Consider the following 233638-nt stretch of genomic DNA (forward strand, 5'->3'; position numbering starts at 1 on the left):
TTTAAACCCAACTCCATTTGGCCCAACCAATACACTTATCAAGTCACCTTCCGTGATAACATTTTAAAAATTTGTCCTTGTTCCTTCAACTTCTTATGATGAGTCATGTAAGACTCTTCCATATTTTCTTTTCAACACTCTCCTTCAAGGTGGAGTTTATAACTTCGGTTGGCAATGAAAAGAATTCTTGGTCTTCAATTTTCTTTTGCTGAAAAAAATTCTTGACGAATACAATTCTTCATAGATGCAAAAACTTCGTCTTTTGTGCTCCCCCTTTCTTGAATATTTTGGTAACATAAAACTTACCACATCATATGGAATAAAATACCTCTTTCTTGTACTTCTTCTTCTTCTTGTCCCCGGAGGTAATGACAGTGATCCCAACTTGAACCAAATAACATAGATGTAATAATAAACCCCTCCATCACAGTCTCTCAACCCAGGCACCGTCTCTCAAAGGTAGAAATGGGTGATATAAAGATAAACCAACCGAAACAACATACAAGAGGTTGGCCCAAAGGGGTATGTGAGAGTCAAATAAAGGACGGTAGGAGAAAAGCTGCCAAACAACCAATGGATAATGGGTAAAGAGGAAGATAGGATGTTGATGTCACCATGTGCTTCAAATTCCGCATCAAAGGAACCAATGCCAACAACAGTCAGCAAATAATGAACCCAAGACAAGTGACCAAGGAGTTCTTCTTCAGAAATAAAGTCTCAATCAAAGAGACACAATAGTAGTAGCCGAAATCGCCCAATGCCCAAATAACATATACCATATGTGCAGTTGTATAACAGTAGATAACCGGTAAATAATGAAAGTCTTTCAAAGTAATAAGGACACGTGAAATAGTCCGCATCGAGTCCAATAGTAAATAAGGAAGTTGCACCAAATAGTATGTTGGAACCGAGTAATAATCCAAGATAATAATCCAACCGGAGATAGAACACCGAGTAAGATATTATACCAATATAGCTGAGTCATAGAAGAAATATGTATAACACTCGGCACCCAAACACGTATAACCGAGGCAAAAAATAAGTGAGATCTTTTCCTGATATTGTTAATCAATAATAGCAACTCAAAAAATCACTCAAAAAATTCAGCTTAAATTCGGATTTTTCAATGCAACAGGATACCAGCATAACCTTTGATACATCCAATGCGAATATATCCTTAAATATAGATCAGATTGACATAAAAAATTATCCTTTTGAAATTAGACTTAAATACCTTTCATCCAAGTATAACTTCTCTTCATAAAATATACTTATTTTGAGATAAATAATCTAATATATTTCATTCTCTGTAACTTGGACGAACTAAGTATTATTTCTGGTTTTGCCAATATAATCATTGACTCTTCCAAGATCAATATCTCCATATAAAAAACTCAGATCTAGAATTGGTTGAATAAGTAAGAAAATAGACTTACAAATATTCCATATAAAGTCTCGTTCTTGATAACATAAAATAGCTTAGAAGTTGAAGTTTTTTGCTGCTGCTTGAACTTCTTTTGCAATTTGACCTTTGTTGCTTCAAATATTGATTTATTTTTGTAGAAAACTTTGATTGCTAGAATTCGTTTTTCTTTGGAAAGTAACTCAAATATCTTTTTGCTAATATATAATATGAAATATGAAAAGTTTAGTATAGAGGTGAAAATGCAAAGCAAATAACATGTATAGGGACTAAAAAGAGAGAACCTAAACTGCTAGAGATAATAAATAAAAAAATGATCACATTATCTATGTGGGTTGATCGAGTCGACTCACAAATCCTGCTCTGATACCATGTTGAATTTATGGACAAAAGAAATACTTCATTGACTTTATGTAATCAAAGTACTTCAACCCCTATTTATAATAGAGAAAAATAGAGTCCAATTACAATTAAACTACCTTTGTCCCAATTACATCCAAACTTTAACACTTAAAGATAAGTCCTAACTTAATTAATTAACTCAACATAAATAGAAAACTAGCATAACTAAAATACCTTTAAACTGAAACTCTTTTGTGAGACCTCCTTCCATAATAATTATGACTCTGTAAGACTTCTTATTGTGAGAGTCATGTAAGACTCTTCCATATCTGTTCTTCAACAGTTCTTGGTTGCTAAACAAGAAAAGATCCCTTGGCTATGTTTGTGAAAAATTATGGTTGATAATGCGATTCAACTCCTTGTAAAACAAACTTACAAAAATGAAGTTTGAAAAGAAAGAATTACAAAATCACCGATTTGAATTGATAGATAGTGGATACACATTGTTCGATTGTAACAAGAAAAGACTTCTTATAACAACATAAAACTTACTCCTTTGGATCAAATGAAAGATGTCTCTGATTCTTCTCCTCAAGTTATTGGTTGAGTGCAGGAGCCTATCAGAGGTGGTCCTGGGTTAATTACTCTGCTTTCCGCACCTAACAGACCGGTCTTTTGGGTTCTATTGGCTAAGCGTTTGACATGGTATCAGAGCTGGACACCATGTTCCGCATTCAAATCCTGAAAGGGACGACCTAGTTTCCAGACTAGTGTGGGCCGCTAGTGTGGGCCCTCGTGGATGTCGACCAAGGGGAATGGTGGGTATCAGAGGTGGTCCTGGGTTAAGTACTCTGCTTTCCGCACCTAACAAACCGGTCTTTTGGGTTGTATTGGCTAGGCGTTTGACAGGGCCTCGCATGACTTCTATTCTTGTTTACACAACAACGATCCCTCTCTCCCTTGTGATTGCTGATGTCCAAGAGCCTAACCAAAAATCCTCCTCCTCCTCTTGAGTTCTGATCCCCTTACAATGTGTTGTTCTCCTGAACTTATTGTGGAGGGATAACATGAGTTAGGGTAATCACTTACATGAGTTACAACATTCAAGGGTCATCAATTACTGGAGTTACAACATTTAAAGGCCATCAGTTATAGAAGCCCGGAGGTTGTTTATCTTGGCTTCTTTCAGATTGGTTTGGATTGATTTGGTTTGGTTCGAGTTGGACATGGTTTGGTTTGGCAAGGGTCAGGATTGACCAAAATGAGTAGGGGTTGGGCTGAGATCAGCTTCTTGTTGGATTCCTTGAGCTTAAGTTGTTCATAACTCGTAGGCTTGTACTTTTGGACTAATCCCCCCTTTGCATAATAGTTACATAAAAGGGGGTTTATACATTCAATTTCGTAAAAAATATACATGTTTGTAGGCTAAGGACATTTTGGATAGCTAGTATATATAATTTCTGGAAATTTGACCAAAAATACCAAAATACCCCCATGCATAAAATGCAGAAAAAGCCCCTTTAAAAATTAAATTACACATGATTCTGGGCTAGTAATATATTTTACTGCACTATATTAACAATTTCTTAATTTTGGTCAAAATTACCAAAATGCTCTTGGAGAGGTGAATTTACGAAAATAACCCCTTCAATGTGCAAATTTTTTGTGTTAATTTTTACCTCCTTCAGAAACTTTATATCGAACTCACTAAAACTCTGACTTGCCTAAGGACTCTACTTACCCAGCAAGTAAAACTCGTTCAGAACCTACTTATTACAAGAGTCTATGAAATGCCAAAAGAATGGTGTAAAACTAATGTGAAATTGGAAACTCCTAAAATGAAAAGAAAAGATTATCTATTCTAGGAAGAAACTTCCAAGAAAAGATACTAAAATAATAAAACATAACTTCTTGAAACTGGGAAACTGCTTAAGATAAAATTAGACTAAATTAGAAAACTCCTAAGTATGGCTGAATCCTCTGGGCATGATAAATGTTAACTTGGATAATCCTACAACAGTATGGTGCTTGCAAGATCATAAAATTACATGTTGAGAAAAGACCACCTAAATTTGGTTAGCCATTTGAAGATGAACTGGTCAAACTTCAACACAATTCTTCTTCTTTTGTTTTTTTATTTTGTAAGGATACATAAGCATGTAGGGTGTTAACATTTGTTTACTGTGCAGAGTGTGTGGAGAAGTTCATGTGGGGCTTGTTCCACATGGTATTCGAACTAGCAATAGTGCTGGAAGTCTATTCAGCAAAGAGCACAGCTGGATAAAAGGAGGCATCAATAATATTCTCCCTGTTGTGGAGTCATTTCATCTCTATGACAGAGTGGGACGAGCTGTTTCACATGAGGAATGTCTTGAAGTTGATCGAATTCCTGCAGTTGTTGAGTTGTGTGTGCAAGCTGGCCTTGACCTTGCTGAGTACAGACGGGTATTGCCTGTTTATAACATTTCTGGAAGGATTATTGACTTTGAAAAGAGGTTTCCACAAGATGCAAAATATGGAGAAAATATCAAATCATATGGCTTTTGGGAAAATATAACAAAAATAAATGGGAACCTTTCTCAGGTGCCACCAAAATCTAATAGTTTACAAGGTTTGCTTCTAATACTCTTTGTATCATTTGATTGCAGAAAAAAAACTGTATATAATGTGCTGTTTTTCTAGAGTTTATTGCCTGCTAGGCACCTAGGCAGAGCTTCAAGGGGTCAAATGGAACACCTAGATGACCTGTTTGTAACATTAGGTGACATTCTAACAGTTAGGGAATAGCCTACCAGGCATCTCTGCCTCTATACCTGTGTTTCTGAATCTCCAGTTTTTGTTATTCATTGCTTGTTTACTCAACTAATCATCCAGATTGTCCGGGCAATTGGGCACATTAGTTACACTGATTGGGATCTATCTTTTTCTTTTTCTTGAGAGTGGGTGAAACTTTTTAATGACTACCAGCTACTCTGTGTCTATCTGTGCATGGACACATATTTTCTCTTTTATATGAATATTTTGATAAATATACTGTATTATGTTATTTTATTTTCTGCCATTATGTTGTTTTAGCTTCATGTAAATAGGTTGTTTATCTGAACTTTAATACTTAGCAGGTATGAAGTTATGAGTATTTTAGAACCACAACTGGATGATTTTTACCTTGCTGCTGGAAATATGTAGAACAATAGGATGAGCATGTCACCTACAAATCTAAGTTACTTGTCTTGACATGATCTTTACACATCCTGCTGCAGCCCCTTAAGAATAATTCATATAAAAAGTGTTCTTCTATTTCAGAGAAATAGGGCAGAATATAAAAGAAGTGTCAAAGTTTTATTATCTATCATGGATACCCTCTTAACACTTTGGATAATTCAGTTAAACTGTTAGAGCTCTTGTACATAGGTTGCTAAAAAAACCATGAACTATACACACACACATACAAAAAAAGTACTAGCTCATGTCTGTTTTTTAAAGAACAGGTTTCTTTTTCAGCTGAATTTGACACCGTCTTGGTGTAACCTATATTTGCTTTTGCAGATCTATGCAAGGGATGCAGGCATGGGATAAAATGCGGTATGGGGCTTTAAGACTTATACAGAATTACCCTGTCCAAACGTGTGGATACTGCCCTGAAGTCCAAGTCGGACCTAAAGGGCATAGAGTAAGGCTATGCCAGGCCTTCAAACACCAGATGAGGGATGGGCAACATGCATGGCAGGAAGCATCAATTGATGATCTTGTCCCTCCGGTTTATGTGTGGCATGTGAAGGACCCTCAGCACAGTGAACCACTTGTACATTCACTAAAAAGATACTATGGAAAATTGCCTGCAGTGGTGGAGCTCTTCTGGCAAGGTGGGGATCAAGTTGGTGAGGGGTATGATGTTGTGGTGCCAGACTTGAAAGAGGAGAAATTGGTTGTGGCTGATGGTTAGAGTGCATACGGAGTTAACTAAGATGATGTGCTATGACTTAGTAACTTATGAAAATTATGGGCTTCCCTGGAGTTTGCCTCAAGATTATCTAGGTTGGGCAGAACTATTGGAGGTGTAATGGTCTGCATACTTTTGGTTTTTGAGGCTTCATTTGGTTGACGAGAAAATGAAGGAAAAGAAAAAAAAGTATTGGAGAAGAATAAGGGTCAAGGAAAAGAGAAGGAAAGATGGGATTTTAACAATCTTTTCCTCAGGTTCTTTCCTGCTGAAGGAATAGCGAAGGCTTGCATAAAATCAAGGAAAGGAGAATAAGGATTGAGGTTTAACACTCTCCATTTGAAGGAATGAAGTTAGCAGTTCCTTTTCTTCTTCCTGTCCTGAAGAATGAAGAATTTCTGGGAGAAAGACATGTTGGCCGTTTGTTAATCTCTCTCTCTCTCCCTCATTTCCTATGTCTAAGTGGAGAGGGATTCTTGGGGACAGTGGGATGGCATGGTAGATAATCAAGAGAAAACATCATATGAGGGTTGATATGCATGCAATTCTAGATATGATTAGTACTGGGGTGTTTTGGATAACTTTGGCTCCCTTTTCAGGAAGTGGCAATAGAAAACGTTCAGCATCTGCACTGTCCTGTTAAGGTGAACTCACTTTGCTTAGTCAGTGATAGTTACTCTATGTTAAAAATATCAATTCAGGCATATTTTTTGTTAGGTAGGCAATGTCACCCCTAGATGCCTCATATGGCCTAACTTTGTATTTAAATGAAAAACTATATATGGTAGGTGAGTTTGACATTTACCTACGCATATGTTGAAGTTAGCATAGCGAATCTTCTCTCCAACAATTTTTTTTATCACTTGTCTTCAACCAACTAAAAAACCGATCCAATCAAGTCCTTTAAGTGTAAAGTAACACAAGTAACACTGGTTATTTGCTACTCCTCCCTCGTCTTGCACATGGAGTGGGTTGGGATAACCCTCTTTCCTTACCTAGGTAGAAAAGGAAGGGAAGGGCTCAACTTTCCCTCTCTTACTAAATAGGAGGGAGGGAAGGATGATTCTTCCTTATTCTTGATTTTTCCTCAGACCCTATTTTAAAAAAATTATTCTAAAATTATTTATTTTAAATATATAAAATGATACTTTTTTATATTTTTATTAAGCACTAGGTACAATATGATCTAATTATTGGATTTTTTTTTTCCTTGAGCTAGTGTGTATGAATGAAAATTGTAAAAGAACTAATCAAAACAAGCAAACATGGAGTCAGTGGTAGCTCTGCAGAAAAAAGTGAGACATCTCACGAAGGAGCGAATTATCTTCAATTCCATTGGCTTCATGAGAGAGAAATGCCCCGCCATCAAATTTGTGGACAAGCACCTGAGAAGTGAAACCCTGTAGATATCAGCTTCAAACCCAGCTCCATTTGGCCCAACCAATGCACTTATCAAGTCACCTTCCGTGATAACATTTTAGAAACCTGTCCTTGTTCCAACTTCATCCGTGCCATATGACCAAGCCAAGTGCTAAATTTGGTAAAATGCCGTAACCTGTAGACAACCACAAGAGTTGGTGGGAAGTGTACAATTGTTGCATAGGATAGGTACTCAAGCAAACTCAGCCTGTGATACAGACAACCGAAGTAGTCAAAGCGATCTCTAATCGCTACCTCTATGTGCCATTCCTTGACATAGTAAATTTCCTTTTGCCTCAACCTTCCTCAGATATAAAGAGCTGTTCTCAGGGATTCCTTCTGCACACAGAAGCCTCAGTTCCAGAAGATGCTTGAGCTGGGAACTCAGCTTCAATAAAGAAATATTCTTACTAATTAGAGAAACTGAAATATACATTTTGTTGGATGACAGAAGGGTTATGAGAAGATGCTTCAAACAATCTTCTCAACCTTCTCTTTCCATTGTGAAAATACTGTAGTTGCTTTTCTTGAGTTTCTCAGAGATTTGTTTCACTCTTGAGATGTAACCTTGTAGATTTTCCATAAACAACGATCCTCATTAATCAAATGCACACACAGAAAAGCACATGTGGAAGGAGATATAAAGACAGAGGGCAATTAAGATACATGCAGCAGAAGTGACAGTGGAAGTTGCTGAGAACTTGCGATGCCTTGCTATATTTCTCAGAACTACAAATCCATCCTCTTTTATTTTTTTTCTTCTGTTCTTTTAACAAAAATTACAAATCCATCTTTTATTTTTTTCTTCTGTTCTTTTAACCAAAACTACAAATCCACCTTCTGTTCTTCTGTTTGACTGCTCCAAATAAAACCTTCTGAAACTCAAATCCGTTGAAGAGACTATGTTTTACTTGCCATCCAGGTCGCAACAAGATGATATGAAGCACCAAAGCTGCTTCATTAAGTTGATAGGAAACAGTGGTTGGGACACAACAAAAGATCTGTAAAACGATTGGAGCTTGAATCTAAAATCAGAAGAAAAGAAGAAGATACCATAGTTTTACATTCATAACCCTTCAAAAGATGTCGTGAAAACATGGACGGGAAAACTTGATTATTAGTTCCTTTTTTTGTTTTAACCACATGTAATTCAAAAACAAAAAATAAAAAACAAAAAACAAAAGAGGTAGAGAGAAATACCACTTCATTCAAGTTGTATTTTATTTTCAACAAAATGTTTTGCATTGGCTGCCACCTCTGCTTCGAGAATTGCCTCAAGCATAATATCTGATCCTCTCATGTCACCTGCGACAATTAGACCACTTTTTATACCACAGTTGCTACTCATGTCAATATGTTACTGATACTAACATTTTAGCAGTTATGAAATTTATCAAATACTTGCAGCATACTTGCAAAAAATTAATAAAATAAAAATTAAAAGTTGTAAGACTCCCTCGTTAGACAACTACCCATGCGTCTAGATAGCTATGTATAAAGTAGCATCAACTCATTCAGGAGGAAAATTACCTTTGCAAGGAAGTAACAGCCCAGCACTTTTAGCAGAGATAGGTAGAACCGACAGGCCACCAGCATCCTCACTAAGCTTCTCTATATTTTCATTGCTACTTGAACAGTTTGTGCCAGGAGAAGTAAGTTTTGCTAATTTTTCATACATTATTGCTTGGTTATGCAAGCTAGCCAAATTTCCAGGGTCTCCACTGTCAGCCTAGCACAGTGTACATAGAAAACCGACATTAGAAGAGTTACGCAAGATAGAATGTTCAAAATGAACAATTATCAGAGACCCGTTTTGATGGAACTTTCTGTGCTAACTTAAGGATTGAATAGTGAGGCAAGAGTTGAATAGCAAATCACAGAGATAGTCCATAACAAGAGATTTTGGAGCACTTTTGCAAACTGAAATTAAGTTTAACGTAAAACATACACATTCTACTAGAACACTACTACATCATTTAGATCATCTAAAATTCATAGCATCTCCAACCTATTCAAGTTTTGACTTTTCAGTCAGTTCATGTGGTTTGCACACACACATGAAGCATGTCCAACGAGGTACTAAACAGGAGGATAAGCTCGAGAAGATTCAATAATGCACCACAAAGGGACAATTTTTCAAGGACAAGAAGAAGGAGAAAAAAAAGAGAGAAAAGGGGAAAAGGAGCAAAAATGAAACCTCAGACGCCATATTCACAGACTGCAGCTCTTTGTTTAGTTCCTTGGCAGCACCCTCTCCTGTACCTCAAGAAAAACCTTTTTATTTTAGATCTTCACAAAATTAAGTTTGCTGAAGAACATCATGAAAGTGGAATTGCAAATGAATTTAGGTTTTTTAATCCATTGAGACAAACTCAGGAAGAGATTTTGTACATCCATTCAGAAAATCAAACTCAGGAAGACTGATACCACTTGGAGAAATCTAACCATTGTCCATTAGCTTCTGCGTCATGGGGCTGGAATTAGTTGCACTGGTATCTGCAAATGAATTTAGGTTTTTTAATCCATTGAGACAAACTCAGGAAGAGATTTTGTACATCCATTCAGAAAATCAAACTCAGGAAGACTGATACCACTTGGAGAAATCTCACCATTGTCCATTAGCTTCTGCGTCATGGGGCTGGAATTAGTTGCACTGGTATCTGCAAATGAATTTAGGTTTTTTAATCCATTGAGACAAACTCAGGAAGAGATTTTGTACATCCATTCAAAAAATCAAACTCAGGAAGACTGATACCACTTGGAGAAATCTCACCAATGTCCATTAGCTTCTGCGTCATGGGGCTGGAATTAGTTGCACTGGTATCTGCACCACCATCCATAAGTCTTCGAGTCATGGGACCAGGATTCATAAAAGAGAGACTTCTCATTTCATATCGAATTGCATCAATTTGTGCTAGTGCATCTTGAAGCTCTTTGTGCACCTTGAAGGAGAAAAGAAAAATGACTTAAGCTTTCTTTTTTGAAAATGTAAGAAAAAATGAATTAATGCTTTCATTAACGGACGGGAAAACTACCTTTTATGACAGACTGTAGCAAGAGATCTAGTCTTTACTCGGGTGAAATATGCTAATTTTTTTTTTTTTTTGAAAAGGTGAATTTTATTCAAGGAAAGAAGCCAAAAAAACAAAACTTACAAAAGGGCTAGGCAAGGGAGCTCCCATTACAACGAGAGATTGAAGGAAGATCCCCCGCTTTGCCAAAGAGCCAGTCAAGGAATTAGCTGATCTAAGATATGCCAAAGTTTTGTCAGAATCTAGACACATCATTAATTTGAAATAAAAATAAGAAAATATGTATCAGTTGCGATTTCTACAAAACATCCTAATGAAGTGGGAGTCAAATATTTGTTTGCTACCATCAAATATTCTACATCAAATTCAAAACAGATACAGAAACATGCTCAAGCAAAATATACTTCAGCAAGAAGGTCAACACTCTATTCCAGTCTTATGGCTTAACTATAGAGAAGTATTAACACAATTAAAAGGAATGTCTTTGTTGAGGAGATTGTTCTAGCTTCCACGGTGTCTATTGCAACAACATGTGCAACTCCAATAGTCATAGATCAAGTTGAGATTCTAGATGCAAGGACTACCAATCATACTATAACCAGGATGCCAGTTTTTTTTTTAAAAATGTACCTCAACCATTAGCCAGTTAATAGAATACCATTTGCAGTTTTTTTTAAAAAAATTTATGAAGGATATTGTTTGCCGTTTAAAATCAAAATTTAAACTTTTTGGGCAACATATGTTCTTGGAGAAGGAAAAAAAAAAGAACAAATATGTTATTTCAAGAGTGATTCTGATTACTATGGAGGGGTTCGAGTGATGACTTCAAGTATCATTTGGTTCGATGGGATGATGTATGTTTGCCAAAGAATATGGGTGGCCTGGGAATTCGAAAATCCAAGAATATGAATCAAGCGTTGCTTCCAAAATGACTATGGAAGTTCAATACCCATTATTCAAATCTCTGGAAGGAAATGGTTCTTACTAAGCTAGGTGGGGACGCTCATTGGTGGATGTCAGGTGGTAATCGAAGAGGTTTATCCTCAATATGGAGAGCATTATACCTCCTGCTTCCAAAATTTTATTCCACAAGTAGATTCTATGTTGGCAACGATAGATCGCTCAAGTTTTGGGAAGATTTGTGGATAGGGCAGGTGCCATTGCAGGTTGCTTTCAAAAGTCTTTTTCTCCTCACATCTCGTAGAGACATATCAGTAGCAGGAGCTTTTGAGGGGGGTGGTATGAACCTTCATCCTAGAAGGGGTCTGTCGGATAACGAGGCCTTGGAGGCTAGTCGTCTGATGGACTTTGTTGCCTCGGTTAAAATTCGCCCTTTGGAGGCAGACATGCTCATTTGGTGGCCAGATAAAAGGGGCACATTCACTGTTTCATTTGCATATGGCTTCTTGAATGGATGGAATTCGTCTTGGAGGGAGAATAAAATTAACTTTTATAGCGTATATGTGTCCCTCCAAAGATAAAGTTCTTCATGTGGAGCACATGTCAAGGCAGGATTCTCTCGGCAAACGTTTTTAGAAGAAGAGGTCATCCCGCAATTGACCCCCTGTGCCCATTCTGCAACTCTGAAGATGAAACCACAAGCCGTATTCTGCGTCAATGCATATTCTCTTGGAAGGTGTGGACCCTCATTCTTAGTAAGTTTGGGTTACAATTCTGCATGGCGGATGTTCTACTCTCGTTCAGTAAGTCGCTCACTGGTACCCCATTGCCTAGCCTTGGTAAAATGATGCTCTCTGCTTGCGTTAGTTTCATCCCGTGGGGGCTTTGGAATGAGCGCAATAGAAGACGATTTGACGCAAAATGTGAATCTGCATATCGGGTAGCGGACCGAGTGGTGGGTCATATATCTACTTGGCTTCTGACTAAGAAAGCCTTCTCTTCTTTTTTGGGCACCCCTATCTGTGAAAACTAGAGAAATTTGGCTATGATGCATTCTGGGACAAAGATCTCGGTTTTGCAAGAATGGACTCCTCCTGCACCTGGTTACCTTAAGTTAAACTTTGACGGCTCGTCTCTTGGTAATCCAAGGATTTCAGGTTTCGGATGAGTTATTTCAGACCATTCCGGCAATCAGCTTTTCTCTTATGTCGGCCCTCTGGGCATATCCGACTCTACGTCTACAGAACTACATGGCCTCCTCTCCGGTTTCCGCTTCTTCAGAGACAATTGCAACGGTCCTCTTCATATCGAAGGAGACTCAAAAGTGGTTATCGGATGGTATAAGAGTGCTTCCCCTCCCCCGTGGCGGCATTGGGATACCTTTCGGGAAATTTTGGAAATTACCTCAATTGTTTCTTGTATTTGGTCTCACATTATAAAATCCGCCAATTTGGCAGTAGATGTGCTTACTAAGCAAGGAGCTAACCTACAATCGTTGGTTGTAAGGGACTTGCTCCCCCAAATTTTGTAATTTTCTCTTGTTTTATTAATACATCTTTTTCAAATAAAGAGTGATTCTGATTACTTGGAATTTTTAAATGGTAAAAAATTTTATATGTCACTTAGGATACATTACAAAGAGGATAATCACAGGTTTAGATTTGATTATTAACTTCATAAACAAGTCGGAAGGGCCTTGGAGACACGGGCACTTTTATAATGAAATCTTGGTTAAGTTCAGAACTTCAGCTAATGTGGCAGCCCACACATGGTGCAGCTAATTCCATATCAGATGTCTTAGCAGAAGAAAAGGTTCATGGCAAAGATGTAGTTGTTGGATCTTTCACTCCCTGTAGGTTGAGGTTTGGCTCTCCCTTTCATTGTAAAATGGATTATTGTTATTATAGTTCATGCATAAAAATCCATCAAATAAACAAAAAAAGTTTGAAAGAGACAAAGCAATGAAAGAAAAAATAACACCTCTTGAGCTTGGGACTGCTGTAAAATGTTGTCAAACTGTCCGCGAGCTATCTGAACATAACCAATTGATTTTCCAGCTAATCTCCCAGCCATTCTGGCAATTTTAGGTAGATCCTTAGGGCCTAATAATTGAAAAAAATAGATTAGATGATGCTCAAATCCCCATGCGCGGAACAGAACAGTTTGAAGCAAAATAAAAAAGAAAATAGGACTCTACCGATTAAAGCAGCAGTTGCCCCCAGCAAGAGGAAAAGCTCTCCATATGACATACCCAACATTTTCAGTCAAAAGACAGCAAAATCTCGAATAACCTTTTATTGCCTTGATGCAAAGAAGTTTGGCTATTTCTATGCTTAAATAATGAATCTGCAACTTCAAAGATCTATGATTATTTTATATACTAAGAGGTGTTTGGATCCTACTATAGCTACAGAATATAAGATTATATTTCGCCAAGAGCAGATTGTAGTATTGCACTGCATTACAATGTTATCATAAAACTATATAAACATAAGCAACAAACTCAGATTTTACTACCAAGTATAAATCTAATATTCAGTTATAAATTATGACCAAATCAAGACTATTTCAAGTAATTTCTCACAACTTGGTAGATTCAAGTAAAAGAAAGTTCAACTGAGCCAAGTCTGAGTTGAGTTGACTCACATTACGTATTTGACCAAACAGAATCAAGGCAATAAGAGAGTATCAAGTAATTGGTTAATTTGACATTAAAATGGAATGTTTCCCCTAAATATGTTTTCATCTTTCTAAGAAGCCACTTATTAACATTTTTTTTATGAAAGGTGATTTTATTAAGAGAGAGAGAGCCAAAGGAAACAAAAAAGGGGGACCTATCCCCTAACAACAAGAGATTGCAAGGAGGATCCCTGCTTGGCCAAAACATCGGCCACGGAATTAGCTGACCTCAGGATGTGAGACCAAAAACAATCAAAGAGGCTGACAATTTCCATAATTAAAAAAAAAATGTCCCAATGACGCCACTGAGGTGCTGAGGATTGCTCACATCAACCAATCACTACCTTAAAATCTCCCGCGATGTGAATGGGGCCAACACAGTGACCACGAAAGACTCAGAGTCCATTAAGGAGGCCGTGGAGTCTGCAATACCGAGAGGGCCAGCGAAGGAGACGATCTGGTTTCCCAAAGAGCCACAAACAACTCCGCTGAATCCCGCTTTCCTAGGGTTGTCGAGAGAGGAACCATCAAAGTTTAACTTATGGACACCAGCCGACGGCGGGGCCCACTCAAAAACAGCTAGGGTCTTTGAAGACGTATGGAGTTGGGCAAGGCAACTCCAATTGTCTCTGAAGGAAAATCCAGAGAAGGGGGAGAAGGATGTCTTAGTGTGGAGCCAGGTTGCAATATTCCCCGAAATAATTTCAGTGACTCTCTCTTGGGATTCAAACTTGGCGTTGAACCGCCTTTGATTGCGCTCTAACCAGAGACCTCAAGGAATGAAAGCCAAGCACGTCGAGATCATCATTCTCCCAAGACCGGGGACAAAAGTCCCAATAAGCATCCAACAGGTTGTGGGAAGATCCGTAGGAAAGTAGAACTAGAGCCCAATACGGCTGAGAATCGACGTCCAAATACCCCAAGAGAAAAGGACATAAGAGGAGCAGGTGGCGGACTATTTCCTCTGCAACTCGGGAAAAAGGACAAATTGTGTCCACCCCGAGTTGGCCACGTTTCCTGAGATTGACAGCCGAAAGAATTTTGTTGAGGTAGGTGCTCTACATGAAGAACTTCACTTTTGGGGGGGCGCTGAGACGCCAAGTGAAATCCACCGCATGCCCGGAGCTGTGAGTGAGCCATCCTCGGATTGCGAGGTATGCTGAAGATACCCAAAAATCATTTATTGTTACATTGTCCTTATGCTTGGAAGATTTGAATTCATATTCTTGATAAGATTGGAATTCAGTTTTGCATCCCAATGAGATAAGATTGGAATTCAGTTTTGCATCCCAATGACTCTCATTGGGATGTGAAAAATGACTCGACTTCAAGATTCAAAAGTTGGGAAAGCTTATTATATCGGCTTGCAGAGCTCATATCCGTGGGGTATTTGGAATGAGAGAAATAACAGAAGGTTCAATGGCAAATTCAGACCTGAAAATGAGACTGTGTCAATGATTATAGGGCATATCTCCTCTTGACTTCACACCCAATCTGAATTTAGTACCATGAGAGATATTTCCCTTCGCATAATTGGAATATCATTGCTCATATGATGGTTTCATCTCGTCCTCCCATTATGGTTGGCTGGAATCCCCCTCCTATTGGTTATTTAAAGCTGAACTTTGACGGTAGTTCTTTTGGTAATCCTGGTCAAGCAGGAATTGGAGGAATTATTCGAGATACAATGAGTATTCAGCTTCTAACATTGTCAGGTCCACTAGGAATTTCAGATTCTACCAATGCTGAAATGTCTGCTCTTCTTCCAGGTGTTGTGACTTTTCGGGACAAATTTAATACTCCACTCATTGAGATTCAAAGGTGGTTATTGACTGGTGTTCAAAAGTTAAAGACCCTCTTTGGCACCATTGGAGAATTTTTCATCAAATAATGAAGATTACTTCCTCTCTTGATTGTTTTTAGTCTCATGTACCTAGATCAGTAAATGATGTTGCTGATTCTTTAGCTAAACACAAAACAAGGAGTTTCTCTACAATCTCTTGTTGTTAGAAAATCTCTCTTTTAGTTTGTATTTTTTTTCATCTTTTAATGAAACATCTTATTCAAAAAAAAAATTATCACCTAGACAAAATTAGTAAAGGTTACAGTCAAGTATAGCTAACTCAAGTTAAAAAAAAGTATAGCTAACTCATAAGTTTTCATCATAGGGTATATTCTTCGTAATCACATCAATACATACTAAAGTTTGAGGCTTCTTCCTTCGATTGCATCCAGCTCTTGTATTTCCTGACCAATGCAGCGGACTCAAAAATCCATTTATAGCAGTAAATGTCTTAAAATTTTGGCTCAAAGTATAACTTTCATACTACAATCAAACACGTGATACCCCAAGGCACAAATGTTCAACTAAAATTACTCTCAGAGACTCCATTTAGTTGACCTCCTTATTGACATCAAAAGTTGGTTGTTCACACTTGTGTACACGAGTTCATTCAGAGCCTCCTTCAAGCAGTTCAAATTCATTTTCAATGCAATCCTGTAGTTCATAATTAAATTTGACAGACTCGGCATTGATGCTCAGATATTATTATTAATTAAAATTACATTACAAGGCGAAACAGGGAGAAAGACATTCCATCCAAACCAGTACTTCAAAATGATTAGAGGAGATAAATGACAGCATGTAGAGAAATAGAACCGTACAAAAATGGCTCTGCTAGACAAGAACCTAGAAAAATTATCCTCTTATGTGAAAGCCAATCTGCTATCATTAGCATGTATCGGATTAACAACCCCTCGGGACCAGGCGGATAATCAGCACAGATTAAAATGCAGCTCCACTATAAAAAAACAGAAAACAGCACAGCAATGATCTTAAAAAATCCATCCAAAGGTTACTTGGAAGCTTACCTTGAAGAATCCACAGAAGGCAACGAATTGGCAGAATACCTTTCGAGATTTTGTTATAGAAACCTAAGGAAGAAAAGAACGGCTTTGAACTTCGAGATAAAGGAAGAAGAAGAAGAAGAGGGAGTTTTTCTTGTCCAGAGAAGGTGAAGAACAGTAGCGAGGACGGAAATGGCTGGCTTCCGTTCTTCCGTTGTGTTAAGAGGGCGAGCGTGGAGAAAATCTCCCGCTCAAATTCGTGTTTTCTGGTTCAATGATGTCCTTAGCCTACTGAAAAGGAAAAAACAATCAAATACCAGTATTTCCAAACGAGAACAGAAGAAGAAAACCTGGTAAGTCAAAAATTCAAAAGAATAATATCCCTACAGAGAAAGATGGTTACTTGCACATAGAAAGCTCAGTAATCCAGTTGCCTATATTCATTTCTTTTCGACGGAAACCATTCGATTGAAATTATGAACTAATTTTCAGTTCATGATCTTCAATCATCACTGGCACTCTGTGACTAGTAAAGATTGAACACAAGAAAACAGATTTGCGGCAAAAAGAAAAGAGGATTAACAGACATGTAACTCAACGACAGAAAAAGGATTCAGGAGGGGCAATACCTTGCAAGAGTGAATGTCCCAAATCGAAGGTCGTCGGTGCTGGGGACGGCGAGAGGAAGAGAGTTGAGCGCCGGGGAGAGGTCGCAGAGGGTGCGATTGAAATCGCCGAATGTCGCGAGCGAGAGAGGAGCCGGAGAGGTTGCAGAGTGGGGAGAGAAGTCGCCGAAGGTCGTTTGTGCTGGGGACGGCGAGAGTAAGAGAGTCTAGCGCGCCGGGGAGAGGTCGCAGTGGGGGCGATTGAAATTGCCGAAAGATCCCTACAGCCCGAACCCGATGAAATTGACGGAGGAAAAATGAATTCAGAGGGGTGAATTCAGAGTCAGGACATTATGGGGGGTTAGGGCACATGACTCAGATCTTCATGCGCATTATACAGTTTATGTCCTGATGTCGTAAGGGGCGCCGAAATTCATGTCATGTACATAAATATACATGAATCAAGAGTTCATGTCTCAAAAGTAACGGGCGAAAAGTGTTTTCCACCCGATTTTGAGAATCATCCACTTGATTCTCTCGCGCGGGCTCTCTGGCTCGACCGTCTCGCTCTTTTTTTTTTTCATTTTGCTCATTTCATTCCCGCACAGACACTCTCGTTCCCGCAGCCCTCTGTCGTCTCCGTGAAGCCCGAGCTCTCTGCTTGCTCTCTCGTCTCCGCCGTCCCTCTCCGATCTCCCTCTCTACTGCTTCCATCTCTCACTGCAAACGTTCTTCCGGTGTCCTTCTCTTTCTCGGACTCGCTCTCCCTCTGAACCTCCCGCTCGCTTCTCCTTCTCTCTTATCTCTCTGTCTCTTCTCCCTCTCTTCTCCTTTTCGGCATCTCACTCCCTTCTCCCTCACGCTATCATTTTCCCTCCCCAAAAGACCTTCCAATTTCTTGCGATTTCCCCTGTTTCAGTTTCGTTTTTTTTCGATTTTGACATTTGGACTTCTCGCCCTCCCTCTCTTCTCCCTCTCTGCGTACCGTCGGAGCGCCGCCTCTATCGGCGTTGCCCACCGCCGTCGCCGTTGCCCACTGGCCCGTTGCCGTCGCCGTTGCCCGTTGGCTCGCCCCTGACGAAGACGTCGACCTTGAGGAAGACGACGATAGTTTAAAACTATCGTCATTAATTTATAAAATTTATTTATAAAATAATTATTTTTATTTATTTAATACATTTATTTTATAATTACTATATTAAAAATAGTGATTTAATAGTCATAATTAAAATATTTTTAAAATAAATATTTGATAAATTATCTTGGCATAATTGCTATAGTTAATTAAACCAATGATTTTAAATTTTGTGATAATATATTATTAATTAATAATACATAAAATATATTATATACAAATATATAGTGTGTTAAATTTATGATTAGATCAATTTTTTCTCTTAAATTATTCATTTTTAGGTTAAAGTATATCATATGTTATTAATAACTCCACGTATTACTTTCATTTTTTTTATTTATAATGTTATTAATAACTCCACGTATTTCATTGGCTCATATAATTACCATATTAATGCATAATAATATATCTAATTCAATTAATAAATATATTAATATATTTAATTATACATTAAATAATTTATTCGTGTAGTAATAATGGTTGTTTTACCTAATTTGGAGTTTAAAGATTATATTGTAATTAAGTGTATTGTAAAGGTTTAGAGATTCTCTTGTTTTTTATGTTTTTCTCATGTTGGGACACTAACACTAGAAACTGTTTTCCAGTGCACATGAAGTTGTCAACACTAACACCAAATACGAAGATGATCTTCATGTATATGACTGACATGATCTTCATGTTGGACATGAACTTGATCTTCAAGAATCCATTTGGGGCACTAACCCCCCTATCTTCATGACTGAATGTAAAACTTTATGTCATGTATATGATCATCCATTACTCAGGAGTTCATGTCCCAAGAGTAAACGGCGGAATGTGTTTTTCGCCCGATTTTAAGAATCATGTACATGACTCACCCGCGGGGCTTTCTTTGGCGCACCCCTCCCTCTTTCCCGCAACTCTGTCGTCTCCCTAAACTCCGAGCTCTCTGCTCCCTCCCTCGTCTCCATCGTTCCTCTCCGGTCTCCCTCTCTACGGCCTCTACCTCTCGACCTCCGTTGTAGAGTACAGGAAACCGAGAGGCTCTGCGACGAAGGTCGAGAGGGAAAGAGGTCTTCCTCCCTCGGCGACGACTACTCTTCTCTCTCGACGTTCCTTTCTTCTCCTTCCTCCCTATCGCCGTTGTTTGCTGGCTCGCCACTGAGGAAGACGACGATGGTTTAATTTTTCCTAAGTTAGGAAAAATTAAACTATCGTCATAAAAATTATTAATTTATAAAAATTATTTATAAAAATAATTATTTTTATTTATTGAATATATTTAATTTATAATTACTATATTAAAATAGTGATTTAATAGTCATAATTAAAATATTGTTAAAAAGAATATTTGATAAATTATTTTGGCATAATTATCTGATTGCTATAGTTAATTAAACCAATGGTTTTAAATTTTGTGATAATATATTATTAATTAATAATACATAAAATATATTATGTACAAATATATAATGTATTAAAGTTATGATTAGATCAATTTTTCTCTTAAATTATTTATTTTTAGGTTAAAGTATATCATATATTATTAATAAATTAATAACTCAATGTATTACTTTCATTTTTGTTATTTATTTATTATCTGTAATTAATCATGTGCATATTTCATTGGCTCATGTAAGTACTATATTAATGCATAATAAAATATTTAATTCAATTAATACATATATTAAATATATTTAATTATACATTAAATAATTTATTCGTGTAATAATAATAGTTGTTTTACCTAATTTGGGATTTAAGGATTATGTTTTAATTAAATGTACTGTAAGGGTTTAGGGATTTTCTTGTTTTTTATGTTTTTCTCATGTTGGGGCACCAGCACTGAAAATTATTTTTCAGTGCACATGAAGTCGTCAATACTAACATCAAGTGCAAAGATTATCTTCATGTACATGACTGACATTATCTTCATGTTGGACATAAACTTGATATTTCAAAAATCTATTTGGGACTAACCCTCCCCCCTCCCCCCCTCCCCCCCTCCCTTAACCTCGCATTATGCCTTACACAATTACTTTCCCTCCCAACTTAGGGAGGGCACTAACGGGTTTTCACTTAGAGAGGGCACTAACCGGGCCTAACACTCGTTTAAGTTAAAAAACGGGTTGGGTTTCTGAATAAATACTTTATTCCCCCCACCGGCGTCGTCGAGGCCCCTCGCCATTCGCGCGCTTCTTGTTTATGATCGGCTGCGACACCGTCGACCACCCCTGATTCCGCTTTCTTTATCCGGTAACTCCCTCTAACCCTTCCCTCTGCACACCAGCGTGAAAGTTGGCTCTGCTCCGTTAGCAGCCACTTGCCTCCTGTCGAGCGCTTCTTGTTTTCGGGGCCGAGCTCTGCTAACATTGTCGACCTTGTTGCTCTCCATTTCATCTCCCTAAAAATTTTTGTTGACGAAATGATTAACTTTAGGAGTTAAGAAACAGATTAGCAAACAAAATGTTGGCTTGCAACACTAGTAAGTAGTACTTCTGTCATTTAGCTGTCCCGGAGGTATCTGAAGATTCGAGCTACATTTTCTTTTTCCAAAACTGTTTCTTTTATATGATAACCAGAGACATTGAATTAATGTATTTTAATCCTGGATGCTGCTTTGTGGAGATTATGAAAGCGCAGCAAAACTAATGTTTCTCTTGAGTGTATTTGAGTATTTTTTTTCCTTCAACTTTAAAAATACTCTAGTGCCTTTATCTATTATAGTTTTAAGCAAAAATGTTTTTAAAAACGTTAAGTAGTGTCATGAATGCAGTAGATTCAATATGGCATGCTTCTGTAGAAAATTTTAACTTTTCTCTTGACTGATGATATTTTTTTTTTTTTTTTTTGTTTGCTCAATTATTTTGGGAAGAAGATCAGAAAGTTTAGTTAAATAGCTTGAAGACCTTTTCACTGATATCATGAAATAAATCTTGGGGAAATATGTAATAACATCATTAGTTTTTGAGTGGAGGGCGACAAGAGTACGGAGGGAGAGCATTATTCCATTATTGGAAGGAGAGGGATTGATATGATCTTGTATTTCACTTTCACATGTTTGTTAAAATATTTGCTTCAACTTAGCAAATCTTTTGACTGTTCATCTTGGTGTTTTGGCTTAAGAAAGTTAGTACCACAGATTCCTTAGTAGTTTTAGGAGGCTTCTATTAACATAAAAGCCCAAAACTTCCAAAGGTGTCTTCCACCTTGACATCAAAGTTGTTAGAAATTAGACACCCTAATTCAATACTAACGAGAGCAATAATAATCGTCGAAGAAGAAATAATCAAGTACAAAAAACACAAAATTTATACAGGTTTGCCTCAAGGTGAGACTACGTCCTGTCTTCCGCCACTGCAATAATTCACTATGATGATGAAATAGTTTACAAGAGAAATTACACACACTCAAGTGTTTTTCTCTAACCTCTCTCTACAGCAACCGATAATCCTCGATGATAACCCTAATCCCTAAATATAAAGAGAAAACTAGGGCAACCGAAATACAAGTGTGAAATCTCCAAACTACCCTTAATTAATCTGCGTACCGACTTTGCTTAAGGCATTAATTATACTCTACAACTTTACAAAAGTTAGAACTAATGTTGTCAAAACTATCCTTGAGATACTGAAAGATATGTACCATAGGAAAAAAATGAATTAATCAAATTGTATTTCTCAATATCTATTCCAATTACTTTTGGTTTGTCTAACTTTTCTGACTGATTTGGCTACGATGTCTCTTCCATTAATTATTTGTGTATTGAAATTTATATTATTATATTTCTTTGTTTTGCAACAATATGATTCATAAAAGTGCTGTTTTATCTTCCAGGGCAATCTGATGTCACCTCCTGAGCAAAATGCAACAAAGACATTGTCAAAATATCATCAACCATAGAAATATAATTATAGAATGCTTCAAAGGAAGCTTTTTGAAGACAATTAAAGTAATCTCATTTTCAACGAGCCTGGACCAGACATCCCTGTGCATGCATGGTCCAAGAAAGCTTCCAAAGGAGAGCAACGATCCCTTAAAAGGAAGAACTTCCAAAACCAAAAGAAAGCATTGCAAGCCAGAGAGAAAACCATTTGTAACTGGCATTAATGAGCTCAAACGAAGGGCAAGACTTGAAAAAATAATGAGACATGAGGTTCATGAGATCTCTCTTAAGCACCCTGAGAATGGATTGCTAGTGAAGAAATTGATCCCTGTTGCTCATGAGGTCTATGCTGCCAGAATTGAGCTTTTTGATATTGTTTCAAGGATTATTGAGAGGATCCCTCTTCATGCTTGCAGGTAAAGGCATGGTAGGCTCTGTTTCATTTAATTGAGGTTTATGCTTGGAGAAAAAAAGACTTAGTCTGAATTGTTTTAAAATTAGTAGTAGTATATGATATGCACCTTCCAGCATGATACAAAACTAGTTCCTTGCCCTTTCTATAGTTTTCATGTGTTTTCAAGGTACATTATGCTAACATGAAAAAAGATTTAAAACCTGAAATTATTTGAAAGAATGCTATATATTTTAGAAAATACAATTTTTTTATTTATGTTTTTGGCCAACTTATGGGACAAAGTCTTAGGTCATGGTTCGGTTTTCCATGATACAGCTGAACTGCACTCACCTCGTTAATTTAAGTGGTCTATGAAAATATTGAGAATTCAAGAAGAATGAAGATTTGGATGAGAAATAAAGGTTAATAAGGAGAAGATGGAAGAACATAAAATAGAAAGGTGAGGAGTAGGGCTCATACAGCACAAAACTGTTGACCCTCTGATCTCTTTTCATTAACTAGTCACCTGTGTAGATAGTAATACAGAAATACTTTTCCATCTAAAACAAATAGGACTTTTAAATGTTGTGACTGAACTACCTTCAATGTAATCATTCAATAATTTCTATGATCTATTTTATATTTAACACTTCAACATCACTTGCAAAATTGCAAGTTTTATGTCCAGAATCACGTATGAATCCCTTGTTCTCTTGTGCATGTTTTTTTTATCACTTTTCGCTCTCTCTGTCCGTTCAATTCTTTGAACTTGATTCTCTCTGTCTGTAAATGGTATCCGATGTTAACTGACTATACATTTTGTAGTGGACAGACCAAAGGTCACCTGTCCTCAGCAATAATGTTGAGCTTAGACATTGCTGATATGAGGATCTGATCAGCAAGCTTAGTAAGACTTCTGAGATGCTAATGCATCTTATCCTTTTCATGTCTTACATAATGATGAAATAGGTGACTATTAAATGTGGCAGTTGATGATAATCTCAACTTATGGGTGGTCGTTTTTTTTTTTGAATGATAACAAACTTTGGTGAAGATAAAAACAAAAAAAAAAAGAGACAAAGACGATGTGATCTACCTTATTCATAATTGAATGCATCATCTCTAAAACTTCTTGCATACTTTGCACTTTCATAGACATAAATTTTATAGACTTGTTGATGACATCTTCTAATCCTTCCCACAGATGGATTGCTCTGATGCCAAATGCTGGTGCAGCCTATAGAAGAATAGAAAATAATAGTATTAAGAGTGCTATAGGGGCTATTGAAAACAAGCTATAATCTGTTTACACTATATTTATAATTTGACCTTATAGGATTTGCAGAACCACTTGCCAGATTACTCGTAATAAAGAAAAGAGAAGTCAAAATAACGTTCTTGGTTGCTAAACAAGATAAGATCCCTTGGCTATGTTTGTGAAAAATTGTGGTTGATAATGCGATTCAACTCCTTGTAAAACAAACTTACAGAAATGAAGTTTGAAAAGAAAGAATTACAAAATCACCGATTTGAATTGATAGATAGTGGATACACTGTTCGGTTGTTACAAGAAAAGACTTCTTATAACAACATAAAACTTACTCCTTTGGATCAAATGAAAGATGTCTCTGATTCTTCTCCTCAAGTTATTGGTTGAGTGCTGGGGCCTTGCATGACTTCTACTCTTGTTTACACAACAACGATCCCTCTCTCCCTTCTAATTACCGATCTCCAAGAGCCTAACCAAAAAAAGTCCAAAAAGCCTCATCCTCCTCTTGAGCTCTGATCCCCTTACAATGTGTTCTCCTGAGCTTATTGTGGAGGGAGAACATGGGAAATCACTTACATGAGTTACAACATTCAAGGGTCATCAGTTATTGGAGTTAACAACATTTAAAGGTCATCAGTTATAGAAGCCCGGAGGTTGTTTATCTCTCGGCTTCTTTCAGATTTGGTTTGGTTCGAGTTGGACATGGTTTGGTTCGGCAAGGGTCGGGTTTGACCAAAATTAGTTTGGGTTGTGCTGAGATCAGCTTCTTGTTGGATTCCTTGAGCTCAAGTTGTTCATAGCTTGTAGGCTTGTACTGTTGGACCAATCCCCCCTTTGCATAATAGTTACATAAAAGGGTATACATTCAATTTCGTAAAAAATATACATGTTCGTAGGCTAAGGACATTTTGGATAGCCGGTGTATATAATTTCTGGAAATTTGACCAAAATTACCAAAATACCCCCATGCATAAAATACAGAAAAAGCCCCCTTAAAAATTAAATTACACATGATTCTGGGCTAGTAATATATTTTACTGCACTATATTAACAATTACTTAATTTTGGTCAAAATTACCAAAATGCTCTTGGAGAGGTGAATTTACGAAAATAACCCCTTCAAGTGCAAAGTTTTGTGTCAACAGTCTAGTGCCTGGTGAGGGCTTTTTTTACCTCCTACAGAAACTTTATATCGAATTTCACTAAAACTCTGACTTGCCTAAGGACTTTACTTACCCTGTTATACAAGTCAAACTCGTTCAGAACCTCCTTGTTGCAAGAGTCTATGAAATGCCAAAAGAATGGTGTAAAACTAATGTGAAATTGGGAACTCCTAAAATGAAAAGAAAAGACAATCTATTCTAGGAAGAAACTTCCAAGAAAAGATACTAAAATAATAAAACATAACTTCATGAAACTGGGAAACTGCTTTAGATATAAAGAGACTAAATTAGGAAACTCCTAAGTATGGCTGAATCCTCTGGGCATGAGAAATGTTAACATGGATAATCCTAAAACAGTATGGTGCTTGCAAGATCATAAAATTACATGTTCAGAAAAGGCCACCTAAATTTGGTTAGCCCTTTGAAGAGGAACTGGCCCAACTTCAACAATTCTTCTTCTTTTGTTTTTTATTTTGTAAGGATACATAAGCATGTAGTGTGTTCACCTTGATGTGATGCAATGGCATTAGAATCTGTTAACATTTGTTTACTGTGCAGAGTGTGTGGAGAAGTTCATGTGGGGCTTGTTCCACATGGTATTCGAACTTGCAATAGTGCTGGAAGCCTATCCAGCAAAGAGCACAGCTGGGTAAAGGGAGGCATCGATAATATTCTCCCTGTTGTGGAGTCTTTTCATCTTTATGACAGAGTGGGACGAGCTGTTTCACATGAGGAATGTCTTGAAGTTGATCGAATTCCTGCAGTTGTTGAGTTGTGTGTGCAAGCTGGCCTTGACCTTCCTGAGTACCCAACTAGGAGACGGGTATTGCCTGTTTATAACATTTCTGGAAGGATTATTGACTTTGAAAAGAGGTTTCCACAAGATGCAAAATATGGAGAAAATATCAAATCATATGGCTTTTGGGAAAAGATAACAAAAAGAAAGGAAAACCTTTCTCAGGTGCCACCAAAATCTAATAGTTTACAAGGTTTGCTTCTAATACTCTCTGTATCATTTGATTGCAGAAAAAAAACTGTATATAATGTGCTGTTTTTCTAGAGTTTATTGCCAGCTAGGCACCACCTACTTGTTGCCTAGGCTGGGCAGAGCTTCAAGGGGTCAAATGGAACACCTAGATGACCTGTTTGTAACATTAGGTGACATTCTAACAGTTAGGGAATAGCCTACCAGGCATCTCTGCCTCTATACCTGTGTTTTCGAATCTCCAGTTTTTGTTATTCATTGCTTGTTTACTCAACTAATCATCCAGATTGTCCGGGCAATTGGGTACATTAGTTACACTGATTGGGCTCTATCTTTTTTTTTTTTTCTTGAGAGTGGGTGGAACTTTTTAATGACTACCAGCTACTCTGTGTCTATCTGTGCATGGACACATATTTTCTCTTTTATATGAATATTTTGATAAATATACTGTATTATGTTATTTTATTTTCTGCCATAATGTTGTTTTAGCTTCATGTAAATAGGTTGTTTATCTGAACTTTAATACTTAGCAGGTATTAAGTTGTGAGTATTTTAGAACCACAACTGGATGATTTTTACCTTGCTGCTGGAAAAATGTAGAACAATAGGATGAGCATGTCACCTACAAATCTAAGTTACTTGTCTTGACATGATCTTTACACATCCTGCTGCTGCCCATTAAGAATAATTCATATAAAAAGTGTTTTTCTATTTCAGAGAAGTAGGGCAGACTATAAAAGAAGTATCAAAGTTTTACTATCTATCATGGATACCCTCTTAACACTTTGGATAATTCAGTTAACTGTTAGAGCTCTTGTACATAGGTTGCTCAAAAAAACATGAACTACACACACACACACACATACAAAAAAAGTTCTAGCTTCATGTCTGTTTTTTAAAGAACAGGTTTCTTTTTCAGCTGAATTTGACACCGTCTTGGTGTAACCTATATTTGCTTTTGCAGATTTAGCTATGCAAGGGATGCAAACATGGGATAAAATGCGGGATGGGGCTTTAAGACTTATGCAGAATTACCCTGTCCAAACGTGTGGATACTGCCCTGAAGTCCAAGTCGGACCTAAAGGGCATAGAGTAAGGCTATGTCAGGCCTTCAAACACCAGATGAGGGATGGGCAACATGCATGGCAGGAAGCATCAATTGATGATCTTGTCCCTCCGGTTTATGTGTGGCATGTGAAGGACCCTCAGCACAGTGAACCACTTGTACATTCACTAAAAAGATACTATGGAAAATTGCCTGCAGTGGTGGAGCTCTTTTGGCAAGGTGGGGCTCAAGTTGGTGAGGGCTATGATGGTCTGATGAGGGAAGATGTAGTGGTGCCAGACTTGAATGAGGAGAAATTGGTTGTGTGATCTGTGGAAGGAGGGTGTCATGCAGAAAGTGGGTGATGGTTAGAGTGCATATCGAGTTATGGGCTTCACTGGAGTTTGCCTCAAGATTATCTAGGTTGGGCAGAACTATTGGGGGTGTAATGGTCTGCATAGTTTTGGTTTTTGAGGCTTCATTTGGTTGAAGAGAAAATGAAGGTAAAGAAAAAAAGTATTGTAGAAGAGTAAGGGTAAAGGAAAAGAGAAGGAAAGATGGGATTTTAACAATCTTTTCTTAAGGTTCTTTCCTGCGGAAGGAATAGAAAAGGCTTGCATAAAATCAAGGTAGGGAGAATAAGGATTGAGGTTTAATACTCTCCATTTGAAGGAATGAAGTTTGCAGTTCTTTTTCTTCTTTCTGTCCTGAAGAATGTAGAACTTCCGGGAGAAGACATGTTGGCCGTTTGTAGATCTCACTCTCTCTCTCATTTCCTATGTCTAAGTGGAGAGGGATTCTTGGGGACAGTGGGATGGCATGGTAGATAATCAAGAGAAAACATCATATGAGGGTTGATACGCATGTAGTTCTAGATATGATTAGTACTTGGGGTGCTTTGGATAACTTTGGCCCCCTTTTAAGGAAGTGGCAATAGAAAAAGTTCGTCTGCACTGTCCTGTTAAGGCGAACTCACTTTGCTTAGTCAGTGATAGTTATTCTATGTTAAAAATATCAATTCAGGGGTATTTTGGTTATTTAATATATTATGTTTGTACCTTATATGATGTTTGTTAGGTAAGCAATGTCTTGGTTCTCTTATTTCTCTTCTCATTCTAATTGTTTTTTGTTTGTTTGTTTGTTTGGATGTGTTAGAAGTAATAGTTTAGAGTTTGTTTAGTTTTGGTTATTTTATAGGAAAGTTGTTTCCTATTGAAAGTAATTTCTTGTAGAAAATAGTTTCTTAGGGTTTTTGTTTACAAAGACATAAATATAATTACGAATATTTTTTAATTTATGAATATTATTTAATTATGAATATTGTTTAATTTCCCCTTCTGAGTAAGGTATTTTCCATTATTTGAAATTTTATCATATACTTTTATTAAATTATATCGTATTTTATATCATATTTTGTAAGGTAATTATTTCTAAATGAGTCGAGCCCATCTTGGGCCCGGCCTACTCTGCTGACCGTCTTTGCTTTTTATGATCAGCTTTCATCTCGGCTTATCCATCATGCCTGCATGCAGAGAGTTTTTCGTTTTTTTCCTTTTCTCGATTCTCGTTCTTTTTTCCGTCCCTTCTCTCTTCCTCGACAAAATCCTTTGTGATCTAAGGACCTGGGCCGCTTCCTCTGACGGGGACCTTCGTCTTCTTCGCCTTTAATTTTCAAGCATATTAGTTCACTAAGATTTATGAATCATTAAAATAATAGCTATCTAGATTTTCTTAATGACACTTCAGTTTATTGTAAAGTTTCCGAGGAATTCACACAAGCCTGACTGATGCTGTTGCAGACTCCAAACTATCCAATAGCTGGTAGAGAATCCGTAAGTGAATCATACTGGTCTGACATCAAATGTTGATTAACATTTGACCGTCCAAATTCCTGTTTTAGATATATCACTGCGACCTTAGGCAACTAACACAAAGCTCTGACCAGCCGAGCTATGTGGTTTGAGTCTCTGGCATGTAGATCAGACAGTCAGGTTCAACAATTTCAAACCCTCTTAGCAGAAAAACAAGAAAACACCTGGAACTAGAAGTTGAGTAAATAGGTTGAGTCGATAATATGAACAGAGGACTTTTGATGTAGTACACAATCTTTATATGAATAGCTCATATTGCTTCCAATTTCACTTATTTCCCTATGTTATCATGTTTCACAGTAAAATCCCAAAGTTCGCCGTACTTCTCGTTGAAATCCCATATGTCCATTGTATTATAATCAGCAATCAGCTTATCCCGGACTTCCCTGTCCATGTTGTAGATCTGGGGCTCAAAGTTGTGTGGTTTGTCTGGTTTCATCATCTCCATTCCACAGAATATCACAACCCAGATTGCTGCACCAATGTACATGTACTCCCCCTGGAGAATGCCACAATACAAATTAGAGAGATTAGATACTGTGCACTATAATGGATTCTTTGCAAGACAGTTTGCTACTGTATTGGGTTCTGTCTAAATTTAACTGAAAGTCATCTGTGAAGTTCCCATCAAAATTTCCAGAAAGGAGTATAAGATCATGATCTTTTACATTACTGTGTAGATAATGATCATAGTGGATCTTGCTAATATATGTTGGGTTCTGTCTATATTTAACTGAAAGTCATCTGTGAAATTCCCATCAAAATTTCCAGAAAGGAGTATAAGATCATGATCTTTTACATTAATTTGTAGATAATGATTTGTTAAGTTGATCTTTCTTAGCAGGGCAGACTGGGCACCCAAACAAGTTACAAAGAGTAATCAGTGACAATTGCTTCACAAACTGTTCTTCCTCTGCCTATCAAAACTGAAGAGCAAGCCAGTGAGCTACTCCCTGGAAGATATTTCAAACTAACCGTCATCAGAGTGATTTTAGAGAAGCAAGAAGGCTAGCAATCAGAGAATTAGCTCAAGTTTGTTGATATTATATAGGCTTTGGAGTTCACATACCGGAACATGGAAAGCCATTGCAGCAATCATAGCTGGAGGAAACAGCCACGAGATGAGCCCTGGCAAGAAATTACTGCAAACATCAGTCAATTGCCCCAGAAAACTTAACAGGCACTTCAAGTAACAAAAATGGGGAAGCAAGTTATTATCCCTTCATACCTTGAAAGCCAGTTGGGGGTTCCCCAGCCTGATAGTCTGTTACCAGTCCTTCCCAGAATGTCCCTAAAATTCAAAACTAGATTAACATAGGAGCAGTAACTACAAAATAGAGAGAAAAAATAAACCTCTCACAGTCGCACACCTTCATGCCCTTCGTGGTAAGTGTGGTGCCCATCGTATTCCCCATACAAGAAGTCCTCCTGAATTCTCAACAATGAAAAAGAAATTTCAGAAAGGCGGATTCAGAAGAATATCAAAAGAGAAAAAACCATTTTTGCTTACAGCGCTGACGCCATTGGTGGCCCAACGGTCGCGCTTGTCTTCCTCGAGATCGGGCTCAATCTCCGAGAAGCCGGCGTTCAATCTAGTGAAGCCTCGGCTGTGAGGGAATCTGAAGGTGAAGAGAGGAAGAACTAGAGCATTTTGGGACGATAGCTTGAACCCAAGTCTGGATGGTGTGGGAGTTGACGCGACAACAGAGACCGTCATTTCTCGTTTCTAGCGAAAACGCTTGTTTTCTCTTTTCCTCCATTTTTGGGACTTTTTTGAGCTGCCAAGTGACATACGAGGCCTTCTCCTTATCCATTGCATTGTTGCCTTCCGTTCATGGGTGGCTGGCTGGCAAGCTCGCAGGTGGGTCCACTAGGACGAGTTGCAGGTGGGGTCACGTGATGGGTTGATCGAGAAGTGAGGCATATCAAGACCGCGTTGCTCAGTGTAATCGTTTTTCTGTTTTTTAGTAAAAATTTCAGCTTTTCTTCGAAATAAAAAAGCGAAAAGAAAATGAAATTGGACAAAAGATGAAAAGATAATTGCACCAGCCGGGAATCGAACCCGGGTCTGTACCGTGGCAGGGTACTATTCTACCACTAGACCACTGGTGCGCTATGGAAGTCGCAGGTAACTTAAAAATATAAGATATAAACAACTACTTTTCACTCTGTCTTCTTTACAGGTGGATATTTGTTGGTGTGTTTCCTGAAGAAATCTCATAGAGCTCGCTCCACTTCTTCTTCCATGAGTATAAATTGATTCCCCAGTTTACAACATTGGAGCAAGTGACCAGTGAAGTAGATAAAGAATTGGCTGAATCACCACACAGCCATGTCAAAACCAGCTCCAAATTTGCAATGTGTACATCGAAACCCGTTGATACCGAAATATCAAAAACACATAAGACAACCCTAATTCAGTGGTACAGCATATACCTGAATGGAAATTTAGAATACATTCTCCAAATCCTAATGATACAACACTGAAACTATAAAGAAATTTGTTTCAGTAAACACAGTACAGTTTGTGGATTTCATGAACTCTCTTTTGCCCCCGATACCTCAGGGTCCTTTTTCTCCCCTGCATTCTTATCTTCACTGAGCACCGCAGGTTGATCGGGAGGAGATTCCATAGACTCCTCAGGATCTTTTTTTAGCTCTGTTTCGAACTCCTTCGCTGCCTGTAGAATTCATGATAAACAAAATCAAAATGTTGATGATTAAGAGTCAAATTTATGCCAAATAAGAACCTGCTGGTCTTCAACTAAAACTAAAGAACTCAAAGACCATGGTGATCACAATGCATGTTGATTTCAACTGTAAAGATATATTTCCTGGTAGAAATAACATGTGAGAGTTGAACTATTGATGGGATAGATTTGGTGTGCTAAACCAAGACTCAGAAGAGCATTAGTTAGAAGACTCTCCTCAATGTTGGTTTTGTAACTGGCAAAAAATTACAGGAAGATCAAATTTTTGAGGATGAAAATGGTGAGAAAAAAAAAAAAAAAACCTTGCAACAGATCTATCAAATGATAGTCCGGAATACCAAGAAGAACTCACGAATTCAAAACTCTCAGAGGAAATAAAAGAAAAAACAACAAATCAGGCAGCCATGAGTAGATGCACATGGCGCTGCGGAACTATTTTATTTATTCATTCTGTAGTGCAGACTTCTCTGTTGCATTCAGTGAGATTTGTCTAACAAAGGAAAACCTAAACTCAAATTCATTTAGGAAATATACTCCAACATTTCAAACACAATGGTACAAATTTGTATGAACTCAATGAATTTCCAAAAGTTCTAGGATTCATATTAATGAGCTAAAACAAATAAAGATATAGAGTGAGTGCAAATTGAAGAACTTTTTACTGTTTAAACTTAGGAAAGATAAAAATGCAACTCAGTTCACAGTTGCACAAGTTGGGTGAATGTAGCAGTAAAAAGACACAAAGCAACATTCATCAACAAGCAGAAAGGACCCTGCCCACTTTGTTAGACAAAGATCAAAAGCCCAACTGATATAAAGGCTCTCAACGCAAGTAGAATGGAATGAGTCTAAACCAGAAATTTATAAACTTTTTTATGTTTAAACATTGGTTTGCATGTTTCAAATAAAGAAATGCTAGATGTTTATCAAAATTGCCTCCAAATGGGTAAAACCAATTAAAATACACCAAAACACATCTAAAATATTAGCACTTAGAACTTATGGAGGTATTATAATTTTTGGTGAGCAGGATAGTAATGAACTTAACAATACACAGTAGAAATAAAAAGATGTTTCCAAAAGTTTACAACACTAATAATCTATAAATATGTCCACTGTAGTAACTGCAAAATCAGTCTCCTCCCTCTTCATGAGTACAAAATAGGATTGAATTCTTTTTTGTCTTCTTGAATTGGAAAAGGTGGTTGTGTGTTCATCTGTCCAACCAACACGTCAAACTAGAGAATCCATAGGATAGTCCAAGCGGCTAGGAGTTTCTTCTCTCTGAGAATCTCTTCTCATTTGGACCATGGTGTTCCAACCCACAACTCAGCCAGGTCAACTCAGATTAAGAAATTGGGAGGGGCAGGGTCACCTCCTCTTTTCTGGGCTAGACCTTGACTCACCTCAAAGCCAGTCAGTGATCTGAACTGACTTGGTCAATCTAACTCAATTTTCTAGGAGTTCAAGTTGGTTCATGAGTTTGGGTCGGAACATCATGGTTTGGACAATCGGACAACCCAAACCTCAAACCCAACTCTACCTCAAAGATAACACAGAAGACTTTCAATCGGCAGTTCCTTTAGACTTCTTTGCATTGTAGCTTACTTCACATCTGTAATCCCAAAAATTTTCGGATTCAACTTGTTTGTTGATTGAGATACTAAACAGTAAAGTCCATGTAGTTCAATTCAGCCGTTCAAGCATCAAATTTAGCCTTAAGACCAGATAGAGGAGAAGGTTTCCTGTTGGGTAGACAGCCACCACAAACCTCAGCTGATAATACAATTAGACCATGGACTTCTACCAGAGGACTAAACGAAAGAAGGACACTTTGAGAAATGATTACAAGTAAGCAGCAGCAATAACAACAACAACGACAACAAAATAAAAAAAAATAAAAAAATTATAAAACAAAAAATCCTGTTGAAATGTGATCTCACAGAAGAAACTTATTCATCTCAATCGAACAACCACATAACTACATCCGACATTATTAAGAAGAAACCAATAATCGAAGAAAAAAGCAACAAGTAAAAGAACCACAATGAATCAATTGAACAGAAGTATCGTAAAAGCATGTTTACAATACTACAAGAGAAAAAAAACCAGGCGGAAAATCAACAAAGGCTAATCATATCTGACAAATTAAACCATCAACACTTCTCCACACCTGCTTGATGTCAATTTTAGGAACATAAAAAAAAATTATCGTACTAACATCTGAAATTTAGCTTGTCGAAAAAATAAGACAAACCTGTTGAAAGCTCTTGACAGTTTTTCCAATACTCCGTCCGATTTCGGGCAACTTCTTCGGCCCAAACACCAAAACTGCCACTCCGGCAATAACTGCCAGCTCCGGCACTCCAAGCCCGAACAAGCAGTTGCATTTGAGACCCTTCGGGGCTCGGCTTCTGCTCAAAATCACGCAACTACTCTTCTTCACAAACAAAGCTCTCTCGTTATTGAAGAAAACCGAATTGCTCGAACCCAGAGAAGATTGGGGTGAAGAAGTTATCGGCACTAATTGCAGAGAAAGAGAAGCGGAAGAAATCGCCATCACTGCACTTGTTTATTTCAGATAGAGAATTGAGATACTGATGGGAGCTGTGAAAGCGGACCAATGTTTCTTCACATTATTTATCACATTTCGATTTCGCTGTATAAATTAGTAGAAGAGGAGAAAGCCGTCGAAGAATTCAGCCTCGTCAGGCTGAGAAACAGAAACCAAATGTATATTTACCGTTTGGGCTCAACGTTAGGAGCAAAGGCCCAAAATATGCTTTTAAAGCCCATTAAAGGCTAGCCCTAGACAAGGAAGTCCAACTCTGACCTTGGATCAAGTTGATTTGCAATCAAAACTGGGAAATTGGGCTTGGGTCGACTAACCAGAAACCTAGCCCGAGTCAGACAAGGCAACCCGGCCGGGTTATGCGGTCAAACCCGCTAAACCGTCAGACCAGGCGAGTTCGTCAAACAGAAAAATCGTTCTCTGCTAGGGTTCCTTTTAGTTCCTTCGACTCTCCCTTATCGTTCTCTGTCAGTGACGATCTTTAGTCAACCCCACTCCGCCTGCTCGGCGACGATTAGTTGACGGTGAACGGATTATCTTCTCTGGTAAGTGTTTATTCGGTCTGGTCCGATCTTATCGGATAGTAATTTACTTTCATGCATATTTCATTTCCTCTTTGATCTAGAGGAATGTTGGGTTGTTCTTCCTTGCAGTTGGAATAAAATTTCTCTAGGAAACTTGCGCTTAGTTCCTTATTATGGCAACTCGTAAGTTATTTGATTTTCAGTTTCTGGTACTCGCTTTCCATTTTTTTGGAGTTCATTATTTTGAGGATTATTTTTGACAGTGTAAAAATCGTTTGATTTCTTCAGGACTTCAGTTTGAAAATAATTGTGATATTGGAGTTTTCTCAAAGTTGACAAATGCTTATTGCCTGGTTGCTATAGGAGGTTCTGAAAATTTCTATAGGTGAGTGAATATACTTTCTTAGTTCCTTCGCTACTTATTATTTCATAACTTCAATAATCCTGCGTTACAGCACATTTGAAGCTGAGCTTGCTGATGTTATCCCCGTGATAAAGACCTCTATTGCAGGCACTAGAATAATTGGGCGGTTGTGTGCTGGTGAGAATTTATGTTTTTTTTTTTGTCTGCCATAATATTATGTAAGTCGCTCAAATCTACTTTGTATTGCAGGCAACAAGAAGGGGCTCCTCCTTCCACATAATACAACTGATCAAGGTGATTTTTTGTGGAGAAATAAATCAGTACAGCTTTACTGTATTTTTTGTTATTCTTGCTTGATTATGAACATATTTTTTTTGAACTTCTTGGTTTTATGGAAACTTGAAAATATGTTTTCTTATTTCCTATCATTTGACATCTGTGGGGCAAGTTTGTGGCCCCATTAGTGCACAGAGAAAGTTACTTGAAGGATGTATTTTCTTAACATGATTAAGTGCTATTGGAAAAGGAGGGTCAAAGTCATTTCTCCAAGAGACACTTTCTCTTCTTTCCTTGATTTTCGTTTCATTTGTAATGCTATGTATAGGTAATGAATCTCTGACAAAAGGTCTTTATATGGATCTACCTTGATTTTCTTGTAATTAATGATACCTTTGAAGTGTTCAAATTTTGAACATTCAGATAGCATATTGTTTATACTTGTTAATTTAGTTATTTGATTCAGAGCTTCAACAAATGAGGAACAGCTTGCCAGACCAGGTGGTTGTCCAGCGAATTGAAGAGAAATTATCTGCCCTTGGGAATTGTATTGCTTGCAATGATCATGTTGCACTTACACACACTGATCTTGACAGGGTAAGTTTTCTGTCATTGAACGAGTTCACTAGTAAACTACTTGAATTTCTTTTTTATTTCTACTGTTTTGAGTCACCTGTTATGGTGTATCTAGATATGGATTACCTAAATTTTGGCTGTTGGCATGATCAACTATTGGAGATGCCAAGATGAAATCTCATCATCATCAAAGTGCTTCTTGCATCATTAGTGACTCTCCTCATTTGATTGCATCATTTATCTCATCATCATCAAACCATGCTACTGGTTTGACATGTCTCAAGAAGTAGTATACTCACTTAGTACTGTATTGTGATTGGTGTTCTAGAGTTAAGAGTACAGGTTCATGTTAGCTGTTAGCCTTGGACTGTCTTATTACCTAATTTAGGAATGGTGGCTAAACTAATTAGCAGCATTTCAAATTGGGAGAGTCATTGGAGATGATAATGTACGTCAATTTATGTCTTTTCGCATTTTGAAACCCAGGGAGATGATTGTGTTGGTGTGTCTGTTACATGCTCCTAGCAATATGATTGACTGGTTATATTATTGTGTGCTCTTTCATAAGAAAAGTTTTACTAAGTGAAAAAATCATTGATCTGCCATCTGCACTTGAGACACTACTTTTTTTCTTTCTGATATTGTCCCTGCTCATAATGCTGCAACTACTGTGGTTTTGTACTTTATTTTTCTTGTTTTTATTTAAAAATTGTGAGGAATACTTGGCATAATATGTTAAAGAAGTTGTGGAGCTCTTGCTTAATTTACTATTCTTATAGTTCTTAGGAACAATCTCATGAAGTCACACTCTGAATTATTGATCATGGTTCTATGGAATGTATGCATTCTGAGGGACTTCTAGAGACCCTACATGGTTTTATTCTTTTCAGCTGAACAGATTTTTCATGCATTCTGTTGTTTTTCCACAGGTAAATGAGAAACTACTATATTATTGTGCAAACATATTTTTTTAAATCTAAAAAAGAATTTAGTGTAGGCTATGTTTTTTAAAAAAAGGCAGATGCGTGATCACTATTAAGTGTTCTCTGGTTGTAGATTTTGCAGTTTCTGCAAACTCTTGATTCTTAAGGACATAATTTTATTTTATTTTTGGGTGGGGAGGTGAATTCTCATGCTTCCCTCTTTCTTTTGTGCTTTCTAGGAGACAGAAGAGCTGATTGCAGATGTTCTTGGAGTTGAAGTTTTCAGACAGACAATTGCTGGTAATATTCTCGTTGGGAGTTACTGTGCATTCTCTAACAGAGGAGGATTGGTAGGTGACGGGGATCATTAACATTTCCTAACTGTCTATAGTGAATTAAAGAAAAAAAAAAAGACTCTGTGCTGGATGTATTTGAATTTTCACTGTAAAACAGGTCCACCCGCATACATCAATCGAGGATCTTGATGAACTATCAACACTCCTTCAGGTACCTCTCGTTGCTGGAACTGTGAATAGGGGTAGTGAAGTAATTGCTGCAGGCATGACTGTTAACGACTGGACTGCATTCTGTGGATCTGACACCACTGCAACCGAACTCTCTGTTATTGAAAGTGTCTTCAAATTGAGAGAAGCTCAACCTAGTGCTATCGTAGATGAGATGAGAAAATCATTGATAGACACTTATGTTTAAGTTTTAAGGCCTGTGTTCTTCTAGTACCAAACTGTACCTTTTTGACGTTATTCTTGGTTGATTGCTTTCAAATTTCCCCAAGCTTGTATCTCAAGAACTTCCGTATATGTTCATGAGTAGAATGCCCTGTTAAGACGATGAAATATATTGATATTTTTCTTAATTATTCTTTAGCTGATAAAAGTTTTTTCTCTTTATCATTGATTTTCTCCAATTTACAGATACAAAGCTGAATTTTAAATTCTCAGATTTAATTATTGATAATGAAGATTTAAACCACCATTCAGCTATCTTAATTTCGGCATATGACTCTATTATGACTTATTTATTCTTCATTTACAGGAGAAGTTCCTAGGAAATCCATTTAACTTCATTCAGGTACCCAGGAGACCTATTTAAATGAGATCTTATGAGTTCCTATTAAATCCGATACACTTAAACATTTGAATAATTGTTTTAAATTTTGCTTTTTTTGTGCACCATATGGTTCCATTAGCTAGTATAATTCGATGGATTATGAGATATAAACTCGCCCTTAAACAATGAGGTTCATGTACCATCACGACCAGCTCCAAAGCATTTGATGTTGCTGTGACATTGTACATATTGTAACCTGTTGATTTGCAAAGAATCAAGAACACAAAGAGAAGCCTCATTCAATCGTATTGAACATACTCGAAGGGAAAATTTAGAAATACATTCTCCAAATCCTAATGATACAACATTGAAACTATCGCTTTGGTTAACAGGAGAAGACAGTTTGTGGATCTCATGTACTCTCATTCTCCCCTGCCTTCTTACCTTCACTAACAACCGCAGGTTCATCTGGAGGAGATTCAGTGGACTCCTCTGGAGCCTTCTTTAGCTCTGTCTCGAACTCTTTTGCTGCCTGTAGAGTTTATGATAAACAAATCAAAATGTTGATGATTAAGCAACAAACTTTTGCCAAATAATAGGCTATGCAATCTTCAACTAAATCCAGAGAATTCAAGATCATAGTGATCACCATGCTTGATGGAAGACACAAATATTTCCCAGTTAAAGTATAAGAGGCTCGACAGTGAAAAGAGAGTGGTTAACAGTGTGGAAGATCACAGCTGTTGCCTGAGTCATTAATGGAATAGATTTCACATGCTAGAACAAAACTGAGAAGAGCACCGATTAGAGGACTCGTGTCAATGTTGGTTTTATGACAGGCGGGAAATTATAGGAAGCTCAAATTTATAAGAGGATGGAAATGGAGAAAAAATTGAAGAAAGCAAATCTTGCAATGGATCTATCCAGTGAGAGTCCAGAATTGTAAGGAGGATTCATGAGTTTTGAAATTCAAGACTTCTCAGAGAAAATAAAGAAAAAGCTAAAAATATTAGACACCTCAAGCTGCAACCAAGAGATGCACATGGAGCTACAAAACTAATTTTATTTAATTCATTCTCTTCCTGCACGCCCTGCATGGAGGTCTGGCACCCACCTGGTGCAGACATCTTGGTTGAACTCAGTAAGACTTTGCCTATAAGAGGAACCTAAAATCAAATGCATTTAGAAGATATATTCCAACATTACAAACAGAATAGTACAAATTTGTGTAATCACAATGAGTTTCTACTAGTTCAGGGAGTCCTATTAATGAGCTTCAACAAATTAAAGAAAAGGTCTTTAGATCTAGCGAAAACTGAAGATCTAAACTAAATTCGGTTCAGAGTTCCACAAGTTGAACATTACAAAGTAACATTCGTCAACAAGTAGAAAGGACCATTTACACTTCATTAGGAAAAGCGCATAAGCCCATGAGTTTGAAAGGGATCTCAATACAAGTAGAATAAAATGAGTCTAAACTAGAACTATGTAAAAAGATTTCTACTTAGAAATTGATATTGCATGTTATAAACAAAGAAACACGTGCTGTTTACCTAAATTGCCTTCAAACTGGCCAAAACCCACTGAATACATACATCAAAACACATCTAAAACGTCAGAATTTAGAATTCCATTAGGTACTATGTAATTTTCAGTGATCTGGATACTTAAGAACTTCACCTGACACAGTTAGCAGAAAAGAGAAGAGGTTTGCCAAAGTAAACAACCCTAATTATCTCTCAATATATCCAATGTAGTTAATGACAAGACCTAATTTAGGAGATGATCATATCTCATTTGGGCTATACCCAAAATATCTGTTTCGTCACTCATCACAAGTATAATAGCCATGTTTGGATCGAATTCTTCTTTGTGTGGTAGGATCGGACAAGGTTTGTCTCTCCAGCTGACAGGTCAGACACTGAAACTATTGGGTAGTTCATGGAGCTTGCAGTTTGCCCCTGTGAATATCTTCTCCTTTGGACTAACCAAACATCAAACCCAGCTCTACCTCGAAGATACCACAAAAGACTTTCGATCAACAAGCCGCCACAACTTCTTTGCATCGTAGCTAAATTAGCATCTGAGATCACATCATTTTTGGGATTCAACTAGTTTGTTGATTCGGATACCATCTAGTAAAGTCTATGTAGACATATAAGTAATCAACTTCAGCCTAAGCCCAGATAAAGGAGAAGGTTTCCAGTTGGGTAGACAGCCAGCACAAACCACAGCTGATCACAACAATTAGACTATGGGACCTCTACCTGCGGACTCAATAAACGTGGAGCAATTTAAGAAATAGCCACCAAAAAGCAAAAGAACATTAAAACGTACATGATTTATAAAACAGCACATCCTGTCGCTATTTGATTTCACAGAGATAACTTATTTAGCTCAATCGAAGAAAGAAATAGAAGGAAGTAAAAAAAGAACTACAAGGAATCCCAGTGAATCGATTGAACAAACAAGTATCATGAGAACATGTTTATATTAAGACCGGAGAAAAACAAATTGAGAGAAGGAGAATCGAAGTAAGCTACTCAGATCAGACAGATTTTCACAAAAACATAAAAATATTTTTTTAATCAGAACAAATGCCAATCAAAACGGAATTCAACCACGAGACACTACTTCCGCGAAGATCAACCGGAAAAACTCAGAAAGTTTACTAAAAAAAACGAAAAACACGAACCTGTTGAAAGCTCTTGAGAGTTTTTCCAACACTCCGTCCGATTTCGGGCAATTTCTTCGGCCCAAAAACCAAAGCTGCCACTCCAGCAATAACTGCAATCTCCGGCACTCCAAGCCCGAACAAGCAGTTGCATCTAAGACCCTTTTGGGCAACGCTCCTGCTCAAAATCACGCAATTACTCTTCTTCACAAACAAACCTCTCTCATTATTGAAGAAAACCGAGTTGCTCGAACCTAGGGAGGATCGAGGTGATGAAGTGGTCTGCACTAAATGCAGAGAAAGAGAAGCGGAGGAAATCGCCATCAATGCACTAGTTTATTTCCTATAGTTTTCAGACAGAAGAGGGTAAGAGATATTTAGACGAGCTCTGAGCGCAGACCAAAGTTTCCTTCACCTCGTTTATCACATTTCGCTGTTTAAAACCACGTACATAAGCATATGTTGAAAAACCCCAGGAGAGGCAAAAACTCGATTGTTCGATGGGATTATGAGGTTAAAATGTTAAACATGAGAGGGGGAAAAATTGATGGTTACTTGTTTAGCATCAAACAAGGGACAAGTCCAAACATTTGTCCTTGTGGACAATGGAGAGGGTGGGGGGAGGTCCCCCCCTTCCCTATGTCTTGTTTAGCACCAACAAGTGACAAGTCCAAACATTTGTCCTTGTCGACAATGGAGAGGGTAGGGGAAATAAACTAAAAAAAGGGCGGTGAGGGGCAATGAGAAGTGGACATAGATTCCTATTTTGCTGATCTTTTTTATCTTTCCAAAACAGAGGAAGAGACAGGGAAAGGGGTACCCATCTTCCATGGGAAAGAAAATATCCTTTCAAAATGGGTGAGAGACTCAAATTGAGAAAATGGCCTAATTAGGGGTGAGACCCCAAAACCTGAACTTGACAAAAACCTAATTCATCAAACCCGACCTTAACACCCGACCTGTTTTAACTCTGTTTTATATCTTTGTCTCAAATGTGGGTTGGGTTTGGAAAAACTCATCTCCGACTTGAACCCCAACGGATTTTATATTTTTGTATGATCACAAATATTTTTTTTAAAATTATATTATTAAAAAAAGGAAGGGGGCACCCACCCACTAACTCTCTTGTAATTCATGTTTCTCAATCTCACCTTGACCCTAAAATCAGAATTACTCTGAAATTAGTTTCCAATTTTCAGTCAGTTTAGAATTATAATTTAATATTTATTTACTATAAATTTATTATTGGGCATATAAGAATTTAAAATAAATATTTATGGAAAATAATTAAGAAAACAACAACTAGGGATTAAAAAAAAAGATTCGTCATCGTGCTTTTTATTGGAAATTTTTAAATAATAAAAAATAGTTAGGCAAATTCAACTGTAAATTGTTTAATGGCGGCGGCCGACCTCACACCAGTCAAAAACGGAAGCCACTTGCTTATGGAATCAGGCTTTGATACTCCCTCTTTAATAATAAAGTATTAATATACGATTTTATTCATTTGTAGTTATTTTTAATCAACGATTAGTTTCAGTGAATTTTAGAGACCTACTTAGAAAGTTTGAAATTTTGATCATGATGCCATTTCATTTACGTATGCCAGTTGTTCATGAGGATTTAAACCCCCTTATTTTTCTATCCTAAATTCCTAAATCATAAACGAAAATGAAATTTTATGTCGTTTTTGTTTGTTTTTATGCCCAATATGTTACCTTAAAAAATCTGATCTTTTCATCTGTGTCATAAATCCGTGTTGGCCTCATTCGAATCAGATGTACAATAAACTACGATTCACGAATTGGGAAGATTACCAGGGTAAGACTGGAGCAGAAATCTCAAACTTTCTTCCATCGACGACAGTTTAGCAATTGAAAGAATTCAATTCCTGAAGGCTGTATGCCATATTGGCCTGCAAAAAATAGCCTTTCCCGTTTTTTGAATCAGATAAACTCGAAGGGGAGTTGAAAGAAGGTTATTGCTTGTATGGATAAAGCCGGATAATGAAAAAGAGGAAGAATCTGGAAATTCGGAATATATTGCAGCGGGTGCAGCTGTAAGTTGAAGACGAAGAGCTTTATTTCACAGTCGATAATGAAGAATTGAAGAAGAAAATATTAATGGTGGGTAGTGATTGATTGCTTGTCACTAGCGGGACCCACTTCCAGCGTCGCTTTCCTTGCGACGTAATCGCCACTGTATATAAATCGTCAGAGCGAAAAACTGTGGTCGTCTGATTCAGCTCAAGCCACAAGGAAGCGCTTTGTGATAGAGGAGACAAAGAGAGAAAGTGGGGAAGCAATGTATAGGGTGTTCTCGGTGGAGGAAATTGCAGACCCTTTTTGGGCATCGCATTCGCTGGGCAAGGATGAGACGTCGAAGATGAACAGGAGCTCCTCAGAATGGACCTTTCAGAAATTTCTTCAGGAAGCCTCAGCGGCGGAGGACCCGTCGGTCTCTGCTGCTGTTGAATCTTCCTCTCCGGGGAACGATGTGATTGGGGACTATGAGGTGGTCGAGATCAAGGAGCCGCCCCCGCCCTCGCGGCCGCAGCAGCCCTCGAATCTGTCGCAGGACGACCTACTCGATGCAGAGGAGTATCAGGCGAGGCTCAAGCGCCAGCTCAATCTCGCTTGTGCTGCCGTCGTGATGGCGAGGGTAGGCAAGTTTGATTAGATGCAGGCATTGTTTGCTTGCAATTTTGATTCTTTTTTTTTGGGTGCTAGGTATTTTCGTGCATGGTTCAAAATTCGTGGGGAATTCGGTCTTGTGTCTATACTGTTGTTTTTTTTTTTGAAGTTTGGCTTGTCGATTTTGATCATGGGTCTGTCGCTGGTGAGCATTCGTTTTTGCTAGATTCGTTATTTTTGGCTTCTTTTTTGTTCTCTGGTCAAACGCCGGTTTTCCTTTTTGTGAGTGTTATTTGTTTGATCGGTTAAACATTGTGTTGACATTACGTGAGCTAGGAAAGTTTGGCACTTCTGATTTGTGGTAAAGTGGAGATCAGCGATAGTGTGCATGTCTTCTTACTGATGTTTTTGATTCCTTAGGAGCGATATTATGTTTATCTCCTACTCTTCTGTCCGTTATTGCTTATCGTCGGCATCATCAGCGTCCTAGCTTCATCTTAAGTTCTGAACTTCTCCGGTGCTTGCACTTTTGACGTTAATTCAGTCTCATGGAAGACTTTCTCAAAAAAAAAAAAAAAACAATAATGAGTTTATTGAACTATATTCATTTGGTTTTGCAGGGAGAGTTGTGGATTAACTTAAATTTATTTTTAGTTTTTATGAGAACTTTATTTTCGTTATTATTTTGTTCTTTATTTGCTTTTCTTTTTTGTGTTTTGTTGTTGTTTAAACATGAGAATTTTGGATTACCAATCAGATGATGTGCTACCTGTTCGTCGACATGCTTTTGAATGTCTTCCCTTATGTGTTTAATGGAAACAGGGAGGAAGTGTAAAATCTCAAGATTCTGCTCCTGCCGCTGATAAAGGATCACCACTATCAGATGGTTCTCAGCTGACATCTCAAGTACCTATTAAAGGTGATCTTCTTATCATATGCTTGATGCTATCATGTCTCACAAAAATTGTCAGACATGGCTTCTGTAAACCTACATACCTGTATCACAGTGGTGCTTGTAAGATGGCGTCGCTGAATAACTACATCTCATACTAGTTCTGAATAGGTGATTCCAATATAGTTGGCAATAAGGAAATCAAATAGTCTGCATATTCATGTGTTAATCTTTTAAATGCATTTTCTTTTTTGGAAGCTCGTGTTTGTGTTGACATATATGAGAAACAGTAAAATGTTTCTATTTAAGGATGGAAACAGCGTAGGTTTCCTTTTTGTTGTGACCATTCTTCATACACTCGCTATTCAAAAAAAAAAAATCTTTGTAGTCTCTCAGCCATGTCTTGCTTTGCATTCTAGATAATTGTATTGATATGGATGCATTATGGGTCTCATAAAAGAAAAAAATGGGTTCACATCTTAAAGTTTTCACTTTTGCTTGCTGGGAAGTGGAGATCTCTTCCTTGTATGTGCACAATTGTGTTGGTACCAAGCCAGCTCTGTTGAATAAGTGTTATTTTAGGAGATTAGGACATGTGGCCATTCTGCATGGATATGTTTCATGCTGTACCTCCCCAGTTGGGATGAAGTCGTCAGCTGTTGATTAGATATGCCAGAAAGTTTAATTGGACTGATCTAATGAGTTTGGCTTGTATTGCTGTCTTGTGATTAATCATGATGGAGTAGTACGTTAGCATATACATAATATCTAGCAAAAGCAAAAAGTCTGCAGTCGAAACTACAACTAAAATATTTGAGGTATAATTTTTATTTATGAATATAGTGTATCCCTTAGTTCTCTAGATTCTTGGAGTAGATAAATTAGAGTAGCTGAAAGAGTTGGATTTATCAGAGGCTTAATCTCGGAAATTCTAGGCATTTTAAATTTAAGGATTGGATTCCTTTCTCTATGAGGCATTATATAGTCCAGTGTAATTACTTATGTGCTTCTGGAATGAATGAATGAATATGCTTTATGTAACTTTGTTGTTCAACCGTACATGTGAAGCTGCACTAGTTTAAGTTGAGTCAGGAGTACACAGCTAAGGCCGTAAGTTTGATTCATGTGGTATAACTTCAGAAGGATCCAACTGTTTCTGCATCAGCTGGGCTGCCATCTGACACGCTGATTCACTCTCACGTTAACATAATATTGGATTTTTAATCCTTCATTGGACTTGTAATTATTTAGGGCATAACAAATTGATGACTAGGGTTGTCATATTTGTCATGATAAATGACATATGGAGCTGAACACTCTGGCACAAAATAACTGCTGCTGCACATATGGTTCTGATCTTACTGTCAGATTTTACTGTAAAACATGAAATGCGTATATCTTTACTTGGTAGTTTTGCCTTGGTCATAAGATCCGTCTCTTGGCTGTGAAATCTGACTGTGAAATGGCAGCACTAAACTGTGTCATTCCTTATGAGACATTAAGTTGCTTGCTGTGTGAGAAGAATGACACTATTACTTTATAACAGCTTACAATTATTGTAAAGACAGACAGGTTCTATATGCTGCAATTTTTTGGGCTTATCAGGCTTGGGTTAATGGGCTATATTAAATACCAGAGTTGCATTTTCTAAAAAAAAAAAGTTGGAGTTGCTGTTGACTTCTGTGCAATTTGAAGAAAAAGAAGTTGTTCGCTGCGTGTGCTTGTAATGTTATTGAATCAGCTCCTACCTTCTTTCACATTTTTTTTCTGTGAATCTGCATTGTTGTTTCCTGGTGTTGCGACACATGTCGTTCATTTATTCTTTTGTATAACATCTTCATCACTGAAGTCTGGTAAAGACTTTCAAGATTGCAGACATACTTATAATAGTGGTGTAACACCTTCTCTATTTGGTGTTCAGCATCTGGTGGTGGTTCATCCAATACACAAGATAAAGCTATAACTGGAGGGCTGATAGGTATTCCTACTTTACCTATCATACAGAAAAATGCAGCTGTTCAAATTCGGCCTACTACTAGCGGGTCATCGAGGGAGCAATCTGAAGATGATGATAATGACCCTGAAACAGAAACAAACGAGGCTGGGGTTCCTACTGATGCAAAGCGTGTAAGGAGGTAACACCATGTGTGTTAGTTCTGCCACTTTCTTCTGTGACAATCCTGATACACATGATAACACTGTTCAGGTTTTCTAGTACAGGAGATTGTTCATTGATTCCTTCTGTTAGTGATGTATATTCTTTTAATCCTTGTTCGGACTCATGTGATGCTGTGCAGGATGATCTCCAATAGAGAGTCTGCAAGACGGTCTAGAAGAAGAAAACAAGCACATTTAAGTGAACTTGAGACACAGGTTTGACCTTTTTCTCCTGTGTTGATAATTTACTGATCTTTGTATATACTTGCTATTAACAATGCAAAAAAACTTCTTGTAGTTCTGTGCATTTTATCTTTTCTCTAGAGGTGAAAATATCAAAACATGTGTCAACTTGGATTCACATGATAATGCTCTGCCTTGGATTGCCGATGTGAAGAGAAACTTCCCCCACGAATGATTTTTCGAATATCTGGTTGTCTTCACACTAATCATAGGCTGGAAATAAACTACTTGTCTCTGACATGAATCGTTTACCCACTCATGGGATGGCTGCAGTCTTCCTTCTTCCCTGATTGTTTAATCATCACCTGGGGAGAGGATAGTGAAGCACCTCTCTGTTATGTAATCATTTTACATGAAATAGAGTTTAGGGAGACATATCTCTACTTTTTCTTGTAGAGAGCCAGCGCACTGCATTTGACTGACACATTTTTTCAAATGTGGTAAGTCTATAAAATGCAGTTTGGACGTGAAGGTGTTTCCATCCAAAATTGGTGGAGGCATTCATGCCATCTTCTTTCACATGGCCTGTGGCCTGGCTTGAAATGGCTATGTATAATCAGTGCTTGTATAACATGGCTACTATGACCTATCTGGTAAGAATACATATATTTCTCATCTGCTTAATATATTTCTCAAATATGAGTCTCGTCGATGTTTTTGGCCCATAGGTTGGCCAACTGAGAGTGGAAAACTCTGCATTACATAAGCGATTGACGGATGTTGGTCAAAAGTGTAACGAAGCTGCTGTTGACAACAGAGTTTTGAAAGCAGATGTTGAAACATTGAGGGCAAAGGTAAGCATCGCTTTGGTCCATATTTTGGTACCTACTAGAGCTAAGCTGTACTTCAAACTTTGGGAGGGCTAAGATGCATATCCTGAACTGTTGTTTCAGGTTAAGATGGCTGAAGATACTGTTAAGAGAGTGACAGGGATGAATCCCCTGTTCCCAACCATGTCGGATATATCAGCCATCAACATGCCATTCTCTAGCAGTACTGATGTAGCAGATGCTGCGGTGCCTACTGTGCAAGAATACCCAAAGCCGTATTTTCAACCAACACATGATCAAAGACTAAATGCTGTCATTCCACACATCCCTACTGCGCCTCCAGTTGGGGAGGTTCATGGGATGAACAATTCTGGGGGTAAGATCGAACGATCCCCTTCAATGCAACGGGTGGCCAGCTTGGAACATCTGCAGAAACGGATTTGTGGTGGAGCAATCACTAGTGCTCCAGTGCAATGGGAAGCTGGTTGGGAGTCTGAACCCTCTCTTCCAGTGGACACTACTAAACATGGTCAAGTGTGAATATTTGGTCATCGTTGTAGCTGGAACCAAGATCTTTTGTATGTGAAGAGCTCTGTTAGGTTTATAATTTTTGGGCATCGCCTCCAAGCGGTTCTTGAAGTCTACTGTTTCCTGTATTGACGTTTCTATTGACTTACATGGGCTCTGCCAAATACTATCTTCCTTTTTGCATATTTTAGCTTGATTGCTCTTTTATTTTAGAATCTGCCGAGCGCCAACCTGGTTCACTCGTCCGGGTTTGTCTTTTTTTATGTTCCTCAACGCACGGATTTATTCTTGAAGGCTTCTCCTACTGAGCAGGTGTTGATGGTTCGGACAGAAGGTTCCTATTTTAATTGGAATGAACAAGCAGCAGGATTATCTAAGAGTAGAAGTCAACTGGAACCTCTTTAACAAATTAGATTACTAGTTTTGAGACTTTTACTTCCAGACCAAGTTAAATCAAGGAAGACTCTCCGATGCTCTTCAGCCTAAGCTGAATCCAATGTTTTCGAATTGTTGCACACATGAGCCTATCTGGAATCACAATCCAGTCTTTGAGGGTCACACATCGTATAAAATCCGTCTTGGTTCCCGGCGGTGGTAATATCTCGGACGCCCTGAATGAATTCCACCAATTGCCAAATCCTTCTACTTATCTATGGAATAACATCATCAGGGCCTGCTCTGCAAAAAATGCTCCAGGAGAATCTATTTCCCTTTACCTTCAAATGCGTCAAAAAGGAGTGGCGCCTGATACCTATACATTCCAGTTCTTGTTCAAGGCCTGCTCGAAGGTGGCTTCAGTTCGAACTGGGCAGTCTTTACATGCCGATTTCATCAAACGGTTAGACATCTCTAATGTATTCATGGAGAACTCTCTGGTTCACATGTACACAGAATTTGGGCAAATAGCCGATGCTCGGCTCGTTTTTTATCAAATGTATCAGAAAAATGTAGTTTCTTGGACAACAGTAATCGGGGGTTATGCAAAGATAGGGGAAATGGAGGAGGCATTGCAGCTGTTCGATGAAATGCCTGAAAGAAATGTTGTTTCTTGGACTAGTATGATTGCGGGTTATGCTCAGAACGGGCAACCTGAAGAGGCTATTGGGTTCTTCAAGAAAATGGTGTCTGCCGGTGTTAAGCTAGATGGTGTTGCTGTTGTTTCAGTCCTCACAGCTTGTGCCCAGATGAAGGTGTTAGATATTGGTATGTGGATTCATGACTTGGTTAAGAGAGACAATATTCCTATGAGTAGCAAGTTGGCAGTGGCCTTAGTTGACATGTATGCCAAATGTGGAGAAACCAAGGCTGCTCATTCTGTATTTGAAAGCATGGACCAGAAAGTTCTACCAGCATGGAATGCTCTCATTGATGGTTACTGCAAATTGGGGGATCTTACCAGTGCTCGCTCACTCTTTGATCAAATGGACGAACAGGACATCATCACGTTCAATTCAATGATCATAGGGTACATACACGTTAATTGTTTCAAAGAGGCTTTATTACTGTTTCCAAAACTACAAGCCTTGGATTTAAAGCCTGATCAATTTACTGTAGTGGGTTTACTCACAGCATGCTCCAATCTGGGTGCATTAGATCAAGGGAAACTATTGCATGCTTACATCCAGGAAAGTTTCATTCATCAGGATGTCATTCTGGGAACAGCACTTGCCGACATGTATTCAAAGTGTGGGAGGATAGATCAATCACTCTTAGTTTTCAACCGAATGTCGCAGAAGGATGTTTTATCTTGGTCGGCTATAATTTCAGGCCTCGCTATTCATGGGCAGGGAAAATTGGCTCTTGCACTTTTTTCATCTATGCAAAAAGAAGGCCTTAGGCCTAATAAGGTAACATACATTGGTGTTTTGTGTGCATGTAGCCATTCTGGTCTTGTTGAAGAGGGCCTTGTCCATTTCAGGGAGATGCTATCTGTGTACAATATACAACCAGAGATTGAGCACTATGGGTGCATGGTGGATGTTCTAGGCCGTGCTGGTCTCCTAAAAGAAGCAGAACACTTAGTTCAACAAATGCCAATGGAACCAAATGCTATCATCTGGGCATCCTTATTGGGGGCATCCAAAGTTCATAATGATGTTGCTTTGGCTGAAAAGGCAGCTAAACATCTTCTTGTTCTAGAGCCACTGAAGGATGGAGCTTATGTACTCTTATTCAATGTTTATGCCCGTTTAGGAAGGTGGGCTGATGCAGTTCATATCAGGAGCATGATGGAAGGCCGAGGCATTAGAAAGACAGCCGGGTGCAGCTCGATTGTGGTGGGCAGTCGTGTGCATGAATTTGTTTCAGGTGATAGATCACACCCTCTGTTTGAAGATATCCAACTGATGATCAATGAGATTAGCAAGAAACTGAAGCTGGCAGGCTATGTGCCGAGCACATCAGAAGTGTCACTGGACTTAGATGAGGAGGAAAAGGAAAATGCATTGTTGACTCACAGTGAGAAGATGGCTATTGCTTTTGGTATCATGAAAATAGGGGCCACTCTGCCTTTGCTTGTAATCAAGAATTTGAGGGTTTGCTGTGATTGCCACTCTGCAATCAAGCTGATTGCTAAGATTTGGAATCGAGAAATTGTGGTCAGAGACAGGGCTCGGTTCCACCATTTTAGAGAAGGAAAATGCTCATGCAATGATTTTTGGTGAATTAGCTCAAGCTTTGTTGTTGGTTTATGTGAAGTAAAATTAGTTGCATGAATGATAGCCCTCTTCTTTCTCATCGACACTAACCATGTCTGTGTTTATTTCACTAAGTACCCTCTAGTGTGATTTGTTTTAGTTCCTCAGTATTCATTTTTAAGAAGAAGAAACCAACAATTCTGTCTATGATGAGCTCAAACTCAAGTTCACTTCTGGAGTTCCATCCAGTTCATGCCAAGAGGGAAAAAGAAAAAAGAAAAAAAAAAAAACCCATCTTAGTTGGTGTGAAGAGAATTACAGCAAGTAATAGATAAAACTCTGATCCTTGTCTACATTATATCTTTGTAAAGTTCTTTTGCTCATATCTTTATTTATATTTATATATAATTCACTAATATTTTTTTGCAACATAAAAAAAATCCATTCAAAAATGTTTTTCGTTTATTAAAAATCATAAAAAGAACAATCAAATCATGGTAACTATGAAGTAAGAACTTAAAATTTTTAACCATTAATTTGCTCTATAGTTAGAGTGGACATCGGTGTAAGACAAGACAAACTGATCTATCGATAATTAGGGTTTGTTTGGAATCCCATGGAAAATTAAAAAAATAAAATTTTTACCTTTATTATTTAAAAAAATAGTTAGTGAAAATAAAATAATGATTACATTATTTTTTTTATCAATTATTTTTTAGAATAATAATAGTAAAAAAAATTTTTTTTTTTTCTTTTCTTTGAGGCTCCAAAAAGACCCTTAAGGGTACCTATTGTTTGATTCAAGTGGAAATATATAGAAACAAATGGGAAAAAAATGGAAACTCATGGAAATTAAATCTTATTAGGAGTGGATAAGGAAACTTAAAACCATGGTATGGACCAAGTCCAAAGGACCCAAGTAACCATGGCTTCTACGAACAAAGCCAGTGGCCCCGTAGATGGCTAAAGCAACTTCCGATATCTACGAGAATCTCGTATCCTGGCAGTATGAGACTCCATTTTCTCGTTCTGAAATCAAATGTTGGGGAAAATGGGAGTCACTGTGAAACGGATAAAAGGAAAATCTCTGTGGGAATCGAATTTCCCAACACGTCCCGTCAGGAAAGCTCAAGACGCTGCCCTGATCCTAACGCCATTGAGCAGGAGGCTCGTTCCCTACGTGAACCAACCAACCCCTGACCAAGGTAAGGAGTTGGGGTGCGTAGTGTTCATCCCGCGCATGCTAGTCTTCGATTAAGTGAAATGGCTTCTACGTTGACCACGGGGCATTGCTTCTCAAAATGGTGGCGCACGCACTGTCTGCAGTGTCCACTTTTACTTACTGCGTCACCTGTCCGCCGGCTTCCATTGAGGATCTCTTCACTCCCCATGTAAGAGTCCTCTCTCTTTCTAGTTCTGTTTTATGGCACGATCAGTGAGTTCCTTCATTGGAATTAGTCTTTCGCTTCTTCGATGGATTTTATTCTTTTTTTTCTTCTTTTATCCTCTGAGTTAGTTCTGGATAATGCGGTCTTAAAATCTGCAAGACGTATTTTATTGGTGAAGTTTATGTGGTATACTTGAGGCAGAGACTGTTTTAACTCGTATATAACTGGAGGTATCTGTTGTCAAACCGTTCTAGTTAATTGGCCTCATAGACAACCTAAAAAAGATGGATTTGTTGGTCTTTGGGGAATCTTGTAATGATCATTTAGATGCATCATTTATGCACGTAATCAAGGAACTGTGAATAAGTATTTTCCTGCGAACTCACTTTTAACTGACATTCTGAGGCAAGAGCAGCTGTTCGGTAGAACTATGGGAGGTTTGGGATGTTTTGTAACACAAGAGCGGTGTCCCACAATGATATTTTGGTTCTGAAAGTAAAGGAAGTCATGGCTTGCTATATATTTTTTTATACTTATGGCTGTTATGTGCTGGTTGCTCAGATAAGCAGCTCATGACGGATACATTGCAATGATCCTGAATGTTGTTTGAAATGGCACATCTCTTATGATCTTATCTTAAATTGATACAGTGATTCCAATGTATTATTTACTCCATCACATTATTTCAGGTGTATATATTATGACTTCACTCTTGGTAGAAGATATCGGAGTCCATTTACAAAACATTATAGAGGAAAAAGGAAAAGAATTTTTCCCTTTCTGACGGAAACAGTTTCTTATTGCTCAACAGATTTCAAGTTCCTGTAACTCAAAACCTATTATAGGAAATAGAAACTAAAGAAAAGGTGCTTCTACTACAAGGATATTTTTAGGAAAAGTTTATCACTTCAAGTTCAAAAAACTAGGTACTCATGATCTGGTATTCTTTCTTCATGTAAGTTCTCGTGTATTGCATTGTTGTTGGTTCTCTCAACTGTTTTAGATACTTTCTGAAGTATACTATATTTTTTGTTTCTTTTTCAGTTTACTGAGAGATTTTGATATCTCGCTTTCACCTGTTGCTTCCTTTTATCTTCAGTCATCAGCGTGGAGAGTCAACCATCTCAGCTAAGGGTTCGTCTGTGGCTGCTTTGCCTAAGCAAATGCCTCTTAAAATGGATCCAGCTATGGAGGAAGAATATACTTCCCAATCTAAGTTGCTTCAAGATTTTACCAATTTTCCCACCATTAACAAAGCATGGATATTCAACTCTGACAGTGGTATGTGGTCTTTAAGCGTCCTTGGTTCTGATTTCATATTATTGATTTGGCTTGATTCATTAAAGCTGTATCTATCTCTTCTTTACTTTCATAGATTCATTCGCTGCAGGAAATAGTTCCCAAGCAATGTTTTCAATTGGCCAGCCAAGTCTCCTAGCAAATAAAAAGAAGACTCTCATCCTTTCTGCTCATATCACAAAGGGCATTAAAGATTCAGTGAACTTCCAATGGTCTCCATTTCCTGTTGAGATGGTTGGTGTCTCTGTGATTCTTCCATCACCTTCAGGTTCGAAGCTCCTTGTAGTTCGGAATAAAGATGATGAATCCCCAACACAGCTTGAAATCTGGGGTTCGTCCCAGTTATTAAAGGAAATTCATATTCCCAAATCCACCCATGGTTCAATTTACGCAGACGGATGGTAATCTATATACTTTGATGCTTCCAGTCTTACTCTTTTCTTTCATTTATTTAATTACTTAACTATTGTCGTTTTAAAAACAAAAAAAAAAAAGATTTGAAACCTTTTAAATCAATGGAACCAAAGATGGCCGTTGAGCCAAGTCAGTCAATCTCCTTTTCATATTATTAAGTAGAAACATCCCCCACTAGCAGTCATATCATTGCTATAGGAGCTATTGCACTGTAGATGATAGTTTTTTGAAAGTTCTGTCGTAGATGTCACCAAGATAGACATTCTTGGTTAATGTTTTATATATTTAGGAAATGACCGTAAGTCTGTATCTACCATGTGTGGTAGTTTCTAAAAGATGATAGGGCATGTTAAGTATAAGCACTGGATGATTAGAACAGTAAAAATGGGATGAATAGTAACATGGCAATGCTATAAATATGATGAATAGTGCCCAGTGAAGAAATCAGTAATAATATCTATCCTATTTCTATATTGCTTTGTTGCATAGTCCTCTATGATAATTAATTTGGATCACTCTTGTTATGATTTTATAGGTTCGAAGGTATCTCGTGGAACTATGAAGAAACACTAATTGCTTACATTGCTGAAGAGCCATCTCCACTTAAGCCTGTGTTTGATGGCTTTGGGTACAAAAGTGATGCCTCCATCGACAAGAGCTGTGGAACCTGGAAAGGACAGGGAGAGTGGGAGGAACATTGGGGTGAAACCTATTCTGGGAAAAGGAACCCTGCTCTCTTTGTCATCAATATCCACAGGTCCCCTTTATCTTGAACTGATATACCAGTTTTTCTTTGGAGAGATTACTGGAATTTCTTTTTCAAGTTGTGAGAATTAGTAACTGAATCTTGCATCTGTTTTTCCAGTGAAGATGTTCGTGCTGTAGAGGGAGTTGACAAATCCTACAGTGTGGGACAAGTTGTATGGGCTCCATTATCTTCCCAGAGTAGCAGTCAATATCTAATTTTTGTTGGGTGGGCAGCGGAAATTGGGCCTCTGAAAGCTTCAAGGAAGCTTGGTATAAAGTATTGTTTCAATAGGCCTTGTGCCTTATATGCAGTTCGTTCTCCTTTCAGTGAACCTGAAGTTCCAGAAGAACAGCTCAAGTCAGTTTCTGACTTCAGAGAAACAAGTTAAAAGTTTTGCTTTTCCTATCCATGTACTTCTTTGCAACTTCTAAACTGACTGCTTTAGAATCCTTTTGAGGTGTATGCAGTAATGTAACCAAAGATTTATCGAAGGTGATTAAGCTAACTGAAGGCATTAGTAGTGCTTTCTATCCTCGGTTCAGGTATTATATATTTGGATTTTATTTTCTTTTAGGCATCTATTTTTGCCACTATTTAGTCTTCTAACGGACAATCTTTGTTGTAGTTATAAGTCATACCTATTAAATTTCTGATACCTGATATAAGTTCTCCCCAACAAGAATGTTGGTTGACTCTCCTAAATCTCATAGATGAGTCATATTGATGTTTGAAATGACAATGCATGATTATATATCTACGATAAACTCATTTCCCGTGTTAAAGCTAAACTTGTCACTCTCCTTGCTCTATGCCATTATATGAAATGAGGGGAATTATCTGAATACTAAATTCATAGAATTATATTTACAGCCCAGATGGAAAGACCCTTGTGTTCATGTCTGCGAAATGCTCAGTGGATACTGGTGCTCATTGTGCCACCAACTCTCTCCATAAAATGGATTGGCCTGCTGATGGACAGCTGAACCCAACACAAGAAATTCTTGATGTGGTGAGCTATTGTGATTTATTCAGTTCTATTTGTAATATCTTGCTCAAAATTTTGATTTTTTTTTTAATTATTTGCTTTACTTAAAAAGGGACAGATTTATTGTCACTTAAACCAAATATACGAGTTTCTCATAATCAAGAATACAGAAGATTGAACATGCAATTTTGCTCTCTTCATCCTCATCACCCTCATATTTATGTTTGGTCAAACATTTTGTAGGTCCCAGTCGTGATGCATGCTGAGGATGGTGGTTTCCCAGGACTATATTGTTCGAACGTTCTCACTCAGCCATGGCTTTCTGATGGATCTACTTTGGTTTTGTCTTCCATTTGGGGCAGTGTGGAAACCATTCTTTCTGTAAATATATTGAGGTATTGTATACAGGAATATTCTTTTCCATATCATATCATTTTCGAATCTATGTTTGTCATTCCTCAGTTTACTTCATAATTATGTAAACATTCTTTATGCAGTGGAACGGTGACACGGATCAGCCCCACTGATTCAAGTGCTTCTTGGGATGTTCTTGCAGTGGAGGGAGATAACATTCTGGCTGGTAAATTTATATGTAGATACTAACAAGCGAACCCTTTATGATGATGCACAGATATTCATTTTAATATATGTTTTTAGATTATCTTATTTTTCGTTTCTTTAACTGCTGTAGTATCCAGTACTCCCATAAATCCACATCAGGTATGGTATGGATCTTTTGTAAATAAAAAGGAGCTCGGTGTTGCATGGGATTGGTCAACTGTGTCAACTCCATTTACAGATTATCCAGAACAGGTTTTATTCATTTTGGTCTTTTCAAATTATTGTTTCTGTGTATATTATTTTTTTAATTCTATTGTATTTATTAATTCCTGTTTTTGAGCTATGTCAGGTGAAATCATTGCTTTCATCACTTCAATATAGTATAATGAAGATTCCAGTTAGAGATATTTCTGAAAATCTTCCTGAAGGTATTTGACTAGCATTGCCTCATAATCTGTGCAGAAATACGACTTTCATTTGTTATCACCTTCAATTACATGTTCTAGTCCTAGGAAATGACTACTATGAGAGAGTGATGGAACTTTTCTTGGAAATGTCATGCTGGAGTTCATGTAATTGCCTAACACTGTTGCTCATGATGTGCTTCTTATTTCATATTCTTACCGTATAGGTTAAACTTAGAAGTTGATGGGTGCGAGCCTAGTTCAGTAACAAGTAAAAGCAAAAGCGGAAGTCAGTGTGAAATGAGAGAGCACCAAAGATGATATAATTCTAACTGAATTATATTGAATCCAATGAAGAAGAAAGAAAGAAACAGGGGTTGGATGATAGTGCTAAAATTTAAATTTGGAGAAGTAATCTGGAAAGATACATGGTCAAAAAGAAATTTGGAGAGATACTATAGGGACAAAGACCAACAGATGTTACATATGTAGATGTTGTACATGAAACCACGATCTGTTATTACTGAATAAATTTCAGCTGATTCTATTGAGCAGTTTGTTAATGAAATCCTTCCATGGATTGTTGTGCATACTTTAGAAGAAATTAAAGATCTTTGCTTGCATTGTGATACTTGACAGATTCATATCTCTAAAAAATTAATCCCTTGTGTTTCTTATTAAGCTGTGGACTATCAGGATGATCTCTTATAATTGGCTAATAATTTTGGAATGGACTTGGACCTAAATTTAATATGATATCAAAGCAGGTACTTGTACTCATGTAGGAACCACAATGAAAGCCCACACATGAGGGGAGCGTCACAATAGTCCTACATAAAGCTAGGGTTAGAAATATTGTGCCTATCACTTCGGAAAAGGTCTCCTAAGCTAGTCATTTTAGGATGGACCTGGACCTAACTTAATGCATCTCTTTCTTTGGATTGTCCTAGTTAAATTTTGTTTTCTTTCAAAAGCAGCAATCTGTAATTGCCGATGCAGAAAACAGTTGCTGAACGTTGCTTGAATGGAATGACAAATCAGAGTTATAATATTTTGATCTGGTCAGAGACTGATTCTCTGTTAATATATTTTTGCTGTTCAATTCACTGCAGGAGCTAAGAAACCTTTTGAAGCTATATTTGTGTCAAGCAAGGATAATGGGAAGAATGATTCATGTAATCCACTAATTGTTGTCCTTCATGGAGGACCGCACTCAGTCTCACTGTCTAGCTATATGAAGTCATGGGCATTCCTCTCCTCATTGGGTTACAGTTTGCTCATAGTAAATTATAGGTAAATATATTGTCTTCCTAGTAAAGATTGGTATCTGAACATGCTACGAGTGCAATTTTTCATGTTTAATCACACCAAAGGCTTTTTAATTGGATTATTGAAGCATAAGGATTAATTCCCATTTCATGCATAACAGGTAAATAGGTGCTTCCATCATTTGTCTCTTTTCATTACTATTTGTCTTGTCTCGGATGCAGCCTTTGGAGGTTTAAGAACTGAAGGATACAGTAAAAAAATTGTGTGGAGATAGTGATTGTAGGTTTTCTACTGATTTGTTTCAGGGGTTCACTAGGATTTGGAGAGGAGGCATTACAATCTCTTCTTGGGAAAATTGGGCATCAGGCATTTAATTTCTTTCTTGAAATCTTTTCTCATGAATTTCAAATCACATTTATGATTGTTCCTGATCTGATCTCTAAGTTCAGCTTATCAAAATTCTGGATGATAACAATAATAACAAAATTTGCCAATGAATGAATGGGCAGGATGTCAATGATGTACTCTCTGCTATGGATCATGTCATAGAATTGGGTCTTGCAGACCCATCTAAAGTAGCTGTTCTTGGAGGCTCGCATGGTGGTTTTTTGACTACCCATTTGATTGGCCAGGTTAATGTTTATTTTGATTTCGTATGGGTGAAGGGCTTTAATAATGTGTTATTTTTCATCACTTGTTCAAGTTGACAACCTGATAACCGATTTCCTAAACCACCTTTTTCTTTTACATGGTTCAGGCCCCAGAGAGGTTTAAGGTTGCTGTCGCTAGAAATCCTGTATGTAACCTTGGATTGATGGTTGGTACTACAGACATTCCTGATTGGTGCTATGTAGAGGCCTATGGGAGTGACTGGAAGAGTATTTTTACTGAAGGCCCTTCAGCAGAGCAGCTTTCTCACTTTCATGGAAAATCTCCTATTTCACACATTTCAAAGGTTTGTCTATGATAAGTTATGATAAGTGGTATTGGCCCAATTGAAAGTTTTCTATGAATCACAATTAGTCAAGCACTTAATTGTTATGCCAAAAGAAGGTACCAGGATTATATTTTAGTAATTAATGCAAAAAAGTCTTATTATTTCTCTTTGTTGAACTTTTTGAATTTGATGTTGCAGGTTAAAGCACCAATCCTTTTCCTCCTAGGTGCCCAGGATCTTCGTGTTCCAGTTTCTAATGGTTTGCAGGTAGACTTTTACCCTCTTTCCTTTGTCCAATAGATGAGTGACCATCACTTCATTTCCATTACTTCTTACTGTTAGTATTTAGAATACTTGACAGATAATCTCTGCTAATTGTTATATTTTATTTATTATGTTATTACACAATTAGTGCTATTAGACGAGTCATGCATTATGGAGAGCAATTTGTAATTTTTATCAGTGGCATCAATACATAGGGAAGGGTCACTTTTGATTGTTTGTGCCAGAGTTGCTGTACTCGTACCAGGTCTTGACTAGTACAGCCTAAAATCTGAGATGACCTGCTTGAGATGAGTCCACTCTGTTGAGATCTCAGATGATTTAGACCTTTTTTCTCATCCCAGATTCCTCAAAAATCTGAGATGACTTACCTGAAACAAGTCAAACATACTGATGAGCAACAGTAGTTTGGACACGTTTTCTGGAGATGTATAGGTTAGAAGATGTTGAGATGAATGATACTGGCAAAGACATTGTAGACCTAAATAGGGAGTAAGCAGATGATGGAGTCAACGAAGAAGAGGGCTTTCTTGTATCATTCTGCTCTGTCTTTGATTGCATGATTAAACTAAAAAGGAAATATATACAGATAATTTAGAAGAGTCTAAAAGTCAAACTTTTATTTTCTTAAGCTTTGATTACTACCTTTCTGAACTCTTTGATGCTTCAATGCATAGTATGCCCGAGTACTGAAGGAACAAGGGAAAGTGGCAAAAGTGATCATCTTTCCTGAGGACAACCATCCACTAGACAGGTCTGTTATTTCTCTGAAAACCCTTCAAACTACTCAAACCTGGCTCATTTTTCACCAAACGCGAACATCTTAAGCTGACTCTCTTTTTTCATCTCCTTAGGCCACAAACGGACTTTGAAAGCTACGTCAATATTGGAGTGTGGTTCAAAAAGTACTGCAAATGAACTATATTGCAGCTGTCAAAACTCTTGCAGAGAACCGTGGAGAAGAGATGTCACAGCCACCCAAAAAAAACAGCTTTTTTGAAGAAAGCTGCTTAGTCCTAAATTTCTTTGTTTCACATCTTGAAACCTTTTTATTGTATCAACACATCCAAAATTTGAATCGTGTAATGCAACATGAATCTCCATGCACCCACCACTGCTTCGGAAAGATAAAAGAGATAAAAAAATAACAAAATTTGAAAATAAAATCGACAATGGTCGAAAGATCCGACCTGAGTTTATGAGGAAAATCTTTCATAAATTATCTTGAGCAAACAGAATATTGAGATAATATTTAGGGTTTATTTAAAATTCTTAGAAAAGAAAATAAGAATTTGATCATTATTATTTTAGAAAAGAATTAACAAAAATAAGATAATGATCAAATTCTTTTTTTTTTTCTTTTTCTTTCCATAAGTTCATGGATTTGATTGACAGTATTTAGTCAATTTATGACAAGTTACTCGATAATCCTACTACTTTCAGAGGGAAAAAAAAAAAAAAAGACTACCGGGATAGTTCTCGATGCATCAGTGCGCTAAGTGCACGCCGTCGATGTCGTTTCAGCATGAGCATTATCGACAGCGTCGAACCAACAGACGAGGAAAATTGCTTCAAAATCCTCTTATTTCCATAAAAAGCTATGCAATCGCAGAGCGTGCTTAAAAAATCAGCACTCTACATGCACACTGTGAATTTAAACTTGATCACGATCAAGATTTCGCATCTCCGGGAAGAATGTTGTACGATTCATGAATAGAAAGATCTTTTACCATTTCAAGATGGATCAGATCTCGACCTTGATCACTACAAGTAGCCCGCGCATCAACACCGTTTTTGCATCTTCATCACAAACAGATCAAAGATCTTGTTCCAGACATTCAGAAATGGCCAAGCTTTCTTTCTCTTGCGTTTTTCTCATGCTCGTCCTTTGCTCAGGTTCGTCGTCTCGTTTCTTACATACAGAGAACTAACTAAAAACTTCGGCGTCACCATTCTTACTGTTTTCTTTTGCTGGTAACGTTTGTGCAGTGGCGCTGCTGGGACCTGCAGTGCAGGCACAGAAGAGGTGTACTGAAGTGTTGGACCCGAATGCCTGCAACCTTTCAGCCTGCAAGCAGAAGTGCTACGAAACGAGAAACGGCAATGGAGTCTGCGAAGCAGATCCTAACTTCAACTACCGATGCGTCTGTTTCTACAATTGTGGAGCGAAGGCCTGAACAAAGCATCATATCTGAATAAATAACTACGCCTGCTCGCTGGGTTTTACATGTACGAATGTGAATCTTGGGTAATAATTAAATAATTACTCCATTGCTGCTTCATGGTGTCTCTTTTTGCATCCGATACGATACGCAGATAGTTTCACATGTGTGGACGCGGCTCGGGATGGGTTTACCAAAACCCGAACCTGATCCCCTCCCTTAACCCGTTCTTCCGAACCTGACCTAACCCATAAATAAGAGCCCATTAATAATTCTTAAATTGAATTTTTTTATTCTATGAGAAAAGAGTTTTTATTTTTAAATAAGAGGGTATAAGCGTCCATGTGAAAAGTCTATTGAAACAAAAAAAAATCTTTAAATACCCTAATTAAAGTTAAATAATTATTACTTTTTATTAAACCAAATATTGTTTTAATATGAAATGGGGGCATTATAGGTACACATCCTTACCAACAAAAACCCGACGGGGTTTTATTTCCATCCTTATCCCCGCCTTGTGTATTTCTAGTTAGGTTGGATTGGGTTCCCCGACTTGATGTTTACCGTTACCCGCATAGAGGTGGTTGAAATACACCTCCAAACCAATTGTATTTGAAAATACAATATCTAAACATTTGTATCTGAGAACCGATCTATTTCAATATTAATGTTAAAAACCAAATTTTTATTTATGAAAAATATTGTTTGAGTCTTTATTTTTAAATAAGAGGGTATAAGCTTCCATGTGAAAAGTCTTTTGATACAAAAAGAAAATCTTTAAATACCCTAATTAAAGTTAAATAATTATTAACTTTTTATTAAACCAAATATTGTTTTAATATGAGAGGGGGGCATTATAGGTACACATCCTTACAAACAAAAACCCGACAGGGTTTTCTTTCCATCCTTATCCCCACCTCGTGTATTTCTAGTTAGGTTGGATTGGGTTCCCGCCAAACCCGACTTGATGCCTACCGTTAACGGCATAGAGGTGGTTGAAATACACCTCCAAACCAACTATATTTGAAAATACGATATCTAAACGTTTGTATCTGAGAACCGATCTATTTCGATCTTTAAGATAAATATAATAGTCAAATTAAAATTTTTAATATTAATATTAAAAACCAAATTTGTCTTTTGTGGCATGAACTTAAGTATATTAATTTATGATTTTAATTTGAAAATATTATCAAGAATTAGTTTTATTAAATTAAAACTATAACCTACATCATATTTGTCTATCCAAGCTGTGAGAAGGGATGTTTATTGTAGGGGCAGCTCCATTTTTTGCAAAATCGACCCATCTCATTCATATAGAAAGGCCAGTTGGTCTTGCATCAGTTTCTCCTCCAACCCTAGGTTTTAGCTCTGAAAGTCTGAAAAGAAAGTGTCATTTGTCATTTCTTTTATTTATCCTCTAGAAATTTTGTTTGAGTAAATCCCGCTCGCTCTGAACCTTGATTCAAATCAAGAAGAACAGAAATCGAGACTACCATGCTTTCTTGTATTCTCCGAGAAGTCTCTGAATCATACTCCAAAATCATACGACTGCCTAAGGTCATGGCGACCAAAGGTCCAGATAATGGAATTCGGCAGCCACGTTCAAGATTTCCCGACGAGGCGCATTGAAAGAAACCGCTATAAGATGTACCTCTCGGGGATGTTTGAGGCTGGGGATTGAAGAAGACGACGAAACGATCCATGAAAGCAGGTATATGATTGAACCAATATATGTGACCAATTATTTTCTCATTCATATAGAAACGCTCTCTGCGACGCGTTTTTTTACTTATTGTACAGAAGGGCAAACAATGAAAGAAAGAAGAAGACAAAAAGAAAAGCTTGCTTCTATACATGTATTAGTTGCATATTTCCATTCATTCCTGACTCGTTTCTTTTGCCAGACTTTCCAGTGACTCAAAACCAGGCGAGGGATACAGACCTCGACGCTCGCCAAGAAAACAATAAAACGACCATCTATCAGGTATTCCTGCATTTGTGATGTGTTCTTTATGGTTTTCGTAATGAATTTGATATCGATTTTGCTTCGGAATGAAGCGGTATTTACTCTCCTGTTCAAAAATCATGACAAAGCTCGTCATCTTCTTTCCCTATGTGGTAGTTTTTTCCTCAATGGGAGGACAGAATTCAGTCAACAGCTGAACTCAATGATGGCCATAGTTCGTATAGAATGAGAGCAAATGCCTGAATAAAACATAAAAAAGCACCACCATCTAAATAACGAATTCTATTCAGTAATGATATCTCATTTCTGCATCAATCTATTGAGATATTGTGCATCTTCTAATAACATAACAGAAAAGTACGAATTTCTATATTTTGATTTTATTTTTGAATTGTTGATGAAAATCTAGCCTCCCTGTTTCGTTATCAATAAAACTGAGTTTGCTAACACCTCATCTGTGTTTTATTTACTCCGTAACTGTGATTGTGTTCAACTTGTCATGACACCCTGGACAAGAGCTTCTGCAATTTCTCTGTTTCTATGCCTATAACATTTATCAGTTCTGGCCATCCAAAACATTCGGCCTTTTTCCTCAGAAATATGAAAATGGATACCCGTTTCGCTGTTTCCTTAATTTGTACTACAATATTGTCAAAAACTTACAATACAAAAAGAAAGACCCGTCTACATTAAACATATTTAGTTAAAACACCATGGAATTTATAAGCAAAATTTCCCAGAATATAAATACCATAACTATTTGCTAGACTTGATTGTCTCAAGTTGACGACGGTACTAACAGAGCAAAAAGCAAGTTTGCTGCAGCTAGCTGTAGTGAGGTGGTTGCAGTTTGTGGGCAAAACCAGCAGCAGAACTAGGGAAGGAGGGAGAATCATAATGCATGGATTAAAATTAGTTGGAAACCAATGGAAATGCACATGACACATTCCCCAGAGGAACTGTATCAACATACTCAACACTTTACGTATGTACAGATTTGGACCTCTCATTGGCTAAAATACTTTCATCATAACCCGCTTAATTTTACTGCTGAGCTTTGTTGCAAGCTTGAAGGCCAGATTGAACTTTGTTGGAGAAGTAGTTCTCAAGCCTGAGCATCATAAAAAGCTTTATGTTGAGACTAATAAATATATTTCATACTAACCACAATTAGATGGTTCCATACACTCGGTCAAAAAGAGAGAAGGAAAGAGACTCACCTTGTTGCACACTTATAATAGATGGTTTCAGGAGAGTTATAGGTGCGTGCATTAGCAAACATTCTCTTCACATCAGCTACAAACATTTCGAATGTCACATAGTATTGCTCAGATTCAAGTCTCTTAGACATTGTTTTAAGATCTGTTTACATGGAAATTTCACACAAATGAGAACATTGTGTATTTAAAAAAAAAAAAAAACCAAAGAGCAGTATATAGTATTCATCAAAAAAATTATTCTACTCAACCAAAAGCATCCTAGTTTTCATGACAAGAAATCTACAATCTTTTTCTTGTAACTTGGTACAAGGTGTTATTGTATCAACCAGGTTCCAAGCAGGGTCAGTACAATTAAGCAAGTATGAGATAACCGGTAAACTTGCCACATCTTGACATATAGCAGAAGAGGCACATGCAACATTAGAAGAAAAGAAGATTTACCCATAGGATCCTTGATGATATCGTAGTAGTCACGCACATCACGTGCATCAACTGGTTCCTTGAATGGCCAAGCCTCAGGATGCTCATTCATCAACTGCTAAAAACAATATCTTTAATGTTAACTTATATTATATTAGACACACACACAACCTTTCTGATACTCCATTTTGCAAGATGTTATACTAAATGGCAATAACAAGTTGAGGGCAACTTGTAACTCAAACACTCAAACATAGTTTTCTTTCAGGAAATTTAAGAATTTCATTGAGCGCAACCACATAAAGTACAATGGTTTATTGGACATCAATGCCAATTTGAAATATGTCAATGACATGTCCATATTTTGCATTATGTGTTATTCAGAATAAAAATACTTAATACACCAAATTGCTGAAAGCTCTTTGAACAATTGGATATGAAAATACAAGAAAATGGTTGTTAATGGACTGCACATTCTAGTCAGAGACTTCATATAGCACTAGGTGAGTAAAGTCTTTCACTGTCACCAATGAACAGGTAATGTATGAAGAAGACCAAAAGTCAAAATATGACTCTGGTGAGGAAAACCTTGGAAGAGACCAAATTACTAATAGATTCAGTAAATTACAAGATTAGAATTACCAAAAAGCATGGGAGGTACAAAGCTTTGACAATGATATACTCATAAGGTGTTCTACATTAAGAACATAACAAGAGATATACACAAATCCTTGGCTTGTATATTATTTCCAGATACCATCCATCAATTTGCAAGAAAGCACAACCAACTCAACAAAATGTCTCCAAGGATTCATTTCTTCTCAGGTGTTGGAAGTTTAGTCGAAGACTTGATTCAAACCATTGAACATTTATAATATGTCCACCAATTGATCACGTTTTCCTGGACAGCTGAAGTCACCAACTTCAAAGCTTGCAAAAGAGTTTCAAGTATTAGTAAACAAGACATTTCCTGCTGCTCTATAATATTTGGCAAGGTTTAACTTGGACACAATGTGTGATTTCCAAGAATTTGTATGTCTGGTCTAACTTGCCATCACAAGAAACAATACCCATGACAAGAGTACCCCTTGGCCAATCTTGATTCCTTAACTGCCAGAAACTTATGGTCTTCTTCACGGTATCCAGATGGCACACCACAAAAGAAGCAATACTACGGTTGTGAACGGCGACTCATCCAGAGTGATCAGCTGGGGAAAAAAACAAGTTTACTTTGCCTAGGTGGCTGCTGCCCCTATTGGAAGAGGTGTTTGATCTCACTGCCAACATGGACATCTCCCATGTCCATCTATCCACCAATGCTGCTGTTGATGAGCTTGCTAAGGACAGGCAAATCTTGCAACACTCACTTTTAAGCAGAACTGAGTTATTTGCTGTAAGTCCTTTTGTATCATGCTTTTCATTATGTGATTTTGTTTTCTTGTGCAGTTTTTAGCATACATATTCATGAAGATAGGAGCCTTTGTACACTGTCCTCAATGAAATCATCCTTTCCGTGTTTCAAAAAAAATAAAAAAAATAAAAAGTGTTTTGTACTCCATAGAAACTATTTGGCGACTATTGAAGAGAGAGAGAGAGAGAGAGAGTACAGAACAACTACTTGCCTTCAGAAGTGCACGCATGAAGTTATTCAATTGTGCACGATAAGTAACACTATCTGCAGAAGCATTTGCTGTTCTAAATCGTGAATGCCCCCACTGGTCAGGAGTCCATCCTGCTTCTCCTATTACATACAACAGAAAGTTCCATCAAAGAACGACGCCTATGAATGGGAAAGAACTAACAATTTACTGCTGAAAGGAGAGCATGAGAGCTTAAACAAAGATATGTTAAATCCACATTGTTTTGAATGTTGATTCCACATGCACACTACACCTACTACCCATCATGAAACTAGAACTGGAACACTCACACCAGAAAAACCTCCATGTGGTCATTAAGACAGGCCCAATTCACAAGCTCAGTATTCTTGACCAAAGGTCCATATAGTACTGTTAGATGAGGAGTTCGACATGTAAATTGTCATCCAACAGATTAGATTAGAGCAATCTTAACCAAATCATCATGCACATGACTGTTCCATAACTAAAAATAGTTTAATTTGGAGGTTAGGAAATCAAAGATTTTCATCCTTAAAATTCTCTTACAGATCAAACCTTCATTATAGTGCTACTGTAAATGGAGTTACTGCAGCACTGGAATTACTACAGCAGTAAAAGTTGACATTTTCTTCTCACATTAATGGAATTCCAGAGCCATTTAAGAGAAAGGAAATAGAATTTCCAGATGAGAAAGAAAACTAGTCTTCTCTTCCTCTCTTCACTCCTACTCTTTACCGTGCACTTCTTTCTTACTTACTGTCCTTTCTTTCTTTCACTCACCTCAAATCTCTCCTTTGTGAAACATAATTCCAGTAAATACAAGTTTAGAATTTTTATATTCAGGAAAAAATTGCGAAACATTTATTTCAATAATGCAATTCCAACTACACTTAAGCCCATCGCTCTCTCCTCCAAACAAGTTCATCATAGACACCATGCTCATTTCACCCAATTTTAATGATGGGTTCCAAGAAAAATGGTTTCAGATAATTTGGTCATTGAAAGGGGATGACAAGAAACAAAAATATAATCTTATATACAAACTTATCATATTTACATGGATCTGTAGAAAAAAACAAAAAAAAAATGTAACAGTGTTTAGAGGAAGTTGGAGTAGTTTAATTTACCCATAGACGTGTCTAGATTATGCTCCTTATACAAACACTGGCTCGAACAATACATTAAGAGAAGCATGACAAGAAAATTGGAACCTTTGTGAGTCCATTCACTAAACCAGGATCCCATGGGATTGGCAAAGCATTATGTTTGACTCACCAAAAACTGTTCAACTGGGAAAAATGTAATAGTAAAAACTGTATATATGATTGGATGACAATGCTTAGACAATATAATATACAGACAAACATGTGTGTATGTAACAATTCTCAATGGCGTCCACTGTTTACTCTACTGAGTGCAAGGAACATACGAAAGAGTTGAGAGAAGAGGTAGACACTACTCACTTAATCCAGGAATATCCTCTACCTTGAGTATTTTTCTTGGAATGCCAGCCTCTTTCTGGATATAACAAATATCAATAAGCAGAAAAAGTTGTGAGCCAGCCATGTTAGCAAATCTAGAATCCCTACTTACTCCAACAATTTCAAGTAGAAGTTCTGTTTGACATAATCCACAGTGTCCATTATCCATGAAATAGCTCACCATCATATGGTGAAGTACCAATGTACCATAAATTGTAGAAACCTCAGATGAGATCCACCCTAAATGCACAAAGGAAAAAACAGGGACCAGAGCAGAAAGTTCTTCCGAAACACAAAATACTCACTCTTTTCTTTTTGAAAACACATGTTTTACAAAAAAAATCTTTAACAGCTATTCAAAAAGAAAGAACATATATAAATCCTTTCGGGAAAATAAACCATGTCTGAAGTTTCTCTATTCAGTGCTTACAATCAATCAGATAAAACACATTTATCAAGGGCCAACACTCAGAATAGCTATGGACATCAAGAGTTTTCGAGTTTATTCAAGGAAGAACAGGGAATCTTTGCTACTTGGTTCAGTGAAGAACCTAAATTTGAGTTCAAATAATTTTAATAGATTTAAGGATTTCAAGTTTTAATTTTACTTAGATTAGGGACTGAATTTAATAGTTTATTTGGGCTTTGCCATAATTTTCGTTTTTATTTTATTTGAGTTATGTTTAGCAGGCCTTATCTTGCATAACTTTAGGGCCCATTAGTTTATTTTTAAATTCCAATCTTAGCCCTAAATCTTTAGTTATTATGATGTTTTAATCTAGACCTTTAAATTAAAGGTTAGTGGTGATATGGCACTCCACCAGGGCCTTGTCATCTTTTGCGATCACTTATTTGGCCCCCTTATCATTGAATGCGACTCCAGCTTGGTGATCAGTTGGTGCTCTTCCCCCTTCTCTGAGTCCCCCTCGATATCATTGGTCTACCTTTCATGACATTGTGGATACTTTATCCCTTTACTCTTACATTTGGATTCATGTCCTAAGATATGCCAACTTTGTGGCTGATTCTCTTGCCAAAAATAGAGCTTCCCTACAATCTCTTATTGTACCCAGAATGCCCATTTAATTGTTTGTGCTTTTGATTGATAAAGCTCATCAGCTTTGCCCAAACTCATCAGGCTCAAATTTTGAGCCTAATCTCAACGCAGCTATTGCTGCTTTCCCCAAACTCTCTTCTCTTCTCAATTTCTTCTATCTCTCTCTAAGATTCTTATTTTCAAACCTAATTTGTCTAATTTCAACATCCTTTTCTCTTTTACATACCTTCTTTTATTCTTTTCTTCTTCAAACTTTAATTTTTTTCATTTTGTGTTTAAAATTAAATTGGAGCACGCTTGGGAATTTTGGTCTCCAACCTTTTCTCTAAAGCATAACCCTTGTGTTAGAAGATGGACTCAAACCCATACATCCAAGGAGGAGGCCCACACATCCAAGAGAGGTATGGTAAATAAGAAGACTTATCATAAAATGGCAAAGGTGTAATTAGTCAAGGAGGAACATGTAGCCCTAAGGGCATTATACACATTGTAACATCCTCTCTAAAACTATAAATAAAAGTCTTTGGCTTGGGTTAGAGCATTCAAGCTCTCTCCCCTTCTCTTAATTCGTCTAAGCTCTCTCTTTCTCTTTTCTCTTTTCTTCTTCTTTTCTTCTCCTCTCCCTCTCTTACTTTTTTTTTTATGTCATAGGATCCTAAATTCAACATAGTATCAGAGCAGGGAAAGATCTGAGATGGAAAAGGAGAATAAGATGGAGGAGAAGGGGAGGAAGAAGAAGAAGATGAAAAGAAGAAAAAGAAACAAGAGTTTCTTGTTTTTCCTTTAGTATTTTTTCCCAATTCATGTTTTTCATTGGATTTTTTATCTCTCTTACCGTATGTTTCATATAGCAAATTATATATTGTTAGAAAGATATTTGAGTCTAGTTTTCAACTCAAAAAGAATCGTTGAGATCAGATTTTTCTAGAAAGAGAAATTGACATCTGAAGCAGCAAAGGTCAAATAGCGGAAAAGTTTCATGCAACAGCAAAAAGCTTCAATTTTTTAGTCATTTTATGCCATCAAGAACAAGACTTTATATGAAAAATTATATATCAAAAGAAATATTTGTAAGTCTATTTTCTTACCTATTCAACAAATTTTAAATTTGAGTTTTTTATATGGAGATATCGATCTTGGAAGAGTCAATGGTCATGCTGGCTAAAGGAGAGAGTACTCAGTTCGGCCAAATTACAGAGTCTGAAATCTATCAGATTATTTATCTCAAAAGAAGTATATTTTAAGTTATACTTGGATAAAAGGTATTTAAGACTAGTTTCAAAAGGAGAAAAATTTATGTCAATATGATCTATATTTAAGGAGAAATTCGCATTAGAAGAATTAAAGGTCATGCTGGTATCCTATTGCATGTGAAGATCCAAATTTAAGCCGAATATTTTTTTCTTAACTTTTTGAGTTGTTGTTATTGGTCAACAATATCAAAAAAATATCTCATGATCTACCCTTGGAAAGTTTTTGTTCGTTAACTAACAATATATGGAAAAAATCTTTAGAAGATCATCTTATTTTCATAAACTTTCCTTGATTTATTTGTCAAAGATTGCCTTACCTAAAGATTTCAAGAAAAAAAAAGGCAAAGAAAGGTGTTTTCTTTGATTGCTAAGTTGGCACCAATTGAAGATTGAAGGAGGAAACTACCTTATTTAGAAGATTTTTCCAACCACGAATTTTGTGAGATTTTGTTGGTATTTTGAAAGATTACAAAGAATTTGATTTGGTATCTTGCCTAAAAAATTAAGGCAAAAAAAATTGAAATATTTTTTGGTGAAGTGGCGCCACATCACATAGGAAAAGATTCCTTAAATTATTTTTTGGAAAGTGGCTGTTTAAGGAAAGTTTCTCTCTTCTTTGATCTCAAACTTATTCTAGATCTCTTTGATTGTATGTGATTTATCTATGTTGCCTCAATCTCAACTTGCCTAAAACCATAAAGGACAGATCAAAGATAGAAAATTGTGAGTTGGCATCCAAGTTGTACTTTGGAAAGATTTGGAAAGATCTCCTTTGTTTTTTTGGAAATGGTTGATTTAAGAAAATCCCTTTATGATTTGATTTTCTGATATTCCTTCTTAATAAAAAAGGAAGATAAGAGGTATGATTTAAAGTGATTTTCATCCAGCACATGAATATCTCCTCTTGATTATCTAGTGATATTTTTTAATTGCCTAAAGAACCAGTCAAACTCGGGTTGTTCTCACCCTACCCAAGTTGGTGTAGTTTGACAAGGAAATACAATACTTGGCTAGGCATGAGTTACTCAGTTTATAATATTTGAACTAGTGAAGTTGTTGATACTAGCCTTCTTTTACTTGATCATACAAGAAGAGGATTAGCACTTGAACTTGCAAAATATTTGTTGACTTCAAACTGGGATCATTGATATTACCCCCCAGCTTGAGGGGGAGAATAGAAGTAGAAGTACGAAAGATGAGCACATTGGAGATTGTTTGATTTATTGATTATCAAACAGCACTTGGTTCAACTTATTATTGGCAGTCTATTACTTGGCTTGACTCACTCACTCAGTATCAAAGCTACTATTTGCTATTTGTTGTCTACTATCTACTAATGATTTGACTCCGACTTGATTATTACCCTGGATTATTACCTTGGATTAGCCTCAGCTTATTACTTGATGCATAGCTTCCTTATTCAAGGATAAACTTGTTGCAGATTATCTTGTGTGTCCTTATTGCTCTTATGGACTTTTTCTACCTATTGGTTATCCATTGTTATAGAATTGCCTATTTGGTATGTATTGTTTGGGCATTGCCTCATTACCGTTGCTGCTATTATGTCTCTTTGACTGAGACATTATTATTGAAGGACTCCTTAGTTGCTGACTATTGTCAGCATTGGTTATTCTGATGAAGAAAATAAAGCACATGGTGGCCCCATAATATTATCTTCCGGTGCAATTTTACTCCTACCATTTGAGAGTTGGTGCCCTATGTTAGGACACCGTGATGGAGGAGCTTATTACTACACTTCTAAGCAATGCCTATAGGCCTACTACCTACAGAGGATAGGAGTATGCCCAACATTCAATGTGAGTCAAGTCTATTATTCACCCAAGAGGTGTTTTTTTGAGCTACCCTGAGAAAATGGGTAGACTCTATGCCCCCCAGTAGAGCTACTTTTCTGCCTGTGAAATTCAGCTGAAAGTATTTTTTGACTATGAACATTTGACTAGAGTATAGAACTTTGTCTTATGGCTAGGAGTGACTTTACTCTCTTATATTACGCCAGTTGGGTCTCTTGGTAAAGAATAAAGAGACAACCAACTTGAGGGGGAGTGTTAGAAGATATGATGGATTGCTATTTTATACGAGAAGATCATATCCACCATTTGCTACAAGCTGGGTGTTTATGATGTTCTCTCACCCCTAGCTTGAGGGGGAGTGTTAGAAGATGGACTTAAGCTCACACATCTAAGAGAGGTGGCATCATGGTAAATAAGAAGATTTATCATAAAGATGGCACAATGATGTAATTAGTCGTCTACTTATGTCTTTTCTTATGTAAAGCTTGTAACCCTAAGGGCATCATAGACATTGTAACATCCTCTCTAAAACTATAAATAAAGGCCCTTGGCTTGGGGTAGAACATTCAAGCTTTCTCTCCTTCTCTTAATTCGTCCAAACTCTCTCTCTTTCTCTCTTCTCTTCTCTTCTTCTTTTCTTCTCCTCTCCCTCTCTTACTTTGCTCGAGGTTTTAATCATGGGATCCTAAATTCATCACAACGAACTCTTGTCAACTAAAAAAACTTTTCAATCTCAACTAAAAGATAGTTTCATCTTCTACAGCACTCAGTCAGATATGCATGTAGTTGTTTAGTTTATTTTTTATTTGTTGTTTAATTTTCTTCTGAATTTAGCATGAAATAAAAAAATTCTTTAGACCTAAAACCATTTATTCTCCTCTTAGTCGTTTGCTAAACTTTTCTAAATGAATTCCCTTGCAGTACTACTTCAAAAGGAATGTGTGAAATCAATCAAACTTTTAGATGTTCAAGCAGGTTACATATCATGGCGATGTCAAAATACTTACGAATGCCATTGGACCTTTGGCACATTGGTCACATCAGTGGGTTTCTCATGTAATCTCTTGCATTCAACTCTCACCAGGGGATAAGCAGTGTGTGTGTGTGTGTGATCAACAGTCAAAAAATAATACTTTTAAATCAACCTAACCGCATTAAGCAATCTTTATAGAGATCTCAAGTGTTAATGACTGTTCCCTTACCAATTATGTTTACATCCATTTCCAATCTTCAAAAAAAAATTTAAATTTTGCGACCCCCTTAACTAATCAGATGATTGGCTTATGGTGGTCATTATGTTTGATTTTGGCAACCTCTTAATCAAAGCAAAATTACAAAAATTTAGTTCACAATCTTAAATCTACAAGAAGTAAAAAAGCTATTGGATTGTACCTTTTGGAAATCAATTCCAGGATAAACGATGTGACAATTAGACAGTTCTCTTATCTTCTCATCAATGGCCTTCATAAAACAGTAGAAGACAAATCAGCTTAATATTATAGCTAACTGTAAACTAAATCCAGAAAAATCCCACAATCATCTGAATATTTTAACCATCCCAATTTGTAGCCATCTTACGACAAGTACCATCCTCAAAGCAATCTGAATAGTATTCAACATATTATACAAAGGAAGGCTTTTAACCAATCTGGAGCATTAAGAGAGATTATTTCTTATCATTTCAAAAAACAAAAAGAGAGATTATTTCTTCGTCCTTTGCATAAGCTAAAATAACTCCCACATCTGAAATAAAAGATAGAAAGACATTATGTGAGAAGACACTATGTGAGGGTAACTATTATAGCAAATCAAGAAGACTCAACCAGCAAAAAGAGTGGTTTGGATGTGGAAGTTCATGATTCTCTCAAGCGCTAGGAAGGTGGGTGAGATTTACTAACAGGAGACATTCCTGGGCAAGTACTGATTTCATTTCTAATCATCATAAAAAAAAAAAACTTTTAAAAAAGGACATTTCTGGGTAAAGACACTCGTCCTAAATGAATAGTTGCTTGAGGCTTCAAGAAACCATTTCAATACACGCAGACCAAGCATCATTTCCACAGAAAACTCGAATACTTTGCTTTTACCTGTCTTTGTCTGCGAATCATAGTTGACAGATCAGTATAGGGAAGCTTTGGATCAATTTTGCATTCCATAAGAATCCCACCATCATAATCTTTTATGAACCTTAAAAAAAAACCAATAAACAACAAATAATATCATCACATGGCTATAATGAGGAAGCAAAGAATATGCATCTCAACTGGTTATCATAACAATTACTTAATCTGTACAAGGAAAAGAAACTAGAACACACCCATGCCACTGGTCTTTATCCAAGTCAATCTCCTTTGTAAAACCCTACCACCACAAAATATGATCCAGATCAGCTAATTACGAACCCAAAGTGAATATGAATGAAATTGCTTTCTGGAATTATATATAAAACCATAACGAAACAACAGAAAAGCTAATTTCTGCAAAACTTAACCATCACCCCAGATTAAGGGCAGCGAGCTTCGGGTCAAGCCAACTAGAACCCATTCTTATTTGGGTTGATCCAAATTTTAGAACCGAGTCAAGAGTCTAGACACAAACTTAAATGGTGGGAGTGCAGGTTGCATTTTTTTTAAAAATATAGATTACACACTCACACTACACCCTATAACTCCTGTGAAACTTGAAACCAAGACCTTACACAAGAAATAACTCCCCACCCCCCACAATGTAGCCATTGAACCAAAGGCACTATCCACCTTGATTAACTTGGCTAAAAGAAAATCTTTACTTGGAAAATACAGTTCTTTGTTTTTAAAAAATAATAATGCAGAAACTTTAAGAAAATCACTTAAAACAAAAATAAAAGATCAGTTTCATTATCAGATAACAGGTATAATTATGCGTATTTTTTCATTTCAATTTTTATTTTTACTTTTTGAAAATCCGATTAATTTATTTCAAGAATTAATAATCGTAATACAAGCTACAATCAAATTTCATTTGTAGATTATAAAGGGAAGGATCTCCTGAAAGCAAGACGCTCACGCGAGATACCATCTTTGGCCAAAAGATCCAGTAGAAAGTTAGCTGCTCGGAGGGCATGCTTCCATTTCATTTTCCCTTAAAATCAAATAACATAAAAGAGAATAAAAACACAAGGTGTACCTGTTTAATGAAATAACCTACAGCATTGTTATCAGCATAGGTTAGAAAATGTGTGAGCCCATCCACATCACGTGCATGCTGTTTCAAATGATTCATGAGCCTGGTTCCATAACCTTTAACTTGCTCATCAGCAGTTATAGCACAGAAAGCTATCTCTCCAAATTTTTGGCTGTGAAATCCAAACAACAAGTTGAACCAATTGCAGTTGAAAGCACACAAAGTAAGAAAACAAAAAGAGATTTGCAACTGTTATCAGCACTTTCAAAATCGCACTCTGAAGCTTTCAAAGAAAAAAATGGCACCATGAAAGATGAAACTTTTTGTTGAAACCATTGGGCTAAAAGGCTCGAACCTTCAAACTTTTTAGGAAAGCAACCCCACGGATCTTATACAAGGACTGGCCCGGTCGATACAAACACAAATTCCAACACTCCCCCGCACGGGTAAACCCGTGGATAAATTCACCGGAAAAACCCGGTACAAACTCCTGGAAAAACCCAGGATAAATTCAACAAAAATACCTGGGACAAAATTCGGTGGGAGCGGGACTCGAACTCGGGACCAACCTGCTCTGATACCCCCAATGGTTTAAACATGGTATCAGAGCAGGTTGGTCCCGAGTTCGAGTCCCGCTCCCACCGAATTTTGTCCCAGGTATTTTTGTTGAATTTATCCTGGGTTTTTCCAAGAGTTTGTACCGGGTTTTTCCGGTGAATTTATCCACGGGTTTTCCCGTGCGGGGGAGTGTTGGAATTTGTGTTTGTATCGACCGGGCCAGTCCTTGTATAAGATCCGTGGGGTTGCTTTCCTAAAAGGGTTCGAGCCTTTTAGCCCAATGGTTTCAACACTTTTCTCAAAGAGAAAACATCATGGCTTAAAAACAAAAAAGGAATTATTCAATGATACGCAATTTCCCGTCTACCTGATATATGGACGATATGTAATGCCACCAACAACCTGATTATGCCTGATAACCATCACAGATTTGTGGCTTCTGCAAAAATTAGAGAGGAAGTAACAAGAGCAAAAAGACCAACTTAGACTTTGCATGTCAAGATGGACAAAAACCAAATAAAAATTGTGATAGTAAAAACAATGGTGCACCTATAGCCAAATTAAATAGTAGGGCCTTCGAAAAGGTTTAAATTCTATGGTTTCTTTAAACTTTTCCAAATACATACCTGTCCATAACAAGACGGACAATGTACTCCTTTGGCATATTAGGTAATTGTCTGGCAAATATGTTCTTCAATCCTACCAACCTGAATAGGTGAAAGTAGCGAACGCTTTAGCGATGGTGCTTTTAGGAAGACAACAGTACAATGTAGCTAAACATTCACGTGTATCTATGCAAACAATATAAAATAAAGGATCTGATCAGTGATACCAAACCATATGCTCATCAACTCCATCGTTTGCAAAACACACAAACTTCAGTCTTCCTGCATCTTCCTGCACAAAACAGTACCCATCCACAAAAGATAACCCTATTACATGGGGGAAAAGCAAAACCACTGCAACAACACTTCGCTATCTAGTCATAAAATGAATCCTACAATGCACAACTAAACATCCAAATTTTGTTAACCAGATGACAGTAGCAATTATGCTGCTAATTCAGTCAATTTCTCATGTTAATGACTATTGATAACAGCATAATGTATGCAACCTTTTGTTGGCTGATAATATTTTTCTCTTATTTTCTATCAAACATTCTTTACATTTCCATTTCCTGTTTCTTTTGATCTTTCTTAATTAGCCCCTTACGTAATTTCAAAAGTATTTTCATAACAACAGTTTTTCATATATTAAGAGGAAATTTTCTCACATTCTTGAACAACCATTGTTTAAGAAATTTTAGGAGTAATACTGTCGACTTTTGAAGATTCTATCTCACACTTTACCAGTTCCAGGATATTAACTTTCTCCTTCTGTCCTAGTTTACAGAGATCACTTCCCTTCATTTTATCTTGTGCAGAATAATTATTACTGATACAGTAGTTCACACAACCTTTGAGGAATCGTCTTGGATTAGATTTATCTTTCATCTAATATCAAAGCCTAGATAAACTATAAATGTTGCTAAAATTAAGTTCACAGTGGAAATTCAAACAGATTTCAAGTTATTTTTTATCACCTTGGGACTGCTTACTTGGCCAAGTTTATTTTCTATCATGACTGAAAAACTTTACTTAAGATCTACCAGTAATTACAGGGAAAACTTTCCCGAAACAGACCATTAATAATTAGGCCAAAATAACAGCTATTCTATATTATAAGAAATTAAAAACATTATGAGGTCATCCAAATTCTTAACAATTAAAACGAAGCTCCAAAATCTCCATACCTCTCTTTTCAAAATCTCTTCTCTCGCACTGTAGGCTCCACTTGTCTGTATGTTGTCAGTGAATATCGCCTTTACGGTATCCTCCTTCACCATAATACCCGCTATCGACCCCACAGATGCCAGCCCTCCCGCCGTTTGGGCAGAGCCCGCAGCTGTCACAGCATTCGCACGCTCATCCTTCCCGATCTTCGAGTCATTTTTAGCCGAGGAATTCTCTGCTTTCGGCTTCACATTTCTTCCATTTACATTGTTATTGTTATTACTGTTCTCCAACCGGGTAGCAGTAAAGACTCTCATAGAGTCGTTATCCTCTTCGTCGGAGTTCTCCTCCGAGTCCCCCGAATCCTCGGCGTTTTTGGCGCTAATGCTGTCGAGGTCGTCGTTGGAGGTGAGCGCGGCGTCGGAGAAGGAAAAGGGGGGGAAATTGGTGGGGTGAAGGTCGTCCGAGTTGTTGGGATTTTTACGCTTGTGGGCGGAGCTGCAGACGGAAGCGGAAGCGGAGTGTGAGGGGGAAGGAGCGGTGGAGTGAGCCGAGTGGCCGTCCATTCTGGGATGGGAGGGCTCTGAGCTCGGGCTTAGAGGTACGGCGAACAGAGCATGAACCAGAGGTTCGGGAAAATTGGGGATTTCGGTCAGATTTGGGCTTTTTGGGGTTTTCGTGCCGGCTTTCCGGGGGAAATTTGGCAAAGAACCCTTTGTTATCGTAAGTTTTTAATGAAAAACTCTTATTCTAAACAAGGTTACAAGGGGTGTATTTATACATAATTTGGCACTAGAAGATCCATCGGCGCCTTATCGTTCACACCCCCTGCAAGTCGAGTATCGGATTGGAACATACATGAAGTTTGGATAAAAAAATTTCAAAGTACTTGTGGTGAAAATATCAGGAACCGACAGGTAAGATGACTGTGAAGTTTATCGCCAACGACAAGTTCTCAAATGAAGTGATAATCTAATTCAATATGTTTGACTCACTCATGAGAAATTAGATTGGAGCTTAGGAAGACTACACTTTTGTTGTCACATAAGAGAATAAGTGGTTGTGGAATAGGAATATGTAGATTGCAAAGGAGATGCATAAGTCAAATAAGTTCAGTTGCAGTATGCGCAAGAGCACGATATTCAGATTCACAATTGGAACGTGATATCGTTGGTTGTTTTTTAGTACTCCAAGAAATCAAATTGTCTCCAAGATAAATGGAGTAACCAGAGGTGGAGCGACAAGTATCAAGACAACCAGCCCAATCAGCATTAGAGTAAGCAACTAGAGCACCAGGAGTAGCAGATGGGCGAAAGGTAAAGCCAAAGTAAATGATACCTTTGACACATCGAAGAATACGCTTAACAGCAAGAAAGTTATCTTCAGTGGGAGCATGCAAGAATTGACTAACAAAATTGACCGCATGGGCTATGTGAGGGACAGTGATGGTCAAGTATTAAAGGGAGCCAACGAGAGACCTATAAAGAGTAAGATCCGAAATAGAGAACCATCAACGGACAAATGTTGTGAAATGAACATAGGGTAGAAACAGGTTTGCTATCAAGTAGCTGAGCTCAAGTAAGAATATCCGTTACTTATTTGAGCTAACTGATAAATAATTCATCGGTAGTTAGCGAAGCTTCAAGGCCAAGAAAGTAACTGAGTGGACCCAATTTTTTAGTGCAAACTTAGAATTAAGCTCACAAGTGATCTTGGTTATAAGAGTTGAGTTGTTGCCAGTAAAAATGATGTTAACAACATAAAGGAATAGATATATAGTGCATGAGTGCTTATGAAAGACAAACAGAAAAATGTTAGCACGACTGCAGGAGAATCCAAGTTAAGTGATAAAGGAGTTGAAGCGTTGGAACAAGGCACGAGGAGCTTGCTTGAGACCATAAGAAGTTTTTTGCAATTGACAAATGTGATGAGGAAAACGAGGGTCAATGTACCTAGGAGGTTGTTCCATATAAACATTTTAAGTGAGAGTACCGTTGAAGAACCCATTCTTGATGTCAAGTTGGTGAAGAGGTCATTTGTTGGTCACAATAATAGAGAGCACAACTTAAACAGTAATAACTTTTACCATAGGGTTAAAGGTGTCAATGTAGTCAAGACCAAGTACCTGAGTGTAGCCATTGGCAACGAGGTGTACTTTGAGACGTTCAATGGATCCATTAGGCAGATATTTGGTCTGAAACACCCATTTGGAGCCCACAATATTAGTGTTGACAGGTAAAGGGACTAAAATCCAGGTCCGATTATATTTGTAGAGCTTGAACTTCTTCATCCATGGCAACAGGCCAAGTAGGACTCTTAGAGACAGATTTGAATCTTTTAGGAGCAGTAGAGACAAAGAGAGTGAAAACAAGTCTAGAAGATCCCACAATACCAAGGTTAGCCAGACGACGTAGTTTGAAAATACTAGCTTTACCTCATGTAAGCATAGGGTGAGAACCCAATGAAAATGTAGAAGCGAAAGCAAGAGGAGTGATTTGTGTCTCGGTAGGTTTTGAACTGGAAATCTGGTGCGGCGAGGAGGGACCTGCAAAAGAATCAGTGGCCTGCATGGACTCATCGACCGAATCAGTACAAATAGATCATGGGGTAAATCCGGATTGAGTAATTTGCGGATAATGGTGTGAGGAGGAAGGAGGGGTTGCTGTTTGGATAAGATTGGGTTTCAAAAAGTTGGGAAAACGGAGAGAAGAAAGGGGGTTGAACCTAAGATGATTTTATAAAAAGAAAGTTGTGTTCATCAAATTGAGCATGGCGGGTGATGTAGATCCGAGAGGTGACGAGATTAAGGCAACAAAACCCTTTATAACATTGTTTAGAATCGTGGTGAACGAAGAGTTTTTCATTAAAAACTTACATGGTATCAAACATCATCGATCTCCTGTTTCTCTGATAGCCATTTTTTTTCGACGAGAAGCTTCTCCTCTGCGCATTATTGCTCTGCTTCCGCTACTGCCCACCACTACGGACCGACATAATCGCCGCCCCACAACTTCCATCCCGACACGATGGCCCTCGATGTTCCCCCTTTCTCTGTTGTTGCATCCTCATCACGTCCTACAGTGCCGATTCCTCTACTGAGAGACCACTGGCATTCCAAGGTTTTTAGTCGCAGTCTTTAATTTCGTTAGAGCTCGAGGGCTCATTTCTCATAGCGGCCTTCATCCAACCCAAACCAGGACCTGAAGGCTCATGTTTCAAAAAATAATCACTTCAAACCTCATTGGTTGTTGAATCATTTTATCATCTTCTTCCATTTCATACTCTAATTCACATGATCACCATCACACTCTCCTACACTACTTACCTCCTGTGGAAAAACCAACTTCTTCCTCTTTTGGAAAGTCAAAATCTCCTCAACTATGCAGATGGAACCCTCACGCCACCACCTCAATTGGAGAACAATGGATCAACGCCTTCTCAGCCTCCTCCTTTCCACCCTCACCGAGGAGGCAATGGTCGAAGTCGTTGGCCTCTCCACTGCACCCGAGGTCTGGCTCGTGTAGGAAAATGCCTTTAGTCAATAGTGCTAGCAAAATCCATCTCAAAGACAATCTCCAACAGCTAAAGTGCAGCAATCATTCCGTTATCGCTTACACCCGCGTTTTCAAAGGTCTTTGCGATCAACTTCACGCGATCAGTAGACCTGTCAACGACACCGACAAACTCCATTAGTTTCTTCGTGGACTTGGCGCTGAATTTTTCACCTTCTCCATCAAACATATGGCCCTCACGCCTCTCTCCCGTTTCTCTGACCTCATCTCCAAAGTTGAGAGCTTTGAGCTCTTCCAAAAATCACTCAAGAACCCTTTTTCTCGCGCTATTGCTTTCACCGTTGCCTCCCGTGGTTCGGACCAATCAACTTGCCGTGGCTCTGATCGCACCAAAGGTTCTAGCCGCCATTATGTCAACCGAGGCCGGCCTCCTCGCTGCTAGATATGTCATCTTGACAGTCATTATGTTGGTCGTTGTAACCAATGTTAAGCCCACAATGAGTTCAGTGAGTCTCGTGCCCATCTTGCTAAAGCTTTCACTGGATCGTGTACTCTCAATGGATTTACACCCTCTGACTGGTTCTTGGACACCTGGGCTTCTGCTCATATGTCTAATAACCCATCCATCCTGGATCAATCTGCTCCGTACACGGGTTAGGACTCTATACTTGTGGGGAATGGTGCCTCTTTACCTATCTCACACATTGGTATTATCTCTCCTACCCCCAATATTCGTTATTAGATGTTTTAATTGTTTCTCATCTCGCCATAAAACTTTTTTCCATCAATAAATTAACGCCTAATTTTCCTTTAACCGTTACATTTACCAATAATCTTTTCACTATTCAGAATCATCTCATAAAAATGGTGGTGACAACCGGTAAGAGAGACAGAGGCTTACAGAAATAGTCCTACATGGATTAGTTAGAACAAATATGTTGAGTTTATTAGTTGAGAAATAGATTTTCCTAATATGAATAATCATTTTGGTATAGACCTTGGACCCAACTTTACATAGTATAAGAGCTAGGTTCTCATATGTGGGCCTCTACCTTTGTTTAACTGGTTTTTCATTACTAAACAAAACAAAATTGAAATATTTTTTTTATTTAATAAAGTAATTGAGTAATTTAATAGCTATTTCAATCCAATTAATAATTATTATTTAATTGTAAGAGTATAAAATTAATTTCCATAATCTTAAAATTATATCTTAGAATATATTCCCCTATTTTTATTAAAAAATAAAATAATTATATTATTATAATTGTAAATAATAATATTTTTTAAATGCCTTGTTATGTGAATGATGTTATTTGATGTTTTTATATGACACTAAATATCATATTTCACGAGCCCACTTGGACTATACTCTATTTTTTAAAATTATAATAAATATAATTATTTACACAAAATACCTGTCAATGGATCCGCTTATTATCCCCACGTAATTCGATCCATTTACATGAATCCATTTGAAATCTATGTTTAGAAGGCTGTCAATTCCAACGAGCAAATTTTGATATCGCCCTTACGCTGTTCACTAGGATGTTGATGGCAGTTCGATTTGCTTTCTATTTTGTGGAACCCAAAAATCGTGGAGCTTCCCCTTGGTTCCATGGCTTCTCCTGCCGTCTGCCGAATCCGTGTTGTTTCGTCTCGAGTGTTGATAGGCAAGGCAACGGGCACAGCCGCTTCGCCCTATACGGTGTCCTGGCCACCTGGTCGTCTCCATGTCGTTTTGTCTGACAAATTGATAACACTTAACCCCCTCCGATAAAGTGAAGAAACTGATATCTTGGTAAAGATCTTCCGATGCTCCTCTCGCTTCTCAGTTTCTAAAGGTGCGTTTTTCTCGCTTCACTCCCGCTTCTTTATCCTTTCTCTGCTACTTGTTCCTGTGTAAAACCTCTCGAAATCGTCGAACGAACTGGATGCATCGCTGAAAACCTATCAAATGCTTGGATGTTATCTACTATCCTTAGATTCTTCTGGGTTTTGAGCCTCTTCAAAACCTGGATGATAGAATTTCTGGACCAGCCAATGCATGTTCGCCTCCAAAATGTTCTGTTCAACCCAACAGTTGGATATTCGTTGCCTCTAAGTTGGCAAACGTGAGTGCTTCAGTTTCTCTAGTAGATTGAGTTTGGATCGGTTTAACCAAGAAACTGATGGACATGATTTGGTTGAAACTGCAAGTGATAGACCCAAACGGGCAGAGAAAGTTTAACGGAAGTCCCAGAATACGAAGGGTCTGGGATTATCCAGAGCCGGTCACGAGAATGGGAGTTTGGTTAAAATTTCAAGCCTGGGGGTGGTGAAAAATGATGTTCAATTTCGGAAGGGACAGATAAAAATAAAGTAACGAGGAAATTGGCCGCTTGTGGAGGCCGTATTACCTCAATATTGCAGGCTTTAGAAACAATTAGTGATACAGAAGAGGCTCTGAAACCTTGGAAGGACAGTCTAAATAAAAAAGAGAGTATAATTCTCAAGGAGCAGACTAACTGGGAACGGGCTCTAGAAATATTTGAGTGTTTTAAACAAAAGGGCTGCTATGAGCTTAATGCAATGCACTATAATATGATTCTTAGAATTCTTGGGAAAGCTCAAAGATGGAGAGAAGTTGAGCATTTTTGGGCTGAAATGGAGCAAAAGAAAATAGTCCCAACTAACTCTACTTATGGAAAACTAATCGATTTTTACAGTAAAGGTGGATTCAAAGAAACAAGCCCTTCTTTATTTGGACAAGATGAACAAGCAAGGTTTGCAGCCTGATGAGGTCACCATGGGGATTGTTGTCAAAATGTACAAAAGGCAAGGGAGTTTGCCAACGCTGAGCAGTTCTTTAAAGAATGGTCTTTGGGTAATCAGGGTGTCCCAGTGCTAATGGTACAAGTCAACCTCAGAAATCTTTCAGCTCATACACCGACAATACTCTAATGGAAAAGCCGGTCAGCTTAGAGAAGCCTCAGACCCATTTTCTCAGATGCGTAGTGAAGGCATAGTTCCAAATACCGTGACATTCAACATCATGATGCACATATGTGGGAATTGTGGCCATTTAGAGGAAATGGAGAGCCTGACGGAAAAGATGGAGGAGCTGCCGTGCCCTCCTGACACTATAATGTACAATATACTTATTTCCTTGTATGCGAAGAATGATAACATGTAGGTGGCTGTTAATTATTTCAAAAATATGAAGGCATGTGGCCTTGAACCTGACCCTGTGAGTTACAGAACTCTTTTATATGCTTCTCTGTAAGACATATGGTTCAAGGGGCTGAAGCCTTGGTGTTGGAAATGGAGGACCGGGGTCTTGAAATTGACGAGTCAACTCAAACAGCTGTGGTTACTTGAGCAATCGTAGTCCTGGTTTGAGAGGTTCCACCTGGCTGGCAAGATGCATCCAGAGTGCTCTTCAGAAAATATTGATGCATTCAGAGAAGGGCCCATGTCTTGTTGGCAGAGAAGCCTTTCAATTGTTGCTTGGGCAAGAAGATATTGAGTGCACTTGAGTTTAATGTGATTGTTAAGGCTTATGGTTATATGCAAAACGTGGATAGTGCTTATAAGTTGTTTGATCTCATGGAGAAGTGTGGTATTTGTCCTGGTAAATGCACTTACAGTTCCCTTATATAAATCCTATCAGGATCTGAGCTACCATATCAAGTTAGGTGTTATGTGAGGAAAATGCATGAAGGTTGGGTTGGTTCGAAATTGTATACCATATTGTGCTGTGATCTCTAGCTTCGTGAAGCTAGGTGAACTGGGTGTGGCAGAGGAACCAGTTGAAGAGATGGTAAGCTATGATATTAAGCCTGACATTATTGTATTTGGTATATTAATAAATGCATTTGCAGAAGTTGGGAATGTTAAAGAAGCAACAGAATATGTCAATGCAATGAAAGCTGCTGGCTTCACAGGCAATTCTGTGATTTTCAATTCACTAATTAGACTATACCCCAAAGTTGGGTAGATAGAAGAAGCACAAGACATCTATCAAGTGCTTCAATTATCAGAGGAAAGTCCTGACGTCTACTCTTCAAATTGTATGATTCTTCTTTATAGCAAGTGCTCAATAGTTAGGTGCTGCAGAGATTTTTAAGGATTTGAAGCGAGGGGGAAGCCAATGAGTTCCCTTATTCGAAGTAGCTATATATGTATAAGTAAATTGAAAGATTTAGTGAGGCTATTGGCATTGCACACGAGATGAATATGGCGGCCTGCTTACAACTTGTTGAGTTATAATAACGTGATTAGGTTGCTTGTATCGGATGGTATATTGAAGGAGGCTGCTGAGGTGTTCTACCAGATGATCAGTTTGGATATTCAGCCTGATGATTCTACTTTTCAATCACTGGGGACTGCCTTAATGAGATTTGGGGTGTCGAAGAAGGCTGTTGATAAATTGGAAACGGCAAGGAGAAAAGATAATCAAGGTGGGCTTTAGGCCTGATTCTCTACTGCTCTACTAAACCTCGGGAAAAAATTGCATGGCAGTTTACCACTGGGAGAGAATGAGAACTGAGAGAGAAGAATCCGATCGTGCAGAGTTTTAACATTGTTGTAATTATATCTCACCTGTTCAAGGAAAGGACATACATAAGTTTGAGAAGGTCCGTCTATCAATTGGATGGCCACAGAACTCCCAAGGAAAAACACCAAAAGATTCAGGAATAAAGCCAATACAGAAGTTCAGACATTGAGAAAATGGCTATAAAACCCATTTTAAGAAAGTAAATCACCATCACCGTATGGTTCTCAAAACGAGAAAACAGGTTTGACTCTACTTTCAGTTTCAGTTTTCTTCATCGTCCTCTTCAAGATTACTTTGATATTTTCAGAGTTTAAATATCTTCCTCCGATTTATCCACTCTTTACTTTTAAATAATCAATCAGTCGTTAAATACCAAAAAAAAAAAGAGAAAACCCATCACCTTCCTGAACTCGGAAATGTTTTAAATGCAGTGGACGATAGTGAAAACTCGACTGGTTAGAAACTATTTTTGTTGCCCGGGAAGATCGACAGATTCAGTGATTGATGTAAGAAGAATCGAGGTTAATTTATAATCTAATTGAATCCCCAGTCAGCAATCACAATATATGATTTTAATTAATATTTTTCAGAGCCCATTGCAAACTGAGAGAAATAAACAGTATCAACTATTCATTATTATTCAAACAAGATTCTTATTGAATGTACTCAGTAAAGAACACGATTCCTTCTTTGGACCATATTTTGTTCAGGCGTTTGCTCCACAGTTGTAGAAGCAGACGCATCGGTAGTTGAAGTTAGGATCAGCTTCGCATACTCCATTGCCGTTTTTCGATTCATAGCATCGTTGCCTGCATTTAGAGAGCTCACACGCATTGGGGTCCAACACTACAGAACACCTCTTCTGTGCCTCCACTGCAGGCCCCATCAGCGCCACTGCATGCACAAATCGTTAACAGCAAAAAGAAGCAGTTAAGAACATCGATGTCAAAATTTTTAGCTCTCAGTGACTGTACGTAAGAGTCGAGACGACAAACCTGAGCAGAGGACGAGCAGGAGAAAAATGCAAGAGAAAGAAAGCTTGGCCATTTCTGAATGTCTGGAACAAGATTGCTCTGTTGTTGATGAAGATGCAAAATGGGGTTGATGCTTTGCCTATTTATAGAGACGATACTCTGTTTGGAAATGGATACTCTGTTGACAAAACCAGCGTGAAATGATCTGGCCCTTTAAATGATAAGAAATCTCTCCGTTCGTGAATCGATCAGCGATTCTCCCATAAATATGAAATCTCTCTCGTGCTCAAGTTTAAATGACAGGAGAGCGTCTGAAGCACCGTCTACAGAGCCTCTTTTCTGGAAAGAAGAGGATGATAATATTGTTCATGCATACAATTTTCTGGCGTATTATATTCAATCTTAAGGCCCAGTAATCCCTATTCCATTGTAATTGTGTTCAGTGCCTGGGTCCAACCTTTGGACCCAACTCTAGCGACCTGACTCGGACGAGCTGACACAGCATACAGGTGGCAGGGTTGGGACGTTCGTCCGGGTCGCAGAACCTGGTCAATTCCAAGCCCACATCAGTAACCTTCTTCTCCAACAATGCTAGTTCAGAAACGGCGAAAGGAATTTCAAGAGTCTTGACAGAGAAAGATTAGATACAGGGGAAAAAATTGCTTTGATATGGTACAAAGATTAGTTATATATGTCCAATGAAATCCTAAATTCCATCGTTTTGCCACGCTACAACTAATTCCTCGAGTCCTTCTTTAATGTCCTGCCAGTAAATCTCGTTGAACTCCGGCGCTGAGATTAGTTATATATGTCCAATGAAATCCTAAATTCCATCGTTTTGCCACGCTACAACTAATTCCTCGAGTCCTTCTTTAATGTCCTGCCAGTAAATCTCGTTGAACTCCGGCGCTGCTCCGCCGGCGGGCTTCACCTCCACCAGATACAGCGACGGAACGACTTCCTGTATTTCAACCAGAACCACCAACGTCGTCGTGGCCAACCGAACTAACCCCCCTTTTCTCTTCTCCACTCTGTAACCCAATTCCGTACCGATTTTTACTACCTGCTCGGAGATCCTCTCGGGTGGCGCTACGGTTGTGAACCGTTTCTTTGTCTTCTTCCACGCTTCAAATATCCCCGACAGGTCGAAGCCGGAGGAAAGCGAGATAATGTCGAACGCGTTCATGGCTGTCAGATCAACGGATTTTCCGTCTTCTGGGAAGGGGTTCTGGGCGCCGAATTGGTCAGCCGGACAGTCGTAGCTCATGTTATGGTTCGTGGGTCGATAGGATTTCCTGAACCATTGAAGTCTCATGACTTCCTCGATAGTCATCCTGGTCGCCGGGTTCGGATCAAGAAGCCGGGAGATTACTCGTCGCGCCGGCGGGGAGAACCACGACGGGAACTCGTATTGCCTTTTGCGAATCTTGCTGAACATCACCAAGAGGTTGGTATCGTTAAATGGGACGTAACCTGCCAAGAGCTCAAACAAGATCGCCCCGCATGACCAAGCGTCAGCCTTGGCGCCGTCGTACCCCCTCCCACTGACGACCTCCGGCGCCGTGTACCCCGGAGTGCCGCATGCCGTCTGTAGCAGGCCGTCCTTGAGCTGCTCCGGGAGGGCGGAGAGGCCGAAGTCGGAGACCTTCAGAGTCCCATCTCGATCCAAGAGGAGATTGTGGGTCTTCAAGTCCCGGTGCGCAATCCCGTTCGAATGACAGAAGTGGAGTGCGGAGAGGAGCTGATGGAAATACCTCCTCGCAGCGGATTCCTTCATGGGTCCTCTCCGACAAAGCTTAAACAACTCGCCGCCGCTGGCGAACTCCATGACGAGGTATATCTTGGTCTTGCTGGCCATGAGCTCGTGCAGACGGATGATGTTGGGGTGATTCGTCCTGTGCATGACGGAGACCTCACGGACGACTCTCGGAACCATGGTGGTCTCATCCAGCTTCTTCTTGTCGATGACCTTGACGGCGAACGCCGTGCCGTCAACGACGGACTTGGCGTAATAAACTTTGGCGAAGGATCCCTGGCCGATGAGCCTGCCGAGCTTGTATTTTCCGAACAAATTGGGTGTGCCGGCGTCGAGGACATGACGGGTCTCCATGGGTCGCGGAATCAATCGACACCAAGGAGAGTCCCTCGTCCCGAAGCTCTTCGCCTCTGCCCTTGCTCTCGAGCTCGCTTCAGATTCTGCTTGATTTACAGAGTTTATAAAAATATATATAGACGAAAGGAACGAAGGTTTCGTGCCAAGCCGCCTTCCGTCTTTTACTTCTTTTCTAATTAGGGTTAGTTTTGATTTTTAGTTTTAATTAAAATAAAAAAAAGGTTAAAAAAGCGAAAAGATATTTCGTAAGCATAAAAGAGAAGCAAGAATCTCGTGAATTTTTGTAACAAATTGGTTGTGTGAAGACTTTGACTCCAACTGTGGAACTCCTACTTTCGGTTGGGCCCGGTTCCCGGTTTGAGCCTTACACGAGGCAGCCACCAGGCGTCTTCCTCCTCGGCTATCACTCTCAAAGGGAGTTTCAGTCCTGGTTCACTGGATTCAACAAGTAGGTACAGGACTAGTCTTCTTCCACAGTCGGTTCCCTGGCTGTGGCCACTCCTTTGTGGAAGACAGACGGCTCAGATTGACCCATCAGTGGAACGTGGGAATTTCTCTTTTCCATGTCGAATTGGAAATTTTGAGAGAAAGGCCATTTTTGTGTTTCTAAATCTTTGCTGGAACTGTATCTTCTTTCTCCAAAGAAGACAAAAGAGAACTGATGGGATGAATCTGTTGATTTCATCTGGACTAGTATCAAGAGAGCATTAGATTGTTTTTTCTTTCTTTCTTTCTTTTTTATTGTTAATCTAATAAAAAAATCGATCGGGTCTTCTTCAAGCTCCGCGCATGCTTGGTGATTAGAATTTTTTTTTGCGTTAAGCTAATAAGCCAGACATTTACGATGAGAATACTTAACATTTAGTTTGTCGTGTTGTTTCATTGTTCAACCACCGTGCTCTAAAATATGCTTTTCTAAGTAGCATAATACCAGTGACGAGTGAATCTTTATTCCCAAACCAGTACTTAGGAAGGGGGGAGGGAGAGTCCCCGTCCTCACATCAGGACAAGAGCTCTACTGCTGAAGAAGGTATTTCCTCTAAACACCTTCGACACCATGGGTTAAACAGCGAGAAAGTACACTCTCCTAGAAGAGCTACGAAAACAAAGACGTTGAAAAGTGAAGACGCCGAAGAGCGAAGACGAACATGGCGAAGAAGTGGGAGACACGACAAGATTGCTCCGATTTTGTGGTTATTGTTGAGGGAAAATCGATGGAGAGGAGTCGTGTGGTTGCCTTGGTCTCTCGACGAATGCCTCTGCTCTGACGAATCCCCGTCCGAAGTGTCTCGCCGAACGCCTCTTTCGACCGATCCCCCTGGCTCGCTGGTTTAATTAAATAAGCCGCCTCGCGAGCACATGAACCGAACCGCCACTCTTTCGCGAATCGACTCGGTTGACTAAATATTATTAATACCCGCTGTAACAGAACACGAAACAATCAAATTACTTAAAGCCCATGGGCTATAGCAAGCATTAAAGTTGGCGTGGCCCATTAGTTTTCGCTTGCGGACTGGTCACATGTAGGGCGCTTAAGTAGCATTTTAGATGACAGAAAAGGGGAAAGCGTGAGTCTCTTTGAGTGCTCGACACCCCCTAGAACGATCGCTTATCCGTTCCATACCTGGTTTCTGGCATTCTGCCACCGACTTCCATCTGGGTCTTGCTACTGCGCCTGCGTTCAGGGTTTTGGAACATGTCTGCTCTGGGGACTTCGAAAGGGATTTTGGAGATCGCGAAGTTCGCTTTTTATGTCACTGTGCCGATCGCTCTCATGTATACATTTGCCAACAACTCCAAGAATCTTCAGAGAGTAATGGGGAATGTAAGTTCTCTCTCTTATATGTGTTCCAACTTTAATTCTGTACGTCTCCGTCGTTTACTTCTCCCAATTTACTTCTAATGGTTTTTGTTCTTGTGAGTCTCTCTTTTCTCCACTAGGGATTTTCTATTTTCAATCATTTTCCTTTCGTATTGTTATCTTTCACGTATGTGCGTTAGAAGGTTTCCGTAATCTCTTTTGTCTACTAGATCAAGATGACTACTGCTGGTAAAACGAACTTTTGCCATTAGCCATTTTCAATTAGGGCGAGGCTTGAGTCAATGATGTCTAGTAGCTGCCGATTTGCCTTTTTTTTGGAGAGAATTGCCATAATCAAGCGAAGTAGTATATCCTTAACTTGCATTTATTGGATTACTATCCTTAAATGAGTAATTACTTGAAGGGATGGTTTGTATCATAGCGATCAGATAGACATTTTGTCAATATAATTCAGTCATTCTAAGACTTCAGTGATTGATGACGTTTTGTTTTTTCTGATTGAAAGTCGAGGGTGGTCAAAATCTTACATGGATACGATTGGAAAGAGTTTAACGTGATTTCTTGGTTCTGGGTAGCCAATTTTAATCAAGAACCTTGACTGTACCCATTTCAGCCATATGTTATTTATTGCTGTCAGCAATTCCATCCCACCAAAATCTTCCGATTATGTAGACTAAGATAGAAATTAAGTAAGAAGTATTCCCGCTGTTGAGTCTACCTTTTTGAATCTCATTCATTGTTGTGTTTCTCATCCGGTCATTTTATCATTGCTCCTGAAGTTGTAATCACCGCTTTTTAAATATCTCAAAAACTTGAAAAAAATTCCTTTTCTTTTAAAGTGTAAAAAAGAAATAAAAGAAACTCTACGTTTTTAAGCTGTTAGAAAGTGTTGTACTACACCTTTGAATGAGCTAATATGAGGCTTGCTTTCTTTTGCCATTGTTGTTTTTCTCTCTCAGCGCCTCTTTCTGGTTGACTTTCACAGACGAGACTATGAATTATTGTTTGTATTAGAAATCTTCAACAGCTTTTATATTTATGCAACCATATAATCAATGAAAAACTCATCTGATAATAAATCTGGTCTTTGATGTTATAGTTCTTTGTCAGAACTATGACAGTTGATGGAAAGATGAAATGAGCTATATACAGATCTTCTCTAATGCTCGTCTCCATAAGTGTTGGCTATAAGTGTTTGCTTTGGTTTGAGGCACATTATGGTTTTATTTTTGGTCCCTTCTCTTGTTCTAATATGATTTGCAGTTCTTTTTCTTTTTCGTGATGAAACATTGTTTTTTTGGGTCATTGTTTCTCCTAGTTAAGCTCTGTTGGTGGGTACAGGATCTTCTCTCTTTTGCTGATCATTTCACTTTTAGTTTTCTCTATACAAATGGGATGGTAAACAACATAGTTAATAGAACAGAAATGAGAAGCACATCCAACAGTTAGGAAACCAATAACAAGAACCATTTACGAAACTTGTGAGAATTTGAGATTAATGCAAATTTCTTAGGGATCATGTAGCAATGAGTATGAGGATTATACAAAAGGTGAAGTGAACTAAAAGAAGCTTATAATGTACATAATGATTGCTTCTACGGATCAGGTAGGGCATCATATTCTCATGCTCACTTTAATAAGATAAGTGGTTAAGTATTGTTAATACTTCTCAATTTGAGCCAGAAGAAGATAACCTTTAAAACATGTGAAGGCTCCTTTTTTGTGAAGTAATTGGACCAAATCAAACCAGGAGGAAGTCACAAAAGAAGAGAAAAACAGCTCCAGTTATCATAGAAACATCTACCAATAGACTATAGATAAAATGAAGGGCAAATGTAAGTATGGCCAATTCGAGTTTGAAGATAAAAAGCTTCAGCCTTTATGGGCAGACTAAACTGCTGCCTGTGATTCTGGGTTTTTTTTAATCATTTTGGTAGTACTATCTTTTATGTTTTTTGGAAGGACACAAATATTTCACCTTATTTTGTTTTACAGCGATCTTATGTAGTCTATCCACCTGAGGGTCCTCTCCCTCCATCTCCTGAGGAGATTCGAGAGATGGCTCGAGAAATTGCACGTAATCGGGACAAGAACAAGCTACCGTGAGGGCGGATCGTCAAATTTGTGGTTCAGGTAGATACTGTGTATGAGATCCTCCGTAGATGAGTCAAGTGCAGTTATTGTGCACATCGAGCTGTATGATAAGTTATTTGAAAGTGTGGATGAATAATGGTGAAATAACAAATACCCACTTTCTTATGTAATCTCAACTATGGAGTATCCTAGAGACAAATTGACCGTGTCTTTTATTTGGAGTAACTTTTTCACATTCCTTATTTCTTTGTTAAAATTGTTGAAATCTCAAAAGAGGAAAAGAAGAGGTGAAAACTCTTCGTTTGACCTTCTTTATTTTTTTATGTTTATGTCGGTTTTAAAAGATAGAAAAATTCTCACCCAAAGCTACAAGGCACTATAGAAAGCTTTAAATCATACTCAGAGCTCTGATTAGCACTTGGAGAGAAACAGTAACAGAGCTGCCATTAGACCTTTTTCTTGGAGATGAGTGCTTTCTTTCGTTTTTTTGTTACTCCTTTACTTTCGAGAGGATAACTGACAAATCCGTCTCATAGACGCACTGTGAACAACTTTTGGTAATTGATGTGAATTAGTCGTTAATGACATGTCATATCTCGATTAATATGAAGCATGAACACATCTCCGTGCCTGAAAATCTTTAGGAATATGAATTAAATGCGTTAATGACAAGTCAAGACTCATCCCAGTCGGGTAAGTTAAGCTTTATCACCATGATCTCTGAGGTTTAAGGTTTAAGTTTTGTGTTAAAGATTTCCAAATAGAGGAAGCTGAAAACTCGTCTCCTTTAAAAAAAATATATATAGTGGAGATAGATCCTGGTTTTAACTCTTCCGCATTAGACAGCAGTGTTTAAGTTCAATGCCCTCAATATATTGAGACTTTAACCCGTGCCCACAGTTATTGAGACGTATCCAGCAGGGATTATTAGCTATATTCCAAAGACAATTTGTTATCTTAGCAACTCTTTCGCAACTCAAAAGATATTTTAAGGTTTGGATGAGAATAACCTCCAAAAATTACATCTAGCAATAACAGTTCATTATCAAAACTGTCTGCATCTCAAACTGTTCAAACTCAAATCTACTGAGACAAAAAAAAACAAGAAAAAAACATAATTAACTCGTAAACTGCATCTGAGACGTAGTAAGGTGCAAATAATTGAGCAGTTCCTCCAACAAAATCACTTCTTCTTTCCGGCCTTGGCAGCATCTCCTGCCTTTGTCTGTGAGACATCAGAAATATAAACATGTATCAAGTGGTCCAATTTGTAAGATCTAACACAAAATGAGACGATCCAAAAGGTGCTACTAACCTTCTTAACACCTCTGATTTTCTTTGTGCGGTTCTTTCTTTCCTTGAGCTGCTTCCTTGACTTCTCGACCTTAGTTGCTAAACCATTCTGCCACACCCAAACACATAATCAGTAAAAGAAACAACAGATGCTATTCGTTCTACAAGCTGTTATACCAATAACATAATCCAAGTAAAAGGTCCATTCCCAATAATTTTACTTAAAAGTTTATAACAATAGAGAACTCAAATAATCTCTCCTGTCGTAGAATACCATTTAATTTCCTCCAATCATTATATTACAAACAGATAATAACAAAAGAAACGGAGGGTAAAGATGAGTGGCAGGAAGAATCATTCAAATGACATGCTTTTTCTTTCAGAACATTGGATAAAGAAACGACAGACCGATCCATAGGCAATAAGTTCAAAAAAAGAGGAATAATAAAAAGAAAAAAATGATGATAAAAAGGAATTAAAGCATGAAAGTTAAAGCACAGTCCTTTCACATCAATAATATCCACGTCAAAAGTAAAAATCTAGGTACACTTTACTGCTATTCATAAAAAAAAGTTCAGAAATTTAAAAATAAAATAAAATGGAGAAGCCAACAGCAAAAAGCAAACTTCAAAAAAAATCTGCAGAAATTTGGAAATGAGTATGAAAAGAAGTCATTGTCTAAGTAACCAGCCAAACAATTAACTGAGAGGAAAGCAGAATGAAACTGACCAGGAAAATATCAAAACAACATTTTTGTCTATCAATTTATCAGATATTACACAGCCCATAACACATTTAAAGAACAGAAAAACAGAGCTGTGAACATGTTAGTACTCATACTAGAGTATACACTCAAAGAGAATTAAAAGTTCTATGAAAGGAAAACAAGCACCAAAAGCAGTGAACAGCAGAGATAACATACCCTAATTAGTCTGTATTTGGGCTCATATTTTTTAGCATTCTCCACTGAATCATAGATTAATCCAAATCCAGTTGACTTGCCTCCTCCAAAATGTGTCCTAAACTTGAACACAAAAATGGCATTTGGATCCTTGACCTCGTACATTCTTGAAAGTTTTTCCTTAAGTTCAGCCTACATTTGAAGAATAAAGAGAAGTTTTCAGGGACATACAGGCAGAAGAACTCAAATATAGACAATTTGATGACGCCAGTCACTGTACCTTAGACACATTGGCCCTGCCAGGATGCAGAACATCAATAACCTGGTAAATATAAGATGGAAGCACAAATAAATAAATAAATAAATTTTTTTTTTTTTTCACAATTATCTGGAGAAAGTTTGTTATAAGTAAATAGTTATAACTCACAAACTGCTTCCTCGACAGGAGCCTATTGGTCATAAACTTCCTGGTGCGGATGGTCACAGCCTTGTCCGCCATGGCTGCTGCTTGGAACAAAGATCAGTATTAACATTGCAACCGAATTGCCAAAGATACATTTTGGGCCGCATAGCCATTTATTAGAAGGCTAGAGAAGTAGACAAGATAAAGTGTGGTATAAAAGAGCCAGACACATCTGGCCTTGAAGAGTCCTAAAATTTATTCACAAGCGGAGCCCAATACAAATCTCGAAATGTCAAAGTTAACGAATGCCCTCGACAGGCCACATGAAGGGCAGCTTCCAATCCAAAGTTTTCCTAGTAGCAGCGACTTTATATACTAATATCCCACTACAAGTCAATCGGATCCTCTCCTTCGCAGTTCACCATGAAAGAAAGATCATACAAGATAAAGAACCAACCCTTTTTTACATATAAACAGTGCAAAGGCAACAATGGTTGAATACACTGTCCAGAGAGTGTGATTTCTAAGTAACAAACTGTAATATGAAACGTATCACGATTTTCATCACTTGGCCAAGCCATCTACTTATAACCCTAACAACCTCTAGGATTTCACGATATCAGCAGGAAGATAGCTTACCTTTTTACAGCAGAAAAACCCTCGGCGAGTGAAAGAGAAAAGAGGAAGACCTGGGTTCTTTCTTGCCGCAGCCGGGAGGGGCGAGTTTCGGACGTTTTTGCTTTTATAGGTCGAGACTCTGGCGAAGAGCGCCTGGTGCCCTAGCACGTTAATGTGAGGAGTTTCATGAGATAATCTGGGCCGTCCATTGGGGGTCAACGAAAGAAGTGACCACGTCTACCGCGCGACGGTCTTGGATGATAATACTCGATCCAACCTAGAAGATATACAAATACATATTTTATTTTATGATAATACTTTTTATCTTACTTTAAATTCTAATATAAAATTATAAAAAAGGTTAAAAAATATTAATAATTAGAAGGGTAAAAATGAAAAAAAATTAAAAATAATTAGTGGTAACTACTTTGCAAAAGACATTGCTTCAATACGATGTAGGGACTGGGGATGGGATAATGTTAGCGAGGACCCGACAAGATTCGGAAAAAATTTAAAAATAGGATTATTTGAATGGTTAACACTAAAATTACCGTTACACATGTTTAACACTAAACATGATTATCTATAAGATTATTTGAATTAGTCAATCAAAGAATAACAAATTTTAATGAATTCATGGTGTTCTCTACCCATTTTCCTTGCCCTAATTGATATTAAATTAATATTTGTCATAGACCAAATGACTACTTTTAGTGTTTAACAAATGTGTTTGGTAAGCTTTCTCTTTAATGGAACTCGTCTTCTAAAGAGAACAAAAAACTCCACTTTGGTGAAGCTACAAAATAAAGCTTATCAGGATGGGAGATTTTTTATTATAGAAAAATGGAAATAATAATATTTATTCGATAAATATCCTTATAATATTACAAAATTTCGTCCTAAAATGGTTGACACAATAGAAATCTTTAAAATGGTTGACATAAATTATCCCTTAAATTGGTGGTCCCTTCTATACCCAAGACGAAGAAATTTCACCGTGTAATCTAGTAGTATTTTCGTCAAATTTCTCTGGATGACTTACCCTGCAAGTTGCCATGCAACAGGGTGCTGGACTTTTGGGTTTTCAGTATCCGAGAGGAAGTTTCTTTCTTCGTTCCTACTCTCCAAATGGTCCCCAACTGTATTAGTTGAACAAGAGTTTGCTGAACTCCCCAACATAATTTCACATAAACGTGGTTTTGGAAGGCATTGACTTCTCGTAGAATTTGTATTTAATGGGTAGTTTTTATTCTTCTGCTACGTGCTGTAAAAGAAAAATGAGGAGATATCCAGGCCGACTTTGGGTTTTCTTAGCTATGTGTCTCTTCAGCTGCGCATAAGCTGGGATATAAATCTGTCAATTCTTCTCGGAGCTCAATTTGGCAAGATAAACTCGTTTTTTTACTTTCTCTTCTCCTTTATGATGTTTTCTCTCTTTTCTTTCTGTCTTGTCATGTTAATGAATTGAAGAAGACTGGGTTTTTTGCATTGTATCTTGTTTTTTTCACTCTGTTTCTGTTGCTCCGTGAATTTGATTTATTTTCTAACGAAGGCAAGTTTTTGAGGGAATGCTGTTGTGCGTCAAGTGAGCTTCTTTCTCGCTGTTATACATCTCCATTGTTGCTGTGGTGATGGTCTGTTGCAACGGCTTTTATGTTTTGGTGTATTAATTCGATTAAAATAGAATTCTGGTGTTTGAAGATGGGGAAATTTTTCCTATTTTGTTGTTGGAAGGATTATATTTTTACCCTTTCTTCGTGGGCCATAATTATGTCTTGTTGAAGGGTGAACTATGGACTTACTGAAGATGATACTGCTAGCAAAGCTCTTTTAGCCTCCACTCTTTGTTTGTTTTCAGGCTGTATAGAAAGGTCAGGTGCCAATTGAGTTTCATTTCTTTTAATTCGAGTGAGTTCGAACATTCATTTCAAGGAAGTTCTCGTGAGCTGTTTCTGGCAGCGTAGTTCCATCTCTTGTTTTCCCTTAATGCTAATGATGGTCTGCTAGTCTTATCCTTTAGACAAATACTATTAATTATGCTAGGGGAATGGTATGTTTTTTCCCTTTAATTTTTTTTTTTTTTGTGATGTGGATTCTTTTGTTTCTGTGCATTGGACAAATTTATTTTGGTACTTGTCATGACTAATTCTTTCCATTAATTTGCCACTTCTCTGAAGCTGATGAGGGTCTATATTTTCACTGTTTCACCAAGTTCATTTTCCCTGCATCATGTATGAGGCATGTTCTTAACGACATGTGATCTTGGTGGCATTTTCTTTAAAGTTATTCATTGGATATGTATTCTTCGTATTTGAATGTTATTTGACTTAAAATGGGTTCTTTTGCATTTATTCATTTATTTTGATCAGGTGTATGGGTTCACAATTTGAGAAGGATCTCATTATGTCTGCTTCTCTTTCATATTGCCTACGACTAGGTGAATGAAATAATTCTTCATTATCATTTTCCATCTCTTGTGGAGGAATAGTCATTGATTCCTAGAATTATATAGACAATTTCTTTGTGAAGAGCTAATTGTCATAATGAGCTTGCATTAGGTTGTAAAATATTCTTTGTGCAAAAAATTTGTGTTTTACTTGAATACCAGAACTACAGAACTAGTATTTACTTTAAAAATTCTCAAGTTCCATGCTCATTTTTATTCAGTAATATCAGTTGATATTTTTTTGAAGAACCAGCCCTTTCTGATACTAGATTGGTTTTCTTATTGTGTTGTTTATGATATAATAACTGTTTTGTTCTATCTCTTTGTTCCTCACTCCTCTTCATGAAATCTCTTTCACACTATATTAAAAAATGATTTTTTTCGAGTGCAGTAATAACACATGATTTATGCTGAGATATTTCCTTCCAGAAGGAATCTGAATTCTCCCTTTTGCGTTCTATTCTTTTGTACTTTTCAGACACATAATATACAAGTGGGTGACAGAAGCATCCTGCATTTTGAGATGTATTTTGCATGGTGATCTCAAATTGTGCTCAGCAAGGAATGCAATGTGTTGATAAAGGCTATAAATAAAGGATTTGAGAAAATGTCTTACTTGGAACTCATCCCAATTGGAGCACTTTTGTCTCTTCTGACAAAGGAGGTTGTCGAAACAGCGCTGGCTGCAAAGGATGTCCTAGTCGAAAAGGAGAGCTTCAAGCTTCTGTCAAAATACCTAGAGGATATTGAGCCTGTTTTGGAGGCACTACAAGCCCGTGATCTAAAGGATACACAGGCTGCAAGGCAAGCTCTTGAGTTCCTCAAGGAAGACGTTAACAAGGCCAAACATTTGGTGAACAAGTACAGAAATCGTGCCCGTTTCTACTTACTGATTAAGTGCAGACACATAGTAAAAGAAATCCAGTATGTCACTAGGCATATTGGAAGGTCTTTGGCTGGCTTATCTCTTGCAAGCACAGAGGTTCTCACAGATATTTCTGAAAAAGTCAAAACATTACATGATGAGATGCAAAGGGCTGAGTTTGAGGCTTCTCAAGCTCAGCTTAGGATTGTTGAGAAGCTGGATCAAGGTCTTTTAGAACAAAAGAGTGACTTGGGCTTTGCAAATGATATGTTAGAAGAAATAGCAAAAGCTGTCGGGGTTCCTGTAGAGCCCACAGAAATTAGCAGAGAGCTTGAGAGTTTTAGGCAGGAAAAAGAAGAAGCAGCTGTCCGAAAAGAACAAGCTGAAGTCCTCTTTCTTGAGCAGGTTATTAAGCTTTTGTCTCGAGCAGATGCAGCAAATGACCAAGAAGTTAGGACACAGTATTTCTTAAGAGTACAAACCATAGAGAAATATTCAGAGAAGGATTATATTCAACCTTTCAAAGCATTTAAGTGCCCTATAGAAAGAACTGTGATGGTGGAGCCAGTCAGTCTTTGCACAGGGACTACTTGTGAAAGGGGAGCCATTAGAGCTTGGTTTGACTGTGGTCTGACAACTGACCCTGAGACAGGAGAAGAACTTGGAGATTTTTCACTTAGGTTAAATGTTTGTCTGAAGCAATCAATTGAAGAGTGGAGAGAGTTGAACTATTGTCTTAAAATTAGATCAGCAAAGGGCAAGTTACTCTCAGAAATTGATTTTTTGGTTGCAGAGGCTCTTATCCAGATACAGGAGCTTATTAGAGAGAATCCAATTAACAAGGATTGGGTGGCCATAGAAGGTATCCTTGATATTGTCGTAGACCTTCTTGGGAAATCACACAACAAAGATGTGAAAAGAGGGGTTTTAGTTACATTAATGGCCCTTGTGAAGGAGCATGGAAGGAACAAGGTAAGCTGCCCAATATTGGTTAATTATCATGATCTAGCTCTCATCTATGTATTTTTCTGTTTCTTCAATGACACGGTTAATAATTTATGTATCTTACTATTGAAAGAGTACTTATCTATTACCGAGAGAAAAACATTGATAGTGCCCTTTTGGTGCTTTACTTACTGTTTTCATAATGATCTGAAGCTCTGTTTTATGAACCTGTTCTCATTCAGTCCTATTACTGTTACTGATTACTCACCATATCCAGTGTTCCAGTTTGTTATCTACTTCTGATGCTGTGTCTTGAATGGTTGTCAAATGTACAGGATAAGATGATTGAATGCCGTGGTCTTGATCATCTAATACCTTGTCTTGGACGGGACACAAATCTGTCAAAAGCCGCGGTTGAGTTACTTTTTGAACTGCTCCATGACAGTTCTGGTTGGAACTTATCAATCTCAATGGAACTTATTCGGCATGAAGGTTCCATCCTTTTCCTGGTTACAATCTTGAAGGGTACAATAAAAGAGTCAGCAGAGAAGGCTGAAACCATCTTGTTGAAGATTTGTGATGATAATGATGATAATATTTCTCGAGTTGCAGCTGCCGGTTGGTACAAGCCTCTTATAGGTCGTCTTTGTCAAGGTTCGTGTGAGACCTCATTATAATGATTCCATATATATAAACATCCTATGGAACCTTGAATGTTATCTTTCATTGTTTTTCTCTTTCAACTTCATAAACGGAACCTGCCTCCTTGGTAACCTGGAAGAGTGGAGTTCACGTCGTTTCTTTAACCACAGTTTGAATTTTTGTTACCACTCAGATTTAGTATCTCTAAAAGCTTTTTATTTAATTTCACCTTTTTTTTTGTTTTTCCTTTTTTTTTTGGGGGTGGGGGGTCATTGAAAGATCCAATTATGGGAAAAAAATTGAATAAAAACAACAAATATCCATTGTTGGCAGAAGAATAGCCCATGTAATTATCCAACATATTTAGAAAGGATAAGGAAGATATGGGTAAAATCATATTATAGAAAGAGAGAAAGAGGGAGAGAACTGCGTGAAAGAGAGCAGCCTTGTTAATCTGCCGTCAGAACCTCTAAACTCTTGTATTAAACACTTTTAAGTTTACTATTACAGATTGGACCAAAAATGCTCCTCTCTAACCTCTCATCTAGTTCAGCTAATAAGCCACCAGAAAAATACAAAAATCACACCCTGAACCTCCCAACTTGGTTTCCTACTAATAGATAACCTAAATTACATAAATGACATAAATACCCTTCAACTCTAACAATATGAACTATGGATATCTTATCATTGCCTATCTACTACAGAGAAAAAAAAGGTAAAATAGGTCATACTTTTTCTTTGGTAACTAAAGACATAGTATTACTTCAATAGTAGTTTGTGTCAAGATAAACTCCAGATCACCTAAAAAAATTAAGACTAAATTAGAAATAATCATGGTCTTTATAATGAATGAAGATCATGGTGCTTGTTTAGATCCTTGAAATATCTACAAATGGATGCTGTAATCATAACTTTTGGCATTGGTAAGACTAGCATTTCACTGAGTTCAGGAGCTCAAGTTACCTGAAATGCGTGTAGACATTAGAAGTATGGTTGGAATGGCTAATTTATGGTCCCTATCTACACAAAACCTTGTCTTGATTAAGGATTAAGTGACGAGAAACTCCTCATCTCCATGCATATTGGCCTTTGCCTTGTTAAGTACCAAATATTCCCTTAACTCAGGGGTCTATTAACTACTCATTTTGTCTCTTTGCAACGACATGTTTGCATGGTCAATGAATACCCGGTCAATGTTTTCTTTTATATTTAATGAATGATTGGTCTCTCTTACTTATCTTGTCAGCTTAAAATTCGTTCATAAAATTAGATCAAAGTATGTGAACTGCGCATGCATTACAGACATTTAATTCAAGGCTCATTCTTGACTTCACTGTTACAAATGTCTTCCAGGGGCTGAATCTTCAAAAATTTCTCTGTCTAGAGCCCTCGGGCAAATGGAATTGGTTGATGAGAACATAAGGCTTCTTGGTGAGGAAGGAGTAATACGTCCTCTGGTGGAAATGTTGTTTGGAAATCATGAGTGCAAAGATGCTGCCTTTTCCGCACTTACTAAATTATCAATTTGCTATGAAAATAAGAAGTTAATTGCAGAAGCAGGTGGAGTTCCACTCATTCTGGATTTAATGTTTTTGTCCCTCGTCCCTGCAAGAATTAGAACCAAATGCTGTGAGATACTTCAAAATCTAAGTTTCATTGATGGAATTGATTTTCTCATTGATGCAAGTGGGGCACATATTGAGTTGGAGGCAGTTGTCATCAACTTATTAGCCATGCAGCAGAACCCCACATCAAATAGAAGCATCAGGAAGCCTGCTCTGCGTTCGTTGCTGAGCATATACAAGTCTGGGTCAAGTATTGTAGAAAAAACAGTGGCTGGAGCACATGGTGTGTCAGTAATTCTTCCCTTACTGGAGGACCCAGATCAGGAAATTCGGGAACATGCTCTTAATTTGCTCTTTGGGTTCTCAAAGAGTGATCCTGGAGGTATTTCAGATTTTCTTCTTGAGCCAAGAAGGCTAGAGACATTTGTGGGTTTTCTTGAGGATGAAACTAGAGGTGATGCACAAATGGCTGCAGCAGGTTTACTGGCCAACCTTCCAAAATCTGAATCAGCCTTGACAAAAAACTTGATTGAATCAGATGGACTATCAGCAATTTTGGGTATCTTAAAAACTGGGACCATGGAGGCCAAGGAAAATGCACTTGGGGCCCTTTTTCGGTTCACAGATCCATCTAACATAGAGAGGCAAAAGAAGATTGTAGAACTGGGAATTTATCCCTTGCTTGTGAACCTGCTAAGGTCAGGTAGTATAACTTCCAAGGCGAGATCAGCTGCATTAATTTATGACTTGTCTATGAGCACTCCAACACTTGTAGCTCCACCTGCAACAACTGGCTGCTGGTATTTTAGGCAGACCGTTGGTCCCATTTGTAAGGCTCATGGGGCTATATGCAATGTAAATTCCTCATTTTGTTTACTTACAGCAAACGCTTTACCAGCGTTGGTAAGCCTCTTATTGGAACGTGTTCATGAAACAGCTTTTGAAGCAGTTCAAGCTTTAGGAACACTAGTTCAAGATGTCTCAAGTTATGGTGGAGCCAATGTGCTGCATGAAGCTGATGCCATTCATCCTCTGCTGGAGATTCTGGATTGGGGAACCCTTGAGTTAAAAGAAGAGGTTTTAGGCCTTTTAGAAAAAGTGTTTACTGGTAGAGACTTGGCAGAGTATTACTGTTCAGCAGCTAGGATTCCACTGATGGGCTTGAGCACAAGAGATCAGGAAAATGGTCAGGTTGGGAGGAAAGCAGCTAGCGTCCTAGCAAAGATTGAACGATATTCAAAATCCATGCCTCTAGTTTAAGGCCAAGAACAGGTTTCATACGAGTCACAGTCTGAACTAATAAAAATTCCACATGTACAGTTATTTCTGTAATAACCTGTCTGTAATTCGGTCGGTACAGAGTCGGGGATGTGCTGGATTCTCTTTTTATATGAGTTCCTTAAATCCAAATGGTTGCTGAGAGTTTTGCTTCTTCTTTTAAAAAAAGGAGCAAAGGTAAATACAGCTTGTTTACTCTCACTCTCACAGTGCATAGAAAAACCATATCCCTGTTTTCCTTTTTTATTTATCTTCCCGGATGGTTTGTGCATTTTCAGCATGTCAATTTGAACAGCAGATTACATGTACTTAAGCCACAGTTTGGTGTTACAGGAGTGGATGGTTGACATCAAATATCAGATTTCACAAGAAAGTTGAAAGTAATTGGAAATAAATGTTTATGAAATCTTTACTACCTGAAAACTTGAAATACTTTGTTACTGCTCCAGGTTTCTTTTCCTCACATCCAAAAAACGTAGAACTCTTGTAACATCATTCTATTATAAGACAGTAGAGTGTATACAATGCAAGTTTTACTGGAATACACACTGGACAGAGTAAGACTGAGAAACATGGAAAGCCCTCTCCCCACTAATGACAACTTGTTCAAGCATTTTACTGTCCAATTCAAAAGGTAACATTTATGCCCAAAAGATTAACTAAATCAGAGATGAAACAGGGGAGATTAGGCCATCCAGTTGCAGTCAAGAGCTTTCCATGAGCCAAAGACCCTTCAGCACAGTCCACGATCTCTCCCCCGGTTGCCTTAACAATTGATTTCACTCCGTAGGCGCTTGCACATCTCTTTCCCTGCAATGCACAAAGAACCCGGCCTTTTACACAAATTCACCTACACAGTAATCCAGATTGCTCAAAAAAATCTTGAAAGTCGTACCTTCAAAAGACCAGCTGCAGCTAGCACCCACTGTCCCTGTCCAATGGCAGAAACCACCTTACCTGTTTCTGCAAATTCTTCCACCAGCTTGATCACCTTGTCATGGGTTACCAGAAACTCCGGAGATCTTCCCCCGGGAATTACAACGCAGTCGAAGTCATCCACATGAATGTCGTCCCACTCCAAGGACACCTTGAAGTAATGGCCAGACTTTTCGCTGCAAACTTGAGCTCCTTCGAAGTCGTGAATGGCTGTTACACATGTTTCTCCTTTCTTCTTCGTGGGGCTGACGGCTTCGACCCGGCACCCAAGGCCTCCAAGAGCTCTGAAGGGTACGTTTACCTCGTAGTCCTCCACATAATCCTGGCCAAATAAATACAAGTTACTGAGCCACCGGCTTACTATCCAAACAGAGCACCATCTAGCTTCTTTTATGTTCTCTCTCATTTATCGATTCATAAAATGGAAGTGGAGAAAGGGAAGACAATAGACATACTCCGCAGAGGAAAAGAATCGACTTGTCCTCTCCTCCAGAGATCTTAGCTTTCATGGAACCGAGAAGAAGGCTGAGAAGATCGGCGTGGGCTGGCCACCCAATCGCACTAATGAAGTTACCATCCATTACACATTTAGTAACAGGCTCCGGGTCTACCCAAACACCCCCAGCAAACTGGACGACACTCTTCATGCTAGGAAACGCTGTGCATCTCCTTCCTTTGATGAGACCAGCGGCAACAAGCAGCAGTTGGCTATGGCATGTTGTAACAACTGGCTTCCCTGCCAATGCGAAGCTGGTGACGATGTTGAGGACTTCGTTGTCGAGGCTGAAGAGCTCCGTGAATCGGCCGCCAGGAATGACAAGAGCTTCGTAGAGCTCGGGTTTTACCTCGTTGAAGTTGGCATTGAGAGGGAAGAGATGGCCGGGCAGTTCAGTGTATAACTGCAAAGGAATTAACGGAGTCAGAAAGAAGAAGAAGGATCAACCATAATCCAATAAAAATCCAGATTTGGTGAAGGAAGAGAAAATTGAGAGAAAAAGGCGGGAAACTGGGCACGACTTCCACAAGATTACGTAGAAAAAAAATTAACCATTGAAGTAGTAAAATAACCAAAATACTACCTCGCGAGTATTTTCAATAGTAGTATTTGGCCTTACCTCGCGACCCATGTAGTCATGAACGGCGGTGAGGCACTTGTCGCCGGAGTTTTTGCCGGGGGAGACGCAGTCCACCCGGAGGCCGAAAGCTTGGAGCGCCTGGAAGGGGACGATCGTCTCGTAATCCTCCATGTAATCGCCGCAGATCATTAAAACAGATTTGGGAGGCAAAGATCCCATCGTCGATGATCAAATTTACCAGGAAAGAGTTGCAGACAAAGCACCGTCGAGCTTCGAGTCACATCATAAAAAAACTATAGAGGGTTTTTATAAGAAAATGCTTTCCTCCCCACGAGAAGCTCGTTGAATCTCCTCGTTTCAGTCGCTCTCGTCGGTTGGTTTTTTTATGAGAAGAGGGATTCAATTCAATAACAGAAAGCCAATTCAAACAAGAATACAAGTGGCTGCTGTATAGAAAATATTATTCTAAGGGGCACGCGATTTTCCTCAAATCTACCCGTTCTTTCGTTGAAAAAATGGAGGAAAAATTTTAAAGGATATATTACCAATATGCTCTCTTGTTTCCTAATACAATCATTGAATATGTTTCGTACCTCTGCGGGTAAGATTTTTTTAAAAAAAAAGTGAATTTGTAATTTTAAAAAGTAATGCGAAATTCAATTACTTTTAATGGGATTGCCAAGCTGCAGTTCATTTTGATTGTTGGATAAAAGATGAAAGGAAAAGAGAGAGTGAGACATGGATTAACCTAGGAACGACAGAATCACTAATTTTCTTTTTGTTTCAGTTTCTATCAACACCAGAGTTTACAAATGGTCATTTCATACTCTGCAACATGTTTACACGAGCAGAGGCTCGAACAACTCGGAGGGAGATTAGTTTGCCCTTACAGTAAAAACTACGAATAGGGTAAAGAAAGTAGTGGAAACGATATGTTGAAATACGCCATTTCTCTGCTTGTTTTTTACGGCAAGAAGCACCTTGGTCATCTACAGGAGTCCCCATGCCTCTCTTTCGAGTGATCACCATCAGCAGCTGCTTGTGAAAAGAGGGCTCAATACTAGAATTCTGGACCACACCTACGCACTGGCTAATGCCAACATAAGCAAAAACAATAAGAGAAATGAAGACAAAAATTTCTCTTCTAGACTCGGAAGAAACAGTGAAATATTAAACATGAAGCTCAAGCACAAGAACAAAAAGATATCGAGAGGCAACTATTAATGCTATACTTTGAATTCTGGAATGCAGTTAATGTTGTTTGAGAACAACTATGTAATTGAAACCTAAAATACAAAATTGCTTTAAACTGAAATACAATGTCATAGTACATATGTTGGATCACTAAGTTAATACAGGAATTTCTTTTTTTAACATTTCCTGCTATCATCATTTAAGAAAAAAAAAATGAAGCAAAAGCACCACAGCGAAATGGCATACAAGACCACAAATAAGGGCTTGAAATTGAGCCCAGAAACAGCAGAACCCGAAACCTGGACCTTCCAGCTCCTCAACAGTTGTTGTGGATTCAGAAAAAAAAAAATGTATAATTCATCAGAGGAGATAAAAAAACAATGCCCACCTTGTTTGATGATTGGCCAACAGTGATGTTTCTGTTGAGTGAAGATAATAATTTAGCTAACACAAGGAAATGAGTAACCTAATCTGATCTCCGATGATGAGCCCCATTTCTGTGATTGTACAAAGGCAACAGCGAACGAGGTCCATGAGGCCCATGTTTCCTCTTCCTATAACAGCGGCAATATAAAAGCAAGACAAGTAGGATGGCACCAAGAGGTACTGCCCATCTGTCATCAAGGAAAAAAAACATAATGAAATAATTACACACCACTGATACTAAGCTGGGCCATTCTGAACCGCAGTACAGGAAATATTCTCCTCACCTGTCCAAATCAAGGAGTGGGCTGTAAACTACAGTCTCCCATGTTCCCACAATGAAATGCCACGCAGGGTTATAGTATAAAGACTCAGCAGACCAAAACATCCTTGTATAAGTCTCTAGGAAGATGAATAGTATCCATGCGGCAACTTCGAGCAGAATAAACTTAACTACAAACCGACCAACAACCACCATGACAAGTGAGAAGGCAACCAACCAATTGAAGAGTCTGTGATTATACTCTTTAATGAACAAGGACCGAGATCTTCCTAACATCTGGCACAAAATCCACAGTCAAAAGCAAAGCACGTAAACACAAACAACTCACATGGCAAGGAGAATATGTGACAGACAGGGAACATCAAAGAAGTGATCTCTCACTCACAGAAAAATTCTTAACAAATCGATGATTACCTTTTCCATCCGCAGTTCATAGCTTTTCTTTGAAGGACCCACACATTCAAGCTCAAAACTCTGGTTGCATTGCAAAAAACCTGCATTGAATTTTGCCATAGAAGGAAGCCTCAAGACCTGGAGCTGATCCATTTTATCCTCACACCTTGTGTATAGTGCCTCACATAGCTTTGATGATTGGTATTCATTTGCTAGAATGAAATTCCTGTAGACCTACACCAAAATTTCCAACAGTTATCTAGGCAACAGAAACTCTATTTGACAGCTAAGAAGGGGGTAAACAAAAAAAAATGCTGTTGTACTCTTGATTTTGAGGTGTACCTTTACTATTTCATCGTCCAATTTAATAACAGATTGTTTTGGATGAAGACGGCCAAAGCGTTGTTCGTCAAAAGTTTTTATGGCTTCTTTCCGTGACTCATCATGGGCTGACTCAAGCATGGGTTCTGACATGGGTAAACCCAGGCGTGCCATTCTTTCATTGTACAACTTCAAGCAACGTTCAAGAATCCCCTTGTTGAAAAGCTCAACAAGGGAACCTGTGGATGGAATCTCTCCCTTGTTTAAAGCTTCAAGTATCTGAAATAACAATAAGAAAAGAAAATCAATGCTAAAATAACTAAAAGATCATGGATGAGAATAAGATTATTATTTAATATAAAATATCACCATTGAAAAAATTAAACTGTCAACTTTCTAAATATTTTGTGGCAAAAAAAATTTCACATGGAATCTCATCCAAAAAATCCTCGTTGACATCTTAAACTTTAAAGCCTAAGCTGTCAGAACAAATTGTGTTTGAAATAGCAATCATGGACATTGATTATCCAACCAAATAGAGGTAAATTGATAAAAGGCATTTTGCATTGACTGTAAAGTTAATCTCATTATCATTGAAACCATTAAACCTAATTACAGATTTAAGTGTACACTTTAGTGAATCCTTCTATTTTGATTATGAGCCAATCACAATAACCCCAAAGAACCAACAATATGAAGTTAATATAGGAAAAGGCATCCACATTCTCCATGAAGGACACTGGTGGAGTTTTAAGAGAAATTTATTTGAGTTGCCAAAGATGTTTCTGATTGTTTTGCTGACTACATTTGAATAATAAGAGCAGCTACATGAATTTACATACTGCATATAAAGTTGCTAATGGATGTAGAATGTCATTTAAATGTTGTAAACATATTGATCTAGTTCCTAGTGTCCACACTAGAACAGAAGAACATAAAGAAAACCACGAAAAAATTGTCCATTTTCTTTGAACAAGGTATACATAGGGACGATTTCCAAGATAGGACAAATTTTAATAAAATGTGCAATGCCACCAATCTTGCAGCAAATTTTTACTTATAAATGAAGCTTCTCACTTATTAGATCAAAATGTGTTGAAATATAGTAAAGATATTATCATAATTTTCAAAACTAAGACGCTGAAGAGTAATAGCATCATTGGCAATCTTCCTGATGGCTTTTTGTAGCTCTGTCAAGGCAGACTCTCTAACCTTGAAATGTTAGTCCCCTTTGCAATCATCTTCTGGTCTTCTTTCAGAATTTTGACATTATTAAAAAATTAGATCTGATTTCTATCATGCACTTTGAAACAAGTTGATTCATAAAAACTATTAAATATTACATCTTATTATCATGTTTGACACAAAGCAAAAGTTTGGTGGAAATGAAAGTTAAAACTCGAAACTGTATGAACAAAATCATTCTTTGGGGAATCATAGCAAATATATTTTAAGAACAGTACAAACAGATACATAAACTGAATCAAGAACTGCCAAAAATTAAATAGACAAAAGAGAAGAATTAGAGAGTAGAACCTGTTCCAAGAAAGATACAAATTCCTTGCCATTTAGAGGTTTACCCTGCACAATTTTTGGACGAACTATTGATGCAACAAGTTGTTTCAATTGATCTCTCTTTTTCACATAAACAGGGTCAAGCTCATTGTCCTCCATGTCACAAAGCTTTGTCCGCTGAAGATGGGGCTGCAATAATTTATAAAATATGTTGTTAGATATTTTTGTGTAAAATTCCATTTTCATATTTGGTAACCATAATGAGAATAAACTCCACTATCCTCAGGGTAAGATAAGCAAAAAACAGAACTGGGGAGTTTCTGCATACTAAATTCTTTAAGTTCACTTAGAAATTCTGCTATCCCTTGTTCGATATCAGGGATCGCAAGGTCAAAGTAATGATACATAATGTTCCTTTTTCTTGAATCTGTTCCCCAATTTTTTTTACCATAACATGTCCTTAGGATGACAATCTACAGGCCTTCATCAAAATTCAGAAGCTTCAGGGAAGGAGCTTATTAAAGTCGAAGGGGCAAATTGGGAATGAGAGCATAATACATTACGCACTAGTTTCCACTTCATTATGGTTTAGGGGGACATTTGTTTATAACGATTACAGCAGCATTTAGAAATATCGCAAAATGCCTTTATAATCGTCACTTGCCCTAGTTTCATCCACAATTAAAAAACCGTAATGACTGAAGTTTGTATCAGTTAAGGGTGGCACTGAGCCTTGCCAAGCCGGCTGGCAAGCAGCTTGAGCTCAGCTTGGCTAGATTTTTATCTGAGCTTCAGCCAAGCTCGAGTATGATCTAACTCAGCTTGATGGCTCTTGTTTTTCAGCCAAGCCAATTTGGCTCTTGTTTCAAGGAAAGTGAATACTAGAAATTCAACACATCAGTCCCTGTCGTATTCAGATTATGTTAGTTTTTCAGCCTTTTTTTCAACAATTTGCTTGAGAAAATAAACCATGCTGTTGTTCCTCTCATTTCCATCTAGCTTTACATGAAAAAAGAAAGGACACCCTTGTTTCAAGGAAAGAGAATAAAATACATTATTTATGCTAGGATGTTGCCGATGGTGAACCAGGTATGTCCCCTTCCTCTCCATTCTCTACCTCCTGCTTCCAGCACCAAAAGGGCAAAACCCTAGTATTGAACATCGCAAGTTGGTACTATGCTCCAATTGTTGACTAATCAGTGTAAGGGCAGGTTATTTTCTCCTTTTTCTTTTGTTTCTCTTCTCTTCGTTTCATTTTCTCCTTCAACAAATTCCAGCAGAAGAAAAAGAAAAAAGAAAACTCAAATACAGATGTTTCTATTTCTGGGGAAATGTTATTTTAGGAAAATACTCTATTTTGGTACTTTTTATATAGAGAAAGTAGGCATATTTGTACTTTAATTAGTTTCCTAGTTTGTTACTAAGTCCCAGTTAGGAGAGTTTTTAGTTAGTTTCCTTCATTAGTAGTCAATTGAGGAAAGTCATAAAGTTCTCATTCTTGGTAGTTTCTATTCAAGTTCATTGTTGGAATTCTTTTCCAGCAAGTGGTTTCAATTTAATCAGTCTCAATTCAATTGTAATTAGGAAAATTCTACCAAAGCGAGTGATATAATCTCTATTGGCAAGGACATGGTAATTTTAAGAGTATAAATGGGAAGATATCTTCTAACTTTCATAAGTTTGGAAAATTAATACAAGTTTTTCTCTGTGGTTGCTGGAGCACTATTATTTCTCTTTCTTTTTGCAAAGAATAGTTTCTTAGTGGATTTTTCTCTTCTGCAAGCTACTGCTAGTTACAAAAAAACACCTGAATATTTAAGTTTTTCTTTTGGAACTTGAAAACCAGGAATTTTCCTAGAGTTGAGAAGGTAGCGGTTAGATTTTTTAGCAGAAATGGCACTTGAAGGGGCCACATCTTTTAGGATTTTACAAGGAGCTATTAACTGTTCCTAAAGCTCTACAATAGATTGTATAACAAACTAGAGCAATTAATGTGTGATTTTTGAGGGCCAACTAGAAACTGATTTAAATATTTTGAACATGTGTTATGAGGCTTCATATTAAGAGTTTCTATAAGAATTTGTTGAACATTTTCCACATTTTTAACAAAGAATGCGATACATCCTCTCAAAGAGAAATCACAAAATTTTACAGAAAATACGAAAGAAAAAAAAAAGGTCCAAGAAACAGGGCAGAAGAACTTCTAGCAGTCACTAAGAGCAAGGAATGTATTCAAAACTAGTGCGGATTGGACTCCTGCACAGTGGCCACATTGGGGGTAGCTAGTGTAAGATCTTGGGTTTCAGTCTCACCAATGGATAGGTGTAGTGTGTAATTGTGTAATCAACACTAAAAAAAACATATAGAATGCTCAGTAAATAACATAACATGTTATGGGTAACAAGGGTAGTGTATTATTAATTCATGTATTTTGAGCAGTGTCCATTTTTTTTCTCACTTAGATTATTAATTCGTGTATTTTGAGCAGTGTCCATTTTTTCTAACTACCATAGAACTGAACAATTAATGCCAAAAAAATAATAACAAACCTAAAATAAACTCAGTACCTGGGGCAAGCTAAAAGCTGTGCTGTTATCCCCCATAATAGCAAGAGATTCTCGAATCTGGTTTACCTGATTCAATAATTAAAAGCAAAGGACATCTCAGACCTTCATGAAAAGGCTCCATTTAAAGAAGAAATCTATGAGGAAATGTCATACCTGAGCAATACTTTTCTCACCTGCAGTCAAAATTGGCATCCAGAATCAACATGATGTAATACGTTTAGTTAAGAACACAATAAGCATATAAGTAAAGACAGGTGACAGAGGTCTATAGCTGACCATCCACATTAGGGACCCGACGAAGAGCTTCATCTACCATCTCTTGCACAGTTTTTCCTTCTGCACATGAAAACCAATAATTCAAATGAATGAGAAAGTTGCAAAATAAAGGGAAATGAAATAAGACTTGAGGAATTATCAGAGTATAGCAGTCAGACTTTGACTGGATTAATTGATGAAAGTCAGGAAAAATGCATATAATGTGCTTATTTAAATTGAACATGAGAACCATCTTCCTCTAAAACAATGAAAAGAAAAAAGATTCTAAAGAAATCTATTTTAAGAGGTCAGATCTGAGCTTACGCAAAAAATCACGTTGGATAAGCCACAAGAGCTTAGCAGGTTCAAAAGCAACGTCTTGCCCCTAAAAACAAATGAATATTAGATAACTTATCAGTTTCTTCATTAACAAGAACTAAAAGCTTGGTTACACTAGTGTTTGAATATTTACCTTCACTCTGTTTTCCACATATTTAAGAAGGAAACAAAAGAGAGAAAAAAAAAAGTTAGTCAAGCAGCACAATATCCAGAACCGAACAGAAGAGAAAGGGAGTGCAAGCAGAAAATTAGAAAAGCTGAACCTTCCATAAAATTCTTCTGCAAGTTCAACAGCAAAGGAAAGTCGAGATATGTCAGCTTCACGAATCTAAAAATTGACAGAACAAAAAAAAATGTCAACATTGAGACTATTTTAAAAAATATACGAGTATATATATTTTTTTGAAAAATCATTCAAGAGTGAAAAAGCATAAACAGTAATATATAAGTTGTGGTTGAAGTATTTAGATTCCTATAGGATTCTTCAGATTAGCAGGTCTAAGGAATATACTGTTTCGGGTAAGTTATAGATAAGGACAGAGCTCATGACAGCCGCAAGAGCAAAGATCCTGTGGAAGCCAAATAAGTGGAATATGTATCAGACCTCCATGTTGAAGACAGATCACATGTCAACAGAAATCCAACTAGGTCAGTGTTTTATACAAATAAACAAGATGGTCCTCCTGGAAAGATTACCTGTCATCATAGACATTTGATTTTCCAATACTCTCGAACCCTTCAGTATCAAGATAAAGCACAGATGTTTTTACTCCATCTATAACCATTTCCAATGGGGTTCCCCAGATCCATATACCTGAAGAAAAAGAGTATTTTGGTGAGGATATCCACGAGTAAATATGTCAATCATTGTGGAGGTCAACAAGCATCAATGAGAACATCATGTATGCCTACTAGCCTTTTGTTTTGGTATCACGCATATGGCCAACACCAAATCCTGCAGGAAAGGAACAAAATGGATCTTTAAGAAGGTTTCTAAAAAGAATGTTAGCTTTAGCAACACTGCCAACCTACATAAGCAACTTTGCATTAAAAATTAACAGGTGAACGAACCCTCGTAACATGAAAGAGATAAAAGCTGGTTAAGGAGAAATGATTTTCCGGAACGGTAAGGGCCAATGACCTGAAAAAAACAGTGAACAAGCAATTAAGAGGTGATAATGACGTTTTGCTTTTGCAGAACTATAATTTGGCGCATGCAAGTCAGATTTGTTGCATTCACTTCCAAGACATTAATGCAACAACTACATGTATTATGTAACCATAATATTTAGTGATGGAACATAATGAGTGAAAAACTTAACAGTTGTTTGTAAAATGAAAGCAGCAAATTCAACTTCAAGAAAATGATAAACAGAATAGATGCTTACTGCAACAGCTGCTATTGGGGTAGTTATTCTTTTGATTGCCTCCAATCCCTTTGGTGATAGCTGAAGTTTGGTATGACCAGGATCTGGCTCCACAATAGGAAACCTGAAAATACATACAAGAGGTTGTAAAGCAAATTCTCCAAAAAAAATGACAGGCTACTAAATTGCAGAGCAAGAAAACTGGAAAAGAACCACATACACAGGGCTTGTCATGGTGAAACCATTAAAAATTTTGAAATCGACACCAGCTAAAGTGCCCAGAGAGCAAATATAAGTGTGTCATAACCCAGAACAAAATCTCAATTTGACTCTTCAAGGAAGGTATTTGACTTTCATGATTGACGCTCAGAATCTTGTTTCATTCTTTGGTGAAAAAATTAGCACTACCTAATACTGTGCCGTCTTATTCACATAGCATCAACATAGATGTAGTCTTACAAGCAGAAAGGGAATAATTAGCGAGCTGAATGAACTCTTTAAGACACATTTCGAGCAAATACAACCTAATTCACAGCACAATTTTGGGCCAACTTGAATGAGAACACCCATATCAAAACAATTACTTAATCAACCATTTACAGAGAGAGACAGGGCAACAGTTATGGCTGTTTTAAGTAATATTTGCCCATCATCTGAAAAGTTAAAAACGTATGACTAGTAGCTATCCACGGTGCATGAACCACTAAGATCAAAATTCTGTTCAAGTTGGGCAGATGCCAAGGAAGTTCATCCACTTTGTTGTCTGCTCAAGAAGATTAAACTACTAGCTTTATCGCGAAATAAATAATCTGCCAGCTGAATCCAAATAACATAAACGTTAAAAAACAAAAAATACAAAGACAGTTATGCAAGAGAACAAGAAAGCGTAGTTTGATCATCATCAACAAGACATGCTACTCACGCTTGACGGAGATTTTCTGTCAAGGATAACCCACTCGGTAAATATCTAGCCAGGATTAATACCGCGAAAAACAAAGACAAGAACAGCCTCATTGTCACTCGATACATGCGTATCAGCGAAGGTCAGATAGAAGCGCTTGTATAAACAAGATTCAGACGAGAAACCAGAGATTTGGGAAAGCATTGGGCACTGAAAGTCATGAGATCTACGGAAGGAATGTAATGTGGTGTGACACCGTGAAACAAGCAACAGCAGAGACAGCTTTATTTTGCTGTTTTCTTGATGGCAAAGAAAATCGATACAAGCGATTTTCCTTCGGAAGGATAAAGAAATGGAAATGGACGGAATGAGCAGTTTTGTCGAAACGGAGAGGTGTTTTGGAAGACCCAAAAGAGTCGCAGACAGGAAGATGAAAGACAGACTCTTGCTTTGATTCCAAGACCGAGTTCTCTCCTCTCTCTTCGGACCAGATCTCACAGATGTCCTCTTCCCCGTCGGGCAGGCCACAAACTCAAGATGGGCCTGAGCTTAGTTAAAGCACTCACAGAAGGCCGAGTTGTCCGTCTGAAGATATTATGAGTTGAACTAGCCCTTCTGATACACGTAATGTGAGGTAAAATTTTCAGAGACGTTGTTATGGGCCTTGGGTGTTTTAGATTCTCATCGTGGATTTCTTTTATGGGCCCCACTCTTGTACATTTCTAGCAATCATCCCCTTTCTTCAAATAGAAGCCCACTTAAGTATGAACTATTTAGTTTTAACTCTTGTACTCTCTAATTGGATTAAAATTCTAATTTTTTCCTAAGTTTTTGTGAAATTTTATTGAGTATTTAAACACTTCATGCTTATTAGTGCAATCAAATTGAATTTGTGTTAGAATATGTTGGTGATTTGTGTCATGATGGTTTTCTGCACCTTAAATGGTTAACCTTTGGTCGCATTAATTAGCTGTCTTATATGGTATCAGATCAGATTTGACCTTTGAATCTCAGCGTGTTTTCACGTTTGACGTAGGGACTTTACATTTGCATTTGTATTACAATTTGGGCATCAAAGATTTCCAACAAAAACGAGAATACCCGCCGTAAAAACAGATAAACGAATCTGCTCGCCGTAAAAACCAGTCACACAGGAACGACAGCTCCAAATCCAGAGAGGAAAATGCACGCGAAGAGGCCATAAACGGCAACAACCAGCTTTGTCCCCTCTTTGCCATGAAGATGAATGCACATGTGCAGGAAAGCGCGCGTCAAGTTCAGTTGACCCCATCAACAGAATTGAAAGCAGAAAGAAAACCAGTCCTCTTCATGTGCAAGTCAGACGCTCCTTGTTAATTCCTTCCCAAAAAGACAGCCTCATCCAGTTTCTAACCAGGCTATCGCCAGCTTAATTTGCTCATGCTTCCCCTTTGTATCATATTTTCTCGCTTATCACAAAAGTGTTGTAAACGAGATCGGAACGTAAATGGGTATCATTCATGATTCTATTGGGGAGTCAACATGTTTCTCGCTCTCTCTCTCTCTCACTCTCTCTCTCTTGTCGTGATTCTATAGGTGTCTGCTTATTTAATGGAGTTTTAAATGACAAGGACCAATCGGAAAGCATCAGATTTTCGGAAAATTTACCAGTTCACACGCAACACAGATTAACAGATATCTACAGTCAATCTCCTTGTTATATTAAATTCTAAGCATGTTTAGTGAGTTTTTTTTTCTTTTTTTTAATGTTGCCTGAAACTTGCTAGTCCACGACTTACTTGTTTGAAAGTTATATACAGATGAACAAACTAAACTATAAACAAACGGTTGCTTGATTTAGAAGCATTACGATGATGGACTTTCACTTCAATGGCAAGCCAACTAAAAGACAGTTTAATCACTGAAACAACCCATTTGACCCTTTTTCTCAGTAGCTTCATATTGAAGCAGAAGCTGAGAATTAAGCCAACAAATGGGTTTTTTTATCCATTGCTCAATTTCCTCTTACTTATTTCCTTGAAACATTGAAAACAAAGCCAACAAATGGAAGAGAAATGCCCCTTCTGATCATGTAATGATCTCTACACAATCAAATCGATGGGAAATTAAAGGCTTCTCAGATAACAGATCGATGAACAATTAACAGATTACAAGGAGACCTTTAATCATGAATTGATAAAAGGCAATTAAGGGGACCTAATTGTTGTTCAAGTTGTAACCTGTACCACCTTGGGCACATGAATAGGGAACCCATCAATCTCGTCCATCCATGGGTTCTTCTCCTTCTTCGGATTTACAGTCCTCAGAGCTCTTCAAACCGCACTATTGCACTTGAATCCTGACCCGAATGCAATCCTGCCATGCCCGGTCCCCCTTCCTCATCCACCCCTTGGCCTCTGTGTAAGCCAGTTCATACCACAGTGAGCTACTGGATGTGTTGCCAAACCTGTACAGAGTCATCCTAGAAGGCTTCATGTGCTAGTCAGTGAGACCCAGGTTCTTCTCTAGCTCGTCCAGGACAGCTCTACCTCCGGCATGGATGCAGAAATGCTCAAAGGCCAGCTTGAAGTCTGGGATGTAGGGCTTAATCTTCATCTTGAACAGCTTTCGTGCGACTAGTGTCGCGAGAAAGAGGAGTTGCTCGGACATGGGGAGAACCAGTGGCCCTAGCGTGGTGATGTTGGTCTTGAGAGCTTCTCCTGCAACAACAATGAGGTCCTTGGAGAGGGACACACCAATTCTTCTTGTGTCATCTTCCTCTTGGTAGACACAGCCGCCTGGTCATCGTAGCCTTTGTGGGTTCGGACAGTGTGGACGAGCTGGTACTTGGACCGGCGGCGGTTCGAGAGCAGGACGGCAGCCCCTCCCATCCAGAAGAGGCAGTTGGAGACTAGCTTGGATCGGTCAATGCCGAAGTACCAGTTCAAAGTAATGTTCTCTGTGCTCACTACCAAGGCATACGAGTTGGGTGAACCTGCCCACATTGTGAATTCAATTTTCATGAGATAACCAAGATTAAGAGACTGGCAATTCTGTAAATAATTGAGACAAGGGGCCCTCGGTGTATGGTCTTTGGTTTTCTCCTTGTCAGCTTCCTTGTTGAACCATTTCAAAGCACACACACTATATATGCATTTCCTGTGAAAGTTTCTCCGGGCACTGAAACAAATCTAAGAAGAGGCCCTTTATGTGAAAAGGATGATTTCAGACCTCAAAAGGGTGTTTCATGGCTGATCCCTATTTTTTGAATTAGAATGTAAAAACGATTGTATTTTGTAGTTTGCTTTACTGTTAAGAAATGACAAACAGGGAAAGACAACAGGAAGACAAAGCTTCTTCTAATGAAGACGTGCCTGGAGAAGTTGCTTTGTAAGGTCGATGGAGACGATGCTTCAGCTACAGCCCATGATATTCCCTCTGAGCCTGTAACGGTTCACGATCATGGCGGAAAAGGGGTTTGATATGTCATGCATTGTCTCATTCTCGTTATATTGAAATGACTTTTCGAATTTGAATAGAAAATTAATTTATTTAGTTTTCAAATATGTCATATACTTAATGCATATTTATTTTTAACCATATTCTTAATCTAAAATAAAGTTTAATCTTATTTTTATTTTTTAAAATAACAAATTTTCATTTTAAATTTTGCTCTCGAATTTTAAGAAACGATAAAAACACGAAAATACAGTTTTGTTCGAAAAAGAATAATTGTTAAAATAATAATAACGCAAATACGAGAAATAAAAATGCATCAAATTTTACCAACTTATGCTTTAGTTACATCCAAGGATGAAAAAAAGGAACATGAAAAATATTTATTCAATAATCTCATTTTGTATAAAGATAATATCAGACCTTTAATTATTAAAACATTTAATTAATATTTCATCAATCAAAGTGATTGAATTGATTACATTTTTCTATAGTTTTCATTCATTAGAACACACAAAAACGAAAAAAATAAAAAAAAAATGTCTCAACAAGGATGTTTAGCAAATTGTCGCATCCATGGGGAAACCAAGCTCACAATTCACAAGATTGGTGGAGGTCAAGGTCAATGATAAGTGTGGGTGGTTGAGCAAACTCTCATGGTGGGTCTGATTGTAGTTTAAAATTTTGTGCTAAACGGAATGGAAGTGACAATGGGTCCATAGTGGGTGGGGGGTCGTACTTTACGTGTGGGAGGGGAGTGGTCATGTGAAACCACAGATCTAGCACCGCACCCATACCATATAAATGTAGGGATGACAATGGAGCAAGTTCGAAACCATTATAATTCATCACACTTTTATAAGTGATGATGCCCTACAAAAGAGGTGGGTATGACCCAAAAAAAATTACTAGTCACTTGTTGTTGCTAAGGGTGGCATCGAGCCGAGTCGAGCCCAAACCTGCTTATGTTCGAGCCGAGTCTCATCTCGAGCTTAAAATTGTTATCGAGCTTGAGCCCAACGAGTTCGAACCAAGCTCGAGCCTCAACATACATTTAAAACTTTTCAAAAAATATATATTGAATAAAATATATATAAAATTATACATACATTTTACATAAAATTGGGCATGATCTCTACATAAAATTGGGCATAACCTATATATATAATATGTGTATAAGATTGGGCATAACCTCTACTTACAATTGAGCATAATCTATATATATAATGCTTGTATAAAATTCGGCATGACCTCTACTTAAAATTGGGCATAATCAATATATATAATACCTGCATAAACACTCCATAAACACTCCATAAAATTATCTATACATTCTATAAACACTTCATGAAATTGTTTATACACTCCATAAAATAGTCTAAACACTCCATACACTGCATAACAATATAAATAAACTTCATACAATAATCAAACACAACAAAATGAAATGAAATATCACTATCAATTTACAATCACCCAAATAAAAACTATAAATCCTTTAAATAAAATCTTATTACTATTAGAGACTTACTAGAAAATTACAGGAAATATTTTAATTTTTTCTTAGGAAAGTTAAATGGACCTCTTATTGCCTTTTCTAAGGAAATAAATAAAAATTAATAATTAATTTAATATATTATTATACTTATCTATAAATTTTTAATCACATAAAATGTCAAACACAAAATTGCTATGAAAATTGCCTCATGCTCAAAGTATTATATCATCGACTGTCAAATACTTATTCAAAAAAATTTTATATGGTTTTCTAACCCATCTTGGCAAGAAAATCTTACTAGAAAATTATATGATTTAAAAAAAAAAAATGTAATTAGAAAAATATTTTGAAAAAACATGAGGCACTAATGGTCCTTATATTTATACTAAAAATGTTTTTTCAACATTTATTGAAAAACCACTAATAGTCTCTAGAAACGTATTTCTACTAAAATATCTTTTTAATTTCTTTAAGAGCCATGAGGAAGGGACAAAGAGTTTTTTTCTTCTTCCTTGTTTATGATCTTGCCCGTAGGAGTGGCTTTGAATAAATTATATATAAAATTATGCATACATTTTAAAAAATTATAATGATAGGGGAGGTTCAGGATTAAATTTCAATAATGGATTAAAATGCACCAATATTAATATTTTTTGCTCCAATTGTTGTCTAGCTTGTTTTGTAATTTTTGAATCCCCCTAGATGAAAATTTATATTATAGAAAAAACTAAAAATATTTTTCCTATGATACATATTCCCAAAAAACCATTTAAATAAAATCTTATTACTATTAGTGACTTATTATAAAATTACAAGAAATATTTTAAAATTTTTTTAGGAAAGTTAAATGGATCTTTTATTGTCTCTTATAGGGAAATAAATAAAAATTAATAATCAATCTAATATATTATTATACTTATCGATAAAATAAAATATCAAACACAAAATTACAATGAAAATTGTTTCATGCAAAGTATTATAACATCAACTGTTAAATACTTATTCAAAAATTTTCTATACAGATTTCTACCCCATCTTAGTACGAAAATATTACTTAGAAAATTATATGATTTTTAATAAAAAAATTCAATTAGAAAAATGTTTTAAAAAAATGAGACACTAATATTTTATAGAAACTTATTTTTATAAAATTTATTTTTAATTTTTTCGAGAGGAAAAAGTTTTTTTTTTACTTCATGATATCGCACGTGCAAATTGCAAGTGCGAGATCATCTTCGCGTAGGGAGGGGGGAGATTATTTCTTCCTTAATTTCTCCCTTAAAGTTAGGTTATGGTTTTCCGCTGAGAGGACGCGGAGGGAAGGGGGTTACGGCGCCTGGGAGGATGGCTGTGACGGAAATAGAGGCGACGACGAGGAGAGGAAGAAATCGAACGGACGGTCACAGAGGCGGCCGACAAGCTGCTGCGACGGCGGTAGAGATGGTCGGCGAACAGTTGCGACGGTGTAGAGGCGGCGGCAACAGCAGACGGGAGGGGCTCGACGGTGACGAGGGAGGAAAATTTTTTTCCCTCCTCGCTCTCGATCCCACTCCCTCTCCCCCACTCCCGATCTTGATACCGATTCCGACTCACCTCGAGTCGGCTCACAAGCCAACGAACCAAACTTGGTTTTGGTCGAACTCGGCTCGTTAAGGTAAACGAGCTGATTTTAGTGCTTGAGTTCTGCTCAAGTTCGATAAATAATGAATTGAAGTGAACCGGTACTGAACCGGCTTGGTTCGAAGCCACCCCCACTTGTTGCCCAGCCTACGGTAGGAGATAAGAGGCCCAGCCTACGGTGGTAGGAGATAAGAGATACATCTAGGCTGTTTAGGGAAACGAATAGTCCTACGGATGTGAATACAAATATTATTAGTTTATTACGTAGGCTCTGACCTTCCCATTTATGGATCGGCGCATGGAACCTTGCCCCGGCACCGGCACATCGATTCGCGTCCCACCTAGATCGTCGCTCGTCGAACTATGCGTTTACTTTTCTGTTTTTGTCTTGTAGAAGTATCCGAAAGCATCCTAGAAATTACAGAAGTCATTACACTGAAATCGTACTTTTGATGCCTGCAGCTACAAGAATGTAATGAAACAACATAAAAGATGGCTTTATAGAAACAAAAGACATGAAAAGGATTTCAGGTGACAGAAGGTAAAATTAGCAACAGTTAACTGATCTTCTTTCCTTTCACTTTGCTTCCACGTCTTGCAGTAAGCTCGTAAAAAATCCGAGAAAAGGTGTCGGAATGTCTTGCATCAGAGAAGACAATCTCGGCAAATGTATGTTCATATGCAAGAAGCAAAGCCTTGTTCTGTGGCTACGTAGAAAGACTTTCTAGTATCAAAGCCGCTTTCCTGCAAACCTCAGGCACTGGATGGGGAGTTCTATTCACCTTGAGAAGCCGATCGAGTGCCCTGAGTTATATGAAAAAAAAGAGAGAAGAATGAGTTCATTTCTAGGTTTTTTATTGCCTCGGGAGAGTTGAATTCTTCTGCCTGCTTAGTGTCATATTCATCTATTTCAATGGTTAAATAACATTTTCACAAATAAGAAGGAGATAAAGAGACGAGAAATATTTTTAGCTAACAAGAAAACAGTCATTCCATCTTTCACCGGCCAGCTTCAGCCTACAGCCCATATTGACTTCTTTCCACCAGACTACAGTATTGCAGAGGTAGAATGCTCTCAGAGTCACTGTCATAATGAACAGAAGAAGGAAAGGAAATAGAAGGAGAGCAGAAAAAGGTTGAGAAATGAGTTTAACCAGGAATCCTTCTCCAACCTGTTTGGACAAAACATACCTGGTAGTGACTTTGCATAACCCATCTCCTGAGTGTCGTACTCTTAATACCTCCTACGGCTTGAAGAGAATCTTTTACTTTTCATGTAACTAGAAATGCATACGGTCAAAAGAGGAAAAAGAGAGCAATTTTTTGAAATGGGTGGGACAAGGAGGACTGTCATGTAGCACAAGGTGGGGGCAGGTTTGGAGTGAAAACACTTTTACTTTCATTTGAAGAATTCCCGCATCACTGAGATCACGGTGATATTTCCTTTTCCTTTTCTCGAGTTCCCCAAAAGCTTGCGGAGCTTGAGGAGGTGAGGTCGAGGTCGCAAGGTATGTTTCACGTCTAAGCTTTGCCGACCTTCTTCAGTTTTCTCGATTGTTTAAATGTTTTGTCAATCTTATTCGCACTCTCGGTTGAGTCAAGTAAAAAGGAGGGAATATGGTTGACCTGGATGAGAACGAGATTACCTAATTAGGTATGGAAGTTCTTTCTTTCCATGTTTTTCTGAAATTTCAGTTTACGGGTGGCAATAATTGCAGGCCTGCTCAGGGAGAATCCATCCCCAACATGAATCCGAACACGAATCCAAACATGAATGCAGGCACTATGAATCCCAACATGAATGTTGCGAACATGAATCCTAACATGGACCCCAACATGGATGTCAATGATTGGAGAACGCTGCCATCTCCTGATACCAGGCAGAGAATTGTCAACAAGATGTAAGTATGCATATCTGTGTTTAGGCATACTCTGGCCTTTTGACTTTTTCCTTCCTGTGGCTAACATCAATTTAAAAGTTTTATCTGGTCTCTTGAAGAGAACTTTACTTAGCTGGTAACAGTCTTGATAATCTGTTGACTTCTACTCTAAACTCCTTTCCTTATCAATTTGAATGAGAAAGAAAAAGAGTTTCCATATGCTCCGCATAATTTACTTACTAATGAATAGTTTAGCATCACTCAGGATATACGAACTCGAATCAAAATTGATGATGATCGTTTTAAGTAAAATAATTTTCAACCTAAGACCGTTTGGTCTAGTGGTATTCTGTTTACATTAGGTGCGTCAGGTCGCAACTTTGAATCGCGCTACGCCCCTCTCAAAAAAAAAAAAAAAAGAAGTAAAATAATTTCCATATAATGCACTGCCAGTAGGTAATTTTTATTTATTTAAGTTTTAAAAATATTTTGACAAGATCTTGGGTATGCTAGCCCTTCATGTGATCTTCTGGGCCTACATCTTCAGATAAGCCAATTCCTTAGCTGACTTCCTCACAGTTAATGGAGTTCTTTAACCACGCTTGATATGGGATACTGTGCACCTCATACCTTCTTGGATTCTCGTACAAGTATATTTTCAGATTCTATGTAGATGTTTGTCTTGTTGCTTTCGAGTTTTTTATTTTTTGGTTTATTTGTGCTTTTTCCAATTAACCTTTCACTAGGTCCATGGGGCCTTCTGTTTTCCTAATAAGATTTCTTGCCATTTTCGGGAAAGGAAAAAAAGAAGTTAATAGCCACATTTAAGATCAACATCTTATGATTGTTAAGGTTAGTGTTAAAGTTGGTCAAAGTGTGTTAGTCTTGTTCTCGTGAATAAAACATTGGCACTATTTATTACTTAGCAGTTATTTTTAGGAAATTATTATTATTATTTCCCAATCCATGTGGTTATTAGTTAGAATTGCATTTCTTTTCCTTTTTCTCTATTACTTTGTTTTTACACCTTTTAGTCAATACCTAGTAAAGTTTATGTTCACTTGTGTAGCATGGATACCTTGAAAAAGCACTTACCTATCTCTGGCCCTGATGGCTTGGTTGAACTTAAGAAGATTGCTGTAAGATTTGAGGAAAAGATCTATACAACAGCAACCAGCCAGGTATGTCTTTGACTTATATTACCTTGTTCGGTAGTATCTCTTATTTCAGTTCTTGTTGTAGTACATGATTTTCTGTAATAATTTTCCACTACTATCATTTCTTTGGTTGTTTAATTTTGGTGTAATTGTAATCAGCAATGCTGGAATGTTTGTGCCTGCTATTCCGAATCTGCAGCAATTCTGTTGTCACCATTGAGAACTTCAGTAGCCTGTACTGTTCTATAGTACAAAACAGTAGTGGCTTGTACATCAGTAGATGTGCTGTTCTCTTCATGACTAAGAATGATGATGAGTATAATTTTTTTTCTTTTTGTACCCCTAGTGGCTCTGTCATGTATAGGCAAAACTGAGTCTTTGGAAGTTTCACTTTTGTTAGATTTGCAGCTTGACATTTGTCATTTTTTTTACTACCAGTGTGACATACAAACCCTTCAAACAGAGCACACAATGCTTGCTAACTAGTTTAGATCTAATGACTGCTTCAGATAATACTACTTTCCTGTTAGCAGTAATCTGTTTCTTCCAACTGCAACTTACATTGAGAAGTGGTGTCTTCACGTCACTGCTAACCTTTGTCACAGTTTATACATGCTCATTTTGCTTTCTGTTGTTATGTGTCTTGTTTATTCTGACTTGTTACTAAGGTCTGGTGACTTTCAAGCCTCCAATTCTTTGTTAGTAACATTTAAGAATTCTAATTTCCTCTATATTTAAAATTTTCCAGGTTGACTATCTCCGAAAAATATCTCTGAAGATGCTTACAATGGAGTACAAATCTCAGACTACTGCTCCTGGGACTAACTCTTTGCCATCCAATGCTGCTGGTGGGAATCCAAACCCCCAAGATGCAGGTAGTAAATCAGTTTAATACACTATCATGTTCCTTAAAAAATTTCATATTCATTTTCTAATTTCTACTTGATAGGCTAGGCTCCAAATAAATGGGGGAGATATAATGTGATGCCCATCCAAAGTTGTAATAATTGCATGGGGTGTGACGGTAGGAAATATGAAAGAATTAAACGGAAATAAGGTCCAATGGGTCTGATCCCCACAACCACAAGGTCTTGTTTCTTGTTATGGATAATTTGTGTGGAGGTCCAACCATCAGTTGAGCCTCAATGGAGCATTTTTTATCCCATAAATAAAGACTTCTAACTCAAAAACTCAAGCTTAGAGTGGGAAGTTTTTATCCAAAGCTTTGCACTAATATAGAAATGAGGCAGGATTGTTTTCTGCAATCTAAAACATGGGATAGCTTGCATCTCTCCTCCCTTTGTTTGTACTTTCCCTTTTGGAAGTTTTCTAGAATAGGATTCTGTTTATCGTTATTATAAAAAAATAAAAATCAGTATCTCCCTTCTGAAGACATATAACAGGGGAAATGGAGAAACTTACTTGCGGCATTGGGAGAAAGACATAGGACAGAACAAATATAACCATAGTTTGGTGAGTATTAGGAAGGAGTTCTCTGGAAGCAAGAATCATCAACATTAGAGATTATGTAAGTGTGTAATTGTACTTTTGGCTTGTAACTAAAAGTTTTAGCTTTCAGTGCTTATCTATTTTGCATTTGTTTGCAACCTATTGCTTATATACAGGGGAAAATCTTTTGTGTTGTTTGCCAAATATGTTGTTGATTGACTGATTTTTGGGATGGTATGATTTGAATATGGGAAGGTAGACTTAAGAACAAGAAGTCTCAAGTAAGTTGATCTAAGTTTAAACACACAATATGGGATTTACCTCAGTTTTGCAAGATCAAAATTGTGCAACACTGGAAATGGAATAGGACCATCATTGCTCGATTTTATTCATTCAGTTACTAGTTTGTAATATGAAACACCATCTGTTTTAAGTGTAGAGTCTAGTTAAGAGCATCTACTACTAATTTTTGAGAATGGTATGAATTATATTGAGAGAAAGAATTTGGAAGATGCAAAACTGGGAAAGCCACTTTCACCATAATAATACAGAGAAAGAAGGAAAGAAAGAGGCAAAACCAATGAACATCAGAAGGTCAAGCATATTATAAAAAAGAATAGTTGGGAGATCCATGACATGATGAGCAAATGAATCAGCCATGGAATCACCTGTAAGAGGTGAACGAACCCACATAACCAGTAATTGCTTACTCCAATGCACAATTTAATTGAAAACATGAAGAAACAACCAGGGACGGGGTTTTCCAAAGTGGAACCAGGAGACCACTATTGAAGAATCACCCTCACTCGTTGCAGGAAATACTGGTTATCAAGGTAAAAAAAAAACTCACTTTTAACACAGGCCTATATATTTTTTGTGGAACCCACTAAACATATCAAAAGCAAAATAGATTAATCTAACATGGGTCTACACATGTGACTTGAGATCCACTACTTAATACCGAAATATAAATTGTGTCTTATTTAAAAATTATAAAAATGTTACAATTAGAAATTATAAGCACAATGAACATTCAAATAGAACTATGGGGAGGTGCTTTAAATCACCATATTTCCACATTTTAAACCTCCAAAGGTCCCATACCCTAAGTACCTTCAAACCGATTGTTAACAAATAATTCATGTGGCATCGTACATGGTTTACCCTCTCATCTTTGCCACATCGTCTAGTCAAAGACCTCGTCCTCTTCCCTCCTTCCTCGCGCCCGACATCCTCTTTCCTTTAAATTCCTTGCGGAGAACGCCTCTGCAAGACAACCGTCTCCTCAACCTTCCCCACCAGTGGCCAGACTCGTCCTTTATTTTCCCTGCGTATCAATAATCTCTGTACCTCACAGGCGAAAAGGATTCTCTCATCTTGAACCAGTTGCCTTCTTTCATCTCTCTTGCTGGTTTTTTCTTACTATTTCTAGCCATTATCTTGTAAGCAAATTGAGCGAGGAACTTGATAAGTTCTTCTGGAAGGTAAAATTTTGTCGTTATCCGATTTCTGGACTGTTAATAAAGAGAATCTATAATTGGTTTGAACTTTGAGCTTCGAACTTTGAAGGGAATAAGGAAAACTAAAGATCAATTTAACCATGGGCTCCTCTTGTCGATTTTCTACCGTTTCTATTGCAGATTTTGACCAGAGCACAGGGGATTCTGGCAAACCGGCAGTCTTGCTCAAAGGATCGGAAGGCCTGTTGATCTGCAGAACTTAAGACTGAAAATTTTAGCCCTTTCGAATTGAAGCTACTCTTTCCGCAAAGTGAACTCTATTTCAGGTATGTTCTTCAAATATGTTAGGATTTATTTTTTCCTTGTTCATCTTCGTTCAAAGATTTCATTCTCCCCTACTTTTCTCTAGTATTAAGGCACCTTTGTGAAGGGATTATGTAAAAAATTGGTTGCAGATTATGAAACATTTCATTGTTTTGTTGCGAAGAAGATAGCTGTGGCGGTGGGTCGATTTGGGAGGGAATATACAGTTGCCAGCGGTATACCAAGAATTTTAAGGGAGAGAAAAGACAAGAAAAAGGGGGGTTTGGCTTGCTGACGTATCATAGTGGAAAGATTCCACGTGGGCTGCCATTTTACCTGTTGCTGTTGCTAAGTGCACGTTGCAAACCTCATTTTGAAAGGGGGGGCAGATCGCCGGATGTTTTTCCTCCCTTCCTTTCCATCTTCTCGAGTCCCCCAAAAGCTTGCGGAGCTTGAGGAGGTGAGGTCGAGGTCGCAAGGTATGTTTCGCGTCTAAGCTTTGCCGACCTTCTTCAATTTTCCCGATTGTTTAAATGTTTTGTCAATCTTATTCGCACTCTCGGTTGAGTCGAGAAAAAAGGGGGGACTAAGATTGACCTGGATAAGAACGAGATTACCTCATTAGAGATGGAAGTTCTGTTAACATTCTATGTTTCTTTGTTTCTGCTAAGGCCCTTTTTCCATGTTTCTTCTGAAATTTCAGTTTATGGATGGCAATAATTGCAGGTCTGCTCAAGGAGAATCCATCCCCAGTATGAACCCCAACATGAATTCCGGCTTGACCTCAAATATGAATCCCAACATGAATCCGAACATGAATCCAAACATGAATGCAGGCACTATGAATCCCAACATGAACCCGGCGAACATGAATCCCAACATGAACCCAAATATGAACCCTAACATGAACCCCAACATGGATGTCAATGATTGGAGAACGCAGCTATCGCCTGATTCCAGGCAAAGAATTGTCAACAAGATGTAAGTATGCATATCTGTGTTTGGGCATACTCTGGCCTTTTGACTTTTTCCTTCCTTTGGCTAACATCGATTTAAAAGTTTTATGTGGTCTCTTGAAGAGAACTTTACTTAGCTGGTAACAGTCTTGATAATCTGTTGACTTCTACTCTAAACTACTTTCCTTATCAATTTGAATGAGAAAGAAAAAGAGTTTCCATATGCTCCGCATAATTTACTTACCAATGAATAGTTTAGCATCACTCAGGATATACGAACTCGAATCAAAATTGATGATGATCGTTTCAAGTAAAATAATTTTCAACCTAAGGCCGTTTGGTCTAGGGGTATTCTGTTTACATTAGGTGCATCAGGTCGCGACTTTGAATCGCGCTACGCCCCTCTCAAAAAAAACAAGTAAAATAATTTCCATATAATGCACTGCCAGTAGGTAATTTTTATTTATTTAATTTTTAAAAATATTTTGACAAGATCTTGGGTATGCTAGCCCTTCATGTGATCTTCTGGGCCTGCATCTTCAGATATGCCAATTCCTTAGCTGACTTCCTCACAGTTAATGGAGTTCTTTAACCACGCTTGATATGGGATACTGTGCACCTCATATCTTCTTGGATTCTCCTACAAGTTTATTTTCAGATTCTATGTAGATGTTTGTCTTGTTGTTATCGAGTTTTTTATTTTTTGGTTTATTTGTGCTTTTTCCAATTAGCCTTTCACTAGGTACATGGGGCCTTCTGTTTTCCTAATAAGATTTCTTGCCATTTTCGGGAAAGGAAAAAAAAGAAGTTAATAGCCACATTTAAGATCAACATCTTATGATTGTTAAGGTTAGTGTTAAAATTGGTCAAAGTGTGTTAGTCTTGTTCTCGTGAATAAAACATTGGCACTATTTATTACTTAGCAGTTATTTTTAGGAAATTATTATTATTATTTCCCAATCCATGTGGATATTAGTTAGAATTGCATTTCTTTTCCTTTTTCTCTATTACTTTGTTTTTACACCTTTTAGTCAATACCTAGTAAAGTTTATGTTCACTTGTGTAGCATGGATACCTTGAAAAAGCACTTACCTATCTCTGGCCCTGATGGCTTGGTTGAACTTAAGAAGATTGCTGTAAGATTTGAGGAAAAGATCTATACAGCAGCAACCAGTCAGGTATGTCTTTGACTTAAATTACCTTGTTCGGTAGTAGCTCTTATTTCGGTTCTTGTTGTAGTACATGATTTTCTGTAATAATTTTCCACTACTATCATTTCTTTGGTTGTTCAATTTTGGTGTTTGTAATCAGCAATGCTGGAATGTTTGTGCCTGCTATTCCGAATCTGCAGCAATTCTGTTGTCACCATTGAGAACTTCAGTAGCCTGTACTGTTCTATAGTACAAAACAGTAGTGGCTTGTACATCAGTAGATGCGCTGTTCTCTTTATGACTAAGAATGATGATGAGTATAATTTTTATTCTTTTAGTAACCCCAGTGGCTCTATCATGTATAGGCAAAACTGAGTCTTTGGAAGTTTCACTTTTGTTGGATGTGCAGGTTTACATTTGTCATTTTTTTACTACCAGTATGACATACAGACCTTCAAAGAGAGCACACAATGCGTGCTAACCAGTTTAGATCTAATGGCTGCTTCAGATTATGCTACTTTCCTGTTAGCAGTAATCTGTTTCTTCCAACTGCAACTTACACTGGGAAGTGGTGTCTTCACGTCACTGCTAACCTCTGTCACAGTTTATACATGCTCATTTTGCTTTCTGTTGTTACATGTGTCTTGTTTATTGTGACTAGTTACTAAGGTCTAGTGACTTTCAAGCCTCCAGTTCTTTGTTAGTAACATTTAAGAATTCTAATTTCCTCTATATTTAAAATTTTCCAGACTGACTATCTCCGAAGAATATCTCTGAAGATGCTTACAATGGAGAACAAATCTCAGACTACTGCTCCTGGGACTAACTCTTTGCCATCCAATGCTTCTAGTGGGAATCCAAACCCCCAAGATGCAGGTAGTAAATCAGTTTAATACACTTTCATGTTCCTTAAAAATTTCAGATTCATTTTCTAATTTCTACTTGATAGGCTAGGCTCCAAATAAATGGGGGAGATATAATGTGATGCCCATCCAAAGTTGTAATTATTGCATGGGGTGTGACGGTAGGAAATATGAAAGAATTAAACAGAAATAAGGTCCAATGGGTCTGACCCCCACAACCACAAGGTCTTGTTTCTTGTTATGGATAATTTGTGTGGACGTTCAACTATCAGTTGGGCCTCAATGGAGCATTTTTTATACCATAAATAAAGACATCTAACTCAAAAACTCAAGCTTAGAGTGGGGAGTTCCAATTCAAGTTTTTATCCAAAGCTCTGCACTGATATAGAAATGAGGCGGGATTGTTTTCTGCAATCTAAAACATGGGATAGCTTGCATCTCTCCCCCTTTGTTTGTACTTTCCCTTTTGGAAGTTTTCTAGAATAGAATGCTGTTTATCATTATTATAAAAAAATAAAAATCAGTTTCTCCCTTCTGAAGACATAACAGGGGAAATGGAGAAACTTACTTGTGGCCTTTATTAGTTCGGAGTAAGACATAGGACAGAACATATAATCATAGTTTGGTGAGTAAGACATAGGACAGAACATATAATCATAGTTTGGTGAGTATTAGGAAGAAGGAATTCTCTGGAAGCTAGAATCATCAACATTAGAGATTATGGTAGTGTGTAATTGTACTTTTGGCTTTTAACTAAAGTTTTAGCTTGATGTGCTTATCTATTTTGCATTTGTTGGCAAACTAATTGCTTATATACAGGGGACAATCTTTTGTGTTGTTCGCAAAATATACTGTTGATTGACTTATTTTGGGATGGTATGATTTGAATATAGGATGGTAAACTTAAGAATAAGAAGTCTCAAGTAAGTTGATCTAAGTTTAAACATACAATGAGCAAAGTTTTAACAGAGCTTTTCTCTAGGGTAAATTGTGGGATCAGATTTGCTTGGTCCTTAACATATAAGTTGTTGTCAGAGGAGCAACACAATATGGGATTGACCTCAAATTTGCAAGATCAAAATTGTGAAACATTTGAATTGGAATAGGACCATCATTGCTCATTTTTGTTCATTCAGTAGTTTGCAATATGAAACGTTATCTGTTTTAACTGTAGAGTCTAGTTAGTGTATCTACTACTTATTTATTTATTTATTTTTGAGAATGGTATGAATTATATTGAGAGAAAGAATTTGCAAGATGCAAAACTAGGAAAGCCACTTTCACCATAATAATACAGAGAAAGAAAGAAAGAGGCAAAACCAATGAACATCAGAAGGCCATGCATCATAAAAAAATAAAATAGCTGGGAGATCCATGACATGATGAGCTAATGAATCAACCATGGAATTAGCAGTACGAGGTGAATGAACCCACATAACCTGTAATTGCTCACTCCAATGCACAATTTCATTGAAAACATGAAGAAACAGCCAGGGAGGGTTTTTTTTTTTCAAAATGGAACCAAGAGACCACTGTTGAAGAATCACCCTCACTCATTGCAGGACCTGAAAATGTGTTACACAACAAACCTTGACACCAACTATTGTCAAAAAAAAAAAAAAACTTCATATCACAAAAAAGGGCCTGGAGTTTCACCTCTATCGAATCACAACAATACAATGTTGCAGAGCATACCCAGAGGATTTGGCCAGAATAGTCCCTAATAACACCCCCATCTCCATCGTTGCCCAAATTTCCTCTTGAACTTGTATCGAGGTTTAACTAAAAACACCTCCAGGAAGGGGAGACCAACAATAGTGGGAGGTTGAGTATTAGAGGAAGCTGCAATATTTGTCCATGTATTCTCGAGACAGTACTTAGAAGATGATGAACCCTGAAAACTTACACAAAAATGCGTGGAATGAATAATACACTCAACTATACCACCTAAAGAACGATATGTGTTAAGGAATAGTCCCACATAGATTAGTGAGTACAAATATCTTGAGTTTATTAGTTGAGAAAGAGGCTTCCTAAGGTGGCTAGTCATTTTAGGATGGGCCTTGGACCCAACTTAACATGGTATCAGAGCAGGTTGGTCCCGAGTTCGAGTCCCGCTCCCACCGAATTTTGTCCCATGTATTTCTGGTGAATTTGTCCTGGGTTTTTTGGGTGAATTTGTCCACGGGTTTTCCCGTGTAGGGGAGTGTTGGAATATTTGTTTGTATCGACTGGGCCAGTCCTTGTATAAGATCCGTGGGGTTGCTTTCCTAATAGGTTCGAGCTTTTGAGTACAATGATTTCAACATGGTATCAGAGCAGGTTGGTCCCGAGTTCGAGTCCCGCTCCCACCGAATTTTGTCCCAGGTATTTCTGGTGAATTTGTCCTGGGTTTTTCCAGGAATTTGTCCCGGGTTTTTTCGGTGGATTTGTCCACGGGTTTTCCCCGTGCGGGGGAGTGTTGGAATATTTGTTTGTATCGACCGGGCCAATCCTTTTAGCACACTGGTTTCAACATGGTATCAGAGCAGGTCGGTCACGAGTTCGAATGCCGCTCCCCCCGAATTTGTCCCTTGTACGTTGGGACCCGAATGTACTCGGGTTGTCCCCGTGCGGGGGAGTGTTGAGATATTGACTTGGCCGGTCCTTGTATAAGGTCTTGTTGCGCCTCTCACTAATGCCTCGAGGTTTTAGCGCAATTGGTTTCAACATGGTATCAGAGCAGGTACTCATATGTGGGCCTGTACCTAAACTATCTACTTGTAGAGCCACAAAAGATGGCCTACACCTAAACTATCCACTTGTAGAGCCACAAAAGGGCCTACACCTAAACTGCTTACTCCTAAATTATCCACTTGTAGAACCACAAACGAGGGTCTACACGTGAGGGGGAGTGTTAAGGAATAGTCCTACATAGATTAGTGAGTACACATATCTTGAGTTTATTAGTTGAGAAAGAGACTTCTTAAGGTGGTTAGTCATTTTGGGATGGGCCTTGGATCCAACTTAACAATATGGACCATTAAAAACCGTTATTTCTTTCCTTCCTCAGAGCCCAAACAGTTTGCCTCAAAATTCGTCCTTGACTAGACAACAAAAGCTTTAAAAACTGAAACATAAAATCCCAAAAAAAGAAAACATTGGCAATCACATGGAAAGACCAAAATTTAATAATAAAGCACCCCAAACTGAGTAAACAAAAGGGCACTGACTGAAAATATGATTTACCAACTCATCCTCAATACCCTAAAACTTACAATGTAAATCCTCAATTGCTGGTCCCTTCTAACAAGCTGATTGGTAGTTTTGATCTTCCCTTTGGTGGCACAACAAAGGAAGTACTTAACCTTAGGAGGTGCTGGAATTATTAACTCATCCTCACCCGAAAACATCATGAAATGATCCTCCAACATAGGTAAAAGGTTCCTGATATCAATTGCTTCAATGTCGTTAAGATTACTACAAAAATTGAAGTGTCAATCTCCAATAATATACAATTGAGAAACCAAAATATCTTGGGATAAAACCACATTAAAAAGGCAGTGGAGTGAAGTAACTAAGAGGAATTACCAATCCACTCCAACCAGAACTGAACTCGATGACCACTCCTAACATGCAAACGAATTCCATTAACAAATCAGATTTCAAGCGAATAATCGCTTTCCCCAAACTAGAACTACGGACAGGGATAGAATCACAAGGTCCAGGAGTCCTAAACATTTCTCAACATAACCATACTTGATTATAAGAAGCTGCCTCCAGAGTGCATTGTGCTATCTACTACTCATTTATTAGTAAGCCAAATAGTGTCAAACAGATAGGGTCTACTCGTCTTCCATTTCTAGCTCTGTATGGTTGCTTGTGGCTGGCCTTTTTTATATAGGTCCTATATCTGTATGTTTTGTATGAGAAGATAGTGTCCTTACTATAGAACCCTTAGTTTAGTTCTTAAAATATGTTTTTGCTGAGCATTCACTTTTATGTTATACACGGGGATAGGATTAGATTTAGGCTTGATATTTGGTTAGATTGGGAGCCTTTATCCACTGTTTTCTCTCTCTTGTATGCTATGGCTAGAGATCATTGAGTTTGGGTGGAATGACCATTTTGGGATGGAAATTGGGATCTTGATTTGAGAAGAAACTTACGTGGTAATGAAATGAATGAGGCTCCTCGGCTTTTAGTAAAAAAGTTGTTACATGGTGGGTAGTGGAGAAGATCAGTGATTTGGAAGTTTAGTGCTTGTGGAATGCAAATTGTGTTGTCTTTCTATGCTCAGTTTAAGTTATCTAGCATCTACTTTAGTTTGGGACAGTCTAGCCCCTCCAAAGGCAAAGTCATTTTGTGAGGTGCACTCTAAAGGTTGGATTCAATGATGGATCAGATTCTTTCTATACAAGATGTTAGCTGTAAAATCTGTTCATTAGCTAATCACTCAAAAAAAAAAAACATCTGTTTTACATTTCTCATTTCCCTATTCTAGTCATTCTGGAGAAATTTGGCTTTTGTTTTTGTTTTCTGTGTTCTTTCCTAGGCTTATTACTTCAAGCTTTTTCAAGGAAGCTTCCAAAGTTTGGGGAAGTTCTGTGTATAATGGGCTCTCTATGCAATTATCTGGGGCCTTATGGGAAGGGAAACTCTAAAGCATTTGAGTATTGTGCTTGTACTGTAGGAGTCATTGAGTGTATAATTCATTATGCATAATTTTGGTTAAGCAAATATCCCTTCTTCCATCATTTCATTAGTGCTATTTTAGGTTTCATTGGTGAGATGTGCCTATTTTTTGCAGCCTTTGGAAATTGAAGGGTCCTAAATTGGGAGCCCCCTCAATAAGGGTAACTAAAACTAAATTTTATGAGAGCTCCAAAGGGAATCCAGACCCCATAGGAGTTTGGAGACTTTTTGTCAGGCTGACAGTGCTGGTCATGTTATTTGAGCTTACCCAGCACCCTTTTTGGGGTAAGCGACTCCACACAGGCAGAGCCTTGAACTTTGCTCTTTGGATTAAGAATTTCTTCATAGAATTTTGTCTTCCCCCTTGTTGTTGAGGAGAGTTTCTTCTGGTTATTGGTTGATTTTCAGATAGTTGTTCTCCTTGGAGATTTGGAAGATTCATAATGAAATTATGTCTCTTTGTGAAGATCTTCAGTTAGTTTGGCCACATACTGTTAAATATGCCAATGGGGTTATTGATTCCTTATCTAGGCTATTTGTTTCTATCTCACCTTGTTGAGAGCAGCACTTGTGTCATTGACATGGGCTGATTATTCTTTATCTTTTCTAGTAATATTTTGTTTTGTAGGCTTGGTGTGGCCTTGCTTTCTGTCTTTTTCTGGCAGTTTTAGCCATGGTTTTTCTTTGTGAATTCTATGTTCTTTCCTTCTTAAATGTAATCTAATTTTGTTTTTTTTTAAAAAGTATCTGATAGGTCTCACTATCATGTACTTTCAGTTTTATATGAACTTATTTATTTTACTTGTGTGAAGATTGTATATGCTTATTGTTTTTTATGAACCCATTGAGTTAGATCTGGTGGCTTGACTGGGTTGATGGCTGGTTTGGATTTTTAAGGCATTATATAAAATAAACATTAATAGTTTACACCTGAGTTCCTGTTAGAAAGGGGGAAAAACAGATATACAGCTCTCATTTGCAGTAACAAAATGTCTTTTTTCTCCTAGTGCGCAACCAGCAGCAGCAGCAGCAGCACCTACCCATTCCCATGGGCAATCAATCTCAGTCTCGCCAGCAGATGATTCAACAAAACCTTCAAAACAATATCCCTTCTGCTGTGCTACAAAGTTCTGCAACCCTGCCTCCTACAGGAGCAACTCAGACTTCCATGGCCAGTGTTGGCCAGAACTCCAGCTTACCTCCTAGCATGGCTGCAATGTCACAAAATTCAGTTAGTTCTTCTCTAGTAGGGACTGGAGTTGCGCCAAACATGTTTACAAATTCACAGAGGCAACAATTGCAAGTGAGACAACAAGGATTACCCCAGCAGACTGTGCAGAATTCACAACAGTTCAATATGTACCAGCAACAATTGTTGAACAAGAAGCTGCAGGTTCAGCCTTCACTTTTACAGTCTCAACTCCAGCAGCAGCCACAGCAGTCAATGTTACAGACAAATCAGATGCAGGGGACACAGCAGTCTCTTATGCAACTTTCTTCGGGGCTTCCAACAAGCCAGACTACTCTTCAGCAGACACCACCTTCTATGATGCAGTCATCTGCACAATCAAGCCTTCAATCAAACCCCCAGTCTTCTATGCAACAGTCAACGCCTATTCTTCAGCAGCACCCACAATCTGTTATGAGGCAGCAACAGGCTTCACAACAATCTCCTCTGCATCAACAGGTCTTTCTCTCTCTCCCCCCCCATCCTTTAAAACCAAACTGGAGCAAACTGCTTATTGGCAAACTTCTGATCTGATTTTTCTGGTAACGAGGGTTCTTATTTTCAATCTCTTTTGGCTAGCAATTCCATTCCCTTTGCACAATGTTTGCATAATGTTTAAGTAGGTTAGGTTTTTGTAGTTGCATTTTTTTTCTTAACAGAATCTCCATAAAAAAATACACAAAAAGAAGAAGAAGCAAAGGAGTCAGCAGCGCCTGACTGTGATAGCTTGTTGGGCCAATTGGTCTCTCATGCCTCGACTTGCTTCAGTTTGTTGGATTTAGGTTGTGTTTTGCACAGCCCTTTGGATTCCAAAAACAGCTCTTTTGGTCAAAGAGCTACATCTAGTGTCCGAAGTTGTGTTGGTTAGTTGTCTCTTTTTTTTTAAATGTTTAATTGTTTCTTTCAAAGTGTTCATCTGTCAAAGAGGAGAAAATCCCCTCTTTGGTGAAGCTACGGAATGAAGTTTTTCCTAGGAGGAGATCTTTTTTAAAAAGAGAAAATTAGTATTCATTTAAAAAATATATCCTTATAATATTACAAAATTTCATACATAGACCTCCTATAGAATGGTTTACTTCGTAGAGAACTTACTTTAATATGGACACTTACATCTTATGTGAGACCCACCTAACTTATCGTGCACAAAATGGGTCGACTAATATGGATCTATACATGACATGGGATTGATTAATCCTACAAATTGGTGGGCCTTTAAATTGATTATGCAATCATGCCAAAGGGTATTTTAGTAGTTTTCTTAAAAATTACCTTAATATTTTATGTTTATTTTAGTATAAAATTTAAGGTACAAATAAAGGTATTTTGTTACTTTCCTTTCAAGATTGTCTCATATAATTATACTAAATTTCATACAAGATTCTTTTTATGTAGTACACGCTTTCAAAATGGTTGTGGCCCTAAAGAGGTCTTCACAGAGAAGGAATCTTTGATAAAGCCTTTCTCGATGAGCCCTCTATAAAAGAGGGGGCCAAGTGCAGCCTTAATATGACATTCGTTTTACTTTTCACCTATAAAAAAATTTAAAAGCTATGTCCATCATGTTGAGTACCCAGTGTAGAATATTCTGGATGAAACATTAAATCTACTAGTCTGAAAAAATTCTTGGTGATGAATAATGAGATTGTTAAATGATAATTAAAGAACCTTCTTTTGTCACTAACAGCAAACACCTCTGGGCCAGCAGCAGATGTTGCCGTCACAGCAACAGCAGCAGCAGCAACAGTTGCTAGGCCAGCAATCAAGTGGGACCAGCATACAACAGAATCAGCTACTTAGTCAGCAGCAACAGAACAATCTTCCAGACATGCAGCAGCAGCGATTACTGGGCCAACAACAACAACAACAATTGATTGGACAGCAGAACAATATCTCAAACTTGCATCAGCAGAACATGCAGCAACATCAACAAAATATGCGAATGCAGGCCAAGGTTGCGGCAGCACAGCAACAACAACAGAACCAACAGGGATCATCAGCGCTGCTATCATCTCAAGGCCATCAGGGCCAGTCGCAATCTCAACAGCAGCATCTAATGTCTCATCTTCAGCCACAACAAGCACAGTTGCAACAAATAGGATTGCAGCAACAACAACAGCAGCAACAACAACAACAGCAGCAGCAACAACAACAACATCAACGTGATATGCAGCAAAGAACTCAAGCATCAAGTGCTTCCCTTCAGCCACATGGTGCTGCAGTGGAGCAGCAAAGACAGCAAATGCTTCAGTCACGAAGAGGACTTCCAGATGCTTCATCAAGTAGGCCATTTAAAAAATTATAATCTATTTTCTTTATACGTGGAAACCAGAATTATCTCTTACTCTGAAAAAAATGACAAATGAAATTATAATGCTCGTTTTTATTACATTGGAGTATATAGTACAGTGTCTTGAATTGCATCAAGATAGTTTCCTGAAATGGTTGAGTTTTACTAGGTTTTTTTCAAGCCTTTGAAAAAATATATGGAGGTTTTCTAATCCAATGTTACATGAGAGACAACCAGATAAGTTTGTTGGGTACACAATTTAACGTCTTTGTTCAACATGAGACTGAAGTTCTTCCATTACAAATGATTTGCCTACAGAGTGCTTAAGCAAGTAGGATGTAATGGGTTGGTCAATTTAGTTTAGCTCATAGGTGAACAATTTTCCATAGTAAAGCTATCTAGTTTGTGAACATTCTTTAGTGAAAAAAAGTCCCACGTAAGTGTTAAGAAAAGGGACTAGGTTATAAGATTGAGTAATGAGCCTCCTAAATGGCTAGTCATTTTGGGATGGAACTGGACTCAATCCAACAGTAGCATCAGAACAGAATATGAGCATGGGCTAAGGCCGAGTTTGTACTCCCCATGTTATTGTACATTGTGGACTCCATGAGGTGGGAGTCTTATGTTGGGAGATTGTGGCCATGTCTCAGGCCTATTATGTGTAATCCTGAACGTGGGAGGGAGTATTTAGTGAAAAAAAGTCCTACATTGAGAAGTGTTAAGAAAAATTATTAGGTTATAAGGTTGAGGAGTAAGCCTCCTAAATGGCTAGTTATTTTGGGATAGAAGCAAGCTTAACCTAACAAACATCTCAACAATTACTACCACAATAACTTTTTTTGTAATAGTAATCTGAACGAAATGCCCTGGTGCTATTAATGATTTTAACATGTTTTTTAATGGCAGTTTTACTAAGAATATAGTTAATAAAAGGCAAAATGTTGTAAATTCATAACGGTAAAGGGTTTTGTAATGGCCAATCGTCATCATCAGATCCTAAATTTAATGAGTTCTTTAGTTTCTGAGCATTTGGAAGTGATACCTTCTCAATTTGGGGGGGGGGGATTGGCATGTGAAATAATTGAGTCTCTTATGAAGTGTGCAGGGCACTAGGGGGTGCAGTACCTCTGATGCACCACCCCTGTAACTCGGCTCAACCCTGCTACCTGTGTACCCCTTTCAACTCAATTTTGTTGAGTGCTCTGCAAAGATGGATGTTTAATTTTTGTAAGAAAGATAGAAAAAGGAGAAAGAGAAGAGATTTGAGAGACAAAGATGAACCAGAGAAAGGAGAGGAGATGCTCCTTCGGCAGTTTCAGAAAATCATCTTTGGGGTTGTTCATTACTTGAGTGAAAAATAGTTCACTTCCTGAAATACCCTTCATGAAACTGACATATGCCTACTGATTCTAAATTACAGAAATAACGAACTGTTACTTTCCTAACATACTCCTAGTAAACTTATAAGAACAGTAAATTACACAACTACCATATACAAAAGGACCAAATTGCCCCTCAAATATTCTTTTGTCATCAACACTTTTTTCCCCTTTAAAAACATATGTATTTCAACACTCGTAACTAAACTATTGTTTCCTCCTTGCAGCATCTCTGGATTTGACAGCACAAACTGGACAGAATGGTGCTGATTGGCAGGAAGAGGTGTATCAGAAGGTAAATTCTGGCAACCTTTTTGCAGGCTTTTCTTAATTTTTCTTTTAGGTTGTCAAGGTATTATCTATGGAGTACCCCTCAACTATGAAGGGGTCATATTAAGAAGAAGAGTTGGTACCAAGCCTTGCAAAAGGAGGGAAGTACCATGAGAAAGAGAGAACGCTTCGCATTGCTGAAGTCCCTTTACACTTTTGTGCGCATAATTATTTTTTTCATATGCATGATTGAGTTTGGATGTAATAATTTGCATATCAAAAGCAAAACTTTCCCTCTCTGGCTAACTACTCTGATCAGTCTAGGATTTTTTTTTCTCGGAAAGTACCAGTCTAGGACATTGATTGTTTTTGTGATCTATCCTTCTTACAAGTTTGATTGTTCACCTTTATGGCTACTAGCCTACCTGATTGATCACATAGTGGATGTTGATGGTATGACATTTTTTGACTCAAGGCTTTTCTCGTTGTTCTTTTGATGTATTCAAGAGTTATACATGATGGTCATAGATATCATGATTTATCTAAAATAGTTAATTCTGAAGGGTGGGGATCGTAAAAGGGGGTTTACTACTGAAAGGGCCATGGTCTTACATTATAAGTGGATAGTATAATCCGTGCTCCTTCAGAACTGTAGTTTATCTGAATATTTCGTTTGCTTTATGAATTTCTGGCTGATTCCTGCAGCAAAGTTTAAAAGTTCAATGTAAAAATTTCTGATCTCGCATTATGAGGTACATGCAATGAAGTAGCTGTTTGTGCACTACATACATGTGAATGGGCATGCAAGCATATTATTCAAATTTTTATTTGCCTACATAATTTTCCTTGAGAGCTCTTATTCTCTTCATATAGGTTAAGTTTCATTTTTTCTGTTTGGGCAGATAAAATCTATGAAAGATATGTACTACCTGGAACTGTCGGAAGTGTATAGTAGGATTAATCAGAAATTCCAGCAGGTATATGCCGTTTTTGTTTTTTAATCATCTTACATTGAGTTTGTAAAGTTTACTTCTGATGAATGATGATCTTCCCACTTTCAATGTTGACAGGCTGATGCTCTTCCTCAGGGGCAAAAATCAGGGGAACAAATGGAAAAAATTAAATATGTTAAGACCATGTTAGAAAAAATGCTGCAATTTCTAAATGTACCGAAAGGAAACGTCCTACCAATTTTCAAGGAGAAGCTGCCTCTCTATGAGAAGCAGATACTTAATTTTCTCAACTCACATAGGCTCAAGAAGCCACCATCTATACAGCATCTAGGTGGTCCTCCATCTGTTGGGCAATCACAACCTGCCATGTCACAGCAGGCTGCATCACAAATCCCTCAGCTGCAGCATCACGATAATCATATGAATCAAATTCAACCCATCAACATGCAGGGTTCGGTAACATCAAACATGCCGCATGGTGGGTCGATGGCTTCATCACATTTAGGGGTTCCTCAAACCCAACAAACGATGATGAATTCGCTTCAGACAGCCTCCAATTTGGATTTGGTTCAAGGAAATTCATTGCCACAAGGAATGATGAACTCTGGGCAGCAGACTACAGTGAATGGGACCCAACAAACTAATGTTAACACATTACCACAAGGTGGTGTCAGTATGTTACAATCTAATATGAATACCCTCCAATCAAATGCCACTATTCTCCAACAGCATCAACATCTGAAACCACAGCAGGATCAGCAGCAACAAATGATCCAAGCCCAACAGCTGAAGCAACAGTTCCAACAGCGTCAGATGCACCCTCAGTTGATTCAGCAACACCAGAAGCAACAACTTATACAGCAGCAACAACTTCAGCAACAGCAGTTGCACCAACAACAGAAGCAGCAAATGCCTCAAATCCATCTAATGAATAATGATGTGAATGACTTGAAGGTTAGACAGGGGACTGGTATGATCAAACAAGGAATGTTTTCTCAGCATCATCAGCCTGGCCCACGGTCTACATACCATCACCAACAGCTGAAGCCAGGTCTTCCAATATCATCACCTCAGCTCATACAGTCTCATTCCCCTCAAATTTCTCAGCATCCTTCTCCACAGATTGACCAGTCAAATGTGTTGACTGCTCTTCCAAAAAGTGGGACACCAGTGCAAACTGCAGGTTCTCCTTTTGTTCCCTCTCCTCCCACTCCTTTGTTGGCTCCATCTCCCATCCCAGGTGACTCAGAGAAACCACAGACTTCTGCTGTTTCATCTATCTCTAATGCTGGAAATGTCGGTCTCCAGCAGATAGCTTCTACTCATGCCCAAGCACAATCTCTTGCAATTGGTACACCAGGGATCTCAGCCTCCCCTTTGCTTGCAGAGTTTAGTAGCCCAGATGGTAACCAAGTTAGTGCTGCCTCATCACTTCCTGGCAAATCAAACATGACTGAACCACCTCTTGAGCGCTTGATTAAAGTGGTGAGTAACATTAAAACATTGGTGTCCAGAGACGATACAACTCTGGGTGCACCAATTAGATTAAATCTTTGTCCTAGAAATGCTTTTCTTCATTTAGTCTCACTTCCTCCCCCTTTTCTTTTGTTTTTAGGTGAGATCAATGTCTGCTAAAGCTTTCAGCTCATCTGTAAGTGATATTGGTTCCGTTGTCAGTATGGTGGACAGAATAGCCGGGTCTGCTCCAGGTAATGGATCTAGAGCAGCTGTTGGTGAAGATTTGGTGGCTATGACTAAGTGCCGTTTGCAAGCTAGAAATATCATTCCACCAGATGGTAATGCTTCAGCTGCGACAAAGAAAATGAGGCAGCTCACAAGTGCCATGCCTTTGAATGCTGTGTCATCAGCTTGTAGTGTGAATCATATCAGTCTCAAGCAGTTAAGTGGTCTTGAGACATCTGAATTTGAATCAACTTCAACATCGAGGGTTAAGAGACAAAAAGTTGAGGTATGATATTGTTAGATATCTTCTTCATCCATGTTGCACAACAATTTCAGTGATCTTAGGTTTCAGGTTGAGTGCTTGGGCTGACCCAGTTTTGAAAATGTCAAAATTTGTGACTCTTTGACCGAAAAAAATGTTCAAATTTGCTTGCAGAAGTATTGGCAGCTGTTTGGTGCATCAGTTTATGGATTAACTTATTTTTTCATAATTATGAAGAGAAACATCCTTCAAAATTGAAAGGGAAAATCACTTGCTTCTTGTTATTCTAGCACTAAGAAATATAAGTGTAGCATAAAAGTCTCGACAATAGTCTAAAAACTGCCCTTATGAAAACTATTCATCTCTGAAGGTGTTATGCAACTGCCGTCCTAGAAAAGCTTGCACTTGGGATTTCTTGTACAAATTAAACACTAGAACAGTTGCTCATTGTGAAAATTTACCCATAAAGTTGCAATCTAAATCAAAGAATCTTACTCTAACTTAGGACTTCCTGTTTGTGTTATAACCTGGTTTTAAATAGGTACATCTATATTTGCTTTGAATCAAAAGGCATTGTGATTTTGATGATTTTGTAGTTTTCAACATGAAATATGACCACACTTCCCATATTATGTATGTTTTCTTCTTGGGGGCAAACCATGAATCTTTTGAGGGGTCTGTTTTTCTTTTTGGAAACTGGTCATGCAAGTCTTTCACGACACTTGCTTGGTCCTCATCTCACTCCTGATCCTACGCCTCCTTAGAAGTAGGCGTTCACTCTCTCTCTCTCTCTGAATATAGTGCACCCTTGTCAGTCGACCTTACTGCAGATCGCTTATCCTGCAAGGCGAACTCTAACTATCATTATGTTATCAGTACATAGGCAACTCTATTGTTCCTACATCAGGATCTGTCAAATCATGGCTACAATCGACAGCGAGCTCGAAGCCTGCTCTTCCTCTGTCAGTGCCCCTCCATCTGATTGGCTTACTTTCATCTGGGCCTCACTCAAACAGTCTCTCCCTGAACTCACGAGGGGCGGATGCTCTGCTGAAGTCTTATCATGGGTTGAGGAACTTAAGGGCTTTAGGAACCTGCCGTTGGTCTCAAGAACTTGAGTGGTCTTTATAGGTACCGATGTGGACTGTATAGCTGCCGAGAAGCTTTGGGGTAAAATATGAATTTTGGGATATCTGCTTTCCCTTTCGGAAGCTGGTCTCTCCTTATGTTGCATTGACCTAGTGAGTTCTTGGTGAAGCTCTCTGTTATGCTTATTTTGATCCTGTTTCAATGAGGAAGCACTGTATCATATGAAATAGGATCCACTTCCTGTTAGACTTGGGATCAAAATACAAAGGGCACAAATCCCATTAATTTGAGAGGCAGTGCGTTTCTTAAATTTTAATTTCCTTAATCAGTCAATCTTGTGGGAAACTATGAAGGAAATAAAGATCCTTATTGCACTTTGTGGTTCTGGGAATTCGGTATGCCTGAATGTGGGAAATCTTGGGTTTTTTGGGCTGATAGATTATGAAGGTTTAGGCCATTTGTTTAATCATCTTCTCATCTAAATCTTTAACTCAGCAACTGTTGAATGGGTTCCATGATTTGCTTTGGCCACGTGTTTAATCATCTTCTCATCTAAACCTTTAACTCAGCAACTGTTGAATGGATTCCATGATTAGCTTTGGCCACGTGTTTAATCATCTTCTCATCTAAATCTTTAACTCAGCAACTGTTGAATGGATTCCATGATCGGGTGTGTGTCATTTTATGCAAAAACCATTTTGAGTTTCTCCATAATTTTTTTTTATATATATATATATATATGCATGCTAAAGGCTGCAGCTTAGTTTGGTTAGTGCTGAAAATGTTTGGGCTATTGTGCATGTATGTGGGAGAATTGGCTTTAAACGTGCTGCTTTGTCAGGAATTGTTTGATTTGGCTGATTCAATGATCATGCAATTTGTCAACTGATTTTAGCTGAAACCAAAATTTGGCTTTAAACGTGATGTGGTTCAATCTGCAATTTGATGAAGCTACTATTTTGACATTGATTCGATCTGTTTCTGGTTCTCTACAGGAGTATTTCTGTTTAAAATTTTATGCAAAAGCCAAATCGAAAGATGTTCAAATGTTATGATGAAACAATGTTCCGTTGTATCTCAACTGCTTTCTTACATTTGAAAAAGTAATTTTTTGCTCCTCTGCTTCAACATGAGTTGAAGCATATCTGACACAGGTGTGTTTGAATTTTGTTGTAGTTAGAACTGGTTGTCTTTGCTAACACATGCTTTTCTGAAACTAAAATGTAAGATGTTTTCTACAATGATGACCTTTCCTGCCAATTGTACGACTATTGGTTCTTATCTTTGTTTTTCTTGTTAGGGTAGGGTAAGACTTTTTGGCACTTTTGATCACCTTGCTTAGAAGTAGTCAACACATCTACCCAAAACTTTTATGAGAATGCTGCGATTTTGTTTGGTGCTTTGGTTGCCCCTGGTTTGGCTGAGGCCTTTGTTCCTGTAAACCATCAGTTGCCTTGCTGATGTTGTGTGAAATCTATTTACTGGAAAATGATTTCTGACCGTTCCCTGTTAAACAGATTTTGACTGAATAATTTATTTTATCAACGTAGGCAAACCATGCACTACTGGACGAAATCCGAGAAATTAATTTGCAGCTCATTGATACTGTTGTGGAAATTAGTGGTGAGGATGTAGATTCCATTGCAGCTGGAGCTGAGGGTGAAGGGGCTGTAGTCAAATGTTCTTTCAGTGCTGTGGCCCTCAGTCCAAGTTTAAAGTCACAGTTGGTTTCTGCTCAAATGGTAAGAATTTGTTGCCCAAGATGGCAGTCAGAAGATCCATCATGACCTGATATTTACCCTTTTTCAATTGTTATGTGCAGTCCCCAATCTTGCCCTTGAGGTTGCTTGTTCCCATAAATTATCCGAATTGCTCTCCTGTAGTCTTAGACAAGTTACCCGATGAATCAAGGTGTGTACCTGGTATTTCACATTTTTTCAATTTTATGCATCAGAACCTACACATACATCAATTAGGGCCATTCATTTCTTCTTAATGCCAGGAAAGAGATGGAAGATTTGTCAGTGAAGGCCAAGTCAAGGTTTAATATGTCCCTACGTGGATTATCACAGCCTATGTCTCTGGCAGAGATGGCAAGGACTTGGGATGCCTGTGCCCGTAAGGTCATCCTAGATTATGCTCAACAGAGTGGAGGCGGCAGCTTCAGCTCCAGTTACGGTACTTGGGAAAGCTGTGTGAGTGCTTAGTCATGGAAAGTCGGCTGTGCCGACAAATTCCCGGTATTTGTTCTTTTATCTCATCTTATGTAGATGGTACCCTGCTAGAGAAGCTCCAGAGGGTTGTGTGGCCTTGTCGTGTGAATACGAGGAGTATATATATTATGTACACTTGGGTTTCTTGAAATGGAATAGATGACATGACCTTGATTCTACCTAAAATAGTATCAAGACTGTCGATTCATGTCAATATACTGCAATGTGCTTTTGTAGCATCTGGGGTTTCTTGAGCTGTATTTCTGTATAATATGGAATCAAAGTCATCAGTTTACACAGGTCTTAACAGGATTGGATGACCGGTTTCTTGTTCTGTTTCCAAGTAGGAGCTTTTATTTAAGTCTTTAGCCCATTTTTTTTTTTTTTAAAACCCTTTTTGGTTGGCTCTCTGAGAACTTTCATCATATGACATTTGCGACCAGCTTCTTAATAGCCATGAAGCAAGATGCAAAAGGGTACGATCATACAATTGTCAGAGGAAGAGGTTGAGACCTTTATTTGTTCCTGAACAACTGCAATTTGGTAAAAGAAACATTTGTACCTCACTGCACAGTAATCCAAATCAGCCAAAAAGAGTGAGAATTTTTTTTTTTTTATCAACGGTTAATTCTCAATGAAACCTTATTATAAGCTGAAGGCTGAGTTATCTGACCATTTGAAAAGGAATTTCGACAGCCTGAGTTATTTGTTGATTTGAAGTAAGAAAACCGTAACTGGGACCATTTATCTCATTACACAATTTGAGATTTGTTCTTCTAAAGCTAATTTTTAAGCTTAGCATATTTGTATGAAGGGTATATACCTTATAATTGTACTTAAAACATCAATTCATTGACAGATGAGATTTCCTGTCCTTCACATCCATGATAAAAATTTGATGCTTATCTAAAAGTAGTCCTCACCCACATTTCCTTTCCTCTTCCCCTTTGATTGACATGATTGGTTTCCTCTCTGTTTCCTTTATGTAAAAGCCTTTGCAGCCTTGCCCAAAGAAATTTGTAAAAGAAGACTGATGTGATTCATTATTTTATTGCCTAAGTGAAGCATTAAAAGATGAAATCACCATCTTACACAACATATCCAAAAGACTTTTAGTGTGAAAAGATGGAAAGTAATATGATTTTTATTTGTCCCAAAAGTTTGTGGTTGAGATAAAAAAAAGAAAAAAGGGGCTCTGAGCACTGATTTGGGTGATTTCATCAGTTTCTACATGGGTTTTACCTTAGGGTTTGAATCCAGTTTTGGAACTGATCACTAGCTTGTAAGCATTTGAAGCTTGACCAATTCAGAATCCCAATTTTTGAACCTCTAGCTTCATGAGGACACATAGCCTTATTTAACATTTCTGTCCTAAATTTTACTATTTAGATTACCCATCTTGATTTTTATTTTTTTTAATCATCTTGAGATTTCTTAAGCTGTGTCTCAGTATTAAAAGAAAAACCCTAAATCAGGACAATCTCGCTCATTATGTTTTATCATTTGTTAAGTTGTTATAAATTTGAATTTATCGACAGGCGATTATGTAGTTTAATGTATGCTTATTCTTTACCACTTGCACTTGCTTTGGTTGATTTTATAATTATTTTCTTGTTGGTGATGACACTCTTTTTTTAAAAATAAATAAATTTGGGTGAGATTATAAAGAATATGTGATCATGGTGGATTAGTACACCTAATATTTACCAATAATTTATATAAATAGCATTAATTAAAGAAAACCCCAAGAACAATATCCTCAAGAGAGATTATTTTGTTTGATTTTTTCCCACCCATCACCTTTGTGTCCCTTTCAATTCCATTTTATAATTCATCAATCTGAATAAAAAAGCACAAACTCTCTTGTCATAAGAGGATACAAACAAACACATCAAACATTCTAGCTTGTGGCCTGAATGATTTAGGGCAAAGGCATTTGACCTATGAAATGGACCACATGGAGCTTTTTGGGGAAAACATTTGTTTAATTTAATGGTTTTTTAGTTTTAAATTCTTAGTCCTTAGAAAAAAAAAATTGAAGCTTGTAGATTTTATGGGTAATGAATTAATTACTCTTTTCATGGGCAAATTTAATATTTAAATGTGGCCGAGAAAATCGTAAATTAACATAATTAGATCTAATCGTAAAATTTATGATATTTATTTAGTTAATTTTTTAGTTTGAGAAAGATATTTTTTTAGGTGGGTATTGATAGATAATGAGATCTAAGTCTTCAAAAAAAAAAAAAAAAAAATTTTAGTTTTGAACTAGGCAGAAAAATGTTGGGAACATTCCCTACAAGTAAATGAAATGAAACAAAAGTAGGAAGTTTGGAAAGGTAATGATGTCTTCTTCTTCTTTAGGTTTAATAATGGCTTCAAGACATGATCAGGTCCACCCCCACCATTCATTGCAAGCAAACATTTAAGGGTGTCTTTAATTGGTTTTATTTGTGAAGATTTTTTTTTTCCTTATGTCTCATTCTCATGTTTATGGTAAAATACTCTTTTCAAATGATACTAAGAAAATTATAATTTTTTTTTGCTTTCATGTAAACTCATACCCATAACCTTGTTATAACTTTTTGAGACTGATACAAACATGTTAGGTGTGTTTTTATGATGGTCTATGTCAATTTTAGCTATACTTTGATCATATTAAATAATAATTAACCAAAACAAAGGGAGATCATTTATGAGATTAGATTAGAATAGGTAACTTGTCTAAGAAATGGTCGAAATCATGATTAACAACAACAATAAAAATACGACTTAAATCCTCTAATCTTCTTTAAGTAGGGAAAAGGTGACAAATCTCATCATACAAAGACTACTTTTTTTAAAAAAGTAAAATAAAAAATTGGTTCACCCCATGAAGGAATAGGTTATAGTGGTCCAATCTCTATATGGTCACATGGGAAGGGTCCCCAATATTGGTTGATTAAAGAGTTGTTAGGGAACAGGTTATAAAGATGCATAATAGACATATTTTCCTCATAATAAAGCACTAAGCATCATAGCAAATGATATGAATAATGAGTAATTAAAGAGAGAATATCTGTTCTCATAACAAAAGATTGGTCCCATGAACAATAATGCCCTTCAAAGTCTGGCTCATTGCTTGCTTGGAGTTGTAAACATGAAATGGAAGGGGCCAATGGGGACAAAGAAGAAAAAAAAAAAAGGAAAAGAAAAAGGAGATTTGGGGAATTGTGTTTTTGCCCTTTTTTTTTTTTCTCCTTTTTCACAATGAAAGAAAAGACAGGGTCCTGAGTGCTGCCATTGATCTGAGCACAAAAAAAAGCAGGCAGGCAGTCATTGTTTCAATAAAGAAATGAGTTCTTCATACACACATAACACTGCTAGATTAAGGAGTAATATACATGGCCACACCAACATGTCTGGTTCAAAGAGGGAGAGGTTTTTTTCTGTACCAAAACAACTGAAGTGGGTAACAGAGACTTTTGTACCTTACTGTACTGCTTATATTGATGGAGTATTTAAAGGGATTATGAATCAAATGAGTCACAATGAAATCTTATTATAAGGTATGATGTAGGGTACAGGTGAAATGGCCAAAGTACTGAGGAAAAGGAAGGGAAGTGGGTGTCAGATATATTTAGTGAAAGGGTACTGGACCTTACATGAAACTGACCCTTCATCAACTACAATGGACCCACTCACCTTACCCACATTTATCAACCTCAACAGCAATGACTTGAAAGAAAAGGACACTCCCCTGTCTCCTTTCGTCCACTTCTCCAACACTTCTTCTAAACACCTCCCTTTTTGCAATCTCTGGCTCTGATTCCCACCCACAAAAGGGTCCCCCCCCCCCCTTTCAGTACTTTGCTATCAATTTAATTATAATTAGTGATGATTAATCAATTTGCGGTTGTCTCACTGTACACGGAAGGAATATGTAATTAAACGGACAAGTCTAATGGTTTTTTGCTGGCTTTACGTCTCCATTTAAAGTAAAGCCCACGGAAATCTTTTCTTTCCCCTCTTTTTCTCAATAAAGGACTTTCTTAAAGCCCACAGAAGTTTGTATTAGAAGACCACAATGCCCTTTGGGAACCGAACCGTTGATTGGATGTCCACCTGGAGCTACAAGTGGGCCCGGTGAATTACAGAAACCCAGTCCAGGCGGTTCATTTTTTGCCTTTCTGAGGGTATTTTCGGTAATCTCTTCAATACGAACCTTTTTCCTCGGCGACAAGTGTCACCATGTAGCAGTGGTACCGCGAGGACACGGCGCTCTCCCGCGACACGTGAAGGATTAACCATTGACACGTCCTCGGCTTCTATCCGAGCCGGCAGCTCCGTCTTCTTTCCCCCTTATATAATCGCGCTCTCGTTCTTGCCAATATGTCTCTCCGGCCGACATCTCTTACAGTTTCCGTTTTCGGACGTTGCAGTGTAGGAAATGAGCTATCCGGTTCCTGCTGATGTTAGAACTTGATTGAGATATGGGATAAGGGTCGTCGGAGACGGTGTCGTGTTTCTTTGGGTCAAATTTCGAGTTTTTCGTTGGGTTTCGCGTTTTCCCCGAGAGTAGCGGATGAGCCTGGAGGATCGGAGAGATGAAAACATTGGCTGATTGTCCAGTGGATGCATTAATTGCGGTTTCGGTCCTGAATATCTGATTGCAGCATCGAGTCAGCTTAGGTTTCACTTCTCGCCCTCGTCGACTTAATGTTTTAGAGCTTTTTTCTAGTTTTGCTGTTCTGTGAGAACTGCAGTTCTGGATTTTCTAGCTAAGAACCGACCGATTAGGCTATTGTTTGTCCTGGTTACGACCGATTGGACCATTTCAGTTAGGGTTTTGAACGATGCTCTGGCTTTCTCTTCCTTTGCGCAATAACTTCTGTAAAGACTGTATGTGAAGCTAACAGGCCTTGCTTTCGACTTTGATTTTGGCATTGGCGTGTCAATCATTTCGCGCAGAGCATGTTTTAGCGGCCTTTTGGTCTTGTACCGTCTTTCAGTTGTTTCCTTGGTCATGCCTTTCCCAATGAAGATCCAGCCGATTGATTCCTTTGTTCCCGCCGCTAATGATCCGGCTAAGCCTGTCGCGAAATCGCGTTTCAAGAGGCTGTTTGAGCGACAGTTTCCGAGCGTCTTGAGGATCTCGTCGACGGAGAAGTTCGCCGGTGCCGGTGGAGATCAAAATTCTGGCAAAGACGGCGGCAGCGATTCAGAACCGAGCTCTGTGTGCTTGGCGAATTTAGTCCAGAATTTCATCGAAGAAAGCAGTGAGAAGCCGACTGCCAAGTGTGGGAGGAATCGCTGTAATTGCTTCAATGGCAACTGCACAGGAAGCTCGGACGAGGATTTTGAATTCTTCGGAGGGAATTCCGATTCTCCGATTGCCGCCGAGGTTCTCAAGGTATTGGCTCGATACAAATCGGTGTACAGAGAATTTTTCAAGTACCTCGTAGCACAAAAAAATTCTCACAAAAATTTTCTCTTTGATTTTTTGCTTATTCAGATATTTGTTTTTTGCAGAATTTGATTCCTTGCGCGAGCGTCACGGAAAGAAATCTGTTAGCCGATACCGCGAAGATCGTGGAGAAGAGCAAGGTAGGAAAGCGAAAAGAAGATCGTAGGAAGATTGTCACTGAAGGTCTTACTATTCTAGGATACGATACGTCCATCTGTAAATCTCGCTGGGAGACAGCCGCTTCATTTCCAGCAGGTACTGATTCGTTCTCCGTGTTCAACAGTCTAAATAAGCTTCTTGTTGGTGGAGTAATGGCTGAAAAAATTTACCCTTTTTCCCTTTCTATTTTGCAGGTGAATACGAGTATATTGATGTTATTGTCGAGGGAGAGCGGTTCCTGATCGACGTGGACTTCAAATCAGAGTTCAAAATTGCACGATCGACCAAGAACTACAGAGCGGTATTACTCTCTCTCCCTTCGATTTTCGTCGGAAAACCCGATCGTCTTCAGCAGATCGTGGCCATCGTCTCGGAGGCTGCGAAACAGAGCCTGAAGAAGAAAGGCCTGCATTTGCCGCCGTGGCGGAAAACCGACTACATGCGAGCCAAATGGCTATCGCCATACCAGCGTGTCACAATTAAATCCACCGACGGGAACGAGAACGAGAACGAGCACGAAACTTGTCTGATTACGACCGGCAACTTCGCCGGCGAGTTCAAGCTGTGTTTCAGCGAGAAGAAATCGGAGTCCGATGATTTTGTCCCACCGCCGGCGGAAAACTCAAGTCAGAGCGGAGAGGAGAAGATCACCGTCGTCGTCTCCCAATGGCAGCCTCCGGCGATCAAACCGAAAGTTACACAGAAAGGAGCCAAGGTCGTCACTGGTTTAGCTTCAATTATGCTAGAGAAGCCCTGAATTTTATTTTATTTTCTCTGTTCTGTTCAGAGATATATGATGAGAGAAGTAAGCTCTTGGATGAAGACCTCTTAAGCAGGTCGGCCCCCCTTCCCGTTTTTCAAGTAAGGGTCTGTAAGAAACAAACTTATCTTTACCAATAATAGAGATATAGAAACAACTCTTTATAGTCTTATCAGTCTTTGCTTCTGCGTTTAAATCTGTCATTCTTTCACAAATTCTAATTAGTTGTGACAGTTAATCAAGTACAAAACAGATAAGGTTGAAGAAAATGAAGCCGAACCGAGGAGACGATCCCCCATTAAAGAACCCAGTCGTTGGGATTCGTGTACCCTGAATCTAAAAAGCTGTTGCTGCATTTGCTTTTATGAAACTAAAACAAAAATGGAGTTTCTCTACTCCGACGAGGCGTAGGAGTGAATCCAGCTCCGGTCTTCATCTCCGCCATCTCTATTTTTTTACTGAACTTCACAAGAGGAGATACTGATGACGGCATACCCGTGCCGTCTCGATCGCCGTGTGCGGACATACCAATCGTGTGATCTTCTCTCTTCATCCCTGCCGCTCCCAAAACAGCGGTTTCGGGTTGATTGAGCGAAATTACATCCCCAGCGGGCCCCAGCTTGGCTTTAATCATTCTCATTCGTACCGCGGTCCGCCAACCTCTCAGACACCTCCGGAGTAGATTTTTTAAAACACGAGACAGAAATTACTCATCTGCCCCTGCGCAGCTTTTTAAAACCAGGGACGTGGGAATCGTCGCCGTTCGCGTTGCTTTCAAACCTTCCGTCTCTCCCAAAATCGATAACCGTCTCAAGCACGCGATATGTGGGCTTGCTACACGTGTAGGGGTTTAGGGTCACGAGTAAAAAAGTAAAAAGTAAGAAATGACAAAGAGTCAAAAAAGAAGAGTGACTTGATTTCTTTGGGTTAAAACTGGGAAAGCGGCTTTATGGCGGGCCGGTCGAGTACGTCTCCGCCGTGGGGTCCATCAATTATCTCCTGGGAGTCCGTCAGATTGTGGCGGACCAAATTCGAAAACGTCCAAATCGAAACTCGTGTGGGTCCTACGAGGGAGGTTATTGTAATTTTCTCCCTTTCTATTTTGTGGTACTCCTCTGCGTCTTTGACAAATGCAAAATCGCTCCGCCGAGAGCTACCTCCCACCAACTCCCCTCCGCCTTAACTTAGAACTCACTCGGGTTCCCAACGAATGAGAAGAATAGATAAATAGTTATATTCCTGGATTGGATCGCTGACAGGGTTTTCGGTTAATTATTTCGTTAAAAGCTGACGCGGTATCTTCTGCGAGAGAGTTTGCTTGGCTCATAGGATTCTTCTGGGTCAATCAGCGGGGAGCGAGTGGACAAAGGAGCTTCGGGAAATTTCTGGGAAAGAGACTGGACTGATATTCCGTCCTACCGGTGACGTACAGACTGGGAGTTGAATTAATGAAGCTTATCGTTCGGGCAAATCCGTGGACGACGGGGGCGTTGGCTGTTTTTTCCCTGTTTTCACCGCCCTTGTCATTTTGGATTATGTTATTTGGGTAGGACTTTGTTTTCACTCGCCGTCGCCGTTGATGGGTTCGGCATTTTCCCAACGCGGCATTTGGAGAAAAGCTCCGTTACGGTTACAAAATATCCCTTCGCTTGGCCTGTGATACAGAGAGAATAGGAGACAGGAGGTTTATTTTGTTTGTGGAGAGTGGTTGAGCTCCCGACAATGGCGACAAGTCATGCCAAAGAGAGAAACTTGGAGGGAAGGATCAGATATAACGTTGCTCTAACGCCAACTAGTTGTTTCTCCTATCCACGCATATAATTTCAAACAGTTACCTGTTGCTCTAACGCCGACTAATTATAATTTTCCGATATTTGTGCCGATATTGGAGATGAGAAAAGTTTCCACTCGGTCTTCTTGATTATTTTTACCATTAATCATTTTTTATTTTTTATTTTCAAAAGGTAACGAACCTAATTCCCCTTAAATTTGAGCTTATTTGATCATAATTAGTTGTTAATTCATGGAAATGGAAGACAGAGGAACAAGGCATCCACCTAATTATCAAATTCAAATGGATCAACGTCAACTATACCAGTTATTGGCATTGAATGCATCCTGTGCTTAAATAAATAAATCTTGTAGCAAGAAGTTTGTCAAATGCATAGTCATACAACGCAAAAAACGGGTACGTTAAGTTCGTAAAGTAAGTATCAAACCCATAAGTGATGGAACTACCCGGCTCTGACACCCACCGTTCCGGTTCCACCATTCCAGTTCCCGTTCCCTACAGCTTCACCCAAGATTCGAATGCCGAACGTGGTGCCCAACTTTGATACTATGTCAAACGCCAAGCTAAAAACCAAATATCTAACTCATCAGTGGTAGACAAAACCACCCAATTCTGACAAAGTCCACCATGTTACTGTTTTTTTCTTTTTTTAATAATTTTTCTGAAAATTCTTGTACCAACAAGTCCTCTTTGTAAGTGACCTTTTATGTTGAAAAATGTATTTTATACCTATGAAAATATTTTTTTATTAGAAAAAATAAAATATTTTCTTGTATTTGTGTTTTCTTTAACTTTTTTATTTTTTCAACAAGATGAAAATAATTTGTTTGAAAATTTTCTCATCCCCTAAAACTAGTAAAAACATAGGCCTTGTTAGTGCCTTATCTAGGAAATACTATAAATTAATTTCTAGTAAAAATACATTTTTAGTGTTTAATATTTCCTGGAAACATTTTTCTAGCTGAAAATCTTATCATAAAAATCATATAATTTTTCAAATAAGATTTTCCAACCAAGATGGGTTGGAAAACATAAGGGAAAATTTTTGTATAATCATTTGACAATTAATGTTGTAATACTCTCAACAATTTTTTATGAAAATTTTATATTTGATATTTTATTTTACCGAAAATGTATCAAATAAGTATGGTAATGTGTAAAATTGATTATTAATTTTTATTTTTTCCTTTGAAAAATGCACTTTTAGGTTCATTTATTTTTTCTAAAATTTTTCATTTAATTTCCTAGTAAGGGACTGTTAGGATATAAATTTTTTCATTTAATTTATAGTTTTTTTCCTGGGAAATAAATTTCCAATCAAGGGTACTAACGGGGCCATAAGATAAAATATGGTGTTTATGCCAATATGAAATCATAGAAAATAAAAATTAAAAATTAAAAATTCTTCTTGGACTTATTTTTTTTATATGAGTATTCCTCCTGGCTCATGAAATCCTAAGAGGGATAAGAAAAAAGGGATTTTTATTGCTCCAATGGGAAATGTTGTGAAAAATAAACTGAAATTAGTTGAAGAAGAATTTATTTTTCCATTGAAAATTTTTTCAACAGAAAAAAATTGGTCAAGGAAAAATAATTTTTACATCATTTTGTTTTCGCCTCGAAGGTAAACTTAGTAAACATCTTTGACTAATTTATGGAAAGATCTTAAATGTCAGAAAACTAGTCGAAGGCAATTTATTTTTCACATGAAAACTGGTCAATCTCTACAAAAAAAAAAAAAAACACCCCTAGAAATCATTTCTTTATTTATCAATCAAGAGATGGAAAAACAAGTTCTTTATTGGGTTTTTTACCAAATTGCCTATTTTAAAAAACTTATTTCGATAAATAAAATCACTTTGAACTTATTTTGAAAAATATCTAACTTTGATTGGTTCATTGTACAAGTGTACACGTAAACTTTGACTTATTAGGTGTCACCACGTCATCAGTACTGTGTGAGAAGATAGACACATTGACTACCATATCACTATTCCGACACGTCATCTGCTAGGTAAGACGCCACGTCATTAATTGACAAAAAAATTTATTTTAAAAATCAAATTTATGAATACACTTTTTATTACTTGATTTTTAAAATCAATTTTTTTATTCATAAAAAGTGAATTCATAAATTTGATTTTTAAAATAAAAAAATTATTCATTTTTTTGTCTTTTAATGACGTGGCTTCTTATTTGGCTACTGATGAGTCAAAATGGTGACGTGGTAGTCGATGTGTCTATCTACTCACACATGACTGATGATGTGGCAACACGTAATAATCAAAGTTTATATGTACAGCGGATCGATCAAAATTGGGTATTTTTCAAAATAAGTTAAATTGATGTCATTTATGGAAATAAGTTTTTTAAAATGGGTAAATCTGTAAAAAACCCTTCTTTATTTGATTCTTGCCATACTACGACCGGTCAATCTTTTGGTGGGAAATTTGAGGCGCCGTCTCTTTGAAATTGGAAGTTTCAGAGGGGATGCGTGTTTCATAGTTAGTTGATCCGATCCAAAGTCAAGAAGATTCATAACACACAAGTTGCAGAGATCGTCTCTGATTGCATTCTTTAATCCTTTCATCATCCCCTCTTTGTCGTCAACTTTTGGTTGAACGTCTTCTGGTTGTTCGAGACTTGTTTTGCTCACGCAAGTCTTCTTAATTCTTTACTCCATGAATTCACCCCCGTTTCCCCTCTTTCGGTCTCCTTCTTCCTCTCTCTGTCACGACACCCCCGGTCTGCGATGGCGGCATCACCTGCGAAGAAGTTCATCGATGCGGCTCTCCGCAGCACAGGTCCCCATGCATTATCCTACGTTCACCATGAACACAAGCGGATCATCAGAGACCACCTTCTCTCCCTCCTCACAGACTTTCCATCTCTCTCTCCCTCAACTGATCATTTCTTTCACAACGACGGAACCTCCCTTCACCTCCTCAATGTCAGTGGGTCTCTCCCAGTCCCTGCAAATCCACATCCGATTCATTTGACAATCTGGGTGCATCACTACTACCCGTTTTCACCTCCACTGGTCTTCCTCACCACCAGTCCGACCCACTCGATTCTCCGGGGCCACCCCTTCGTTGATACCTCCGGCGCCACCATCTCTCCTTATCTCCAAACATGGCGATATCCTCAGTCCAACCTTTCAGACTTTGCAAGAAATCTTATACATATATTTGCACATCACGCCCCGTTCTCAGACTCTTCTTTCGTCTCCTATCACAGTCGCCCTTCTCTTCCATCCAAAAGGGAAGCCGTTGATCGTCTAGTGGGAGTCCTTCACTGCGATTTAACATCACTGCGAACCCAAGTTGAGAGTGAGACAGAGGACCTGCTCAGCGTCCAGGTGACACTAGAGAAAAGGACCCAGATCACATCTACCATGATTAAGGAGCTTGAAGAGGAGCGATCCAGCTTGAAAGAGAGAGCAAAACAGGTTCTGGAACAAGTGGATGTCCTGCAAAATTGGCTGAAAGTAAATGCCTGTGGGTTGACCAGTTCTTTCAGCCAAGACGTAAGTGAGGTGTTTGAAGCAGAAGATGAGAAGTGCAGGCAGATATTGGAGAATGTAGCAGCAGATGGGGCCATAGAAGATGTGATTGAGGTGCTGGACAAGGAAGCTGAGAATGGGTCTTTGTCTTGTGGAGCTTATATTAAAAAGATAAGAGCATTGGCTAGAGAACAGTTCTTCCACAGAGCCATGCTAGTGAAGCTACAGAACTCATCTTTGTATCCTCCATAGAAGTCTTCTGCCTTCTCCGTGCTCAAACCGCTACCAGCTTGTCATGAAAGAGAAGGTCTTAGCATGAGAAGCTACCTACCATAAAATAGAAAATTTCAAGTATTTTCTATTTGTTTGCCTAGAATAAGATACTATTTTAGTTGTCTTCACCATGGATTTGGAAAATCAAGACATGGTCTTGAGATGCAATGTGCTATATAATTCAAGTCAATGGTTTCTGATTTAAGTACTCCATTTGATTTAGTCATTTCAAGATGAACTTAAGCTTAAATATTACATAATAATAAAGATATAATCTTGTTCTATTGAGCCTATTTCGTATTACCCGTTTATCTTATCCCGATCTTAAACCGAAAATCGTTTTGCTTGTGCTTGGATGTGAAGAGGAATGTTAGTCATAATGGTGGAAAGGAAATAAATTGAAAACCAGTCATAACTCATCAGTTTGAATGGAAGTAACACCACCACGAAAGACGAGCAACGTGGTCTTCAGATCGGAGAAGTCGATCGTCATCATCGTTGCCAAATTCCCCAGTCGGTTATGTAAATCATTTTCTATGATAAATACCAGTCAGCTTTGGAGTTGGCTTGTTTACCTACCTGCAACTCTTTCGTTCCACGTTTGAGACTAGCGAGTAAACGGTAAAGAAAATACCAGTAGTCACCATTTTGATGGCGAAGGTTTGTTTTTTATATTGATATCAAGGAAAAAAATTACTTATTTGCATTATATATTCAAAATAGCCAGAGTAAAAAAAAAATGAGGTTCAATGAAAACAAAGTGCTGGGTTGAAGTCATCAATGTCTTCCCCAGAAAGGAAGGATATGAAGAATATGCTTCCAAGTGTGCCAAGACACTGGAAAACCATCTCCACAGAAATATAATCAATGACCACAACTTGCCAACATGAGGAGTACCTTTAATGGCTGAAAATGGAATCCATTTTATCCAGAAGTCCAACTAGACTGACAATAATGGGCTGCAATTGATTATAACACTGGTTTAGTGAGCAAGTTGCTATAAAGAGAGACTTCATGGTAGGGACTAGAAACCCAAAATACAATATTTCAAGCGACTACTGGAGATGGAGAAGGCACCAAGAGATATAACTTAATATAAGAGCTTTATTGCTGAATCACAGAGAAGACAATATTTTCAGGATTTCTAGGACATTATATTAAACTGCAAATGAAGCCACAACTCAAACGCTCTTGATCCACAGGGATGAAAAACAATCCCATTTCTCCAGATATAGTAGCACAATGACGGAAAGTACAACCAAGTAGTAGACTGCAACCAGCATATCTCTCCAGACTTCACTCTTTTCCATCTGCAGCACGAAGTGAACCAAGTTGAACGGGTGCCTGAGTCCCAACAACCTTTGAAGACCCATAAACCGTTAAGTCTACACCCCGCGATTTCTCTTTTTCAATCTGTTCCTTAATCCAAAAGTACGTGAATCTCAGGCCATCCTGAAAATTGGGAAAAACGATTGCCAATTGTATTAAAGTTAGGAATGATAACGTTTAAGTATGCACTGGCCTCTTAAGTAAATATACCAAACAGGGTACCTTTAGTTTCATGGTCGGTGCCCATCCCAGCTTCTCTTTGATAAGAGTATTGTCAGAGTTGCGTCCTCTAACACCCTCTGGGCCAGGAATGTGATGGATGGGAAGATTCTTGTTCTCAAAACTGAGCACTATCTCAGCCATCTCATTCATGCTAACCATTTCGTCACTTCCAATGTTCACGGGTTCACGGAAGTCTGATTTTGTCAGTCTGTAAACAACAAGAGTTCATTTGTAAGAATGAATCAGTTAATAGTAGAATCTCATGTCAAAAGATCGTATTTAGGAATCATAACTTAGTGCTCCAGCTTTGCATGACATTCTTGTGCAACATTAATAGCACATAAAATGCCAGAGGATTGCTATGTCTACATTATATAACAACACTAAATCAATTTTGACAAGAGAACTCCTTGATATTATTTTACTTGCAATTTTATAGGCAGAGTAATAAAGTGGACACTGTGCATAAAGGCGCATATAGGAGATTGTAAAGATGCTCCAGCAAATAGTACATGCAAGAAAAAAAGTTGTTATATTTAACATGACTTTTGCAAAGTATTCGGATGTTCATAAAAATGTATAAAGATAAAAAGGCTGGTGGGAAAAAGGAAGAAGATTTGGTGGGTCCACTTCATACCTCAGTACACCTTCCACACATTCATCAATGAATGTGAATGATCGAGTTTGGAGCCCATCTCCCCACATCTCAAACTTATCAGTAGATGTAAGGGCCTTTCTGCAGAAAGCAGCAGGGGCTTTCTCTCTGCCACCTGCAAAAGAAAATGCCTTGTATCAACTAAATGACCAAAGGGAGGGGGATTCCATATATGTATACAATTGGAGCATACCTTTCCAAGTTCCAAAGGGGCCATAAATGTTATGGAAGCGGCCAACGCGGCATTCAATCCCAAAATCCTTAGTGTAATGCTTGCACAACTCCTCAGTTGCAAGCTTCTCCAGCCCGTAAGCATCTTGGGGCTACAGGTTAGCAAAAAATGGTAAATCCGGGCATACTAGATGACATCATCCTAGATAACACAATAAACCTCAGAAAAGATCTAATTTTATTTTGCAAAGGGAGAGACCTCAGCAGGCCATGCATCTGACTCCTTCAAGCTAACATTGGTCTCCAACTGCTTAAATTCAGGGTAGATACAAGCGCTCGAAGCATAAAAGAATCTGCAGAATCATTTAAACAGTTTTCAGATTCTCAGCCTTCTCAAATGCTGACATTCAAAAAGAACGGGGTAAAAAAGGCAGAATAAGTAAATCTCAAAGAGATTAAATATAGTATTTGCAACTAGGGTACCCACCTAACAGCATATGACAAAAGAAATCATATGTCAAAGAATCTATGCTGACAAATCGCTAACAAATCAACAACGTGTATCCCGTGCAATAAGACAAATTTGACAGATATCCCGCAATTTTCGATATTAAAGTTTTGTCATTACACATGCATAGCACATGTCATCCACAGATCAGATAAAAATAAGTGCTGAGAAACAAAAATGCAATTAACATTGCAATTCCAAAAACTAATCCACTATATAGACACATGAATAAATGCCTTGTTTTTAATAAAATGTTGTTTTACATTTTATCCTGTTTTACAAGCAGAACGAGATAAGAGTTCATTAGAATTAGTACACAGGTTGAAAGCAACAGTTGAAAGAGTTACTACCTCTTAACGCCAGTAATCCTTGCAGCTTCAAGCATATTGAAACTAATCATAGTGTTATTATACATAATAACAGAGTGATTAGATTGGATGAAACCCATCCCTCCCATATCGGCAGCCAGATTGAACACATGGTCAACATCTTTTGTGACTTTAAGGCAATTGTCCATGACCCTGAGATCCACCAGGTGGAACTCATGGCAAAACATGTCCTCTGTCATGTGCTCATTCTTCTTCCAGTCAGAAGCAATTATGTAGTGACCCTCACTCTTTAAACGGCGGGCAATGTGAGAAGCAATAAAGCCTCCTGCCCCAGTGATGGAAATTCGAAGTTTCTCAGAGGGCCAGTAAGGTTCCCTCTCCAATTCCTCGTAAGTGTAAGAACCGTAGGTACCGGTAGTGCTCCCCATCTAGTGTATCTTGCAGCTGAAGATAAAAAAAAAAACTTAGTACCATGCAGCAAACTAGAATGCTGGAAGTTATTACAGATACTGAGATAGAATAAAGTAGTTGGAAAACTAAGAGGCTTTTGTAAGGAACTTAACCAGCAAAACAATGAGAAAGTAGAATTTTTGACAAAATTAACTACTTGAAAACAAACAAAACTGTGTTCATCCAACAAAGAAAAACAAAATAGAAAAAAAAAAAAAAAAAGAATTGCAGGCTCAGCACAAAAACAAACAAAAAAGCCGAGAAACTAAGATCACATAAAACCCGCCAAAACAGAAGCACTAATCAGGTCACAAAAGGGATAGCAACACAATCCAACTACGCCGCACAAAACAGAACCTTAAAATAAGTGAATGCAACACAAAAAAAAACCACATAGCAGGAGACCTACAATACAAAAATATAAACTTAAAAAAGAAAATCAACGAACAAGTTGAATAAACCAACCTAAGGCATCGATTTTCCTCGGGACAAAAGGGGAAAATACCGTGCACCAATGCTCGAACGGGGAAAAAAAACATAGAAAATGAATTTTTTTTAAAAGAAAAAGCAAAAGAGAACAAAGAAGAAGGCAACAATTAAGAGATTGCGAAGAAGTTCGGCATTATTACCTGGAAAAACGGAACAAAGAGTTTCAAGAGGAAACAGACGCCCGAGAGAGAAACAACGAGCAGAGGAAGAGGAAGAAGAAGAAAGAAGAGCACTCGGAGCTACGAGCAGATCCGCAGCCTCACCCGGTTTCTAAATATACCAGAAAAATGGGACCCATTCAACAAACAAAAATATAAAATTACCGGGAATCTTTTGGACAAATATGCGAAGCTTGTAAGAAGCTTCCTCAGGGCCCCATTCATGTCTTTGATCCTTATATAGATCCACATGAGTCACGTGGTTTTTTTACAACCACGTCTACGTTTTCCTGGGGTTCATTAAGGCTTCTCATGAACTTCTCATGTTGAGGTATCTCCTTAGTATAAGTTGTTTGAGCTCGTTTTCCATATCTATTTTCCACTGATTTGAACTACGCTCCGACGAAAGCACGGTTACGGGGAGGCCGCGAGGGGCAGGGCCCAGTTCTACGGTTCCCTATGACGGAGAAAAACTCCAGATTTTGAAAGGGAGGGCCCACCGCGCCATGCGAAATTTCTGCGAATTTACCGGCCTTTGTTATCTGAAATGTGACGCAGCGTTACTGTGACACTGTCCCCCCCACCCTCTTGTCCCACTTGTTTCATGCACTATTTAGTAGTTTCATTGTCGGTCAGGGAATCTAGGAGAAAGATTCCTTCTTAATCTGTGACAAATATTAAAAATCCACAATCTCTGAAATTATTTATAAATTATGTTCAAACTTAAAAGTTGGGGCAACATTTTATATCCTCACGTAACACCAAATTATTATTATTATTATTGTTATTATAAAAATTATTATTATTATTATTATTATTGTTTGTTATTATTATTATTATTATTATCATTATTATTATTGTTGTTATTATTGTTGTTATTATTTTTATTTTTATTGTTATTATTATTATTATATTTCATACTAAAAGAAAATTAAGGAAAATTTTAGGCTAGGTTTTTTAAATATATTTTTAACGAGTGAAAATTTGGATTAAAAATCTTTCAAATGATAAATGGTGTGTTCAAGCTTGTTAATAATGGGTTAGGGCTAGACTTAGATGGAATTCCTACTTAACTAACTTTATTTAATTGATGATTTTAAGATCTATTTTTTATTTTTAAATATATAAACCATAGATAGCATAAAATAATTTGTTATTTATTTAATTAATTATGTGTAGTTTCTACATAAGATACAAACAATATATGAGGTGAATGGAAGGCCTACACCTAATGGGTAAAACCTGAGTCTGGCCCATTTGACTTTGGATTCTGATGTCTTCATAGAATTTGGGTCAGTTTTGGGCCTATTACAATGTTTAACTAGCACCGAAGCGAGGAAACCTCTTTTATGTTCTCTTATCTTTGATTTCACTAATCCATGTGAGACTATTTCTTAACACTCTCCCTCAGGTATAGACACGTGGATAATTCGTGGATAATTTAGGTGGGTAATTGCTTTGAAATTATGTAAAGTTGGGTTTAATGCTTATCCCAAAATCACCAGTCACTTAGGAAACTTTTTCTGATAACTAATAAACTTAAGATCTTTGATTTCATTAATCTATGTGGAACTATTCCTTAATATCATTAATCTATGTGAAACTATTCCTTAATATTTAGAAAATTGGAGTATTGTATATGTCTGGCTATAAGATAAGTGGAGCCTTCTAGTAAGTTAATCTGTGAAAAATGGATTTGAATAAAAGATCTTGAGTTTATTAGTTGACAGAATAGGTTTTTCAAGTGACTGGTGATTTTGGGATAGGCCTTGGATCCAACTTTACATAATATCAAAACAATTACCCACCCAGATTTGAGTGTGGCAATTGCTGCTGTTAGGTTCCGTAACCGAAATCTGGTCAAACTTGTGATACATGATTTACATTGTTTTTTATTTTTTTCCTGAGATTGGAGGAGACTAGATGGATTCTAATTCTTATGTTTTAGCTCATCTGATCTCATTGGAGATAAAACTGAATTCAAATTTCAACAATTAAAATAAAAAAACCAGATTAGTCTTCGTGTCGATCATCAAAGCTCCCCCATATACGAACAATGCGGATAATGGATAGCAGAAGATGAACAAGCAGCTTCTGCAACTCTTATCCTGTTTCCTAAATTTTTATATCAAAGAACCACGCGCTGAAATAAGGTCCAATGCTTCGACAAACAGTTCCAGACGGTGATCTGGAAAAAAAGGTTCTGTTTGCTGTCCTTTTCTGTTTGTTCTTCGGTTCTTCGGCCAGTTCCTGCTTTTTCTTGCTCGCAGATGCCATACCTGTATAAGTCACGTTGCCCAGTGAATTAAATAGAAAGAAATCTCAGTTGACACCCAGTAACTAGTTTACCTTTTTGGATTGGGTTTGATCTGTTCAAAAATGGAACCCAGCAATTAGCATCCGCCCCAGTAAAACCAGGCAAAATATGCTCTCTCCTCTCCCCATCTACTGTTAGACAAGTCTGCGTAAATAACTGTGATCATCTTTGATCCATCAGCAACACAAAGAGCAGGAGAAAAGGGCCAGAAGCTGTTCAATTAGAGTAAAAAACAAAAAAAGCCATTAAATGCTTTGGAATTTGGGTAGCTACAAAAGCATCAGCATCCTCAATCCTGAATCAGTAATGCAGCCTCTCAACCCCAGCCTTATCCCAGATACGAACAATATGGATGATGAATAGTAGAGGATGATGACCTTCGCCACATCTGGAGTCATCAATTCTTGTACTCTTTCCCAGAAACAGATTGACCGGGACATCTGCCGGCCTAAGCAGCAACTCTCTAACCCAACTCCTCGACTGTTTAATCAGTTCCAGGCTTTCAAACAACCACGTTCTGAAAGAAGCTGGTACGCATCGACAAACAGCTCCACATGGTGATCTGAAACAGTTTTTTGTTTGCTACGACTTTCTGGTTGCTCTTCCATTCGTCCGCAGCCGCGGCTTTTCCTCCGTTTAAGGCAAAGTTAACCAGTAAAAAATGATACTCTCATCTAGGTTGAGTGGTTAATCCCCATTAAGGAAATACGTCGAGTAGATAGAGAGCAAATCTCTGCAACTCTAGCCACCGAAAATTTCTATTAAATCCATTGGTGACGTTATCGATGATTATAATAAAATGGAAAAAAAAACAGTGAAGCAAGCCTGGGATTTCGGTGATAAACTAAAGCGAATGATTGGAATGGCCGAAGGATTCTTTCCGGCACTGAAGCAATCAAGCAGTAAATGGCAAGAACATTTCACCGTGGAAAAGACGTGTCACACTTTTTCTTTGTTTTCAATATTATTATAAAAAAAATTAAGATAAATTGATAAGAAAAAAATAAAAGTTGGGTCATTAAATTAAAATTTGATGGTTAATTATTAGTATTTTTTTAATATTTTAAGACTTGGCGGCGGTCAAGTCTAGCCAACATGGATGGTACTTCAACTTTTTTTTTTTTGTCTTCTCCCATTTTTTTATGATTATTATTATTACAGATCTATGATTTCCAAGTCGTTGTGGCTAGTAAGTTATGGTCATACAAAAGGAGACAAGAACACGAGAAATATAATAAAAATGAACAGTATCCAAAGCTCTGTGTCTCTCCTACAAAAAGGCCTCTTTTCCCATGGTCTGTCTGCCCTGCATTGCAAAGCTTAGCCATGGAGAGCTCTGCAAACGAAGAAGCGCCACCTAAGGTGGTGGTCCTCATGGTCCCTTTACCTGCTCAAGGCCATCTCAACCAACTCATCAACCTCTCCCGTCTCGTCTCCTCCGCCGGCGTCCATGTCCATTTCGCCTGCTCCGGCACCCACAATCGCCAAGCCAGGGTTCGCGTACATGGCTGGGACCCATCGTCTGTTTCCAAAATCCATTTCCACGATCTTCCTTTCCCTGAAATCTCTACACCGCCGCCTGACCCTTCGGCGACTCTGAAATTCCCTGCGCACCTCCAAGCCACCTTCGACGCGGCGGTGATTGACCTCCGCCAGCCTCTTCTTGGTCTCCTCCGCTCTCTTTGCGCCAGCGGACAGCGAGTCGCAGTCATACATGACTCGGTCATGTCGTTCATCGCCGAGGATACTGTCGACCTTCCCAACGCGGAAGCGTATGTGTTTCACAGCGTCTCCGCCTTCGCCTACTTCTGCTTCTTCTTGGATTCGATGCCGGTAGAGAAACTAGATATACCACAGAAACTGAAGCAGATTTATCTGTCCTCACCTTCACCACCCCTCAAAACCTGCTTCACTGATACTTTCCTGGAACTGATCGAAAGGCAAGTGAATTATTTTCAGTTCGACGTAGGGGAACTCTACAATACCTGCTACGCTATCGAAGGCGAATTCCACGACTGTTTGACCCAACCGCCGTTCCGTGCCGCAGGCGCACTGAAAACATGGACAATCGGTCCATTGAACTCGATCGCCATCGAGAAGAACATCTCACACTCACGACACAAGTGCATGGAATGGTTAGACATGCAGCCGCGCAAGTCCGTTATTTATATCTCGTTCGGGACTATGTCGTCGGTAAGCGACGAACAGATCAAGGAGCTGGCCATGGGATTGAAGGGTAGCAACCAGAGGTTCCTCTGGGTTTTGAGAGAGGCGGACAGAGGAGATATCTTCAAGGACGAAGGAAAACTGTGCAATCTTCCGGACGATTTCGATGGGACCGCCGAAGGTATGGGGATGATCATTAGAGACTGGGCTCCGCAGGTTGGGATCTTGGCGCACCCATCGACGGGAGGGTTCATGACCCACTGCGGGTGGAACTCTAGTATGGAGAGCATAAGCATGGGTGTCCCGGTGGTGGCATGGCCGATGGCCTCGGACCAGCCGAGAAACGCCATGCTGCTGACCGACGTTCTCAAGATGGGAGTCTCGGTGCGTGACTGGGCACGGTGGGATCAGGTGGTGCCGGCTGGTGATATCGAGGCGGCAGTGAGGAGGTTGATGGAAACCGAGGAGGGGAAAGAGATGAGGAAGAGAGCGGCGGAACTCAGCGTGGCTGTTCGTGGGTCGCTTGCAGAAGGTGGAAGTTCTGCTACGGCTCTGTCTTCCTTCATCGCCCACATCTCTCGCTAGAGAGCTCAAATATGCAGCCTGTATCAGTAAAAACATTGGATCCGGTCGACCGTCGGCTTGGTCTATGGGATTTCCTGCACAAATACTCGAGAATAAAGTACCATTTTGGAATTGAGAATTTTACTCTACCTCTCTTTTTTATTTTATTTTATTTTATTTTATAATAACACAAATAATGAACTTAAGGGGGGCTTAGTCAACTTGATGTTGACACAAGATGAACTTCAGTCGGAATATTCAGTTCATCACCTCACGTCATTAGTGGAGGACCAATGTTCAATTTATGTTGATGAATCATGAATCCGAAAATCATCTCTATTGTTTAATTTTGGGAATTCGGTTTCCGCAGTATATTGTGAATCATCCGGATGAAGCGGGCGCTGCGCTTTGAACTCTCGTCAATTATTTTTTGTTCTGTCTCTCTCCCGCACCCTCCCTCTCTCAGTCTCCTCCTTCTCTTGTCACTTCTTCCTCCGAATTTTTTTTCCTTTCTCTCTCGGCCTCCATCTCCGTTCTCCGTTCTCCCTCTCGTTGCAAACGTCCTCTCGGCCTCCCTCTCTCTCCCTCACAATTGCTCTCCCTCTAGGCCTCTGACTCACTTCTCCCTCTCTCTTATCCCTCTTGGCGTCCCGCTCGCTTCTCCTCTCTCTTATCCCTCTCGACCTCCCTCACTTCTCCCTCTCTTCTCCCTCTCGGCCTCCCACTCCCTTTTCCCTATCGCTACTCTCTTTTCTCCCAAAATACCTCCCGATTTCGTTCAATTTCCCCCATTTTGATTTTGATTTTCTTCGATTTTTAACATTTCGGCTTTGATTTCCCCATTCAACTTCGATTTCACCCTTCGCCTTCAATTTTCCCAAAATTTCAAAAGGTAAGCCTAAACCCTAATTTTTCCCCGATTAATTTAGTGATGTATTTGATTTAATTTAAATTTTTGTGCGTAATTTGGGGATTTAGGGTTAGGGTTTATGGTATTTATGGTTCAATTTCGTCTTTATAGGGTTTAATTTCGCGATTAGGGTTAGGGTTTAGTGCTTGGTATTTAAGGGTTTAGGGGTTTTTTTCAAATAAATTTAGGGTTCTTGATTTTGGGGTGATAGGGTTTAGGGTTAAGGGTTAAGGGTTTGAGACTTTTAGGGGTTTTAAGGACTAGGGTTTAGGGTTAGGGTTAGGTTTTAGATTTTGGGGTATTTAGTCCAATTCAAACAAGGCTGAGTCGCCTACACCGACATCCATTAGCCAACAAAACCCAACCTCCATCTTTGATGAGGTACAGTTCGTAGTGACTACGAAGTTATATAAGGCTCTACTGGGGGTGTTCGGTGAATTTGGACTGGATGTGTGTGTTTTAGCATTGTTTAGTGCTTCTTCAATGGAAATAGTTTGATTAATTTTGAAATATTTTAGAATATTATTGAAATTTGTTGAAGTGCTATGGAATGATTTTGCTATGTAGTGAGGAGATTCGGGTGTTATAAATATCCACCATATGGGAAGCTGAAATTCTGTGTTAATTTTGGTGACATTATTGATGGGTTTTGTTCGAAATCAGAATCTCGATCACCTATACAAAAAGTCATCACTGAATTCAACTATTTCCAAAGGCCTATTTACCACATGCTAGGCAACCACTGTCTTTACAACCTTCCTCGTGAAACTTTGTTGGAAGTGCTGAAGTTGCCTTCACTCCATGGGGGAGCCTATTATGATTTTACTCCATCACCAGATACACTCCATGGCTGAGCCTATTATGATTTTACTCCATCACCAGAGTACAGATTTATAGTACTTAATGCTTATGACATTAGTGTTATTGGTTGGCCGGAGGATCACCCAAATGCATTAGAGGCAATGCAAATTTTACAAACCAAGAACCCAAACAATGACAAGAACAGTCTTGTAGGGCTAGTAGAGCTTGAAAGAAGGTACCTTATGTTCAATGGAGTTGTTGGGAAGAAACAATTGTTGTGGCATGAGGGTATCCTGCAAGTGTTAGACTTGATGTCTAATAATAATAAAATAAACATCATAGAAATAAATATTAAATCCTCCATAATTCCATTATCATGAAAGCCATAGATATATCATAGAATTGAAATAATAAGAATAAAGAGAGCATACCTTTCATCTTGAAGAATATAAATAGAACTTGAAGTACACAAGATAACCTTTTTATAATTCGTTTTACAAGTGATAAGCTTGCTCCCGTTCAGCTAGACTGGGTGTACAAATAGCCTTAGCCTTACTTGTAAGACCATGGAGGAATTTATAGATTTCCAAAGGGTGTGACACTAATGATTATTTAGAAAGATACAACCCCTTAGGAGAGATACATCCCCTGAAGAGATATACATCTCCTTATGCCCAAGGGATGTGTCCAGTCAATGTACCCAATGAATCTACCTCTACAGGGGGATGTGCTGGCCATTATTCCCTGTACTAAACATTCAATGACAAAACATCTAGAAGTGGGCCCCACACCTCTAATATCATGGTAATTTTATTTTATAATAATATATTTGAAACCTTAATTCCAACAAACTCCCACTTGGTTTCAAATCCATTTCAAATTTCGATTTTCGAAAAAACATGAAAAATCAATCTTGACACATAAAACCATACCATGACCATAGGCATTACCTTAAACACTTTAATATACATATGTAGTTAACCCGGGCCTACACAATATATATCTTAGATATCCAAGGTTGGGGAATAAACCAAATCCATACTTGTCAAATTTGCCAGTTGAGCGGTCTCCATTCATAGCATACTCGGACTTGAACTCCAAGTGTATACCTAATAAGGAAGCTGAATCTCAAGGCATACACTGAGTACTTATATTATCACACAAAAGCATATGCATTCTTTCAAAATCATTCCATGGAATATAAATTACAATGTCATGACGTACATAGTATTACAAATCATTGAGACCACAATGCATACAAAACAATGTTCTCCCACTTGGTCTCATCAATTATTAACAAATCAAACCCATGTTCCCCACATGGAAAGTGAAACTGGTCACGGGAAGACACTTGGTTAGTGGATCAGCTAAGTTATCCAGAGAAGATATCTTATAAATAACAACTTGCTCCTTCCTCAGTATGTCTCGTATGTAGTTGTATTTTCCTTCGATATGTTTAGCCTTGGAGTGACACTTCAGATCTTTCGTGATAGCAATAGCAGATGCGTTATCACAAAAGAGAGGAATAGGTCGCTCCACATAGTCTACCACTAGAAGACTTCGCAAGAATTTGCGAAGATAGACAACCTCCCTTGTAGCTAAGTTCATAGCCACATATTCTGTCTCCATGGTTGATTGCGCGACACAGTCTTGCTTCTTGCTTTTCCAAGAAATGACACCTCCGCCAAACATAAAGATAAAACCAGAAGTAGACTTTCGGGTATCAATACATCCTTGATAATCTGAGTCGGAATAACCAACCAATTACAACTTGTCCGTTTGATAAGTCAAAACATATGACTTTGTTTGTTTTAGATAGCGCATTATCCATTTTACCCCTTTCCAGTGAGTGAAACCTGGATTAGCTTGAAACCGGCTAAGAATCCCAATAGCATAAGCAAGATCAGGTCTTGTACATATAAGAGCATACATAAAACTCCCCACAGTAGAGGCGAAAGCAAGATCCACCTAACTCATCTTTTTAGTGCTATCAGAAGGTACTTTACCTTGTATATAGTTGAACATGTGAAACCGATCCAAAAGAGTGTCGATATACTTCTCTTGAGACAAACTCAATTTTCACAAAACTCTATCCCGTATAATTTTAATGCCAAGAATATAAGAAGCTTCCCCAATGTGTTTCATATCAAATGTCTAAAATAACCATGTCTTTATACCTTGGAGTAACTGAATATCATTCCCGGCTAATAAAATATCATCTACGTATAAAGTAAGAAAGGCAATGCAATCTCCCACTTTTTTGATATAAACACAATAATCTTCTGGATTCTGAGTAAAATCATACACTGTAATTGCTTCATTAAACTTGATATTCCATAATCTTGAGGCTTGTTTCAAACCATAAATAGACTTGTCCAACTTACATACCTTTGCTTCAATCCCAGGTCTAACAAATCCACGTGGTTGTTTCATATAAATCTCCTCATCCAAATTTCCATATAGAAAAACGATTTTAATATGCAACCAATGCTAGGAGAGCTCGAATAGACTATATTCTTGTAACAAGAGCGAATGTTTCATCATAATCAATCCTGTATTGTTGAGTAAAACCCTTGGCAACAAGACGACCTTTGAATCTTTCAACTTTACCTTCAACATTTCTCTTCCTTATAAAAATCCACTTGCACTTAATGGGCATAAACGATGTAGGAGGATCAACAAGTTTCCAAACTTCATTTTTATACATAGAGTCCATCTCTTCTTCCATTGTCGACTTCCACTTGTCGGAATCTACATAAAAGAGTGCTTCCTCATAAGTGTCAGGATTAGTAACATCTTCATTCAACCTTGTTCTTTCTTAAGTTTCTCCAGCATAGGTATAAAAATCTGAAGATGATAGGAGTTGACTAGGTTTTCTTTCTTTAGTCCCTCTTCGAATATCTGTTTGGGTGGAATTCTCTATATTAGAAGGATATTCAGAAGAAGACATTTCAACATTTTCTTCCAAGTGAGACTTCGTATCTAAATCTTCATCACAATCAAATTTATCCTCAATGAATTTTACATATCTACTTTCAATAATCACCTTCTCCTTAGGATCATATAATTTATATCCTTTCAAATGTTCAGAGTACCCAATGAATAAATATCTTCGAGTCTTAGTCTTCAATTTGTCCTTAGGATCAAGTTTTAAAGCATGAGCAACACATCCTCATACTTTAAAATGGTTAAGACTAGGAGTTTTGCCTGACTATACCTCATAAGGTGTTTTCTCAACCGACTTTGAAGGCACTTTATTTGAGATATAAGTAGTTGTCAATAGTGCCTCACCCCAAAAGGATATTGGCAAATTTACAAGTGCCATCATAGATCTTACCATCTCTAGTAAGGTTCGATTTCTTCTTTCAATAGTACCACTTTGTTCAGGTGTACAAGGCATGCTAAACATATGGATAATCCCGTTTGACTTGCAAAATTCAGAGAATAACTCCGAACAATACTCTCCACCTCTATCGGTGTGCAATGTTTTGATCTTCCTTCCTGTGGCATTTTCTACCTCCAATTTGAAGGTTTTGAAATAATCTATCGCCTCATTTTTTCTATGCAGTAAATACATATCTTGAGAAATCATCTATATATGTGATAAAATACGAATGACCATTACGAGTATTCACATTCATAGGTCCACATATATCAAAATGAATAATATTCAAAACATGAGAACTTCTTGAGCCTTTGGATGGAAAGGGTATCTTTGTCATTTTCCCATATATACAACACTCACAAATAGGAAAATCATTATGTGAAAGATTTTTCAATAATCCTTGTGTCACAAGTCTTGTAATTCTATCCTTGTTTATATGCCCTAGTCGTAAATGCCACAAATACAATTCATTTTCTTTAATATCTGAAGAAGTAGAAACATTGAACACCATATTTCCACTAAGTTGCAATTGATATAGACCAGAATTTTGAAAACCTCTCAAAATAACTTTATCATCTTGTAACATAAGAAAATTTCCACTTCCAAATTAAAATGTAAATCCAAGTTTCTCAAGACAAGATACAGATAATAGACTCCTTCTCATAGAAGGAGCATAAAGACAATCTTCTAAATAAAAAACTTGTTATCAACAAGCTTTAGCCGGTAAGTTCCCACGCCTTCCACAATGGCCTTTTCATCATTTTCCATGTAGATAAAGTTTGTTTTGTCCTCAATCTTTCTTAGCTCCTTGAAGCCCTGCAACTCATTCGATACATGAACAGTTGCACTAGAATCAGCCCACCAACTAAAAGGCTTGATATAAATAGTACAAGTTTCAAGAGATAAGGACTCACTAGTGTTCTCCTATTGCCTTTCTTGCATGGTTTTCAAAGCCCTACAATACTTCTTTATATGTCCTGGCTTATTACAAAAGAAGCAAACAAGTTGATTTGCATGTACTTCAACCCTTTGTTGATTGACCTTTTTGTCCTTGAAGTTTTGAAATTGAAAGTTCTTTCCCTTCTTCTTAAAATTCTTCTTCTTCGGCTTCAAAACTACATTAGCGCTAGGTGAAGGTTTATCTAACTCAATACTTGGATTGAGTCTTTTGGACTGGTGGTTGATCATATTAACCAAATCAAATATAGTCCACTTTGTCTTGGACAAAGAATAAAAATCTTAAATATATTTGAGAGATTTGGGTAAAGAGTTGATAATGGTGACCACTTTAGTTTCTTCATCCATTGGTCTACCATGATACTGTAACTCATCTGCCATGGCAAGCATGTCATTTACATGTTTTCTCACATCAGCATTTTATGCGCATTTGGCACGAATGAACTTTAGCCATAAGTTATTGTTGTGAGTAGACGATTTTTTTCTATATTTAGCCTCAATTTGGTTGAGAATCTCTTTTGTAGTGGGGACATGAAAATAAGTCATCAAGAGAGTCTCACTTAGAACCCCAAGAATATGTGACCTAGAAATTTCATTAGCATCATCCCACTCCTTGAATTTTCAAAGGTCCTTATACTGTTTCAGATTATCGGGGTAGTTTCTTCGGGAAGGTCTTTGAGGAGTATCCACTCTGATAATCTTATCAAACCTATAGCCTTGTAGCATTAAGTCAACCCGTTGTGACCAGTTCACATAATTAGTCCCATCAAGTATATTTTTCTTTAGGGACTCAGCAAAATTATGTTCACTACTGGATATTCCTATCATCCAGAAAATATTTTAATATTTGGGAGAACATACATAATTTATACAATCATCTCAGCCATCTAGTACTCCCACTTACCCTTTGGGGATTCATGAGAGTTACTAGGCAAATCATTCCACACATAATAAACAAACAACAATATCACAAACAAACAAACAAACAAACAAATAAATTAATTCATACTTACCCTTTGGGGATTCATATGAATTAATTTACAATATACTAATCTAATTATAAAACTCGCATTACCCTTGGGGGATTTTGTAAATTATATAATTAAATTAATTTTCACTTTAAAATACATAAATATATAACAGGCATGCAATAAGACAAATTATAAATACTTCAAGCAATTATAGCAAAGAAATAATTAAACAACAACTAAAGAAATTAGATATGAACTATTTATAAAATATCAACATATAAATCTTCATACCTATAGTCTTGGATCTCAAATAGCCAAATAAATTCCAAATAACATAGAAATTCCATTAAAAATGAAATTCTAGGTCAAAACAACTCTTAAAACACATTCTGACTCATTATATTAGCAAAACTCGATTTGGTTCATGGTTCTGGGTCATTACCGACCCGGACTGCACAAGCCTGTACATTGACAAGCCCGCACCAGCAGGCCCACCTGCGGCGCCAGAACCTAATAAGCCTAAACTAGGCTTATTTCCATTCACAAACAAATAGCCAAAAAATCCAAACAAATATGGAAAAAATATAGAAAATTAGAATCTATCTCTATGATACCAGCAGAGGCATTATTGACTTGTATTTGTTAGAATTTATGTCTAATAATAATAAAATAAAAATCATAGAAATAGATATTAAATCCTCCATAATTCCATTATCATGAAAGTCATACATATATCATAGAATTGAAATAATAAGAATAAAGAGAGCATGCCATTCATCTTGAAGAATATAAATAGAACTTGAAGTGCACAAGATAACCTTTTATAATTCGTTTACAAGTGATAAGATTGCTCCCGTTCAGCCAGACTGGCTGTGCAAATTGCCTTAACCTTACTTGTAAGACCATGAAGGAATTTATAGATTTCCAAAGGGTGTGGAACTAATGACTATTCAGAAAGATACATCCCCTTAGGAGAGATACATCCTCTAAGGAGAGCTACATCCCCTAAGGAGAGATACATCCCCTCAAGAGAGATACATCTCCTTATGCCCAAGGGATGTGTCCAGTCAATGCACCCAATGAATCTACCTCTACAAGGGGGATGTGCTGGCCATTATTCCCTGTACTGAAAAATTCAATGACAAAACATCTAGAAGTGGGCCCCACGCCTCAAATATCATGGTAATTTTATTTTATAAATAATATTTTTGAAACCATAATTCCCCTTAAGCACTATTTTGGAATTATGATGAAGTGATGGAGTTAACACACAGATACGACTGTGTGAAGGCATATTTTGTTGGCCATGATCATAAAGGTAGCTACTCCATGGATTTGCATGGGATTCAACATTGGGTGCTTGAAGCAGCTCTTGAATGTCCTCCAGGGACAAATGCATTCGGGCATGTGGAACTGAATTTTTCTTTTAGGCGTCAAACGGATGGCTAGTATTGAAATGGTTTTTACTTTATGAGAGACCTATCTGCAAGTAAATTCTCCCTTTTCTTGTTCAAATGATGTAGATAAAGTTGTATATTAGCATGATTAAAAAAATTCAATTATATGGACTTGTAATTTGGAATTGGATTTTCAGTAACTTGAAAGTGTCAACACCCTAGTTTACTTCTTCTTTTACAGTTTGTTCACTTTGAACACTCATGACAAGTATTCTTTTATGGCATTGAGGATCCACCCTGCATTGTTTGAGTTTGGTCCAATGTGCATGCTGGTCTTTTGTGAGATTATTGATGTTCCTATGAGTTATGAAGAATCAACTTTCCTAGAGATGATTTCATGTTTATGTGCTCCATTGTCTTGATCCTATGATCAATTTCAGAAAAAATATCATAAGTTATACTCATTAGAGTTTGGTAAAAATAAAAAGTTATATTATAATTAACAAAGAAAAATATTAGGTAGTTTTCAGATACTGTTGTACCATTAGAACCACAAGCATGGCTTCCGGGTTAATATACCTTAATGAATTTCCTTATCTTAACATTTTATTTATTTGCATTTTAGAATGGAAAATAAAATTATGAGACCTTCCCTCCCTCAGTTTTCATGGAAGATGAGGGGAAAGGAGCAGTGCCCTGCCCTTTTGTTTACATACAATCCTGGGGAGGTAGAGACATCCCCTTTCCTTTGTGGGACTTGTAGAAACATGAGGAGGAGATAACAACCTTTCTCAATTGCCATAAAAAATAAAAAAATTTCTGCAATTCTGTGTTATAAATATCCACCATACGGGTGTTATAAATATCCCCCATCAATCATGTTGTTTTACTTATTATTTTTATTAAATTTTATTACTATATTAAACTAGATATTTAATACTGGTAATTAAAATATAGTTAAAGTATGCATTTGATCAATTAATTACTTTTAATTTTGTGAAAAAATATTATTAATTAATACCACATAAAAAATAAATTTTGTGTTATTAATCAAATTTTTTTATTTATTCATTATATATTTTTAATTAGTGTATTATATTAGTTATTTAATATTGATAATAAAAATATTTTTAAATCAAGCATTCGATCAATTATTTTGGTTTAATTAATCCAATTTTATAAGGTTTTAAATTTAACTAAAAAATATTATTAGTTAATAATACGTAAAAATATATAGTGTGTTAAAGTTAGCATTTGATCAATTTTTTTCTGTTTAATCATTCCTTTTTATGTTAAAGTATATAATATGTTATTAATAAATTAGTAACTGAACTTATTATATTCTTTTATGTTATTTTTAAAGCTTTTTTTTTATAATTAATCAGGTGCACATTTAATTGGCTCACGTAATCACTTTATTAATGTACACTAAAATGCAATCATTAAATAATATAATATTTAATTTAATTAACTTGTATATTAATATATTTTAATTATACATAAAAATTACTTATTCCATACAATAATCATGTTTGTTTGACCTAATTTGGGGTTTTAGTATTATGTTTTAATTAAGTATACTGTTATAATTTATTCTTTCTCTTGTTTTTTATATTTTTTCTCATTTTGGGGCACTAACACTGGAAATTGTTTTCCAATGCACATGAACTCGTCCACTCTACACCACGTTCGAAGATGAAGTTCATGTAGATGAATGTAATAAATTTGAAGAAAAAGATGAAGATGAACTTCATATTTTAAGTTTGTTAACTTACCCCTCCTTAATATCACAAATACAACTTTTATCGGTTAACTACACATATGTACAATCAAAACTAACAAGTAAACTTTGACCGTTTACGTGGTACCATATCATCATGGGACATCAGCACCCCAAAGAGTCTAATGACATGTCATCCTCCATGTAGGATGCCACATCATCGAATAATTTTTTTTTAAATGTTATTTAAAAAATAGTTTTTTAGATTTCCTAAAAAAAAAAAAAAAACCTTTTAAATAAATATTTAAATATTTTAAATATTTTAAAAATATTTTTCAAGTTTTGAATTTTTTTTAAAATAATATTAAATATCTTCTAATTCTTATGAGTTAAATAAGATGTTTAAAATTTGTATTAATTTTTTATATTTTAAAATATAAGGTAATAAAACCTGAACCGATAAATTAGATTTTTAAACTCTAAAATATTTTTTCATATTAAAATATTTGAAATTGATAATAAAAGGTATTAAATAGTTAAGAATAAGTTTTTTAAATTAATTAGTATAATAAATTTATATTTTGTTATTATAAAAAAAAGAAGGAAGAAAATTTGTACCACAAAAAAATTAAAATAAATTATTTTTACTAAATATTCTATTAAATTAAATAATATATTTAAGTAAAATAATTACATTAAAGTATTAAGGTATTAATAAGGTACTAATTACATTAAGGTATTGATAAGGAACTAATTACATATTTAAAAAAAAATATTAATAATTTGTTTACATTTTTATTATATTAAAGTGAAGGTAATGAAATGAAACTTGTAAGCCTTTTTAAAACAAAAAATTAATGTTTTTAAAATATTTTTAATTACAAAATAACCTAAATCAATCATGAAAAGAAAATGGGAAAAAAGGTAAACAAATATGAAGGGCTTACGTGGCATTGGATGACATGGATTCCTACATGTAGGATGACTTGGTAAGTAACATGTTGTTAGAATCTTTGGGTGTTGATGTGATGATGTGTGACCACATAAATGGTCAAAGTTTACGTGTCACCTTCTTATACTAATTAAATCTAACATATGTTAGCAACTCTGATAATTTTTATATTTTGCATGAGCACGTAGATATTAGTTTAAACATCACATATATGTAGGCATTTTTGCGATATTAATTCTCCCTTTCAGTCTGCAACAAAAACAGAAGTATTCCGTAAATCGATGGAAGAGAGTTAAAATGCAAACAAAAAGACCTGAATGAGCAATACAAACTGTTCAGTGTACACACACATATATAAATATTTCCTCTCCGAAATGAGCTGTAGTTAATCTAAGCAAACAGAACCTTCCCTGATGGGATTATCTAGGGCTAAGCTCGGTAATTGACACTTCATTCACAGACAACTGTGTCTGTTTGCCCATAGATGGATCAGTCTGAATCACTTGTGAATCAAATCCTATGCCAGGCATAGCAGACATTGTTCCACTCCTCAGAAAAAATGCTGGTGTCGATGGAGTTGAAAGTGTTACAGAGCTGTTAAGCATTAGAACCACAGAAGACATGGCAGGGCGATCCCCTGGATCGTCTTGGACACATAATAGAGCAATATGGACGCACCTTATAACTTCATTAGGGGAGCAGCTATCCCTCACTGTCGGATCCAGCATCTCTTCAACTGTCCCATTGTTCCAATGCTTCCAGGCCTATAAAATTCAGAAGAACTTAGTGACTTTGGAAATAGTCTCTGCGACGCTTATTACAGTGTCATTTACTCAATAATGACTTACTCGGTTGGGGAGGTCCTCTACACTCTCAGATTGTTGAAGGCTGTTGGTCTTTCTACCTGATATTATCTCCAAAACTAGAACTCCAAAACTGTAAACGTCTGATTTAGCTGAAAATAACCCATGCATTGCATACTCAGGGGCCATGTATCCTCTGCAAAGTCATCATCATCAGTAGAGCATTTTCAGCAACTCAAAACTCACACAAGAAGCAGAGGGATTCAGAAAACCTACAAAGTCCCAGCAATTTGACCAGTACTTTCATGGGTCTGGTCAGGTCCAAAAATCCTTGCTATGCCAAAATCAGAAATTTTAGGATTCATCTCTAGGTCGAGCAAAACATTCCCAGATTTGAGATCTCGATGAACAACCCGGAGACGGGAGTCCTCATGAAGATAGAGTAGGCCTCGAGCAATCCCTTCAGTTATCTTATAGCGCCTTTGCCAATCTAACTGCCCCCGTTTGCTTGAATCTGTCAATTGGTGAATACTAGCAAGTGTTGGTAAATCGCAGGACTAAGCGTTTGAAACATACAGTTCAGATGGAAATATTATGCTGTAGAGTAAGAATATAGGTTCAAACAAAATAGAAACTTGTCAAGGCTTTTATTGGGCACAAACTCGTAAATGAGTATCTTTTCGCCTTCCTCTGCACACCAGCCCAGGAGCCTCACAAGGTTCCTGTGTTGAAGTTTAGCGATCAAGGAAACCTCATTCTTAAATTCTTGACTGCCTTGCCGGGAGTGCCCTGCGAGCCTCTTCACAGCTACTTCTTCTCCGTCAGGCAACATACCCTGCAATTAGATGCAAAACAAATGAGAGGAAACATGATTGTGCCAGAATTTATTCAGTTTTTCAATAACAAGCAACCCCCACCTTGTAGACTGAACCGAATCCACCTTCTCCGAGCTTATTCTCATCAGAGAAGTGATCTGTTGCAGCTCTAATTGATGCCAAGGAGTATTTCAAGGACTCAACATCCATGATTTCGGATTCATCTACACAATTAGCTTGTAGTCAGTTCACATTCCAATCAGATTTACAGATAAACTGTAGGCTACAAGTAACAGCTATGCACTTCTCAGAAGAAATGGGTGACCTTGATAAGCTTAACCAAAATGATGACTACATTACCTGCTGCACCTCTCGCTGTTTTCTTGGGTAAACATACACATATCGTGGAAATAATAATAACTGCAGCAATTAAGCCAACTATCGGAACCACAATGAGAATAACAGTCCGGGAAGAATTCTTCTTGCCTGCATTTGTTGAAGATTTTCTTCAGTTTTGAAAGAAAGATATTCTCAAACCGATTGAATCCTATTAGTGACTTTTTAGGAAATTACATGAAATTTTTTTAAAATTTTTCAAGGAAAATTAAATATCTTTTCTACGGAAATAAATAGAAATTAAGAATCAATCTCATACATTATCATATTTATCCAATAAATTTTTAATAAAATAAAATATCAAATACAAAATTGCCAACATCAATTGTAAAATATTTATTCAAAATCTTTTCATATACTTTCTACGGTATGTGACTCGAGATACTTGGCAATTAATTCCGGCAGAAAACGTAACATAAAGCAGAAAGTTTTGAGCTTCACCAGGGGGCGTCGGTAAGGGAGGAGACGGCTGAAGAGGCGTGGTAGCCGGAGCAGGCGCCACCAGCTGTGACGCTTCAAAGAAACGATAGACTTCATACCTCAACTGACAACTAAAACCTATAACTAGGACACCCTGCCTGTTCTCACAACACTTCGGAATTTGACTGACTACTATTTGCAGGCACCTTCTGCAATCATCTCTGGACAAATATCTGGTACATTGAGCAAGCCCATAGATCGTCTGAACAGCAGTAAAACCAACTTGGTCGCTCGCAAACAAACGGCCGGAAGGATCATCCACCGCTTGTAAAACGAGACGATTGATTAAATTCCCTAAGAGCTCATTAAACAAAGTAGGATTCGTCGTGTTTGTAGAATCCCACATATAATTCCACTGGATCGACTCCGAAGGATCCAAAGAAGAAAAGAAGTCATGGTCCGAGTAACGCAAGAAACACAGGTAGTACCAAATTGCAGCCCCTTTGCTGCGGGGACATTTTTGCGTCACGGCTTGGCTCGCTTCGTTCACGCAAGCTTCACAGGAGGTAGAGCTAATGTCGCCTCTGCAGAGCACAAGGCTGTGGATTCTATCTGGGGACCTCCCGATCGTGGTGTTGTAGAAGCCGGTTCTGGAAGTGTTGGAGGACAGTGCCGGGAGGAGAAGGTTGAGATTCGTCTGGAATGTGCTATTAACCGTGAAATTAGACGATCCCGTGCAAATATGAACAACATAAAATTGTTGCTGGCCCAAACATGAGAAGGAGAAGCAAGGAACAAAGAAATGATATTTGGAAAGTTCTCAGAGGAAAATGCCCTACAGCCATTGTCGTCTCCTTCGCCGTTCAGCAAACGTGGAAGTTCGTCGCGTGTAATTATGAGGAGAGAGCTTCGATCGAAGCTTTTCGTTCTTCACGAACAGGTCATGGAATAAAACTCCAAATTCTTCCGTCATCACTCTCTTCGCAGCTGTTTCCAGGACTGGTTTTTCCCGCCGTGCTAAAGACTTCCGTTGAAGCATTAGCATCTGACAGGAATCCGGATCGGGACGGGTGTAGACTTTTCTTCCATGATCCACTTAATCACCTGGCAGAAATCGGGTTTCATTTCTGTTAGGTGATTGGCCGGGTCCAAACTCCAAGGAGCTTCGTTCGCACATTTCTCGTCATCGAGCCGAGCTTAACCCCTAACTAGCCGCGTCAGAGCCTGCGCCTAGCTTTATTTAAATATTTCGGACCGAATTTCCAGCATATCTTGATTTAAATATTTTGGACCTAGTTTCAAGCCAAACTCGTATTAACCTAAAATTGTTATCCAGCTCGAACTCAACGAGTTCGAGCCGACCTCGAGCCTCAATATATATTTAAAATTTTTTAAAAAATATATATCGAATAAAATATATATAAAATTATGCATATATTTTACATAAAATTGGACATAACCTCTACATAAAATTGGGCATAACCTATATATATATATAATACATGTATAAGATTGGCCATAACCTGTACTTAAATTGAGCATAATCTACATATATAATACTTGTATAAAATTCGGCATGACCTCTACTTAAAATTGGGCATAATCAATATATATAATACCTGCATAAACACTCCATAAAATTGTCTATACATTTCATAAAATTGTTTATACATTCCATAAGCACTCCATGAAATTGTTTATACATTCCATAAAATCGTCTAAACACTCCATATACTGCATAACATTATAAATAAACTCCATACAATAATAAAACACAACAAAATTAAATGAAATATCACTATCAATTTACAATCACCCAAATAAAAACTATAAATCCTTTAAATAAAATCCTATTACTAGTAGAGACTTACTAGAAAATTATAAGAAATATTTTAAATTTTTCTTAGGAAAGTTAAATGGACCTCTTATTGCCTTTTCTAAGGAAATAAATAAAATTAATAATTAATCTAATATATTATTATACTTATCGATAAATTTTTAATCACATAAAATGTCAAACAAAAAATTGCTATGAAAATTGCCTCATGCTCAAAGTATTATATCATCAACTGTCAAATACTTATTCAAAATTTTTCTATATGGTTTTCTAACCCTTCTTGGCAAGAAAATCTTACTTAAAAAATTATATGATTTTTTTAAAAAGAATTTATAATTAGAAAAATATTTTGAAAAAAACTAGAGGCACTAATGGCCCCTATATTTCTACTAAAAATGTCTTTTCAATATTTATTTTAAAAACCACTAATAGTCTCTAGAAACATATTTCTACTAAAATATCTTTTCAATTTCTTTAAGAGCCATTAGGAAGGGACAAAAAGTTTTTTTTTTCCTTGTTTATAATCTCGCCCGTAGGGGTGGCTTTGAATAAATTATATATAAAATTATGCATACATTTTTAAAAAATATAATGATAGGGGAGGTTCAGGATTGAATTTCAATAATGGATTAAAATGCACCAATATTAATCTTTTTTACTCCAATTGTTGTCTAACTTGTTTTGTAATTTTTGAATCTGGCCATAATTTATTATGGCCTCCTTAGTGCCCCTAAATGAAAATTTACATTCTAGGAAAAACTAAAAATATTTTTTCTATGATACATATTCCCAAAAAAAAACCTTTAAATAAAATCTTATTGCTATTAGTGACTTATTAAAAAATTACAAGAAATATTTTAAAATTTTCTTAGGAAAGTTAAATGGACCTTTTATTGCCTCTTCCAAGGAAATAAATAAAAATTAATAATCAAAATAATATATTATTATACTTAATCGATAAATTTTTATTTAAATAAAATATCAAACACAAAATTGCAATGAAAATTGCTTCATGCTAAAAGTATTACAACATCAACAGTTAAATACTTATTCAAAAAATTTCTATACAGTTTTCTACCCCATCTTGGTACGAAAATCTTACTTAGAAAATTATATGATTGTAATAAAAAATTTCAATTAGAAAAATGTTTTAAAAAAACATAAGACACTAATAGTTTATAGAAACTTATTTCTATAAAATTTATTTTTAATTTTTTCGAGAACTATGAGGAAGAGTCTAAGGAAAAAGTTTTTTTTTTTTTTTTTTTTACTTTATGATCTTGCACGTGCGACATCATCTTCGCGCGGGGGAGGGGGGAGATTATTTTTCCCCTAATTTCTCCCTTGAACTTAGGTTATGGTTTTCCGCCGAGATGACGCGGAGGGAAGGGGGTTACGGCGTCGGGGGACCTGTCGTCAGGGATGACGGCTGCGATGGAGGCGGCGGTGACTGAAGCGGCGGCGACGGAAACAGAGGTGACGGCGAGGAGAGGAAGAAATCGAACGGACGGCCACAGAGGCGGCCGGCGAACAACTACGTGACGGTATAGGCGGCGACAACAGTTGACAGGAGGGGCTCGGCGGTGACGAGGGGAGGAAAAAATTCCCCCCCCCTCGCTCTAGATCCCGCTCCCAATCCCGATACCGATTCCGATCCCAACTCACCTCGAGCCGGCTCGCGAGCCGACAAATCGAACCTGGCTTCGGTCGGGCTCGGCTCGTTAAAGTAAACGAGCCGATTTCGGTGCTCGAGCTCGATAGATAACGAGCCGATTTCGGTGCTCGGTTCGAAGCCACCCCAACCCGCATATGCGTATATTCTAGCCGAGTTTAATTTAAATATTTCGAACTCTAACTCGAGCCAGCCTTGCCTCGATCGTAAAATTGTTATCAAACTCGACCCAGTAATTTTAACTGAGTTTGAGCCGAGCTCGAGCCCAATAATTTTAACTGAATTCGCGTCGAACTCGAGCTCCAACATTCATTTAAAACTTTTAAAAAATTACATGTCTAGAGTTCGAGCTCAAATATACATTTAAAACTTTTCAAAAAATACACGTTAAATAAATTGTATATAAAATTATGCATACATTTTACATAAAATTGGGCATGACCTCTACATAAAATTGGGTATGACCTCTATTTAAAATTGGGCATAAGGGTAGCATTGAATTGAACTGAGCCCGAACTTCCTATGTTCAAGCAGAGCTTTATTTAAATATTTCAAATTAAAGCTCAAGTCAACCCTAGCCTCGAGCCTAATAATTTTAACCGAGTTCAAGCTCGAGCACTAGCCAAGTTCGTGTTTAACCTACATTTAATACTCTATATAAAATATATGTCAAATAAATTATATATAAATTTACGCATACATTTTATAAAAAGAATGATAAGGGAGGTTCGGGATTGAATCTCAATAATGGATTAGAACATACTAATATTAATCTTTTTTACCCAAATATTATCTAGCTTATTTTGTAATTTTTGAATATGGCCATAAATTTACTATGACCTCCTTACTGCCCCCTATTTGAAAATTTATATTCTAGGAAAAATTAGAAATATTTTCCTAGGATACATATTTCCAAAAAAAATATTTAAATAAAATCCTATTACTATTAGTGATTTACAGGAAAATTACAAGGAATATTTTAAAATTTTCTTAGGAAAGTTAAATGGACCTCTTATTGCTTCTTATAGGGAAATAAATAAAAATTAATAATGAATCTAATATATTACTATACTTATAGATAAATTTGTAATCAAATAAAATGTCAAACAGAAAACTCAAATGATGTAGATAAAGTTGTATATTAGCATGATTACAAATTTTCAATTATATGGACTTGTAATTTGGAATTGGATTTTCAGTAACTTGAAAGTGTCTAACACCCTAGCTTACTTCTTCTTTTACAGTTTGTTCACTTTGAACACTCATGTCAAGTATTCTTTTATGGCATTGAGGATCCACCCTGCATTGTTTGAGTTTGGTCCAATCTGCATACTAGTCTTTTGTTAGATTGTTGATGTTCCTAAGAGTTATGAAGAATCAACTTTCCCAAGGATGATTTCATGTATAGGTGCTCCATTGTCTTGATCCTATGATCAATTTCAGAAAAAAATATCATAAGTTATACTCTTTAGAGTTCGGTAAAAATAAAAAGTTATATTATAATTAACAAAGCAAAATATTAGGTAGTTTTCAAATATTGTTGTACCATTAGAACCTAAGTACAAACATGGCCTCCATGTTAATATACCTTAATGAATTTCCTTATCTTAACATTTTATTTATTTGAATTTTAGAATGAAAAATAAAATTATGAGACCTTCCCTCTCTCAGTTTTCATGGAATATGAGGGGAAAGGAGAAGTGCCCTCCCCTTTTGTTTTCATACAATCCCGGGGAGGTAGAGGCATCCCCCTTCCTTTGTGGGTCTTGTAGAAACATGAGGGAGGAGATAGCAACCTTTCTCGACATCCATAAAAATTAAAAAAAAAATTCTACAATTTTGGGTTATGAATATCCACCACACCGGTGTTCCCCATCAATAATGTTGTTTTATTTATTATTTTTAATAAATTTTGTTACTATATTAAACTAGATATTTACGTCTGGTAATTAAAATATAGTTAAAGTATGCATTTGATCAATTAATTACTTTTAATTTTGTGAAAAAATATTATTAATTAATACCACGTAAAAAATAAATCTTGTGTTATTAATAAAATAATTATTTATTTATTCATTATATTTATTTTTAATTAGTGTATTATATTAGTGAGTTAATAGTGATAATTAAAATATTTTTAAATCAAGCATTTGATCAATTTTTCCTGTTTAATCATTCCTTTTTATGTTAAAGTATATAATATGTTATTAATAAACTAATAACATAACTTATTATATTTATTTAATTTATTTTTAATGTTATTTTTTATAATTAATCAGGTGCACAGTTAATTGGCTCACGTAATTATTGTATTAATGTATAATAAAATGCAATCATTAAATAATATAATATCTAATTTAATTAATTAGAATATTAATATATTTTAATTATACATTAAATTACTTACTCGTGCAGTAATCATGTTTGTTTTACCTAATTTGGAGTTTGAGCATTATGTTTTAATTAAGTATAATGTTAAAATTCATTCATTCTCTTATTTTTTACTTTTTTTACATTTTTCTCATTTTGGGGCACTAACACTGGAAACTGTTTTCAATTGCACATGAACTTGTCCACTCTACACCAAGTTTGAAGATGAAGTTCATGTAAATAAATGAAATGAATTTGAAAAAGGAGATAAAAATGAACTCCAAATTTTAAGTTTGTTGACTAACCCCCCCTTAATATCACAAATACAACTTTTACCGATTCACTACACATGTGCACAATCAAAAGTAACCAACTACACATGTGCACAATCAAAAGTAACCAGCAAACTTTGACCGTTTACCTGGTACCATCTCATCATGCGACATTAGCACCCCAAAGAGTCTAACGACATGTCATCCTCCATGTAGGATGCCACATCATCGAATAATTTTTAAAAAATGTTATTTTAAAAATATTTTTTAGATTTCCTAAAATAATAATAAAAACTATTAACAAATAGTTAAATAATTTAAATAATTTTTAAATAATTTTCAAGTTTTGAAAATATTTTTAACAATTAAATATTTATCTTCTAATTTTTAGAAGTTAAATAAGATGTTTAAAAATTTTATTAATATTTTATATTTTAAAATATAAGGTAATAAAACATGTACCAATAAATTAGATTTTTAAATTCTAAAATATTTTTTTCAAATTAAAATATTTGAAATTGATAATAAAAGTTGTTAAATAGTTAAGAATAAGTTTTTTAAATAATTAGTATAATAAATTTATATTTTGTTATTAAAAAAAAAGAAGGAAAAAAATTTGTACCACAATTTTTTTAAAAAATAAATCATTTTTACTAAATATTCTATTAAATTAAATAATTACATTAAATTATTAAGGTTTTAATAAGGTACTAATTACATTAAAGTATTAAGGTATTGATAAAGAACTAATTACATATATTTTTTTTAAAAATAATTAATAATAAAGTTTTTTACTTTTTTATTGTATTAAAGTGAAGGTAATGAAATGAAATTTGTAAGCTTTTTTAAAACCACAAATTAATATTTTAAAATATTTTTTTATTACAAAATAACCTATATCAATCATGAAGAAAATGGGAGAAAAAAGTTAACAAATGTGGAGGGCTTACATGGCTTTGGATGACATGGATTCCTATATGTAGGATGACTTGGTAGGTAACATGTTGTTAGAATCTTTGGGTGTTGATGTGATGATGTGTGACCACATAAGCGGTCAAAGTTTACGTGTCACCTTTGTCTATACACATGAGCAGTTGGCCGGTCAAAATTGGGTGTATATTAAGTTGAAAAATTAGTTATTTGTGTTATTATTTTTAAAAATGTTGGTAATACAATAAAATTCCCTTTGGAATTTATCTCTGTCTACAACACTATGCGGGGTTAAGTTTCTCTTTGTAGGTGCTCTCCTATCGACAACATCTCATGGATAAATGCAACCAAGAATTCATGAATGAACGTCTACATTACCTTAACAATGGGAATGAGGCTTGACTCGGATTTCTCAAGATGGTCACTAGTGCAAGCTCAATTGTATACATTATCTAAGTTTGTAATATCTCTTAATTATGTGAGATAAGAAAGTCCTTTCTCCTTTTTAGAACAACAAATGATTAATTGTTAATCTTGTACATTATTGTATATTTCTCTTTGAAAATATAAGCATCTACATTTTAACTGTTCTACATAGTTGTTGATTTAAATAACATGCTACCTACATAGCTACAAATCATAAGATGTCAATTCTAAAGTTTTAATTGAGAGATGAAAGTTAACTTTGATACCAAAATATAATAACATTAGCAACATATATTATTAAATATAAAATTTATATATTAATTATTTAAAAATATATTGTTACCTATTTAAGATTTTTTAAAAAATATTTTAAAAAATAATTTTTTTTAAAAGTCTTTTTTATTGGTATGTGTTTCATTACCTTCTTTTTATTGTAATAAAATATCAAAATTTTATATTAATTTTTTAAAAATAATTTTTAATGTAATTAACACCTTTCATCATCAATTTAAGATATTTTTAAATTTAAAAAATATAATAAAAATTATTTTATTTTTCAAAAAACTTATTTGTCATTAAGTTAACGTGATGCGTTTATGACATGTTGTACACATGTATGACGATGTTGTGTTGTGATGACATGTCATGTGATATGGCATTAATTCATTTGATTACTTCTGTGGCGTGATGACATGGCACCACATAAGTAGTCAAAACTGACATTTAATCTTGGTTTGTATATATGTGCACTTGATCGATCAAAGTTTAGGTATTATAATACTAAGTTTGGAAGTTGGTTATTTTTTATAATATTTTTAAAAAATGGACAATTTAGTACAATTCCCTAAATAATATCACAACAACAATGATATAGATTTCAAAATTCAAAAGTAATATTGATCGAATTGACAACAACGCATGGTTGTCTTATGACTATTTAAATTTGAATTAACCAAGTTTAAATTGAAAGATAATTTTTTTTTTGTGATGTCTTGGATTTTAATTAGGTTAATTTAATCTAGTAGTTAATGTGAACTCAAGAAAATATGGAATCACTAAGTTGTTTTTGTTGGTACAATAATATAATTAGTGGAAGACAACACATAATTCAATAGTCATTTTCTACTTTAAAATCAAAAGAGTTGTTGGAGGTTATCCTACCATTTATTACATCCATCTTATAAAAATTTATGATTAGTATATATTACTTATACTTTAATAAGTAAATACATAAAATACTTTATTGGACATTGTTTGAACCAATCCCCTTCGTGTATTAGGATTCAGCCAAAAAAATAATAAATTCACATTTACCCAAAAGAATACAAAATAATTATCTTTAACTTTAAAATTATATTTTCTAAATTTTATCTAGAAATGGACCAACTGAACTACTACCAACTTTTTCCACTTATTTGACCAATGTACCCTTTTTCTTTTTTAGAATTGTCTTAATTGTGCTTTATTTTTTATCGTAATTACATAAACTACTAGGGTTAAGTTTAGAAGTTGCCTGCTTATAAAAACGGCTATACCCTAAACAACGTCGACATATTTTTCAAGTCATTCAAGACTGCGGTTGGTAGGCGCTTGGAGTATTCCGTCTTCTTCCTCAACTTGCACGTGAGTTCTCTGTTCTTCCTTCTTTTCTTTTCTCTTCTCTTTTACATATAAAAAATCTATCTTTCCTCGAGATCTATTAGATTTTTTCACTCTATCTCTATAAATTCTTCTTATCAAACTTAATCGATTAAAATTACATTCAAAATCTTTATTTGTATGACTACTCTCTTTAGAAAGAGCAGATGGTTTTATAGTTGATTTATCTACATATTTTGTTAACATTTGGATATTTCACATGTCGTATTTCTAAAATCAAAACTTTCGCTTGATCATCAAATATTTCTTTGTTTTGTTTTCTTTAAAGAGGGAGAAAGGAAAGAAATTTCTATGGCGTATGATATCTATATATCTTAATGATATTGAATCCTTCTTGCTTTTTTTTGTTTGATTTTTTTTCATGCATACTTTTAAAATCAATATTACTAGAATGTTTGTATTTTGCATGTCATCCAAAATTGCTTTTGTTTCGATTAAAGAAGGTAGATATGAAATTTTTATGTACTATTTGCCTATGCATTTTGAGTCGATAGTAGGTGCACATATGCATGCTAGTTTTCCATTCTCCTTTTATTTTTTTATTTTTATCTATATGTATAAAATTTCTTTTTGTTTGAATTAAGTAAAATTATTTTTCGTTTTGATGAATGAAGGGTAAAGAAAGGAAAAGATGATTCTATGGCCCACAAATATCTATATATCTTATTTAGTAATAAAAATATATTGCTATTTTTTTTAATTAGTATGCATACTCTGAAACTCAATATTACTCTTTTTATTTTATATGAAATTAAATATTTATTTTTTATTAAGAGGGTTGATCTGAAATTTTGATCTACTATATATTTGCTATGCATTTTGATTCTATTGTTGGTACAGATCCATGAACCATTAGCAACATGATTGTATGGTATTTATATCATTATTAATTGTTGATGACAACCCAAGGGTTTCTACCTTCTCTTTGTTGTTTTGTGTTGTTATTTGTTGGATGTTTTAGAATACTCAAAGGAAATTAACTTTAAATACAATTATCAATGTATTACTTCCCTTCAACTCTTTAAGGTTGTGTTTGGAACAGATAAAGTAGAGAAAAAAGAAAATAAAGAGAGAGTAAGGTTGTATTTGGAACACAGAAAGTGGAGAGAAAAGAAAAGGAAGAGAAGAGAAAGAGAAAAAAAAAAAACAGAAAAAAGAAGAAGTTTACTTTCTCTTGTTTGGATGCCCATGGAAAATGGGAGAGAAAATGGAAAAAAGATATAGTTTCTCTTATTTGGATACATGTGGAAAAAGAAAAGGAAAATAAAACTAGTAATATTTTAAAATTTTGACAATTATTATTTTTCTTAAGTTTCTATTTCTTTTCTTTTCTCCCTAAATTCCATCATTTTGTGAGAGAAATTTTATTAACTAAGAAGGAAAGTGATTTTCTCTCAATAATTCTCATTTACCAAACAATAGAAAATACATTTCTCTCCCTTTCCTTTTTCTCTTATGTGGGTTCCAAACAGGCCATAAGAGAAAGAAAAAATAAACAAAAGAAAAGAGGTTTCTTTTATCTTTATTGGATGCCCATAGAAAACGAGAGAGAAAATGGAAGATATATATAGTTTTTTTTTATTTGGATGCAAATAGAAAATGGAAAAGAACAAAATAATAATATTTAAAAATTTTGATGATTAAATTTTTATCTTTTATTTCTCTTTATTTCTCTCTCCAAATTTGTATGTTTTGTTTTAGTGTGAGAGAAAGTCAGTTTCTCCCATATTTTATTTTCTCTTCAAAAATCTATATTGTCAAACACTGGAAAATGACTTTTCTCCCTCATTTTCTTTTCTTTTATGTGTTTTCCAAGCATGCCTTAAGTTTCATTAGGTATTATCATTCTACCTAGTTTTTTTTTTTAAAAAAATTCATCTGTGTTTCTTTCATAGTTGGACACTCTCTTTGACCTTTTCTTTTGGCTATTTCATTTTGTGTACTTTGAATGTATGAATAATTATCATCCATGCTTAATGTGATCTTTCTATCCAAGTTAGATTACTTGTTGTAATTGACAATATTAGTCTTTCTTTCCACTGTTATGTTTATAGTCTATGCTTTCTTTATTGTTTTTTTTTAGTTACCATTACTTTTGTAAATGTCACACAAGGAAGTAAAGACTTTCGATAAGGAAAAATAGTGATCCAGAAACTGGGTTAGTCGAAGCATGTTGAAATTTTGAGAATCACTATAAGAATTCAACACATAAAACCCGCTCTATTGTACTTATTTATGTTATTTGTTAATTTTTTAATTTTCAAATTTGCCCAATACTATATTTTAAAATATAGTTATTTTAATTTTAATTTTTGACCCCTTATGATGAATAAAATAGATGAAATATTTTTATAAAGAATCATATGGGTTTAAAGGAGAGATAAACCTTTAAGTAGATGAGTACCCTTAAAAAAAGAAAGGGTTCCTTTTTTCGTTTTTGTGTGCGAAAGAAGAAGAACAAAAAAGGGGTAAGGTAGGAACAGAGGCTCTTAAAGTCGGGGAAAATAGGAAGGAAAGGTAGTTCTTTCACTTAAAAAAAACTCAATAAAATTTATAATAATACCCTCATTCATTAATTTTTTGGCTTCCATTAGTCACTATTGAAATTAAGTTATATTAAAAAATACAACACCTAATGGCATTTTATGATAATGCCTTCAAAATGTATGAAAGATTGAACTTATATTATTTATTTATTTATTTATTTATTTTTGCATTTGATATTGCTACATAGAGATTTTACATATAGGAGTTATATGATATTACCTTGTTTCCCTTAATTTTTCTTAGAGAGAGTGAATTTACAATAATTTACTAGAGCTACCCACTCAAGGTACAATAACATCATGGCACTATGGACTATTCTCTCCCTCTAATCTTCTATTTAGAGCTGTAAATTGTATTATTCATGTCTTTTTTGTTTTTACCTATTTCCACTTTCGAGTCAGCCGGTCCTTAAGGTGGAATATGTCACGAGGACCCGACCAGACCTTGTCAAATTGAAGGCGGTTTCGGTAACTCGCCCTTAATCCACGAGTATCCGTCTCCAGTTTTATTATTTTTCCCTAGATTCAGCGATATTTACACTCGTATCTCGCAAATTTTCGTAGTAAATTTGGTCAAAGTGGGGGTATTTAAGTAATATAGCTGAAATTCGAAATCCGAGCCTTTATTCGCAAAGGAAACCGCCAATTCGTCGAACCGCGTTTGTCTATATAAATGCGGGGGGGACTCTTTCGTCCCTTATGTTACCAAATTCCCACGTCTTCTGCCTTCCGCTCGCGGGCTTCCAAGGTAGAAAACAAGAAACGGTATGTGGCCTACCCTCTCTTCTGAAAATTTGATTTTTTCGTTGTGGTGCGTGATCTCTGCCAATTCGGAGCGTGTTTCCAATGGGTTTCACTTGTTTTCCCCTCCCTCGCCGCGAATTGGGGTTTTTTGGAGTTTGATGTTCAGGTTCTTTGGAGGAGTTTAGGGTTTTTTTTTTCTGGATGGAGGAGCGGGATCTTTGGCAGACGGTTTGTGGGTTTAATTTTTTTGTCTTTGTGCAGTGGTTTTGGGTTTTGAGTATGTGTGGTGTTTGTGTTCTTTGTCTTGTGTACCTCTGTGGGGAGTTTTTGTGTGGATTGCTTTGAATTGGCGTGGGACTTATATATATAAATATATTTTTTTTCAATGTTTGTAGAGCGAGAGAAAAGAATGGCGGGTAAGGGCGGCAAGGGGCTTTTGGCGGGAAAGACCACCGCGAACAAGGATAAGGATAAGAAGAAGCCTGTTTCCAGGTCGTCTCGAGCGGGGCTCCAGGTACATTTTGGTCCCTTTATGTGTGCCTGTTGTTGATTTCTTTAGCTCTTCTTCCTAGCTTCTGCAGTAAAGAGCCTTCTCAGCGGGTCCCGCTTTTTTTGACTGTGATCCTTATCCGAATTTCCTTTTGACCTTTTTTGAACTTTTTGACACTCGTTAAGATCATAAATCCCTTTTCCTGAGAATGGGGGGTTCCGGCCTCGACCATGGTTTTAATTAGTGTGAACATTTGTGTTCATTTGAAGCGGCCCCTGTTTGACGGGTAGAACCTCCCGTTCAACTTTAAAGTGTTCGGACATTGCATGTGCATGAGGTTAATTTTTGCCTGACCTACTATTATTTTGTGATTGTATACATTTTCTGCAGAGGCATTCCCCTTAAATTTAATGTCTTTGCTGCTATATTTTATTAAGAGGGTTAAAATGTTTCCAACTATCGTTTACTTGCTCAGGTCTGGGTTATTCTCTGGACTGATCGGTTATTGCTGTATCATATGGGTGTTGGGTTAGGTGTATTTGAAGCTTTTGACGTGTTCTATCAGCTGTTACTTGAGCCGCCAATTTTCTCATTTCGTTCTAGCTGACCTGTTTTCTTTGTTCTCTGAATTGTCTGTTCAGTTTGCGGCATTGACATTATTGCTCTTAACGCCCAGTAGCATTAGGAACTGAGGAGAGCTTTATGTTTTTCATCTAATTTTTGTTGTTCTTTGTGCTATTTTCAAACCAGTTCCCTGTAGGCCGAATTCATCGTCATCTGAAGTCAAGAATCGCTGCCAATGGGCGTGTTGGAGCGACCGCAGCCGTATACTCTGCAGCCATCCTCGAGTACCTTACTGCCGAGGTTCTTGAGTTGGCCGGTAATGCTAGCAAAGATCTCAAGGTGAAGCGTATCACACCTCGACATCTTCAGCTTGCCATTAGGGGAGACGAAGAGCTGGACACCCTCATCAAGGGTACTATTGCCGGAGGTGGAGTCATTCCCCACATCCACAAGTCCCTCATCAACAAATCCTCCAAGGATTGAAGACCCTGAGTTCCTTAATGTGTTTTGTTAAAAAAGATTTACAATATGTTGTGTTATCGATCTGACTTAGGATATTCATGTCTATGTTGCAAATGTAGGATTGATGACTGTGGAGTCTGTTAAGTTTAAGTTTTTGGATTCTGACTGAAATGAACAGGTAGTTCTTATGGAAATGGCCTCCTTGGGTGTTCTTTGTTTTTTCTTCAAGGGGCAGCTTGGGTGGAAAGAGTGGCAGTAACCGTAAGCCATCCCGGCATTGTGTGACGATTTGGTGTCAGGTGGAGTTTGAAAACATGGTTTCGACTCTTGGATCTCTGGAGATGCTTCAGTAGATGCGTTGTATATTCGAAGACGAAAAATCTTTCCCCGTTGGTTTCGATTATTCTTTATCGTCGTTTTATTGGAACTTGGAAGTCGATTCTGACTACAGGGGTGGGAGTCTGGGTTTCCGATAATGTGGGCTGAGATGGGTTAATCAGCTACGATGTCTGATTTCTCATGCATATAGGCTACTGCGAGCGTATCCTGTGCACTCGAAAACTGCGAAGATGTCTTGTTCTTGATCTGATGCTATGAGCTTGATTTGCCTGTTTGAGGTATTATTACGGAGAGCTTTGATGAGTCACGATGTGTCTTAGGCTCTTTAGTTCTCTCATCCACTATCGCTTGACGAACCTGTATAGCGAAAGCCAATGTGAGAAATCTCCAACAGCAAACAGTGCTAGGCTTACAAACTGGTTCCATACGATGATTTCCTCCGTGTCATCTGATCATAAACAAACTGGCTGTTTTGGTTCTTCGATGATTTTTGCCGGCGCAATATTAGTTCAGCGATGCTCTTGTAAAACATAAGTTTTATGAAAGCAACACGGAGGCAAAATCAGATGGGGAGCAACAAAGGGTTATAAAGTGTTCGACAGTTTGTATGGGATGAACAAGGATGCATTTCCCTTCTACTTGGAATAAATGGTTATTATCTCGCTTGCCTGCCACTTTCAAAGTCTTGAACCAACTACAGAAAATTAAAGAGCAAAAAATTTCTAACACTAAATTACAATAATCTCAAGACTTCGTCTGTGCTACTCAAATCAAACTAATACCCTTTCTGGAAAAAACGGAAACTGCAATAAAGAAAAATAGGACAAGAGCACGCCCCCAATATGGGAATATAAATCGATGCTGAAACAGTGGGCATAGGCATCGGGGTAGCAATTCAAGGGACATTTATGACCTGAATGGATTGCAACATGTCTGAAACAGCGATTACAAGGTCTCCTGATTGGATCATGCCCCTTGCCTTGAGGAGGGAGAACGTACGGTTGAGGTTGCTCTCCATATCGTCCGTGAAACTCAAGCGGAAGGGTATGAGTCCCCACTGGAGATTCAAACGCCTTCTTACAGAAGTGGTGGTTGTGAATGCAAAGATTGGGCAGTCGGGACGACAGCGTGATAGAAGAGAGGCCATGTGTCCTGTCTTTGTGTACACGAACAGGGCATCTACTCCCAAATTATTAGCTGCACAGGAATATCACAATCATATCAACAAACAGGAGGACAGAGCAACAGATGAGAACCAAGGAAATATGCTTGCAGTGGTAAGGTGAGAACAAACAAAACATGAAAACTTTCTTGAGTTCTCATTAGGTTAGGTGGCTCCAATGCAGATTGAAACCACTTAGGAGACAATGACTGAATTAGCATTCACAAGCAGAATTCCCAAGGCCAGTCAGCCAGTGGTTGACATAATCTAATGCAGCTTCAAATTGCTTGTCAATAGAAGTATAGATCTTTTACAAAATATTACCATGTTCTGAAAAACACTTGCATTAAGAATCAACCGAAACTTACCCATTTTTGCGGCGGAATTGCAGATCTCTTCTGAGATGCTGTCTGCAAAAGAAGATGCCATGTCTTGGAGCTCCATTGTCTCATGTCTTTTCTCCTCTCTCCACCATTTTTCAATCCTTAAACTGACACTTCTGAGCACTGTCAAAGCTTTGTCTGGATACTGACCCATGGCTGATTCACCAGACAGCATCAGTGCATCTGATCTCTGCCTTACCGCCTCAGAGACATCTGCCACTTCAGCTCTAGTGGGTGTAGGGTACTCAATCATGGACTCAAGCAATTGGGATGCGACAATGACAGGTTTATTCAATTGCCGACACAGTTGAACAATCTTTTGCTGCGCAGAAGGAACTTGTTCCAATGGAATTTGAGCACCGAGATCTCCTCTAGCCACCATGGCTCCATCGGATGCAAGAATAATCTCTTCCAAGTTCTTCAAGGAATCAACACTCTCAATCTTTGCAATCACTGAAATGTCTCTGTAGAATGAAGTTTTTGTCAAGTGCAGAAGGTAGGGGCTGTTTCAAAGCCTATTTTAACAGACTCAATGATAGTAATAAAATCACAGCAAGTTGGCATCAGTTAGCTTATTGCCTGGAACTTAACAAATGAACCTACAGAAACTACAAATTCGATAATTAAGAAGAATTTTAGCGTCTACTAATGAGATTATGAATGTTGTATACCAAAGGAAGATACAGGTTTGCCAGACAGTGTGTCAAGTAATTCACATTGCTGTTCTGAAAGCAAATAAGTGAAAAAAAAAAAAATTCCCAGGTAACTAGCAGTTTGAGTTGTCGAACAAGTCCTATCTGCCCTTTTGCATTCCAGTCTCAGGACAAAGAAGTTGTCGCGTAAGCTTGAACTTTAAGGCTGCTTCAATCACCTCCTCTGACTGACTTGCTGGAGCAGTTTACTTCCATTAACAGTAATAACAACATTTTTGGCGTTTGTTTTGTTGTTATTTTATTTCTAGCACTTATTTCTAAACAATCTTTAAAAGAATATAATAATGATGCAGAGACCATCTTCCCAGGAATGACTTACTAACATGTATATCTCTATAGATCTCTCCATTTGACATTTCTTATACTAGAAGGTAAAATTGTAATTGTCCTTAAGAGTAGTGATGGTAGGTTCAGCTAGCTTGATTGGGATTGAAAATTTTATATCTGAACTATCTTCACGAAAATTACATATTAGACCAGAACTGGAGCAGGTTCAACTAAATGAAATTATAAATAGGACTAGAATGATCTGACAAACCGAGATCTTGCGGCGATATAACTTTTGAGATGATTAATCACTTCCGCTGACTTGACAAATGAAATTGCAATGAAATCTACTCCCTCTGCAATACCAAAGTCAATGTCCAGCCAGTCCTGCAAAGTTCCACGAGTATAAGAAACAAAGAAAGCCATAATGAGTATTGTATGAAGCTTGAGATATTTTTTGGAAAGAGCTTGAGTTATCAACTTTATATGAATCAAAGTTTGCGTAAACCAACTTACTCAAAATACATTGACCATAAAGAGGGATTGTGGGCCGTCCAAGCATAAAGAACTGTTGACTAGGAGTTGGAAATGACAACAGTTGGAAAGATAGTAGTCCATTTATAAGGATTCTTGCTCTATAATTTATTTTAGCAGGGAATTTTATGAAATCTCTAAAAATGGGACAATTAGATATCTTCTCAAATCCATTGCCTACTTGAACATGGTTTTGGTTTCTTTTTTCCTTTATTTTCAAGTCACAACTTGTTATTGATGAAAAAGGATAGAACCTCCAACATCTTGTCTAGGAAGAAATATTCAATAACGTAAAACATTCAATCTTTTACAATATATATATATATATATATATATATATATATATATATATATATATATATATATATATATATATATATATATATATATATAAATGTATATATTTTGTTTTTGAATGATCATTGCCAAGAAGATTTTAGGACCATCATATCAATGCACTTTTCAGAAACAAAATCTCCATATGGATTCTAAAGATGGGCATACCTTTGAGGATATCGTGGGAAGCATGGCATTCTGCTCTCGCACCAAACTTCCATTCCTCCAGAAAGTCAGGTTAGCCCTTGGCAGTAGCAACCCGGGATCAGTACAGCGGCACTTAACATCAGGACCAATCTTTTCTATCACCTCAAATCTTACCATCCCTCCATCCACCAGGAGTTCGTCACCCACTTTCACATCTGAATTAAAAAATTTCATATTTTAGAATTCTTAACATAGTCGTCAGCAACAGATTTAAGGGTTAAGTTAGCAACCTTCAGCAAAACCATCATAATTCACAATAATAGTGTGGTCTGGACGTGGTGAATCAAAAGCCCTGACACTAAAAGTCCATATCTCGCCATCCTGAAAATGTACAAAACGTCACACGTAGAGCCAGGTGAAGAGCTTTATACATGTATAAAGCAAGTGCAAGCAGAATGCCAATTGTCATGATAGCATAATAATTCTTGTTAACTACAAGTAAAAGGTAAAAAAAACTCTCTATTATTTTGTTGGACCATCATGATAGAGGAAGAAACTTTCCTTTGAAACTGTATAGGACAGAAGAAGAGAAAATTACGAAATGATTTTCACAGACATTCCAACTAAATTTCTATCCCTACCAAAGAGAATTTTTAACTTTCATATAACCATCTACAAATTCCAATACTTATATACAAGGTTGCAAATTCAATCAATACTGTGCATTACTGAAAGCCCAACACTCAAGATTATTCATTGTGCCTTTCTATATATAGTTTTATTAACTTGTGGTTAATCCTAGTATCATAGTCCAATAGGCTGCCATCATCTGCATCATCGACTCGTATTTTACAAAAAAAAATCTATTATATTTTGTTGCCACAACTGAAAGGATGTAATAACAGATTCTCTTTATCCCAGTGGCACAACTTCCTTGATGCCATGGAAAGACCTCTCCACCTGGAGAACCGGTACTGGTAACAATGTTGGTTATTAATTTTATAGCAAACAAGGAATATGAGAATCCTTGTATAAGGGAGACTCACTTTGGAGATGAGTATTTTTTAGCTTCTATGCCATAAGCCTTCCTTACTAGTTTAGAATATTGTTTCTGATGCATAGTCGATATGATCAAAGTCTCAATAAGTTATTACTGGAGATCTCTGTGTCATTTAAGTTGGATCAACTGCATAAATACAATACATTTCCAATTGATGCACTGCAGATCTCAAGAAGTAACCAACAAATGCTCCAGCAAACGAAGTAGAGTAATTCAAGAGGAAGTGAAATGAAAGAGGAAACTCTCTCCTTTGTACCAAAAATTGGGGAGAATGGGAGTCGTAAGTTTAAGTAAAAAGTTGGAGATGCTTTTTCTTTTTGAAGAAAGGAAACACTTTTCTATCAACAAATTAATAGGGAAAGTTCCTAAATTGGCACGTCAGTAAGAAAAAAAACCAAAATTTTCAGATGAGGCTCACTACTTGTTACTGTATAAAGATCTCTGAAGAAATATCCGAAGTACCTCGGCTTTCGCAGAAGCGGCGCCTCCAAGATCTCCCATGTGAATCTCGCTCCCTTCAGTATCCATCATAATCGCGACAGCAAATCCCTTTTCCTCATTCAACCTCCTCACATGATTAATCACCATCCGGTGCCACTCGCGGGTTCCATGGCACATATTGATCCTAGCGACGTTCATACCGCCGACGGCGAGGACCTCCAGCTGCTCAAAGCCGCAGGTGGCGGGTCCAATAGTGCAGACGAGCTTGGTACGCCGTGTGCTGCGGAATCCGTTCTCCTTAAGCTCTGCCTCAGTGACAGCGTCGACCTCGATAGCCGGGGCTTCCGCCGGAGGAGACCCATTTCCGGAAATAAGAACCCTTGAGGAGGGAGACCCAAGATCCGACTGGACGGCCGAGATGGGTTTCCGGAGTGAAATCGGGTAACGGCGAAGGGAGGGAGAGACGGAGGTTTTGAAGGAGGAAAGCTTAGAGACAGAACGGGAGGATATATGAGATAAAGGGAGTGTAAAATGGAGACATTGCGCCATTTTCCCGAAAAGTAACAAAGATTCTGAAGCAAAGTTCGAGACTGCTGGAATGGTTTTATAGAAAAGCTGTGGGAAAGAGAAGCAGCGCAGTAGTGGCCGACGGGGCTTACAAAGGGAGTTTCAAGAGATTCAGCTTCGATGTTGTCGCCATGAGATAACAAGACAAACCAATGAAATGACGGAAGTGGCCTTCTTTCGAATTCGAACTTCCGATTATGCATAGAAAAGGACTACGTTAGATATGAAGTTCGGCGATATACGAGGAGGCAGGAGCTACGCCACCTCGTAACTCCAGCAGTTTGGTATCATAGAGATGAACAAGTAATGTACCCCCATTCTTACTAACATTCGAATTCGAACTTCCGGTTATGCATAGAAAAGGACTACGTTGGATGGTGATGATGTTCGGTGACATACGAGGAGGCAGGAGCTCAATCATTTCCGACTAGACGGCTCCACAGTAGCACACCCACCTCGTAACTCCAGCAGTTTGGTATCATAGACATGAATAAGTAATCTAACCCCATTTTTACTAACATTGTTCTTTTAAAACTTAAAATTTAAAATTTTGAAATAATATTAGAGTGATACCAAACTTATTATAATATTTAGTTCATCTTCCTTCTTATATACAATCTTGTTGAATTTCTGAAACAGAGAAATAATTCAATGACTTATTGTAATTTGAGTACAATCAATCTCCGTTTATAATCAGTCTTCTATGAAGCCTCCTCCTAGTTCCGTGAGATCTTTTACTTTGAGCGTCATGTATAACTCTTTCATACCTGTTCTTCAACAAATCTAAACCATCGACAATGGTCTCACACTTTAAACGCGATCATCTTATGATCATAACTGCATATTTTTCATGCCTACAATAGGCTAGTAAGAGTAAGCATATTTAAGAAAATTCTCTCATCCATAAAAGTATTCTCTCTTCAATCTTCATCAAAGGTTTAATATAGAGGCCACACTAGTTCCTGCAGCTTGAACCAAGTGCAAATTTGTTTTATTCTATTACTGCTACTACAAAAGCACAAATTATTATTAATCAATAACTTTCTCATTTTTTCTTGAAAAGGGTGTGGGAAATCATCCATTCTTCTCCATTTTGATAGCCAAATAACTCGCTAGTAGAAATGCAAAAGCCCCGCCAGTAATTGAACCATTTCACTGCTTCTTCCTTGCTGCCAGAGAATGACTCCATTAGTTCTTTCACAGTATCTTCTTTGGCATCCACTCTTTTCAACCACTCTTCACTGCAAGATTTTGAAAATTAAATTCCTCATCGTATTTGGCCACTCAAGAGATAAAATAAAAATTGAAAAAAAAAAACACAAAAAAGGAAGATCGTCATTCGTACCCTGTACGTGAATAATGCTTCCCACTCAAAGTCCAATGGTCTATAACAGAAAGATGATCCTGTAATGCAGAATAACCGGTTGTCTATCATTTTATCCCTAATGGCAATGATGAAAAAAATAAAATCTTTTTGTTGTTTTAGAAAATCTAGACTGAAGACCACCAGTAAGGCAAGTATAGTTACTTGAGTGTTAACAGTCAAGGTGTATCTGTTCTCACCTGGAAATACAGAAAGAAAGAGGCTGATGGAGAAATCATCGTCCCCGATGGAAAAATATATTCCGTGAACCAGTCATCTTCATCAAGAGGCTACAACGAGTTCAAAGGCGGAAAAATCAATTAAATAGAATAGCAATAATGATGAGGTAAATGAGTGAAGATTCTATAGTTGAGCTTATACTGCATCCATTGGCTATTTCCTGATATATTTGATTTTAGAAAAGGAGGAAGAGAGCTTGAAATGCTTGTTCATAATCTATTAAACCAGGTTCAGAAGTGTACCTCATATTGATAAGCAAAGGTTTTGTGGCCTACATGCTCCACAAAAAGAAGGCCGGAGGGGGTCATCCATTGAGATATCAATCGAAGAAGAAGATCGTAGTTCTTCATATGCTATAGCAAGTATATAAACAAGCATAAAGTGAATTAAGCATGCCGATATTATATGATCCTATCTAAAAAATTAACGTTTAGATTGTAAAAGTTAAGTCCATGTCCATTCTGAATGATTAACTGAAGTTAGAAGCCTTTTTTCAAATAATAATGGAATCCTAAATCCCCTGTGTTGGTCATGGTTTTCTGACCTGCAGGGTTGACCCTGCCGAGTCTTTTCATGGGTCTAGGTGGGGTTGGAGGGTTGGACTTCCCCCTTCTGTTTTGGGTGAGTCACCATCGACCTGCCCCAAGTCTAGCCCTGGGCTCGGTTTGAGCTGACTTGACTTGGCCAACCCAATCCAGGTTTTGATGAACTCAATTTTTCACACATATTAAAGTTGGGTCTAGTTCATTTCAAATAAGTAGCAGATTAGAAGTCTTTTTCCAACAAAGAATTCAATGACATTAACTTATATGGATTGTTACCACTAACATACCTCAAACAATTCAATGACAAGTATCCTATCAAAAGATGCCTCCATTTGAAGTACGGTTATGTCTTCCAATATGACCTCAACATTTGATAGTTTTAGATTCCTGGAACACCAAAAGACAGTTCCTTCCGAGTAAGTCATGAAAAATCAAAAGAATACAGAAGCTAATTGACAGAGTAACTTGACTTACTTGCACTGCTCTTCAATATATTCCTTTTGTGAGATTGAGTTTGTAACAGCAGAAACATGGCAATTTCTATACTTTTGAGCTATGTGCAGAGTAAGGGCCCCCTGCCCGCATCCAAGGTCAAGCACCCTCTGACCATCTTTCACTTGGGCTCTTTCGCAGTACAGATCAAGCATTGCAATCTCTGCCTCATTCAGAGTCATAGAATCATCTTTAAAATAACAACAGCTGCATATATTCGCTAAAAAGAGTTAGTTTAACCTCGAAAGAAGAAAGAAAAAAGAAAACTATAAATGGACCCGAAAGCACAGTTAGCATATTGAACCTTCCTCTGCTATTCGATTAGATTATGTAAATGGAAAACAGGACTGTACCTTCCCTTCACTGTTTTGCCAAACATTATCTGAAGAAATGAAATGGGCACTTCATACATTTGTGAATCCAGAGTATTTGTTTCAGTGGCAATACTCAACTTCCGAAGATCTGTCAGGGGAATGAGAGGCAATATAGTTTAAAACGTTAATGTATTAAGCAAAACAAAACATAATAAAAGTAATCCAAACTCCAAAATCAGTGTTAAAATTTTAGTACTAGAGAATCATTAATGTCGTCTATCGTTTTTTAGTCCCTCCATTTCCGCATTCCTACCCTTGGAGCTGTGATTTCAGAACAACGTGCGAGATACTGATAAAAAACAAGATTAGAGCGAAAGAGCTGCGGCATTTACACAAAAGATAGAATCTTACACTTGGCAAACTGAATGACTTGTTGCGTTTGTTCCTCGTAGGTGGGTTTGTAACCCCACCGAAGACGCCTTTCGAGATGAATCCTCATCAGCCTCCGAATTTCCTCATCTGGGACAGACCCTTTTTCCAATCGCTTGAGCAACTCCTGCTTGTTGAGCGTTTCCCCATTCTGGCCCATGGAGAAAGAGAAAAAAAAGAAGAAAATTTCTGGATAATCAGTTCAAGTTGAGCAAGGGGGAATGTCTCCAAATGGAGTGATCCACACACAGACGGTTGTTTTATACAGCAGCACCGGAGGGGCGATCCGACTGAAAAATTTGTTCGCTCGTGATCAGGACTCATGCTTGCACGTGGACTGTATTCGGAGACGGCGGTAGGCAGCGTTGACTGGTTATTATAGAGGCGGCTATTAAAAAATTATTTCTTTAAAAAACTATAGAGTTGGGACGATCGCCGATGCCAAAAAATTTGGGCAGCAAAACAGAGCGACGACCCGACTGAACAATTTGTTCGCTCGTCATATCGTCATCAGGACTCCATACACTACACCCAATCGATGCTTCTCGTAGACGATTCCCATAAATTGTATTTTGGCTTTTTACAGTTTTATTACGTCCTCTTCAATTTTTTATTCTAACTTTCTTTAACCTTTATATTCCGACAATCATATAATCACACCCAAATTTTTAATCATGTAATTATACCTTCTTCCGTTTTTTCCGACTTTCAGCTGTCCTTAATATTCACAACAATCGCTCAATTTGTAAAACACTTGAAGATGCATGAGGAACAGGGAGTACTTGGTTTCCCTGGTTCATCGGGAATATTAGAACAGCAATGGAGAGACAACATCCTGGCAGAGAGGAAGATGCCTGCAAGTTTCTTTGCTTGGCATGTTTTCTAGAACCCGTCTCGGCGTAATCCGTAATCTTATTGCTTTCCAACACTTACATAAGACATTGGAGATAAATTACAAAACCCGAAATACTTATACAGCGATAGAAAATTGTTTAAAGGGCGGGGTAGAGGTCGGGAGTGAAGGGAACCCCATACTTGGGAAGCCATTGTTGTCCTCTGATGAATGACCTGACAGTGAAGCGTTGAGCGCGATCTGGGGTGAGGGTCTTGATGCCCCGCCATTTGACTCTTTGTGTTGTAACAGCTGCAGGCCCTCTGTTATCATACTCGACGTAGAAGCAGGTGTTGAGACCGAAGTCTCCTCCCCATGGCAGCCACCCATCCGGATGCACAAAGTCTCCTAAGTCGGATTGCATGTAGAAAGTGCGGGAGTATTGCTTCCATGGCCGGCCCAAGTAGGTGGGGATCTTGCTCTTGAGAGGGAGGTACTCGGGCTCGGCGACGATGGTGCAGTTGTGAAGGATCATCCCGGTGGGTTCTCTCTTGTCCTTCCTCCCTTGGGCTGTGATGATGTTCTGCTGGTTGTCCAGCGGCTTCCTTGCTACAAGGATGCAGTTCTGGAAGACGACCGCCGCGTTTCCAAACATGAAATCAACAGTGCCAGAGATGGTGCAATCGCGGTAGAATTGGCGTTTGGTGTGGAAGTAGAGGGTGTCCTGGTAAGCATCCATCCGACAGTTGTAGAAGACGGATCTGTCAGATTGGACGCGGAGGGCCACGGCTTGGTGTTTCGCCGCTCCTGCGGTGTTCTCGAATCCCATGTCCTTCGCCATGAAACCTTCACCAATGGCAGCTGCGAAAATTCCCGGCCGTCGAAAGTCAGTTTCAAGATAAGTAGTCGATCGAGAGAGCTATCAACAGCGGGGATGAAGAATCATAAATTAAGATAACATACCAAAAGTTGCAGTCTTGAACGTGGGGGTTCCATCGATGAAGTTGAGGCTTCCGGTGACCTTGGTCTTGTCTGGCCCATCTCCGATCATCACCACGTTCCACATGGTTTTGTCAATGACCACCAATTCCTTATAAACACCTTCCTTGACGTAGATGACAAAGGTATCGTTGCTCTTGAGTGGAATTGTAGCGACAGCTTCGTTGATGGTCTTGAACTTGCCGGACCCGTCTTTAGCAACCACTACATTGGGGGTTAAAGCGGTGATGTCATCGGCGGCTAGGAGACGCCGACCGGTCTCCGAAATCCACTCAGGAATGTCTGACGACTCGAGGAGGCGACGGTGAAGGAGAGACTGCAGGTCCAAGCCGGAGACGATCGACGAGAGTTCGGTGACCATGGCGAGGATGTTGCTGGTGAGCTCTGAAGCGGCCTCCATGAGCTTCTTCATCTTTTTGCCTGTTTCGCTATCCGCGCCCTCGAAACCGTCCAAGCAAGTCTCCTGGTAGGTGACAACAGCACTGAGCCATATCTTCACGTCCTCTATCGCGTCGTCGAGCTTGGATATGTCGAAGGCACCGAGTTGGCCGAGGGAGGTCTTGATGTCATCGATGGCGTACCCCATGAGCTCCTCGCAGTTCTTCAAGGCTTCCTTGGTCAAGGGGTCACTCTGCGCGTTCTTGAGCAAGGTAGAGTTCTTGAGGACCTTCTTCACCTCGTCCAGGGTCACTTTGAAGGCCAACTTGACGAGCTCCTTGGGATCGGTCGTATTTCCAGCAGCACCGGATAGACTGTTCTCGCAGGTTTGCTTGTAATCAGTTGGCTGGCAGATGGCCTTGATGGCCTTCACCGAGGTGTGGACCTCTCCTTCCCCACCTCCTGTACCGGAGTCGGGACTTGGGCCGCCTTGGTGGTGGTTGGCACTGACCGTGACAGCCACCACCATGGCGACGAGCACGAGCGAGGTGAGCCCCGCAATGACGATCTTCTTCTTCCCATCCCCTTCATTTTGCCCGTTCATCTTCCCATATCCACCTGGCATTCTTTCACTTTTTTTTTTTTCTGTTTTAATCTGGGATATCAGCAGATAATTGTATATCTTCTAGACCTCTCTTGGCCTTGAAAGAATTTATTGAAAGGCAAGAGAGCTGTAGAAGAAAGAGATAACCAAAAGAGCAGAAGCTCCTTTTCTGCTGGGAGGAAGAATGATTTGCCCATGCTTATAAAATAGAAGAGGCAGAACCAAAACAGGAACGAGAAACAACAGGAGAGAGCGAGCATGGAGGAGAACCACTGAACCGAGAAGAGATGAAGTGGTAGTGCGAGCATGGAGGACAGCCATTGAACAAAGAAGAGGTGAAAGAGGAAGAGCGAACATGGAGGACAGCCACCAAAAATGGATATCGATTCTGTTTTTTGTTTGGTTTCCCTGTAATAGAATTGTTGAAATAAGTTTCTAAAATAGGGGAAGACTAGTGTTGATTTGGCTTAAACAACGACCGACTGCAATTTTGACCCAAATTCTAAAATAAATAAAGACAAAAAGTTGATCGTTGGATCTCCTTCTTCGTTCGAAATCTTGGAAATCAATATTCCAACTGCCATGTCTAATTTTCTATTATCTTCCTAACAAAATTATTACTTTTATTAAGAATATTAAAAACTTATGATAACTATCATCTTATTTGTCCTTTTTATGTAGTGAAATTTAGAGTTGAGGTAAGATTTCAATTTGATCCTTGATCATGAACCTCATTCCAAAAACTGAAATGTCAAACCCAACTCCGACCTGATCACCATACCCTCAAGTGTATCACATTCTAGTAAACCCGACCCATCTCCAACCTGAGTTTTTTTTCTTCACCTCATCGAGTGTACTCCTTGTGAAACTTGATCCAATGCCCACCCCGATCGACATTAGAAAGAGAAAAAACAGACGTTTTACATGAGTTCCTTTGACATGTTATGAAAATTATGTGTTTCATTTATTAAGATTTTTCTTGCCAAATAGGGTTTTTATGAGTAACTCTAATTAGGTTTTTGTCAGTGGATATTTGAAAAATAACAATTTAATATTTTCTTTTAAAGACATTGGGATTCTCTTAGAGAAAGAAAAACCAATCATCCCCTAACTAGTGATTTTTAAAAAAGTTTATGTCTAAGTGATTTCATTAATCACCACTCATATATATCACAAACTATTAAAATATATATCATACGAAGGTATCTTTATTTCTTAATACGAATGTAAAATACGTGGTTGAGATGGTGGTGAGGGCGGAATTTCGTAGCCTTCCCCACACTTCTAGTGTGACCGTTTGAAAATTTTGTTGGAATATTTGTTTGTATCGATCGGGTCAATCATTGTATAAGATCTGTGCTCGTGTTTTTCTAGTATGTTCAGACTTTTTAGCGCATGGAGCAGGTTGGTTCACCTATGCGATTCCTCACCGCCGGGCCAGTCCATTGTATAGCGCACTGGTTTCAACAACTTTCCACATTTTTTCTTTTTGTCCACACGCTTCGCCGACGACTAAATCTGATCGCCGGGTTTGGCTTGGGAAGACGAGGAAAGGAGACACTGAGAGAGGGGAACCGAGAGAACACAGGTGAGCAGGTCGCCGAAGAGAAAATATGGCAGCTGTGACCACTGCGGTGATCGCGATTGTCGGATTGGTACTGAGTTGGGTCGCCATCGAAGTCGCCTGCAAGCCCTGCCTCGAAAAGGGTAGGGAAGCTATCGATCGATCCCTTGATCCAAACTACGATCCCGATGATAATGAAGGCATCACAGCTCCTCTCAACCAACATTAACAATCGGGCACAGCCCCAAGCTCCGCTATCAAGATCACCTGACTCGATCTGCCTTTTGTCTGTTTCTTTTTTTTTTTTTTTTTCTTCTTCACCGCTCTCATCTCTTGTCTTCTCGATTCTGTTAGTATTAATGATACTAAGGGGTTTTTATGTTTGCTCTAAGGATCTATCGTTGTTCTCTCCATTCTCCTTCACGCTCGCCGGCGAGGTCCAGCGACTCGGGCTATCGTCTGGTATTTGTTTTCTTGTCTCCGCTAAGGCAAAGCTCTGGCTGCAGGACGGCGTCTACTGCCGGTAAGATTCGGCCTGCGGCCTGCAGCCTTGGCACGATTGTTATCAACTGGTGAGGCGTTATGCTTCTCTGTGCTCACGGCCACCGGACCGGAGACAGGAAATCCGACGACGTTTCGGTAAAGACAGAACAAACGTCTTGTCAGTTCCCGAGTTCAAAGTGATACAACTTTAGTTCAATGTATTCGACCAAATTAATGAATAAAATTTAAAATAATAAAATATAAAATAAATGTGTGTAGATACTTAGATGTAAAATTCTACCCAAATTATAATACTATAAAAAAACCATTTAAAAAATAATATTGATTTCGATCAAGATTATGTTATTTTTAAATAACTAAAAAAATATTTAAAACACTCGGTTATAAATTTAATTTTAGAAAAACCAATAAATAAAAATTATTTCTTTCAACCCCATTTTTAATAGAATCCAATAGTCAATGGTTAAAATATCTATATAAAAAAATTATTTTTTATTCTATTAGTATTATTTGACTAATAACTTGTAAACATTATCTAGGTAATTTTATATTTTGGTAAATTTGATGTGAAAATTAAATATAAAAATTAATTTTAAATAAATTAAATCTATGAATTATATTTAAAATTATTTTATTTATATATTTATAGAAGTTAGTTTTTTAAGAATTTATTTGATGATACATCAATGAAAGTGAGAAATTTTGAATAATGCTTTTTCTTGATATATAATTGTTTACTAATTAATGTTATCTTAACTAGTTCAATTAAATCAATTTTATTATTAAATAAATGGTATTTAATTTAGAGAACATGGCAAAAATTATACTTTCGTAATTTTTTTTGTATGAACGAAAAGTTTTTATCAGGGCAAAAGGATAGAAAGAAGAGTTTCCTATTGTTCGAAGAATAAAAAATAAAAAATACAATTTTATACTTGTAAGAATATTTTTGCATTAGTCCTATTCACTAATTAAAGAAGCTCATAGAGAATATAAATGGGATTGATATATATGCTTCGGTCACAAAAAGGCAGATCCGATATGAAGAACTATTTGGTGCGAAATAACTATCTCAGTTGTTTGATCATGATCAATCACTATCTCAATTGTCCGATCAAATGGTTATCTCAACCGTTCCCTTGTTGGTTACAATAAATAGTATTAAGACTCTTCACACGAACAACCAGCAGACCATCTCGCCATCTCCGTCCCGTGTCAATGGTCGTCTTCCTCAATCTTATTCACGTATGGACACCGGACTGACGAACAATTAATTTTTGAACCCGTGGTGGAAATCGAAGAACGTGGAGTGTGTAAACTTCCTACACAGCGGAGAGATTATCGAGAAGCAGACTAGAGCTTGAATGAAACTTGAATGAGTACGAAAGACAGAGGATGTTGGTTTGTAAAAGATTTTTTTTTAGGTGACTGATGCAGTGGAATTGGCTGGCATGAATGTGTATGACAATGCTATTTCTTCTCGTTTTCTGTAGTTGTTCTACGAAGTTTGATGGGGCCGTCAATCCGCATCCAACTTCAGAGATTTTCACAGCCTTCTTAATATGGGACCTAAGTGAATGAATAACCCTGAATCTTAAACCCCCTTCGATTCTTCTCCCCCGCCGGATATGCTTGCTCAGAATCACTTGTTTAGTCCAATAAATGTTCCGAGGATAATATCAGAGACCTCGCAGGATCCTCGGAGAAACGGGACTACATATCGATATCGCTGCTTGCTTTTATTATATGATGAAATTTGTATCCACGTAAACGATAACCAAATCGTCAAGTAATTTGATCTTCTCCCCTGCCGGATGAATGCTTGCTCAGAATCACTTGTTTAGTCCAATAAATGTTCCGAGGATAATATCATAGACCTCGTAGGATCCTCGGAGAAACGGGACTACATATCGATATCGCTGCTTGCTTTTATTATATGATGAAATTTGTATCCACGTAAACGATAACCAAATCGTCAAGTAATTTGATCTTCTCCCCTGCCGGATGAATGCTTGCTCAGAATCACTTGTTTAGTCCAATAAATGTTCCGAGGATAATATCAGAGACCTCGTAGGATCCTCGGAGAAACGGGACTACATATCGATATCGCTGCTTGCTTTTATTATATGATGAAATTTGTATCCACGTAAACGATAACCAAATCGTCAAGTAATTTGGTCTTCCTCGACTTTTTCTGTAATCAATGCTGAAAAACACGCTTTCTGTTCTTGGAATTCAAATTTGATATTTTAGTCTTCTCCTGAAAATCATCAAGGGAAGGTTTCACTGGAACAGTTCGGTCTAATATTTCATACAGCAGTAGATGTAGTAAAGCGCTCGACGCTGTGTTGCCTCAGCGTGGGGACAATGACCAGTGGCTTGGCTTTCTTAAGAACAGCGCCCAGCTTGGCCAAGACGTCGAGCTTTTCCCCTTCCGGCAATCGCCACTCGAACGTGTGCAAGAGCGTGGCCAACGCATAAGCTAGCATTCGATCTGCCAGATACATTCCTGGGCAGATCCTCCTCCCCGATCCATAAGGGAAATAACGTAAATCGTTCCCGCTGTAATCCCATTTTAGGGGACCCGTCAAGAACCTCTCTGGTTCGAACTCCAAGGGCCTGTCCCAGGCTCCGGGGTCCCTTTCGATGGCCCAGATGTTAACTAGGACGCAGGAGCCCTTGGGGACTGTATATCCTCCCACGACAGAAGTCTGGCTTGGGGTCCTGGGGAGCATGAGCGGGGTGGTTGGATGCAGGCGGAGGACTTCTTTGATCAGAGCGTTCAGGTAGTGTAATTTGGGTAAATGGGATTCTTCCACAATGTTGTTCATCCCCACCACTTGCTCCAGCTCTTCTTGTGCATTTCTCATCGTTTCTGGGCGCTGTAACATCTCTGTCATCGCCCACTCCATTACCGTTGAGGTTGTGAAGAGGCCTGCCAGTATCAAATCCTGTGTACACGACGAGGTTGATTTAGTTAAAATAATTAAACGAAGTAGAACAATAATGAGAAGATTTTTATTGATAACCAAAAGTTAATTTTATCACAATACGCCCGATTTGAATTTTTATTAACTAAATACCTTCTGATTACCAAAAATGTTAAACAATGTCAGTCAATCAGCAAGAGGATCCTTCATGTAGAATAGTTTTTTCAAAGATGGTGGGATGCATGTGTAGTTTTCTACTTTTAAATTTGATGGAAGTACATAAAACGAAGCAATATAATAATCGGCTTACAACTGTTCCTCAAATGATTAACAAGTTACCGTGAGCAAGCCGTTGATGTTCTCTCGTTTGAGTGGTATCTTCGGATCATTTCTCTCGATTGTCTCTAACATGAGTTGCAGGAGATCTTTGGTCCCGTGAGGGTTGCTTCTTCCAAGATCTTTGGTGCCGTGGGGGTTGCTTCTTCCACCTTGAGTGATCCGTTCATGAATGATCTTCTCCCACGTGTGGTCAAGGCTCATGGACACCTTCTTCGCCTTCCGCACAACCCCTTGAATCCCCAAGCGGGCAAGCACCGGAAAAACATCGGAAACGTCGGCTCTGCCAAACATCTCAGAGACATCACCCACCACCTTGAGAATCTCCTCCTTGTGGCTCCCACCCCACAACACCCCCGTCAAGACATTGTACAGGGGAGCGAACACCAGCTCCCCGAAGTTAACCGGAGTGTTGACCCCCTCACGCGCCGTGGCCAACATCCGTTGAACCTCCTCCCGACGGATATGATGAAAACCCTCGATTCCCGATTGGTTGAGCATCTCGGCCATGGTTATTTTACGGAGCATACGCCATTGTTGGCCATAGGGCGCCCAACCCATGCCGTAGAGGCCGTTAGGCAGGGCAAGCGCGGCGGCGAGAACGTCCCGGTTGGCGAAGGTGGCGTCTTGGTTTTTCAGCACCTCTTTGGCGAGCGACGGGGAGGTGACGATGATGCAGAGCTTGCGACCCAGTTGGAGGCTCATAATGGGGCCGTAAATGCGGGCGAGGCCGGCGAAATGGACGTGGAGGTCTGGTTTGAGAAAGGGGAGGCTTCCCAAAAGTGGGAAGCCGAGGGGGCCAGGAGGTAGGGGAAGCTTTCCCTTGCCGGATTTCGCATTGGCCAGTATGTAGCAGGCGGCCATGAAAAGGGCAAGGCTGGCCGTAAGTAAGAGAGAAAAGGAGGGGAGGTTTGGTATTCCGCCATGACTCCACCAGAAGCGCAGCTCGTCGAGAGTTGTTGCATTCGTCTCCATTGGCCTTAGCAATGGCTAGCTGACCTCCTCCAGGGAATTTATAAAATTGGCTCACTTGAGGAGATTAGATAACATTCACTCTTTCATTTAATTAGAAGGGGTTAACCTTAAAATTAAGAGCTCACTTCCCATTCCAGTTTAATTCATTCAGTCTGGTTTCAATATCAAGAAACCTACCCTCTCACAGTGGGCTTTGTGAAAATGAGTCCTCCACACACCAATCACCAATTGCTGGTTATTTCTGCTGAAATAGTGGATCAATGACCTCAAGACTCAGACTCAAGATGCTTCCAATTCTGCAGTAAATCAAGCACTGTAGCAGGTGAGGATGGGACAATCCTTTCCAGCAGTATACAGGGGAAAGTTCATTCTTAAATGCTGTAGGAACAGTTAATAGTCATTGATAACTAAATGCATTTGGGGAGTCTTAATGACAGGCAACTGTCTCAGCAGAAATATAGTTTTTAGGTTTATGAAAGTAGCATAAAAGACAATTGTTCATTAAAGAGCTCATCAGCTTGGGCCCTGAATTAAATGTCTGCCATTACTTTGACTGATTTTGGGGTTTCTATTTTACTAGAATCAGTGGAGACCATTGTTTATTTATTTTTATTTTTTAAATGGATGATTTTGAAACTAAACAATAATTTAAGGTTTTAAAATAAATTTTAAAAAACTTAATATTTTTATTGAATAAAATAATCATGACTTTTTGCTACATTATTGAAACTGATTGGTCATCGACGTAGAGAGTTGGCCTAGCCGATTTGAATCTCGATCTCAATGTTTAATTTGGGTCGAAGGTCTATCCTAAAATTAATAGTCTTGCCATGTGTGAACCCTCATTGCGGGTCTTGCATGGAAGCTCACATATGAGCGCTTGTTTTAAAATGACTATCCAAGACCACCAAGCATTTGTTATGTCTTTACGAGGAGACAAAGAGAGCGGCCCTCTCTCCCACCTGGTCCATGTAAACTCACCTCCTCCTTGGTCACTATTTGATTATTAAGTCAGGGGAGCATTTATTTTTCTAAAAAAATAGGTATGAACCCCAAGTCCATATAAACTAGGTTGCACCCAACTTTTAACTTAAATATCAAATTTCAATTGAATAATTTAAAACCTTATTTTTTATTATTCTACTTTTATTTCTTGTATACATGATTGATGTTCTTTTTTAATTATTTTATGATAAAAAAAATATAAAACATTGTTACAAGTGTAATGAAATAATTTGTGATTTTTTAAATACTATAAATTTTCAGAGGAAAAAAACTTGGATGCAATAAAAATTTGCTAAAAGTTGTAGGAGATAATCAAAATGGGGTTTTAAATGGTATACGAATGAAACAAAATAAACTATTTTGCATACCATTTCAATTATCATTTCATTATTTTGTTTCTATTCCGTTGTCTGATTAAAAATAAGAGTATCTCATTTTCTATTTATTTACTCGATTATCGATCGATAAACAAGTAAATGGGTTAATATATAAAAAATTAATAAAAATAAGGAAGGAGGGTCAGTATATTATGTCACATAACGTAATACCATTGGTTACATAGTGTCACATAGGGGTTAAAGGTGATCCACCCTGATTGAAGAACATAACCCCTTGCATAAATTCCGATATGTATCAACCAAAACCCAAAATATATCATTGATTTAGGCAACCATGGTGTAGCAACTATTGCAGATCTAGTGAGGAGTTGGAGTGTCCCTTTTGTTAAGGGTGAATCCCCAAGCTTGCCTAAGTTAATTTCAGAAATCAAAACACATTCTCCTACAAAAAGCTAAAAACAAGAGGATAGACCTACTTGGTAAGTACAAAATACTTAATCTAGGTCTGGTGTAAGGGAATAACTCTGTTAGGCCTCATTAGTCCCCCTGATTGAAAATTTATATCCTAGAAAAAATTAAAAATATTTTTTCTAGGATACACATTTCCAACAAACCTTAAGATAAAATCCTATTATGTCATTACTAAGAAATTATATAATTTTTTAATAAATTTCTAAGAAAAATTAAATGGACTTGTTAGTGCATTTTCCAGGAAAATAAATAAAAATTACTAATCAGTCTTATACATTACCATACTTATCCGATAAATTTTTAATAAAATAAATTATCAACTAAAAAATTACCATGAAAAATTGCACTAATAGTCCTTGGAAACATATTTCAACAAGAAAAAATTTCCTCATGATTTCTCGGCCTATTTTGGTTGAAAAATCTTACCTAAAACATGAATCACTAATAGTCCTTGAAAACATATTTCTACTAGAAATACCTTTCCAATATTTTCTAAAAAAGGCACAAACAAGGCCTTAATGAATATACAATGCCCTGACCATCTTTATACGAAACAGAACAAATTACAAGCCGTAAAGCCAAGAAGAAGACATCGATTTGTCTTTCATGAGGACACAATGCCCATCAGGTATTGAATCCAACGATTTTTATATAGCCCAAATTTGTTTACTTTTTGTTAGTTTATGTAAGAATCCAAGATGTTACAACCAGCCAGCGAAGTCATTGATGAGAATTAGTTGTTCGGTATTCTATGACGGAGTAAGTGCAGAAGTAGTTGTTGGTTCCTTCTATGATCGAGTAAGAGAAATTAAATTGCATGCTCTAATTTAAGCCATGACGAATCCTATCTGGTTTGATTTTGAAACAGTGGACTCTTTTTTATAATAAAAGAATAAAAACAAAATACGCTCTGTCAACCATGGTGGTCATCACGTGGGACGACAAACTAAGAATATCATTTGATTCACCCAATATAAACATCATGGGTGCTCTCTCTTGCTCATCGAACACCAACGTTGAGATCTTCACTGGACTCCAGGCGACGAGCTTCATACTTGATCTCTCCGGCCATGGCACCCGAGAACCCCATCAAGCTAGAGTTGCTGAAGAGGTTGGAAGAAGGGTCTGTTCCAGATGATGAGCTCCGGAGACTGATGAGAACCGAGCTCGAAAGGCGTCTTCAATGGTGCCAGAAACCCACTTACGAGGAACAAGCTGCGGAGATCATCACCTTGGTCAAGTGTATGTTTCTTTTTTTTCTCTGCTTCTCTCTCGTCACACTACGATCTCCTTTCCAGAAAAAAAACTGCTTTACAATCTCCTAGCAAGCGCTTCTAATGCTGAGACTGTGCATGAAAAATCTTTATATAGAGAAGTTTCCCATATTCATAGAAAAATAGTAGGAAATTTTGTAAAACGGAATCAAGCACGAGTTCCAGAGACGAGATGATCAGAAGAAGTTATACAGGAAATGCGGTCTCCAAATAGAGAACTTAATTGCAGAGAAGATAAAATCTTCAGCTTGAGTATGTCAATCTCATAGCCCTGAAAAGAAAGAAAAATGAAGTTTCGAAAAGGCAGCTCTGAATTGTATTGGAAGGTCAGAGAGGGTGGGTGCAACTCGCCTTTCAAGAAATTAAAATAAAACATTAGGAAAGTCTATCTGTGCCGAGTGCTCACGGATGAATATCATTTTTACTATTATAAAATTTATGTCAGAGCTGTTGAAAGGTGAGAATTTTCATTTTTTAATTGCAGATGTTGGCTTTAACAAGGGTGACAGAGAACAGAGAACTGATAATTATCCTATACGATATGGCTGTTGATTTATGATACCATAGGAAATAACAGGACCAGTCAGTTGTGAATGAAACCCGTCCCCCGCCGTGCTCTACATAACAGACCTACTTCCAACTTGGTTTTTGTTAGAATTATGGTTTCAAATAGATAATTTATAAAATAAATTACCATGATATTAGAGGCGTGGGGCCCACTTCTAGATGTTGTCATTGGATGTTCAGTACAGGGAATAATGACCAACACATCTCCCTGTAGAGGTAGATTAAATGGGTACATTGACTTAGTGGACACATCCCTTGGGACTAAGTAGATATGTCTCTCTTGAGGGGATGTATCCCTCCTGAGAGGATGTATCTCTTCTAAGAGGATGTGTCCTTATGAAAAGTCATTAGTGCACCCTTTGAAATTCTATATAAACCTCCATGATCTTACAAGTGAGGCTAAGGCTATTTGCACACCCAGTCTGGCTGAACGGGAGCAAGTTTATCACTTGTAAACGAAGTATAAAAGATTATCTTGTGCACTTCAAATTCTGTTTATATTCTTCAAGATGAAAGGTACGCTCTCTTTATTCTTCTTATTTCAATTCTATGATATATGTATGGTTTTCATGATAATGGAATTATGGAGGATTTAATATCTATTTTTTATGATGTTTATATTATTATTAGACATGAAGTCTAACAAATACAAGTGATTAATGCCTCTGCTGGTATCATAGAGATAGATTATAGGTTTCTATATTTTTCCATAATTTTTTTGGAATTTTTGGATATTTATTAGTGAATGAAAATAAGCCTAATTTAGGCTTATTAGGTTTTGGCGCCGCGGGCGGGCCTGCTGTGTGCGGGTTACTGTGTACGGGCTACTGTGCGCGGGCCTGCAGCACGGGCTATTGTGCGCGGGCTACTGCACGGGCTACTGTGCGCAGGCCTACTATGTGCGGGATACTGTGCGCGGGCTGCTGGCCACGGGCCTGCTGGTGCAGGCTTGTGCGGTCCGGGTCGGTGATGACCCAGAACCATAAACCAAACCGGGTTTTTACTAATATAATGAACCAGAATGTGTTTTAAGGGTTTATTATTACCCAGAATTGTATTTTGAATAGGATTTCCATGTTATTTGGCTATTTGAAGTATTTATAATTAGTGTTATTGCATGTCTTGTTATATATTTATGTATTTGTATGTGAAAATTAACTTAATTATATAATTTGCACAATCCCCAAAGGGTAATGCATTTTGTATAAATTAAATTAATTTTATGTGTGTTTATTTTGAGTATAATTTGTTTTATGAGTTATACTAATTTTATTATATGATTAGCAAAATCCCCAAAGGGTAATGCGAATTGTATAATTAGATTTGTATGTTGTAAATTAATTCATATAAATCCCCAAAGGGTAAGTATGAATTAATTTATTTGTTTATTTGTTGGTTTGTGATTGTTGGTTGTTTATCATGTGTGGAATGATTTGCCTAGTAACTCTCATGAATCCCCAAAGGGTAAATGGGAGTACTAGATGGTTGAAATGATTCTATAATTATGTATGTTCTCCCAAATATTGAAATATTTTCTGGATGACAGGAATATCCAGTAGTGGACATAATTTTGCTGAGTCCCTAAAGAAAAATGTACTTGATGGGACTAATTATGTGAACTGGTCACAACGGGTTGACTTAATGCTACGAGGCTATAGGTTTGATAAGATTATCAAAGTGGATACTCCTCCTCAAAGACCTTCCCAAATAAACTACCTTGATAATCTGAAACAGTATAGGAAGGACCTTAGAAAATTCAAGGAATGGGATAATGCTAATGAAATTTCTAGGTCACATATTCTTGGGGCTCTAAGTGAGACTCTCTTGATGACTTATTTTCATGTCCCCACTACAAAAGAGATTCTCGACCAGATTGAGGCTAAATATGGTAAAAAGTCGTCTACTCACATCAATAACTTATGGCAAAAGTTCACTCGTGCCAAATGGGAAGAAAATGCTGATGTGAGAAAACATGTAAATGACATGCTTGCCATGGCAGATGAGTTACAATATCATGGTAGACCAATGGATGAAGAAACTAAAGTGGTCACCATTATCAACTCTTTACCTAAATCTCTCAAATATATTCAAGACTTTTATTCTTTGTCCAAGACAAAGTGGACTATATTTGATTTGGTTAATATGATCGACCACCAGTCCGAAAGACTCAATCCAAGTATTGAGTTAGATAAACCTTCACCTAGTGCTAACGTAGTTTTGAAGCCGAAGAAAAAGAATTTTAAGAAGAAGGGAAAGAACTTTCGATTTCAAAACTTCAAGGACAAAAAGGTCAATCAACAAAGGGTTGAAGTACATGCAAATCAACGTGTTTGCTTCTTCTGTAATAAGACAGGACATATAAAGAAGTATTGTAGGGCTTTGAAAACCATGCAAGAAGGGCAACAGGAGAACACCAGTGAGTCCTTATCTCTTGAAACTTGTACTATTTATATCAAGCCTTTTAGTTGGTGGGCTGATTCTGGTGCAACTGTTCATGTATCGAATGAATTGCAGGGTTTCAAGGAGCTAAGAAAGATTGAGGACAAAACAAGCTTTATTTACATGGGAAATGATGAAAAGGCCATTGTGGAAGGCGTGGGCACTTACCGGCTAAAGCTTGTTGATAATAAGTTTTTTGATTTAGAAGATTGTCTTTATGCTCCTTCTATGAGAAGAAGTCTATTATCTGTATCTTGTCTTGAGAAACTTGGATTTACATTTTACTTTGGCAATGGAAAGTTTCTTATGTTACAAGATGATAAAGTTATTTTGAGAGGTTTTCGAAATTCTGGTCTATATCAATTGCAACTTAGTGGAAATATGGTGTTCAATGTTTCTACTTCTTTGGATATTAAAGAAAATGAATTGTATTTGTGGCATTTACGACTAGGGCATATAAACAAAGATAGAATTACAAGACTTGTGACACAAGGATTATTGAAAAATCTTTCACATAATGATTTTCCTATTTGTGAGTGTTGTATATATGGGAAAATGACAAAGATACCCTTTCCACCCAAAGGCTCAAGAAGTTCTCATGTTTTGGATATTATTCATTCTGATATATGTGGACCTATGAATGTGAATACTCGTAATGGTCATTCGTATTTTATCACATTTATAGATGATTTCTCAAGATATGGAAGAGTATATTTACTGCATAGAAAAAATGAGGCCTTAGATTATTTCAAAACCTTCAAATTGGAGGTAGAAAATGCCACAAGAAACAAGATCAAAACATTGCACACCGACAGAGGTGGAGAGTATTGTTCGGAGTTATTCTCTGAATTTTGCAAGTCAAACGGGATTATCCATATGTTTAGCATGCCTTATACATCTGAACAGAATGGTATTGCTGAAAGGAGAAATCGAACCTTACTAGAGATGGTAAGATGTATGATGGCACTTGCAAATTTGCCAATATCCTTTTGGGGCGAAGCATTATTGACAGCTACCTATATCTCAAATAGAGTGCCTTCAAAGTCGGTTGAGAAAACACCTTATGAGGTATGGTCAAGCAAAACTCCTAGTCTTAACCATTTTAAAGTATGGGGATGTGTTGCTCATGTTTTAAAACTTGATCCTAAGGACAAATTGAAGGCTAAGACTCGAAGATGTTTATTCGTTGGGTACTCTGAACATTCGAAAGGATATAGGTTATATGATCCCAAGGAGAAGGTGATTATTGAAAGTAGACATGTAAAATTCATTGAGGATAGATTTGATTGTGATGAAGATTTAGGTATGAAGTCTCACTTGGAAGAATGTGTTGAAATGTCTTCTTCTGAATCTCCTTCTAATATAGAGAATTCTACCCAAATGGATATTCGAAGAGGGACTAGAGAAAGAAAACCTAGTCAACTCTTATCATCTTCAGATTTTTATACCTATGCTGGAGAAACTTATGAAAGAACAAAGTTGAATGAAGATGTTACTGATCCTGACACTTACGAGGAAGCACTCCTTGATGTGGATTCCGACAAGTGGAAGTCGGCAATGGAAGAAGAGATGGACTCTATGTATAAAAATGAAGTTTGGAATCTTGTTGCTCCTCCTACATCGGTTAAGCCCATTAAGTGCAAGTGGATTTTTACAAGGAAGAGAAATGTTGAAGGGAAAGTTGAAAGATTCAAAGCTCGTCTTGTTGCCAAGGGTTTTACTCAACAATACGGGATTGATTATGATGAAACATTCTCTCCTGTTGCAAGAATACAGTCTATTTGAGCTCTCCTGGCATTGGTAGCATATTATGACTATGAGTTGTTCCAAATGGATGTTAAAACCGCTTTTCTAAATGGAAATTTGGATGAGAAGATTTATATGGAACAACCACGTGGATTTGTTAGATCTGGAACTGAAGCAAAAGTGTGTAAGTTGGACAAGTCTATTTACGGTTTGAAACAAGCCTCAAGATTATGGAAAATCAAGTTTAATAAAGCAATGACATCGTATGGTTTTACTCAGAATCCAGAAGATCACCGTGTTTATATAAAAACAGTGGAGATCGCATTGCTTTTCTTACTTTATATGTAGATGCTATTTTATTAGCCGGGAATGATATTCAGTTACTCCAAGGTATAAAGACATGGTTGTTTCAGACATTTGATATGAAAGACCTTGGGGAAGCTTCTTATATTCTTGGCATTAAAATTATACGGGATAGATCTTTGCGAAAATTGAGTTTGTCTCAAGAGAAGTATATCGACACTCTTCTGGATCGGTTTCACATGTCTAACTGTATACAAGGTAAAGTACCTTATGATAGCACTAAAAAGATGAGCCATGTGGATTGTCCTTCTCACCTCAAAGATAAGTTGGACGAATCTAAGTATCCATACGCTTCTGCTGTGGGGAGTTTTATGTATGCTCTTATATGTACAAGACCTGATCTTGCTTATGCTGTTGGGATTCTTAGCCGGTTTCAGGCTAATCCAGGTTTTACTCACTGGGAAGGGGTAAAATGGGTAATACGCTATCTAAAAAGAACAACGTCATATGCTTTGACTTATCAAGCGGACAAGTTGGAATTGGTTGGTTATTCCGACTCAGATTATCAAGGATGTGTTGATACAAGAAAATCTACTTCTGGTTTTATCTTTATGTTTGGAGGAGGTGCTATTTCTTGGAAAAGCAAGAAGCAAGATTGTGTCGCGCAACCAACCATGGAGGCAGAATATGTGGCTATGAACTTAGCTACAAGGGAAGTTGTCTATCTTCGCAAATTCTTGCGAAGTCTTCTAGTGGTAGACTGTGTGGAGCGACCTATTCCTCTCTTTTGTGATAATGAATCTGCTATTGCTATCACGAAAGATCCGAAGTGTCACTCAAAGGCTAAACATATCGAAGGCAAATACCACTATATACGAGACATGCTGAGGAAGGAGGAAGTTGTTCTTTATAAGATATCTTCTTCGGATAACTTAGCTGATCCACTAACCAAGTGTCTTCCCGTGACCAGTTTCACTTTCCATGTGGGGAACATGGGTTTGATTTGTTTATAATTGATGAGACCAAGTGGGAGAACATTGTTTTGTATGCATTGTGGTCTCAATGATTTGTAATACTATGTATGTCATGACATTGTAATTTATATTCCATGGAATGATTTTGACAAAATGCATATGCTTTTGTGTGAAAATATGAGTACTCAGTGTATGCCATGAGATTCAGCTTCCCTATTAGGTATGCACTTGTACGTGTATATATGAGGGTCTCAATAGGGAATGACGGTTGAGTCTCTAAATTGTCCAGGCCAATGGGACTACATAGGCACAGTTTCCTTTACGGCTAATACTCATGCTGGTATAGAACTTTACCCTGAGCTCCTCAGGTACTGAGTATGCTATGGACGGTGAGATGCCTTGATGTCCAGCTTTTTTATTAGGTATATACTTGTATGTATATACGGAAGGGTCTCAATAGGAAGGTTGGGTTGGATGTCTAAATTATTCAGGCCTATGGTACTGATTAGGCACAGTTACCTTAGTGGTCAATACTCGAACTGGTACAGAGCTTTACCCTGAGTTCAGGTCCGAGTATGCTATGAATGGAGACCGCTGAACTGGCAAATTTGATAAGTATGGATTTGGTTTATTCCCCAGCCTTGGATATCTAAGATATATATTGTGTAGGCCCGGGTTAACTACACATGTATATTAAAGTGTTTAAGGTAATGCCTATGGTCATGGTATGGTTTTATGTGTCAAAATTGATTTTTTATGTTTTTTTTAAAATCGGAATTTGAAATGGATTTGAATCCAAGTGGGAGTTTGTTAGAATTATGGTTTAAAATAGATAATTTATAAAATAAATTACCATGATATTAGAGGCGTGGGGCCCACTTCTAGATGTTGTCATTGGATGTTCAGTACAGGGAATAATGGCCAACACATCCCCCTGTAGAGGTAGATTAAATGGGTACATTGACTTAGTGGACACATCCCTTGGGACTAAGGAGATATGTCTCTCTTGAGGGGATGTATCCCTCCTGAGAGGATGTATCCCTCCTGAGAGGATGTATCTCTTCTAAGAGGATGTGTCCTTATGAAAAGTCATTAGTGCACCCTTTGAAATTCTATATAAACCTCCATGATCTTACAAGTGAGGCTAAGGCTATTTGCACACCCAGTCTGGCTGAACGGGAGCAAGCTTATCACTTGTAAACGAAGTATAAAAGATTATCTTGTGCACTTCAAATTCTGTTTATATTCTTCAAGATGAAAGGTATGCTCTCTTTATTCTTCTTATTTCAATTCTATGATATATGTATGGTTTTCATGATAATGGAATTATGGAGGATTTAATATCTATTTTTTATGATGTTTATATTATTATTAGACATGAAGTCTAACAGTTTTTGAGGGGAGGGAGACCCTTGCTTGCATAAGCAGATGGAGGAAGCCCCACCCTCGGTACTACCAGACCAGGAGCTCAACCTGCAGCAAAATGGCAGGGGGAGCTTTCCCAACCCCTCAGCAAGCCAAGGTATCTCCTTTGCTTGTGCAGGGGGGGAGCCTCCGGCACATAGGCCGCATGGTCACCCCTTCTTCCCAATATTTTGCACAGAAACATAACATTCGTCCTGGAAAACAACTAACTTTTCTTCTCGGAGATTGTTCTACATAGAATTTCCTTTTGAGAAACGAAATGGTGCTGATTATTTATCTAATTATTTTTCTTATGATTTGATAAAAATACAAATTTCTGCTCACTGCCCAGCTCTCCGAAAATTGGGGATCGCTACTGAGTCTGATTCTTTGAACTCCGAGATGTACGAGATGCCAGCTTCCTTCCTCAAGACCATGTTCGGAAAACTATTGAAAGGAAGGTGTGTTACTATGCCCAGCTTTCAAGAACAAGGAAGAGTTTTTGCATCAGATAGTAGAAAAAACCACAACTTGAGGATGCTTTTTCTGAAATAACAATTACAACTAGTTTGGTTTCTTATTTCTTTTCTAGTTGGACTTGATTATGCTGTAACATTTTGCAGTGCATGCTATTTCAAGGACGACTCCATGACATTAGATGAAGCAGAGGCAGCAATGCTTGATTTGTACTGTGAAAGAGCGCAGCTAAAAGATGGCCAAAAGCTTCTAGATCTTGGATGTGGGCAAGGAGCCTTTACTCTTCATGTTGCTAGAAAATACAAGAACTCTCATGTCACAGCCATCACAAACTCAGCTTCACAGAAGAAGTGCATCGAAGACCAGTGCAGGTGAGCTAAATTGATCCAACTCTACTTTCTTTTAGCTTCTGGGTGTGTTTAGAAATGAACGCCATCTCCTTTGCTCCTCTCACTAGGATCCTGAAGCTGTCAAATGTAGAGGTCCTATTAGAAGACATTGCCAAACTCACGATGGAGACCACCTTTGACAGAATACTAGTTGTTGGATTGTTTGAGGTATGTGAAAGAGCTTCTCCTACCTTCTTCTACAAAGAAATTTACCTGAAAAAGCTGCAATGCTTATGCTCTTGGTGACAGCATATGAAGAACTACGGCCTTCTTCTTCAGCACATATCTCAGTGGATGACCCAAGATGGCCTTCTTTTTGTCGACCATGTTTGTCACAAGAGCTTTGCTTACCAATACGTGGTAATTTCTGAAGCTTAAGACTCTCCCTTTCCTCTTTAATTTTTCTAAAAGTTAGCCATGTTTCTAATAAATGTTTTCTATGCAATTTTCCTTTGTTAGCCTCTCGATGAAGATGATTGGTTCAGTGAATACATTTTCCCCCCTGGGTCTTTGATTATACCTTCAGCCACCTTTCTTCTCCACTTCCAAGTAAGATTTTTACTCAGACTAGACTGTCTTTTTTATTCTAGGAATTCATACTACTGTTCATGTGTTACAGGATGACGTTTCCCTTGTGGATCATTGGGTTCTCAGTGGGAAGCATTTTTCGCGCACCGCGTAAGTAGAGAAAAATATATAGCTTAATTTACTTTTTGGTAAAGATTTATGTTCCTAGTTTAATCTGATACAGGGATGAGTGGTTGAAGAGGTTGGACGCTAATATGGATACGGGAAAGGAAATATTGGAATTAACATATGGTAGCAAAGAAGCAGCTCTCAAAGAGATAAACTACTGGCGAGGATTTTGCATCTTTGGAAATGAAATATTCGGCTACAGAAGAGGGGAAGAATGGATGACTTCTCATCTCCTCTTTAAGAAAAAATAGGCGGAAAATGCTGAGTGTCTCTGCATTCAGAGTAGCAATATATGTGAAGTTGGATGCTTTTGAAATGAATTTGTGTTAAATAAAGATCTACCGCTTGAATTTAGGCCCAAACTAGTTTACATAGAGAAGTAGTTGGTACATGTAAACACCTCTTGTCACCTTTACCTTCACTACATCCTCTACCTCTACTAGAACTATCACCTCTACCGCAACCTCGTGCAGATTTTGATTGCCCTTAAGTATCAAGGGTAGTTGTTTCTACCCCCTTAACTTCTTTGCTGGCCTTCGATGCCTTCTAAGCTCTTTTTCACTTGTGGTGAAGGGATGATAAATGCTGATCTCGTGTTAAATGCTATGGAACTCACTATAGTAGTTAGTTATTGTTTTGTCACCTCTTTTAAGACTAAATAATCTTGCTTACAATTCATAGACTTTGTCTCTTTTATAATTCTATAAATAGTGTATATCACGATAATATTATTCTACATTCCTATATTCTACATGGTATTAGAACTCCCGATCGATTAATTAGAATTAGTTAACATCGTTGGAAATCCTTATCGGAAGCATCCTCCGTTGCCGCAGCCCACTACAGCCGCCCATTCTCGGTACTTTTCTCTTCCCCTTCTCTGTACAATTTGCGGAAGATATTCTAAAAAAAAAAAAAAATCCCTGCTGACGACCACCCTTGCCACTGCCTCTGCCTCTACCGCCGCACCAAAATTCCTTCGCCCCGTTGCCGCCCTTTGCCACCATCATCGCTGATGTCATTGTTAGCCTTCGCCCGCTACACTGTCTTGCCGACGACATCACCATCGTTCCGTCTTGTCTGCACCATCACGATCCTTCATTATTCCCTTCGCCATCACCACAACCGCTTCCCGCGCAACAAAAAAAAAAAAACTTGTCTCTCCCAACGTTGTCGCCCCGCTACCACTTGTTGTTGCCGCCGACCGCTCTGCTGGAACCCAAACCGAATACCTAAGTTTACCCCTCGACGCCCTGTCTCGCACAAGTTTGCACGTGCGACTTCTCACTATAGAACCTCTTCATCCCATCCAGATGATGCGATTATGTCCGCTTTAGCCGTTATCAATGTCGCTGTTCTTCCTCCGAACGATGCAATTTCGTTCACTTTAGCCACCTCCAGTGCCGCTGTTCTTTATCCGCACGATGCGATTCGGTCCGCCCCAGCTTCCAGTGCTGCTACTCTCTCCAACCCAATTCTGAGAATTTTTTTTTTTTTTTTTGTTTTGAGACTAAGATTGGACTCTCCTCTCTGAAGATAATAAAAGGTGATTGAATTAGAGACAAAATCAAACTATTGAGTTGTAATCAATATTGTACGTCTTTTTTGTAATTCTATAAATAATATATACTTGATTAATATAATCACGATAACATTATTCTACGGTGAAAACAATTAAATTACATGCTCTAAACTTAAGCGACAACACATCTCCTAACCCTATCTTATTATCCCCTAAATCTTATCAAATCTTGAACACTTGCTCAGATCTCGCCGGCCATGTCTCCTAAGAACCCCGTCAAGTTGGAAGAAGGGTCTGTTCCAGAAGACTTATGAGAATCAAGATTGAAAGGCGTCTTCAATGTTGTCAGAAACCCACTTACGTGTAGGGGGGGCATCGAGTCGAGCCAAGCCCGAACCTACTTATGTTCGAGTCGAGTTTGATTTAAATATGTCGAACTTGAACTCGAGCTGAGCCCAGTCTTGAGCCTAAAATTGTTATCGAGCTCGTGCCATAATATTTTAATCGAGTTCGAGCCGAACTCGAACTTCAACATACATTTAAAACTTTTTAAATAATATATATCGAATAAATTGTATATAAAATTATGCATACATTTTACATAAAATTGGGCATAACCTATATATATATAATACCTGTATAAGATTGGGCAAGACCTCTACTTAAAATTGGGCATAATCTATGTATATAATACCTATATAAAATTCGGCATGACCTCTACTTAAAATTGGGCATTATCTATATACATAATACTTGCATAAAATTATCCATAAACACTCAATAAAATTGTCTATACATTCCATAAACACTCCATGAAATTGTTTATACAGTCCATACACTCCATAAAATAGTCTAAACATTCCATACACTGCATATCATTATGAATAAAATCCATACAATAATCAAATAAAACAAAATTAAATAAAAAATCACTATCAATTTACAATCAACCAAATAAAAACTATAAATCCATTATAAATTTATAAACTATAGTTGTTTCTCTTCATACTAGAAAATAATATACGTCCCTGCATGAGCAAAATCTCCACCTATGACACAAATAAAAAAATAAAATTAGTTATTGTCAGATTAAAAAAATACTCTTCCACCGTACTTTACAACACTAGCAGCCTCTGATGTAGTTTTCGATGTAACATTAGGAGAAAGCTCCAATTCAAATTCCAGATCACTGTCATCATCCCGGGAACAACTACCAACAACTTTATCTAAAGGCAAGAATTATTAATAAAAGAGGTATAGGAGTAATATAATTTTGAACTAGTATAACTCCTATTAATGTCAGTAAAGGTGCTTCCTAGAAAAAGAAATAATGTCACTTCAAGTGGTTGATTCTGCTAAGCATCTTTCGCTAACTGTTAACCTTATTCAATTTCACTAACAAATTTTCACCTAGAATTGCTTGTGTATAAAAACCTTTTGTGTTGCATTCTTTCAAAGTATGGGCAGTATGGTATTTCACATGAAACTAGTTACTCTGCAATTAACTTGTGCAAATAAAAAATAGATTAAGACATTCACAAAGTCATGGAATCGTCTACCAGATCGACAACCTAAAGCCGTAATGAATCAGAAAGAATTATTTAAGGTGTTTTGATCAATTTGTTCCTATGTCGCATGGCAGGTATCAACTCCAAGAAGTTCCAGCAAACTCAGTATAATCCTCTAATTTTTGTTTGAGATTTTGCAGCAGCAGTTATTAGAGCATAACATACGTTGAAATGTATGGCAACAATGCAAGTAGGGGTCCAAAAGATTGCGAAGGAGCCATAATTTTCTACTCCCCAACCTTGTTTCAAATAAATGCAACACTTCATTCTTTTGTGTTCACCAGTAAATCAAACATCATCATTTCCTACCAGAATCCAGCTACCATGTACATGAAAAGATAAGGACTATATTATTTATGGCAACTTCGAGCCACTATTAGGAAGTGACTCTAGATAGAAAAATACTCCCGTGCACTTTGAATCCCAGTAGTAGTCCTCTTCACCAATGTGTTCCAATCAATTTTTCGCACCAGCAAACTAAGAAACTTCCTGGAGCAAAGCAAGGATTGTCGTTGCAGTGTACCTAAAAGGCAAAACAAATTCATAAACTGCTTAATCCAACACAAAACTAAAGTTGTACAATAAAAAACATTCATTACCAGAAATGCATAAGTGGTTTTGATTGCTGGTAGTTAACGACATCAAAAAGTAAAGAAACAAATAAGAAGGGAGTTCCTTGCAGAAATGAGGACCCATATTCCCATCTTCAATAGAGTTTCCCAGTGTCAAACACATCACAACAAAACCAAAATAGTTTTCACAAACTCATACCTCTGCAACAGCAACGCAGTATCATCTTCGGTGATGGAACCCCGATTCTTGGTCCCAATCATCATGCTTTGGCATTTACACGAACCAGAAGCCTCAAATCAGAATAGGGCTTCGATAGAAGGGAGAGTTTCACAAATTTTTGCGGGGTTTTAGAAGGGCTTTGGAAAATAAAACAAAATAATGCAAACGAAAATGTGCGTTGCAGAGAGGGAAGAAACTCTTCTGGTGTCAATATTGGGAAATGGCAGAGGAGCATGGGAATCGCAGAGAAGGAACGGAAGAGAGTCCCGCAACGCGACTCTCTTCCGGTCCTGAGACTCTCTTCAGCTTGAGTATGTTAATCTCATAGCCCTGAAAAGAAAGAAAAATGAGGCATCGAAAAGGGAGCTCTGAATCTTATTGGAAGAAGCATCAGAGGTGTTGGGTGCAACCCGCCTTTCGAGAAATTAAAATAAAACATTAGGAAAATCCTTGTGTTGAAATATGTGTGGTGAGTGCTGACCGATGAATATCATTTTTACTATTATCAAATTTATGTCAGAGCTGTTGAAAGGTGAGAATTTTCATTTTTTAATGGCAGATGTTGGCTTTAACAGGGTTGATAGAGAACAGAGAACGAATCCAATACGTTGGCGGTTGATTTATGATACCATATGAAATAACAGGACCAGTCAGGTGTGTGAATGAAACCCATCCCTCGCCTTGTTCTAACATAACAGACCTACTTCCAACTTGGTTTTTGACGGGAGGGAGACCCTTGCTTGCATAAGCAGATGGGGGAAGCCCCCCCCTCGGTGCTACCAGAGTGGGAGCTCAACCTGCAGCGAAATGGCAGGGGGGAGCTCCCCTCAGCAAGCCAAGGTATCCCCTTTGCTTGTGCGGTGGGAGCCTCCGGCACATAGGCCGCATGGTGTTCCCTTCTTCCCAATATTTTGCACGGAAACATAACATTGTCCTGGAAAACAACTAACTTTTCTTCTTGGAGATCGTTCTTCATAGAATTCCCTTTTGAGGAACGAAATGGTGCTGATTATTTATCTAATTATTTTCTCCTGAAACTGTACTAACAGGCCTTCTATATTTTTCTTATGATTTGATAAAAATACAAATTCCTGCTCACAGCCCAGCTCTCCGAAAACTGGGGATCGCTACTGAGTCTGATTCTTTGAACTCCGAGATGTACGAGGTGCCAATTTCCTTCCTCAAGACCATGTTCGGAAAACTACTGAAAGGAAGTTGTGTTACTATTCCCAGCTTTCAAGAACAAGGAAGAGTTTTTGCATCAGACAGTAGAAAAAACCACAACTTGAGGATGCTTTTTTCTGAAATAACAATTACTACTAGTTCGGTTTCATAATTCTTTTCTAGTTGGACTTGATTATGCTGTAACATTTTGCAGTGCATGCTCTTTCAAGGATGACTCCATGACATTAGATGAAGCAGAGACAGCAATGCTTGATTTGTACTGTGAAAAAGCGCAGCTAAAAGATGGCCAAAAGCTACTGGATCTTGGATGTGGGCAAGTAGCCTTTACTCTTCATGTTACTAAAAAATACAAGAACTGTCATGTCACAGCCATCACAAACTCAGCTTCACAGAAGAAGTACACCGAAGACCAATGCAGGTGAGCTAAATTGATCCAACTCTACTTTCTTGTAGCTTCTGGGTGTGTTTAGAAATGAGCGCCATCTCCTTTGCTCCCCTTTGCTCCTCTCACTTGTTGAATAAATTTTACAATCACAGCACTAAATTACTTTTCTGTATATGCGAAAAGAACCTCCTCCTTTCTTGTTTGACAGCCACTTGCTTCTGCACAACGACGCGCTGACTTGTTTCTTCCACTCACGCAGTGCACAACGACGGGCTGTTACAGCAAGCCCTTCCAGCAACACCAGCGACCAACAGCACCGGCAACAACCTGCTACCCTCCCGGTAGCAGCTTTCCTTCTCACAATGGCGAGGAGCCTCCCGTCTTCCGGCACCGGCGACACTCAAGCCTTCACGCTGTTAAGATTTACTTAGAGATTTCTTTCCTTAAGGAGAAATCTTGTAATATTCTGTAAATCCGGTGATTGGGGTAATCCCGTTAATCACTCAAATTCTTCCATGTATATTTTGTATAACGGCTATTTAAGCCGATGATGTGAATGAGAAATTAAGATTGAATGTGAATCATTATTTTCGAGTTGGTATCAGAGCAGGAGAATCATCTCCTCATTCTCGTAGCCGAAGAGCAGAGCGAAAGCTCTGTTCTGTAGTTGTAGCCGAAGAACAGAGTGAAAAATCTCTGTTCCGTAATCTAAACTCTGTTTCGCCGCGAAACAGAGTTGTTCGGAAGCTCCGCAGACCACCGCCGACGATCTTCCATCAGAAAGCTTCGTCGAGACGTTTCGAAAGCCGCCGACGACCGTATCCGAGCCACTGCTCGGCCTTTCCATCCGACGCTTCGCCGACCGACGACTCACCACGAAACAGCGCTGTTCGGACGTTCCGCAGGCCGCCGACGATCGTAGCCGAGCCACTGCTCGGACCTCAACAGAACCTTCACCGACGACAGTATTCCAGAATATCATCAGATCTGACGCCGGCGAAGGGGGAGACGCACTGTCGAGACACGAAAACTTCGTCGTCTCGAGGAAGAAGAGGTACAGTAACCGGTCCGGTCCAGTTTAATTTTTTTTGTTTTTTGAACTTAGGTGGTTATAGTATTTCTGCCCGAGCGATCCGGTCTCGGACAGACCAAGATCGGCCTAGCGAACCGGGATCGGACCAGACCGGACCGGTCCAAGATTTTTTTTAGAAAGGGAATCGGACCAGACCATATCAGTATACGGACCGGACCAGATCAATATTTTTTTTTTTGTGAACCAGACCAGACCGGACCACTCTACGGACCTTCTTTTCATCATGTCGAAGGAATTAACACCGATTATTCATGTGCAATCCGAACACTCTGGTTTTACAACTAGTGTCACTCTTACCGAAGTCAACTATGATGTATGGTCCCAAATCATGGAGATGCAAATTGCGGGACGAGAAAAACTTGAATATATTATGGGAAAAATACCATTCCCACAAGAAACGGATGTCTCCTATGCGAAATGGTATGCTAAAAATCAAAAAGTCAAGGGGTGGTTGTTAACCTCTATGTCACCAGATATTATGAAGCGCTATATTCGGCTGCGTACCGCACGCGAAATATGGAATGCTCTGGAAAAAGCTTTCTATGATGGGTCAGATGAATCACAATTATTTTCATTGAATCAGAGAGCTTTCTCCACCAAACAGACTGATCGTCCTTTATCAACGTATTATGGTGATCTTGTGGAAATTTTTCAAGAACTTGATCATCGTGACAGGACTATAATGAAAGATCGTGATGATGTTATCGCTTATAGGAAATCCGTTGAAAGATTGCGCGTTCATATTTTCTTAAACGGATTGGATGCAGAATTCGAACAAGTCCGTGGCGAAATTCTCAGAAAAGACCCAATATTGGATCTTGAAGAAGCTTATGCTTATGTACGTCGTGACTCTGTTCGTAGAACCACTTTAAATAGTGAAGTTGACCGTGTTGAGACATCTGCAATGGTAGCACGTCGAGCTAAGCCTAAAACAGCTCGACCAACTGGTCCTAACAGTTATCAAAATCGAACATCAGGATCTCAGAATCGTAGCTATGAGGTTGGAACAACCAAACCAGAGCGCATTTGTACTCACTGTGGTGAGACTGGGCATACAAAGGAACGATGTTATGAACTTATCGGGTATCCAGAATGGTGGGACCCTACAAAAGCGCCTCGCAAAAGGAACTCCAAATCAAA

At 37.7% G+C, this 233638-nt stretch overlaps 32 protein-coding genes, 1 long non-coding RNA gene, 1 other non-coding gene and 3 pseudogenes across 50 annotated transcripts in view; 20 read left to right on the forward strand and 17 right to left on the reverse strand.

Annotated features, from left to right (window-relative positions):
- The first annotated feature begins 3375 nt into the window (after positions 1 to 3375).
- LOC137935479 (APO protein 3, mitochondrial-like) lies at positions 3376 to 5708 on the forward strand. The gene is made up of 3 exons (XM_068780127.1): positions 3376 to 3389; positions 3955 to 4380; positions 5312 to 5708. The coding sequence occupies exons 1-3, from the start codon at positions 3376 to 3378 to the stop codon at positions 5706 to 5708; spliced, it is 837 nt and encodes a 278-aa protein (XP_068636228.1).
- Positions 5709 to 7753: 2045 nt separating this feature from the next.
- On the reverse strand, positions 7754 to 17575 carry LOC137935157 (uncharacterized). 9 transcript variants are annotated; one of them, XM_068779831.1, is made up of 11 exons: positions 17212 to 17575; positions 16425 to 16873; positions 13254 to 13402; positions 13037 to 13158; positions 9880 to 10066; positions 9716 to 9784; positions 9570 to 9620; positions 9322 to 9386; positions 8655 to 8853; positions 8325 to 8429; positions 7754 to 8076 (listed from the first exon to the last, which is right to left on the reverse strand). In XM_068779831.1, exons 3-10 carry the CDS (start codon positions 13312 to 13314, stop codon positions 8329 to 8331), a joined length of 855 nt encoding a protein of 284 aa, XP_068635932.1. In that variant the 5' UTR covers positions 13315 to 13402; positions 16425 to 16873; positions 17212 to 17575; the 3' UTR covers positions 7754 to 8076; positions 8325 to 8328. The 9 variants fall into 9 exon arrangements, with proteins under 9 accessions (XP_068635932.1, XP_068635933.1, XP_068635936.1 ...); XM_068779832.1 differs by having other exon boundaries at positions 7754 to 8079; XM_068779835.1 differs by having other exon boundaries at positions 7754 to 8125; positions 9734 to 9784; positions 17212 to 17573.
- A 2895-nt stretch (positions 17576 to 20470) lies between these two features.
- LOC137934874 (APO protein 3, mitochondrial-like) lies at positions 20471 to 28062 on the forward strand. 2 transcript variants are annotated; one of them, XM_068779431.1, is made up of 4 exons: positions 20471 to 20557; positions 22139 to 22603; positions 25573 to 26003; positions 26964 to 28062. In XM_068779431.1, exons 2-4 carry the CDS (start codon positions 22167 to 22169, stop codon positions 27371 to 27373), a joined length of 1278 nt encoding a protein of 425 aa, XP_068635532.1. In that variant the 5' UTR covers positions 20471 to 20557; positions 22139 to 22166; the 3' UTR covers positions 27374 to 28062. The 2 variants fall into 2 exon arrangements, with proteins under 2 accessions (XP_068635532.1, XP_068635533.1); XM_068779432.1 differs by lacking the exon at positions 20471 to 20557 and adding an exon at positions 20765 to 20786.
- A 1002-nt stretch (positions 28063 to 29064) lies between these two features.
- On the reverse strand, positions 29065 to 30672 carry LOC137935098 (photosynthetic NDH subunit of subcomplex B 5, chloroplastic). The gene is made up of 5 exons (XM_068779757.1): positions 30426 to 30672; positions 30286 to 30343; positions 30144 to 30206; positions 29985 to 30043; positions 29065 to 29414 (listed from the first exon to the last, which is right to left on the reverse strand). Exons 1-5 carry the CDS (start codon positions 30630 to 30632, stop codon positions 29187 to 29189), a joined length of 615 nt encoding a protein of 204 aa, XP_068635858.1. The 5' UTR covers positions 30633 to 30672; the 3' UTR covers positions 29065 to 29186.
- Positions 30673 to 30956: 284 nt separating this feature from the next.
- On the reverse strand, positions 30957 to 31027 carry TRNAG-GCC (transfer RNA glycine (anticodon GCC)). Its single transcript has one exon. It is a non-coding gene; the product is annotated as a tRNA-Gly (tRNA).
- Positions 31028 to 31214: 187 nt separating this feature from the next.
- Positions 31215 to 34259, reverse strand: LOC137935136 (sec-independent protein translocase protein TATA, chloroplastic-like). Its single transcript, XM_068779799.1, has 2 exons — positions 33884 to 34259; positions 31215 to 31596 (listed from the first exon to the last, which is right to left on the reverse strand). Exons 1-2 carry the CDS (start codon positions 34184 to 34186, stop codon positions 31450 to 31452), a joined length of 450 nt encoding a protein of 149 aa, XP_068635900.1. The 5' UTR covers positions 34187 to 34259; the 3' UTR covers positions 31215 to 31449.
- Positions 34260 to 34626: 367 nt separating this feature from the next.
- LOC137934607 (eukaryotic translation initiation factor 6-2-like) lies at positions 34627 to 37743 on the forward strand. The gene is made up of 8 exons (XM_068779046.1): positions 34627 to 34743; positions 34852 to 34905; positions 35011 to 35107; positions 35178 to 35263; positions 35336 to 35380; positions 35829 to 35959; positions 37101 to 37211; positions 37315 to 37743. The coding sequence occupies exons 2-8, from the start codon at positions 34896 to 34898 to the stop codon at positions 37570 to 37572; spliced, it is 738 nt and encodes a 245-aa protein (XP_068635147.1). The 5' UTR covers positions 34627 to 34743; positions 34852 to 34895; the 3' UTR covers positions 37573 to 37743.
- A 463-nt stretch (positions 37744 to 38206) lies between these two features.
- Positions 38207 to 41042, reverse strand: LOC137934020 (sec-independent protein translocase protein TATA, chloroplastic-like). Its single transcript, XM_068778202.1, has 2 exons — positions 40625 to 41042; positions 38207 to 38461 (listed from the first exon to the last, which is right to left on the reverse strand). Exons 1-2 carry the CDS (start codon positions 40925 to 40927, stop codon positions 38342 to 38344), a joined length of 423 nt encoding a protein of 140 aa, XP_068634303.1. The 5' UTR covers positions 40928 to 41042; the 3' UTR covers positions 38207 to 38341.
- A 1702-nt stretch (positions 41043 to 42744) lies between these two features.
- On the forward strand, positions 42745 to 48016 carry LOC137934018 (light-inducible protein CPRF2-like). The gene is made up of 6 exons (XM_068778200.1): positions 42745 to 43264; positions 44059 to 44155; positions 46050 to 46263; positions 46426 to 46501; positions 47197 to 47322; positions 47422 to 48016. The coding sequence occupies exons 1-6, from the start codon at positions 42908 to 42910 to the stop codon at positions 47836 to 47838; spliced, it is 1287 nt and encodes a 428-aa protein (XP_068634301.1). The 5' UTR covers positions 42745 to 42907; the 3' UTR covers positions 47839 to 48016.
- A 68-nt stretch (positions 48017 to 48084) lies between these two features.
- LOC137934015 (pentatricopeptide repeat-containing protein At1g08070, chloroplastic-like) lies at positions 48085 to 50708 on the forward strand. The gene has a single exon (XM_068778197.1). It carries the CDS (start codon positions 48345 to 48347, stop codon positions 50487 to 50489), a length of 2145 nt encoding a protein of 714 aa, XP_068634298.1. The 5' UTR covers positions 48085 to 48344; the 3' UTR covers positions 50490 to 50708.
- A 1002-nt stretch (positions 50709 to 51710) lies between these two features.
- On the forward strand, positions 51711 to 59835 carry LOC137934014 (acylamino-acid-releasing enzyme 1). 3 transcript variants are annotated; one of them, XM_068778194.1, is made up of 18 exons: positions 51711 to 51853; positions 52950 to 53131; positions 53226 to 53550; positions 54099 to 54320; positions 54429 to 54668; positions 54779 to 54853; positions 55182 to 55320; positions 55540 to 55691; positions 55794 to 55876; positions 55988 to 56109; positions 56207 to 56285; positions 57374 to 57554; positions 57836 to 57896; positions 58040 to 58162; positions 58288 to 58485; positions 58666 to 58734; positions 59427 to 59503; positions 59604 to 59835. In XM_068778194.1, the coding sequence occupies exons 1-18, from the start codon at positions 51726 to 51728 to the stop codon at positions 59665 to 59667; spliced, it is 2520 nt and encodes an 839-aa protein (XP_068634295.1). In that variant the 5' UTR covers positions 51711 to 51725; the 3' UTR covers positions 59668 to 59835. The 3 variants fall into 3 exon arrangements, with proteins under 3 accessions (XP_068634295.1, XP_068634296.1, XP_068634297.1); XM_068778195.1 differs by having other exon boundaries at positions 53241 to 53550; XM_068778196.1 differs by having other exon boundaries at positions 51781 to 51853; positions 52895 to 53131.
- A 2488-nt stretch (positions 59836 to 62323) lies between these two features.
- LOC137934021 (uncharacterized) lies at positions 62324 to 65742 on the forward strand. The gene is made up of 3 exons (XR_011109152.1): positions 62324 to 62625; positions 62819 to 62898; positions 65667 to 65742. It is a non-coding gene; the product is annotated as an uncharacterized lncRNA (long non-coding RNA).
- LOC137934016 (histone acetyltransferase GCN5-like) lies at positions 63480 to 77927 on the reverse strand. Its single transcript, XM_068778199.1, has 13 exons — positions 77254 to 77927; positions 76294 to 76358; positions 76088 to 76168; positions 75829 to 75900; positions 74907 to 75075; positions 74059 to 74102; positions 73829 to 73928; positions 73134 to 73202; positions 67603 to 67657; positions 66143 to 66261; positions 64542 to 64635; positions 64101 to 64242; positions 63480 to 63991 (listed from the first exon to the last, which is right to left on the reverse strand). Exons 1-13 carry the CDS (start codon positions 77797 to 77799, stop codon positions 63925 to 63927), a joined length of 1623 nt encoding a protein of 540 aa, XP_068634300.1. The 5' UTR covers positions 77800 to 77927; the 3' UTR covers positions 63480 to 63924.
- A 1098-nt stretch (positions 77928 to 79025) lies between these two features.
- On the forward strand, positions 79026 to 85440 carry LOC137935480 (pentatricopeptide repeat-containing protein At3g23020-like; annotated as a pseudogene).
- Positions 85441 to 86962: 1522 nt separating this feature from the next.
- Positions 86963 to 88381, reverse strand: LOC137934019 (CBL-interacting serine/threonine-protein kinase 4). Its single transcript, XM_068778201.1, has one exon. The coding sequence runs from the start codon at positions 88367 to 88369 to the stop codon at positions 87083 to 87085; it is 1287 nt and encodes a 428-aa protein (XP_068634302.1). The 5' UTR covers positions 88370 to 88381; the 3' UTR covers positions 86963 to 87082.
- Positions 88382 to 89944: 1563 nt separating this feature from the next.
- LOC137934729 (uncharacterized) lies at positions 89945 to 92530 on the forward strand. The gene is made up of 2 exons (XM_068779233.1): positions 89945 to 90197; positions 92190 to 92530. The coding sequence occupies exons 1-2, from the start codon at positions 90069 to 90071 to the stop codon at positions 92298 to 92300; spliced, it is 240 nt and encodes a 79-aa protein (XP_068635334.1). The 5' UTR covers positions 89945 to 90068; the 3' UTR covers positions 92301 to 92530.
- Positions 92531 to 93236: 706 nt separating this feature from the next.
- Positions 93237 to 95633, reverse strand: LOC137933963 (small ribosomal subunit protein eS24z). Of its 2 annotated transcripts, none has more exons than XM_068778109.1 (6): positions 95525 to 95633; positions 94910 to 94986; positions 94763 to 94804; positions 94504 to 94674; positions 93604 to 93690; positions 93237 to 93513 (listed from the first exon to the last, which is right to left on the reverse strand). In XM_068778109.1, the coding sequence occupies exons 2-6, from the start codon at positions 94979 to 94981 to the stop codon at positions 93472 to 93474; spliced, it is 414 nt and encodes a 137-aa protein (XP_068634210.1). In that variant the 5' UTR covers positions 94982 to 94986; positions 95525 to 95633; the 3' UTR covers positions 93237 to 93471. The 2 variants fall into 2 exon arrangements, with proteins under 2 accessions (XP_068634210.1, XP_068634212.1); XM_068778111.1 differs by having other exon boundaries at positions 94910 to 94983; positions 95525 to 95620.
- Positions 95634 to 97874: 2241 nt separating this feature from the next.
- LOC137934485 (U-box domain-containing protein 43-like) lies at positions 97875 to 103429 on the forward strand. The gene is made up of 4 exons (XM_068778854.1): positions 97875 to 97940; positions 98428 to 99786; positions 100095 to 100413; positions 101758 to 103429. Exons 2-4 carry the CDS (start codon positions 98557 to 98559, stop codon positions 103227 to 103229), a joined length of 3021 nt encoding a protein of 1006 aa, XP_068634955.1. The 5' UTR covers positions 97875 to 97940; positions 98428 to 98556; the 3' UTR covers positions 103230 to 103429.
- Positions 103430 to 103742: 313 nt separating this feature from the next.
- LOC137935046 (DJ-1 protein homolog E-like) lies at positions 103743 to 105721 on the reverse strand. Its single transcript, XM_068779683.1, has 4 exons — positions 105299 to 105721; positions 104639 to 105082; positions 104143 to 104505; positions 103743 to 104057 (listed from the first exon to the last, which is right to left on the reverse strand). The coding sequence occupies exons 1-4, from the start codon at positions 105476 to 105478 to the stop codon at positions 103875 to 103877; spliced, it is 1170 nt and encodes a 389-aa protein (XP_068635784.1). The 5' UTR covers positions 105479 to 105721; the 3' UTR covers positions 103743 to 103874.
- Positions 105722 to 106020: 299 nt separating this feature from the next.
- On the reverse strand, positions 106021 to 115318 carry LOC137935077 (uncharacterized). Its single transcript, XM_068779722.1, has 17 exons — positions 114839 to 115318; positions 113938 to 114040; positions 113621 to 113690; positions 113466 to 113504; positions 113246 to 113363; positions 113061 to 113118; positions 112683 to 112877; positions 112535 to 112595; positions 112232 to 112291; positions 112109 to 112128; positions 111956 to 112021; positions 109410 to 109577; positions 107895 to 108152; positions 107574 to 107786; positions 107164 to 107435; positions 106842 to 107067; positions 106021 to 106349 (listed from the first exon to the last, which is right to left on the reverse strand). The coding sequence occupies exons 1-16, from the start codon at positions 114943 to 114945 to the stop codon at positions 106920 to 106922; spliced, it is 1956 nt and encodes a 651-aa protein (XP_068635823.1). The 5' UTR covers positions 114946 to 115318; the 3' UTR covers positions 106021 to 106349; positions 106842 to 106919.
- Positions 115319 to 117024: 1706 nt separating this feature from the next.
- On the reverse strand, positions 117025 to 118224 carry LOC137934833 (3-ketoacyl-CoA synthase 11-like; annotated as a pseudogene).
- Positions 118225 to 122783: 4559 nt separating this feature from the next.
- On the forward strand, positions 122784 to 126053 carry LOC137934834 (mediator of RNA polymerase II transcription subunit 15a-like). Its single transcript, XM_068779374.1, has 5 exons — positions 122784 to 122878; positions 123089 to 123271; positions 124320 to 124431; positions 125156 to 125282; positions 125800 to 126053. Exons 2-5 carry the CDS (start codon positions 123117 to 123119, stop codon positions 125805 to 125807), a joined length of 402 nt encoding a protein of 133 aa, XP_068635475.1. The 5' UTR covers positions 122784 to 122878; positions 123089 to 123116; the 3' UTR covers positions 125808 to 126053.
- A 981-nt stretch (positions 126054 to 127034) lies between these two features.
- On the forward strand, positions 127035 to 147042 carry LOC137934832 (mediator of RNA polymerase II transcription subunit 15a-like). 5 transcript variants are annotated; one of them, XM_068779371.1, is made up of 15 exons: positions 127035 to 127340; positions 127497 to 127642; positions 127772 to 128098; positions 128346 to 128600; positions 129642 to 129753; positions 130476 to 130602; positions 136271 to 136950; positions 138176 to 138770; positions 140385 to 140452; positions 141330 to 141404; positions 141498 to 142865; positions 142996 to 143349; positions 145965 to 146156; positions 146237 to 146325; positions 146417 to 147042. In XM_068779371.1, the coding sequence occupies exons 4-15, from the start codon at positions 128374 to 128376 to the stop codon at positions 146619 to 146621; spliced, it is 4092 nt and encodes a 1363-aa protein (XP_068635472.1). In that variant the 5' UTR covers positions 127035 to 127340; positions 127497 to 127642; positions 127772 to 128098; positions 128346 to 128373; the 3' UTR covers positions 146622 to 147042. The 5 variants fall into 5 exon arrangements, with proteins under 5 accessions (XP_068635472.1, XP_068635473.1, XP_068635474.1 ...); XM_068779372.1 differs by having other exon boundaries at positions 127804 to 128098; XM_068779373.1 differs by having other exon boundaries at positions 127807 to 128098.
- Positions 147043 to 151005: 3963 nt separating this feature from the next.
- On the forward strand, positions 151006 to 153164 carry LOC137934638 (uncharacterized). The gene is made up of 3 exons (XM_068779089.1): positions 151006 to 152019; positions 152139 to 152328; positions 152427 to 153164. The coding sequence occupies exons 1-3, from the start codon at positions 151633 to 151635 to the stop codon at positions 152987 to 152989; spliced, it is 1140 nt and encodes a 379-aa protein (XP_068635190.1). The 5' UTR covers positions 151006 to 151632; the 3' UTR covers positions 152990 to 153164.
- A 4372-nt stretch (positions 153165 to 157536) lies between these two features.
- On the forward strand, positions 157537 to 158538 carry LOC137935481 (protein ELC-like). Its single transcript, XM_068780129.1, has one exon. It carries the CDS (start codon positions 157537 to 157539, stop codon positions 158536 to 158538), a length of 1002 nt encoding a protein of 333 aa, XP_068636230.1.
- Positions 158539 to 159643: 1105 nt separating this feature from the next.
- LOC137934670 (GDP-mannose 3,5-epimerase 2) lies at positions 159644 to 162943 on the reverse strand. Its single transcript, XM_068779135.1, has 7 exons — positions 162853 to 162943; positions 161795 to 162217; positions 161196 to 161289; positions 160959 to 161088; positions 160748 to 160880; positions 160111 to 160318; positions 159644 to 160011 (listed from the first exon to the last, which is right to left on the reverse strand). Exons 2-7 carry the CDS (start codon positions 162199 to 162201, stop codon positions 159856 to 159858), a joined length of 1128 nt encoding a protein of 375 aa, XP_068635236.1. The 5' UTR covers positions 162202 to 162217; positions 162853 to 162943; the 3' UTR covers positions 159644 to 159855.
- Positions 162944 to 166441: 3498 nt separating this feature from the next.
- On the forward strand, positions 166442 to 168049 carry LOC137934903 (zeatin O-glucosyltransferase-like). The gene has a single exon (XM_068779487.1). It carries the CDS (start codon positions 166514 to 166516, stop codon positions 167936 to 167938), a length of 1425 nt encoding a protein of 474 aa, XP_068635588.1. The 5' UTR covers positions 166442 to 166513; the 3' UTR covers positions 167939 to 168049.
- Positions 168050 to 169275: 1226 nt separating this feature from the next.
- Positions 169276 to 176415, forward strand: LOC137935482 (manganese-dependent ADP-ribose/CDP-alcohol diphosphatase-like; annotated as a pseudogene).
- A 2952-nt stretch (positions 176416 to 179367) lies between these two features.
- LOC137933980 (cysteine-rich receptor-like protein kinase 10) lies at positions 179368 to 181062 on the reverse strand. The gene is made up of 6 exons (XM_068778139.1): positions 180989 to 181062; positions 180731 to 180852; positions 180438 to 180648; positions 180090 to 180327; positions 179859 to 180009; positions 179368 to 179774 (listed from the first exon to the last, which is right to left on the reverse strand). The coding sequence occupies exons 2-6, from the start codon at positions 180836 to 180838 to the stop codon at positions 179430 to 179432; spliced, it is 1053 nt and encodes a 350-aa protein (XP_068634240.1). The 5' UTR covers positions 180839 to 180852; positions 180989 to 181062; the 3' UTR covers positions 179368 to 179429.
- Positions 181063 to 193864: 12802 nt separating this feature from the next.
- Positions 193865 to 195628, forward strand: LOC137934299 (probable histone H2A variant 3). The gene is made up of 3 exons (XM_068778583.1): positions 193865 to 193921; positions 194296 to 194414; positions 195141 to 195628. The coding sequence occupies exons 2-3, from the start codon at positions 194310 to 194312 to the stop codon at positions 195435 to 195437; spliced, it is 402 nt and encodes a 133-aa protein (XP_068634684.1). The 5' UTR covers positions 193865 to 193921; positions 194296 to 194309; the 3' UTR covers positions 195438 to 195628.
- A 729-nt stretch (positions 195629 to 196357) lies between these two features.
- LOC137934722 (pyruvate kinase isozyme A, chloroplastic-like) lies at positions 196358 to 201496 on the reverse strand. Its single transcript, XM_068779226.1, has 6 exons — positions 200820 to 201496; positions 199588 to 199678; positions 199319 to 199512; positions 198552 to 198667; positions 197286 to 197764; positions 196358 to 196952 (listed from the first exon to the last, which is right to left on the reverse strand). Exons 1-6 carry the CDS (start codon positions 201345 to 201347, stop codon positions 196651 to 196653), a joined length of 1710 nt encoding a protein of 569 aa, XP_068635327.1. The 5' UTR covers positions 201348 to 201496; the 3' UTR covers positions 196358 to 196650.
- A 693-nt stretch (positions 201497 to 202189) lies between these two features.
- On the reverse strand, positions 202190 to 205007 carry LOC137934212 ((S)-coclaurine N-methyltransferase-like). Its single transcript, XM_068778487.1, has 8 exons — positions 204731 to 205007; positions 204359 to 204467; positions 203988 to 204212; positions 203801 to 203900; positions 203211 to 203321; positions 202929 to 203018; positions 202711 to 202769; positions 202190 to 202606 (listed from the first exon to the last, which is right to left on the reverse strand). Exons 1-8 carry the CDS (start codon positions 204906 to 204908, stop codon positions 202411 to 202413), a joined length of 1068 nt encoding a protein of 355 aa, XP_068634588.1. The 5' UTR covers positions 204909 to 205007; the 3' UTR covers positions 202190 to 202410.
- Positions 205008 to 205740: 733 nt separating this feature from the next.
- Positions 205741 to 207582, reverse strand: LOC137935483 (putative pectinesterase/pectinesterase inhibitor 28). The gene is made up of 2 exons (XM_068780130.1): positions 206544 to 207582; positions 205741 to 206441 (listed from the first exon to the last, which is right to left on the reverse strand). The coding sequence occupies exons 1-2, from the start codon at positions 207580 to 207582 to the stop codon at positions 205741 to 205743; spliced, it is 1740 nt and encodes a 579-aa protein (XP_068636231.1).
- A 1415-nt stretch (positions 207583 to 208997) lies between these two features.
- LOC137934214 (outer envelope membrane protein 7-like) lies at positions 208998 to 209504 on the forward strand. The gene has a single exon (XM_068778488.1). The coding sequence runs from the start codon at positions 209175 to 209177 to the stop codon at positions 209352 to 209354; it is 180 nt and encodes a 59-aa protein (XP_068634589.1). The 5' UTR covers positions 208998 to 209174; the 3' UTR covers positions 209355 to 209504.
- Positions 209505 to 211849: 2345 nt separating this feature from the next.
- LOC137935129 (7-ethoxycoumarin O-deethylase-like) lies at positions 211850 to 213859 on the reverse strand. The gene is made up of 2 exons (XM_068779792.1): positions 212899 to 213859; positions 211850 to 212580 (listed from the first exon to the last, which is right to left on the reverse strand). The coding sequence occupies exons 1-2, from the start codon at positions 213757 to 213759 to the stop codon at positions 211939 to 211941; spliced, it is 1503 nt and encodes a 500-aa protein (XP_068635893.1). The 5' UTR covers positions 213760 to 213859; the 3' UTR covers positions 211850 to 211938.
- An 11650-nt stretch (positions 213860 to 225509) lies between these two features.
- Positions 225510 to 226211, forward strand: LOC137934075 ((S)-coclaurine N-methyltransferase-like). Its single transcript, XM_068778288.1, has 4 exons — positions 225510 to 225617; positions 225717 to 225806; positions 225877 to 225935; positions 226009 to 226211. Exons 1-4 carry the CDS (start codon positions 225510 to 225512, stop codon positions 226202 to 226204), a joined length of 453 nt encoding a protein of 150 aa, XP_068634389.1. The 3' UTR covers positions 226205 to 226211.
- A 4813-nt stretch (positions 226212 to 231024) lies between these two features.
- LOC137934073 ((S)-coclaurine N-methyltransferase-like) overlaps positions 231025 to 233638 on the forward strand; it is a 7664-nt gene continuing 5050 nt past the window's right edge. Inside the window, exons 1-2 of the mRNA XM_068778287.1 lie at positions 231025 to 231054; positions 231218 to 231438. Coding sequence (XP_068634388.1) covers positions 231025 to 231054; positions 231218 to 231438 — 251 coding nt within the window. The remainder of the gene's footprint in view (positions 231055 to 231217; positions 231439 to 233638) is intronic.

This window comes from Aristolochia californica, unplaced genomic scaffold, assembly GCF_029961685.1.
Source record: "Aristolochia californica isolate CCGP_79_NKW_82.1479 unplaced genomic scaffold, dmAriCali1.0.hap1 SCAF_6, whole genome shotgun sequence".
NCBI classification, from domain to species: Eukaryota; Viridiplantae; Streptophyta; class Magnoliopsida; order Piperales; family Aristolochiaceae; genus Aristolochia; species Aristolochia californica.

Excerpts from the sequence above, each read along its gene's own strand:
- LOC137935481 (XM_068780129.1), top strand. The coding sequence starts at position 157,537 with ATGGCGGCATCACCTGCGAAGAAGTTCATCGATGCGGCTCTCCGCAGC.
- LOC137934299 (XM_068778583.1), top strand. The coding sequence starts at position 194,310 with ATGGCGGGTAAGGGCGGCAAGGGGCTTTTGGCGGGAAAGACCACCGCG. Across the intron at positions 194,415-195,140 it reads CGTCTCGAGCGGGGCTCCAG|TTCCCTGTAGGCCGAATTCA; the intron begins GTACATTTTGGT and ends TTTTCAAACCAG.
- LOC137935483 (XM_068780130.1), bottom strand. The coding sequence starts at position 207,582 with ATGCCAGGTGGATATGGGAAGATGAACGGGCAAAATGAAGGGGATGGG. Across the intron at positions 206,442-206,543 it reads GTTCAAGACTGCAACTTTTG|CTGCCATTGGTGAAGGTTTC; the intron begins GTATGTTATCTT and ends GAATTTTCGCAG.
- LOC137934729 (XM_068779233.1), top strand. The coding sequence starts at position 90,069 with ATGTCTGCTCTGGGGACTTCGAAAGGGATTTTGGAGATCGCGAAGTTC. Across the intron at positions 90,198-92,189 it reads TTCAGAGAGTAATGGGGAAT|CGATCTTATGTAGTCTATCC; the intron begins GTAAGTTCTCTC and ends TTTGTTTTACAG.
- LOC137934075 (XM_068778288.1), top strand. The coding sequence starts at position 225,510 with ATGAAGAACTACGGCCTTCTTCTTCAGCACATATCTCAGTGGATGACC. Across the intron at positions 225,807-225,876 it reads CCTTTCTTCTCCACTTCCAA|GATGACGTTTCCCTTGTGGA; the intron begins GTAAGATTTTTA and ends CATGTGTTACAG. Across the intron at positions 225,936-226,008 it reads AAGCATTTTTCGCGCACCGC|GGATGAGTGGTTGAAGAGGT; the intron begins GTAAGTAGAGAA and ends AATCTGATACAG.
- LOC137934638 (XM_068779089.1), top strand. The coding sequence starts at position 151,633 with ATGCCTTTCCCAATGAAGATCCAGCCGATTGATTCCTTTGTTCCCGCC. Across the intron at positions 152,020-152,138 it reads TTGCCGCCGAGGTTCTCAAG|AATTTGATTCCTTGCGCGAG; the intron begins GTATTGGCTCGA and ends TGTTTTTTGCAG. Across the intron at positions 152,329-152,426 it reads AGCCGCTTCATTTCCAGCAG|GTGAATACGAGTATATTGAT; the intron begins GTACTGATTCGT and ends TCTATTTTGCAG.
- LOC137935077 (XM_068779722.1), bottom strand. The coding sequence starts at position 114,945 with ATGTATCGAGTGACAATGAGGCTGTTCTTGTCTTTGTTTTTCGCGGTA. Across the intron at positions 109,578-111,955 it reads CAGCTTTTAGCTTGCCCCAG|CCCCATCTTCAGCGGACAAA; the intron begins GTACTGAGTTTA and ends AAATTATTGCAG. Across the intron at positions 107,436-107,573 it reads ATGAACTGCGGATGGAAAAG|ATGTTAGGAAGATCTCGGTC; the intron begins GTAATCATCGAT and ends ATTTTGTGCCAG.
- LOC137935157 (XM_068779831.1), bottom strand. The coding sequence starts at position 13,314 with ATGTTGGGTATGTCATATGGAGAGCTTTTCCTCTTGCTGGGGGCAACT. Across the intron at positions 13,159-13,253 it reads GGCAACTGCTGCTTTAATCG|GCCCTAAGGATCTACCTAAA; the intron begins GTAGAGTCCTAT and ends TTCAATTATTAG. Across the intron at positions 9,387-9,569 it reads GCAGAAGCTAATGGACAATG|GTACAGGAGAGGGTGCTGCC; the intron begins GTTAGATTTCTC and ends GTTTTTCTTGAG.
- LOC137935098 (XM_068779757.1), bottom strand. The coding sequence starts at position 30,632 with ATGACGGTCTCTGTTGTCGCGTCAACTCCCACACCATCCAGACTTGGG. Across the intron at positions 30,344-30,425 it reads CCACCAATGGCGTCAGCGCT|GAGGACTTCTTGTATGGGGA; the intron begins GTAAGCAAAAAT and ends TTGAGAATTCAG. Across the intron at positions 30,207-30,285 it reads TTACCACGAAGGGCATGAAG|GGACATTCTGGGAAGGACTG; the intron begins GTGTGCGACTGT and ends TTTGAATTTTAG.
- LOC137934018 (XM_068778200.1), top strand. The coding sequence starts at position 42,908 with ATGTATAGGGTGTTCTCGGTGGAGGAAATTGCAGACCCTTTTTGGGCA. Across the intron at positions 44,156-46,049 it reads ATCTCAAGTACCTATTAAAG|CATCTGGTGGTGGTTCATCC; the intron begins GTGATCTTCTTA and ends TTTGGTGTTCAG. Across the intron at positions 47,323-47,421 it reads TTGAAACATTGAGGGCAAAG|GTTAAGATGGCTGAAGATAC; the intron begins GTAAGCATCGCT and ends CTGTTGTTTCAG.
- LOC137934019 (XM_068778201.1), bottom strand. The coding sequence starts at position 88,369 with ATGGAGACCCGTCATGTCCTCGACGCCGGCACACCCAATTTGTTCGGA.
- LOC137934903 (XM_068779487.1), top strand. The coding sequence starts at position 166,514 with ATGGAGAGCTCTGCAAACGAAGAAGCGCCACCTAAGGTGGTGGTCCTC.
- LOC137934607 (XM_068779046.1), top strand. Across the intron at positions 35,108-35,177 it reads GGTTCTGAAAATTTCTATAG|CACATTTGAAGCTGAGCTTG; the intron begins GTGAGTGAATAT and ends CCTGCGTTACAG. Across the intron at positions 35,381-35,828 it reads ACATAATACAACTGATCAAG|AGCTTCAACAAATGAGGAAC; the intron begins GTGATTTTTTGT and ends TATTTGATTCAG.
- LOC137933980 (XM_068778139.1), bottom strand. The coding sequence starts at position 180,838 with ATGGATGTTGAGTCCTTGAAATACTCCTTGGCATCAATTAGAGCTGCA. Across the intron at positions 180,010-180,089 it reads GGTCAAATTGCTGGGACTTT|AGGATACATGGCCCCTGAGT; the intron begins GTAGGTTTTCTG and ends ATGACTTTGCAG. Across the intron at positions 179,775-179,858 it reads TAGAGGACCTCCCCAACCGA|GCCTGGAAGCATTGGAACAA; the intron begins GTAAGTCATTAT and ends TGAATTTTATAG.
- LOC137934014 (XM_068778194.1), top strand. The coding sequence starts at position 51,726 with ATGGCTTCTACGTTGACCACGGGGCATTGCTTCTCAAAATGGTGGCGC. Across the intron at positions 55,877-55,987 it reads GGGAGATAACATTCTGGCTG|TATCCAGTACTCCCATAAAT; the intron begins GTAAATTTATAT and ends TAACTGCTGTAG. Across the intron at positions 59,504-59,603 it reads GACAACCATCCACTAGACAG|GCCACAAACGGACTTTGAAA; the intron begins GTCTGTTATTTC and ends TCATCTCCTTAG.
- LOC137935136 (XM_068779799.1), bottom strand. The coding sequence starts at position 34,186 with ATGGCGATTTCTTCCGCTTCTCTTTCTCTGCAATTAGTGCCGATAACT. Across the intron at positions 31,597-33,883 it reads CTGTCAAGAGCTTTCAACAG|GCAGCGAAGGAGTTCGAAAC; the intron begins GTTTGTCTTATT and ends TGAATTCTACAG.
- LOC137934016 (XM_068778199.1), bottom strand. The coding sequence starts at position 77,799 with ATGGACGGCCACTCGGCTCACTCCACCGCTCCTTCCCCCTCACACTCC. Across the intron at positions 76,359-77,253 it reads AAGAGATTTTGAAAAGAGAG|GAAGATGCAGGAAGACTGAA; the intron begins GTATGGAGATTT and ends TGTTTTGTGCAG. Across the intron at positions 75,076-75,828 it reads ACATATCGTCCATATATCAG|CCAAAAATTTGGAGAGATAG; the intron begins GTAGACGGGAAA and ends TGGATTTCACAG.
- LOC137935129 (XM_068779792.1), bottom strand. The coding sequence starts at position 213,759 with ATGGCCGCCTGCTACATACTGGCCAATGCGAAATCCGGCAAGGGAAAG. Across the intron at positions 212,581-212,898 it reads ACATCAACGGCTTGCTCACG|GATTTGATACTGGCAGGCCT; the intron begins GTAACTTGTTAA and ends TCGTGTACACAG.
- LOC137934214 (XM_068778488.1), top strand. The coding sequence starts at position 209,175 with ATGGCAGCTGTGACCACTGCGGTGATCGCGATTGTCGGATTGGTACTG.
- LOC137934722 (XM_068779226.1), bottom strand. The coding sequence starts at position 201,347 with ATGGCGCAATGTCTCCATTTTACACTCCCTTTATCTCATATATCCTCC. Across the intron at positions 199,679-200,819 it reads CCGCTTCTGCGAAAGCCGAG|GATGGCGAGATATGGACTTT; the intron begins GTACTTCGGATA and ends GTACATTTTCAG. Across the intron at positions 198,668-199,318 it reads TTCCCACGATATCCTCAAAG|GACTGGCTGGACATTGACTT; the intron begins GTATGCCCATCT and ends GGAACTTTGCAG.
- LOC137934834 (XM_068779374.1), top strand. The coding sequence starts at position 123,117 with ATGAATCCGAACACGAATCCAAACATGAATGCAGGCACTATGAATCCC. Across the intron at positions 123,272-124,319 it reads CAGAGAATTGTCAACAAGAT|CATGGATACCTTGAAAAAGC; the intron begins GTAAGTATGCAT and ends TCACTTGTGTAG. Across the intron at positions 124,432-125,155 it reads ATACAACAGCAACCAGCCAG|GTTGACTATCTCCGAAAAAT; the intron begins GTATGTCTTTGA and ends AAAATTTTCCAG.
- LOC137935046 (XM_068779683.1), bottom strand. The coding sequence starts at position 105,478 with ATGGGATCTTTGCCTCCCAAATCTGTTTTAATGATCTGCGGCGATTAC. Across the intron at positions 105,083-105,298 it reads ATGACTACATGGGTCGCGAG|TTATACACTGAACTGCCCGG; the intron begins GTAAGGCCAAAT and ends ATTCCTTTGCAG. Across the intron at positions 104,506-104,638 it reads CGATTCTTTTCCTCTGCGGA|GATTATGTGGAGGACTACGA; the intron begins GTATGTCTATTG and ends TTATTTGGCCAG.
- LOC137935479 (XM_068780127.1), top strand. Across the intron at positions 4,381-5,311 it reads TCTAATAGTTTACAAGGTTT|ATCTATGCAAGGGATGCAGG; the intron begins GCTTCTAATACT and ends TTGCTTTTGCAG.
- LOC137934015 (XM_068778197.1), top strand. The coding sequence starts at position 48,345 with ATGAGCCTATCTGGAATCACAATCCAGTCTTTGAGGGTCACACATCGT.
- LOC137934670 (XM_068779135.1), bottom strand. The coding sequence starts at position 162,201 with ATGGGGAGCACTACCGGTACCTACGGTTCTTACACTTACGAGGAATTG. Across the intron at positions 161,089-161,195 it reads CAGATGCATGGCCTGCTGAG|CCCCAAGATGCTTACGGGCT; the intron begins GTCTCTCCCTTT and ends GCTAACCTGTAG. Across the intron at positions 160,319-160,747 it reads TGTGTGGAAGGTGTACTGAG|ACTGACAAAATCAGACTTCC; the intron begins GTATGAAGTGGA and ends TGTTGTTTACAG.
- LOC137934832 (XM_068779369.1), top strand. The coding sequence starts at position 128,326 with ATGGATGGCAATAATTGCAGGTCTGCTCAAGGAGAATCCATCCCCAGT. Across the intron at positions 140,453-141,329 it reads AGGAAGAGGTGTATCAGAAG|ATAAAATCTATGAAAGATAT; the intron begins GTAAATTCTGGC and ends CTGTTTGGGCAG. Across the intron at positions 143,350-145,964 it reads TTAAGAGACAAAAAGTTGAG|GCAAACCATGCACTACTGGA; the intron begins GTATGATATTGT and ends TTATCAACGTAG.
- LOC137934212 (XM_068778487.1), bottom strand. The coding sequence starts at position 204,908 with ATGGGCCAGAATGGGGAAACGCTCAACAAGCAGGAGTTGCTCAAGCGA. Across the intron at positions 204,468-204,730 it reads AGTCATTCAGTTTGCCAAGT|ATCTTCGGAAGTTGAGTATT; the intron begins GTAAGATTCTAT and ends TTCCCCTGACAG. Across the intron at positions 203,019-203,210 it reads CCTTTGCTTATCAATATGAG|CCTCTTGATGAAGATGACTG; the intron begins GTACACTTCTGA and ends AACTCGTTGTAG.
- LOC137934485 (XM_068778854.1), top strand. The coding sequence starts at position 98,557 with ATGTCTTACTTGGAACTCATCCCAATTGGAGCACTTTTGTCTCTTCTG. Across the intron at positions 99,787-100,094 it reads AGGAGCATGGAAGGAACAAG|GATAAGATGATTGAATGCCG; the intron begins GTAAGCTGCCCA and ends TCAAATGTACAG. Across the intron at positions 100,414-101,757 it reads TATAGGTCGTCTTTGTCAAG|GGGCTGAATCTTCAAAAATT; the intron begins GTTCGTGTGAGA and ends AATGTCTTCCAG.
- LOC137934874 (XM_068779431.1), top strand. The coding sequence starts at position 22,167 with ATGCAACAAAGACATTGTCAAAATATCATCAACCATAGAAATATAATT. Across the intron at positions 22,604-25,572 it reads ATCCCTCTTCATGCTTGCAG|AGTGTGTGGAGAAGTTCATG; the intron begins GTAAAGGCATGG and ends TTTACTGTGCAG. Across the intron at positions 26,004-26,963 it reads AAAATCTAATAGTTTACAAG|ATTTAGCTATGCAAGGGATG; the intron begins GTTTGCTTCTAA and ends TTGCTTTTGCAG.
- LOC137933963 (XM_068778109.1), bottom strand. The coding sequence starts at position 94,981 with ATGGCGGACAAGGCTGTGACCATCCGCACCAGGAAGTTTATGACCAAT. Across the intron at positions 94,805-94,909 it reads TCCTGTCGAGGAAGCAGTTT|GTTATTGATGTTCTGCATCC; the intron begins GTGAGTTATAAC and ends TATATTTACCAG. Across the intron at positions 93,514-93,603 it reads AAATCAGAGGTGTTAAGAAG|ACAAAGGCAGGAGATGCTGC; the intron begins GTTAGTAGCACC and ends GATGTCTCACAG.
- LOC137934020 (XM_068778202.1), bottom strand. The coding sequence starts at position 40,927 with ATGGCGATTTCCTCCGCTTCTCTTTCTCTGCATTTAGTGCAGACCACT. Across the intron at positions 38,462-40,624 it reads CTCTCAAGAGCTTTCAACAG|GCAGCAAAAGAGTTCGAGAC; the intron begins GTTCGTGTTTTT and ends TAAACTCTACAG.